The sequence below is a fragment of the Hemiscyllium ocellatum genome, chromosome 14 (assembly GCF_020745735.1).
Source record: "Hemiscyllium ocellatum isolate sHemOce1 chromosome 14, sHemOce1.pat.X.cur, whole genome shotgun sequence".
Lineage (NCBI taxonomy): Eukaryota > Metazoa > Chordata > Chondrichthyes > Orectolobiformes > Hemiscylliidae > Hemiscyllium > Hemiscyllium ocellatum.
Genome location: NC_083414.1, coordinates 73,016,492 through 73,296,383, shown reverse-complemented (window position 1 = coordinate 73,296,383; position 279,892 = coordinate 73,016,492). Strand labels below are relative to the sequence as shown.

Below are 279,892 nucleotides of genomic sequence, written 5' to 3'. Positions count from 1 at the left end.
AAGCATGCCATTCGGAAAATATTAGCATTCATTTCAGAAGAAGAAATGGCAGGACATATTGAAAAATCTTAACTCAAGGAGAGTCAGCACTATTTTGTGAAAGGTGTAATGATGTTGTTCCTTTAACAAGGTCATGTTGTCCTTAGTTTCTCTTTCAGAGGAGTTGCAAAGGCAGAGATTGTGATATGTCTGGGTTTATCTACTTGAACAAGCTTTTCAGTGTTTTTTTAAAACACGTGTACAATGAAAAGGGACTGGCCAATTCTTCCAGTCCAGGGTTTGGTTGGTTTTAGCAAGCTGTTTTGTTTGCAGCTCCTGGTCAAGTTTTAGCTGGGAACCCAGCTTTTGCAAGCTTAGCAAGAGTCCCCAACCATTGACTTCCCCAGCCTTTCCTATTATTGCATTCTTAAAATTCAACTAAGGCCACGTTTTCAGTCAATTATGGGAAAGGCCCTATTTGACAGTAAGTGTCTTAGCCTTAATTTTAGTAACAAACTTGAAAAAGGTGGAAGAGAGACAAAGATAGAGACCACATGGTCAGAGAAAGAGACCTACCCTGCTGTCTGACACAACAGAGAATCTGCACAGCTACTGCCTTTGCTGTTTGAGTTCACGGATCTCTGTACATCAGAGTACACCTAAGAAAAATGAATAAACAGCAACATTCACTTCTGACCTTGGAAGAACCTGTGTGGGACGGCTAAGTGCATAGTGTTTAAGTGCAACCTTGCTGTAAATCTACAAGAGTGAATAGAGTGGGTTCTTCTTTGATTATGTTTTATTGAGGTCTTCTCTCGATTGAATTTTAAAAATATAAAACATAGGTACTAAGTCAGCCTGGAGCAGTGTTTTTTTAGAGCAGTAGGATGGTGCTATTTTCTGAATGTTGATGTGCAAAGATGGCCTTTAGTAGAGTGATATGCTCTTCCTTTTGTATGTGGGAGATTAAGGAGAGTTTCCATGTTACTGATGATTGTGTCTACAGGAAGTGTCTTTCAGATTGCATGGATCAGCAGTTAGAGGCAATGAGGAATTTACAGGGGCTAGGGGGTTTGATGGATGATGGTTATAGGAAGGGAGAAAAACCATGATACCTCCAGGCAAGGTAGGAGAGGAAGGCAGCTTGTTGCAGGGCTCTCCTGTGGCTATCCTCATCTCAAACAAGTATGCAGTTTTGGAAAACATAGAGGGTGACGGACTTGGGAACATAGCACAATCAGCCGAGTTTTTGGTCGTAATATAACGAGGGGTATGTCAGGTTCCAAGTAATTGATTGTGATGGGGGGGGGGGTCTCTAGTCAGAGGCACAGACAGATGTGTCTGTAGCTGACAGTGAAAAATCAAAATGGTGTGTTGCCTCCCTGGTGCCAGGATCAAAGATATCTCAGAGTCCAACATATTCTCAGATGGGAGAGGGATCAGCGGGAGATTGTTGGACACATTGGAACTAATGACATAGGAAGGAAAAAGGATGAGATTCTCAAGGGAGAATATAAGAACTTAACTTTCCAAACATAGACTGGGACTGCCATAGTATTAAGGGTTTAGATGGAGAGGAATTTGTTATGTGTGTACAAGGAAATTCCAATCCTGTATGTGGATGTACCTACTAGAGAAAGTGCAAAACTTTACCTACTCTTGGGAAAAAGACAGGGCAAGTGACCGAGGTGTCAGTGAGGGAGCACTTTGGGGCCAGCGACCATAATTCCATTAGTTTTAAAATCGCAATGGAAAAGGATAGTTCTAAAAGTTAAAGTTTAAATTGGAGGAAAGCTAATTTTGATGGTATAAGGACTTTCAAAAAGTTGATTGGGGCAGATGTTTGCAGGTCAGGGGATGGCTGGAAAATGGGAAGCCTTGAAAAATGAGATAATGGGGGTCCAGAGAAAGTTTATTCCTGTTAGGGTGTAAGACAAAGCTGATAGGTGTAGGGTACGCTGGATGACCAGGAAAGTTGAAGTATTGGTTAAGAGAAAGGACGCATATGTCAGGTATAAACAGCAGAGACTGAGTGAATCCTTAGAAGAGTATTTAGGCAGTTAAGAATATTCTTAAAGAACTCAGGAGGGCAAAAAGAGGACATGAGATAGCTTTGGCCAATAAGGTTAAGGAGCATCGAAAGGGAATTTTAAATACATTAAGGACAAAAGGGTAACTAAAGGAGAGAATAGGGCCCCTCAAAGATCAGCAGGAGGTGGGGGAGATACAAAAAGAGTATTTTGCATCATTGTTTACTGTGAAGAACAAGGAAGATATAAAAAGTGGGGAAATAGATGGTGACATCTTGAAAAATGTGTCCATTTGATAGAGGGGGTGGTGGATGTCTTAAAAGGCATAAAGTGGTATAAATCCCCAGGACCTGATCAGGTGTACCTGAGAAGATTCTGCCAAGCTAAGGAAGTGATTGCTGGGCTCCTTACGGAGATATTTGTACCATCGATAGTCACAGGAGAGGTAGCAGAAGAGTGGAGGTTAGCTAACATATTATCAATATTTAAGAAAAGTGGCAAGATCAAGCCAGGAACAGTAGACTGGTGAGCCTGGCATCAGTGGTGAGCAAATTGTTGGAGGGAATCCTGAGTGATAGGATTGACATGTATTTGGAAAGGCAAAGTCTGATTAGGAATAATCAACATGCCTGTGTGTGGGAAACCATGTCTCACTAACTTGATTGAATTTTTGAAGTAGTAACAATTGGATTGGTGGATGTGATCAATATGGACTTGAGCAAGGCGTTCAACAAGGTTCCTCATGGTAGACTGGTTAGCGAGATTGGATCGTGTGGAATATAGAGAGAACTAGCCATTGAGATACAGAACTGGCTCAAAGGTAGAAGGTGGGGTTGTTTTTCAGACTGGAGACCTGTAACTAATGGTGTGCCACCAGGATCGATGCTAGGTCCACTGCTTTTTGTCATCTATATATGATTCTGATGTGAACATAGGAGATATGGTAGGTAGGTTTGCACATGAACAGTGGATAGCGCTGCTGCCTCACAGCACCAGGGACTAGGGTTCGATTCCAGCCTTGGGTGACTATGGGGTTTGCACATTCTCCATGTCTGCATGGGTTTTCTCCAATGGTCCAAAGACATGCAGGTTAGGTGAATTGCCAAAACTGCCCATAGTGTTCAGGGATGTGTAGGTTAGGCGAAATGTAGAGTAATAAGGTAGGGGAATGGGTCTGGGTGGGTTACTCTGAGGATCCATGTGGACTGTTTCCACACTGTAGGGATTCTATGATGAAATCAAAATTGGAGGTACAGTGGACAGGAGGTTACCTCACTGTACAATGAGGTCTTGATCAGAGGAGTGGCAGATAGAGTTTAATTAGGGTCATTGAGTCCTACAGCACAGAGGCCTTTTGGCCCCAAACTGGCCCATACCAACCAAAACATCTGTCAATTCTAACCTCATAGATTAGATTAGATTACTTACAGTGTGGAAACAGGCCCTTCGGCCCAACAAGTCCACACCGACCCGCCGAAGCGCAACCCATCCATTCCCCTAAATTTACCCCTTTACCTAACACTAGGGGCAATTCAGCATGGCCAATTCACCTGACCTGTGGGAGGAAACCGGAGCACCTGGAGGAAACCCACGCAGACACGGGGAGAATGTGCAAACTCCATACAGTCAGTCGCCTGAGGAGGGAATTGAACCCGAGTCCCTGGCGCTGTGAGGCAGCAGTGCTAACCACTGTGCCTCATTTCCCTGCACTTGGCCTATATCCTTCTAATGGATTTTTTTGTCTAAATGCCTTTTAAATGTTGTTAATGTACCCACTTCTGCAGGCAGCTTATTCCATCTGTACCACCGTAGTAAATGCGAGGTGCTGCATTTTGGAAAGGCAAATCAGGGCAGAACTTATATACTTAATGGTAAGGTCCTGGGGAGCGTTGCTGAACAAAGACATTGGAGTGCAGATTCATAGTTCCTTGAAAGTGGATGACAGGTCGATAGGATAGTGAAGGCTATGTTTGGTATGTTTTCTTTATTGGTTAAATGATTGAGTGCAGGAGTTGGGAGGTCATGTTGCAGCTGTAAGGGACATTGGTTAGGCTATTTTTGGAATATTTTGTACAATTCTGGTCTCCCTGTTATACAAAGGATGTTGTGAAACTTGAAAAGGATTCAGAGATGACTTACGAGGATGTTGCCAGGGTTGGAGGGTTTGAGCTATAGGGAGAGGCTGCAACTGTTTTCCCTGGAACAGAGGCTAAGCAGTGATCTTGGAGGGTTATAAAATCATGAGAGGCATGGAAAGGGTGAATAGACAAGGTCTTTTCTTTGGGGTGAGGAAATCCAGAACTAGAGGGCATAAGTTTAAGGTGAGGGGGTTGTAGACCAGTTGGACAAAAGGGTGTGTTTCCATGCTGTACATTTATGACAGACTAAGGAGCTGAGCCTTTGTGGGTGGCATGCACTGCTGCCTCACAGCGCCAGAGACCTGGGTTCATTTCCCGACTTAGGCGACTGACTGTGTGGAGTTTGCACATCCTCCCCGTCTCTGCGTGGGTTTCCTCCAGGTGCTCCAGTTTCCTCCCACAGTCCAAAGATGCGCAGGTCAAGTGAATTGGCCACGCTAAATTGACCCTAGTGTTGGGTGAAAGGGTAAATGTAGAGGAATGAGTCTTAGAAAAAAAGTCTGCCTTAGAAAATCTGGCCAATCCTAAGGAAAATCTTTATTTGTTGTTGTGGTGGATTTGAGCCCTGTCCTTTCCTAGCCACCCACACTCCTCCATTTAAAACTACTTACATATACTGAGAGCTGGGCCAACTGAAAGACCTACACCACAAGATCAAAGTGGCAAAGGCATATCAGTTCCTTAATGTAGCCTGGAGCTTGACCAGTGTATACTTAAGATCTTTTGTACAAAGACACCTTTACTATCAATGATCCCTCCAAGGTTTCACTGCTTGAAGAGACACCCCATTAAATAGAATATTGAACATAACAGCACAGTACAGGCCCTTCAGCCCTTGATGTCGTGCTGACCTGTGGAACCAATCTGAAGCTTATTTAACCTACGCTACCCCATTTTCATCCATATGTTTATCCAGTAACCACTTAAATGCCCCGAACGTTGACGAGTCTATTCCTGTTGCAAGTGGGTTCCATGCCCCTGCTACCCTGAGTAAAGAAACTGCCTTCTGACATCTGTCCTACATCTATCACCCCTCAATTTAAAGAAATATCCCCTGTGTTAGCCACCACTATCTGAGGAAAAAGGCTCTCCCTGTCCACCCTATCTAACCCTCTGAATATCTTGTATGTCTCAATCAAGTCACCTCTCAACCTTCTCTCTAATGAAAACAGCCTCAAGTCCCTCAACCTTCCCTCTATACCAGGCAACATCCTAGTAAATCTCATCTGAACCCTTTCCAAAGCTTCCACACGTTAGTTGTAGTTGATTACATTTGATTCCAAGATCCTTAAAGACAGCTCAGAAGAAACTATTGAAGACTAGTTTCTGGAACCCCATGATTTTACGTGTTCAGCAAGCATTGTTTTTACTGACTGTAAACCATCACTCTTCGGTTGAAAACCCCTCAAGTGCATTGCCATGAGTAATGGACAACTCAAGGGTCAAGAACACGAAAAAGTAGAATACAAATCAGGCTCATTAGTTCAGCTGCTCTGAGCCAGCTCCCAAATCCCATTATCAACAACAACAATTCTACTGAACATGTATTGGGAAGATTGACAGATTGAATGGATTTGGGTCATAGCCAAATCAATTTAGCAAGCTGCAATCAACTCGAAGAACAATTTGAATGCATTGTCCTTAAGTAAACCCCATCACTTCTGCTCAGAGGGAATGGAGGATCTTTGACTACATAATTTTAAAAAGGCAAACAACCTACATTTTCCAGAGTGATGCTCAGCCAAATACACAGGTCAATGAGCCAGAGAGAGTGCCCTCTTCTGAAGACAACAAGTCTGGTAAGCGTGGTCAAGAACAATCAACCTTCCTACCCTTTCACACCTATTCTGGGCCATTAGGTATATTCAAGGCAGAGAGTTTAAAACCAGTAAAGCAAGAGTTGTGGGGAAAATACAAAAGTTTAATTCAGATCAACTCTGCTTGGGCGAAAAACAGACAAGCTCAGTGAGCTGAATAGCCCCAATTCTGCTCTTGTCTCATGGCATTAAGAATCCTGAGCAGTGGTACAAGATTGAGACTGATGTTCATTGTGTTCAACTGATGTGGTTGCTATTTCACCAACACCCTTGAGGGGAACCAAGGATCACCCTCATGTAACAGTTCACCCATTGATTGCTCAACAAGGTCTGACCACACTCCATCTTGAAGGGGGTCAGCAGTATGATGTAAAATACATGCCACTCCTCACTAGCTTCAGACCACTTCATACTGTAATCTGTCCAAGACAACCTCAGGGCTGCATACTTGACTACCCTACTCAAGGAAAGTATCCCTTCACCAGTAACTCACGAGATAGATCTGTCTGTTCTTGATTTAAAAAAACTCTCCCTTCACAAAATTTCAAACATAAACAGTACAGTTAGAGCCAAGACAAGAGTTCATGCTTTTGTGCAAACAGTCATCTCCACAAATTTCTGTAGGGTCAAGTCTACGTCATACAATGTCAACGAACAAAGTCAAGCCAAGAAACTGATATCTGTTCAAACACCTGGATTTGAAGTCCGTGCACTCCATGAATGAGCTATACTGCCAAGTCTCACTAATTGCATAATGATAATCTGATGGCCTTTGATCTGCCCAAGTGCTGTTAGTGTAGGACCTATACATAGAAGTTACATTAAAGTGCTCCCTCTTAAACCTCAGCAAGGGAGGGCACCATTAAAAACATTCAGATGACAACATCACAACATGATCACTCCTATATATTAGTTATTGCTACTGAATGAGGCACACCAATCTGCTTATAGCTCCAACTATGGAGTCAGCAAGATACCAGAGGCACTGGAAAGACCAGGGAAACCATGTGGAAGTTGGAAAATGAATAAAAACCAGATATTGAATAAAGACCTTAGCCTTGCCATAAGACAGTGAAATATCCTGAATAATGTATCAAGGAGAAGGGAAAATAACTAGAGAATAATAAGGAAAGTAAAGACTGAATTTCCTCTGAACCTAATGGGATATCCTAGGGTATTAAGATTGCTACAGAGATAATGGATGGTAACCTTCCAGGAATCCCTGAATTCTGGAAATGACCCAAAGAATTGGCAAACTGCCAATGACACCTATGCAAAAGTTAGAAGCCAAAAAGTTAGGCTGGTTAGCTTACTACCTGTGTAAGCAAGTGGCAGATGCAGGAAACCTGCTTGGGGTCTGGCAGTATCTGTGGATGCTCACTATCCAAGGTTGCAGAAACCTTGGAGATGAAGGAAGGATTTACCCACATTTCAACTATTCTACCGCTTTCACTGCTTTTTTTTTTAAAATCTGCTGCACTGGGGAGATGAAAGACGAGATGACTGGTTTGCAGAACACCTCTGTTCTGAGCAAAAATGACTGAGCTTCTAGTTGCATGTCATTTCAGTGCTCCCACTGGCATCAGGTCTTTGGCTTGATGTGGTGTTCCAGCAAAGCTCAGTGTAAACAGAAAGAACAGCATTTCATTTTCCACTTGGAAAATCCTTCAGCTTTTGCAACTCAATATTGGGTGCACTCTCGAAACATGGATTAGAAGGCAGCTTGTTGGAATAAAGGGGACATTCAGGATGACAATGTAATTAGAGACATGCCACAGGGATCAGGGGCTGCAATTAAATGGACAGTGTAATGTTAATGAGAATAATACCCAATGTCTCAGAATGTCCATGTCATTGTATGCAAGGCTGAAGAATCTGGTGTAAAACATTGAGGACCCAATCACTCCTAAGTAGAAGAGTGACAGCCTTTGCAGGTTAGAGGGAATAGCTATACTTCAGGGTACAGAATAGAACCTAGAACCATGCGGCCAGCGAGCACCACAATTAAATGTGGAGACACTGATTCAATCCTTTTTAAAAAAGGCATCACTAGATGCAGGAAAGGAAGTGTCAGATGACACAAGGACCCAATGAGGGGGAAACGGTAAGCCCACCAGGGAGGGCAAGGGATTTAAACTATTCAAGGGTCATTTGAAACAGCCACTCACCATTTCCTCAACTGGCCTCAGAAGGCCAGGATGCTTACCTAGAGGACAAGCTTGGCAATAGGATTAGACATTGAACAATTTAACAGCAGTACTCATTAGCTCCACATCCTCAGAGGCAAGTACCCCCACTGATATTTTTGGTGATAGAAAAGGGTTGATGTGGGAAATGACTTGTATTTTCACCTTGCATAAGGGAGGGAGGAAGACTAATAGTAACAGCCGACATGCCAAGAAAGCCTGCTGCCCAATCTGTTTTCAGGAAAGACTGCCTCAGCATACTAAACTATGTCAGTCTGGCAAGAATATTTCCATTACAATGAGATGGCAAACACTTACTGGGGGGACCAAGGGGTCACCAGGTCTCAAGAGGGCCAGCAAAACATTGTCAACATTCTGCACTCCACAGTGCAAGAAGTTAGCATGTGTACAGGAAGAGGTTATTCAGCACAGCCTGCCTGCACTGTCCCATTGCAGAGTGCTAGTCTGCCTTCTTCCCCCTCCCATATATTGTCCAGAGCATCCTAAAAATACCCTCAAATGTCTCAATTGATTTGCCTCCTCCACATTTTCCAGTAGTGCATTCCACAACACTTTGCGTTATGCAACTTTAACTTGACAGTAGGTTCACACCAAAAAGGTACTCTAGCCCATTTGAGATTGGGCAACTACAAACATCTTCAGTTTTAAAGGATAAATTTAAGTGGAACACCCAAGTCTCATTCTTGAAACAATTGTAAAAATCACTTCTAAACTCATGCACTCAAATCTTGTCTATAATGTGGCACCCATAACTGTACACAATATACTAGCTGAGATTGAAGTGTCTTAAGCCCAAGTTGACACGTTCAATATACCAGGAGATTTAGAGTCTAATTTTAAAAAAATAGATGAACTTCCCACAATTAAAGCAAATTTGTGTATGAAAGAGGCTGGAGGATTAAGACTGATCTCTGAAGCAGATCCAGCCCAGGGAATGCAAGGCCAGTACTCCCCAGCATCCAGGTGAGTCTACATGATGGAGCCCAAGAGTCAGTTGTTCATTCTATTCTTCCACTGAGCAGGCAGCTGGCTCATTGACGCCCTGAGCCTGCCACCCTATTCTGGCATAGGAGGGTTCCCAGACATAGCCAAGGCTGTAGTCAGTTCCATTCAAACAGAAGCTTAAAACAAAGTGCCCCCAGTCAAAAAAAAGGAACATGAATTCAAGAACACTACCAGAATGGAGTTTGAAAGTGTGCTACCCTCATTTGAGAGTCTGCTCAAGTCATTCAGTACTGGAAATGGCCCAAAGTTTAAACATGGTACACCTTTCTCACATTTCAGAGTATCCAAAAGCACAGTCGAACCCAATTGTCACTTCATTCACAATGAAGTGATCTAGGTGATAAAACACATTAACTGCTATTCCTAACCCGACAGGAATATACAAATACTGGCAATTGTCCCAGTCAGGATGGGGATCTATACCTTAGTTGAAGTTGAAGGGTTGTAATGAGGTGATTTGGGAATGTCAGGAATGAAGTAAAGCTGGAATTACACTCGTCCTGTTGGAGAAAGATCAAACTTCAAAACAATACTGGAAGGGTTACCACTCCAGTTTAAATTGGCACATAAGACAGCATGTGCACAGTGTAATGTTACTTACAAGTAGTTGCCCCAAATAACTACTGAGAAAAAGTATGGAATGACAGTCACCTGGACTACAAACTCCATGCAATTTAAGAGTCAAAATGCAACAACTTGGACTTAAAGATTTCATATTAAAGTTAGTTTTTATTGAAGTTTACAAAATGCATTTTTAAAAAAGTGCAACTCAAATTTAATAAATTACTAGGAATTTCAAGAGATGCATGAAAGACAGTATTTTGCTTAATCATTTTTTGTTACTTTTGTTCTTTGTCTTGCTTTCTGCTTTCTTGGTCAGACCTTCAGCAGCTTTCACTGTTGGCCCTGGAGCAGATGAGCCAGTTTTCCGGCCAGGCAGTTGAGTGTCCTCTGAAGAGGACGGCGCCTGTTTCAGTTCTTTCTTCTTACTTTTGCTGTTCGGGCCTTGTTTCTCTCCAGTGCCGGATGGGAGCAACTGATTTGAAGTCTTCTTTATTGGAATTTTCAGACGTGAATCTGGTTCCTCCTTGACAGCCTTGCTCTTTTGGCTGCTGTCTCCTTTTGGTTTTGAGACGAGAGGCTGTCCCAGCTTCTTAACCTGGAAGTTAAGTGGGGGCAAAGGAAACTTCAGTGAAACTCTTACAAATCACAAGTTGAATTGGATACCTATTGAAGTATTTGCCTCAACTTTAATGAAAGTTTCCTAAACCAAAATCCCTCATGCAAAGGGGTCATTTGGCCCATCAAGTCTGTACCAACCCCTAAGGGCATCCAACACTTCTCTTTAAACCCCACTTTATAGAGTTAACCCACCTACCCTACACACTACAGGTCAATTTAGCTTAACAGTAGCTTAGAGCTCCATGGAGCTCTGGGTCACAGACTTGAAACATTAGCTTGCTCTCTCCACAGATACTGCCTGACATGCTGCAATTTCCAGCTTTTTTTCCCAATATAGGTGCTGGCATCTCCAGTAATTAGCTGTTAACTGGCACATCTTTAGATTGTGAAAAGAAAACCATGCAGACATGGGTAGAGTTTGTACAAACTCGATACGATACCCAAGGTTAGCACCGGAAGGCAATGGTGCTAGTCACTGAGTCAAAGGCAGGATTTATATACCTTTACCCAGTGCAAGTCTTTCTGCAGCTTCATTCACCTCAGTAAGCAGAGACTGAAGAACATGGTACTAAAGGGGTTATGAAGCAAGAAACTTAGTCTTAGAGGGAGGTTCCAGGGAGTGACTCCAATACCATAAACCTGATCCAGCAATAGCTTAAAGGACAGAACAGATGCCACACTTACCTTCCCAGATTTCTCCCCTTTGCCTTTGGGAGCATCTGAAGATTTTGATTTGGACTTTGTATCTGCAAGATTACAAAGTTTACTAGGGTTGAAGAGGAAGGAGAAAGATCAAACTTAACATTCTCACAGGACTAGACAGTTTAGATGTAGAAAGGATGTGCCTGATGACTGGGAAATCTGGAACTAGGGGCCAGTTTAAGGATACTTACAGATAGAGATGAGAAATCTCTTCACTGACTGGCGACTTTGTGAAATTCACTCCAAATGGGTGCAGTCAAAGCATTGAATGTTCACATTTAGATCAGTTCTTAGGGCTAAAGTGATCAAAGACTGGGTGTAGTAGTAACAAGGGACTGAGCTGGATGATTGGCCATGTAAAATGGTGGAGCAGTCTCAAGGGTAGAATGGGCTGTTTTAAGAGTGGGCTTCATTTCATTTTAGTGAAATATATAGCTAACCAACATTTATAGATGTCATCAGTTAGCTACAAACTGAGGAATGGAGGGTATTCTCCATTGAGGGGCACAGACTGCTATGTCTAGGAACATCTCATGCTACACAAACTGTTTAATGATTAGATTAGATTCTCTACAGGCCCTTCAGCCCAACAAGTCCACACCACCCCTCCAAAGAGAAACCTACCCAAACCCATTCCCCTACCCTATATTTACCCCTGACTAACATCTAACACTGGGCAATTTAGCATGGCCAATTCACCTGACCTACACATCTTTGGATTGTAGGAGGAAACCTGAGCTCCCAAAGGAAACCCATACAGATGGGGAGAACGTGCAAACTTTCAGACAGATGGGAATTGAACCCAGGTGCTAAGAGGCAGCAATGCTAACAGGCAGCAGTGCTAACCACTGAGCCACCATGCCACCCCAAAGTTCAATTAAAAAGGCCCTTTGAAATGTCTTCAAAGGAGGGTTCAGGACACCCCTTGGGAGTATTAACACTGCAGGGATTAGAATAACATGACCCTAGAATTGAAGATCAGGTACTTAATTTAGATTTAAATTCAATGCAACTAGTTATTGCTAGATGTTGAGGTGAAGTCCACTCAAGGGCTAGAAATGGAGGATAAACTCTAGAGATGACATTACACCATTACCTTAGAGCATAATCAAAGGGAAGTAAAAGTTTCAACTAAGTTAATCAGTTTTAAAAAATAGGCAGTTTTAGGTAAGATTTCCTTTCCTGCAGTTGCTTTGAGTGTCACTATTCAGTGACTGGTGTTAATATTCTCAGTTTAGTGAGCTGACAAAAGCCAAATAGCATTTAATGCACATTCACCAGGAATTGGAAGCAGAAGTTTTAAACAAAATAGTTGCACCTAGTTTAGGGGAGAGATTCAAGGTTACAAACAATGAAAATCATATCCTCCAACAGAGTGCTGATTTTAAAAAATGGGAAATCTTTTTCAAATTAATGCTATTGGAAGATTGAGACACAAGTTGGTTATTCCAGTACAAATTCATGGATTACTTTTATTCCAGTAATTCACACATTCTGGCGAAGTGCATACTGCAGTGTTACTGCATCAAATTAAACAATATAGTTACTGAACTGAACTGGATCTATGGTCGGACCAACATTTACCTAAGGCAGTGGATTGCAGTGCCCAGAATAAAAACCAAACCAGTACAAGATCTTCTGTGATATTTGGTTCAATACTGTTGAGCTACATGTTCATGATCACCAAAATTATAACTTTCCCCATAATTGATCTAGCCCAAAGAGGGCCCAGGCACTAAGTTGAGCTACGAGATGTAATGGTTTACCTGATTTTTTATCAGCTTCAGTTTTCTTCACCTTGGACTTCACTTTTGCAGTTGTCATTTTGACTGACTCACTGTTTGGATCAACATTTTCATTGCTTTTCTTCACATCTTTCTTACTGGCAAGCTGGAGATAGGAACAGAAACATCTCAGGCAGCTTCAAGTTCATGGCAATTTGACAAGTGCTAATTCAAAACTGGAAGCAAGTCTCTGGAGGCCTGTATTAATTCTTCTCTAAAGTAGAAAATCACAACACCAGGTTATAGTCTAACAGGTTTATTGGGAAGCACTAGTTTTCAGAATGCTGCTCTACCAGGTGGTTGGAATACAAGACAGAATTTATAGCCAAAGTCTACAGGGTGATGCAGCTAGAATATATTGGGAAAGACCTGGATTGTATGTTAAATCTCATCTTTTAGAATTACCATGCTGTTTTCAGTTCTTTCATATGTAAATCACAACTTTAAAGTTACATTCTCAAGTGAACTTTAGGTGTCATGTCAACTCAGATAATGCATTGAAGGTGTGAGGCTGACTGATTCTATTCCTTCACACCCGACTTTATCCCTTACGCTCAGGCACTCCTTCCCTCCACCCCAAACAAGTTTGAGAGGAGAATCGGTACTTGCAGAATTAGATTTTACTTCGCTCAAAAAGTCCATGAATCCATGCAAGATTCTTTAAACCTTGTAGAAATAGAATCAGTGAGCATTTGGGGCACAGTGCCTCACAACATACCTCATACCTTCAATGCATTATCTGAATTTTAACAATGGGTGCCAAGTCAGTTCACTTGAGAACATAACTAAAACAATTCCTGCAATTTACACAAGACATGAAACCAACATGGTTATTTTAAAAGATGATTTAATAATCCAGGTCATTTTCGATAGAAACTTTCAGTTACACCACACCAAACTTTTGCTATAAATTTGTTTTACAATCTTATACTCCACTACCTGATGAAGAACAGCACTCAAAGCTAGTTCTTCCAAATAAACCTGGCAATGTGTGATTTTTAATCTTTCTACACCCCAGTCCAACACCAGCACCTTCAAATCATGATCCTAACGTTTGGCTGTTTGTAAACAATAGTCAATCTTTAATATCACCAGGGTTCCATCAAGACATGCACAATTTAAGTGTCCCAGGGATACAAATTGAACAGTAAATCAAGTGCTATGATAACAGAGTATGACAGACCCACTGCTGCTGGGGCAAGAGTCACTAACTGTTGTGGTGAGCAAATGGTGCTGAGATTCTAAGTGAATAGATGTTCCAGAGGTTCACTGGTGTGAAAGTGATCGAGACCTGGTGAAACAGCAGGGGGCTCCATTGGAAGGGAATCTCAATGGTGCTAAATCAAAAGCACAGGCTAATAGCTACCCAGTGTTTAAACAGAACCGAATAACCGAAAAGGTTTAAAAGGCAGTTTGTGCCATCCTCATTTGCAAGTATGGGGATCGAAGGGGGAATGTTTAAAAAGTGCAATTTTTGAACTGGGGCTTAGATACAAAGACAGGTATTTATTCTCACTTATTTGCAATGTTCCAAAAACTGTCAGCAATTGACAGCTTCACTAAGCAGAATTGTGACATAGTATCTTACCTTGGGTCCGGGTTCAATCCCACCTCATGTCTCTAAGCCAGTATAGCACAGAACTAGACCCTTGGACCCAACTTATCCACTTGGCCAATTTTCACAAACTAGTCCCATATACCTTCATATATCCAACTGTTTAAAACAAACCATCCTCATTCCCATGATTCCGGACCCTGCACTCTGAACCCAGTCTGTCCGCTTAAGCCTATGCCTTCTAGTCAGATTCTCTGACCATGGGAGAAAGCTGTTAGCTATCTACCCAACCTCAAACATTTTATAGACTTTTACAAGATTACCCCTCCAGTTTCTGACACTCCAGGGAAAAAGCCCAGCTTACCCAGACTTCAATAGACCTGCCTCCTTCAGCAAACTGGTCTTGGGGCATAGACCTAGGTCATCAGTCTAAGCTTAAAACATTCCACATGAGGCACTTTAAAGCTGTTGGCTGTTCCCCACTGCAACTGTACAGGACATTGTTAGACCACTTATGGAATATTGTGCAATTCTGGTTTCCTTCCTATCACTAGGATAGTATGGCATTTGAAAGGGTTCAGAAAAGATTTACGAAGGTGCTGCCAGAGTTGGGGGGACCTGAGCTCTAGGGAGAGGTTGAATAGGCTGGGACAGAGACTGAGGGGTGACCTTAAGTTTATTAAAATGAGGGGCATGGATAGTCGTTTCCCCACATGTGGGGAGAGTCCAGAACTGGAGGGCATAGGTTTAGGGGAAGACGAGAGACCCAAGGGGCAACTTTTTCCAGAGGGTAGTGAGTGTATGGAATGATCACCAGAGGAAGTGGTGGATGCTGGTACAATTGCAACATTTAAAGGCAACTGGATTAGTATATGAATAAGAAGGTTAGATTAGATTACTTACAGTGTGGAAACAGGCCCTTCGGCCCAACAAGTCCACACCGACCTGCCGAAGCGCAACCCACCCATACCCCTACATATACCCCTTACCTAACACTACGGGGAATTTTAGCATGGCCAATTCACCTGACCCGCACATCTTTGGACTGTGGGAGGAAACCGGAGCACCCGGTGGAAACCCACGCAGACACGGGGAGAACGTGCAAACTCCACACAGTCAGTCGCCTGAGGCGGGAATTGAACCCAGGTCCCTGGCGCTGTGAGGCAGCAGTGCTAACCACTGTGCCACCGTGCCGCCCCATTTGGGTTTGGATGTATATGGGCCGGGTGCTGGCAAGTGGGACTAGATTGGGTTGGGATATCTGGGTAGCATGGACAAGCTGAACGGAATAATCTGTTAGTGTTGCACATCTCTATTTATATGACACATTATCCTGGAGCAGGACACTGGCAAACATCTACAAAATTATGAATTGACATAATTTCAGATATTTCAAATCCTTGACACCCAATTTCAAGTCCACTTGCTCCAGGCCTTTGTGGTGACGTCAACAGGTTGATTAAAATGCCTAGAGGAATGAATGTCCATTTAAACAGATGAGCTTTTAACAACAGTTTGCACATATCTATGGCTTCATGCTTGGGGGCAGAACCAAGCAGCTTTTCTTCAATGGCTTTCCAAATCTCAAGCAATTAGTGGTGAGCACTTGGTTTAAAATTAATGTTGACAGTCACTGCTAACCAACTGACTAAACAATCAACAGCTTTGGGACATTGAATTAAACAAAATAGAACCCCCATTACTCAATTGCAAGTGACTGAGCACCAGTTATCGCACTTCAGATGGAGTCTAGTAAACATTTGGACGGATGGTGTGTTACAAACCGAGGGCGATCCCAGATGAACAATGCTATGCTTACTTTAAATCTTCCTGTTGCACCAGTAGCTTTGGAGTTGGCAGGCCGAACTAGAATACCCTTCTCAAGGCCAATAGCTAGGGCTTTCTTGAGACTAGTTTTCAAGTAGATGGGGTTCACTGTGGGGTACGTGGTCAGAATGTAATTCCTTATAGCTGGGACGGTTGTACCTTTCCGATCTTTGCTTTTCTTCAAGGCATTTACCACCATTTTAATCACCGGAGGACGTTTGTAAAGTATCAGAGTACTGGCTCTCAAACCTAGAACAAACAGTGGATAGTAAGCTGGATCCAGGAGACAATAGAGGCTGGCATTTTTATACAGTTATTGACACTGCTTTTAGTAGTCATATAAAGCACCACTGGAACCACACCCCCCAAAAAAGTTTAATGTCACTAAAATTAAGTTCTAGAGATTGAAGTGCAGAGATTCAAAGTGAGGGTTTGAATGCAGCAGTAACTGAGCAAGGAGAAAGTGAAGACTGCACATGCTGGAAAGGTCAGAGTTGAAAAGGGTGAGACTGGAAAAACCCAAGTCAGGCAGCCTGAGGAGCAGGCAAGCTGATGTTCCAGGCATAAGCCCTTCATCAGGGATCCTTTTTAAAGATGGAGACTTACAGCAACCTAGGTTTGCTCGATGTATTGCATCAGTTGTAGGACACTACGATCTTTTGTACTGTGTACGATACTGTGTCTCATGATCCTACCCCACTAGCTACCCGATGAAGGAACAGCACTCCGAAAGCTTGTACTTCCAAGTGAACCTGTTGGTCTAGAATCTGGTGTTGAGAGAGATTTTTAACGTTGGACAAGGAAATCAAGTCCACTCAATTAGAAACAAGGTTTTATAGCAGAAGCGATTGGAGTAACAGAACAGGTTCACTGCTGCTGGGAAATTTAAGCAAGCAAGCTGGTTGGGGAGGCCAAAATTACTTTCACATGAGCATTATATCAGAAGGTAATAATTTTTAAAAAAAGTGTATTTCACCTCCTTCAAGACCCTATAAGTAGGTTAGCCATTAGGCAATTGCCTAGCCCTTAAAACAGTTAAAAACAAACAAAATAGACACCAGGAGAGAATCCAGCTACTCTCAGGAGCAAGTCAAAAGAAATTTAAATTAGCTGTTACAGCAACTGGATGCATTCAGAATCAACACATTGAAACCAGTCACTATTAGGAAGCAAGGACCAGTTACAGGAACACCTAGATAATATGGAGGGACCAGAAGCCATATGAGTAGAAGGAATGCATTCAGCTCATCAAATCCACTCCACTATTTAGTTACTGCACAGTTAATGTGAATCCTAAACACCACACTCCTGTATTTCCCCCCAGATCCCCCAGAAGAGGTTATTCAGCACAGCCTGCCTGCACTGTCCCATTGCAGAGTGCTAGTCTGCCTTCTTCCCCCTCCCATATATTGTCCAGAGCATCCTAAAAATACCCTCAAATGTCTCAATTGATTTGCCTCCTCCACATTTTCCAGTAGTGCATTCCACAACACTTTGCGTTATGCAACTTTAACTTGACAGTAGGTTCACACCAAAAAGGTACTCTAGCCCATTTGAGATTGGGCAACTACAAACATCTTCAGTTTTAAAGGATAAATTTAAGTGGAACACCCAAGTCTCATTCTTGGAACGATTGTAAAAATCACTTCTAAACTCATGCACTCAAATCTTGTCTATAATGTGGCACCCATAACTGTACACAATATACTAGCTGAGATTGAAGCGTCTTAAGCCCAAGTTGACAGGTTCAGTATACCAGGAGATTTAGAGTCTAATTTTAAAAAAATAGATGAACTTCCCACAATTAAAGCAAATTTGTGTATGAAAGAGGCTGGAGGATTAAGACTGATCTCTGAAGCAGATCCAGCCCAGGGAATGCAAGGCCAGTACTCCCCAGCATCCAGGTGAGTCTACATGATGGAGCCCAAGAGTCAGTTGTTCATTCTATTCTTCCACTGAGCAGGCAGCTGGCTCATTGATGCCCTGAGCCTGCCACCCTATTCTGGCATAGGGGGGTTCCCAGACATAGCCAAGGCTGTAGTCAGTTCCATTCAAACAGAAGCTTTTTGTTATCTTTATAAATGATCAAGAGGAAGGACTTGAAAGCTGGGTAAGCAAGTTTGCGGATGACACGAAAGTCGGTGGAGTTGTGGATAGTGAGGAAGGAAGTGGTAGGTTACAGCGGGATATAGATAAGTTGCAGAGCTGGGCGGAAATGTGGCAAATGGAATTCAATGTAGCTAAGTGCGAAGTCGTTCACTTTGGTAGGAATAACAAGATGATGGATTACTGGGCTAATGGTAGGCTACTTGGTAGTGTGGATGAGCAGAGGGATCTTGGTGTCTATGTACACAGATCTCTGAAAGTTGCCACCCAGGTAAATAGTGCTGTGAGGAAGGCATATGGTGTACTGGGCTTTATTGGCAGAGGAATTGAGTTCCGGAGTCCTGAGGTCATGTTGCAGTTGTATAAGACTCTGGTGAGGCCTCATCTGGAGTATTGTGTGCAGTTTTGGTCGCCATACTATAGGAAGGATGTGGAAGCTTTAGAACGAGTGCAGAGGAGGTTTACCAGGATGTTGCCTGGAATGGTAGGAAAATCTTATGAGGAAAGGCTGAGGCACTTGGGGCTGTTCTCATTGGAGAAGAGAAGGTTTAGGGGAGATCTGATAGAAGTGTATAAGATGATTAGGGGTTTAGATAGGGTAGATACTAAGAACCTTTTACCGCTAATGGAGTCAGGTGTTACTAGGGGACATAGCTTTAAATTAAGGGGTGGTAGGTATAGGACAGATGTTAGGGGTAGATTCTTCACACAGCGGGTTGTGAGTTCATGGAATGCCCTGCCCGTATCAGTGGTGAACTCTCCTTCTTTATGTTCATTTAAGCGGGCATTGGATAGGCATTTGGAAGTTATTGAGCTAGTATAGGTTAGGTAGGACTCGGTCGGCGCAACATCGAGGGCCGAAGGGCCTGTACTGCGCTGTATCCTTCTATGTTCTATGTATGTTCTATAAGCTTAAAACAAAGTGCCCCCAGTCAAAAAAAAGTAACATGAATTCAAGAACACTACCAGAATGGAGTTTGAAAGTGTGCTACCCTCATTTGAGAGTCTGCTCAAGTCATTCAGTACTAGAAATGGCCCAAAGTTTAAACATGGTACACCTTTCTCACATTTCAGAGTATCCAAAAGCACAGTCGAACCCAATTGTCACTTCATTCACAATGAAGTGATCTAGGTGATAAAACACACTAACTGCTATTCCTAACCCGACAGGAATATACAAATACTGGCAATTGTCCCAGTCAGGATGGGGATCTATACCTTAGTTGAAGTTGAAGGGTTGTAATGAGGTGATTTGGGAATGTCAGGAATGAAGTAAAGCTGGAATTACACTCGTCCTGTTGGAGAAAGATCAAACTTCAAAACAATACTGGAAGGGTTACCACTCCAGTTTAAATTGGCACATAAGACAGCATGTGCACAGTGTAATGTTACTTACAAGTAGTTGCCCCAAATAACTACTGAGAAAAAGTATGGAATGACAGTCACCTGGACTACAAACTCCATGCAATTTAAGAGTCAAAATGCAACAACTTGGACTTAAAGATTTCATATTAAAGTTAGTTTTTATTGAAGTTTACAAAATGCATTTTTAAAAAAGTGCAACTCAAATTTAATAAATTACTAGGAATTTCAAGAGATGCATGAAAGACAGTATTTTGCTTAATCATTTTTTGTTACTTTTGTTCTTTGTCTTGCTTTCTGCTTTCTTGGTCAGACCTTCAGCAGCTTTCACTGTTGGCCCTGGAGCAGATGAGCCAGTTTTCCGGCCAGGCAGTTGAGTGTCCTCTGAAGAGGACGGCGCCTGTTTCAGTTCTTTCTTCTTACTTTTGCTGTTCGGGCCTTGTTTCTCTCCAGTGCCGGATGGGAGCAACTGATTTGAAGTCTTCTTTATTGGAATTTTCAGACGTGAATCTGGTTCCTCCTTGACAGCCTTGCTCTTTTGGCTGCTGTCTCCTTTTGGTTTTGAGACGAGAGGCTGTCCCAGCTTCTTAACCTGGAAGTTAAGTGGGGGCAAAGGAAACTTCAGTGAAACTCTTACAAATCACAAGTTGAATTGGATACCTATTGAAGTATTTGCCTCAACTTTAATGAAAGTTTCCTAAACCAAAATCCCTCATGCAAAGGGGTCATTTGGCCCATCAAGTCTGTACCAACCCCTAAGGGCATCCAACACTTCTCTTTAAACCCCACTTTATAGAGTTAACCCACCTACCCTACACACTACAGGTCAATTTAGCTTAACAGTAGCTTAGAGCTCCATGGAGCTCTGGGTCACAGACTTGAAACATTAGCTTGCTCTCTCCACAGATACTGCCTGACATGCTGCAATTTCCAGCTTTTTTTCCCAATATAGGTGCTGGCATCTCCAGTAATTAGCTGTTAACTGGCACATCTTTAGATTGTGAAAAGAAAACCATGCAGACATGGGTAGAGTTTGTACAAACTCGATACGATACCCAAGGTTAGCACTGGAAGGCAATAGTGCTAGTCACTGAGTCAAAGGCAGGATTTATATACCTTTACCCAGTGCAAGTCTTTCTGCAGCTTCATTCACCTCAGTAAGCAGAGACTGAAGAACATGGTACTAAAGGGGTTATGAAGCAAGAAACTTAGTCTTAGAGGGAGGTTCCAGGGAGTGACTCCAATACCATAAACCTGATCCAGCAATAGCTTAAAGGACAGAACAGATGCCACACTTACCTTCCCAGATTTCTCCCCTTTGCCTTTGGGAGCATCTGAAGATTTTGATTTGGACTTTGTATCTGCAAGATTACAAAGTTTACTAGGGTTGAAGAGGAAGGAGAAAGATCAAACTTAACATTCTCACAGGACTAGACAGTTTAGATGTAGAAAGGATGTGCGTGACGACTGGAAAATCTGGAACTAGGGGCCAGTTTAAGGATACTTACAGATAGAGATGAGAAATCTCTTCACTGACTGGCGACTTTGTGAAATTCACTCCAAATGGGTGCAGTCAAAGCATTGAATGTTCACATTTAGATCAGTTCTTAGGGCTAAAGTGATCAAAGACTGGGTGTAGTAGTAACAAGGGACTGAGCTGGATGATTGGCCATGTAAAATGGTGGAGCAGTCTCAAGGGTAGAATGGGCTGTTTTAAGAGTGGGCTTCATTTCATTTTAGTGAAATATATAGCTAACCAACATTTATAGATGTCATCAGTTAGCTACAAACTGAGGAATGGAGGGTATTCTCCATTGAGGGGCACAGACTGCTATGTCTAGGAACATCTCATGCTACACAAACTGTTTAATGATTAGATTAGATTCTCTACAGGCCCTTCAGCCCAACAAGTCCACACCACCCCTCCAAAGAGAAACCTACCCAAACCCATTCCCCTACCCTATATTTACCCCTGACTAACTGCAGTATTACTGCATCAAATTAAACAATATAGTTACTGAACTGAACTGGATCTATGGTCGGACCAACATTTACCCAAGGCAGTGGATTGCAGTGCCCAGAATAAAAACCAAACCAGTACAAGATCTTCTGTGATATTTGGTTCAATACTGTTGAGCTACATGTTCATGATCACCAAAATTATAACTTTCCCCATAATTGATCTAGCCCAAAGAGGGCCCAGGCACTAAGTTGAGCTACGAGATGTAATGGTTTACCTGATTTTTTATCAGCTTCAGTTTTCTTCACCTTGGACTTCACTTTTGCAGTTGTCATTTTGACTGACTCACTGTTTGGATCAACATTTTCATTGCTTTTCTTCACATCTTTCTTACTCGCAAGCTGAAGATAGGAACAGAAACATCTCAGGCAGCTTCAAGTTCATGGCAATTTGACAAGTGCTAATTCAAAACTGGAAGCAAGTCTCTGGAGGCCTGTATTAATTCTTCACTAAAGTAGAAAATCACAACACCAGGTTATAGTCTAACAGGTTTATTGGGAAGCACTAGTTTTCAGAATGCTGCTCTACCAGGTGGTTGGAATACAAGACAGAATTTATAGCCAAAGTCTACAGGGTGATGCAGCTAGAATATATTGGGAAAGACCTGGATTGTATGTTAAATCTTATTTTTTAGAATTACCACGCTGTTTTCAGTTCTTTCATATGTAAATCACAACTTTAAAGTTACATTCTCAAGTGAACTTTAGGTGTCATGTCAACTCAGATAATGCATTGAAGGTGTGAGGCTGGCTGATTCTATTCCTTCACACCCGACTTTATCCCTTACACTCAGGCACTCCTTCCCTCCACCCCAAACAAGTTTGAGAGGAGAATCGGTACTTGCAGAATTAGATTTTACTTTGCTCAAAAAGTCCATGAATCCATGCAAGATTCTTTAAACCTTGTAGAAATAGAATCAGTGAGCATTTGGGGCACAGTGCCTCACAGCATACCTCATACCTTCAATGCATTCTGAATTTTAACAATGGGTGCCAAGTCAGTTCACTTGAGAACATAACTAAAAAAATTCCTGCAATTTACACAAGACATGAAACCAACATGGTTATTTTAAAAGATGATTTAATAATCCAGGTCATTTTCGATAGATACACCACACCAAACTTTTGCTATAAATTTGTTTTACGATCTTATACTCCACTACCTGATGAAGAACAGCACTCAAAGCTAGTTCTTCCAAATAAACCTGGCAATGTGTGATTTTTAATCTTTCTACACCCCAGTCCAACACCAGCACCTTCAAATCATGATCCTAACGTTTGGCTGTTTGTAAACAATAGTCAATCTTTAATATCACCAGGGTTCCATCAAAACATGCACAATTTAAGTGTCCCAGGGATACAAATTGAACAGTAAATCAAGTGCTATGATAACAGAGTATGACAGACCCTCTGCTGCTGGGGCAAGAGTCACTAACTGCTGTGGTGAGCAAATGGTGCTGAGATTCTAAGTGAATAGATGTTCCAGAGGTTCACTGGTGAGAGAGTGATCGAGACCTGGTGAAACAGCAGGGGGCTCCATTGGAAGGGAATCTCAATGGTGCTAAATCAAAAGCACAGGCTAATAGCTACCCAGTGTTTAAACAGAACCGAATAACCGAAAAGGTTTAAAAGGCAGTTTGTGCCATCCTCATTTGCAAGTATGGGGATCGAAGGGGGAATGTTTAAAAAAGTGCAATTTTTGAACTGAGGCTTAGATACAAAGACAGGTATTTATTCTCACTTATTTGCAATGTTCCAAAAACTGTCAGCAATTGACAGCTTCACTAAGCAGAATTGTAACATAGTATCTTACCTTGGGTCCGGGTTCAATCCCACCTCATGTCTCTAAGCCAATTAAGGGTATAGCACAGAACTAGACCCTTGGACCCAACTTATCCACTTGGCCAATTTTCACAAACTAGTCCCATATACCTTCATATACCCAACTGTTTAAAACATTCCCACGACTACCTCTGGCAACTGATTCCGGACCCTGCACTCTGAACCCAGTCTGTCCCCTTAAGCCTATGCCTTCTAGTCAGATTCCCTGACCATGGGAGAAAGCTGTTAGCTATCTACCCAACCTCAAACATTTTAGACTTTTACAAGATTACCCCTCCAGTTTCCTACACTCCAGGGAAAAAGCCCAGCTTACCCAGACTTCAATAGACCTGCCTCCTTCAGCAAACTGGTCTTGGGGCATAGACCTAGGTCATCAGTCTAAGCTTAAAACATTCCACATGAGGCACTTTAAAGCTGTTGGCTGTTCCCCACTGCAACTGTACAGGACATTGTTAGACCACTTATGGAATATTGTGCAATTCTGGTTTCCTTCCTATCACTAGGATAGTATGGCATTTGAAAGGGTTCAGAAAAGATTTACGAAGGTGCTGCCAGAGTTGGGGGGACCTGAGCTCTAGGGAGAGGTTGAATAGGCTGGGACAGAGACTGAGGTGTGACCTTAAGTTTATTAAAATAAGGGGCATGGATAGTCGTTTCCCCACATGTGGGGAGAGTCCAGAACTGGAGGGCATAGGTTTAGGGGAAGACGAGAGACCCAAGGGGCAACTTTTTCCAGAGGGTAGTGAGTGTATGGAATGATCACCAGAGGAAGTGGTGGATGCTGGTACAATTGCAACATTTAAAGGCAACTGGATTAGTATATGAATAAGAAGGGTTTGGATGGATATGGGCCGGGTGCTGGCAAGTGGGACTAGATTGGGTTGGGATATCTGGATAGCATGGACAAGCTGAACGGAATAATCTGTTAGTGTTGCACATCTCTATTTATATGACACATTATCCTGGAGCAGGACACTGGCAAACAGCTACAAAATTATGAATTGACATAATTTCAGATATTTCAAATCCTTGACACCCAATTTCAAGTCCACTTGCTCCAGGCCTTTGTGGTGACGTCAACAGGTTGATTAAAATGCCTAGAGGAATGAATGTCCATTTAAACAGATGACCTTTTAACAATAGTTTGCACATATCTATGGCTTCATGCTTGGGGGCAGAACCAAGCAGCTTTTCTTCAATGGCTTTCCAAATCTCAAGCAATTCGTGGTGAGCACTTGGTTTAAAATTAATGTTGACAGTCACTGCTAACCAACTGACTAAACAATCAACAGCTTTGGGACATTGAATTAAACAAAATAGAACCCCCATTACTCAATTGCAAGTGACTGAGCACCAGTTATCGCACTTCAGATGGAGTCTAGTAAACATTTGGACGGGTGGTGTGTTACAAACCAAGGGCGATCCCAGATGAACAATGCTATGCTTACTTTAAATCTTCCTGTTGCACCAGTAGCTTTGGAGTTGGCAGGCCGAACTAGAATACCCTTCTCAAGGCCAATAGCTAGGGCTTTCTTGAGACTAGTTTTCAAGTAGATGGGGTTCACTGTGGGGTACGTGGTCAGAATGTAATTCCTTATAGCTGGGACGGTTGTACCTTTCCGATCTTTGCTTTTCTTCAAGGCATTTACCACCATTTTAATCACCGGAGGACGTTTGTAAAGTATCAGAGTACTGGCTCTCAAACCTAGAACAAACAGTGGATAGTAAGCTGGATCCAGGAGACAATAGAGGCTGGCATTTTTATACAGTTATTGACACTGCTTTTAGTAGTCATATAAAGCACCACTGGAACCACACCCCCCCAAAAAGTTTAATATCACTAAAATTAAGTTCTAGAGATTGAAGTGCAGAGATTCAAAGTGAGGGTTTGAATGCAGCAGTAACTGAGCAAGGAGAAAGTGAAGACTGCACATGCTGGAAAGGTCAGAGTTGAAAAGGGTGAGACTGGAAAAACCCAAGTCAGGCAGCCTGAGGAGCAGGCAAGCTGATGTTCCAGGCATAAGCCCTTCATCAGGGATCCTTTTTAAAGATGGAGACTTACAGCAACCTAGGTTTGCTCGATGTATTGCATCAGTTGTAGGACACTACGATCTTTTGTACTGTGTACGATACTGTGTCTCATGATCCTACCCCACTAGCTACCCGATGAAGGAACAGCACTCCGAAAGCTTGTACTTCCAAGTGAACCTGTTGGTCTAGAATCTGGTGTTGAGAGAGATTTTTAACGTTGGACAAGGAAATCAAGTCCACTCAATTAGAAACAAGGTTTTATAGCAGAAGCAATTGGAGTAACAGAACAGGTTCACTGCTGCTGGGAAATTTAAGCAAGCAAGCTGGTTGGGGAGGCCAAAATTACTTTCACATGAGCATTATATCAGAAGGTAATAATTTTTTAAAAAGTGTATTTCACCTCCTTCAAGACCCTATAAGTAGGTTAGCCATTAGGCAATTGCCTAGCCCTTAAAACAGTTAAAAACAAACAAAATAGACACCAGGAGAGAATCCAGCTACTCTCAGGAGCAAGTCAAAAGAAATTTAAATTAGCTGTTACAGCAACTGGATGCATTCAGAATCAACACATTGAAACCAGTCACTATTAGGAAGCAAGGACCAGTTACAGGAACACCAGATAATATGGAGGGACCAGAAGCCATATGAGTAGAAGGAATGCATTCAGCTCATCAAATCCACTCCACTATTTAGTTACTGCACAGTTAATGTGAATCCTAAACACCACACTCCTGTATTTCCCCCCAGATCCCTCCATTCCAGTCTGAATATGGAATAAACAGCCCCCTATAGTAAAGGGATTCACTGCTCTCAAGAAATTACTTTTCAGGTACTTTAGTCAGAAACTAGGAGGATGGTAACAACCTACAATTATGGTCTTAAACCACTTCATAGACAGCATGGGCAAAATGACAGCATTTCCTCACTGTTCCTACCTTGCAGAGACAGTCGTCGACTCTTCAATGCCACAATCCTGTCACCAACTGTGGTGGAAACTGTCACCTTTGTGACTGCTGACATTCTTTTGGGAGCCATAATGAACAAACAGGGGCCTGTAGTTCCAAGTTGTCTATATAATCAGAGAGTTAACTGCAAGGGCTTCTGATTGGCTGAACAAGGAATCTCTCTACAAGTCAGTCACCAACTCTATGGTTTTTGGAGTGGATCATTAAGATCCCTGGGTTATTTTAATCAACTTGTTTGGCCATGTTATGACACACCTCCTAGACAGAGTCAGACTTCCTGGACAGTCTGTAATAAATAGAGAGACTGCTAACCAGCCTCAGCGAAAATAAATTGAATTTGAGAAGGTGGCCATAATTCAAGAAAAATAAAATAAAATGAAGCAAAACAAAATAAATTCATCATTGAAATCACAGCATTATTATTAGTGTTGCTTAGACACCCAGCTAAAACAGTGTGTCACTGGGATAGCAGGGGGCATTGTGTAGGTGATAGGTATTATTAAATAATAGACAATAGGTGCAGGAGTAGGCCATTCAGCCCTTCGAGCCTGCACCGCCATTCAATATGATCATGGCTGATCATTCCTAATCAGTATCCCTGCCTTATCTCCATAACCCTTGATTCCACTATCTTTGAGAGCTCTATCCAACTCTTTCTTAATAGAATAAGACCTGAAGACTAAACAGGTGGAAATTGAACATAGTTTATTTCTTTAAGAAAGTGACTTCCAGACATCTTTTCCAGACACAAAATGCCCCAAAAGGCTTTATAATCAATGAAGAAGATTTGTATTTGAGAAAATAATGCATTCACTTTGTTAACAGGAAGCTCCCACACACAGCAATGTAATAATTAGACAAGTTGCTGTTTCTCATGTTAAATAAAGAATAAATATTAGTCAGAACACCAGGAATATCTCCTCTGCTGTACTTAAAATAATACTGTTGGATCTTTTAGATGTCTATTTGAGTCTTTGTTCAATGTTTTCCCTGAAGGACAACACTCTTTCAGTACAACATCAGAGTATCAAGCCTGATTCCTTGATTAAAGTGTTCATACATTGACAGTAGGACTTGAACCTGCAAACTTTGGTTCAGACAATGTCAAAAATAGCAGCAAGACCAGTCTATTCAGCCCATCGATCCTACCCCAGCATCCAATGTGATCCTGGGTAATCTTGAGTTTCACTTCCACTTTACCACCAATTCATTCTATCCCATGATTCCATTTCCAATATGACATTTAATATTGGAATCTCCACAAACCTCTTAGGTTAAGAATTCCAAAGATTCGCAACACTTTGGATGAAATAGTATTTCCTCATCTCAATTGCAAAAGAGCAAAATGTCATTTTATCTTCCTATATCTTTAATTGTGAACTCAAGTGGGAATAGAACTGTTTTTAGAAAATGAGGACTGAGTCTTAGTCATAGAAACAAATGTATAAATGTCTATGCTGACCAACAGACACTAAGCTACAGTAATCCCATTTCCCTGCATTTGGTCCATAGCCTGCTATGGCCTGAGATGTTAAATACTCACCCAAATGGTCCATAAACATTATGAGAGAATTTGCTTCCTCCATCCTCTCTGGCAGCATCTTCCAAATTTCACACACCCTCTGAGTGAAAAAATACTTTCCTTAGATCTCCACTAAACCACTTATTCCTCACTTTATACTTCTGGTCTTACCCATGTCTATTATGTGGAAAAGATTCTTACACGCTGAAAATGTGTTTGCTGGAAAAGCGCAGCAGGTCAGGCAGCATCCAAGGAACAAGAGAATCGACATTTCGGGCATAAGCCCTTCTTCAGGGTTCCTGAAGAAGGGCTCATGCCCGAAACGTCGATTCTCCTGTTCATTGGATGCTGCCTGACCTGCTGTGCTTTTCCAGCAACACATTTTTCAGCTCTGATCTCCAGCATCTGCAGTCCTCACTTTCTCCTCCTAAAAGATTCTTACAATCTACCCTGTCTCGGCCTCTTATGATTTTGTATATCTCAACCAAATCCTGCCTCAGCCTCCTCTGCTCCAAGGAAAACAAACCCAGCCTACCTATTCTCGCCTAATATTGAGTCTTCTCATCCCAGGCAACATCCCGGTGAATCTCCTCTGCACCCTCGCCAGTGTAATCACAGTCTTCCAATAGAGTGCAAGCTGAATTGCACATAGTACCTCAAATTTGTAACAAGACTTCCTTGTTCCTATATTCTATGCCCTGGCTAGTGAAAAAAAGAGAGGATTGCAGATGCTGGAGATCAGAGTCAAACAATATGTCACTGGAAAAGCACAGCCAGTCAGGCAGCATCCAAGCAGCAGGAGAATAGACGTTTCGGGCATAAGCCCTTCATCAGGAATGTGGGGGAGTGGGGGGATGAAGGGGGCTGAGAGATAAATTGGAGGGTGGGGTGGGGCTGGGGAAAAGATACCTGGGAAGGCAATAGGTGGATGGAGGTGGGAGATGATAGTGATAGGTCGGAGAGGAGGGTGGAGTGGATAGGTGAGAAGGAAGATGGACAGGTAGGACAGTTCAAGCATGTGGTGCCAAGTTGCAGGGTTGGATCTGGGATGAGGTGGGAGGATGGGAGATGATGAAACTGGTGAAATTGATGTTGATGCTGTGGGATTGAAGGGTCTTAAGGCGGAAGATGAGGTGTTCTTCCCCCAGGCGTCAGATGGCTTGGATTTAGCAGTGGAGGAAGCCAAGGACTTGCATGTCCTTGACAAAGTGGGAGGGGGAGTTGAAGTGGTTGGCTACAGGGCAGTGGGGTTGTTTAGTGCGTGTAAGATTTCACCCATATTCACTGACTCCATGTACAGGTCGACCCTTTGATCTCCAAAACGTCCCACTCTTGTCCTGGTAATCCTCTTACTCTTCATATACTTACAAAAGGTCTTGGAACGTTTCTTAATCTGATCTGCCAAAGATATTTTGTAGCCCCCCCCCCCTTTGTTCTCCTCATGCCCTTTTTAAATAATCTCCTACACACGCTACAACCTTAAAGGGCTCCCCTGTTTTTAATGCTCATTTCTTCCTTCTTTATTTTGACCAAACTCTTGATATCACTTAGCAACCAGGGTTCTCCAGACTTGCTTCCCTTGTCCTTCACTCTCAGAGGAGTATGCTGACCCTGAATTCTCACTACGTCACTTTTAAAACATTCCCACTTTCCAGATGTAGACTCACCTGCAGGGAGCTGCTCTCCATCCTGTCTAATGATATTGAAATTGTCACTCCCCAGTTTAGACCCTTAACGTCTGCGCTATCTTTTGCGCAAGGACGTGGACACTTACAAAGTGATGGTCATTACCACTGAAATACTTGTTCATTGAAACTTCAACCCGTTTAATTTTCGAGGCACAGCTCTGGCACTGCCCCATCTGATACTGGCACAGATACTGGATGTACCTTAAAAAATTCCAGCTGCAAATGTGTTGCTGGTCAAAGCACAGCAGGCCAGGCAGCATCTCAGGAATAGAGAATTCGACGTTTCGAGCATAAGCCCTTCATCAGGAATAAGAGAGAGTAGCCAAGCAGGCTAAGATAAAAGGTAGGGAGGAGGGACTAGGGGGAGGGGCGATGGAGGTGGGATAGGTGGAAGGAGGTCAAGGTGAGGGTGATAGGCCGGAGTGGGGTGGGGGCGGAGAGGTCAGGAAGAGGATTGCAGATTAGGAGGGTGGTGCTGAGTTGAGGGAACTGACTGAGACAAGGTGGGGGGAGGGGAAATGAGGAAACTGGAGAAATCTGAATTCATACCTTGTGGTTGGAGGGTTCCCAAGCGGAAGATGAGGCGCTCCTCCTCCAGCCGTCGTGTTGTTGTGTTCTGCCGGTGGAGGAGTCCAAGGACCTGCATGTCCTCGGTGGAGTGGGAGGGAGAGTTAAAGTGTTGAGCCACGGGGTGATTGGGTTGGTTGGTTCGGGCGGCCCGGAGGTGTTCTCTGAAGAGTTCCGCAAGTAAGCGGCCTGTCTCACCAATATAGAGGAGGCCACATCGGGTGCAGCGGATGCAATAGATGATGTGTGTGGAGGTACAGGTGAACTTGTGGCGGATATGGAAGGATCCCTTGGGGCCTTGGAGGGAAGTGAGTGTGGAGGTGTGGGCGCAAGTTTTACATTTCCTGCGGTTGCAGGGGAAGGTGCCGGGGGTGGAGGTTGGGTTGGTGGGGGGTGTGGATCTGACGAGGGAGTCACGAAGGGAGTGGTCCTTGCGGAACGCTGATAGGGGAGGGGAGGGAAATATATCCTTGGTGGTGGGGTCCGTTTGGAGGTGGCGGAAATGGCGGCGGATGATACGTTGTATGCGGAGGTTGGTGGGGTGGTAGGTGAGAACCAGGGGGGTTCTGTCTTGGTGGCGGTTGGAGGAGCGGGGCTCAAGGGCGGAGGAGCGGGAAGTGGAGGAGATGCGGTGGAGGGCATCGTCGATCACGTCTGGGGGGAATTTGCGGTCCTTCCCTCCAAGGCCTCAAGGGATCCTTCCATATCCGCCACAAGTTCACCTGTACCTCAGGAATGGCTCCTGATGAAGGGCTCTGGCCCGAAACGTCGAATATCCTGTTCCTTGGATGCTGCCTGACCTGCTGTGCTTTGACCAGCAACACATTTTCAGCTATTCTCCATTCCAGGCAACATCCTGGTAAATCTCCTCTGCACCCTCTCCAAAGCTTCCACATCTTTCCTAAAGTGAGGCGACCAGAACTGCATACATTACTCCAAATGTGGCTTTACCAAGGTCCTGTACAGCTGCAACATCACCTCACGACTCTTGAATTCAATCCCTCTGCTAATGAACACTAATACACCATAGGCCTTCTTACAAACTCTACCCACCTGAGTGGCAACTTTCAAAGATCTATGTACATAGACCCCAAGATCCCTCTGTTCCTCCACCTGACTAAGAACCCTACCGTTAACCCTGTATTCCGCATTCTTATTTGTCCTTCCAAAATGGACAACCTCACACTTGACAGGGTTGAATTCCATCTGCCACTCCTCAGCCCAGCTCTGCATCATATCTAAGTCCCTTTGCAGCCGACAACAGCCCTCCTCACTATCCACAACTCCACCAATCTTCGTAGCATCTGCAAATTTACTGACCCACCCTTCAACTCCCTCTTCCAAGTCATTAATAAAAATTACAAACAGCAGAGGACCCAGAACTGATCCCTGCGGAACTCTACTCATAACTGGGCTCCAGGCTGAATATTTACCATCTACCACCACTCTCTGACTTCGACCGATTAGCCAGTTCTCTATCCAACTGGCCAAATTTCCCACTATCCCATGCATCTTGACTTTCCGCACCCCTCCATGCTGCCTGTTATCACCTGCACACCTCCACATCACCTGTCATCACCCACACACCTCCACACGGCCTGTTATCACCCACATCCCTCCACACCGCCTGTTATCACCCACACCACTCCAGATTGCCTGTTATCACCCACACCACTCCACACTGCCTGTTATCACCCACCTGCCTCCACACTGCCTGTCATCACCCACATCTCTCCAGATTGCCAGTTTTCAACCACACGCCTCCATACTGCTTGCTATCACCCGCACACCTCCACACTGCCTGTCATCACCCACATCCCTCCACATCACTTGTTATCTCTCACACTCCACCCACACTGCCTGTTATCACCCACAAACCTCCACACTGCCTGTTATCACCCACACCACCTGTTATCCCCCACACCACTCCAGACTGCCTGTTATCACCCACATCCCTCCACACTGCCTGTTATCACTCACACCGCCTGTTATCACACACATCCCTCCACACTGCCTGTTGTCACTCACACCGCCTGTTATCACACACACCCCTCCAGACTGCCTGTTATCACCCACATCCCTCCACAGGATTATGTGGGAAGCAAGAGAGGAAATTGCAGTACCGTTGGCAATGATCTTTTCGTCTTCACTGTCAACGGGGGTGGTACCAGGGGACTGGAGAGTGGCGAATGTTGTGCCCCTGTTCAAAAAAGGGAATAGGGATAACCCCGGGAATTAAAGGCCAGTTTGTCTTACTTCGGTGGTAGGCAAAGTAATGGAAAGGGTACTGAGGGATTGGATTTATGAGTATCTGGGAAGACACTGCTCGATTAGGGACAGCCAGCACGGATTTGTGAGGGGTAGGTCTTACCTTATAAGTCTTATTGAATTCTTTGAGGACGTGACCAAGCATGTGGATGAGGGTAGAGCAGTGGATGTAGTGTACATGGATTTTAGTAAGGCATTTGATAAGGTTCCCCATGGTAGGCTTATGCGGAAAGTCAGGAGGCATGGGATAGTGGGAAATTTGGCCAGTTGGATAGAGAACTGGCTAACCGGTCGAAGTCAGAGAGTGGTGGTAGATGGTAAATGTTCAGCCTGGAGCCCAGTTACGAGTGGAGTTCCGCAGGGATCAGTTCTGGGTCCTCTGCTGTTTGTAATTTTTATTAATGATTGGAAGAGGGAGTCGAAGGGTGGGTCAGTAAATTTGCAGATGATACGAAGATTGGTGGAGTTGTGAATAGTGAGGAGGGATGTTGTCGACTGCAAAGGGACTTAGATATGATGCAGAGCTGGGCTGAGGAGTGGCAGATGGAATTCAACCCTGTCAAGTGTGAGGTTGTCCATTTTGGAAGGACAAATAAAAATGCGGAATACAGGGTTAACGGTAGAGTTCTTAGTAAGGTGGAGGAGCAGAGGGATCTTGGGGTCTATGTTCATAGATCTTTGAAAGTTGCCACTCAGGTGGATAGAGCTTGTAAGAAGGCCTATGGTGTATTAGCGTTCATTAGCAGAGGGATTGAATTCAAGAGTCGTGAGGTGATGTTGCAGCTGTACAGGACCTTGGTAAGGCCACATTTGGAGTACTGTGTGCAGTTCGGGTCGCCTCACTTTAGGAAAGATGTGGAAGCTTTGGAGAGGGTGCAGGGGAGATTTACCAGGATGTTGCCTGGAATGGAGAATAGGTCGTACGAGGATAGGTTGAGAGTGCTCGGCCTTTTCTCATTGGAATGGTGAAGGATGAGGGGTGACTTGGTAGAGGTTTATAAGATGATCAGGGGAATAAATAGACTAGACAGTCAGAGACTTTTTCCCCGGGTACAACAGTGTGTTACAAGGGGACATAAATTTAAGGTGAAGGGTGGAAGGTATAGGGGAGATGTCAGGGGTGGGTTCTTTACCCAGAGAGTGGTGGGGGCATGGAATGTGCTGCCTGTGGGAGTGGTAGAGTCAGAATCATTGGTGACCTTGAAGCGGCAATTGGATAGGTACATGGATGGGTGCTTAATCTAGGATAGATGTTCGGCACAACATCGTGGGCCGAAGGGCCTGTTCGAGGGGTGTGGGTGATAACAGGCAGTGTGGAGGGGTGTGGGTGATAACAGGCAGTGTAGAGTGGTGTAGGTGATAACAGGCAGTGTGGAGGGGTGTGGGTGATAACAAACAGTGTGGAGGGATGTGGGTGATAACAAACAGTGTGGAGGGTTGTCTGGGGGAGTACAGGCACAGTGGAGGTGACAGGGATAACAGGCAGGAGGGGTGTTTGTGATAACAGGTGGTGTGGAGGGGCTTGTTATCATCCACACCCCTCCACACTGCCTGTTATCACCCTCACCCCTCCAGACTGCCTGCTATCACCCACATCCCTCCAGACTGTCTGTTTTCAACCACACCCCTTCATACTGCCTGTTATCACCCACAATGCCTATTATCACCCACACCTCACTAAACTGCCTGTTATCACCCACACCCCACCACAACACCTGTTACCACCCGCACCCCTCCAACACTACCTGTCATCAGCCACACCCCTCCATACCGCCTGTTATCACCCATACCCCTCCATACTGCCTGTTATCACCCACATCCGTCCACACCGCCTGTCATCACCCACACCCGTCCACACCGCCTGTCATCACCCACACCGCTCCACACCACCTTTTATCACCCACACCACCTGTTATCACACACACCGCTCCACACCGCCTGTAATCACCCACACCCAAACAGACTGCCTGTCATCACCGGCAACCCTCCAGACTTCTTGTTATCACCCACACCCCTCCAGACTGCCTGTTATCGCCCACACTGCCTCTTATCACCCACACCCCTGCTCACTGCCTGTTATCACTCAGACCCCTCCACTCCACCTGTTATCACCCACACACCTCCACACCACCTGTTATCACCTACACCCGAACCAGACTGCCTGTCATTACCGGCATCCCTCCAGACTTCTTGTTATCACCCATACCCCTCCAGACTGCCTGTTATCACCCACACCACTCCACACCACCTGTTATCTCCCACATCCCTCCACACCACCTGTTATCATCCACATCCCTCCACACCGCCTGTTATCACCCGCACCCCTCCACACCGCCTGTTATCACCCACATCCCTCCAAACCGCCTGTTATCTCCCACATCTCACCACACTGCCTGTTATCACCCACATCCCTCCACACTGCCTGTTATCTCCCACATCCCACCACACTGTCTGTTATCACCCACATCCCTCCACACCACCTGTTATCACCCACATCCCTCCATACCACCTGTTATCACCCACATCCCTCCACACCGCCTGTTATCACCCACATCTCACCACACTGTCTGTTATCACCCCATCCCTCCACACCGCCTGTATTCACCCACATCCCTCCACACCGCCTGTTATCACCCACATCCCTCCATACCACCTGTTATCACCCACACCTCTCCCCATTGCCTGTTATCACCCACATCCCTCCACACCACCTGTTATCTCCCACATCCCACCACACCGTCTGTTATCACCCACATCCCTCCACACCACCTGTTATCACCCACATCCCTCCACACCACCTGTTATCTCCCACATCCCACCACACCGTCTGTTATCACCCACATCCCTCCACACCGCCTGTTATCTCCCACATCCCACCACACCGCCTGTTATCACCCACATCCCTCCACAATGCCTGTTATCACCCACATCCCTCCACACCACCTGTTATCTCCCACATCCCACCACACTGTCTGTTATCATCCACATCCCTCCACACTGCCTGTTATCACCCACATCCCTCCACACCGCCTGTTATCTCCCACATCCCACCACACCGTCTGTTATCACCCACATCCCACCACACTGTCTGTTATCACCCCATCCCTCCACACCGCCTGTTATCTCCCACATCCCACCACACTGTCTGTTATCACCCCATCCCTCCACACTGCCTGTATTCACCCACATCCCTCCACACCGCCTGTTATCACCCACATCCCACCACACCGCCTGTTATCACCCACATCCCTCCCCACCATCTGTTATCTCCCACATCCCACCACACTGTCTGTTATCACCCCATCCCTCCACACCGCCTGCTATCACCCACATCCCTCCACACTGCCTGTTATCACCCACACCCCTCCCCATTGCCTGTTATCTCCCACATCCCACCACACTGTCTGTTATCACCCACACCCCTCCACACTGCCTGTTATCCCCCCTCACCCTCCACACTGCTTGTTATCCCCTTCACCTTCACACTGCCTGTTATCCCCCTCACCTCCACATTGCCTGTTATCCCCCCTCACCTCCACACTGCCTGTTATCTCCCCCACACCCCTCCACATCACCTGTTATCACCCACACACCTCTACACCACCTATTATCCCCTCACCTTCACACTGCCTGTATTTCCCACCCACCCCCCACCCCTCCAGACTGCCTGTTATCACCCATATTCCTCCACACCGCCTGTTATTATCCATACCCCTCCCCATTGCCTGTTATCACCCACATCCCTCCCCACTGTCTGTTATCACCCACACCCCTCTACACCACCTATTATCACCCACACTCCTCCAACACCGCCTGTTATCACCCACATCCCTTCACACCGCCTGATATCACCCACACTGCCTGTCATCACCCACCGCCCTCTACACCATTTGTTATCACCCACATCCCTCCACACCGCCTGTTATCACCCGCACCCCTCCACACTGCCTGTTATCATGGAAAACTCCTCTACACCACATGTTATTACCCATATTCCTCCACACCGTCTGTTATCACCCACACCCCTCCACACTGCCTGTTATCACCCACACCCCTCCACACTGCCTGTTATCAACCACAACCCTCCAGACTGCCTGTTACCCCTTGCGCTGGAGACGGTGTAGCCAATAAGGGTCTGCCTACTTCAGGGTAGTTCATTCTCCGCATGCCCAGGCCCTCTAACCAGAAATGCCCTTGGGCCGGTCTGTCCAAGTCTTCCAGGCCAACGGAGTCCAGTATAGCACATGCTGCCTTTACCCCAACTGTGGACAGCTCCCAGGTGTCGTGAGAGGATAAGGAAAATAAATACTCTGAGGACACATGAGTGACTCTTCATTGTAAACAAACCTTCTCTTCTGCGACCATGCCTGCACTTTTAACCAGCTCCTGCCTGATGGACTGTCACTTTGTGGGAGGACCACATTACCTCATTACCATCTCAGAGTTAGCAGCCCAAAGAGTCAGGAGAGGGATCGCTCATCTCTGAGATAGATCCTGAAGATCAGTGGGTTTCAGACTTCCTTCATCCCTGAGTGTGGTCTGGACTGAACTGAGATCACCGAATATGAGTGTCGCTAGCTGTGCTCATATCCCACATTTGCCTTGTTTTGTGAGATGATGCGATCATTCAAGACCCAAGGGTTAAGTAGAACATAGAACATAGAACAATACAGCACAGAACAGGCCCTTTGGCCCACAATGTTGTGCCGAACATCTATCCTAGATTAAGCACCTATCCATGTACCTATCCAATTGCCGCTTAAAGGTCGCCAATGATTCTGACTCTGCCACTCCCACGGGCAGCGCATTCCATGCCCCCACCACTCTCTGGGTAAAGAACCCACCCCTGACATCTCCCCTATACCTTCCACCCTTCACCTTAAATTTATGTCCCCTTGTAATACTCTGTTGTACCTGGGGAAAAAGTTTCTGACTGTCTACTCTATCTATTCCTCTGATCATCTTATAAACCTCTATCAAGTCACCCCTCATCCTTCGCCATTCCAACGAGAAAAGGCCGAGAACTCTCAACCTATCCTCGTACGACCTATTCTCCATTCCAGGCAACATCCTGGTAAATCTTCTCTGCACCCTCTCCAAAGCTTCCACTTCTTTCCTAAAGTGTTTTATAAGTGAGCACACACTTTGTCAGGCCATAAGCTGGAGGAACAGCATGAGGCTATTCAGCCCATCTAGTCGGCTCCAACATTCAAACAGATCTTGACATGTCCAATAATCCTCCACTCCACTTTCCTGATTTTGTTTTCATAACCCTGGATTCCCATATATCTATCTCAGCCTTAAATGTACTGACTCAACCTTGACAGTTCTCTGTGGTAAAAATTCCACAGATTCACTGCCTCTAGGAGAAGATATTCTTCCTCATCTGTCTTAAATGGTTGACCCTTTATTCTGAGATGGTGCCCTCTAACCCTAGACTGTGAAAACAGCCTCTCCATATCTACCCTGTCAAATCCCCTAAAAATCTTGACTGCTTTAATGAGATTGCCTCTCATTCCTGTAAACTTCAATGATTACAAACCCAGTCTGTTCAACTTCTATGAAGAAGACAGGCCCTCCATACCTAGGATGAGCTGGGTGAGCATTCTCTAAACTGCCTCTAATAACATGACGTTTTCCCGTTACATAATGGGCCCAGTTACAGACTGATGTCCCCACGGTTTTCCTTCTTATGCAGCTGTAATCCCTGGACTGTTTGAAGTTGTCCTGGAGGTTAGGCCACATCTGTTTGCAGTTCAGGTCACCACACTGTCAGAAGGATGTGTTTGCACTGGAGAGGATGCAGAGGAGATTCGCCTGGATATTACCCGGGACGGAAGGTTTCAGTTGTGTGGAGAGACTGGATACGCTGGGTCTGTTTTCCCTAGAGCAGAGGAGGCTGAGGGATGATCTGACAACACATGGCAGCAAGGTTATCACAAGACTTTTCAACAATAATTGCAATGCTCAGTATTCAGACTGTTTGTACCAGGTAACTGGTGCAGCCTTTGAAACCATGAGTCCAATATTTAAATTTTGACCGACAGTGACCCTTCTCAGAAAAAGAATATGATATTGTTGAAGAAAAAGGACACACCGGGTAGTTTTGTGTACAAGGAAGCAATTAGGGAAGGAATTGTTAACATGAGAATGATCTGTGAGCGTTATTGAGGTGGAGAAATGTTGCAAGGACAACAAAAAGAAATTATTGTGTGAATATTGAAAAACTCACTGAATATCTGAGGAACATAGCAATGAGTGGCAGAGAGTGTGAGAATAGACCATTAGATAACATAAAGAAGGATGAAAAATATATGAACTGCACAAAGTAAGAAGCAATCCCATTAGAGACAAAGTGGTTGATCTTTGATTTGAAGAGCAGGCCAAGGCTGGAATACTGAATAAGGTTACATGGCAGGAGAAGGAGAGATTAGATTAGATTCCCTACAGTGTGGAAACAGGCCCTTCGGCCCATCAAGTCCACACTGACCCTCTGAAGAGCAACCCACCCAGACCCATTCCCCTACACCTAACACTATGGGCAAGTTAACTCACCTAACCTGCATATCTTTGGATAGCGGGAGGAAACCCACGCAGACACGGGGAGAATGTGACACACAGACTGTTGCCTGAGGTGGGAATTGAACCCGGGTCCCTGGTGCTGTGAGGGAGCAGTGCTAACTACTGTGCCACCATGCCACCCATTAGATTAGATTAGATTACTTACAGTGTGGAAACAGGCCCTTTGGCCCAACAACTCCACACCGACCCGCCGAAGCGCAACCCATTTACCCCTTACCTAACACTACGGGCAATTTAGCATGGCCAATTCACCTGACCCGCACATCTTTGTGACCGTGGGAGGAAACCGGAGGAAACCCACGCAGACACGGGGAGAATGTGCAAACTCCACACAGTCAGTCGCCTGAGTCGGGAATTGAACCCGGGTCTCAGGCGCTGTGAGGCAGCAGTGCTAACCACTGTGCCACATGGTGGAAATAATATGAACTGCCAATATACAAATGTCACCATGGTGAAAACTGTGGTTAAAGAGCATTAGAACAGATTGTCAATTGACTTAAAGCTGGAAAACAATTTTGTACGAGAATGAATGTTTAAAAAAAAGATTACGAAACTCACAAAAAGCAGAAGTGACGATCTCAATTGTTGGAACTAACATAAAAAAAAAATGGAAGGTGTTTCTGCACCTTGGCCACATCCAAGAAGCTGCTAAATTTGAAGAATTAATGTTCCAACAGAATGGATTTACTTCTGATAACAATGTGGACACTTTGCTGAAATATTCTATGCAGTCATCACTTATTAGAGACCTGGGACTGCACGAATCAGCCAAGCAAAGGAGTGAAACGAGAGCACACGGAAGTTTTATAATATTCTGGAGAGTGTCTGAGGGCGAGAAAAGACCAGATAGGTATTATCAATAGCCAGGATGGTCATCGGATATAGTTCAATAATTACACACTGAACAAGAGAAATCAAAGCAAACAGCCTCCTTGATCAGCAACATCAAGGAATGAGCAAACGTAGCCGATCAGAAGAGAGTGAGGAAAGCTTAAACTGGATATTATTCCACATCCAGCTAGTGATAAGGTCCTGGGAGGAGGATGTAGGGACAGCAGGGATTGTTGATTGAGCTTAGAGGTAGAATTCTGACTGTCTCAATATCTCTCAAGTTGAGAGCATGAGAAGACTTCAGTTAGGAACTTAAGACTCGGAGCAGGAGAGGCCATTCAACCCCTCGAGCCTGTTCCACCCTTTAATATGATCATAATTGATCTCATTTTGGCCTCAATTCCACTTTCCCGTTCACTCTCTATAACCCTTCAACCCATTACTAATGAAAAATCTTTCCATCTCCTCCTTAAATACACTCAATGCCCCAGCGTCCACTGCACTCTGGGATAGGGAATTCCACAGATTCACGATCCTTTGAATGAAGTGATTTCTCCTCATCCCTGTTTTCGATCTGTTATCCCTTATCGACCTCGCGTTCTAGTTTGCCTCACAAGAGGAAGCACCCTTTCTACACCTACTTCATCAAACCCTTTTAACTTCTTATATCGCTCAATTAGATCTCTTCTCATTCCTTTAAACTCCAGAGTGTATAGGCCTGAACTGCTCAATCTCTCCTCGTAGGATAGGCCGAGTGCGAGGTACACTTTGAGGCTAGAAGCTCCCTGATGGGGGCAGACAAAAATGGGGTTATATAGAGTCACGTAGCACGTCAACAGACGTTTTGGTCCAACTCATCTGCGCTGACCAGATATCCTACATTGATCTAGTCTCATTTGCCAGCATTTGGCCCATGCCCCACTGAACCCATCCTATTCATATACCAATCCAGAAGCCTTTAGAACCCTTCTCACATGCATCCAAGTCTTAGGCATGGGCTTCCTCAACTGTGAAGTGAGTGAGGGGGCAGAAAAGAAGACCACTCAAGATTGACACTTCTTGGAGGAGATGGAGTGAAATGAAAACCAGAAGGCAGATTATTTGCAATGTGCTCTTTATTAATTTAAATTGATACTACATTAGCTAAATCAGACCTGTACAGGGTAATTACATTGGAGCGTCGCCAAAGGGACGGCTTGTTTTAGAAAGGGTCTGAGCTTTAAAAATAATTGGGGAGGGGGCGGTGGTGTGGGTGGGGTACTAGACAGCCGGGCGGATTTTAGAGTGTACGATACCCTGATAACCTGACAGTGTGGGAGACGTACTGTCACTCTTGTTATTGTCACAAAGCTCAAGATGGAAGGATTCATTCTGTTCAAATCTTCACCATGCAGATGAAAAGTTCCACTATTTTAGAACGCTTGGACTTGTTTGGAAATCGCGGTCCTTTTGAATCTCAACGAGACAGATTTTTATTTTGGAAATTTCAGCTTCAACACCGCATGCCAACCTGGGCCTGGCTCGAGTTGGGCAAGCTGGCGCGTTACGCAGGCGCGACCTGACTGGACGAAACTGAAGAAGCCTCAGTCTTACTGGCGCTAGCTGAGGCCGACTCGTCCTCTTCGAATGGATTCTTGCCACAGCAGAGGGTGGTGATCATACAGTTACGGAACTGGGAAAGAGCGAGAGTGAGAGAGAGTGAGAGAGAGAGAGAGAAGAACACAATCGAGTCACTCTGGGCTTGCACAAGTCTAACGACACACACCCTGAGCCACCCATCATCCTCCGGCCTACCTACCAGAGAGTGAAACCTGCAAGTCCCAGTGCCTTCCCTTTTGAGCCTATGATGATGTAGCCTATGATGGTATATACAGACACTAGCAGGACATGACAAGGATTCAACGTCTGGACTGTAGTCATTCAGAAGGAGGCAGAGAGAGAGAGAGAGAGAGAGAGAAAGACAGAGAGAAACAAAGAGACAGACAGAGAAAAACAAATAGAGACAGAGACAAACAGACAGAGAGACAGACAGAGAAACATAGAGGCAGAAACTTTCAGACAGAACGAGAGACAGAGAGAGAGAGAGACAGAGACAGTGGGAGAGAAAGAGAGACAGGGAGAGGCAGAGGGAGAGAATGAGAGAGAGATACAGAAGGAGATAAAGAGATAGAGATGGAGATACAGAGGGAGAGAACAGCATTGTGGAAGTGTAAATGTCTTTATATACATTATTTGCCTGATAAAAAGCTCTTCTGCAGGGGGCACTATTGAAATCAAGATCTGATGGTGTGAAATATGCTCATTTGCTTTCATTTCCTTCCTCACAGACACACACACTCACTCACACACACACACACATTTTAGATTAGATTACTTACAGTGTGGAAACAGGCCCTTCGGCCCAACAAGTCCACACCGACCTGCCGAAGCGCAACCCACCCATACCCCTACATTTACCCCTTACCTAACACTACGGGCAATTTAGCATGGCCAATTCACCTGACCCATACATCTTTGGACTGTGGGAGGAAACCAGAGCACCCGGAGGAAACCCACGCAGACACGGGGAGAACGTGCAAACTCCACACAGTCGGTCGCCTGAGTCAGGAATTGAACCCGGGTCTCAGGCGCTGTGAGGCAGCAGTGCGAACCACTGTGCCACCGTGCCACCCACATGCATAAATACAGACAGTGACTGAGAAACCTTCACACACACATTCATGCTTATACAGACACACATATAGACTGAGAGACAACAACGTCTACAAATAAACAGTGAGACATAGAAAGAGAGATTGTGAAACTAAGACACCTTCACTAATGTATACACTCACATACAGACACACACACACTCACCACACATAAATAGACACACAGACTGAGAGACCCAAATACAGAAAGATGCGGACAGAGAGACTAAGCGACTGAGACAAGCACAGTCAGATGTACATCCACACTCAGACAAATACCCACACACAGCCAGAGAGATGAGGTACAATAAAACACGTATCCAGATTTTAAGAGAGAGATAGACAGATTGGCCTAGAGAGATAAATGAGACAGACACAAAGAGAGGTAGAGAAAGAGACAGAGAGATGGAGTGTTTGAGTGAGAGCGAGTGTTTAAAGACTGAGGGACAGTCGGCCTTACCTGTTTGTTCATCAGAATGTAAATGAGAGGGTTGTACAGAGCTGAGCTTTTGGCAAAGAAAGCTGGGATGGTCATGAAGACCGGCCCAAACTCACTGCCTTGATTGGTGAAGATGTAGAACGCCACAGAGGCATACGGCAACCAACAAATGAGGAAAGCAAACACCATGATGATGACCATTCGAGTGACCTCCCGCTCAGCTCTCTGGGTGGTTTCTGATTCTTGTTGCTGAGCTGCAGCCTGGGGACAAGAAGGGAGTATTACTGAGTGAGGATCAATGTTAGCTGAGGAACAAACATCGAATGATGGTCAAATTTACAAAGCTACAAACTGCAGGTGACAGGCTGCTGGGTTATAGCATCCTCCATCCCAGAATTGTAGATGAACAACATGACCGAACTTCCACGCCGGCAAGCACGAAAACAGAACTCAGAAAGCCGGGGAATTTACAGGTTAACAGCAGGCCAGCGAAACCCAGAAAACTGCACAAGTCAAAAATGAAAACAGAAATTGCTGGAAAGGGTCAGCAGCTCTAGCAGCATCTGTGGAGAGAAATCAGAGTTAGAAGTCAACCCAAAAAGTTAACTCTGATTTCTCTCCACAGATGCTGCCAGACCTGCTGAGTTTTTTCTAGCAATTTCTGTTCCTGCGTTACAGAAACCCTCCGGTTCCCACATGTCCTTCAAACACAAGGAGGGGATGAGGTCTTTCATGGAATGTAGGTGGAAAACGTGGGTAAGTGGGACTGTGGAGTTTTGTTGAAGGGAAGAGCAGGTTTAAGGCCCAAACAGCCTACTGCTGATCTTGCTTTATATGTTCATATATCCCCATGAGTCAATGCTAGTGCCATTGCTTATTTTGGTTTGGATCTTGGATGGAATTTAACCCTGATAAACACGAGGCAATGTACTTAGGAAGCAGGAACAAAACAAGGGAGTACTTAATGAATGGCAACACTCTAAGAAGCTCAAAGGAACTGAGGGAACTGGGGTGCTTGTGAACATATCCTTGAAGGCATTAGGACAGGTTAATAGGGTAGTTAGGAAGGCATGTAGGCTACTTACTTTAATTAGTCGAGACATAGCTTATAACAGCAGGGAGGTCATGTTGGAACTGTAGTGTTTGAGGCTAACCCACAACTGTGTGCAGTTCTGGTCTCCGCACTACAGCAAGGATGTGATTGCACAGGAGGGAGTGCAGGGGGGATTCACCAGGATATTGCCTGGGATGGAGTGTTTCAGCGATGGAGAGAGGCTGGATAAGCTTAAGTTGTGTTCTTTGGAGCAGAGAAGATTGAGGTGGCACCTGCCAGAGGTGTATAAGAATATGAGGGGCATGGACAGAATAAATAGAAAGCAGTTTCCCCTAGTTGAAGGGTCAATAGCAAGGGGGCATCATTTTAAAATGAAAGAAGGGATTTGAAGAAAAGCCTTCTCACCCAGAGGGTGCCTGGAATGCACTGTCTAGGAGGGTAGTTGAAGCAGAAAACCTCACAACATGTAAAAGGTATCTGGATGACTATTCAAAGTGTCATAACCATTTAAGGCTATGGGTCTCATACTAGAAAGTGGGACTGGTGGAGGAAATCGTGTATCTTTGGCAGTACAGGTTTGATGGGCTGAGGGTCCTCTTCCGGGACTCTGCTGTATGGGATAATGACAGATTTAGATATGGCAGCCAAGAGAGAAAAAAACACCCTTCATATTCGTTGATGAGACAAGGGTTTGGGGACAAGATCGAAGGTTTCGGACAAGAAATAAAGGGACAGAGTGAAAAAGATCTTACTCAGTGAGCGAGAGTGATCCAAAATTTATTGCCCAAGAAATTCGAGACGATCAATGGCTTCAAAGGAACTCAAATTGCTGGAACCACGAGATAGAGAGGGAGCTTTGAGACTGACTAGATTTCACGATGGCCGTTGACTTGATGGACTTAGCCTCCTCTGTGCCATGAATGACTTTTGATGATGGTGCTCTTTTAACAAGGTTATATTCTTCTTAGTTTTTTGGGGGGGAGGGGTGCGTTAAAAACATAGGTTCCGAAAAGTCTGGGTTTGGGTAGGTTTTAGGGCCAATTTGATTTTATCTAGCAGATACTACCTCAGACAAAAGGCAGCTTTGCTCTGGTTTGATTTGGTTTGGGCAGTCTGGCTGTTCACTGAAAGCAGTCAGGTAGTGTTTGAGGTTGCTGATGTCTCTCTGTCTCCTGTAAGACCCTGTGTTTGATTTTACCTTTTGTGGCAAGGGGAGTGTATGGTGATTGCTGCAAGTATTTGGAACGGCGTCATTAAGTTCGGATAATCTGTTGTGTTTTCGGATAGGTTAGGTTTTTTTGTATTCTGTTCTCTTTTGTTTGTGTTACATTCGGTAATCTTGTAAATAAACCCTGTTTTGTTTAAAAGTAAGTGGTTTGACCAGCTGCATCACTCCTGGAATATCCACTTTACACCTGCTTAAAACAACTAGCAAAGTTAGGGTCGGGGCTGCTTTCATGAAATTTGTGGAGGCCTGGCCTAGTCCATAACATCTTATTATACAATGGAACATGGCATTATATGGCTCCAACCTTGATTATTTCATAAAATTAGGGACAGGCAACCTCATCAGCATTATTTATATCTCAGGAAGGTATCTTAGAAAAGAATGTCACTCCAATATGACACAACATCAACTTAGAAATAAAAAGCATTGGGTACACTCAGCAGAAAGAGAAGAAAAAGTAATGGCTCAGGTAAATGACCTTTTAACAGAACTGGGAAAAGTGAGAAAGCAAACAGACTGAAGCAAGTGAAAGGAGGAGGGTATTAAAAAAAATGAAAAGTCTAACAGGGAGAGAAAGGCAGGATATGTTTCATGACAAATAGAAAGAGCTGGTGGAGAAGTGCTGAGGGAATGATATGGGGATAGACAGAGATGTTCCATAAAGTGGTTACCAAGTCTGTGTTTGGTTGAGGGATATACAAAAGGACTCCACCTCTGTCTGCAACACAATCAAGGCCTCCAATTTGTCTGTCATTTGACTTCATTTGCACATCTTCTGTGCACATATACCTTGGGCTCCCATTTACCACAACCTGTTGTGTTCTGACAGCTTCGTAGCACGGTATCTCATCCCCACAGCCACTACCCGACCTGCTGAGGGGGTAAGTGCCAAGCAATTCCCCATACTGCTCTTCTTTTATTCTGGACCTGCCCCACTCCCCCACCCCTGCTTTTTAGAAATGACACAAAATGTACTTTCAAAATTACCTCTTTGACTGTGCAGACGAGGCGGCCATAGCAAAAGAAGATAACAGTTAGGGGGATGGAAAAATGTACGGTGAACATGTAGATGACAAAGGATTCATTGTTGACTTCAGGCTTCAGGGTATAGTAATCGATCCCACATGAGCACTGCATTCCCTCAGGGATGTATCTGCAAAGATAAAAAAATCTTCAAGATAATAAAGGGCTGAGGGATTTCATCAATGGAGTGCCATTGGCAAACGCCATGCAAAAATGTGTTGCATTTCTCACTCTCGATTTCCCACTTGCTTCTAATCGCAACTCTTTATTAGAGTCCATTGAGCGCTCAGCCCTCTCTTCAGTCTCCTTATCCACCTTCCCCACTTTTCCAAAACATTAAACTTACCACCTTGACAATTCCTTCCATATTGTAAACCAGGACCTTTTGCCACCCTACACTTTGGCCTCCCTGGGGGCAAACTTTACCCTCCCTCCTTCCCCTTGTCACATTTATCTACAACTTTCAGTCCCAGCCTTCCAGTCACCATCATCTCCCATAGGCCACCATTCTCCTGGGAGCTCAGTAAGGAAAGCCATAGAGACTTCAAACAATCGTGAATATGGTACCACAGGATTCTTGTGTGCTCCATGACTTTATCTTGAGGGAGGGGTGAGATTTTCAAAAAGTTTTGAAGCTATTCAGGGCATCAGGTAGGCCTCAGGCTCTATCGTACCATGGACTCACTTCTGTCTTCATCAACATTCCAGTTCCTACCTCACTTGGGCACCATCACATTCTAGAAACCCTACAGTGCAGAAAGAGGCTATTTGGCCTATCAAGTCTGCACCAATCCTCCAAAGAGCACCACCCCTTAACCCTGCATTTCCCATGGCTAATCCATCTAGCCTACACATCCTGGGTGGGGCAATTTAGCATGGCCAATCCACATCTATGGACAGTGGAAGGAAACTGGATCACCCTGCTGACATGAGGACATGACAGACACGAGGAGAATGTACAAATTCCACGTACAGAGTCACCCAAGGCTGGAATCGAACCCGGGTCCCTAGCGCTATAAGGCAGCAGTGCTATCTACTGAGCCATCATACCGCAAGGTAAGTCAGAAATAAAAAACACTTGGTGCACTCAGCAGTATCCACAGGGAAAAAAAGACCTCGCACTTGGAGCTTTAACAGCTTGCAAAACACACCCCACCCCCTTAATGCACACACGTGTACACAGACACATACACAAAAACACACACACCAAATTTATACTCCAGTAAATAATATTTAATTGATTTTGACTGGTAGTTGCAGGTCTGGACTGGTTTCTCATCCAGTCTCTGGGATTTAAGGCAAATCCCCATGAGAGTTGGTATACGTTGAAGTGTGACTTCTCTGAAGGTGAAGGTGTCATTTGCATTGATCAATGAAGGGGTGTATTGCAAATGTGATTACCTGGACCATCCGACTAGTGGGGGGAAGGCACATGCCAATGCCATGATCCACGTGAAGGCTACACCCATAAAGGCATGTTGACTGCCAAATCGGAAGTTGCTCATGGGTTTACAGACAACCACATATCGTTCAATTGCAAGAACCACAAGTGACCAGAGAGAGACTTCACCTGATGGAAAGAAAGGAAGAGTCAATTCCCCTGACACAGCCAGATCCCAATCAGTCACAATATCAATTGAAACAAGGTCAGTTCAAAACAAAAATCCGCAAAAGATTCCCAATGAAAAGGTCACATCCGGCAAATTTAGTCACACATTAATATCCAAACAACAAGCATCCCATACAAACTCAGTGGATGGACTACCTGGAGCAAGGTCAATGGTAACGTCAACATAAATCCAACTGAAATGTTCCTTCCAAAAATTTTAGTATGTATCAAATTTGACAAAATGAATCAGGACACTAAATACAACTAACTTAATAATGTCAGCACTTCAAAAGAAATTACCTCATTGCAGTCCGCAAACTGAATAACATTCATACATTATCTAATTTAAGTAACTTGAATGTAATTTAAGCTAGTATTTATTCAATATGTTTGTAGTTTAGTTTTAGTTAAGTAGATAGGTTTGTTTTGGTAGAATAGAATGGTAACAATGGTACTATGTTATGGCCTTGTTCTTTGTACTTTTTTTCCCTGTTTCGATGGGTTTTTTAATATATAAATGTTTTGTAAAAGATTTTAAAAAGCTTTTCAATAAAAATATTTATTAAAAAGAAATTCATGGTTTCCAAAGAACCCAACGACATTGTCATGGAAAACTCAATGACAATTTGAGATCAGCAACTTCGCGAACATCCCTTCCTAAAAATCCTAGGACATTCTCTGCATCAAACCTAGTGATATCATCAGCATTGAACAGAAAAACATCAGCAATAAATGTATTCACATCATCACTGCCAACAAATTCAGTGACATCATCAATCTCCAGTAGACCAAAAATAATGTCACAATAAACACAACAACCTCATTGGCAACAAAGTGACATTATTGCCTCCATTTCCAATCGCTTCATTATTTCCATCAAAGACATCTGAATGTTGGTTTCATGATTGTCAAATGCTTTTCTTGTTCTTCTCTCAGTCTCTTACCCACACTATGAAATGGAGTTACTTGGACAAAGTTCCAAAAATGGGCAAGGATTTTTTTAATCAATCTATTCAGGAATGTTTTCCTACTCTCCCGGAGGAGGCGGGACTTGAACCTGGGTCTCTTGATTCAAGCAATAGGGAGACCACCAAGAGCCTCCATTATCTCCATCAAACACATTCACATCACTATCCCCATAAACTCGAGCACATATTATCCTCATCAACACCAAACAAATCATTATCTCCCTCAAATCCAATAACATCGTTATTCCCATTAAACTCAATGACATCGTTATCCCCACCAAACTGAATGATTTGGAGATGCCAGTGTTGGACTAGGATGTACAAATCACACAACACAAGGTTATAGTCCAACAGGTTTATTTGGAAGCACTAGCTTTCAGAGTGCTGCTCGTTCATCAGGTAGTTGTGGAGAATAAGATTGTAAGACACAGAATTTATAGTTAACATTTCCAGTGTGATGTAACTGAAATTATATATTGAAAGATACCAGAATTGTTTGTTAAGTCTCTCATCTTTTAGAATGCTAAGAGATTACATCATTATCTCCATCAAATCCAATCACATTGTTATCCCCAGCAAACCCAATCACAGTATGATTCTCATCAAAACTAAAGAAATCATTATCTCCCTCAACCCAATCACATAATTTTCTCCATCAAATCCATACACACCAATATCACCATCAAACCCAATCTCATCATTATCTCCATCAAACACAATCACATCATTGTCACCATCAAATCCAATCACATCATTTCTCCCTAAAAACCAATCATATCATTACCCCAATCAAATCCAATCACATCATTATCTTCATCAAATCCAATTAAACAATTATCTTCATTAAAGCCAATCACACCATTATCTCCATCCAGCTCAATCACATCATTATCACTCTCAAACTCAAACACATCATTAGTCTCAACAAACCCAATCACAGTATTATCCTCATCAAAATGAAACAAATTGTTATCTTCATCAAACCTAATCACACCATTACTCCATCTAACATAATGACATTATTGCCATCAAACCCTATGACATCATTATCACTAACGAACCCAATGACATAATTTTTCCCAACATACCCAATCACATCACTATCCCCATCAAGCCCTATGACATCATTATCCCATTCAAACCTAATGACATAACTATCCCCAACAAAATCAATGACATTATTATTGCCATCAAACCCAATCACATCTTTATCCCTATCAAACCCAATGAAACATTATCCCCATCATAACTAGTCACGTCATTATCCCCATCAAATCCAATTACATCATTATCCGCATCATGCCCAATCTCTTCATTATCATCATCATGCCCAATCACATCAATATCTCCAACAAACTCAATCACATTACTATCCCCATCAAACTCAATCACATTATTATTCCCAACAAACGCAAGGCAGTAAAACAACATGATCATTAATTAAAAAAAAATACAATTACATCACAATCTCCAAAAACAATGATGGCATCTGAGACAAAACAAGAAATCCCAACACATCACCATCAACTAATCAATTTATACCATCAAATATCATTACTATAAAAAATCCAATTACACCAATTCTCATTACTTCAATAAATCAAATTGCACCATAGAACGGTGCATCCAATTACATCATTACATTACTTAAGAGATTCCAGTTATATCATCAAATACCATGACTTCAACAGATCCAATCACACCATCAAATATCATCACTGCAACAGATCCAATTATGGTAATCCCATTACTGCACTCACTCCAATTACACCATCAAAAATGATTATTTAAACTGATCCAATTACACCCTAACATGCAATTACTTCAATATTCAGTTGTGCCATCAAATATCATTTTAGTAGATCCAATTACACCATCAAATACCTCACTTCAATTAGATCAAATACATCACCAAATATCATTACACCAGTAATTGCAATTACACCATTAATTACCATTACTTCACTTATCCAATTATAGCTAACACCATTAATTCAGTACACCTAATTACACCATCAAATACCATTACTTCAACAGATATGATTACACCATTACTTAGTAGATCGAAATGCACCATCAATTACCATTACCGCAACAGATCAAATTATACCATCATGTACAATTGTATCAACAGATCCAATTTTCTCAAACACCATTAATTCAATTACTTCAGTATATCAAATACCAATATCATCAAATAGTAGTAATTCATTGAGCCATTTATACCATGAAATATAATTAATTGAACAAATCCAGTTGCATGAACAAATGCTATGACTTCAATAAGTCCCAGTTACATTCCATTGTAGACCCAATTATGCCATCATAAACCAATACTTCAGTCAATCCAATTGCATCATCAATTACCATTACTTCAACACATCTATTCACATTTCAAATGCTATAATTTTTGCCGATCCAATTAAACTATCAAATACTGTTACTGCATTTGATCAAATCACACCATCAAAAACCATTATATCAGTTAATCCAATTACATCTTCAAATACCAGTACTTCAACACATCCAAATACATGGCAGAATAATTTCTTCAACAGATTCGATTACACCATCAAATGCCATTACTTCTACAGATCCTATTAAACTAAAAACAATTATTTCAGTTGAACCAATTTGTGACCTTTAACAAGGTTATTCTGTCCTTGGTTTCTTTCAAGTGGTGTCGTAAAGGTTGAAGTTCAGATATATCTGGAAATATTGATTTTGAAAGTCTTTTAAGTTTTTTATAAAACACTTGTACAATGAAGGGGAGGTGGCCAGTTCTCCCAGTTAACGGGGTCTTTTCTAGTTTTGGGTTTAGTTTTTAGCTGGGGACCTAAAGGAACAGCTCCACTCTGTTTCTGTCTCTCTGCAATCTCTCTCTTGTAAGAACCTGTATTTGAATTAACATTTTTGCCAAGGGGTGTGTTATGGGATGTTGCAGGAAATCAGAACAGCTCTTTGTTAAGTTGCATTTTCTCATCAGTTGGGTTTTCAAATAGTTATGTTATTTGTTTGTGTGTGAATAAATTCTGTTTGTTTAAAACCGAGTGATTTGACCAGCTGCTTCGCTTCTGGAATATTCACCTTACATCTGCTTAAAACCACTAGAAAAGTTTGGGTCTGGGCTACCTTCATAAAATATCTTGAGGGGTCTGGCCTGGTCCATAACAGATGACACCATAAAATTCTGTTACTTCAACAGATCCAATTACAGCATCAAATGCCATTACTTCTAAAGATCCAGTTAAATCATCAAATATAGCTACATCAACAGATCCAAATACACCAAATATAATTACTTGAGTAGATCCAATTACACCATCAAATACCATAACCTCAATAGATCCAATTACAGTATACCATCAAATACCATTGCATCAGTAGATGCTATTATAGCATTACTTCTTCAGATCCAATTACACCATCAAATACCATTTCATCAATACATCTAATAACACAAAATCCCATTACTTCAGTAGATTCAACAACACCATAAATAAAATTATTTCAAAAGATCCAATTATACCAAATGTGACTACCTCCAATAGATCCAAGTACATCATCAACTACTATAAGTTCAATAGATCTAATTAGACGATGAAAACAGGAATTGCTATCATATTATCACCATCAAAACTCCAATACCATCTTCAACAAAGACCATTCAATCCAACAAACTCAATATCTTCACCAACAAGTAATCCCAATGAGATCATTCAATCCAACAAACTCAACAACACCTTCAATTCAGATCAACCCAACAAGGTGAATAACTCTAAGAAGGTCAACCACATTTTTCATCTCAAACAACACCCACAAGGTCACTAAAATAAACAAATTTAAAAACATTGTCACATCAATCAATGCTAATGTTGTTATTAACTTCCAAAGAACAAGATCTCCTCATCTCAACACACTCAGAAAGATCACTAACTAACAAACTCAATACCCTCCTCATTTCAAAAAGTACCAGCAAAATCATTAACCTCAAACACTAGAGTTTTATTTTCTCTCAGGAATTCATTAATAGAACATATGTTGTCATAATTCTCAGTTCTGATTATGCCGTAACTGGCACTGGGTCTACTTTGTGTCCACAGCCACTGTAACTGTCCAATCAAACTTTTTAACTGTTCTTGATCTTTTTTGGATGCAAAATCACTATTTTATAAGGGCTAAGCCATCAGGAAGCCATTAATTGCTCTAAGTATGAAGGTTGTCCAAAATAATTCCTGACCTTTTCTGATTAATTTCTTACACCAAATGTTTAAAGGTCCATAAGTCTGACTTCTAATCTTAAATTTCCTTTTCACCTCATCCATCACAAATCCCTCAAATTCTGAAGTAAATAAAATCAACATGCATCATAAAGGTGCCTTAGATGAAACCTCCTGGGTCACCTTTTAACTTAATACTGCCTATTCCAACTGGAGGTGCCTAACTGAGAAATATAGTCTTGCTGCAATAAGCAACCCATAACCACATGCAAAACTATCATTGTTTCCCTTCTATATTACTTTCCTGAAATTCATTTTGACATTTTGCAATCTGCATAAGTGTAACTTTGTTATTAATCGGATTTTATAGCAGGCAGATAGTGCTAAAAGACCTGGGAAAATGTTCAAAATCATTCCACTCCAGGAGGAAAAAGGTCCACAAGAGGGCAGATAGAGTCAAGACAAGTATTCAAGACCTGATATTTGGTTCCTAAACTCTTATAAGGAGAGGACCCTTGCTGTGAGTGGCAACTGACCATGCGAAAGGCCCTGGACTGATATTGGACAATGCCCTTGACTTACTATGTCTGGATGGCACTGTGGCTTAGCATTGTTGTCTCACAGCACCAGGGACCCAGCTTTGATTCTAGCCTTGAGAGACTACATGGAGTTTGCATGTTCTCCCTCTGTCTGTGTGGGTTTCATTCAGGTGCTCGTTTCCTCCCACAGTCCAAAAGTATGTTGGTTAGGTTGACTGGCCATGCTAAATTGGCCTATAGTATCCAGGGATATGTGGGCTAGTTGGGTTAGCCATGGTAAATGTGGAGTTATGGACATTAGGATGGGAGGGTTGGGTCTGGATGGGGTACACTTCAGAGGGTCAGTGCTGAGTTGATGGGCTGAATGCCTTCTTTCTGTACAGTAGGAATTCTATGGTTCTATGACACCCTGCCCTAAAGAGAGTTTCCTTTGACTTGACTGAGGATTATTCCCCTTCAACTTTAAGACTTGCCATTTGGTGAAAGCACATCTCATGTAGCTGCTGAAAACACTTTGGCACACATTGTAGGTATGAGATATAGCAATGTGTCATATAGCAATGTGTCCAGTCCTTTGACTGATGACTATTGATAGCCATGACAATTTGCCTGGCTTTGACACTACACCATAAGGTAAGTCAGGACAGAAGTACTTTGCACTTGTTACTTTTGGCTAAGGGGTTAAAGTGCAAAAAGGCAAGGCAAGGTGCTATTAGTATCCAAGTAGGCTCAAAGCGAGTGAGCACCAGAAGAACAAGCATTGTTCCCTAAGATGCACCGTGGTCCAATCTATGAGATGGGTGCCCATCCCTGTGTACAAAGTAACAGCATTACAATGAGAGATGCTGTTGTGTTCTAAAGTGCAGAAGCATAATGGAGTAGAGATGTACCATGAGACTGCGCAGGGCTGGTATGTGTCAGATGCCAATTTCCATGGGCATGGGGGTGTATGTGGCCCCTCCCAATGGGATATGCCCTGGGGTCTGAAGGAGCAAGCAGCAAGATGGAATATCAGGTAACCGCTTCAACTTTTATGTTGGCATCTAGATTCTATCCAGCGAATGGGGGAATCAGAATCTGCATATAAGGGGACTTTTGATAGTGATGAGGTTGATAATGACTCATAATCCACACAAATTGGCTTCTTAGTGCTCACTATCAAAAATCTCAACTCGCTATCCAATATTTGCTTGGAACATGGAACCTTTTTGCACATCAAGGAGGTTCTTGAACATTTCATCCAATTTTTTCCCAACTTTCACTGCAGTCCATGTCATTCAGGGGCTGGGAAAATTTCTCCCCTCCATGACTAAAGGGAATTTCCATGTCTGTTTTCATGACCACAAAGTTTATTTTATCACACTTATTCTTAAATTCAGAATTAGCAGATTATGATCCCTGCCTTACCACCATTTTCAGTTGGGAAATTATTCAGAACTCCAGTCCAGTTTCTATCCATTTCTCCATTACCTTGGCAGCTATTATTCTTTTCATTTTATACAATTGTGGAAACGCAGTGGCTAATCTCAAATTATATTTTTAAGATAATTCGGTCCTTTTTTTCCCTTTAAACTCTTATTTCTTGATACCAGTAATACCTGATTAACATCATTAGACAAGCTAGGTCATTCCTGCTTGGATTATGTAAACTGTAAAACCACTAAAAGCTTTCGTGTTCCATATTCCACTTTCCTTGAACCTTTTTCATAGAGGGTCTGCTGAAAATAAGGATATTTCACTTGAAATAATGATGCATGTAATGGTTAAGTGCTTTACTCAATTATTTTTACAGGGATTCACAAAGTCTATAATTTGTCACATTCGTTGTAGTGATTTCAGAACATTGGCATTCCCTAACCTGAAGCAGGGAAAGTTCTGAAATTCTTAATCTTACTTCAGCCCATCCAATTTAAAGAACCCCGATAATATTTTAACCAATCCATCGGGTTGAGGAATCTAGAACCGGGATTTGGGTGGATGGGGTGGGGCACAGTCTGACAAGTAGGGCCACACTATTCATGAGAGATGTTAGGAAGTACTTTTACACATAAAAAGTGGTAGATGTTTGAGAAACCTTTCCACAAATAGCAGTGGATGCTGGATCAACTGCTAATTTCAAATCTGAGGTGGATGATTTTTTTGTTAAGCAAAGGTATTAAGGGATATGGAGTCAAAGATGACGATATGAAATTAGACCACAGATCAGCCAGGATTTCACTGAAAGGAGAAAGAGGCTCGAGGGACAACTCCTGTTCCTATGTTCATTTAGAACAATTAATTGCAAACTGATATTTTGAGTTGCATGGTAGACCAGCCTGATCATTCCTCAGGTTATGTGGCTCAGTATTCCATTATAGTTCTCCAATTCCTTTTAATTTTCATGCAACCTCTGTCCTCTTTCCTTCGGCCCAACAAGTCCACACCGACCCTCTGAAGAGCAACCCACCCTGACCCATTCCTCTACATTTACCCTTTCACCTAACACTACGGGCAATTTAGCATGGCCAATTCACCTAACCTGCACATCTTTGGACTGTGGGAGGAAACTGGAGCACCCGGAGGAAACCCACGCAGACACAGGGAGAATGTGCAAACTCCACACAGACAGTTAACTAAGGTGGGAATTGAACCCGGGTCTCTGGTGATGTGAGACAGCAGTGCTAACCACTGTGCCACCATCTTACCTATGATTTAGTTATGATTCTCACTTGATCTCGACATTTTCAGCCTATATCTGGGCAACCTTGCATTGCGGCTACATTTAAACCCTCCATTTCCTTTTGGATTTGTGCTGAATGTCCCATTTCAACCATGAAGGCTGTTCAGAATTAATGCTTTCATAAGAATTTATTTAAGGCTTGGATGTGTATTCCAAAAAATGTGGTTCTTTTGAAAAATCTAACTCTATACTAAGAGTTTACCACCCCCCAGCCCCATGTGCAATGCTATAGTAGAGTCCAACAACTTAAAGGCAAACGCTCAATTTTGGAATTGCGAAGTAGAAATTTTGAAATGTTTAACACAGTTCATTAAATTCCATTTATTGTTTAGGAACATTAGAAAGATAGACAACAGTAGCACAAGAAGGCCATTCCGCCCATCAAATCCACTTTACAATTCTATATGATCATGGCTGATCCTCTATCTCGACATTGCACATTCATGCTTGCACTATACTTATTGACATCGTTAGATTACAGTCATAGATTCATATAGCATGGAAACACACTCTTCAGTCCAACTTGTCTATATCGACTAAGATTACTAAACTAAGCTAGTCCCATTCACCTGAATCTGGTCCATATCCATTTAAACCTTCTCAGTCCCATGTCTCTGTCTCGAATTGTCGAAATGTTGTAATTGTACTCACCTCTACCACTTCTCCTGGCAGCTCATTCCATACACGAACCACCCTCTGAGTGAAAAAGTTGCCTCTTTCCCCTCTCACCTTAAACCTATACCCTCTAGTTTTGGACTCCTCTACTCTGGGTAAAAAGGCCTTGTCAATCACCTTATCTATTCACCTCATGATTTTATAATGCTCTATAAAGTCACACCTCAGCCTCCTATGCTCCAGAGTAAGACACCTCAGCCTATCCAGCCTCTCCTTATAACTCAAACCTTCCCGTCTTGGTAACATCCTTGGAAATCTTATACCTTTTCATTCTTCCTAAAGCAGGACAACCAGACTTGTATGCAGTATTCCAAAAATGGCCTTGCAAAGTCTATCTATTTATTTCTGAAATATATACAGTGACTTGGCCTCCACCTGATGTCTGTGGTAGAGAATTAAGCAAATCTAAAACACTTTATTCCACTTTCTAAATTTATCAAAGTCTGCTCATGGTTGATTTGTTTTTAATAGACCATTTTTAGTTTAACTTATAAGGTTTTGGCCACCAACTTTAATACAATTTCCAAGCCTTTCTTGGTGTCTAGTTACTGGGGCAGCTTCCCTTGCTGACTATCTTGCTGTTTGGCAGTGTATTTCAATCTCACAATGCATTATGTGCGAGCAGCTAATATAGCAAACACCCTGCACAAGCAGGAAGTCTAAAGCGAGTAGTCTCACGGAAGTCTGCATGAGGAGTCAGGGGAGTCCTAGCACAATAGGTCAAAGGCAGCCTCTATTCCCAGTCCAGGAGATTGGCCATAACTCAGTTGTAGGGTCTGTGCCTCTTCAGTCTGTGGAAATGGTTACAGATTCCATACATGATTCCATTCTGGCCCGTCCTGAGAAGTAGGACAAGCACCATTGAGGAGACCAGTGAGGGGTCTTGGGTTCTTACTGGATGGGGCTGCTAGGTTAGCTTGCTCGAGGGGTGGGTCAGTTCATCAGGAACCCAAGGGGAAAGGGGAAATGTGGGTGGATGAGGGGGACCACTGCTGTGGAAATGAGATTCAGGAACAGAGTCTTCGGGTTTGAGGCTGCAGGTTGGGCGTGCGGGGAATAGGAATTAAAGTGAGGCATGGCAAAAACATTTAAAAGGGGGATACGTAGGTGGGCTGGGGTCATGCAGGAAGGAGCATGTCCACAAGAATGACCTCTCCTGGCACAATAGAAATAATATTCAAGCATTAACATTCAGAGATATTATTATTACCATCCTCTGGATATAGGTCAGATTTGAATATGGGCCTATTGACCCAGAGATAAGAACGCTACCACCATGCTACAAGATTACCACACCTGCCTTAGTAACCCTGTATGCCAGGACTGGGATGGGGATGGGGGTGGAAATGGTTAGATGCAGGCTCGTTTGGAAGAGTTGGTGGGATCTTGGTGAGGTTCACTGGAATAGCTACCATGGACACTTGGGGCCTCACTGATATTAGAAGATAGAATCTGCAAGCCAATGGCCAACGTCTCGTGTCATTTTCAATTATGCTGGAAATCGTAAGTCATACAGTCATAGAGATGTACAGCATGGAAACAGACCCTTTGGTCCAACTCGTTCCATGCTGGAAAAGAACATCACTATGAGCACACCCTAATAGGGCAAATTAAACAACTTGACCTGTGACAAAGAAGGCTGTGGGACCCTTCAATATGAGGACCTTTAAAGGGAAACAATACTACACACAGATCCATAGACTGTTCAGAACATAGAACCTGTGGTACCCCTAATTGTTGGCCATCTTAATGCATTCACTCCCTGTTTGCTATGCACCTCCCTGTCCCAGCCATCACTTTATTCATATTAACTCATTCACACCAATACTTTTGGATACAGAGACCAGGGAAAGAATAGGGATAAGGGCTAACAGTATCTTGTATACACCATGTTCATCTTGCAACCCCCTGTTGCGGCAGACTCTCAACTCAGATATCATTCTATGGTATATCTTGTGCTTCCATGAGTTAGGATCCATCATAAAGATGCCTGCCAGTTTCTCTCTGTGGTACTGGGAGAAAGTTTCTGGGTCTGCTTTAAACTGAATGCAGCCTACTTTCAGCTAGAGGTACTTAAGTGAGCAATATCATATTCTTGCAACAGGCAACCCATAAACTTACTTGTATAACTTTCATAACTTTCTTTCTATATCACCTGGCAGTTACATTTGGGAGTTCAGAGACTCAAACATAAAGGTACAAAGTCAAAACAGTGAGATTTATATAAATGTAACAAATAACATCCAGTGTACTGTCACCTGGCCCCCAAAGTGCCCTCAAAATGTTTTCTTCTTCCTCTCCCTCCCATTACATCTTACTGTAGTCCCTTGTTCCACAGCTGGGGGAAGAAGCCTGCTCAGCAATGAAGTCCATATTCCCTAAGTGTTTGACTGGGCAATTCCAGGGGTATTTGAGCTTGGATGGCCCAGATGTACCAAGAGGCCTCTTGCCAGAGGCAAGTGAATCCTCTCCACCTGCACCTTCTGAATGTGGGAAAGGGACAAGCAGGGTGGAGACTGAGGGCTCGGCTACCTCTGTCATGTCCTCAGTGGAGACTTCCAAGGATAGTGCTAGTGGTTTGGCAGCTTCTGGGCAATGAGGATCAATAAAGAGCAGAATGGGCACCTTGTCTCTGGCAGGTCCTCCCAGCTACAGCGTTCTCTCTTGGTCAGCTGCAGAACTGTCACCAGATCATGTTCCCAACCCTTTGAGTATTGGAATTCTAACGTAATTAATTGATTGATAAATGCAAGACCAAAACTAGACACAATATTCCAGATATAGTTGCACCATGCTGTGTCCAACAAAATCAATTTATATCACATTTGATTTGCACCAAATTTTATGAACACTCTGACTGATTAACATCAAACAATATTCACACTGAGTTTGATTGACGCCATCATCGACTGGCATAAATTCAACACCTGTCCTGCTCCATATACACAGAATTGGATGCACTTCTTACACCAGATATCTGGTTAACAAAGAAACTGGTCATCGACTTCAGGAAATGGAGTGGAGAGCACGTCCTTGTCTGCATTAATGGTGCTGAGCTGGAAGTGGTTGAGAGCTTCAGGTTCCTAGCAGTGAATATCACCAACAATCTATTCTGATCCATCCATGTCGATGTTATGGTCAAGAACGCCTCTACTTCCTCAGAGGTCTAAGAAAATTCAACATGTCCACAGTGACCCTTACCCAGTTATATAGATGCACCATAGAAAGCATTTTATCTGAATGCATCACAGCTTGATATGGCAACTGCTTTGCCCAAGACGGCAAGAAATTACAGAGAGTTGTGAAGAGCCCAATCCCTCCCAAAAACTAGCCTCCTTTCCATTGACTCCCTATATACTTCTTTCTGCGTTGGGAAAACAGCCAACATAATCAAAGACCCCTCTCACCCCAGTGATACTTTCCCGCAGTGAGCAGAACATATAAAAGTTTGTTGTACCAACAGATTCAAGAACAGCTTCTTCCCTGCTGTTATCAGACTTGTGAACAGATCTATATTTTAAAGATGATCTTTCTCTGCATATTCTCTGTTTTTTTAATTTAATATATTGTCACTTGTGCCTAGGTACATCGAAAAGTGGATAATGTTGCCATGTTTTGGCAGCATCTTGGGGGATCGCAGAATAAATAACTGAATAAATTACTAAATAGTAAAATACTAAATAAATTAATACTAAATTGATATCACTAAATACTGAAACATCTTCAAAAGTTCATCTTTCTTTCTTCACAGAGTTCACCATCGCAGTTCCTCCAGTCGCCGCCATCCAACATTGTTGCTGAGGTCTTGGCAATGTGCTCCTTTATTGCCACCATTGGCATCGTTGCTTCTGCAATCGCCACTTTCGAGCTGGAGATGGTCACACCACATGGGTACCATGCCTCCTCCAACACTAGGTGTCAACCGCTGGGCTCCAAGGCAATCAATGGGGTCCTGGCTTGTTTTCCGATGCCTCCACCCAAGACGGAACAGGGATGGAGGTACACGGGGCCCCAAACTCCCACAGGAGGACACCCCAGGGCAACAAAACAAAAAATAAGAACTGCCGACCTGGAAAGACAATGATGAGGCTGTGTGGATGTGGCAGAGCCTGTCACAGAAGCCATGAACAGTCGGGCCTCTCGTTCAGGAGCCAAGCGCGGCCACCATTTAGTAATTTTCACCACCCTGCTGTCGGGGGCTTACACACTGAAAGTAGCTGTAACACTATATTCTGCATTCTGTTATATTTCCATGATGTATTAACATCAGGTATGATTTATTTGGTTAGCATGTGAAACAATATTTTTCACTGTATCTTGGCACGTGACATGAATAAATCAAATCAAATCAAATGCTGCATGCAACATGAAGTTTACAGCAAATTCAATTATCATCCAACTCAATTCCCACCATATTTGACATCCTCTCAAGGCTTTGCTCTACCTGAAATTACATTTTGAACAAATTTGATTTGCAATTTATTTGATCTGTACCCACTTCAATCAATACCACATTTAATTAATGTCATTTCCCATTTACATTCGGCTCCACATCCACCTTCCTCCACCAGCGTGAAGCATGAGTTACACTAGTATTTACTCCCTGCCTCGTCACTAAATCACAGTTTGCACTATTCACATGTCCCACTGCATGTATGGAATTTACTGCTCAGCAGGAATTTCACCAGGTTCCTTTATATGCTCTCATGATTTATTCCATCCCTTGTTCATAGCCTGTCTAACATTGCACCCATTTAGTGAAACCACATTTACATTACTGTCACAGGATCTGCCCCAAGGTCCCCACAATTATGTTATGCATATTAGGAAACTTGATCTTATTAAAATCATGGATGAAAAATCTTCACGTCATATTCAGATTTTCAAAATATCCTGTCCCTGCTTATTCCCTTTCTTGGTCACCAATTATCCAAGCATTTCCAGTATAGCTGTTTTAAATTTATAAGGTTCTTTTATTATCTTTGATCCCTTTGAGGAAAATTTATGCATCTTCAGGGTGGAAATGGGATAAGTTCATTCACACGTTGTTCTCTCACCTGGCTGTTAACATTGTTTTTCTGGTTGACTTGTCTCAAATCCCTCAGCAAACAGATTTCTTCACACTACCCATTTCTGCTCCTGAGATTCTCCTTCTGATGGTGTCCCTATCTCTTCTATCATTTGGTTAATGTGACAAGAATGTTTCTTATCCTCTTTTTTACTGGTTTCTGATCTCTCCAGTTACTTTCACTCTAGAATATTGTGTTCAATATTTTTACCACTGGACTTCCAGTATCATATCAGAGTATGAAATGCAGTTGAAAACAACGAACATGGACAAAAGGAACAGGAGTTGGCCATTCTGTCCTTTGAGACTTGCTCTGCTATTCAATATGATCACACTTGATCATCCAATCCCCTGTTTCCTACTTTCTCCCCCTTTGATCCCTTTAGCCTCAAGAACAATTTCTAACTCCTTCTTGAAAAAAAAACGTGAGCTCAACTACTTCCTGCAGCAGAGAATTCCACAGGCTCACCACTCTCTGGGTGAAGACATTTCTCCTCATCTTAGTCCTAAATGGCCTACTCCATATCCTTAAACTCTGGACCCTGTTTCTGGACTCCCCACATTAGGAACATCCTTCCTGCGTTTACTGTACACTGTTTCAGTGATTTCATCATTTCCCCCTTTTTCATTTTAAGACTGTACAGTGATTTCTCTCCCCCCAGGATTAAAGGATTGAAGGTTGCGTTGGATGCCAACTTCCATTGTTTTACTCTTTTGATATCCAAGAACATTGATCTTCATAGGTGTTGAGGATCCAATAGAGTACAACTTGCTGCATGATTTTGTACCTTTCGTGTAGTGGTTATTACATTCTGCCCAGCACACAAAAGCATCCTACTTCAAAACAGGCAGAAACATCCCTAAAACTCACTCTCCCTGTGTGCAGCCAGTCTGACTTGCTCCCTCTTGCTGTCAAATGTTAACAGGATTCACGTTAAGCGTCTTGTGACACAGTCGTAGTTTTAGCACCTCTGGGGCAGAAGGTCTGAGTTTAGCATACTCTTAAAAGAAATAAGAAAGACAGGGCACAGACTTAAAGTGATGTCCAAATGAGAAAAATCTTTTCCACACTGCAAGTAGTTAGGGTCTGGAATGTATTGCATAGAAATGTAATGGAGGCAGGTTCAGTTGAGGCATTCCGGTTGGCATTGAAAATGGTGTGCAGGGATATGGGGATAAGGCAGAAAATTGGTATGAGGTAATAGAACCAGCACAGGCCGAATAGGCTGAATGGCCTCCTTCTGCACCATTACTATTTTGGAAGTCTGCGGAAGTCCCAAACACGGCTGGGAAATGTACCATACCTTATCTGATTATAATATCTGTAACTCAATATTCTAGCCCCAAGGTTTTGACCCCAGCTAGTGAGCAACATTTGCATTAAATAACGTAAATGGCCGATCAAGCCACACACATTAATCTTAACTTACATTTTATCGAATCCACAGTAGAAAATTAACTTCAAGCCTTGTTACTATCTATCCTTGGAATGTCCCATCCCATCAAATTTTTCCCACAGACGCTTCTGAGCAAACAAGGGCTTGGACTGGTAATGAAATCACGTCGCCTAGCCTCCTGACACACGGAGTTGGACCAAGCATTGAACCAGTGGCTGAAAACCCATCCAGAACTTACCTCCAAGTGTGGCGAAGAAGCCTTCAAAGTTACAACCGGTCGGTCCGAAGATGAAATAGCCATTCATTGAGGTGATGATGGTGGTAGTGAATCCACCAAAAACCATGAAGAGATCAGAGACTGCCAGGTTGAGGAGGATGTAGTTAAGGGGTTGCCGAAGTTTCTTGTGCTGGATGGTGACATACAGGGTGAGGAAATTGACGGGGAACCCTGTTATAATGAGGAAGAACATGTAGGCTGCCAGTGCTGAGAATTTCCATGGATCAGCCAGGTAGTACTGCGGGTACTCGAATGGGCTCCTGACGATGCCCGTCTTATTGGACATGGGCACATAGAAGTTCTCTCCTTCCGTGCCATTCATGGTTGCAGCTTGTCGTGCAGGTCAGTCGAAGCAAACCTTTCCCTTCCTTTCCTTCGATGATGATCCTCTCCGAACCAGACCCGACCCAGCACAGGAACTGACTGACTTGAGCAATGTCTGGCCAGAATCAAACCCCCCCCCAACCCCAGGTCTCTGAGCCCCCTTATAAAGCCTTGGATTAATCTGGCCCTGCCTGTCAGCAGAAAGCAATTAAGCCACGGTGAAAGCATAATAATCCAGGCTGGGGCTGAGACGGTATCGTGAAATCATCCAGTTATTAACACTCACACTGCTGGAATGGATGGCGAGGCCTTTGCTGAGAAAGCCCATTCAGAAATGATTGAATATGGAAGGAATAAAAGCACAAAGTCAACAGAGGTCTGTGTCAGTGGATATGGTGTGCAACTGTATCCATATTTAAATATCATTCCATCTGGATGGACCAGTATCTATGGATACAGGGGAACTGAACCAGGTCTATTGCACTGAACGGAACTTTAGAACCTCAGAATTGCTTGCATTATTTTACAGGCTAGAACATGTACAATAGTGAGTATTAGATGCTGTATGATAGGACTGTGCTTGCAGTTTACACAGAAACATAAAATAGGTGCAGGAGTAGGCCATTTCACCCTTCTAAAAATGTTTTAGAAGTCTGATCATGTAATCTCACGATCCCATTTTCTCTTCATGCCCCTTGACCCCTTTAGCCACAAGGACCATGTCCAGATCTCCCTTGAATATTTCTAATGAACTGGCCCCGAAAGCTTTCTGTGGGAGAGAATTCCACACATTCACAACTCTCTGCATGAAGAAATTCTTCCACATCTCAGTCCTGAATGACTTATCCCTTATTTTTACCCCAGGATCTGGACTTTCCCAACAGTGGGAACATTCTTCCTGCATCTAGCCTGTCCAGTCCCATCAGGATTTTATACGCTTCTATGGGATTGCCCCCATCATTCTTCTAAATTCCAATGAGTACAAGCCCAGTCAATCCAACTTTTCTTCATATGTCAGTCCTACCATCCCAGGAATCAGTCTTGTGAACCTTCACTGGACTCCCTCAATAGCAAGGATGCCCTTCCTCAGGCTTGGAGGCCAAAACTGCGCACAATACTCAAGGTGAGGCCTCACCAAGGCCCTGTATAACTGCAGCAAGGCATCCCTACTCCTATACTCAAATCCTCTTGCTATGAAGGCCAGCATTTCATTAGTTTTCCTCATCACCTTATGTACCTGCATGCCAAGCTCCATCATGACACCCGGGTTTTACTGCACGTCACCTTTCCCTGAACTGCCACCATTGAGATAATAATCTGCTTTCTTGTTTTTGTGACGAAAGTAGATAATCTCACATTTATCCACCTTATATTGAATTTGCCAAGTGTTTGGCACTCACCTGCCCAAGTCATCCTCCAGCCTCTTAGCACTCTCACAGCACACACTGCCACCCAGCTTAGCGTCGTCTGCAAATTTGCAGATATTGCATTCGATTTCTTTGTCCAAATCATTAAATTTATATTGCGAGCAGCTGGGGTCCCAGCACTGAACCCTGTGGTGTCCCATTCATCACTGTCTGCCTCTCTGAAAAGGACCTGTTTAATCCAATTCTCTGCTTCCTGTTTGCCAATCAGATCTCTATCCAAGGCAATACATTACTTCCATTACCATGAGCTTTAATCTTGCTTACTAACCTCTTGGCTTGGACCTTGCCAAAAGTCTTTTCAAATTCCAAAATCACAACATTCACTGATTGCCCATTCCACTGGTTACATCCTCAGAGAATTCCAGAAGATTTGTCAAGCATGATTTCCCTTTAGTGAATGCGTAGTGACTTGGACTGACCCTGTCACCGCTTTCCAAATGTTCAGTTATTACATCCTTAATAACCGACTCCAGCATTTTTCCCAGCATTGGTGTCAGGCCTATAAGTCCCTTTTTTCTCTGTCCCTTCTTTTATTTTGAAAGAACAGGGGTCATGTGAGCAATGGGAGTGAATTTCTGTGAGGAACTATCATCGTTCTGCATGAACTGTCCTTGAGTATCGCATGCCCCATGCAGAGCCAGCACCACTGAATCAATATCTCTAACATTCGACTCTATTATGTCAGCCAAGGCACCTGGATTGGTACAGATTCACAGCCCTAAACAGGAAATCAAGTCCAGTTTGCTGACCATGTAACAGCCACAACAGGAACAGTGTGTGTTTCAGCAAGGGCCTGTTTCCACACTGTAGGGAATTTAATCTAATGGGAGTGAATCTCTGTGAGGAACAGTGTGAGTGTGAGCAATCGGAGTGAATTGTTGTGAGGACACTATGTTTAGAACCAAAGAACATAGAACCCTTGCAGTGTGGAGGCAGTCATTCAGCCCATTGAATCCATGCTGACCCTCTGAAGAACATCCTACCCAGACCCATCCTATCCCTGTAACTGTGCATTTCCCAGGGCTAATCCACCCAGTCGGCACATCCTGGCAATTTAGCATGGCCAATCTACCTGACCTGTACATCTTTGGATTGTTGGAAGAAACCGGAGCACCCAGTGGAAGCCCACACGGACATGGGGAGAATGTGCAAATTCCACACAGACAGACGCCTGAGGCTGGAATCAAACCCGGGTGCCTGGTGCTGTGACGCAGCAGTGCTAACCACTGAGCCAGTGTCCAAAAACAAAACACAATTTTTTCAAACACTATAGTTAAAATACAACAAAAGAAAGAATAACTTGGTATAACTTAACTCGATTAGAAAATTTAACAGAATAATAGATTTAAGATGCATTATACTAATTAACTGTCCCAAAGACAGCCTTGGCAAAAAGACAAATTCAGAAAACAGATAGTCTCACATGTAGTTCTGTAATCCAGGAGGAAAGAACATCAAAAGGCATTTCTGAGAGGCAGAGAGTAGTAGCTGGGAGAGATTCATTGTCCTCCAACCCTGCTGAGACCCCAGCAACTGCTGCTGAAAACTAAAAACTAAAAAACATGGTTCTGTGGGTGGGAGTTTGACCACCCAGTCAGGCTGCTTCTATTGTTCCAGCTTTTAAAAAATACCCAAGGCTACACAAGATTATTCTCTTCTCATTGACTGCTCATCACTTATTCCCCAATCTCTCTCTTTTATAAAACAAAACAGGACAAATAATCTCTTAAAGTCACAAAACCACCATATCTAGACGTACAGCTAATCTGTAGGGTACACCAGGAGGTTTGTTTGCTCCTGTTTCTTCTGCTTTTGAATGCAATTTTTTTTTAATACTGTTCACTTTCTCAGCCATTTCAGAGGGCAGCTGCTTTAACCAGATTGATGTGGGTTTGGCATCTCAGGTGGGAGAATGTGGCACAAGCAAAAGCAGTGTTGGAAGAATGTGTGAAGAAAAATAGAGAAATTACATAGATGTTAATTAATTTCTCTGTGTTTGTTATCACTGAAATAGTGTTTTTCATTCAGTCACAACATGAGGGATTGTCCACTGGGCCAGCATTTATTACCCATCCCTAATTGCCTAGAGGGCAGTTAAGAGTCAACCATATTGTTATGGATCTGGAGTTACATGTAAGCCGGACCAGATAAGAATGGCAATTTCCTTGCCTGAAGGTCAGTAGTGAACCAAATGGGTTTATCCAATAATCAATAGTGGTTTCACGGTCATCATTAGGCTTTTCCAGATTTTTATTGAATTCTGCCACAGGTCCCCAGAACACTACGGGGTCTCTGAATTAGCATTCCAGTGATAACACCACTAGGCCACTACCTCCCCCACTTACAAGAAATTTCCCAAAACTAGAGATCGAAATGACTGCCAAAACTGAGGCATTGTAGGAAATTAGTCTTAGTAGGAAGATTGTACTGCAAAAATGAATGGGGCTGACAGTTGATAAATCCCCAGGACCTGATGGCAATGGATATACCCAAAGTATTGCTGATTATCTTCCAAAATTCTACAGATTCTGGAACGATTTCTGCAGATTGGAAGGTAGCAAGTGTCACCCCACTATTTAAGAAGGGCATGAGAGAGAAACCAACAAAGTACAGACCTGTTTGCATTATGTCAATAGTAAGAATATGCTAGAATCTAACATAAAGGACACTCAGATAACAATGATCTAATTGGGCATTTGTTGGTATGGATTTAAAAATGGGAAATCATGCTTACTGACATTGCTAACGAAATTGATAAAGAAGAGCTGATGGATGTAGTACACTTAGATTTTCAGAAGATCTTTCATGAAGTCCCCAAATGAGGTGAAGTAGAAAAATTAAAAACATGGAACAGAAGATGATGTACTCTGTGCTTTGCAGACATGGTAATTGGGCCTTGTCAATGATAGAAACTTCAAATCTGTAAGTAGATTTAAAACAACATCATTAGTAATTTTAACAGACTTAGAATTGAGTTTTAAAAGAACAGAACAATTGTAAGTTATGTAGGACTAAGATCTGCTGTAAAGAGCTTGTAAAGAGTTGCCATGTTTAGGTGCCATCTTGGAATTCTTTAGGGGGGGGCATTAGGATGGCAACCTGTAACTAGTGGTGTGCCACAGGGATCAGTGCTAGGCCCACAATTATTTACAAAATATATTAATGACTTGGGTGAGGAAAGTGCATGTACTATAGCCAAAGTTGCCACTCAAAAATAGGTGGGAAGGTAATTGAAATTGTAAAAATGAAAATAAGGCTGCATAGAGATATAGATAGGTTAAGTGAGTGGGCAAAAACTTGGCAAATAGAATATAATGAGGGAAAATGTGAGGTCATGTACTTGGGCTGGAAGAATCAGGGAGCCAAATATTATTAAATGGAGAATGGCTGCAGGAAGCTGCAGCACCGAGGGAGTTTGGAGTCCTCATGCACAAATCACAGTAAGCAAGGATCCACATTCATGGGTAATAGGGAATGCAAATGGAATGCTTCTATCAACAGGAATAGAGTGTAAAAGTAGAGGATTTTGCTAAAACTACACAAGGCACTGGTTAGACCACAGCTGGAATTCTCTGAGTTTTGGTCTCCTGATCTGATGAAAGATAAATCAGTACTGGAGTCAGTTGAGAGAAGGTTCACTGGGACTACCCCAGGTATGGAGTGATTTTCTTAAGAGAAGAGGTTGAGTAGTTTTGGTCTGTACTTATTACAGAAGAACAAGAGGAGACCTTTTCGAAACATACAAGTTTCTGTGAGGGGTTTGACAGGCTAGATGTGGAGAGCTAGTTTACACTTGCAAAGTCTCGGACCATAGGGCATAGTGTTGGAATAAGGGGGTCGCGCATTCATGACAAAGATGATGGGGAATTTCTTCTCTCAGAGGGTAGTGAACCTGTGGAAATTTTAAGAAAGAGTCAGGATAAATGGGCCATTTTCGGCATGGCAGAATGTAACTAGTGTGGTATCACTGGGACCAATTATTCATGACCCATGTTAATTAATTGGTAAAAATGCCAGACTGTATTGTACCCACAACTATTGATGACATAAAAAGGGGCAGAAAAGGAAATGGTTGGAGGAGGATACATTGAGGGTTCAAAGTGGTACAGACAGGGATAAGAGTATCGCAAACAATTGGCGAATGGAGTATAATGTGTAGAAATGTGAGGATGTCTACTCTGGCAGGACAGAAACAATATTATTGAGATGGGGAGACTACAGAATGCTAAAATATAGAGGAATCCGGGTGTCCTTGTACATGAATCATGAAATGCCAGTACCATGCCCAGTAACAACATATTCTACTTGTGAACATAAACTGTTGTGTGGAAGCTTCTGGAACAGGCTTTTCATTTTACAATTAGACAAAAGATGGCTGCCAAAAAAAAACAGCTGTTGATTCAAAACTGCCATATTATCTCAAAATGGCAAAAAGGTTCCTTTAAGATTCCAGGCGTCACTGCCCATCTCCCAACGGCATTTCCTGACTGGAATAGATTGCTCTGAAGCCAAGATGAAGATCCTCTCAAGCCTCCAGGATGAAGGTTTATGTGTGGGGTCAAATTCACCATATTTAGAAAGAGTACTGGTATCGTGAGGAGGTGTTTTGACCGTACCATCAGGACCTGAGGAAGCAGAGGCCACAACTTCACAAGGTTTCCAAGTCTGTTCCAATTTCAGGCCATTGATACAACAGGCAAATCTTGAGGAAAGAAACAACTTTGTGATCTGCAGAAATTCCATTGCTCTGAGAATCCCGCAACCATCTATAGATTTCTTCTTATTACTCTTCATCCTCAGCCCAGCTTCCAAAACAAGACAACCCCATGAATTACAAAACAATTCTCCATCAATGAAAATGTGTTATTTTCTCAAGTGTACTTTCTACTGATGTGTGTGTGTGTCTATATGTGTGTATCCGTGTGTATGTTTACTTGCATGTGTGCATGCATGTGTGTGTATATGTTTACTTACATGTGTGCATGTATGTGTGTGTATATGTGTGTGCAATGTGTGTGCATGTATTTTTTGAGATGGATGTATGACTGAATGATTCTCTTGATTTAAACCAACAAATAATTTGCTGCTGATCTATTAAATAGTTCACACAAATCTTCCTTCTTGAAACCTCACTGATTGTAAACAGTGGGCAAGGGAAACAGGGGCTTCAGCCTTTTCTCATCTATGTAGCAAGTGACTAGGAAGGCAAATGGAATGCTGGCCTTTAATGAAAAGGAGATGGAATAGAAAGAAGGGACTATATCTTTACTAAAGTATAGAGAATTAGTGAGATCACACTTAGAATACTGTGTACAGTTTCGTCTTCCAACCGAAGGAGTGATAGACTTACGTTGGAGGAATTTCAAGAAAGGTTCCTTGGGGTGCTTCCTAGCACAAAGGGCTACCCCATGAAGAAAGGTTGGTCAGTTTGTTCTGGTATCCACTGGGGCTTAGAAGAATGAAAGATCAACAGATAGAAGATTCTCGATAGAAGGGGCTTGATGGTAAGAGGATGTTTCCCCTCACGGAGGATCCTGGAACTAGTTCCAAAATGAGATGTCTCTCATCTAAGACTGTGTTATTACACTCTACTGGCTAACCTTTTGTCTTCATAAACTTGAGCTCATTCAACATTCTACCTTTTACCAAGTCCTGGGACTACCCACCCCTCAACTCTTGTTAGCTCCTGATCCAGAAACACCTCCATTTTAAAAATGACAACCATGAATCCAAAACTACTCCATTTGGGCTCCTGTCTTCTCTGTAAAAATATTCTCTCACCTCATGTCTTGACATCAAGCAGCCCTAGTAAAACAATGGGTATCTGGGGCAAATTCTCTGCTGGTTGAAGTCATACCTGGCACATAGGAAGATGGTTGTGGTTGTTGAAGGTCAGTCATCTCAGTTCCAGGACGCCTCTGCAGGAGTTCCTCAGGACAGTGACCTAGGCCCAACCATCTTCAACTGCTTCATCAATGACCTTGCCTCCATTATAAGGTTAGAAGTGGAGATGTTTGCCAATGAATGCACAATGTTCAGCACCATTCACGACTCCTCAGATACTGAAGCATTCCATGTTCAAATGCAACATGGTCTGGACAATATCCAGACTTAGGTTGACAAGTGACAACTAACATTCATGCTACACAAGTACCAGGCAATGACAATCTCCAATAAGAGACCATTTCTCCACCGTCCTTTGATATTCAATGGTGCTACCATCACTGAATCCCCTCCTGTCAACATCCTGGGGGGTTAGCATTGAACAGGATCTCAACTGGACCTGCCACATAAACACAATGGCCATAACGCAGATCAGAGGTATGGAAAACTGCAGTGAATAACTAACTTCCTGACTCCCGTATGCCTGTCCACTATCTACAAGGCACAATGATGTGGAGATGCTGGTGTTGGACTGGGGTGGACAAAGTTCAAAATCACAAACACCAAGTTATAGTCCAACGGGTTTATGTGGAAGCACTAGCTTTCGGAGCGCTGCTCCTTCCTCAGGTGGTTGTGGAGCAGGATCATAAGACACAAAATTCTAGTGTTGTGTGATTTTTAACTTCATACAAAGCACAAGTCAGGAACGTGCTGGAATAATCCCCACTTTCTTGGATGACTACAGCTGCAACAACACACGAGAAGCTTTACACCATCGAGGTCAAAGCAGCCCACTTGATAAGCACTACATGCTCAATTATCCGCTCCCTCCACCAACAATGCTCTCTAGTAGAAGTGTGTACTATCTATAAAATGCACTGCAGAAATTCACCAAAGACCCTCAGACAGCATCTTCCAAACTCACAACCACTTCCACATCAAAGGATTAGGGTAGCAGACACACGGGAATATAAGCCCCTGCAGGTTCGCCTCCAACCCACTTACCACCCTGACTTGGAAATATGTCACTGTTCCTTCGCTATATCTGGGTCAAAATCCTGAAATTCCCTCTCTAATGGCATTATGGGTCAACCCATAAGAAGGCAGTTCACTATCACCTTCTCAACGGTGACGAGGGAAGGACAAAACTGCTAGCCAGACAGCAATGCCCACATCCCATGAATGAATGAAAGAAAAACCTCTTCCAGCTAAATGCAATACCTTCCTTCCCCTTCCTCCTCCTCTTCCGGCCACTCACCTTTCTCCAATCCACCCATTGGTGGCCATGGCTTCGGATGACTGAGTGCTAGCTCTGTAGCTCACTCTCTCAACCTCTCTGCTTTTAAGAAACTTACCTCTCCGAGTAGGTTTGAGCAGAACCTGACTTAATGTTACACTTTCTCTGTTTGCACTATTTTGATGAGGTTAATGATGTTGTCAGCAAGTTTTTGTTTGAGTGGGAATCTTGTAAGTCAACCCTGAGATTCTGATTGTTCACCATTTTAATCCATAATCCTGCTCTCAATCTCAATCTCTCCTTGACATGCTCCTGTTTTTGTCATTGTTCAAGAAAAGGCACTGTCCCTAGTTGCCCGTCCCTAGTTGCCCCCTTGAGAAGATGTTAGTGAGCTGCCTTCTTGAACTATTGTAGTCCACATGCTGTAAGTTGACCCATGATGCCCTGGGGGAGAGAATTCCAGGATTTCAACCCATGTCTTTGCTGCCCTTGTCCCTCTAGATAGAAACATCGAAGATAGGAGCTGGAGGAAGCCACCTGGCCCTTCAAGCCTGCTCCTCCATTTATTGCAATCATAGGTGATCTCATTCGCCCCAATTACTATATCTAGCTGCCTCTTGAATAAATTCAGTGTTTTGGCATCAACTACTTCCTGTTGTAATGGATTCCACAGGCTCACCACTCTTTGGATGAAGAAATGTCTCCTCATCTCGGTCCTAAATAGTCCACTATGAGTACTCAGACTGTGACCCCTGGTTAATCATAGAATCCCTACAGTGTGGAAACAGATCATTTGTCCTAACAATCCACACTGACCCTCTTAAGAATAACCCACCCAGACCCATTCTCCTACCCTATTACTCTACATTTACCCCTGACTAATGCACCTAACCTACACATCCCTGAACGCTACGGGCAATTTAACAAGGCCAATTCACCTAACCTGCACATCTCTTGGACCATGAGAGGAAACCGGAGCACCCGGAGGAAACCCACGCAGACACGGAGAGAATGTGCAAACTCCACGTAGACAGTCGCCCGAGGCCGGAATCGAACCTGTGTCCCTGGCATTGTGAGGCAGCAGCGCTAATCACTGAGCCACTGTATTGCCCATAACATGGAAGCACCTACCATCAGGAACATCCTCCCTGTATCTACCCTGTCTAGTCCGAATAGAATTTTATGAGTCTCTAGAAGATCCCCGCCCCCCTCACTCATCTGAACTCGAATGAAAACAATCCTAACCTAGTCAATCTCTCCTCATATGTCAGTCCCGCCATCCCCCGGAATCAGCCTGGTAAACCCTCACTGCACTCCCTCGGGAGCAAGAACATCCTTCCTCAGAAAAGGAAACCAAAACTGCACATAATATTCTAGGAGTTGCCTCACCGAGGCCCTGTATAACTGCAATAACACATCCCTGCTCCTGTACTGGAAACCTCTCGCAATGAAGGTCAATATACCATTTGCCTTCTTTACCACCTACTGCACCTGTATGCTTACCTTCAGCGACTGATGCACCAGGACACTCAGGTCCCGCTGCACACTGCCCTCTCCCAATTTACTGCCAGTCAAGTAGTAATCTGCCTTGTTTTTGCTTCCAAAGTGATTAACCTCGCATTTAACCAAATTGTATTGTTTCTGCCATTGATTTGCCCACTCACCCAACCTGTCCAAATCATGCTGAAGGATCTCTGCATCCTCATCACATTTCACCCTTCCATCCAACTGGGCATCACCTGCAATCTTTGAGATGTTACAATTTTTTCCCTCATCCAAATCACTAATATGTATTCAGAATAGCTGGGGTCCTCATACTAATCCCTGTGGCCTCCCACTAGTTACTGCCTGCCAGTTTGAGTAGGACCCATGAATCCTCACTGTTTGTTTCCTCTCTGCTAACCAAGTTTCTAACCATCTAAATAGACTTCCCATAATCCCATGTGCTTTAATCTTGCATAATAATCTCTTATGCAAGACTTTGTCTAACACTTTCTGAAAATCCAAATATACTACATCGATTTCCCCTTGTTAACTCTCTGAGTTACATCTTCATGCTGACTCGATCTGATTTTGCCAATCCTTTCTAAATGCTCCTCTATAAAGTCCTTGATAATGGACTAGAGAATTTTCCCCACTACCAATGTTAAGCTTACTGGTCTATAATTCCCTGGTTTCTTTCTATCTTCCTTTTCGAGTATTGGAGTAATATCAGCTACCCTCCAACCTGGAGAGACTCTTCCAGAGTCTACAGAGTCTAACAAGTGGGATGCCACAGGGAAAAAAATGTAACATCTCAAAGATTGCAGATGACCACCAATGCATTCACTATTTCTAGAGCCACTTCCTTAAGTACTCAAGGATGTAGATTATTAGGTTGTGGGGATTCATCCGCCTTCAATTCCCTCAATTTTCCCAGCAACTTTCCATCTCCCTCAGTTCTTCGCTCTCACTAAATCTTGCATTCTCTAACATTTTTGGTATCTGATTTGTGTCCTCTTTTGTGAAGACAGAACCAAAGTATGTATTCAGTTGCTCAGTCATTTCCTTATCCCCTATTATACATTCCCCCATTTGTGTGGAGGGGGCCTACATTTGTCTTCAGTAATCTCATTCTCTTCGTGTACCTATAGTGTCAGTCTTTATGTTCCTGCAAGCTTACTTTCGCAATGCATTTTCCCCTTCTTTATCAATCCCTTGGTCCTTCTTTGCTGAATTCTAAACTGTTCCCAATCCTAAGACCTATTATTTTTCTTGGCCAATCTGTATGCTTCTAACTTAGATCGGATACTATCTCTAATTCCCTTTGTAATCCATGGATTGACCCTCTTACCCATTTTGCTTTTGTGTCAAACAGGAATAAACAGTTGTTGCAGTTTGCCCCAAGCATTCCTTGAATGTTTGCTTTTGCCTATCCCCTGTCATCCCTTTAAGAAACTCTCCTCAATCTATCAAGGACAACTCACATTTTGAATCTTCACATTTTCCTTTATTAAGATTCAGCACCCAAGTCTCTGACTCAACTATGTCATTCCCCATCTAGATAAAACAATTCTACCATGTTATGGTTGCTCATCCCCAAGGGGTCTCGCACAGCTAGATTGGCAATGATTCCCTTCTCATTTCACAGTACCCAGTCTGAGATGGCTTACTGAAAATGTGTTGCTGGAAAAGCGCAGCAGGTCAGGCAGCATCCAAGGAGCAGGAGATTCGACGTTTCGGGCATAAGCCCTTCATCAGGAGGGCTGCTGAGATGGCCTGCTGTCTAGTTGGTTCCTCCACATATTGATCAAGAAAACCATCCTATATACATTCCAGAAATTCCTCCTCAACAACCTTGTGGCTGATTTGATTTGCCCAATCTACGTGCAGGTTAAAATCACCCATGATCACCGATTTTCCCTTATCACACACATCTCTAATTTTGTGCTCAATGTCATTCCCAACATCACCTCTGCAATTTGTGGGGGGGGGGGGGGGGGGGGGGGGGGGGTGGTCTATATATGACACCCACTAATGTTTTTTGCTCCTTGCTATTTCTCAACAAAACCCATACAGTCTCCACATTGCCAGAGCTAATATCTTTTGTCACTATTGTGTTAATTTCCTCTTTAATCAGCAATGCCACTCCACCACCTTTTCCTTTTTGTCTGTCCTTCCCAAATACTGAATAACCTGAGACATCCCTGGTCACCCTGCAGCCATGTCTCCGTAATCTCAATTATATCGTGCCCACTTACATCTATCTGCACAATTAGTTCATTCACTTTATTTGGAATGCTTCGTGCATTTAGATGCAAAGCTTTTACATTTGTTCCACTGGTAAATTTCCCTTTTTTTATAATTCCTTGTTGCATAAAGATATTCACCTGTTCCGTCCCTCATCTTTACTGTCTGGTAAACATCCACCACATCGTGAACCTGGACGCTTACCTCCTCGTTTAATTTGGGTTTTCTAATTTCCCCTATAACTGAATTTCCCCTTACCCCCCACTAATTTTGTTTGAAGCCCAGTCTACATCCCTGGGTATGCGATTCACTGGGACTCTGGTCCCAGCACGGTTCAGATGAAGACCGTCCCATCAGAACAGGCCCCTTTTGCCCCAGTACTGATGCCTATGTCCCATGAATTCAAACCCATTCCTTTCCACACCAATCTTTAAGCCAAGCATTTACCTGCTTAATCTTATTGATCCTGTGCCAATTAACTCAAGGCTCAGGTAGGAATCCAGAGATTGTTACCGGTTTGGTTCTGCTTCCTAATTTGGCTCCCGGCTGTACATACTCCCTTAGCAGAGCCTCTGTCCTGGTTTTATTTATGTTTTGGTACCTGCATGGACCACAGCCACTGGATATTTACCCTCCCATTCCAAGTTCCTCTGCAGCCCAGATGAGATATCCTGAACCTGAGCACCAGACAGGCACCACAACCTTCCGGACTCTCGATCCGTGACACAGTGTCGATGCCCCTAAATTTCCTATCCCCAAATACAACATTTCTCTTCTCATCCCCCCCCCCCACCCCGATTTGAATGGCTCCCTGCACCACAGTGCTGTGGTCAGTCAGCTCATCCTCCCTGCAGTCCCCATTCCTGTCCACACAGGGAGCAGAACTCTTGAATTTGTTGGACAAGGACAAGGGGCTGAGGCTCCTGCAACTCTACCCCCTGGACCTGTCAACCTCCCTCACTCACAGCCACACCCTCCTCTCCCTGACCAGTGGCTGAATTAGAGTTAGTAATTCCAAGGGGTGTGACTGTCTCCTGAAACACAGCATCCAGGTAACTGATGTATGGCAATATTTGAATCTCAGACTCGAGTTCATCGACTCTGAGCCGGAATTCCTTGAACAAACAACATTTGCTACAGACGTGGTCACTGAGAACCACAATGGGGTCCACCAGCTCCCACATCATGCAGGATGTGGAAGTGGTAATGGGTTTTGAAGGTGAATGTTGGGAGGTGGACATAAAAGAGATAGATATTTTTAATATTACACATTTCTGGAGCAGGTGGGACTTGAACCCAGATCTTCTAGCTCAGAAGCAGAGACACTATGGGTACAGTACAGGAGCCTATTGCAAAGAGATCTAGTTCGGTTAAGTGAGGTGAAAATTTGGCAGATGGTCTATATTGTGATGTAGCCAGTGAAAGAGGGATTACATTTCATCTTTCAATGAATCACTTCACAGCCTTTGGGACTCAACTTTGAGGTAAACAACTTCAGAGCTTGAACTTTGTCCTCCATTTTGATGGATTTTGTTTCCTCCCCCCAAGAGATGTTCTGAAGCTTGGCATCATGTTTTTACTGCCAGATGGTGCTGTGCATCATTCTGCCATTAACACTTGCTCCGGAACCAATACTTTGTGTTTTACTACAACTTTTACCACTCCCTTTGTCGTTATCTCCAGGTCACCCATTATTTAATAGTCATACAGCAGAGGAACAGGCCTTCAGCCCATACTGTCTATTCTGACCCATAAACACCAAGCTACACTAATCCCATTCCCTTACACTTGGTCCATAGCTACTATGCCCTGGCATTTTAAGTACTCACCCAGATGTTTCTTAAGTGTTGTGAGAGTCCCTACCTCCATCACCCTCTCAGGCAGCACCTTCCATATTTCTACCAACCTCTGGGTGAATAAATATTTCCTCAGAACCCCTTTGAACCATTTTCTCCTCAGTACAGACATGTGCCTTTTAGTCTTAGATGTATCTTCCATGGCGAAAATATTTTCACAATCCACTCTGTCTGTGCCTTTCATGTACCCTAATCAGATTCCTCCCTCAGCCTCCTCTTCTCCCAGGAGGATAAACCCAGTCGTTCCAGACTCTCCTTACAACTGAGACTTTCCATCCCAGGTAATGTCTCCTACCTCTTCCTGACTTTTCCTTTTGTTCTCCCTCCCATACCCATCATCAACACAAAATCCACCACAACTCCAACCCCCTTCAGTTTTGGAGTCATACCTGACTCAAATCATTCACCCTGTTTCTCTGACCATAGCTGCTGACAGACTTGCTGAGTTTCTGCGGCATTTTCTGATTTTTACCCATAGTATTTGATCCACAGTATCTGATGCATATGCATACATTCACCTCCCCGAGGGAGAGGCACTGATTACTATGCCGTTTAAAGATTCAAATAGATCACATTTACTGGTTCCCCTTTATTGCCTCTGCTTGTTAAACCCTTAAATATTTTTTTAAAATGCCAAATATTCTAGCAGCCGATCCCAGAATTAATGAAAGCATAGATTGATGGTGTTGGAGGGAGATTGTGTTGGTTAGGGAATGTGATACTGAACTCCAACTTAGGAAGAGGCTTCTTCAGCCTGAGATAATGGTCAGAGAGAGAAATGGAGTCAGTGTCTTCAGAATGGACATTGGCGGATGAAACTGTCAGACATTTTGCCTCGTTAACTCTGACCTGAAGATCATGTTGGCATTGGAAATCAAAATTACTACCTTAAAATTCTCCTGTACTCATCTGTGGTGTATTGAGGAGGTTGAATTGTTTCTGAGAGCTTAATTCTTTGAGAAAGCAAAGTACATTTTTACCATGACTGTCAAAAGTTTAGGAGTAGAAATAAGCCGCAAGTGTTGTATCTTCCTGGTTTCCATGGGATTAATGACAGAGGAGATTCATTATGCTCTCTAGTGACAGTAAATTTTGCTGTCCCAGTTTTTACATGTTCAGCTGCACGGGAGCATTACTAATACTCTGATTATGGTCTTACTGCAAAGCAGTTTCCAAAGTAATCCCATGTTGAGAGTTAAGTGGTAATTAATTGAGACAATTCTCTAGCTGATTGCTGACTTAGCAGGAGGCAACCAAAGCTGAGATTTGGGATCTGGCTGGGTTAGCAATGGACACCAGAGACAGAATTCTGTGCGTGTCCGAATCTTCAAGCAATTATTTGGCAAGGCATCCAACATGTTGTTTTGTTGTTAATTAATCAGACAGGTGATCTATCTGATAAATCTGCTCGACTGCTTTTGGATGTTTGAGGAGGTCAGAGAAGCAGGGTACTTCTTCTATACTTGGCCCTAGGCTTTTCACTTTTTAAAAATCTTTCCCAGAATATTCAATGTCTGCGATGATGGGTGCATAGTGGGATCAGGGAATGAGTAAGTATCTTATTATAATCCTCCAGACCTCCCTGAATGAAGGACAAGCTTGATGGTTGTTCACTGCCCATCAATGCACTCTCATGTACTGTTTGGAACATAGAAAATAGGAGCTGGAATAGGCCATTCAGCCCTTCAAACATGCTCCACTAATCATTATGATCATAGCTGTGGATCCAATTCGGTACCTCTTCCTGATTTCTTTGATCCCTTTAGTCCTAAGAAAGATATCTATGCAGATGTTTTCTGTGGCAGAGAGTTCCATAGGTTCACCATTTTTCTGGGTGAAGAAATTTCTCTTCTATCCTAACTGGCCTACCCTGTATGCTTACACTTGATTCTGGGCCCTTGGTCTTCAGGAAAATCCTTCCTAGCCCTGTTAGAATTTTCTACATTTGCACGAGAACTCCTCTCATTTATTTATACTCCAGTGAATGTAGTCCCAGCTTTCTTCTCACATCAGTCAAAATCCCTTTGAAGGCCAACGTTTGAAGAACTGAGTGCCAGTGTGAACACCAAACTTCCTTCCACATTCTCTAACCTTGTCCCCATCAAAGTGCTGATGGCCCTCCTCACCTGGTCTTCATTCTAAGACCCACCTCCTGCTGCATGAATCCAATGACCCAAATTCTGAACATTTACAGCCCGTCACAGCACTGATCTCTCAGACCCGGTTCTAACTGACCGCAAAATTGTTGCATCTCCCTCTTATTCCTTTCCATTCTTGGTTCAAACCCAGACAATGGAGCTGAATAACAGAGGTGAGATGAGAGTGAATGCTCTTGACATCAAGGTCATTTTGAGCAGGAGTGGCGTCAAGCAATCACATATAGTCCAAATTGTTAAAACGACAGCTTCCTTTCTCTAAATGCTTTAATTGAATGAGTTATGTTTTTTTTAAAGGAGAGACAGAGGCAAAGGGAATGCTCAATGATGATTATCCATTTACCCGTCCCATTTAAAGGTAGTAAAACACTTTGAGATGCTCTACTGAGCCATTTGAAACAGTTAGTAAGAACACATTGAGGAAGCCATTCAGACATTTGGAAAAAAGGATGAAAATTTTAAAATCATGACATTGACTTACATCAGTTCCCAGTCAAGCAATGAGCACAGGGGGTTATGGCACAGGACTTAATGTGATTTTGATAAAATAAAATTCTCAGAGGGTAGAATGTGGGATCCCCCAGTAACAACTTCCTGGAGGTTATCATTGACTAGAAACTGGACTGGCCATGTAAGTCCATAGCTCCCTGAAAGTGGAAACACTGAGTGGATAAAGTAGTAAAGCAGGCACACATCATGATTGCCTTCATTGGTTGGGGCATTGAGTATAAAAGTTGGCCAGTCATGATGCAACTGTAAAAAACTTTAGTTAAGAGTATTGTCCGCAGTTCTGGTCACAATATTACAGAATGATGTGAAGGCTTTGGAGATGGTGCAAAAGAGATTTAGAGTTGTTTGGAGTGTATTAGCTTTAAGGAGAGGTTGGACAAATTTGGATTGATTTTACAAGAGCATCATAAGCTAAAGGGCATTTTATATCCTGATAGAAGGATATAAAATGATGAGAGGCCTGGATAGGGCGGATAGTCTTATTTCCCAAGATAGAAATGTCAAATACTAGGGAGCATAGAATCATAGAGATGTACAGCACAGAAACAGACCCTTCGGTCCAACTCGTCCATGCTGACCAGATATCCCAACCCAATCTAGTCCCATCTGTCAGTACCCGGTCCATATCCCTCTAAACTCTCCTATTCATATATCCATCCAGATGCCTTTTAAATGCTGCAATTGTAGCAGCCTCCACCACTTCTTCTGGCAGCTCATTCCATAGACAGACCACCCACTATGTGAAAACATTGCCCCTTACATCCCTTTTATATCTTTCCCCTCTCACCCTAAACCTATGCTGTCTAGATCTAGACTCCCCCACCCCAGACTTTATCTATTTATCCTATCCATGCCCCTCATGATTTTATAAACCTCTATAAGGTCACCCCCTCAGTCTCTGATGCTCCAGGGAAAACAGCCCCAGCCTGTTCAGCCTCTCCCTATAGCTCCAATCCTCCAACCCTGGCAACATCCTTGTAAATCTTGTCTGAACCTTTTCAAGTTTCACAACATCTTTCTGATAGGAAGGAGACCAGAATCGCACGCAGTATTCCAACAGTAGCCTAACCAATGTTCTGCACAGCCGCAACATTTTTAAGATGAGGGGGGGGAAAAGTTTAATGGAGATGTTTGAGGCAAGTCTTTTTACACAGAGGGTGGTAGGTGCCTGGAACGCACTGCCAGGGCAGATGGCAGAAGCAGATATGACAGCAATATTCATTTTGACACATGAATAGGCAACGAATAGAGGGATATGGACCATATCCAGCAGATGGGTTTAGTTTAGAATGGTATCATAGCCAGGACAGGCACAATGAGCCAAAGGGCTTGTTCTGATGCTGTAATGTTTTACATTCTATGTAAATACAGAGCAAGTCACAGGCTAGGAATCCTCATGTCCTGACTCCTCAAAGCTTATCCACCATCTATAAGACACAAGTTAGGAGTATGGTGGAATATTCCTTACTTACCTGGATGAGTAAAAGACACCATCCAGGACAAAGCAGCCCACTTGACTGGCACCACATGCACAAACATTCACTCCCTCCGTGATTGATGGTCAGTAACAGTAGTGTGCACTATCTACGAGATACATTGCAGGAATTCACAAAGATTTCACTCAAAGGAACGTTAGAGAGCCATTTGACCCATTGCGCTCTCTCCCAAGATCCCTGCACTTGCTGCTTCTTCAGAGAGAACACTTAGAAAATAGAGAAGGATTGATGGTACGGAAAGATGCTATTCTGCTCATAATGACTATGCTAAATGGTAAACCAGCCGTGCATCCTAACCCTATTCTCCAGCACACGTCCTAATTTCTGTAAGTCATTGGACTTCTGATGCAGATCCTTTTGAGCGAGTCAAGGGCTTCTGCCTACACCCTCCCTTCACGCACTGAGTTCCAGACCCCTGCCACCATCTGCAGGGGGAAGAAAAAATCTTCCCCTCCGCTTTAAGCCTTTGATGAATCTCTTTAACTCTATGACCTCTATTAACTGACCCCTGTGCTAAGAAAAATATTTCCTTCCCATCCACTTTATCCACCTCCCTCTCAACTTTATACATCCCAATCATGCCAGTTTCCTGTGTTCAAAGGAAACTAACTTCAGTCTATTGGATCTTTCATCATTGTTGGAATTTCTTAAGGTCTGGCAACATTAGGAATTAGGGAGAATGAGGGTAAGTGGAGTTGAAATGCCCATCAGCCATGATTGAATGGTGGAGTGGACTTGATGGGCCGAATGGCCTTCATTCCCTTTTTATGTCTTATGTCTTATGGTCTTAACATCCTCAGAAATCTCCCCTATACCCTCTCCAGTGCAATTACATCCTTATTGTAATGAGGAGACCACGACTGCTCACAGATTCAGCCCAACTAATTTTTTAATGCAGTACAGCATAACTTCCTTGTTGTATGTTCTGTGCATTCCCAATATGTGAGTGGAGATAGTTTTTGCTCACCCAGTACTGGATGGTGTATCCACTGCCTGACAATACAGCTACAAGTGAAGTCTTTCAGACAGGTGGTGTTGAGGTAGAGCTGCAAGATGTCATAGCACATATGAAAATAAAACTCTGCTTTTGGAAGGAGGCAAGGACAGCACAGACGTGAGAAAGCAAGGGAGTTTTCCTATGAGAGGTGATTGAGTGGGTTCAGTCTGAAAGCTTTGGGATTTAGAAGAATGAACAGAGATTGGGTTGAGACAGGTAAGATCTTTCGTGAATTTGGCAGCATAGGGGTCATTAAGTATATTCAAGGTTGAGATAGATTTTTAGAACACAGAACATTAGTGTGCAGTACAGGCCCTTCGGCCCCCGATGTTACGCCAACCTGTGAACCTAATCTGAAGCCCATCTAACCTACATTGTTCCATTCTCATCCATATGCCTGTCCAATAACCATTTAAATGCTCTTAAAGTTGGCGAGTTGCAGGCAGTGCGTTCCACGCCCTTACTAGTCTGAGTAAAGACCCTACCTCTGACATCTGTCCTGTATCTATCACCCCTCAATTTAAAGCTATGTGTCCTCGTGCCAGCCATCACCATCCGAGGAGAAAGGCTCTCCCTGTCCACCCTATCTAACCCTCTGATTATCTTATATGGCTCAATTAAATCACCTCTCCGCCTTCTTCTAATGAAAACAGCCTCAAGTCTCTCGGCCTTTCCTCATAAGACCTTTCATCCATACCAGGCAACATCCTAGTATATCTCCTCTGAGTCCTTTCAAAAGCTTACACATCCTTCCTATAATGCTGCTGTATGCAATACTCCAAGTGCGGCCGCACCAGAGCTTTGTATAGCTGCAGCATGACCTCATGGTTCCAAAACTCAATCCCTCTACCAATGAAAGCTAACACACCGTATGCCTTCTTAACAACCTGGGTGGTAACTTCCAAGGATGTATGTGCCTGGACAAAGAGATCTCTCTGCTCATCTACACTACCATGAGCCCAATACTCTGCATTCCTGTTACTCATTCCAACGTGAATCATCTCACACTTTTCCACATTAAACTCTATTTGCCCCCTCTCAGCCCAGCTCTCCAGCTTATCTACCTCCCTCTGGAACCTGCAACATCCTTTGTCACTATCCACAAAACACACAACCACTTGATGAAGCAGCAGCGCTCTGAAAGCTAGTGCTTCCAAATAAACCCATTGGACTATAACCTTGATGTTGTGTGATTTTTAACTTTGTACACCCCAGTCTAACACCGGTACTTCCAAATCACAACTCCACTGACCTGAGTGTCATCCACAAATTTACTAACCCATCCTTCTCTGCGCTCATCTAGGTAATGTATAAATATGACAAACAACAGTTGCCCCAAAACAGATCCTTGCAGTACCCACTAGTAACTGAACTCCAGGTTAAATATTTCTTTCAGCTAGCCAATTTCTGATCCAGCAAGGATCAGCCAGGAAATCAAAGATTATGAAGAAAAGTCAGGAAGGCGGAGTTAAGGATTATTAGGTATAGAGCGCTGCTCCTTTATCAGGTGAAATGAAGAATAGACGGGTAGAGGCTTTATAATCAAAGAGATCAAAAGTTCAAATAAATGGTGTAAGTGGAGTGTCAGCAGATTGAATAGAATGTGCAGGTGATCAAGAGTGTCAGACTGGTGTGAGAAAGTGTCAAAGTGTGGCGCTGGAAAAGCACTTTAGGTCAGGCAGCATTGGAGGAACAGGAGAGTTGACGTTTCAGACGTAAGCGCTTTATCAGCAATGTGAGTAAAGTGTAATAGCAAGTGAAGGAATGACCTATAATTCGATTAATTGAGGCAGAGAGATAATTACAAAAAATTAAAACAAGGTGGTGCTGGAGACAAATCAAATGACTGGAATAACATGATAGGTATAAGAAGCTCAAGTAATCTAAAACTGTGCAAACTAATTAAGGTGGAGAGATCATAACAAGTTCTCAAGGTGATGGTGTCAAAACAGGACAGTGAGGAAGATTTTACAGAAACAGAATAATATGGTGTCTTTCTTGGATACATACATTTCCATCAAGGATACTCACCTCAGTACCTCACCCTACCACAAGCGCACAGATAACCTTGTGATGCTGTACATCTTTCGCTTCCACCCATGCTAAAGAAGTCATCCCTTACAGACAAGCCTGCACATACACAGGATCTGATCAGATTAGGAGGGACGCGACAAAAACCTAAACATGTTAAAAATGCCCTCGTAAGAACGGGATACAATGCTCAACTCATCAACTGCCAGTTCTGATGTGCCACAGCGAAAAACTACAGCAGCCTCCTCAGAAGGCAGACACAAGACACGACCAATACAGTACTCTTCGTCGTCCAGTACTTCCCCTGAGTGGAGAAACTATACCATGTTCTTCACATCCTTCAACATGTTATCGATGATGACGAACATCTCGCCAAGATCATTCATACTCCTCCACTTCTTGCCTTCAAAAAACCTCCAAACCTAAAACGGACGATCGTTCACTGCAAACTGCACAGCCTTCAGGCCAACATTGACCACAACACCACAAAAGCCTGCCACTGTAATCTCTGCAAGATCATCGACATGGATACTACCATAACATGTGGCAACGCTAACCATGACATATATGGCAGAAACTCATGTGACTTGGTCTATGCTGCCTACCTCATACGCTGCAGGCAAGGATGCCCTGAGGCATCGTGTGTTGGTGAGACCATGCAGACACAGCAATGGATGAATGGACACTGTGCAACAATCGCCAGACAGGGATATTCCCTTCCAGTCGGAGAACGCTCCAGCCATCAAGGACATTGGGTAAGCATCCTCCAAGGCAGCCTCTGAGATACGCAACAACATAGAACCACCGAGCCGAAACTGATAGTGAAGTTTCATACCCACGAACCGTGATCTTGAGTTCATGTGACCCCACCACACTGTTCTGTAAAATCTGTCTGTTTCTGTAAAATCTTCCTCACTGTCCTGTTTTGACACCGTCACCTTGAGAACTTGTTATGATCTCTCTACCTTAATTAGTTTGTATAGTTTTAGATTACTTGTTACTTTGGTTAGACCCTAGCATGCGACTCTTATACCTATTGTATTACTCCAGTCATTTGGGTTGTCTCCAGCACCACCTTAATTTTAACTTTTTGTAATTATCTCTCTGTCTCAATTAATTGGACTATAGGTCATCCCTGCACTTGTTAGTCAGCCTGTCAATACTCCACTCAGACCATTTGTTTGATATTTTGATTATAAATGTTGTGCTTGTGTGCTTCTCTTCACTTCACCTGACAAAGCAGCAGCCCTCGAAAAGCTCATGATTTCAAATAAACCTGTTGAACTATTATCTGGTATCGTATGATTTCTGACCTTGAGGATTATCACATCAGGAATGATCTCACTGAATCGCAAGGGAAACTTGCTGGGCTGAATGGCCTACTCCTAATTCTGACGATCTATAAGGGTAGCTTTGTGGGGGAGCAGAGATACCTGTGCAGGAGCAGAAACACAAGCCATTTTTAGGTGATTGTCTGGGTACGAAGAATTAGATAAGAACTGAGAGCAGTCCAACCTAGATGGACAATAGGAGAGAGCTGTCGGAAGAGAATGGTGTAGTCATATATGCCAAAGGCTGCAGTCAGTTGACAGCATCAGAAAGCAAAAGCTTACCTTTGCCTCACTCTCACATGATAGATCTTATGACTTCAGTAAGACCTATATGTTCACTGTGACCTGATTCAAGTGGTTCATGCCTGGTCAGAGCAACTTTGGGAAGTGACAACACCTTCAAGGGTTATGGAACGGAAAAGAGGTTGGAGGTGTGATGGTAGTTTGCAAGAATGGTAGAGTAAAAAGTGAGGTCTGCAGATGCTGGAGATCAGAGCTGAAAATGTGTTGCTGGTTAAAGCACAGCAGGTTAGGCAGCATCCAAGGAACAGGAAATTCGACGTTTCGGGCCAGAGCCCTTCATCAGGAATCCTGATGAAGGGCTCTGGCCCGAAACGAGGAATTTCCTGTTCCTTGGATGCTGCCTAACCTGCTGTGCAAGAATGGTAGAGTCAAGGTTAGATTTTTTTTAAAAGGTGGTGATGAATGGCAGATTAAAATAACAGAGGGGTTTGCAGCCAAGCAAATAAGCTGAGGATGTCTTTGCATTTTAAAACGATTTAGGAAAAGTGAAAAGCTTTAGCAAACGAAGAGTGGGACCTGATAGTATGGTCAGATCTTATTGCGGACATCCAAACATGTTTGCTGCCATATTCTTACAAGCCTGTATTCAATGGACCTGAGGAATTGGACATGAAAGCCAGTACATGAAAGTAGGATGACCAGAGTTAGGCACAATCATGGTAGATGTGAAGGCGCAGTTGAAAAAAAAATCAGTAAGTGGTGGAACTATTGTGATGAACATAGGGCCAGGAGCCGGAGATTTTGTAAGTGATTTGAGGACTTTTTTGATCCCCAGGGACTGATATAAGAAATAGAGTTGGGATCAATCTTCTCTCCAAGCTGGGGAGCTCTGCGTGCATTGATCAATGTATCAATGGATAACTCCCACTTTCAGCGGTGGCTGCCACATGTGGACCACACAGGGCGGCACGGCAACAAAATAAAACTACAATGAATATCGGTTGGGTTATGGAAGTGGGCAGATGCCATTGGAGACTGAGATAAGGAAGTGATCAGAGATAGTCTCATAATTTTGAGGTTATCAAGACCACATTAGATGATAAGGTCAAGATGAGGAGATATAAACTATCTGATTTATATAAAACTATTTAATATCATTTATTTTGGGTTCGTAATGTAAGGGTTTTCAGTGTGCCTGAAGTTAATAATTGACTTGTATGTAGTTCTATCACTATGGTGATTTTCAACTATTTGAGAAAGCTTCTTTCACAGCCTAATGGATTGTTGTTTACTTTCGGATTTTATGACTTAACATGGCAGAAGAATTCAGGAAAAACTTTTTGAACTTGGGGTTTTTGCTAAGCTTAGGGAAACACCCATATTAGAAAGACTGACTTTTATTTCAGTTTTACTTTGGTTTTGGCAGTTCTGTGAAATTCTTACACATGCTCCTGAGAAGGGAATTGTACAGTAAACTCTCTTAGATTACCTTAGACTAAGAACTCCCTGGAGGTGTTCGGTTAAAACCCTGACGAGTACTGGAAACGGAGTCGGTTTAAACTTAGGTGTACAATAAATGCATGACTAAGCTATCAGTGTATCCAAACTTGGAGATAAAGTCACATCTAGCTTAAATTTATTGAGGTGTTAGATAAGAGGATTCTAGTCTGAATACTGGACAAGGCTTGCTATTGTGTATTGTATAAGGAATTTCTTTTTACACTTGCAAAAGTGTGTTTTGAGATTAATGGGTTGTACTTTTACTGTGTTGAAAACTCTTAACTTATAAGTTTTCTTTACTATTTCTTCCCAAAGACACTCAACCCTCTGAATGAGGAAGAAAACAAATTCCTCATCTCTGTCTTAATAGGGCAATGCCTTAATTTTAATCACCAAATTCTTATTAAGTTGTTTTATTCTTGAAACAAAACCTGGAACACCACATGTTTCTGTCTCAATGACAGCAGGCCTTGTTGAAAAACAAAACAAAACAAATTATGACCCATCAAGCCAGATTTCTGTCTGGGATCTGACTTGTCCAATAATAACATCAGGAGGAGATCATAATGGGGTGGACACAGGCTGGGGAGTTTTGCAAATGGTAGGATTTATGGAGGACTAGAGGGGCAGCCACTCAGTTGATAGAGAGACGGCCTGAAGCTGTTTCCATTTTGCTGGGTGAATGCTGGACATTAGACCAGCTGCCGTGTCCAGGGGTCTAGTGCTACAGAAGTGGACCATCAGCTTGGGATTGCAATGAGGGAAAGATCTCTGCCAGAGCCATCAGGTACCCTCAGCATTAAAACCCGTGCTGTACAAGCCACGCTTTGTTCCCTCCCCATCAAGATCTGGCCAGTTAACTGCAAATGAGTCCAGCAACTCCACTTCCACAGGCGAACTGATCCAGCACCAGAAATACAACAAGGCTGTCTTTACCCCAGGAAAAACAAGGACTTTGATTTGGATGAAATTGAACTTTAACACATTCCCACAGCTGACAAACATACTGAGTTGATGTAATTATGAGTAAAATTGATTGTGTTTGAACTTTCCATACATGAAATATTTTCAAGGAAACCATATTGTACAAACATTTTTAGTAATGTATATATGAATTTACATCAACACAAAAAACAGGGAGAAGACTTTCAGTATCCATTTGTAGTGAAATTAAACACTTCCTTGACAGTTTTAATTTTGTAACAATAAACACAGAAGAAAAATGTGTTCACTTCTGGCAACATTCTAACAAACTCCTTCCATCAAAAAACTAAGCTGCCCCTGTACATTTCGCATGATGTCATTTACCTTCAAAGGCCTAACCTTAAATCAGTTTATTGGACAATGAAAGGAGCACTCTTTGAACTGTATACCCAAGGCATAGCTACTGCCATTCCACAGCTGCCCCTCCACAGAGTCCCTCTATTCAATGAGCTCTGATAAAAGGAAATCACAAGAATAACAATAAAACCTAAACCTTCAGTCTCACATATTTACATTTGCACATATTTGTGCTGAGCGCAATCTGCTTCATGTGGGTCCAATTAAAACCTGATTGTCATCTTAGAAAGCAAATGTTGGTCATCACAATATTATTGGGCTGACATCCTCTCAACCTCTAGATCTCCTTGCATACAAGGTCAAAAAAAAATAATTCTTATAATCCTTCTTAACATTGTGAACATAATGCTCAACACTTTAGTCGGGGGAGGGGCAGGGGCAGGGCAAGGCAAACACTTTTCCGTAAATGAGGTCAGGTGGTGTTGCCATTGGAAAATTATTGCAGTCAGTAACAAAATCAGTGTTTCAGATACATTATTGACACTATTCCCCTCAAACACTCAGTAACAGCTGCAGCATAGTGTTAGGTATAGTGCAAAATGCCGTCTACTCTTTAGAAACTGAAATTAAAGAAACAGTCTCCATTAAACACTCTGGATAGGTGCAGCACAGGCTTAGATAACCTTTTGCACTTAAAGTAAACCTCCCCACACTGTCCACATCCCAAACACTCCCAGGACAGGGAAAGCAGGAGATTAGATACAGAGCAAAGGTTCATCTCCACTCTCCCCATCAAACACTCCCAGGACAGGGATAGCACAGAGTTAGATACTGAGTAAAGTTCTCTCTACACTGTCCCTCTCAAATACTCCCAGAGATAGTCTGGAATAGGCCAATCCCAGAGTCAAATTCCCTATGCACTGTTCAATCAATTATACCCTAATCCAAAAGTCCTGCTGCATCAGCCTGAGATATTTAATGTCTACTGAAATCCAATTGGAATCAGATTGACTAGTTAAAAATATGATTCCACTTGGTAATATTCTTAGTACAAAAATCAGGTCAGCAGCAAGTATCAGGAGGAGTTTTCTTATTTTGTACTTATGTTGTATGATCTTCTGCTGTGCTACTCTGCTAGATGATGCTCAGTGTCAGAAGTATGCAACCAAAAAATTGACCCCATAATTAAATAGTGGCGGTTGTTATAAACTTGCTTTCTCTGAAAAGTGGGTTGTGATCGTCCAAAGCTTATTTCATTCACTGAAAAGAGACTATTACCCCAATGGTCTGACCCAAACCACTGGTATGCTGCGGGGAATATCATCATCTGTCAGATGGACTCATGTAATGTTTAGGTACAACTACAACATCATTACAAAGCTACCCTTCAGCACAGACTGCAAGACCATCAAACACTACATAAATGAAAAGATCATGTTAGGCCTGTGACGTTCTATGATCTATGTGTATGTTTGATGTGAAATGGAAAATCATTCTAGGCATCATTTAATAATCAAGCTTCAAACCTGCTAATTAAATTTACTGAAAATATAAATTCTATCTTCACTGCACACACATTTCTTTGTTTCTCAACTGATCTAAACATGGGGCCTTGTTTGTAGGATAATGTTTTGAAAATATTTTAGTAATTCTTCTTATATACTGTAGGTAGGTTTCAAATTGGGTGGATGTGATCTTATTTTGGTTCACGTGGAATGTTTTAATTTATCTTTGAGGTAACTGGATTAAATTGGCAAACCACAACAGAAATGCACACCATGAGAGGTGGGGGAGTGTTGTAAATCTATTCTGGTTCTGTAATATACTTCAAATCAATGGGAGGAATATTGCTCCCCAAAGTCGAAGCTCTTTAGCAGCCCCAAAACACGTACCAATCACACACTTGGCTGCAGCTGATGTATGCAGTTATAGTCCAATGAGATTTTCCAACATGTCTCTTGGAAAACCATCTACTCAAGGGAGGCAGCAGGAGTTGGAAATGGGAGCAAACTCTTAATACAGTTGGGGATAATGAATGAACCAGTATCACTCATCTGTATCATATACCATGGGGGGTAGGATTGTAGTTAAAGAACTGGTCACATCATAAATGTGTCACCCATGAGAGTTTTTAGTTAATATCCACATTTCTTACATCATGTACAGTCCTCAATAGTTTCATTTTCTGTTCACTCAAGAACTGAATGCTAGCACTGCAGATTAAGGGAGTGACTATTTCAGGTACTTGTATGTTCAGTGTTCTAAATGATGGTATTGGTCTTCATGACACCACAATACAACCAGCCTGGACTGGAAGGTCAGCGTGAAATAGACCAAGGTACAACAGATGATGCCACTAACATTAGTAGCAGCTGTAAAGTTCTTCAGCTCGATATTTCCATACCCCAGGAATGGCATGTGGTGATCAGACACTGGGTTCATCTATTGGGCGACGACAGTATGGGCAGCAATTGTGCTGGAGAACAAGCAGCTCATAGTCTTCACTGTGAAACATCTGTTGGTGAAGGAGAACTGTGTTAACATAGCACTAAGCAAAGTTAGCTCTGCCAGGTAAGAGTCAAGGAAACTACTAAATCTGGAGAAATCCAAGATACATCTGTGAGCAAACATGAATGTAGCCATCAGAAATATTAAAGAGTGTGAATGAACAGAGACAGGGGGATTCAGGCATCTAATTCCCTGACAGTACAAGAGCTAGTGGATATTTTTGGGAGTTACATAAGTCAAGGCATAAAGCACAAAGGTGGAGAGACAGTTGATATTGGAGAAAATAAGCTGACGGTTTATTCTACATGAGTATGAAGTAATATACATTTACAGCAGACTACAGTGAGGTCCCAAATGATTTGCTATAGTCCAAGGGGATCGGAGTCATTGAGGTTTGCTTATATTTGTCTGGAGACAGTGAAGATGAGGCCAGGAAGACGAGGCCAGGAAGACTGAACAAAATAGAAAATCAGGTCTACAGTTGGCTCTGCTGTAACAGTAGTTCCACTATCCGTTGTGTTATGAAAAAATTGTGTAATAGCAGCACCATTTAAACTAATGGGACCAGAATCGTATTATAACCAATACATGCTTTAAAAGTTTATGCTTCAGAAACAGTGTCCCCAATGCTTCAATCATGTTATAGCAAATTTGCATTAACGAATTGTGTGTTAAAGTAGAACGACCTTAGGCAAGAACTTTCAAAAGCTGATTGGGGGCAGACGTTCACAAGTAAAGGGACAGCTGGAAAATGGGAAGCCTTCAGAAATGAGATAACAAGAATCCAGAGAAAGTATATTCCTGTCAGGGTGAAAGAGAAGGCTGGTAGGTATAGGGAATGCTGGATGACTAAAGAAATTGAGGGTTCCGTTAAGAAAAAGAAGGAAGCATATGTCAGGTAAAGACAGGATAGATCGAGTGAATCCTTAGAAGAGTATAAAGGAAGTAGGAGTATACTTAAGAGGGAAATCAGGAGGGCAAAATGGGGACGTGAGATAGCTTTGGCAAACAGAATTAAGGAGAATCCAAAGGGTTTTTACAAATATGTTAAAGATAAACAGGTAACTAGGGAGAGAATAGGGCCCCTCAAAGATCAGCAAGGCAGCCTTTGTGTGGAGCCACAGAAAATGGGGGAGATACTAAATGAATATTTTGCATCAGTATTTACTGTGGAAAAGGATATGGAAGATATAGACTGTAGGGAAATAGATGGTGACATCTTGCAAAACGTCCAGATTACAGAGGAGGAAGTGCTGGATGTCTTGAAACGGTTAAAGTGGATAAATCCCCAGGACCTGATCAGGTGTACCTGAGAACTCTGTGGGAAGCTGGATATTTGTATCATCGATAGTCACTGGAAGTTGGCAAATGTGGTGCCACTGTTTAAGAAGGGCAGTAAAGACAAGCCAGGGAACTATAGACCGGTGAGCCTGACCTTGGTAGTGGGCACGTTGTTGGAGGGAATCCTGAGGGACAGGATATACATATATTTGGAAAGGCAAGGACTGATTCGGGATAGTCAACATGGCTTTGTGCGTGGGAAATCATATCTCACAAACTTGATTGAGTTTTTTGAAGAAGTAACAAAGAAGATTGATGAGGGCAGAGCAGTAGATGTGATCTTTATAGACTTCAGTGAGGCGTTCAACAAGGTTCCCCATGGGAGACTGATTAGCAACGTTAGATCTCATGGAATACAGGGAGAACTAGCCATTTGGATACAGAACTGGCTCAAAGGTAGAAGACAGAGGTTGGTGGTGGAGGGTTGTTTTTCAGACTGGAGGCCTGTGACAAGTGGAGTGCCACAAGGATCAGTGCTGGGCTCCCTACCTTTTGTCATTTACATAAATGATTTGGATGTGGGCACAAGAGGTACAGTTAGTAAGTTTGCAGACGACACCAAAATTGGAGGTGTAGTGGACAGCGAAGAGGGTTACCTCAGATTACAACAGGATCGGGACCAGATGGGCCAATGGGCTGAGAAGTAGCAGATGGAGTTTAATTTAGATAAATGTGAGGTGCTGCATTTTGGGAAAGCAAATCTAAGCAGGACTTATACACTTAATGGTAAGGTCCTAGGGAGTGTTGCTGAACAAAGAGACTTTGGAGTGCAGGTTCATAGCTCCTTGAACGTGGAGTCGCAGGTAGATAGGATAGTGAAGAAGGCGTTTGGTATGCTTTCCTTTATTGGTCAGAGTATTGAGTATAGGAGTTGGGAGGTCATGTTGCGGCTGTACAGGAATTGGTCAGGCCGCTGTTGGAATATTGCATGCAATTCTGGTCTCCTTCCCATCGGAAAGATGTTGTGAAACTTGAAAGGGTTCAGAAAAGACTTACAAGGATGTTGCCAAGATTGGAGGATCTGCGCTACAGGGAGAGGTTGAACAGGCTGGGGCTGTTTTCCCTGGAACGTCGGAGGCTGAGGGGTGACCTTGTGGAGGTTTACAAAATTATGAGGGGCATGGATAGGATATATAGACAAGGTCTTTTCCCTGGGATCGGGGAGTCCAGAAGTAGAGGGCATAGGTTTAGGGTGAAAGGGGAAAGATATAAAAGAGACCCAAGAGGCAATTTTTTCACGCAGAGGGTGGTATGCGTATGGAATGATCTGCAAGAGGAAGTGGTGGAGGCTGGTACGATTGCAACATTTAAGAGGCATTTGGATGGGTATATGAATAGGAAGGGTTTGGAGGGATATGGGCCAGGTGCTGGCAGGTGGGACTAGATTTGGTTGGGATATCTGGTTGGCATGGACAGGTTGGACCGAAGGGTCTGTTTCCATGCTGTACATCTCTATTACTCTATGACTCTATGAACTGTAGTGCAAATCTGGCATTAGATCAGAACCATTCCTGTTCCTATCAGGTGGGTGTCATTAAAATCAGTGTTTAAGAAGTTAGATTTTATAAATTTAGCTGTAAGCTATTTGGGGAACATCTTGTATTTCTTAGAGCTGAAGCAGAATGATGCAATGGATTTTGGGCGTGAGAGTTATAAGCATGTGATTAGAGGTGCATTTTCCAGTAAGTGAGGTATAGGAAACATGGGAGGAGAGAAAGGAAAGATGAGAAGCCCAAGGGAAGAGGGTGTGAATATAAAAGCTGATGTACAGGTAGAACAGGAGGGAATTGAAATCTTAGGAGAATTGTCAATAGGAGCTGATTAACTGGGAAATAACTGGGAATAAAGAGTCACTCAGGGCACAGAATAGCAGAGGAGAGAGGGAATCTCTGGAAGAAACTTGATTAAGACTTGAGGAGACAGAGAGTGGAGAACAGGATTGTAAAGGAGTGTATAATGACGTTCTCACCTGGAAACATGTCGGGCACATTGTGATGGAGACATCAGGTAACAGTGATCGATAGTAGTGCCACTTTAATGGCTTTGGCCAGCGTTTAATCAGAACATCCCTCCTGCTCATTGACTGCAGAACCTCCCTGTTCACAACCACAGGAACAAAATCTGAGCCACCTTGCTGCAAAAAATGAAGGGAACAGAAGTTTGTCATCATTGGACTGGTCTGCAGATTATTTTTGCAAGACTTAGAAGTAATGCTTATTTGATTTCCAGACTGTGACTGCCCCAGTTCTGCAATCTGTAGAAAAGTGCTATGGGAGAAGGTAAGCAGAATGCGGAAATCACTGTCAAACATTGCAGCAGTGTGTATTATCTACAAGATGCACTGCAGAAATTTACCAAATTTCCTCAGACAGCACCTTCCAAACCCATATCCACTATCATCTAGAAGGACAAGGGCAGCAGATACATACCACCACCTTCAAGTTCCCCTCCGGAAATATACTGCTATTCCTTCACTGTCACTGGGTCAAAACTCTGGAATTTTCTCCCTAATGGTATTGTGAGTAATCCACAGCAGGTGAACTGCAGCAGTTCAAGAAGGCAGCTCACCACCACCTTCCCTGGGGCAACCAGCGACAGGCAAGAAATGCTGGCCCGCCAGCAACCCCACATCCCACAAATGAATTTTTTTTTTATAAACAGGCAAAGGTGTAAGGAGATTTGATATTGTAAGTGTACAAAGTTATGACCCGTTTCAGAAAGACAAACAGAAGCTGTTCCAATAAACAAGTGGTACAAGGACTCAGGTATAGCTTTACAGTTGTGGGACATAGCTGCAGGGGTGCAAGGAAGAACAATTTTACACAGCAGACAACAATTACTCAGAACTCACTGCCTAATGGAGGGTGGTAATAGAGATTGCAGAGCAGTAAGACTGACTGGATTGCTCTACAGAAAGTCAAAAATTGACTTGATACAGCAAATGGCCTCCTTCTGTGCTGTAAAAACTATTCAGTCAGTAGTTTTAAAATGAATGACAACAATTACACCTTACTGAGTTGGTAACACCATCAAATCTACAGGCAATCATAAATTAAGACTGCGGTTTTATATTAGATTTTTAGATTTCATTTTCATCACGTGTATTCAAGTACAGGAGTACAGTGAAAAGTGCATAATTTTGCCACATATGGCACCATATTAGGTACCAAAGTACTTAGGTACAAAAAAAGCTTAGGTACACAGTAGTAAGAGAAATGAGAGTTAAAAAGTCAAGCACTATTTCATCGAAAAATAAAGAAATAGATCATAGCTCACAATAAAGTGTTTTGTAGTTTAAACTAGGAAAATAAAGGAATAAGCTAAAAGTTCAAAGTTCTTTGATGAATCCTCTGCTTATCTTGTTCTGCTGTCTGTTCTCAAAGCCTCCAAGAAGCTGTTCTCAGTGCTGTTGAAACTGCTGCCACTCCGATCTTAGGAATATACCCAGGAAGGATCTACTCATATGCCAAGGCAAGACACCAAGAGACTGACTGACATACCATCAATAGACCAGCTGAGTGATGCCAAGCCACAGACAGACAGGATCCTGGACTCGTCACAAGCCACCGGGAGACAGGGCCTAGGCCCACCGAAAGATCAAAGTGAGGGAGAAAAGAGAAAGAAACAGAAGGTGTGGAGGAACTCCAGTTGGAGGATCCTATTCCAGAATCTTGACTGAAAGATTAAAGTTTTGGCTAAATTCCAAATTGATGTTTTAATAAAAAGGACAGCGCACTCGAGAAGTATACTTACCCTGCGGCTGCAAGGATACAATTCGTCATTCACCATACTATTGAAGACTGAACTTTGCTTTTGTTTCCTACACATGCTGCACATTCTCTGACTAGTGAAAACTGCTCTTACAATCTTATTCTTGCTCAACTGCTTGGAAATATGCTACTTTGAATTCAGTCTGTGACACATCCTTCACAATAGGTTCAATAAACTAGACAGTGAAGCTGCAGACTCTGATCTGTTTCCTCTCACTCTCAGTGGGGAAGCTCCTTCTCTTGTAAGATAACACACTGAGGTGGGGAACCTGACAAATGCTGAAATTGCATGCAGTCTTCAGAAATGTCACAACGAGATGGTTGATCCAATCAAACTGTCTTTCTAAAACAGTGTTGACTATCATTTATGACATATTTTCATGTCGATGTCCCAGAGCTTTGCACCTAGTGATGGATTCTATTATTTTGATTATTGCTAATGTAAGACTAATAGGTTTGATCTTTTTGAAAATACCATATTGGTATCAAAGAGTTTTCACTTGTCCTCATAGACATACATTTTCATTCCACCCACTGTGTAACACTAAGCTGTAGTGCCAGGACTCGAGTATCTGAGCTATATCGGAGCACATTTGGTAGACAGGGCAGCAGAACTGCCATGATGTACATTTGTATCCTCAACATATGCTGCGCTTAAAGAGTTTTCAATATTTTTATAAACCCAGCAACAGATACTTACAAAGTTAAATTTTCCACAGAAAATTGCCACCAACAACAACCCTTGCAACAGACCGAGAAGTTCATGAAATGTGCTGAAAGGAGTTGTGCCGATAGGAGACTGACACTCCACGTGAAGCCTGGATGGCATTTAGTTTAATTCTACACTGGCACAATTCTCAAGAGATGAAAAATCAGTCAAAAAGCACTTTGCATAATTTTTCATATCTGTTTGAAAACAAGTAGTGCCCAAGCAAACATTGGTTATACAATATCTAATATAAATAGGAGGGATCACTCAATCTTTACAACCTGCTGCAACAGTTAAGTTGATTATCATTATTGTTACTTCAACTTCATTGATACATTTAATGCTCTCATCCAATTACAATATACACATTTAGTTTCAGAAGTTTCAATCAACATCCAGCATCCAAAGGCTCCTAGGGAACAGTTTCTGATCACGATCCCCATCAGTATTAGAATTTAAATAAAATGGATGGAAGCTAAGTAACATAAAAATAAACTGTAAAGGCTTCTATAACAAAGTGAAAAAGAAAAGATTAGCAAAGACAAATCTGGGTTCATTACATGCAGAGACAGAAGAATTTATAACAGAAAATTTGCAAACAGCAGAGAATTAAATAATTGCTTAGCACCTGTCTTCATGGAGGAGAATGAGAAATCTCCACAAAATACAGATCCAAGAGACAAGTGAGAATGAGGAAATGAAAGAAATTAACATCTGTAAAAAAGTAGGAACTGGAAAAATTAATGGGACTGATAAATCCTTGGAGCCATTGAACAACACGAGGCTTCAAAGAGCTGGCTTTAGAGATAGTGGATGGATCGGTGGTTACCTGAAATGGAGGTTTCATATTAGAAGGTTGCAAATGTAAGCCCACAATTTAAGAAGGAGGAAATGAATAAAAACAGGGGATTACAGATCTGTCAGCCTGACATCAGTAGTAGGGAAAATACTAAAAACTTTCATAAAGGATGCGATTTTTGGATACTTCAAAAATAATGATCTGACTATGAAGACACAACAGAGATTCAAGATTAGAGCATGTTAGTAATCCACTGTAAAGAAACCAGCCTATAGGAACACAGGCTGGTGACTCTCGGGTTGGTGGCCTGTGACTGGTGCAGTACTGCAAGAATGTTGAATTGTTACAGCGTAGGAGGATTCTTGACTCATTGTGTCTGCTCTGGATGGCACAAAACAGGTTTGAATATGAGTTGTGAGGAGGACGCAAAGAGGCTTCAAGCGGATTTACACTGGCCAAGTGGGCAAGAACACAATCGATTAAACATAAAGTGGTTAAGTGTGAGGCCATCCAGTTTGTCGGGCAGAATGAAAGTGCAGAGTATTCAGAAGCTTTCACGTCCAAAGGAACCTTGGTGTTGATAAGCCACTGAAAGTTAGCTTGCAGGTTCAGTGCAGAAGCAAAGGACTCTTTGTTTCAACTGTATATAACCTAGGTGAAACTGAACCTAGAGTATGTTGTGCATACTGGTTCCTTTTCCAAAGGGAGGGGGGAGACTCATTGAGGAATGTAGCAGTGGTTCACCAATCTGATTCCTGGGATGGTGGGACTATCCTGTAAGGACAGTTTGAGGGGACTAGATCTGTGGATTTTAGAAGAATGAAAGGTGCTCTCAGAAAACTTCTCTGAAATCCCCAACCATCAATCTAACCCCATGACACTGGGCACCTTCCTACCAACACTGTTCTTTATACACCCCTACCTGGGCAGAACAGGAATGGAAGGAATGTGAGCAATGTTGGGGCTCAGACGAACAGAGCTTGGGCGTGGAGTCTGGGTTTGTTGGGGAGGGGTAGTGTCTGAATGTGACTAGGGAATGAACAGTCTAAGGAGATGAGTGGTCAATTTCACTGTTGGTGGACAACTTGACACTCTCCTTGATTTAAAGGGCTAAACTGAGCTAACTTTACTAATGTTGTGAACAGTAGTAGAAAACAGGAGGACTGTCCACACAATCTCTGATTTGTGCTGAAGCAACAGGTCCAGTGTAAATCAGCCATTCAGGTCAGATCTCACTGTTATTGTGATGGGAAGATTTGGGTTGTAATTTTAAAACATTGAATCACAGGTTTCTATTGTCTCATCTAAATTATTGAAGTGGTGAAAAGGACACTGCACAGTTTTCTGCGGTCCACGACTAGTCACTTCTTTGACAAAGATTATTCCAACATTCTGTTTCCAAACATTTCCGACTCATGTGGCACAGTTGCTCCAGTTTTGTTGTCTTTCATGACTTCTTTTGTGCAGAATCTTGCATATCCACATAGGTATCATCTATAGACAATTCCTAACCTATGCCACTGGCTTCTGGAAGTCAGACATAACCTATCGTTAAGAGATCTATTCTGGCTTTGAGGCCAAGCCAAGTACTCATTCACCTTCCATTGTACTAATGATGTTATTTCTTCCCAACTACTAACATGAAATTGACAGATCTTCCCATCTGTCATTAAAAAAGTGAACACTGCAAGTCTCCAATGCAACGGCATAATTCCTGAATCAAGAGAACTTTGGAAGATAATGAACAGCACCCCTGCAATTACCTCAGCTGCATCCTTTAACACTTAGAGCAAATCCACAAGACCTTTTGGAGATTTGTCTCATCACTTTCACTAGCATCTTTTTTTTTAATAAAGAAAAATTTTAATAAATTCAGTTACATCTTTCCTTGGATTTATTTTTAGTTTCCCAAAGTTATTTTGCCCTCTTCCTCCATTGTAAAGTCATATGGAAATTGTTGTCTTGTTGTGTGTGAATTTAACAACATAAAATTACCTCAAAGCTCAGTTTTGCAGTGAATGGGTCTGTCTCAATCTTGGTCACACTGTCATCAAGCTGTAGAGTTTGTGTATCTACAAAAATGGTAAAGAAATACTTCAAGGTTTATTGGAAAATACAACAAGTTCAAAAATACAAGTGATTTAGTTCAGCAGCCTCCACAAGTATCCACTCTCTTTATCACTAACACTCAGTATCAGCAGTATGAAATATTGACAAGACGCACTGCAGAGTATCACCAAAGATCCTTAGACAGTACCTTCCAAATCCATGATTACATCTAGAAGGACAAGAGTGGCAGATACATGGAAACACTATTACTTGCAAGTTCCCCTCCAAACCACTCATCATCCAGATATGGGAATATATTTCTATTCCTTCACAGTCACTCTAAAATGGGTACTGCCAAAAGCCCGAAATTCTCCCCCTAACAGCATTGTGGGTCAATCTACAGCACATGGACTGCAGTGATTACTCTTCTCAAGGATAACTAGAGATAGGCAATAAAGGCTGGCTGCTCAACAATGTCCACATCCCACAAGTAAATAAAAATCTATCAGTCACAGCACCGGGATGTGGTTTAACATCTTATCCAAAAGTTGACCCCTCAATAGTGCAGCACTCACTTACTACTTAGTGCTGCACTAAGTAAATCAACCAGGATCATGTACTTAACTCTCTGGAGTACAGCTTGAACCAGCATCTTCTGGTCTAGATATGAGACAGCTCCAACTGAGCCAATGTCCTCTTTGCTACTATGAATGACCTTTGATTACATGCACCTAAAAAGAATTCACTGGATGTGAGCTGCAATGGGCTGGAGCTTGCATTTGCAGAAGTTGTAGTTGTGAGTCTTGTTGTCAATGTAACCGGTTGAAGGTAAACTGCATATAAGCCAATTCATGTTTATGACAACAGCAAAACTTTCCTGGCATCTGCAACTGTGTTTTGAAAATCTCCAATGACAGTGATCACAATGTCTTTTGCCATGATTAATTGTGCCAATGAGCCCAACAGCATCAATAGACTGCATTACAATTACTGCCACATGCCTAGGTGGCATAGAGTTGGATTTGCACCAGCGGAAGGCACAACACACATTGGCAAATGCCAATTTTTCTTATTAGCAACACAGGTTTTTAAAACTCCAAAAGTAAGAAATTAAGTCAATAGCACACTTATAATTTCTCTTCTTCTTCCACTAAAAAGTTACCTGATCCTCATGCTCTGGACAACATATACACATAACCAACATAATCCTCGTTCTAACTGAAGTTGCATAATTCAGAGGGGCACATGATGTACAGAGGTGACTTTCCCACTCATTTTTTTGGTTTGATCTTGTCATTGTCCTACTGCAGTGTAATCAGGTGGGTGGCCACATTCTGTTATGGGATACATTAGTGTTTCAATGTGCCACTCTATTCACATTGCTAGTAATACAATAAAATGGGTACCGCCAATATTCTTTTCCTGCCATCCATCGTTTTTCAGTTCTATGCTGGGCACTTCACGATCAATTAGGGCCACTGCTTCTTCATCCGTGATCCCTTCTTCCAAATAGAACTGAACAAGCGGCAGCACCTCTAAAAACACAGTAAAAGAGAGCTCATAAGATGAAAGCCCTGTGGAACTCAGCGTGCAGCTCATCTGATTCAAATCTTTCTGAATTTAGATCTAAATCTGGTAATTGCTTGTGAAGTTCAGTTTAATAAAGAATAATGACTTCCCTGCTCTATCCTTAAATAATATTTTACCAAGCCAAATAAAATCAGAATTTTTTAATATTATAGGCCTTTTGAAACAAGTAGTTTAATGAAAGACTGCATCGTTGTAACTATTCTTACTCTTTTCCTAACTTTCGCCTTCCCTTCTGTCTAGCAGGGTTTCAGAATATTATTTAATTGTCATTCTTCCTTTCTATTTCTGGATTGCGATTGTTTGAATAAGATCCTGCATTTACTACAGCTTGCCTCAGAGCCTTCAGAGAAGGATGAGAATAGGATTTCATCATCTACCCAAACTCCAATCCTGGTTTATGCATGTGCTTGGCTTTGGAGAACAAAGGAAGTGGGGGATGTGGGGAAGACTTCCAATGTCTGCTTCTCAACAAACATAACAAGCTGACAAAATCTAGGGCAATAAAATAATCATACATCCTCAGAAGACAACCAACAGAAACATATGAGAAATGCAGCACAAGGAGCCCATAGGCCAATTATGTTTGGGTCAACTTTTGTTCAGTCACTCCATTTCAATATTAATCCCATTATTCCAACTTCTTCTGCTAAATTTGTATTAAACTAAACTAATCCCAATATCCTGATCATTCTCCTGTTTCAACCTTTTTTGTGGGATTTTCTTTCAGAAGAGGCAAGAAGCTCTGCCTTATGTATTCCAATGGTTGAATATTTCATGTTCCAAAACCAGTTTTTGTAAAGAAATTCTTCATTAGCTCTTTTTTCTCTTTTACTGACAATTATAAGTGAAAGCTAACATCACAACTCTCTTGAAGTGGACCTTCACAATTTTAAAACAAGCTACAACTTTTTTTCTTATTATTCATGGGACATGTATGCTACTGGCTATTATTATCATAATTGCCCAAGAGCCAACGGCATTGCCATTGGGTCTGGAGGCCAGATGTAAGGATGGTAAATTTCCTTCCAGAAAGGACATTAGTGAACCAACTGGATTTTATTTTAACAACAAATCAACATGGTTGCCATTAAGCCCGCTTTTTATTGAATTCAAATAATACCATTCGCCATGGTGGGATTTGAATCTATGCCCTTAGAACATTGGTCCTGGATTCTACACTATTAATCCAGGAATATTATTCTCTAGAACACGCCTCCCAAAAATCTGTTCGCACAGCCTTCTCTGTTGCTGTGGTAACAGTCCCTCATAAGTATACCCATAATCATAGGTCTTAATCATTTACGTCATACTCACTATGGCTTTAATATTCTTCCCTTAATCGGACTCCCAATACTCTAACTGCCTTGATCCACATTTCACATAAATTTATCCTTGTTTTTACCTTTGTCTTCTGTGTCCTTACTTATGTAACCTAAATGCAGGCAGCCTTTTTACATGGCTATATCTACCTGCCATCTATTTTGAACCCTAGGTCTCTGTACATTCGCATCTTTCGAATGTCTGTAAATTCAGGTACACATTCCTCCCAAAATACATTGTATCTGTTTTCTACTACACTGCATCTACCACTGTTTATCCAAGCTAAGTTGTGCCAATTGAAGTACACACATACATACATTAAATTATGTATGATAGGATCCTTATGTTATCATGGGATTTTAATAAACCAAATTTCTCATGGGCTCCACAACTGGCCTCTACATTCCTGGATCAGAGAAAGGTGAAAAAAACCTTTCCTGTTCCTAAGCAATGGTCTCATTCATGTGTGTATGGACCATGGGCAAGGCCAAGACCTGATGTGGTTGTGAATGGTAGCTATCATGTGACAGGATGATCAAAGTCTCAGCACTGTCCCCAATTCACACATGATGGGTTAAGCAGGTCACCCCAATTGCTGTGTAAATGCCATTTAAGAAAGGCAATCATTCTAAATGACCATGACATGTTTTCCGTTCCTCAAGCACAGCCTCTTCTGAATGATACACTAAGGTCATTCAGTTCAATCACAAAATGAAATAGCTCAAAGAGAGGTACAAATCCCCAGCAAGGGAAAGATATATTGTATATAGAGTTGAGAATGTTCATATAATCTAGGTTACTCCAGGACACAGGCGCATGCTGGATCAATGCTTGGCAGCAGACTACATCTGTACGCAAAATGTTGAATTGTATGTGAACTTTATAACACAAAGTGATTTCTCTCTAGAATGGATGTTTCAAGTGTGGATTTTGCCTTAAGATGTATGTTCAAAATATGCGCCGAAAGACATTCACAAACAAATCCCAGATACATATATGTCAGACTCTTCAAATGGTCAAGCAGATCTGCTAGAAACAATGTTAGATCTCCTTATGTTCTTAAAAGATCTGTATCCTAGCAACTAACAGGATCTGACACTTTACAATAAGTCTAAGGTCAATTACATGAAGGGCTCCTGATTCAGCAGAACTTTGCAATAACACAAGGATACAAGATTCCTTACAAAATAATGTAATGCAAATTCTAAAACAAGAAGGCTAAGACTGAATGTAAATTATAGTTAAGATCTGAGATCCATCAAGTCCTCACTTTTGGAAATACAGACTTGGACAGAGATGAATTCGGCGAAAATGAAATTGTTGTTTAATTTTTAAAGTTGTTGGAATAATTATTTTGAAAATGAGAGAGGAACTAAGTTCTTAAGATCAATTACACAAGAATCCATCTGATTAATCACCTCCAACAGGGGTAAAATGGGAATGAAAAACTAAATGTACATTCATGCTTGGAAGAGACTTCACTTCAGCATTTCTTTACCAGTGTGAAACTAAAATAGTTTGGCTAAAAGCATTAAAATTAGCCAATGTTATGATCATCTTCATTATTCTGTAAATGATAGACTGGGAAAAATAAAATCACAGTTTAAGCATAAAAAGGGAAAACCCAATGTCAATGTAACCTGGATTAAAGTCTTTAATCTGTGATGATCCGGTTAACAGTTTATCTTCGGTTGATAGTGGATATATTGAATAAGATTATGTTTCACTATATTGTTCCTTACATTAAAAGAAAACCAGTCCAGGAGGTGTAAGTTGCAGCAATAAATTGGGTAAAAAAACAAGATACTTCAAACGATAAACTTGCATTTACATGTCACCTTTCAAATCCTCAATGTATCAAAACACTTACAAACAATGCTATTATGTAATCACAGCTAATAATACAAAGTGCAGGTGCTAAATTTTGGACAGCACGGTGGCACAGTGGTTAGCACTGCTGCCTCACAGCGCCTGAGACCTGGGTTCAATTCCCGACTCAGGCGACTGACTGTGGAGTTTGCACTTTCTCGCCCGTGTCTGCGTGGGTTTCCTTCGGGTGCTCCAGTTTCCTCCCACAGTCCAAAGATGTGCGGGTCAGGTGAATTGGCCATGCTAAATTGCCTGTAGTGTTAGGTAAGTAGGGTAAATGGAGGGGTTTGGGTGGGTTGTGCTTCAGCGGGTCGGTGTGGACTTGTTGGGCCGAAGGGCCTGTTTCCACACTGTAAGTAATCTAATCTAATAATCGACTGTCTGTGTGGAGTTTGCACATTCTCCCCGTGTCTGCGTGGGTTTCCTCCAGGTGCTCCGGTTTCCTCCCACAGTCCAAAAATGTGCAGGTTAGGTGAATTGGCCATGCTAAATTGCCCGTGGTGTTAGGTGAAGGGGTAAGTGTAGGGGAATGGGACTGGGTGGGTTGCGCTTCGGCGGGTCGGTGTGGACTTGTTGGGCCGAAGGGCCTGTTTCTACACTGTAATCTAATCTAAATTGTGCCATGCAAGGAAACAAGCACCAGCCACAAAATCAAAACACTTCTTGTCATATTTCAAATAATACCATGGGATTTTCAGTTCACATGACAGGTGACTAGAGCCACAGTTTAACATTTCTGTTTGCGGATGTTGATTAACTTATTATTACCATTCAAGAATATTCCCTCAGTACTGCTGTGAAATATAAGCCTGGATCATGCATTGTATTTCTGGAGTGGACTATAACTCCAGAAACACTTGACTCAGAGATTAATGAGTTCCAACTCATACAAGCTGACATTATCGTTGAATCAATAAAACTGAAGAAACAGTCAAAACTGTAAAAGATTCATTAGGATGTGGGTAGAATAAAAATTTACAAATATATGAACAGCTCATCTTGCAGGTCAAAATAAATGAGATAAAATGGCTGAGCTAGTGAGTAATGGAGTCTGAGACCAGGAAGATCTCAGGGTCTGTGGCCAGTCTGTTCTGATCTTAAGCATAATCATCACAAATTAACTCGGGTCCTATTAGTTAAAGATCATTAAAGATTGGTTGAGCAGTCCCTACTTGTGCAGAGATTCTGAAAGTACAATGGGCTTTGGATGTGAAGCTGGGCAACTCACTGTGTAGGCTCACAAATGAATGGTCACTTGGGTAAGGTATGGGACAGTGCGTACATTGATTAAGAGCCAATACTTTTGGATTGGGAATGGCAAGGAGAGATAAAAAGGACAGAAGAAGCAAGGAGAAATAAAAAACCAATGACCATTGGTCAACCCAAGCACTAAAAAGCTTAATAGGCAGTGTACTATATTACGTTACAAAGCCTCTTTGGAGCAAGGCAGCTTTCCATAGGCTATTAATTCAGTAAGTAAACACGTATGAAGTCAATAGGACAGGTCATCCAACCTGAATCTGAAATGTTAACTCAGTTTTGTCTGGCTTCACCGAGTTTACTTATGATTTACAGATAATTCTGATACTTGTCATTACTAAATTCATTTCCCAACTCATTACAAAGCTCACCTGCCCAAATTTCCAGCACACAACAACTTCAGAGCTGTTTACTATAACAAGGAGCTCCAATATTTCAGGACTTACATGGCATGCTTGATGCATTGCAACATATGCAGTAACTATGCATGACTAGAAACTGTAGTTTTGGTTACCTTATTTAGGAAAGGATGTATCTTCATTGGAGGAGGTTTACTAGATTAATACTTGGATACCTTATGAAGACATGTTGTACAGGCTGGGCTTATTTGCACTAGAGTTTTGAAGATGAAGGATCACTTGTTTGAAGGTTCAAGATCCTGAAAGGTCTTGACAAGATAGAATATTAAAAAGTGTGTCCTCTTCGGGGTCAACTCATTCCCAGGAGGCATGGTTTTAAAATTAGAGATCACCCTTTCAGGCCAGAGATGAGGATTTTTTTCTCTCTCAGAGTTCACAACTTTGAAACTTGGCCTCTGAAGGTAGTATTGGCAGTGTCATTTTGAATTGTTTCAAAAAAACTTGGATAGATTCTTGTTAGGCAAGGGAATTAAAGGTTATTGGGGATAGATGACAATGTGGAATTCTAAACAGAAACAGATTAACCATGATTCTACTGAATGGAGAAGGTGTGAGGGACCAAATCGTCTACTTCTGCTCCTGCTTTGGATGTAGAAGAAAGCAGCTCAACAAGGGGTGTAACCTATTTGGCAGAAGTGTTTCCAAAGAGAGGCGCCAGTTAGAACCATAAATAATCAGCGGAGCTTTTTTCTACCATATTTCATGCTTCCCCGTTGCCTGTGTACTCCTTACCCCTTTAGCTAGTCTCACACATACATTATTTCTCAAATATGGCTACTATATCTTCTCCTTATGCTGAACAGTGTCACATTTTGATATCTCAATCAATACAAATCTGTAAGCTCACATTCCTATGACCCACTCCTCTCTATTTCCTCTGCTTCTTTGCAAATGTTGTTGATGTGTAGCATCAATTTTCCACTAATACTGTAGAGTTATTACAGCTATTTCCTCCTTTGCTTGTGTTTCCAGGAGGAACGTTGCTCCAACAATCTTTGCTGGTCAGTTGTCAGACAAGCTTCTATCAAAATTCAGGGGTGTTTTTGGTTAGGCAAAAGTGAGGACTGCACATGCTGGAGTTTACAGTCAAGATTAGAATGGTACTGGAAATGCACAGAGGTCAGGCAGCATCCGAGGAGCAGGAAAATCGACATTTTGGGCAGGAGCCCTTCATCAGGATTCCTGATGAAGGGCTCCTACCCGAAACATCGATTTTCCTGCTCCTCAGATGCTGCCCAACCTGCTGTTTTTTGATTGCCAGCTCTGTGGAGTTGTATCATCTTCCTTGAAGCTGTTGATCAGTTTTTCTAACATTTTACTTTGCTATATGTGCAAACACCAGCCATTTCTTCTTCCACTTAACACTTGCTGATGGGGCATATTTCTAGGTGGAACTGTGTTTGATTATAAACGGTCCACAGTGAAAGAAAAAATAAATAAACTAACTGCAACAAGACTTCAAAGTAATAAGTGTAAGCAAAGTATGCTAGCATCAGCAGAGAATAAACTCACCATAAGAGGAAGCAGAGAATACAAAAGGCTGTCGACAGTTAATGCATACGTTTCCCTGGTTATTGAGCAATGGATTATTAGTTGAACACCTGTAGCACATCGGTACAAAGTCCTGTATACACATATAGCAGACGGTTATACAAAACATATACACACAAAGTGATGAGAGTTTGCAAGGTAAAAATAAATGATACAAGAATATTAATAATGTTGAACAACAGTTCTTAAACACAACTCGGCTAATGGGCAATTAGAACTTATTTTGATTTGTCAGGCAAGAGAACACTTCCTGTCTATCTCACCAACCCACTTTTCCACAAGATTGCTATGGTACAGTAACACCGAAAACTACTTGTTTAGAAAGGTCTGTTTCATCCTTTTCAAAATCCATTCACATTTCTTATTTCACCTCCAGTGACAGCTTTATCTGAAATCTTAACGTCATGAACTTTAGTCAGAGAACATGGTTATGAAATAACAAAATATATGTTCATAAAAATGAGATCACCCTTTATAGCGAAGCAGAAATTGCAATATACTCTCAGGGATGTTAAAGACAAGAAGCATGCAAAAGAAAGAAACAAAGGAATGATCACTTGATAGCAGGGAACTAAAGTATCTCTGGAAAGAAGAAACATTCTGTTGAAGCCTTCTGTCTTGTACTCATTGGTATGTGTTAATATGAAGGAGAATTGCAAGGATACCAAATTTCAAAGGGAACAACAACGTATACTACATGAGAAATAGGTGCTTGTGACTGGTCAGCAGCTTAACACTGATTGGTCAAGATATTGCCAAGGAGAATGCTGAAGGAAACGATTGTACCTCATGCTTTTCTTTAATTCAAGAAAGATGGCTGTAGGCCGTGGTAGCAGTATTTGAGTACACAGAACACCCAGCAAATGAGCCACATTGCTACAGTGACAGCTACAAGATCAGTGATTCAAATCTGGTTATCCAAACACCAGATAAACTGCAATGATATCCTTTAATTCTTATTAAATAAGTAAACTCACACAATGGGTTGTTCAGCTAGGTGCTATATTGGGGCAGTATATTTTAGACAACTTACCAGCTCTGCATGGTGGTTTTTTTCCCAACACCCCAAGTGATTTCAGACCCCACCAATGTGCGTGACCCAAAAACCAGTAAGATCCAAAAGTCAGCGGAGACTTGTTCCCAAGGTTGTTGGTTTTGATACTCTGTACCTGCAACCTTAAATTGGTTATTGGTGTAATATGTAGCACATCGAAGATTGGCCAGCACACCCTAAACAATCAGGATCATATTATTTAACATTAGACATGATGCTCTAGGTTGCACAAGTACAGTCACTATTCTACTTATTATGAAAAGCTGAAGGAATGTGCTGTTTGATACCCTATGACCTGCAAAATCAGCACGTCACCAGCATTACATTACCATTCTGCATTATTTATGTGGGATAGACTGTCATTTTGGTTTGACACAGGACCCTGTTGGTAGAGAATACCACTGGAGTTATTATCACATAGTCGTATCACCTGAAGCTGTTAGTCGGTTTGCTGAGCTGGTTGATTTTTTTGCGAACGTTTAATCCCCCGATGGGTGCCATCTTCAATGCTATGCAGCCTCCAGATGAAGTGTTCTGTTGTGACCTGCCCAGTTCTGTCTGTCAAGGAGCATGGTTCTATTTCAACATGTTTGTTTATGCAACCAGGATAAACACCAGGTTTCCAGGAATTCCCAAGATTGTCTTTGTTTTGGGTGTCCCAGTATTGTAACGTTGCCCCAGTTGAATTAGTATCCTTCATTGTCAGTGTGTATTGATATGAGGGAGAACTGGCCATGTCGTTTTGGTGAAAGTTGATGCTCATGTATTCTGGTGGCTAGTTTCCTGCCTGTTTGTCCTGTCCAATGTTTCTCGCAGTTGCTGCATGATAACATCATCTATTTTGCAATTCTTGAGATATAAGACACACTGGGCATTGTTCAGGTCTGTAAGTGATGGCCCTAGGCTCACTTCTGAGTATGCAACAATTGTGACTGTGCCAAGAATTACACTAACAATCAATTAGTGTAGTCAGTCACGTTCAGCATGTGGCTCACTTATGATGCTAGAGGTTACATATATTCAAATGTAGGACCCTGATCTCTAAGTGGGAAGGAAGTACATAAAGTTTTGTGCCTTTTTAAAAATGAAACAAAAGTGCAGGGGCAATATTTCCCTGGTGCATTCATCATACCAATAGCTTATTGACTTGTCAATCATGTAACATAAATTGTTTTTTTTAAATTTGGCATCCTTACATCTGTCCTGATAAGTGTAAGTCAAAAAGCCTTGACAGCATGTCACTTTTCTCAGCAATAAACAAAAAAAGGAAAAGGAGGGAAAAATTATACTTATTCCACTCAGATGTCAGGTTTCTCCCCTTTCCTCGGTGGTCAGAAGTATTCTCAGTCCTTTTAGAGCTGCAAATACTTTTTGGAGCCATATACACTTTGTTAATTACACATCTCCCATTTCCTTTACACTGTTTCAATTTATTAATTCAATTATCTAAATATAGTTTGATCTACAGCCTGGATTTACCGATTCTATACTTCCAACTTCATCTTCTTCAAAGGAATTACAGTTTGAAGAAAGGCTGCACCAATTGGTGGCCTATCTCCTGTCCAGTGTGGCTCAGATCTGGCAGCATTGAATCAGTATATTTAACTGTAAATTTACATATACCAATGTAAAGAAGTTACTTTTCACTTATAATTCATTTATTAAAATTATTTATACTCCTTAAAATAATTTATTCACATACTTCTAATGTCTGTGCCTAGTGTAGCAGCTGGCACTTACAGAAAAATAGTCAATAAAATAATGGAATAATTCAACATAGACACTCAGTCCATTGTACTTATGCAGGTTATTTGAAAGTGGTATCCAATTGATCACATTCCCCCCTAACTCTTTTCCCATAATCAAACAAATCTTTCTCCAAGACCTTCCCATTCAAAATGTAGTATTGATTGATCACCCTTTCAGGCAATGTATTTCAGTGTATGACAAACACTGCTGAAGTATTGTTTTCACAGGTACTTGTGGTTTTTGTGCCAATCAAAATCCGTCCCTACTAACCTCTCTATCACTTTAGTAGTATGTTCTATTAATGCTATTGAAATCCTTCAAGATTTTGAATGCCTCCATTAAATCACCCCTTAATCTACCTGGCTTCAGAGCGAACAAAGCATCCCGCCTCCAAGAGTCTTTTTCTCATTCATGGGATGTGAATATCACTGGCTAGTCAGTAGTTATTGTCTAATCACTATTTTTTTCAAAACAAAGTTCAATTTTTAATACTTCAATCCACTTGCAGCCAGTAGCTGATGACGTTCCTCACCTCACTGTCATGGAATGGCTTAGATCGAATTGTCAGGCTACCCAGCTCAATGGACTTCTGGAACCTAGCAGGAATGCGAAGACCCTGTAGTTTGTCATAGGCATGCCGGGCCAGTTTGTATGCACCAAGCGCTTTACTTTGTTTGGCTAGAGCATATAAAGTATTACTGATAACAGTTAAGGAATCAAAAATACAGTCATTTCTCATGAGAAACTCTATGGAACTGAAGTTAGTCATGCTGCATAACATTAGTCATTAAAAAGTTAATACATCTGTATGAATGCACATTGTGATATTGAAAAATATACTAATAGTAACTTTCATGACATGTTCAGTACTAATATCATAGTGTGATTTCAACATAAACAAGAACTAATCACGTGATTCAGGGTGAGTTTGCCAGTTGGATACAAAATTGGCTTTATGGCAGAAGACAGTGAGTGATGGTAAAGGGTTACTTTTCAGACTGTAGTCCTGTGATCAATAGTGTTCCACAGAGATTGATACTGGGTCCACTTTTATTTGTCATTTATATAAATGATTTTGATGAGAATACAAGTTAGTAAGTTTGCAGTTGACACCATAATTGGTGATATAGTTAGCAGTGAAGAAGATTATAGGAGAAAGTGAGGTCTGCAGATGCTAGAGATCAGAGTCAAAAAGTGCAGTGCTGAAAAAGCACAGCCAGCCAGTCAGGCAGCATTTGAGCAGCACGAGAGTCAATGTTTCAAGCATGACCTCTTCATCAGGAATGGGGTGGTGCTCAAGCGACTGAGAGATAAATGGGAGGGGGGTGGGATGGGGATGTGTGGAGGTGGGGGGAGGGGAAGAAGGTAGAAGGCAAATGACCTGGGGGGTGCAGCGAGAGAGAGAACTTCTTCAAGGTGGGCATCCTTGGAAGAGGTTTCTCAGTAAGGTTATAATCAACTAGCAGAAAGTGAGGACTGCAATGCTGGAGATCAGAGTCATAAAGTGTGGTGCTGGAAAAGCATAGCCAGTCTCTTCTGCTCCTCAGATGCTGCCTGACCAGCTGTGCTTTTCCAACACCACACTTTTTGAGTCTGATGTCCAGCATCTGCAGTCCTTTTCAAATTTCACAACATCTTTCCACAAGAAAAGATTTACAAAGATGGTGCCAGGGTTGGAAGGTTTCAGCTATAGGGAGAGGCTGAACAGGCTGGGGCCATTTTCCCAGGAGCGTCGGAGGCTGAGGGATGATCTTACTGAGGTTTACAAAATCATGAGGGGCATGGATAGGGCTGGGGAAAGAGGACTATAGGATTCATGGACCAAATTACTTGGCTAGAGGTAAGGAACAAAAAGGATGCAACTACATTGCTTGATGATTCGGAGATGCTGGTGTTGGACTGGGGTGTACACAGTTAAAAATCTCACAACACCAAGTTACAGTCCAACAGGTTTAATTGGAAGCACACTAGCTTTCGGAATGACCCTCCTTCATCACCTGATGAAGGAGCGTCCCTCCAAAAGCTACTGTGCTTCCAATTAAACCTGTTGGACTATAACCTGGTGTTGTGCGATTTTTTAACGTTGCTTGATGTAAGCTACAGATTGCCAACCAGTGGGAAACATATGAAGGAACAATTTTTTAAGGAAATTACAGGGGTGAAAAATCCTCAGGTAGCTCTAAAGGGAGGGCAGGTTGTGGGAGGTGGACATGGATCAATATAGACTGGAACAGTAATAGTGTGAAGGGCAGTGAGAAGCAAAAGTTCCCATGCATGTTCAGGAGTATATTTCCAGTTTAATGAGAAAGGACAAAGTCAGAAGTCACATGACAGCAGGTTAGTCCAACAGAATTACTTAAAATTACAAGCTTTCTAAGCACTGCTCCTTCATCATTATATTTCCACAAGACAGCCTGCGCCGGTACCTCAACTTCACCTGACAAAGGAGCAGTGCTACAAACGTTTGTGATTTCAAATAAACCTTTTGGACAATCACCTGGTGGTTGTGACTTCTGACTTTGTCCATTCGAGTCCATATAGCACTGCTAGACCTAGTTCTTGCGAACGAAACCAGTCAAGTGGATCAAACGTTTCTGGGAGAACATATAGGGGACAGTGATCATTTATCAAACATTTAGGCTGACGATAGAAAGGAAAAGGAACAATCCAAAGTAAAAGTAATAAATTGGATGAAAGCTAACTTCTCAAGGCTTCTCAGTTCCAACCCTCAGACTCAGCACCGTCTTCGTGACCTGCAACCTTCTTCCCGACCTCTCCGCCCCTACTCCCTCTCTGGCCTATCATCCTCACCTTAACCTCCTTCCACCTATCGCATTCCCAATGCCCCTCCCCCAAGTCCCTCCTCCCTACCTTTTATCTATCCTCATTCCTGAGAAGGGCTTATGCCCGAAACGTTGATTCTCCTGCTCCTTGGATGTTACCTGACCTGCTGCGTTTTCCCAGCACTTTCTCTTCTCAAGGAAAGAACCTTGATCTAGTAACCTGGACACAGTAGAAGGCAAAGGTTGGTAGGAAAACTGGCAACCGAATAAACGAATACCTTAAAAGAGGAAATATTTTGGGGACAGTCAAGATTTAGTCAGTTAAGATAGGAGAAACAAATCCAAAGACTGCCAATGAAAGACACAGGCCATAGTAGAACAACCAATACATCTTAACACTGGCTACCGTCATATGAAACTTTGTCAGTCTGATGAAAGGTCACTGAACTATAACTTAAATGCTGTTTCTCCCTCCACATAAGCCTTACCTGTGCAATCTCACCAGCATTTTATGGTCTTTAGTGTTAGCCATATGAAACAGCTTGCTTGACAAAAGGATACACTTTGGAGATGCCTAAAGGGGTTTCCTTTGTAAGATTGTGAAGTAAAAATCGGGAGATATTGAAGAGTGCTTCGGGTAAATGGGAACTAAAAGGTTCATCCTGCAAAGAAGATAAAATGAGATAAATTTTGGCTTTATGTTCTTATTCATTATATTCCTAATAATACTCAGGGGTGAATGAGAAAATCAGAATAAATGTAAATTGCGGTAGTGATATGTAAGGCATTAAGATTGTCCAATTCAGTCCAGAATATTAGTTTTAAGCAGAATAAGCACTCACGTTTTATTCCGTCAGCTAACAGAATAGAGTCATAGAGATGTACAGCATGGTAACAGACCTTTCGGTCAAACCTGTCCACATGCCGATCACATACCCCAATCCAATCTAGTCCCACCTGCCAGCACCTGGCCCATATCTCTCCAAACCCTTTCTATTCATGTACCCATCCAAATGCCTCTTAAATGTTGGAATTGTACCAGCCTCCACCACTTCCTCTGGCAGCTCATCCATAGACGTACCACTCTGTGTGTGAAAAAGTTGCCCTGTAGATCTCTTTTGTATCTTTCCCTTCTCACCCTAAACCTATGCCCTCTAGCTCTGGACTCCCCGACCCCAGGGAAAAGACTTTGTCCATTTATTCTATCCGTGCCCCTCATAATTTTGTAAATCTCTATAAGGTCACCCCTCAGCCTCTGACGCTCCAGCGAAAAAAGCCCCAGCCTGTTCAGCCCTTCCCTATAGCTCAGATCCTCCAACCCTGGCAACATCCTTGTAAATCTTTTCTGAACCCTTTCAAGTTTCACAACATCTTTCTGATAGGAAGGAGACGAGAATTGCATGCAATATTCCAACCGTGGCCTACAGTGTCCTGTACAGCTGCAACATGACCTCCCAACTCATGTTCTCAATACTCTGACCAACAAAAGAAAGCATATCCTATTTACCGACGACTCCACTTTCAAGGAGCTATGAACCTGCACTCCAAGGTCTCTTTGTTCAGCAACACTCCCTAGGATCTTACCATTAAGTGTATAAGTCCTGCTAAGGTTTGCTTTCCCAAAATGCAGCACCTCACATTTATCTGATTAAACTCCATCTGCCACTTCTCAGCCCATTGGCCCATCTGGTCCAGATCCTGTTGCAATCTGAGGTAACCCTCTTTGCTGTCCACTACACCTCCAATTTTGGTGTCATCTGCAAACTTACCAACTGTACCTCTCATGCTCACATCCAAATCATTTATGTAAATGACAAAAAGTAGAGGACTCAGCACTGATCCTTGTGGTACTCCACTTGTCACAGGCCTCCAATCTGAAGTACAACCCTTCACCACCACCCTCTGTCTTCTACGTTTGAGTCAGTTCTGTATCCAAATGGCTAGTTCCCCCTGTATTCCATGAGATCTAACCTTGCTAATCAGTCTCCCACGGGGATCCTTGTCGAAGTCATACTGAAGATCATATAGATCACATCTACTGCTCTGCCCCCATCAATCTTCCTTGTTACTTCTTCAAAAAACTCAATCAAGTTTGTGAGACATGATTTCCCACGCACAAAGCCATGTTGACTATCCCTAATCAGTCCTTGCCTTTCCAAATACATGTACATCCTGTCCCTCAGGATTCCCTCCAACAACTTGCCCACCATCAATTTTGACGGTATTAGGCAAGAACTTTCAAAAGCTGATTGGGGGCAAATGTTCACAGGTAAAGGGACGGCTGGAAAATGGGAAGGCTTCAGAAATGAGATAACAAGAATCCAGAAAAAGTATATTCCTGTTAGGGTGAAAGGAAAGGCTGGTAGATAGAGGGAATGCTGGATGACTAAAGAAATTGAGGGTTAAGTTAAGAAAAAGAAGGAAGCATATGTAAGGTACAGTCAGCATAGATCGAATGAATCCTTAGAAGAGTATAAAGGCAGTGGGAGTATACTTAAGAGGGAAATCAGGAGGGCAAAAAGGGGACATGAGATAGCTTTGACAATTAGAATTGAGGAGAATCCAAAGGGTTTTTACAAATACATTAAGGACAAAAGGGTAACTAGGGAGAGAATAAGGCCCCTCAAAAGATCAGCAAGGTGGCCTTTGTGTGGAGCCGCAGAAAATGGGGGAAGATACTAAACTAGTATTTTGCATCAGTAAAGTTACTGCGGCAAAGGATATGGAAGATATAGACTGTAGGGAAATAGATGGTGACACCTTCCAAAATGTCCATATTACAGAGAAGGAAGTGCTGGATGTCTTGAAATGCATAAAGGTGGATAAATCCCCAGGATCTGATCAGGTGTGCCCTAGAACTCTGTGGGAAGCTCGGGAAGTGATTGCTGGGCCTCTAACTGAGATATTTGTATCATCGATAGTCGCAGGTGAGGTGTTGGAAGACTGGAGGTTGGCTAACGTGATGCCACTGTTTAAGAAAGGTGGTAAGTACAAGCCAGGAAACTATAGACCAGAATGCTGCCAACTAAAGCTTTTCAGCAATGACTAGCATTCCAAGCTACCTGGTTTAGATTTCCTCACAGTCTGTTTACTGCAAGGACTCCATTCCATTCTCCCATCACTGGTCCGTTTTAATGATGCAACCTACTGTACCAACTCTTCTGTACATTTACTTCTTCTTTAATTGCAGATCTCCTGGCCTCTACCACTATTGTAAGGGCTCTCAACTGCTTCTGTCCTGTTTCCTGCTTTACCACCATTCCCTCCCTTCTACAACCAAAATAGGATTCCCCTTGTCTTCACCTTCCAATCTACCAATTCCCACATTGAATGGATCGCCCTTCGTTTTACCTCTAGGATGATGAAGGGTGATCACCTTGTTTGTTCTGCCCAAGTGCCTCACTTCACACTTATTCATTTGCCACTGATCAACCCATCTGACCAGCCTACCTACATGCTCCTCGCTATTTACCACTCCACCAATTTTCATATCATCTGCTAACTTACTGTTCAACTCTCTTAAACTCAAGTCTAAATCATGTATTTATACCAGCTTGATAGCCTTTATTCCCATTTGATCTGGCAGCATCTGTGGAGAAGGAAATAGCATGAATGTTTCAAGTCAGGCGTGCCTATTCTTCAGAGGCATATTGGACTCAAAACATTACCTCTGTTTTTGTCTTCACAGATCTACCAAATCTGCCAATTTTCTCCAGCATTTTCTGTTTTATATTTCCAACATCCTTAGAATTTTGCTTTTAGTTAGCCCTATTAGTTTGTCCAGTACACTACTGGTACTGGTAACAATTGTTCAAAGTTGGTTCCTCCCTTTGTCTACCTTAATTAAAAGAGAACCTTAAGTGTGCAATATCAAATTAAAAGGTAGCAAGGCCCCTTGTGTGTTTTGGATCTTACATGTTGCCATCTTCTTCCTTCTTACTGTCTGAGAAGCCACAGAAAGACAACCTGGTGAGGTGAAGCCAATTCCAAAGCCACATTCTGATTTACTGTATGTGAAGGAATCAAATATAGTAAATCAAATATAGTAAATCTCCTTTAATGAGATTTAAGGATGTTCTTTTGCTCATCCTAAAAAAAAACAAACTATCTGCCTGATAAGACTTGCTCATATAGCAAGCAATCCACAAACTAAATCCTAAATCTTGGCACATTTCAGAAAGATGATTGTTTTTGGAAGGCAATCTGAGCAGTTTCTCACCGTGTATCTCTGGATTGAGTGGTATGCATGGTAAAGTTCTGCCAGGTGCTGGAAATGGTGAAACATTTTAAGCATCTCCAGTTGCTTCTCTGTCTTTTCTGTTAAACACATGCAAAAGCTGTTGAACTTTATCATGCCAAAGTAAATAAGAACAAACTAAATTTCAGACAGATTCCATTCTTAAAATTTACATCAATAAGAGTCCAGTTAGTCAAACACACTCGCCTCTATTTCATGCAATTCCTTATCAGGCTTCCTAGACATGTACTGTATCTAATTAATACTCAAATCAACTTAACATGTGATAAATACTCTGAGCCCAGTAGTGAGGCTGGAGGGCTAATGCATTGAGTTGTTTTCACAAAGGTTGGAAAACGTTCCCCTGGGATCAGCCCTCAATGAATACTTACACAAACTCAAAGCATTTCAAGGATTTGAAATAAAATGTAACAGTGCAGCCACAAAAAAAAATTGATAACAAAAGAAAGGAAAATGTCAGGAACAGAGCTGGTGAGCAAGTGATAGGGCAGCCCCTAAACTATTTGATGGTGTCATCAATGCAAGTTGCACAAAATGGAGTGCAAGTCAGGGTCACAGAGATGTACAGCACGGAAACAGACCCTTCGGTCAAACTCGTCCATGCCGACCAGGTATCCCAACCTAAACCAGTTCCATTTAGTCATAGTCATGGAGTTGTACAGCATGGAAACAGACTCTTCGGTCCAACCCATCCATGCCGACCAGATATCCCAATCCAATCTAGTCCCACTTGCCAGCACCCAGACCATATCCCTCCAAACCCTTCCTATCCAGATACCCATCCAGAGGCCTCTTAAATGTTGCAATTGTGCCAGCCTCCACCACTTCCTCTGGCAGCTCATTCCATACACATACCACCCTCTGCCTGAAAATATTGCCCCTTAGGTCTCTTTTATATCTTTCCCCTCTCACCCTAAACCTATGCCCTATAGTTCTGGAAAAGACTTTGTCTATTTATCCTATCTATACCCCTCATAATTTTGTAAACCTCTAGAAGGTCCAGGGAAAACAGTCCAAGCCCCGTTCAGTCTCTCCCTAAAGCTTATATTCTCCAACCCTGGAAATACATGTACATCCGGTCCCTCAGGATTCCCTCCAATAACTTGCCCATCACTGACGTCAGGCTCACTGGTCTATAGTTCCCTGGCTTGTCTTTACCGCCCTTCTTAAACAGTGGCACCACGTTAGCCAAGCTCCATTCTTCCAGCACTTCACCTGTGACTATCGATGATACAAATATCTCAGCAAGAGGCCCAGCAAACACTTCCTTAGATTCCCATACCTGATCAGATCCTGGGGATTTATCCACCTTGATGCGTTTCAAGACATCCAGCACTTCCTCTTTTGTAATATGGATATTTTGGAAGGTGTCACCATCTATTTCCCTACAGTCTATACCTTCCATATCCTTTGCCACAGTAACTTTACTGATGCAAAATACTAGCTTAATATCTCCCTCATTTTCTGCTCCACACAAAGGCCGCCTTGCTGATCTTTGAGGGGCCCTATTCTCTCCCTAGTTACCCTTTTGTCCTTAGTGTATTTGTAAAAACCCTTTGGATTCTCCTCAATTCTAATTGTCAAAGCTATCTCATGTCCCCTTTTTGCCCTCCTTATTTCCCTCTTAAGTCTACTCCCACTGCCTTTATACTCTAAGGATTCACTTGATCTATGCTGACTGTACCTTACATATACTTCCTTCTTTTTCTTATCCAAACCCTCAATTTTTTGAGTCATTTAGCATTCTCTATACCTACCAGCCTTTCCTTTCACCCTAACGGGAATATACTTTCTCTGGACTCTCGTTATCTCATTCTGAAGAGCTTCCCATTTTCCAGCCATCTCTTTACCTGTGAACATTTGCCCCAATCAGCTTTTGAAAGTTCTTGCCTAATAACGTCAAAATTGGCCTTTCTCCAATGTAGAATTTCCATTTTTAGAACTGGTCTATCATTTTCCACCACTATTTTAAATCTAATAGAATTATGGTCCTGCCATGCCTTATTTCCCAAGAGTAGTTTAAGTTTTGCACCTTTTCTAGTAGGTACATGCACATCCTGAATCACATACTTAACAAATTTCTCTCCATCTAACCCTTAACACTATGGCTGTCCCAGTCGATGTTTGGAAAGTTAAAATCTCCTACCATAACCACCCTATTATTCTTAACAGATAGCTGAGATCTCCTTACAAGTTTGTTTCTCAATTTCCCTTTGATTATTAGGAGGTCTATAATACAATCCCAATAAGGTGATTTTCCCTTTCTTATTTCTCAGTTTCACCCAAATAACTTCCCTGGATGTATTCCCAGGAATATCCTCCCTCAGCACAGCTGTAATGCCATCCCTTATCAAAACTGCCACTCCCCCTCCTCTCTTGCCTCCCTTTCTATCCTTCCTGTAGCATTTGTATCCTGGAACATTAAGCTGCCAGTCCTGCCCATCTGTGAGCAATGTTTCTGTCATTTCTATGATATCCCAGTCCCATGTTCCTAACCATGCCCGGAGTTCATCTGCCTTCCCTGTCGAAATAAATGCAGTTTAATTTATTAGTCCTACCTTGTCCCTGCCTGGCCTGACTGTTTGACTTGCTTCTGTTCTCAACTGCACCAGTCTCAGATTGATCTCTTTCCTCACTATCTCCCTGGGCCCTACCTACTCTGCACCCCCCCACCCCCCCCAAAACCTTTACCAGTTTTAAATCATCCCGAGCAGCTCTAGCAAATGTCTCTGCCAGTATATTTGTCCCCTTCCAATTTAGGTGCAATCATCCTTCTTGTTCAAGTCACTTCTAACCCAAAAGAAATTCCAGTGATTCAAAAATGTGAATCCTTCTCCCATACACCAGCTCCTCAGCCATGCATTCATCTGCTCTATCCTCCTATTCCTGCCCTCACTAGCTCGTAGCACCAGGAGTAATCCAGATACTGGATAAGATGTGCTGGAAGACCACAGCAGTTCAGGCAGCATCCAAGGAGCAGTGAAATCGACGTTTCAGGCAAAAGCCCTTCATCAGGAATAAAGGCAGAGAGCCTGAAGCGTGGAGAGATAAGCTAGAGGAGGGGGGGGGGTGGGGAGAAAATAATCCAGATACTACTACCCTTGAGGACCTCTTTTTTAAATTCCTGCCTAACTCTCTATAATCTCCCTTCAGAATCTCAACCTTTTCCCTTCCTATATTGTTGGTTCCAATGTGGACAATGACCTCTTGCTGGCCCCTCTTCCCCCTTGAGAACATTCTGCACCCTCTCTGAGACATCCTTGATCCTGGCACCAGGGAAGCAACACAGCGTTCTGCTTTTTCGCTGCTGGCTACCGAAATGTCTGTCTGTACCTCGGATTAGAGAATCCCATAACACAATTTATCCCTTGGAATCCGACATACCAGAAACTTAGCTGTTCGAGTTACGTTCCCCTGAAAATCCATCACCCCCCCGACATTTGCCAACACTTGGCCCATATCTCTCTAAACCCTTCCTACTCATATACCCATCCAGACGCCTTTTAAATGTTGTAAGTGTACCAGCCTGCACCACTTCCTCTGACAGCTCATTCCATACACACACCAACCTCTGCCTGAAAAAGTTGCCCCATAGGTCCCTTTTAAATCTTTTCCCTTTCACCATAAACCTCAATGCATACAATTCTGCAGTGTACACGCACTGAAACCAGGGACGAACTGCTGCGTCATAGAGCATGGAGCACTGCTATCCAGGCACTTTATACACAATACCCAATAAAAATACTAGCCTTACCTCGAGCTATGTCCAGACATTGCATAGACAACATCCAATAATAATAGGCAGCATCATTGAAACGACTTTCCAGAACCGCATTGTGAGTCAGTTGCTCCAGAACCTTGACTGCCTCATCTTGCCGCCCAGCCTTGTGAAATGCTGGAAATAGGAACAAAGGAATCCAAATCAAACCTTTAGCAATCTTTCATAAATGTATATGTAAGTAACAAGCTGTTCATTACTGTCCTGAAAATTGTCAGGCTGCAGGAAACTGATCGGTATTCTTGGTACCACATTAGGACTGGCCCAGCAGGGCAGCAATGATTCCAGAGGTATGTATCCGGCAAATATATATTAGAGTTTGATACCTCCATATAATTGGGTGGGAAAGGTTCAACCTCGGCCTGGTTTACTTATTTTTTTTCCACCCATGGAAGCCTTCTTGCAGCTATTTGAATGATGATTTTTTTTTGTCTCTGTCTCTCAGCGTACCAATCTCGGGTACAATGAGAGTTCAACCAAACCAGGGATATAGCAACTCCCACAACAGGCACTTCCACTCCTTGCCATTATTTACGGGGGTGACCCTGACTTCATCTACATTTTAAGAAGTGAACAAAAGAAGGAAGAAACTTGCAATACATGCCTGAGTGAGTGGAATTTCCACCCCCATATGACTGAAAGGAAAATCTCTAGGTTTGTGGGACATGAGACTATAATGTCACTCCCTAATTTTAGTCAGGAGCATTGGATAGCAAAAGTATAGTTAAGATACTTTACAGCCAATGTTAAAACACAGCCAATGACTCGAAGCTGCACTTTCTTTTACATGTCATTTCTCTGGTAAGCAAAATAACAATTTCCCACTTACAAACTTACATGGCAAATCAAAAAATGTGCTCACAAACTGTTATTTTAGTCACAAGAGAAAAGACAGCTTCAACAATTCCAGATTTGGGTAAAATCACTTCTCTTGCCTAACATGAGTGAGCCCTGACAATACGTCACCAAGTTTAACAAATTCTCACCTTTTTGGGCCTCTTCAAATTGATCATTTTCTGCTAGCCACTGTGCATATGGCACATACACAGTGTCTTTGAATTCTGGGTGCCGAGCCACCAAAGCAAAGGCCTGAACAGAAATAAACAAAAGTTCACACCAAACGGAACATGAGCACTACGTGGTTCAACAGTACACACAAGGTTGCTAATCAGACGTTGTCCGTCACAGACGCCAACCCAATTAGTCGCTTGGTGTAAATGGGAAAGGAATGAGGATAAATAAGCAAGGAGGATTCTGAGATAGGGTGTAAACAGAACTATAGCACAGACATAAATTGCCCCCAGTTAATGGATGGAACAAATTCTGACACCAGTCATTGCACCTGACCTGCCTAGATACTGAGCAAAATAAACAAAAGGTGGAGAACTCAGTCAGTGTGCCAAAAATATGGAAAACATTGCCCTGGGGAAAACGATCAGGAGCTACACTGTAAGTGAGCCTATGAAGCGTTCCTGTGAATATTTATTTCTTTAGGGCAGTACAGTGGTTAGCACTGCTGTCTCACAGCACCAGGGTCCCAGGTTCGATTCCAGCCTCGGGTGACTGTCTGTGTGGAGCTTGCACATTCTCCCAGTGTCTGCGTGGGTTTCCTCTGGGTGCTCTGGTTTCCTCCCATAGTCCAAAGATGTGCCGGTCAGGTGAATAGGCCAAGCTAAATTGCCCATAGTGATAGGTGCATTAGTCAGCAGGAAGTGGATCTGGGTGGGTTACTCTTCAGAGGGGTGGTGTGGACTGGTTGGGCTGTTTGCACACTGTAGGGAATCTAATCTAAACATGCTTATGATTTCACTAGAAATACTGAACAGAGTAAATCTTTCTGAAACACATTTACAATGTTGCTACATCATATGACCAGAATAATATTTTCCCCAAAGTTCCTGAACTTAGGCATTGGAATGACATTTAGGTGATATTTCAATTCCTTGCACCAACTGCCTGATGCAGACCAAACCTATGGACAGTTTCACTTTATGGGTCACAAACTTGCAGAACTAGTACAAGTCTGCACCGATGCTTTCACAACTTTTCAATTTTTTTAATACTACATAATTCCTAATATTTTGCGAATGCTGTTATCTCTCTTCACTACATACAAACCCAGTGCTGAGCTTTCTGTAGACAGTGATCATATTTATTACTTGCTAGTTCTATAAATATCTGGCAAGTTATAACATCTATAACCATCTATGGTACATAAACCTGTCCTGGGGTTGCTATTATGTCAAGGTTGCGCTTTTTCAAACCATTACTTCTCAGTAAGAGCAGATGACAAACATCCTCACCTCTTCCCAGTGCCTGGTCTCCACATGCAGCAGGACCTGGGCCTCAAGGTCTCCCATTTTCATATATGTCTCTGCTGCGTATCCAGGATGCTGAAGCTTCTTTAAAAAATAGGCACACCTTGATAGGGGTTCCCGCTCAGCCTTGTCTAATTTGCGAGCTACATCAATTAACCTGTATAAGGAAAACAAAAGCTGCTCATTAACAGTTCAATAGAGTTTTGTTGCAAATATAGAAACAGAAATGTATACTTTCTTTCATGATTTGATCCATTCTTCGTATTGTTTCATGCTTAGGTTAGTGTGCAATTTGGTGATGATTTGTGCTTTGATCAGCATATGTCTGTGTTGGTTTTTTTTGGTCAGTGTGTGTGTCTGCATTGGCTGATGGCTTAGTCAGTGGGTGTATCTGTATTGGTTGGTGGTTTAATCAGGGGATGTGTCTGTATTAATTGGTGGTCAAAGTCAGTTTTGGTGCACATCCTCAGGTATTAGTGAGATAGACTTTACAAAGTCAATTAACAAGGATGCGTCTTTGGCACTTCTAGTACCTAGGTCAATAACAGATTGTTCATACAATTGCATTTACACGCTATTAATGGAAAGGGTAGCACCAGTGACTGAATACATTACTGGAATACAATGGACCAGTGAATTAAGGTTTTAATAGAACATAGTAAAGTTGCTGTAGTCCTATCAGATCACATGACTGCCCTCTCATTAGAGAGATGATTGGTGGGGGATTAACTCGAGGATCACCACAGAGGCTGAGAAGGAGGCTCTTTCATAGTAGTCCTAACCAATGTGGAAACTGAATCCACATGGTTAACATCACAAAATGGCAAACCAGCCGTCCCACCAACTTATTTAAGCTAAGTACCTTGAAGCTCTGGTATTTGATAGCTCCAGGAGGAAGCTTTCAAGCTTCTAGTTTAATAATTGAAGCACCAAGTGACTAAACCAAGGTGTTAAATATAGGGGTAATGGTTTAAGTATTATATAAGTGGTGATTTGGGGACTGAACTACAGGTGACATTTTGGGAACTTACCAGTGGCTTTTCTACACAATCGCTGCTTTGTTTCTTTTCAATTTATAAAGGAGCATGTTAGGGTTAATGGGATTATATTCAGAGTCATATAGTCTATAGCATGGAGACAGGCCCTTTAGCCCAAACTGGTCCATGCTAACCCTATTTCCCTGCACTTAGCCCATATCCTTCTAAGTAAAAAAGGTAAAAACAACGACTGCAGATGCTGGAAACCAGATTCTGGATTAGTGGTGCTGAAAAACACAGCGGTTCAGGCAGCATCTGAGGAGCAGTAAAATCAACATTTCAGGCAAAAGCCCTTCATCAGGAATACAGGCAGGAGAGATAAATGAGAGGAGGGTGGGGGTGGGGAGAATGTAACAGAGTACAATAGGTGAGTGGGGGAGGGGATGAAGGTGATAGGTCAGGGAGGAGGGTGGAGTGGATAGGCGGAAAAGAAGATAGGCAGGTAGGACAGGTCATGGGGACAATGCTGAGCTGGAAGTTTGGGACTGGGGTGAGATGGGGGAAGTGGAAATGAGGAAACTGTTGAAGTCCACATTGGTGCCCTGGGGTTGAAGTGTTCCGAGGCGGAAGATGAGGCGTTCTTCCTCCAGGCGTTGGGTGGTGAGGGAGCGGCGGTGAAGGAGGCCCAGGACCTCCATGTCCATATCCTTCTAAACCTTTCCTATCCATGTATTTGTCCAAATACCTTTTAAATGTTGTTAATGTACTCACCTCAACCATTTCTACGGCAGCTCATTCCATATGCATGCTACCCTCTGTATAAAAATGTTGCCCCTCAGTTTCCCTTTTATTTTTTCCCCTCTAACCTTAAACTGATGCCTTCTAGTCATCGAAATCCCAACTGTGAGAAAAAGACAGTGCATTCACCCTATCCCTGCGTCTCATGATCTTAAACACCTCTAAAATATCCACCCTCAGTCTCCTACGCTCTGAAGAAAACAGTCCTAGCTTGTCCTCTCCCTACAAAACAGTCCTCTCCCTACAACTCAGATCATTGAGTCTAAGCAACACCCTTGTGAATCTCTTCTGCACTTTTTCCAGTTTAATTACATCCTTCCTATAACAAGGTGACCAAAGCTGAACACAATACTCCCAAGTGCGGCCTCACTAGCACCCTATGCAACATAACGTCCCGACTTCTATACTGACTGCCCTGACTGATGAAGGCCAGTGTGCCAAAAGCCTTCTATCTGTGACTCCACTTTCAGAGAAGTGTGAACCTAAACTCCAAGATCCATCTGTTGCATTACACTCCTTAAGGCCCTACCATTCACCATGAAACTCCTATCTTAAATTAGATTCCTTACAGTGTGGAAACAGGCCCTTCGGCCAACACCAACCCTCCAAAGAGTAACCCACCCAGACCCACTTTCCTCTGACTAATGCATCCAACATTACAGGCAATTTAACATGGCCAATTCACCTGACCTGCACATCTTTGGACTGTGAGAGGAAACCGGAGCACCCGGAGGAAACCCACGCAGAGGGAGAATGTGCAAACTCCACATATACAGTCGCCTGAAGCTGGAAATGAACCCAGCTCCCTGGCGCTGTGAAACAACAGTGCTAACCACTGAGCCACTGTGCCAGCCTATATTGATTTGACTTTCCAAAATGCAAGACCTCACACTTATCTATAACAAATTCCATTTGCCATTTCTCATCCCACTTCCCCAGCTGGTCAAGGTTCTGCTGCAATTTCTTTTAACCTTCCTCACCATCCACGATACTGCCTATTTTAGTGTCATCAGCAAACTTACTAATCATACCTTGCACATTCTCATCCAAATCATTGATATAGATAACAAACAGTAATGGGCCCAGCACTGACCCTGAGGCACTCCACTAGTCACAGGCATCCAGTCCAAAAGCATCCTTCCACTATTACCCTCTGCTTCCTACTATCAAGCCAATTGTGTATCCAATTTGCCAACTCCCCCTGAATTCCATGCCATCTAACCATCCAGAGTAGCCTACCATGTGGAATCTTATCAAAGGCCTTACTGAAATCCATTTAAATTATGCTCTGCTCTGATCAATATCCCTGGTCACTTCATCAAAGAACTCTAATAAATTTGTGAGGCATGATTGCCCATTCACAAAGCCATGCTGACTACTCCTAATCAAACCTTGTCTTTCCAAATGCATGTTTATTTTATCTCAGCTTCTTCTCAAGTAACTCACCTATCACAGATGTTAGGCTTACTGGTCTATAGTTTCTTTGCAGCCCTTCTTGAATAACGACACAACATTTGCTACCCTCCAGTTTTCCAAGACCTCACTCACGGCTAATGATGATTCAAAAATATCAGTCAGTTCTTCTCTAATTTCTTCACTAGCCTCTTGCAGCGTTCTTGAATATCTCTGGTCAGGACCAGAAGATTTATCCACCGTCATATATTTTAATACATCCCACACTTCCTCACTGTGATATGGACTGTCACCAAGATATCACCACTAACTACCCCAAATATCCAAAACTTCATGTCTTTCTCCATCTCTCCACGCAGAGAACAAATATTCATTGAGAACCTCGCCCATCTTGTGCGGTTCAACACATACATGTCCACTTTAGTCCCTGAACAGGCCCTATTTTCTCTCCAATTTTTTTTTCCTTTAATATACTGAAAGTACCTCTTTGAATTCACCCTAATATTCTCAGCCAAGGCTATCTCATGCTCCCTTTTTGCCCTCCTGATTTCCTTCTTCAGTAAACTCCTGTATTCCCTGTATAGCTCCAGGGATTCCCTTGATCCCAGCTGCCTGTACCTGAGCCACACTGCCTCCTTTTTTCTGGTCAAAGCCTCAATTTCACTTATCATCCAGGGTTCTCTATTCCTACCAACATTATCCTTCACCCTCACAGGAACATATAGACCTTGAACTCTAGCTATCTCACTTTTAAAGTCCTCCCACTTGCCAGAAGTCCCTTTGCCTGCAAATAAACTACTCCAATCAACCCCTGTCAGCTCCTGTCTAATTCCATCAATATTCACCTAACCCTAATTTAGAACTTGAACTTGTGAACTGTGGGCCTATATGGGTTCAAGATCTTTGAATTTGTATTATGAGCAGATTGTTGGGATTATTCTAATTTAATTTCATTCTTTTTGTAATAAAGTTCTGTTTTATTGTTAAAGCGAAATCTATAGCATCTACATCTATACCAATGTGTCAGCATGTGACCACCGCTAAAACTAAACCAATATGATCCATCAAGCCAGGTCTCTGCCGGGGATCTGATTTGTCCAATAATTACACCAGCCGGGAATATAAAAGTAGTGTATGCTGTAACATTGCCAATATTATGTAGTTGCATTTTAAGGAAGGAAAACAGAAGGAATCCAGCAATCTCTTTCTTTTACTTTCAAGTACACAAATGGCTATTTAAATCCATGTCACAGACTTACATATCAACCCAACCATGGTCCCCGATGATCTCAATTGCTTTTAGATGCTCCCCTGCAGACAGGTACATTTCTGCAGCTGCTTTTGGTTCATTGATATTCCTGGCCCAGTCTGCTTGTTTAGTAATCAACATCTTTGTATCCTTGGGATCGCCTGAGCCAAGGAAATCCTGAGGAAATTACGATAAAATGGATCATTAATATTTCCTCTGATAAAGATCTGGAAAAGATAAGTTAAATGTAAACCATTCATATACAATACATTTTTAACTCCAACCAGACAAGGAGGTTCTTGTGTAAAATAATGTGGCTTCCTTTAACAAGCTATTAATTTGATCTAAATTACTTAATTGCACCTACTTCTGGTCCATCTCTGACATTTTGTTTCTCTTCCTTGACTTCACTGTTTCTATTTGAGTGTAGAGGACATCCCAACGATATCCAATATAAGCCCACTAACACCCAAAGTTATTTTGATTACACCTCCTCACTCCCTGCTTCCTCTAAGGATTCCATTTCATTTTCCTCATCTCTGTCGCATTTGACTCAAAGATGCCACTTCCACCGGGCTGCCTCCGATATCAGTGTCTTTTTCCTCAACTAGGGATTCAAGTACTTCCACCATCACCCCTTCCCCTCCTTGCTAGAACAATAATAGGATCTGTGTCAGCCTTACTTTCGACCTCACAAGTCTCTGCGTTCAAAGGATCATCCTCCACCACTTCCACCACCTCCAGCAGGATGCTACCATTAAATATATCTTCCCCTCCCCTCTACTGTAAGCATTTCACATGGACTGTTCTTTGGTCCACTTCTCCATCACTCTGAACACTTCATGCTCCCAATGGCATCGTCCCATGTACTCATATAAGGTGGAACATTTCACCTCCTCCCTCCTCACCGTCCAAGACCTCAAACCCAGGTGAAGCAGCATTTTGCTTGTACTTCTTCCAAGCTAGTCCAATGTATTTGCTATTCACAACATAGTCTCCTTCACATTGGCGAGATCAAATACAGACTGGATGACTACTTTTACAGAGTACCCCCACTCTGTCTGTAAGAATAATCCTGTCCTCCCAGTTGTTTTCTATTCCAATAAACCACCTTACTCTCATGCTAACATTTCCGTCCTGGTCCTGCTGCAATGTTTCAATGAAGCACAATGCAAGCTCAAGGAACAACATTTAATTTTCCACTGAGGCATTTTTAGCCCTGAAGTTTCAATATTGAATTCAATAACTTCAGAAACTAGCCACATTATGCCTGTTCTCCATTGTTCTTAGATTCTTTACCACCAACTCCACAATCTTGACTTGTTTGCAACGTGTTTACTTTACACTTATTAATTTTTAAAAATTAGATTAGATCCCCTACAGCGTGGAAACTGGCCCTTCGGCCCAACAAGTCCACACTGACCTTCCAAAGAGTAACCCACCCAGACCCATTTGCCTCTGACTATGAGCAATTTAGCATGGCCAATTCACCTGACCTGCACAGCTTTGGACTGTGGGAGAATGTGCAAACTCCACACAGATAGTCACCCAAGGCTGGAATTGAACCTGGGACCCTGGAGCTGTGAGGCAGCAGTGCTAACCACAGAGCCACCATGCCGCCAATTCTTTCCTCCTTTCACATCTTAACTTACACTCATTCAAACTAGTGGTTAGCACAGCTGCCTCACAGCGCCAGGAACCCGGGCTAGACTGCAGCCTCGGGCGACTACACATTCTCCCCATGTCTGCATGGGTTTCTCCGGGTGCTCCAGTTTCCTCCCACAGTCCAAAGATATGCAGGTTAGGTGAATTGGCCATGCTAAATTGTCCACAGTGTTCAGGGATATAGGTTAGGTGCATTAGTCAGGGGAAATGTAAAATAATAGGGTAGGGGAATGGGTCTGGGTGGGTTACGCTTCAGATGGTTAGTATGGACTTGTTGGCCCGAAGGGCCTGTTTCCACACTGTAGGAATTCTATGACTACATTTCACATCTCTTTTCTTTCTTCACTATTAACAACCCCCTATGTCTTTTGCACTGGGCTTCTACGCCATTTGCTCTATTGCCCTTCTTGGACTCTGTCAAAAATATATTAAACAAACACCTTTAATTCTTCAGAAGTCATACCGGACTCGAAACATTAACTCTGTTTCTCTTTCCACAGATACTGCCACACTGCTGACTTTTCAGTATTTTCTATATTACTTAATTTGCTAATATTTTTCCTTTTGATTTGGTGGGACGTTGATGACAGTGCCAAGGTCATATCAATTACTTTCTTTTGTTGCCTTAAGATCATCATGATTTAAATAAGTAGTATAAATGGTTCTGTAGAACCGGAAAAGGGATCAATTCCCTTCACTGAAGAATATGGACAAGTCATCTGGGTCGTCACAACAATTCAGAAGCTTTCATGGTCATTTTGTTTTCGGTGCCAATCTTGTGGAATTAAATTTCATAACTTACTATAATAGGACTTGAACTCAAGGCTTCTCATGGTGCCCATTTAGAACCAGAATCATCAACATACTTTTCCCAAATTCATTGTTGTTTAATAATGAAGCTTTTAGTGACTATAAAACATGCAAAATTTTATTTCACTTCCTGTTAGGAGTTACCAAGCCTCAGCCCTGTACAACAGAGTACAGGAATGTATCACATCTAGGGAAGGTGCTAGCTTCACACTGTTCCAAAATATGCACTCTGGTGTTCAAAGTTAGTGATTGGCATTATGGCACGTCATGTCAAGCTCCACCCTCCTCCTCTCCAGCTCCCAGTTGTTTAAACTGCTCATGCATTCATACCAGAATGTTGACTTAGCAGAGAAGATTAAAATCAAAGTACAACAACAGAAAGTGCTGGACAAACTCAGCAGGTCTAACAGCATCTGTGGGGAGAGAAACAGAGTTAACATTTTGAGACCTACATTATTGTCCTTCCAAAGAAGAGTCATATTGGACTCGAAATGTTAATCCAGTTCCTCTCTCCACAAACTGCCAGACATACTGAAGTTCTCCAAGACTCTGTTTTTATTTCAGATCTCCAGCATTGGCATTACTATGCTTCTATCAAAATTAAGTTACTCCTTTAGGGCTTTTGATATGTGGCTTTTCAAAATATATATATGTTTTGGTTGGAAAGCAGGCTAAATGCTTTTTTGTTTATGCCATTTAAGAATGTCTGAGATGGTGACAAGATCCTAATGCACAAATAAAAAAGGCCAGCCATAAATTTAGAGCTGCATTCAAAGAAGTGCAAAGTAAGCAAATAAACTGCTCTAGCCATGCTCTATGTGCTGGTGCATGTTAAAACTTGAAACTACAAGAACTGAAGTTTAAAACCATCCTAAAGATTATTAGCAAGCTAGTACCTTGGCATAATCAAACATGCATAGATCAGTATACATATTTAAGGCACGACTATTATTTCCAGTCTTCTTGTACAGCTTAGCTGCCTCATGGAACTTGGCTTGGTAGGCATGCACGTCTGCGAGGAACAGCTCATTGTCATTTTCACCATGCTTCTTACGCTCCTGTTAAGGAAATAATTCAATGAGTAATAAATTCAAACACAGATAGAAATTATTCAAAACATTTTGTACTGAGTTAATTGTATAATTGAAAGGGAACAGAAGAGATTTGGGCTGATTGGAGATTCCTCCGGTTTAGTAGGATCCCCAAGCTTTTCATGTTTCTCAAAGCTGGCTTTCATGGAACAATGCTGAAAATGTGTTGCTGGAAAAGCGCAGCAGGTCAGGCAGCATCCAAAGAGCAGGAGAATCGACATTTTGGGCATAAGCCCTTCTTCAGGAATGAGGAATGAGCTCATTCCTGAAGAAGGGCTTATACCCGAAACGTCGATTCTCCTGCTCTTTGGATGCTGCCTGACCTGCTGCGCTTTTCCAGCAACACGTTTTCAGCTCTGATCTCCAGCATCTGCAGTCCTCACTTTCTCCTTTCATGGAACAATGCCAACATAATCCAAAATGCAGCTCCTTAGCGTAAGAAATTATGAATTCTGAATGTCATCAGCTGGATTGTTGCAAACTTTCCAAAGGCAGGCCAACAAAACACCTTAAAATGGGGGCAAACATCAATGAGTTGGCTGCTTTACCTTGACATTAATGGCATGCTTGAATGCAGTAAGATCTGGTCATATCCAGGTTTGGGCTAATAAGTGGCAATTCATAGTTGCGCCATGGAAGTTCCAGGCAACATCCATTTCCAGACAGAGAGATTGAACCTTTGCTCATTGCCATTCAATGGCATTATCATTGGTGAATTCACCACTATTAACATTCTGGGGATACCAACTGACTAGAAATTGAATTGGAATAGCCATGTAAATGCTGTGAGTACAACAGTAAGTCAGATGTTGGGAATCCTATGATGAGTAGCTCATCTCCTGTTTCCCCTAAGCCTGTCAACTATATATATGGCATAAATCAGGAGTGTGATGGAAAACTCTCCACACCTCGAACATAAGAAACTCAATACCATCCAGGACAATGCTTCATTGGCATTCGGACACCACCTTCAACATTCACTCCTTTTAGCAACGATGCACAGTTGCATCACCCACAAGATTCACCAAGGTTCATTCAACATCATCTTCCAAAATTATAATCCCTTCCATCTAGAGAAGGACAGAGCAGCAGATACCTGGAGACACTACTACCTGCAAGTTGACTGCACTTAATCCATCAATCTTCTGAACCACACACTGCAAGTTCACACGTAAGCACCCCAATTTAACTGAGAATTTCTTAAATTTTCTGTGACCCCACTTAATTAATTATGACTCAGTTCTCTATGCAGCCTGTTTCTATTTTTTTAATATTATACTTTGGTGCTCAAATTTCTATCAAATTCATTTAAATTTTCTCCCATAAGGCTAGTTAATTTCCCCGTAGTCTAATAAGGAGAAAGTGAGTGCTGCAGATGCTGGAGATCAGAGCTGAAAATGTGTTGCTGGAAAAACGCAGCAGGTCAGGCGGCATCCAAAGAGCAGGAGAATCAACGTTTCAGGCATGAGCCCTTCTTCAGGCTCATGCCCGAAACGTCGATTCTCCTGCTCCTTGGACGCTGCCTGACCTGCTGCGTTTTTAAATCAACACATTTTCAGCCGTAGTCTAATAACCCAGGACTCTTGAGCTCTTCCATTGCAGGATGTCTCCAGCTACGCATAACCTTGCAATATCCTTCTATGCCTGGCTTGTGGCACTGGGAGTAAGCTCTGAGGTTCTGCTTTTTAACTTGCTTCTTAAACTTTAGCCTCTCCAATCTTCCTTCCAATGGACTGTGACTGCCGGTCCTTCTCTTTCCTGTAAAATGGTCTGTACCCTTTCCAGGATAGGTAACACAGCATATTGATGGTCGAATAACAATCTGTCTCCAACTCCGAGTTAGACTTCAGAAGGTTCCAACTTATTTATCAAGATAATTGACGAGGAAACATTGGACAGGTAAAACCCATGTCTAATTCCTGCGTAACTATATAACTGATCCTTTGACACCCTACAAGACCTACTCCACCAACACGCTCCCCACATCCCCAACCAGAAAGGAGAAAACACTGGCAAAAGGGCTGCAGCAATCAGCTAACCACAAGCTGAACCAGCTTATGGAACCATTAAGAAACAAGAATCAGGCTGTGCCAAAATTAACCTGGTTATCAAAAGGCATAGAAACTCAGATCTGTAACTCCTGCTTGATTTACACCATGACAGGTAAATTTCACATATTGGGATGAAAGATTTGCCTGCAAATTATTCAGCTTGGAAAAACAATTGTGTCAGACACATGAATAAACAAATTACTTATATTTCAAGCAGCTGTATTGGCAAAAAGGATAAGTAACAGTGGACTTGGTCCCTTTTATCTCACCCAGTAACAAAACAATCTGGAGAACATCAATTTTCCAAGGAATATATAATTGATTAGACAAGTAGTAAGTAGTTCACCTCCTGACTCTCCAAAGACTGTCCAACATCTACAAGGCACAAGTCAGGAGTGTGATTGATACTTCACACCCGCCTGGATGAGTCCAGCTCCAACAAGGCTCAAGAATCTTGGCACCATCCAGGACAAAGCAGCTTGTTTGATTGGCACCATATCCACAAGCATCCATTCCCTCCAGCACCGATGCTCTGTAGCAGCAGTCTGTATTATCTACAAGATGCACTGCAGAAATTAGCAAAGATCCTCAGACAGCACCTTCTAAACCCATGGACATTTCCATCTAAAAGGATGTGGGCAGCAGATACATGGGAACACCATATCACTGTAGGTTCCCCTGAAAACCCCTGAGATTCAAGAAAGCAGCTTACCATCACCTTCTCAAGGACAAATAGAGACAGACAGCAGATGCTGCCCTAGCCATCAACACCCACAAGCCATGAGAAAATAGCTGTGGTCTCAGATGAAAACCTACCAGCTCAGGGACTTTTAAAGTTAATATTCTTTTATTTTGTACTAGACACTGTCCACTTCTTAAATTTATATCTGTTTTTGCATGTGTTTAATGTCACGTTTTATTCATTTTGTTTGGAGGGGTTAGTAAGCTCCTCTTTCTTTCATTCAAGAAAACCTTATAATTTACTCCTTAATTTTGAACTGGTGAATGTTTTAATTGAAGTGTAATATGCTGAAAAGAAAAGCACATCAGTATACTGAAAAGAAATGAAAACTATGCTATGGTCTACCAAGGATATTAAAAAGAAGGGAGTTGATTCATCCCCGCTCACTTAGTCATAATGCCCTACACACTAACCTTTCTCTTTGTTGTTTCTCAAAGATGTTCTGGCTATTTATACTCTTTACTAGATTAAGTCCCTCTTTACTATGGCAGCTACAGCCATAAAAAGTGGATATGTCTTTACCAATGTTCTCTGTGCTGTACTCTAGGAGGATTTCTGTGCTGTGCAATTTCTGCACAATTCTCCATCAGAACAGTCCAAAAAAAAAATCAGAGTTAGGAAGTATGTAACCTTTTGGCTGATCTGGCTTGGAAATAAGGATCCCCACCTAGAATGAAAGATTTAGGTCAATGTGAGACTATAACCTGCAAGAAGAATCCTGCTATTCCAGCCTCAAGTCCAGATTGACCACTATTTTGAACTTTAAGCACAGCTTTAGAGTTGGTGAGAAGTGGTTCATGGTGAAGTTAAACCACATCAAATTGAACTATGAAATGGCAAAAAAAAGTACCTGTGTTTTCAAATTGCTAAATACATTCAATATGATATGACAATAATTATAAGAACATTAAAACGATTCACAAAGTAATTTCCTTACCTCAATGCTGCTGATAAGCTCCAGGTAGCGGAGATCCCGCACTCTGATAAATGCCTGCCAATCAATTAAAACATTAGATTTAGGCATACAGGTGAATCCTACTCCACTTCAGCACATAACCAATCCAAGCTCATGCGTCACTGCTGTCCTGATACATGTACTTATGCATTACTGCACAAAAGAGATGCCAGACTTGCAAGTTAATCTGAGGTCCACCTCAGGTAGAAATAAAATGCACTGCAATTATTCAAAGAACAGCAAGGAGTCCTCACCAGTGTCCTAACCAACATTTATCCCACATCACTACTATGCAAGTTTTTCATTTTCTCTATAAAGCTTTACTAAAATACAGATACAGTACATTTCAACAGATAAGGGCGGCATTGTGATCATTGGTTAGCACTGCTGCCTCATAGTGCCAGGGACCTGGGTTCAATTCCATCCTCAGGCAACTGTCTGTGTGGAGTTTGCACATTCTCCCCATGTCTGCATGGGTTTCCTCCAGGTGTTCTAGTTTCCTCCCACAATCCAAAAGATGGTGGGCGGCACGGTGGCACAGTGGTTAGCACTGCTGCCTCACAGCGCCTGTAGACCCGGGTTCAATTCCCGACTCAGGCGACTGACTGTGTGGAGTTTGCACGTTCTCCCCGTGTCTGCGTGGGTTTCCTCCGGGTGCTCCGGTTTCCTCCCACGGTCACAAAGATGTGCGGGTCAGGTGAATTGGCCGAGCTAAATTGCCCATAGTGTTAGGTAAGGGGTAAATGTAGGGGTAGGGGTATGGGTGGGTTGCGCTTCGGCGGGTCGGTGTGGACTTGTTGGGCCGAAGGGCCTGTTTCCACACTGTAAGTCTAAGTCTAAGTCTAAGTCTAAGTCTATGTGCAGGTTGGGGAACTGTCATTTTAAATTGTTCATAGCATTCAGAATGTGTAGGTTAGGTGCATTAGTCTGGGGTAAATGTAGAGCAATAGGGTAGGGGAATGAGTCTGGGTGGGTAACTCTTCGAAGGGTCAATGTAGATTTGTTGGGCCAAATGGCCTGTTTCCACAATGTAGGGATTCTATGATAACAAAATATTGCAGTGCTACTTGCTAGAGATCGAATATGCAGCTCCAAAAAACTCCACCCCGTACCTATTCCAATAAATCCCAAAGAGGAGACACCAAATTGAGGCAAAATCTTTCCTTGAGGCAGATGTGACAAAAATAATTCAATTGCTATTGCGAACACATCTTGCTTAAAAGTAGCACACAGCATGTTAAAACATGGTCTCCCAATGTCAGTCTGACACTTCCTGCTTGTTAATAAGAATTACACATGGTGAGTCAGACGTTACACAGGAGATGCACATTTCCTCCCCTCACATATATTCTAGTGTTGCAATTGTATATGTTACTTATACAATAATTTAGGAAACATGATTTCAAATCATGTTACATTCGAAGCCAAACTGGCAAAATGTGAAAATAAAAAGTTAATGCTTCAATTCAATTTATAGGGCGGCAGTGGTTAGTACTGCTGCCTCACAGTGCCACGGTCCTGGGTTCGATTCTAGCCTTCGATGACTGTGTGGAGTTTGTACATTCTCCCTGTGTCTGCATGGGCTTCCTCCAGGTGCTCCAATTTCCACCCACAGTCTAAAGATGTGCAGGTTAAGTGAATTGGCCATGCCAAATTGCCCATAGTGTTCAGGGATGTGTAGGTTATGTGCATTAGTCAGGGGAAATGTAAAATAATAGGGTAGGGGAATGTGTCTGGATGGAATAGTCTTCGGAGGGTTAGTGTGGACTTGTTGGGCCAAATTACCTGTTTCCACACTGTATGGATTCTATGATCCGATACATGCTTCTCCATCCCTGTTGAATGTTCCCACTTGGGCTTTGCCCTCAGTGCAGGGCACTATCCTTCTCCAGCCCAGTCCCTCACCACCCCAGACACCACCCACTTAAACTCTGTCCTTCAGTGTAGAACACACTCACTCAGGCTGTGTCCATCACTGTAGAATACTTACCCTTTCAGGTTCCGTCTCTCACTGAAGGACATTCACCCTCTTCAGCCCAGTCCCTCACTGCAGGACATTCACCCTCTTCAGCCCAGTCCCTCACTGTAGGACATTCACCCTCTTCAGCACAGTCCCTCACTGTAGGACACTCCCCTTACCCAGACCTGTTTCTCACAGTAGGACATTCACCAGCTCTAGCCCTATGCATCACTGTAAGAGACCCACCTTCTCTATCTCTGTGCCTCATTGTAGGACACTTATCCTTTCCACCCTGCCCTTCATTTACACAGAGCAATCAGTAAAGACAATCTTTGCAATCTCTGTTGAAGTGTTGGAAGGATAAATATATTTTGGCAAACTGATAGTGACAGGATTAAAACTGCTTTGCTTGCTTTGCAATAGCAGTATTTTATCCGAATAAGTGCCACAAGAAAAAAAAAGGCAATGAAATGGTCTGATTAGATTAGATTAGATTCCCTACAGTGCAGAAACAGGCCTTTCGGCCCAACAAGTCCACACTGACCCTCCAAAGAGCAACCCACCCAGGCCCATTCCCCTACATTTATCCCTGACTAATCCACCTAACACTATGGGCAATTTAGCATGGCCAATTCACCTAACCTGCACATCTTTGGACTGTGGGAGGAAACCGGAGCACCTGGAGGAAACCCAAGCAGACACGGTGAAAATGTGCAAACTCCACACAGACAGTTGCCCGAGACGGGAATTGAACCCGGGTCTCTGGCGCTGTGAGGCAGCAATGCTAACCACTGAGTACCTTGCCGCCCTCACTGTAGACACTCCCTTTCTCCAGACCTGTCCCTCACAGTAGGACACTCACCAGCTCTAGCCCTATGCATCACTGTAAGACACCCACCTTCTCCATCTCTGTCCCTCATTGCAGGACAGTGGTTTTGGAATTAAAACCATTCCTCCTTTGCAAAATCTGCTCAGACATTTTCTGCTCATTTGTACTAATTTAATGAATCCCTTTAAGAAGCTGAACTTCTTACTCTATTTATCTGCATACGCCTGCAAAGTTGTGTGTGTTACTGGTACCTTTTTAGCAGTGTCGAAATCCATCCCTTCCAAAGCTTCTATTGCTAGGTCTCTCCAATCATTCTCTGTTACACCCAAGCACGCAATTTGATAGGCTTCCTTATACATCTTCTTCTCCAAGTACTGGTACATGGGTGCAGACTTATTTTTAAAAGAAGAAAGTTGTATGTTATTTATGAGCAAGTCTAATTGCATCTGTGAAACAGAACTTTTTTTTTAAACATTAGCACCATCCCATCTCCTAATCTTGCTCTGAAGGAGATAACACACAACCACAGCATACCTCTGGACAATGCTATGCCTTACGATAAGTTTATTAGGTGATTCAGGATGGGGTACATGGTAGACAGACTTGTTTCCCCCATTAGCCAGTCTGATTCAGGTCCTGAAATATACATTTCACAAGATCCTGTCTAATTAACTCAAATCAAACTTTTTACTTTCCCTTCGGTCACTGACGAACATTGCCTTCTTAAGTCCAAGAGATTAAAAAAACTGCAGATGCTGAAATCCAAAGTACATGAGCAGGAAGCTGGAAGAACATAGCAAGCCAGGTAGCATCTGGAGGTGGAAAAGTCGACATTTTGGGTTTAACCCTCCTTCAGGAATGGAGGTGGGAGTTGGCGGCGGGGCGGCTGCAGATAAAGAGAGGCAGAGGAAATGGTTATGGGTGGGGAGACGGGCAAAGTGGTGAGGTTGTGATAGGTGAACTCAGGTGGTGGGTACAACCTGGTTGGTCGATGGGAGGAATGGATCCAGTTGGTAGTTGGAAGGAAGGGTCAGTTGGAGGAAAGGAGGAGGCAGGTCTAGAAAGGGAGTCAGGGAATGGAAGTGAAGGTTATTTGAAATTGGAGAACTCAACTTTGAGTCCTCTGGGCTGTAGGCTATCCAGGCGAAAGATGAGGTGTTGTTCCTCCAATTTGCAGCCTGATTCACTGTGGCAATGGAGGAGATCAAGGATGGACATGTCAGAGAGGGAGTGGAAAGGGAATTAAAATGGGCAGTGACCGGGAGGACAGGCTGGCCTTATGGGCCCAGCTGAGATGCTTGGCAAAATGTTGCCTAAGTTTATGTTCTGTCTCACCCGATGTAGAGATGACCACACTGGGAGTACTGGACACAGTAAATTACATTGGAAGAGAGGCAGGTGAATGTCAAACAGTCCTTCCAGGTAAAACATCAGTGAGACCAAATGTAAACATAGGCAATGTTTCGCTGAGCATCTCAGCCGAGCCCGTAAGGACCTGCCTGACCTCCCAGTCACCGCCCATATCAATTCCCCTTCCCACTCCCTCTCCGACATGTCGATCCTCAGTCTCCTCCATTGTCACAGTGAATCAGACCGCAGGTTGGAGGAACAACGACTCATCTTGCGCCTGGGGAGCCTACAACCCGGAGGACTCATCACTGAGTTATCAAATTTAAAATAACTTTCCCATCTTCCCCTAATCTCTTTCCAGCCTTGCCTCCTCCTTTCATCACTCCGACCGACCCTTATTTCCAGCTATCAACCAGATTCATTCCTCTCATTGACCAGGTTGTTACCACCACCTGTATTCAGCTATCATTACCTCACCACTTTGCCTCCTCCCCAGCCATAACCCTTGCCCTCCCCCCACTTTTACCTGCAGCTCCCCCTAACCTCACCTTCATTCCTAAAGAAGGGTTATACCTGTAACGTCGACTTCTCCACCTCCAGGTGCCACCTGGCTTGCTGTGTTCTTCCAGCGTCATGCTTGTCTTCCCTAGACCAAAGCAGTTTAATGACTTTTGAGTGAATTTCTGTATTGTGGTAATGTGAATTGGAAAGCTTTAAGTAATTCTAGAGCCTACTAAAGATCTATACAGAACAAAGCTCTCTGCCCTGTCCAAGCAATGGGTCTCAGTCTCATTCTGGAAGAGGACTCATTCTATCACACCTTTTCATTTCATTTGTTTCATCAATCATCTTATTTGGAGATTACCACTTTAACACTAACAGTAGTAAATTAAGGACATTTTTGAGCCATAGATCCATGCCTATCAGGAACTGGGCTGATTTTTCTTAGAATTATTTGACATGAAAACTTCAAGCTTTTGCCTTCAGACAGCAGCACACCTGTTATAGGCTCTCTTTTTGTTCCTTTGTTTCTTTTCTGTGAGCTAAACATTTCCATCATACAATCTCTCCTGTCCTTCATGCAATCACAGACTTTCCATTTGTCCCCTTGGTCAAAACTTACTAAATCTCTAGCTTTTTCCAGTTTTGATAGAAGGTCAGAGTCCTGCAACATTGACTCTGTTTCTTACTCCACAGATGATGCCTGAACTGCTTCATACTTCCAGTATATTCTTTTTAAAATTTTCAACCTTATCTCTATCAGGCGTGCATTTTAAACAAGTGTATTAATGACTACTAAATCTATTTTGCTCTCAATGGCGTTGAAGTCAAGTAAACAAATGCAGTTGCTGCCCTGGCTGAGTTTAGCAAACAATAATCAGAAATATCCCTATTCTCAGTGCCATACCCAATCTACTCAATAATGCATCAGCGAAACTCTATGTTCACTGATCATATGCACACAGTGACCATATATCAAACCATACAATGAGACATACCTGCGGGACCTCAACCGCTGACATGGCGTACACATGTAAGCAGAAGATTTTGGAGCCATTATATCCCACCACAAAGCCCTGAAGCTTCTGTTGGTGCACTGGAAAATTACTGGCTTTGATGTTGAGAAAACCACCACCAGAAAAACAAAGCATATCTTCGCACTGGGTGTTCCAAGCCACGCTATTGGCATTCGGCTCCTACAGAGGACATTGAGTGGAGGAATGTTCACAGATTATTAGCCAGCATTAATTTTCAAAAAGTACCATTTTCCAGCAACTATACAACAACACTTACTACTGATTGTTGCAGGCACTGGAATACAGAATCATCAGTAATTTTGGATATATTGGCCTTGGAAAGAATACTAAGTAAATTAACATGAATGATACCGGGAATTCAGGGATAAAATTATGAGGAGAGATTATACAAATTAGGCCTTTCTAGAATTTAGAAAGTTAAGGAATGACTTGATTAAAGTCTTCAAGATAGTAAGAGAAAGATAAAGATAAAGATAAACTATTTCCACTGGTTGTAGATTCTAGAACTAGGGGACATAGTCTGAGAGTTAGGAATAGACTGTTCAGAGAGATGTTAGGAAACACTTCCACACACAAAGGGTGGCTGAGGTTTGGAACTCTCTTCCATAAATGGCAGTTGATTTGAGATGAGTTATTAGATTTAAATGAGAGATAAATCAATGATTGTTAAGTAAGGGTATTAAGGGATATGGACTTAGTGCAGTCATGGTTCCCTACAGTTTGCTCCTATATCCCTACAATTATTGGCTATGAATGAATATAGTAGCAGGGGGTTAGAAAGAGACAACATCACCAATGAATGGGAATAGCTTATTTACTGAATTTCTAACTTTAAATCCAACAATGGAGCAATGGCAGGCTGACTGAGAAGCACATCCAAAAAATGGAATAATCAAAATTGCTACCTTTCCTTATCCCACCTAAATGACTATAATGCTAATGCTCCACGCCAAATACCGCACCATATTTCAATTTGTAATAATCATATTTAAAGCTACAGGCAAAGCAATGAAAGATTGTATTGGATTTGGAGCCTCAATGAAATAGTCTGACACTAGTCGTCACCTTGAAGCACAAAGCCAACTTTTTAAACTTTTCAAGGACATTGTTGCTCATAAAATACAGCAATTAATAGAAGGCACTTCTTCAAAGAATATCTACACCATGATTACATCCAACTTACCTGGAAAAGGAGTTCTTTTGTACTTATGTCATATACCAGACAAGTGTTGTGTTCATCCACCACAGCCAGTTTGTTGCGTGATGTACTCATGTCTAAACAGCGTACAGATGTGGCTTGCTTAAGAAGCACAATGGCAAATGGGTTGTCAACAAATATTTTCAGAATCTATAAGTGATAAGCAAGCAGATACATATTCACTTTTCTAAAATATGCCTGATGTGTGACTCATTTTAATACTGTAACATTATGTGCCGATACCAGAAGTGATTCTGAAACTGTTGGTGTATAATCTCCTGTTTTCCTCTAAAAATGAATGATGATGGTGAGCACCCATGTCCTTACACTTCTGGGATTGTTTTTTGATTCCAGTTTAAAGCTTTGGAATAAAGTCTCAATTTTCTGTCAATCCAGGTGAAATGTGTTTGGCAGCTGCAGTCCAGTTCACTACAGCACTGGTTGACAGCACAGAATATTATGCCATTTAAATTTAATTACATTTAAACATAAAACTTAGCTCAACTTAGCTGTTGATTCCTGCAAAACAAAAGATCAGCATTTCATGCCTTTATATTTTCTCGCCTTTAAGTCCATCGCAAAATCCTCAACCATTGCCAAAACGGCAAAATAGCAAAACTCAATGGAAAGATGGGACGGGATTAGTTAAAGTGCTCCAAAGAATGATGGTAACAAGGAAGACAGGGTAGATGGGAACAACTGCTCTCTTTGGTTAAGGATCAAGACAAGGTGGCACAGAGATTAAGGTAACTGGCAAAAGAATCAATGGAGAGATAAGGAAAAACCTTTCATATAGCAATTGTTTAGGGTCTGGAATGCACTGCCTGAAGGTCAGGTGAAAAACGGTCAATCAAAGCTTTCAGTAGGAGATTGGATTTTCTGCCTGAGAAAGAATAATGTGCAAGATTCCAAGGAGAAATCTGGGGAATGGCACTAGGATTTGGCACAGACTTGCCAAACACACTTAGTTTCCTTTTGTACTTAGCAATTCTGTGATAACTTTCACCATTCAATATTATTTGTACACTGATGGAGTCATGCAAAGGCTGTACCAATTTAGAAGAAAGGAAATTCTAGCTGAGGAACTTCAAATTGCATTGTCAAGGAAGTTTAATATCACACAATACCAGGTTATAGTCCAACAGATTTATTTGGAAGCACTAATGTTGGGAGCACTGCTCCTTCATCAGGTGGTTGAAGAGTATAAGATCATAAGACACAGAATTTATAGCAAGAGTATACAGTGTGACGTAACTGAAATTATATATTGAAAAAGACACGGATTACTTGTTGAGTCTCTCATTATTTTAGAATAAACTTGTTGGTTTCAGTTCTTTCATGTTTAAATCTCAGAACTTTTTTAAAGTTACATTCTCAGGTAAACTTTAACAATCGGCGTCATGTCGGCCGAGACAATGCATTTAAGGTGTGAGGTGCCCTGTTTGAGACTGTCTGTACCTCAATGTTCAGACTGATTCTAATTTACAAAAGATTTACAAAATCTTACATGGATTCATGCAGTTTTTGAGCAAAATAAAATGTAATTCTGCAAGTACAAATTCACCCCAAAAATATATGTGTGTGTGTGTGTGTGTGAGAGAAGAGGGGTTATGAGTGTCTGTGAGACAGTGCGTGTATGTGTGTGAGTGTAAAGGGGTATAAGTGTGAGAAGGTGCATGTGTGCATGCGAGTGTGGTATGTATGTATGACCGTATGAGAGAGAGCTTGTGTATGAGAGAGGGTCTGCATGAATGTATGCGTGTGTCTGTATATCTGTGTGTAGGAGTGTGCATGTGTAATATATATATATCTATATATAGTGCAGTGGGGTCCCCTCTAGTGTGACGTGAACCCAAAATCCCAGTTGAGGCCATCCCCTGGGAACTGACCTTGGCTGTCAGCCTCTGCTTGGCCTCTCAGCATTGTTGCCTGTCCCAAAGTCCGCCTTGGAGGATGGACACCCGAAGGTCTGAGGTTGAATGTCCCGAACCACTGAAGTGTTGACCGACTGTTGTGCGGTGTCCATTTAACCATTGTGCAAAGTGGCAGAGCAAAGGCTGATAGCTAAGTTCAGTACTCATAGGGATGGCCTCAACCGGGACCTTGGATTCATGTCACACTACAGGTGATCCCACTGCACTACACACACTCACATAGAAGCGCATATATGCACACACACACACACTTACAGCCCCATACACTCACGCAGACTCTCTCTCATACACAAGCTCTCTCTCAAACGCTCACACATACACTCCCAACCTCACACACACCCTGTCAGATTTATACCCCTTTACACTCACACATATACACAAAAACACATTCTCTCACAGACACTCATAACTCTTCCCCCATCCCCCACCACACACACACACACACACACACACACACACACACACACACACACACACACACACGTTTGTGGAGTGAATTTGTACTTGCAGAATTACATTTTATTTTGCTCAAAAACTGCATGAATCCATGCGAGATTCTGTAAATCCATTTTTTTAAGATTAAAATCAGTCTGAACATTAAGGCACAGACAGTCTCACCACACTACCTCACACCTTAAATGCATTATCTGGGACGACATGACACCAATTGTTAAAGTTCACTTGAGAATACAACTTTAAAAAAGGTTCTGCGATTTACATATGAAAGAACTGAAACCAGCATGGTCATTCTAATAGATGAGAGATTTAACAAACAATCCAGGTCTTTTTCAATATATAATTTCAGTTACATCACACTGTAAATTTTTGTTATAAATTCTGTATCTTACGATCTTCTACTCCACAATCACCTGAAGGAGCAGTGCTCTAAAAGCTAGTGATTCTAAATAAACCTGTTGGACTACAACCTGGCATTGTGTGATTTTTAACTTTGTACACCCCTGTCCAACATCGGCATCTCCAAATCGTGACTGCAGAAGCATGATAATTTGTATTATGCAAATTAAGGATTCATTAAAGGACATTAGAGAGCTTTACATAGCCCCAGTCAAGATGTTACCACAGCAAATTTGACAAACGATTGCCCACAGGCCTCCAGTGAAGTAACAGATGAAATAAACGTGATATGGATTGAGTCAATTTTTCAGAGACAAGATAAATAAGCAAATTCCATTTGAACAGGGCTTCAGTACCAAGACAGACTGGGCTTATATTTACAAATCCAGGCACATAAAGAAGAAATCATCTTAAGGAAGTCAATCTATAGACAAGTGAAGACAGCCTCAAGATTTCAGCTAGCAAAATGTGGACATGGATAACTGGGACATACTGAATCTCCGAAAATACGGAATTCTGAGCCTCAAGATCAAATTTGCAAATATATACACAACCTGGAACAGTTTTACAGAAATACAAAGGATATTAAGTGATCAGCAGCGCTGCCTCAAAGTGTCATGGACCGAGTTCAATTCCAGATTTGGTATGTCTGTGTGGAGTTTGCTCATTCTGCCCTTGTCTGTATGGGTTTCCACTAGGTGCTCCGGTTTCCTCTCTCTGTCCAGATATGTGCAGGTTAGGTGGACTGGCCATGACAAATGCGGGATTATGAGGATAGGGTGAGGAGGGCTAGGTCTGGGTGGGATGCCCTTCACAGACTCGATGGATCAAATGGCCTCTTTCCACACTGTAGAGATTCTATGATTCAATGATTAATGTAGTAGAAAGGGTTCAGCGGCAGAGTTGCTAGGTCTGAAGAGACACCACATTAAGGATAGCTCAGAAAGATAACACTTACTTTCACATGAGAACAGATATATCTGATTTGGCAAGGGGAGGGGCAAGCAACGTTAATCTCTGTTTTACATTTACCATAGTTAGAACTAAAAGATATAGATATGGTTCGAGAAACAGTTCTAGAAAGGCAAATTATTAGTGAGATTTATCAAATTAGATGTTACCTTGAAACTGACATCTTACAAAGGCTGGATTAAATCAAAGCCTGAGATGTGCCATTTCCTATGCAAAATGGCCTAGACAATCAGCATTGTGGCATGTTTATCAGATTTACAGGCACAGCCTACAGTTAAAACATTGAATAGAACATAAAATCCCTTCCATTCGGCCCAACAAGTCCACACCGACCCTCCAAACAACATCCTATCCAGACCCATTCCCCTACTCTATCCCTGTAACCCTGTATTTCCCCTGGCTAATGCACATAACCTACACATCCTTGAACTCTATGGGTAATTTAGCACGGCCAATCTACCTAATATGCATACCTTGGACTGTGGGAAGAAACCAGAGCACCCAGCAAAACCCATGCAGACGTGGGGAGGACGTACAAACTCTGCACAGTCACCCAAGGGTGCAATCATACCTGGGTCCCTGGCGCTGTGAGACAGCAGTGCTAACCACCTAGCCACTGTGCCGCCCAGTTCATGAGGAAAAGAGCAAAAAAAAGGTAAACTTGGAAATCTTTCCAATGACTGGAACAGTGGATGCCATTGTGGCTATTATCTTCAAAACTTTGGCCACTTAGAACATAGAACATAGAAGGATACAGCGCAGTACAGGCCCTTCGGCCCTCGATGTTGCGCCGACCGAGTCCTACCTAACCTATACTAGCCCAATAACTTCCAAATGCCTATCCAATGCCCGCTTAAATGAACATAAAGAAGGAGAGTTCACCACTGATACGGGCAGGGCATTCCATGAACTCACAACCCGCTGTGTGAAGAATCTACCCCTAACATCTGTCCTATACCTACCACCCCTTAATTTAAAGCTATGTCCCCTAGTAACACCTGACTCCATCATCGGTAAAAGGTTCTTAGTATCTACCCTATCTAAACCCCTAATCATCTTATACACTTCTATCAGATCTCCCCTAAACCTTCTCTTCTCCAATGAGAACAGCCCCAAGTGCCTCAGCCTTTCCTCATAAGATTTTCCTACCATTCCAGGCAACATCCTGGTAAACCTCCTCTGCACTCGTTCTAAAGCTTCCACATCCTTCCTATAGTATGGCGACCAAAACTGCACACAATACTCCAGATGAGGCCTCACCAGAGTCTTATACAACTGCAACATGACCTCAGGACTCCGGAACTCAATTCCTCTGCCAATAAAGCCCAGTACACCATATGCCTTCCTCACAGCACTATTTACCTGGGTGGCAACTTTCAGAGATCTGTGTACATAGACACCAAGATCCCTCTGCTCATCCACACTACCAAGTAGCCTACCATTAGCCCAGTAATCCATCATCTTGTTATTCCTACCAAAGTGAACGACTTCGCACTTAGCTACATTGAATTCCATTTGCCACATTTCCGCCCAGCTCTGCAACTTATCTATATCCCGCTGTAACCTACCACTTCCTTCCTCACTATCCACAACTCCACCGACTTTTGTGTCATCCGCAAACTTGCTTACCCAGCTTTCAAGTCCTTCCTCTAGATCATTTATAAAGATAACAAAAAGCAATGGTCCCAAAACAGATCCTTGTGGTACACCGCTAGTAACTGCGCTCCAAGATGAACATAATCCATCAACTACTACCCTCTGTCTCCTTCCAGCCAGCCAATTCCTAATCCAAACCTCTAATGTATCCTCAATGCCATACCTCCGAAGTTTTAGCATTAGCCTACCATGGGGAACCTTATCGAACGCCTTACTAAAATCCATATACACAACATCTACTGCTTTACCCTCATCCACTTCCTTAGTCACCTTCTCAAAGAACTCAACAAGGTTTGTGAGGCACGACCTGCCCTTCACAAAACCATGCTGGCTATCCCTGATCACGTTATTCCTACCCAGATGTTCATAAATCTTATCCCTTACCATTCTCTCTAAGACTTTGCCCACCACTGAAGTCAGACTCACTGGCCTATAGTTACTAGGGCTATCCCTACTCCCTTTCTTGAACAATGGGACCACATTCGCTATCCTCCAGTCCTCTGGTACTATTCCCGTTGACAATGACGACATAAAAATCCAGGCCAATGGCTCTGCTATCTCCTCCCTAGCTTCCCATAGGATCCTGGGGTAAATGCCATCAGGCCATCACTTGTTCCTTATTATAGCAGAAGACATCTGTCACATCTCCTGTGGGGAAATACTAGTCTGGAGTCAGGAATCTTTGACAGGTAAGTTCAAAGATGTTGACAACTTCTAATGTCATAACTGAAAAAAACTGTATAAGATACATTTTTAATACAGTGATTGACAATACAGGTGTGCTCTTAATCAGCAAGTGATCATTTAACTGATAGTATTGTGAAAATTCAAAAGATTTTAGATGCATTATAGCGTCAGAGGCTGAGGGTCGACCTTATAGAGGTTTATAAAATCATGAGGGGCATGGATAGGATAAATAGACATAGTCATTTCCCTGGGGTGGGGGAAGTCCAGAACTGGAAGGTATTATTTACGGTGAGAGGGGAAAGATATAAAAGAGACCTAAGGGGCAACGTTTTCACCCAGAGGGTGGTATGTGTATGGAATGAGCTGCCAAAGGAAGTGGTGGAGGCTAGTATAATTGCAACATTGAAGAGGCATTTGGATGAGTATATGAATAGGAAGGGTTTGGAGGGATATGGGCCAGGTGCTGGCAGGTGGGACTAGATTGGGTTGGGATATCTGGTCAGCATGGACAGGTTGGACAGAAGGGCCTGTTTCCGTGCTATATATCTCTATGACTCTATATTATCCAAGAAATAAAATGCTCTCACGCATTGGGCAGTATTGATAATCAGATTTAGCTGTGTCAGATGTTGTCTTTGATCTCATCTTTTAATTGAATGGCTGTTCAGACATCTGTTTCATTGCTTTCAAAATTGAACTCATGCACAAGCTCTTTTAGTAATTTTAAACATTTTAATTTATCTAGCTCTGGAAGTTTTGTTGGCATAGCTGCGCAATGGAAGTCCAGGAGGAATGCCGAAATACCTTCTAACTCCCACTAACAGATGCAGATCTGCAAGGTTTGTTGACACAGTCATTCAAGATAATGTCATTCTGTATGTGCTGCTGAACTCTAAACTCCAGTTCAGTTCAGCAGAGGCTGTGGACACAGCTGTCAAGGGTACTGTCAGTTTGCGATTTTTGAGAAGATTTGTAGCTCAGGTTGAGGTTCAGGTTGCAAGTTTGCTCGCTGAGCTCTAACGTTTGTTTTCAGATGTTTGATCACCATGCTAGGTAACATCATCAGTGAGCCTCCAGTGAAGTGCTGGTGTTCTGTCCTGCTTTCTATTTGTGTGTTTTGGTTTGTTGAGGTGGGTGATATCATTTCTAGTTCTTTCTCTCAGACGTTGGTAATGGGGTCCAAATCAATGTGTTTATTGATGGAGTTCTGGTTTGAATGCCAGGCCTCTAGGAATTCCCGTGCATGTCTCCGTTTAGCCTGTCAGAGGGTGGATGTGTTGTCCCAGTCAAAGTGGTGTCCTTTTTTCATTGGTATGTAAGGATACCCAGTGATAGTGTCTTTTAGATGCTAGTTGGTGTTCGTATATCCTGGTGGCTAGTTTTCTGCCTGTCTGTCCGATGTAGTGTTTGTTACCGTCCAAGCAAAGTTGGCTTGATATCAAGGGACTAGAGTGATGCAAATGTTACACCCTTTTACTGGGCAAGAATGCATAGATGAACCAAGCAGTTTCAGTTTAATTTCTGTAGTGGGAAAGTTCTAAGAAACAGTAATCCTTGACAAAATTAACAATTACTTGGACGTGTGTGAAAGACAGCATGGATTAGTTAAAAATAGATGGTATTTAATTAAGATGTCTTGTTAGGTAATTTAGAGTTAATGACAGTAACATTCGTTGATAGGGTGTACACTGACTTCCAAAGATAATTGAAGTCTCAAATAATATGCTTCCCAGCTCAATTTGAAGCCCTTACACTAAAAGGAACAGTGACAGTGTGGATACCAAATCAGAAACAACATGATGAAATGGCATTTTCTGACTGGAGGAAAGCACACAGCGAGGTTCCCTGGGAGTCAGTAGTAGGATCACTGCTTTATTTGATCTCTATGAGTCAATTATGTTCTGCAACAGCAAAGAATCTAACCATCATTTATATAAATGATTTGGATGTGAACATAAGAGATACGGTTAGTAAGCTCATAGATGGTGTAGTGGACAGCGAAGCTAACCTCAGAGTACAACGGAATCTTGATCAGATGGGCCATTGGGCTGGGGAGTGGCAGATAGAGTTTAATTTACATAAATGTGAGGTGCTGTGTTTTGGAAAGGCAAATCAGGAAAGGACTTATACATTTAATTCGATTGATTCGATTCTCTACAGTGTGGAAACAGGCCCTTCGGCCCAACAAGTCTACACCGACACTCCGAAGAGTAACCTACCCCCCTTCTGACTAATGCATCTAACTATGGACAATTTAGCACGACCAATTCACCTGACCTGCACATCTTTGGAACATGAGAGGAAACCGGTGCACCCGGAGGAAATCCACATAGACACGGGGAGAATATGAAAACTCCACACAGACAGTCATCCAAGGCTGGAATCGAACCTGGGACCCTGGTGCTATGAGGCAGCAGTGCTATCCACTGAGTCACTGTGCCGCCCACTAATGGTAAGGTCCTGGGGAGTGTTACTGAATAAAAAGACCTTCCAGTGCAAGTTTATACTTCCTTGAAAATGGAGTCGCAGGTAGGCAGGATAGTGGATCATGAAATAGTTTTAGCGGGCAGAATTAAGGAGAATCCCAAAGCCTTTTATTCTTATATAGGAAGCAAGCGGGTAACTAGAGAAAGGATTGGTCCACTAAAGGATAAGGAAGGAAGGCTGTGTATCGGACCTGAGAAAATGGGTGAGAGTTTGAATGATTACTTTGCACCAGTGTTCACGAAGAGGGACATGATGAATGTTGAAATTAGAGATAGAAGTTTGATTACTCTGGATCACGTTGAATAAGTAGGGAAGATATGTTGGGTAGGCTAGAGGTTAAGGTGGACAATCCCCAGGCCTGGATAGGATCTATCCCAGATTGCTGAAGGAGGCTAGAGAGGAAATAGCTTGGGCCCGGACAGATATCTTTGTAGCGTCCTTAAACATAGGCGCCAGAGAACTGGAGGGTTGCTCATGTTGTCCCCCTATACAAGGAGAGTAGTAGGGATATTCCAGGTAACTACAGAGCAACGAGCCTGACGTCAGTGTGAGAAAGTTGCTGGAGAAGGTACTGAGGGATAAAGTCTATTTATATCTGTAAAAGAATGGGCTTATCAGTGATAGGCAACATGGTTTTGTGCAAGGGAGATTGTGCCTTACCAACTTAATGGAGTTCTTTGAGGAGGTGACCAAGTTTATAGATGAAGGAAGGGCTGTAGATGTCATATACATGGACTTTAATAAGGCGTTTGATAAGGTTCCCCATGGTAAACTAACAGAGAAAGTGAAGTCATATGGTGTGCAGAGTGTTCTAGCTAGGTGGATAAAGGACTGGTTGAGCAACAGGAGACAGAGTAGTAGTAGTTGAAGGGAGTTTCTCGAAATGGAGAAATGTGACCAGTGGTGTTCTATAGGGATCAGTGCTGGGGCCATTGTTGTTTGCGATATACATAAATGACTGGAAGAGGGCACTGTTGGTATAATCAGCAAGTTTTCAGATGACACAAAGATTGCTGGAGTAGCAGAAAGCATAGGGGACTGTCAAAGAATACTGGAGAATATAGATAGACTGTAGAATTTGGTGGAGAAGTGGCAGATGGAGTTCAATCCAGGCGAATGTGAGGTGATACATTTTGGGAAGCCTAATTCTACAGCGAATTATATAGTAAGCGGAAGAGCCTTGGGAAAAGTTGATGAGCAGAGAGATCAGGTCCATTGTACCCTGAAGGTTGCTGCACAGGTGGATACAGTGGACAAGAAAGCATATGGTATGCTTGCCTTCATCAGACAGGGTACTGAGTAGAAGAACTGGCAGGTCATGTTAAAATTGTACAAGACATTGGTTCGATCGTATTTAGAATACAGTGTACAGTTCTGGTTGCCACATTACCAAAGGGATGTGGACGCTTTGGAGAGGGTGCAGAGAAGGTTTACAAGGATGTTGCCTAGTATGGAAGATGCTAGCTATGAAGAGTGGTTGAGTAGGTAAGGATTATTTTCATTAGAAAAAAGGAGACTGAGGGGGGACCTGATTGAGGTCTACAAAATCATGAAGGGTATAGACAGGGTTGATAGAGATAAGCTTTTTCCCAGGGTGAAGGATTCAATAACGAGATGTTATGCTTTCAAGGTGAGAGGTGAAAAGTTTAAGAGGGATACACGCAGAAAATACTTTACACAGAGGGTGATAGGTGCCTGAAATGCGTTGCCAGCAGAGGTAGTAGAGGCAGGCACGGTAGACTCATTTAAGATGTGTCCGGACAGACGCACGAGTAGGTGGGGATCAGAGGGATACAGATGCTTAGGAACTGGGTGACGGGTTTAGACAGTGGATTTGGGTTGGCTCAGGCTTGAAAAGCCGAAGGGCCTTTTGCTGGGCTGTAATTTTCTTTGTTCTTTGTCCTTTGTTCTTTCTTCCTTTAAGACGCTACTTAAAACCTTTTTGACAAATATTTTTATCACCTGACCTAATACATTCTTATGTGACTCAATGACATTCTTTATTCTAATGCTACTGTGAAGCTTCTTTAAGCCTTACATTAAAAATGCTACATAAATATGAGTTGTTGCTGCTGGAATGTACAGTGGTAGGAAGGGGTAGGCTGCAATATCTATAAAGGGTACAACTTTCAACAGGGTGCAGGAACAGAGACCTAGGGGCATATGTGCACAAATTGCTGAAGGTGAGAGGGCAGGTTGAGAAAGTGTTTAAAAGGCTTCCTGGGCTTTATAAAGATAAGCAAAAAGTGAAATTGTGAGAAAGGGTACAACTAACAAGTATAAAACCATGCTTTAACTAAAACTACAGTATCCAATCTAAGCACTAGAATTATAAAGAACGTGAACACTTTAGAGAAGGCTTTATGAGAAAAGGTTTGAGAATAACTGCAGAGATAAATAATTTTAGAGGTAAGGAAAGATTAGAGAAGTTGAGGTTATCATCTTTGAAGAAGCCTGAGAGGAGATTGGATAGAGGTGTTCAAAATTGAGAAGGAACTAGACAAACAGGTACCAATGTGTGGATCATGACTTCAACTGGGGTCATGGGAAATAAACTCTCCCTGCCCTTTACATCATCCCAGCAGTCCAAATGACCAATTAGGAGACAAACTGCTGGCTTTGGACACTGAGAAACTGTGGCAGCACTGATCATTTGTACTGAGCAGTCATTATACATTTCATTAATATGTCAGATGCTCCTGAAGTGGCTTCTCAAAGAAACAGACATGATTCAGTGATCCAGTCGCCAAGGTTCACATTACAAATTCTCCGTATTACACATGTATTCATAATACATTATCTTTAAGAACTTTATACTGAAGATTATTACATAGAACAGTACAGCACAGTACAGGCCCTTTGACCCTTGATATTGTGCCAAGCTTTTATCCTACTTGAAGTGCAAACTAACCTACACACCCTTCATTTTACAATCTTCTATGTACTTTTGCAAGAGTCGCTCAAATGTCCCTAATGTCTCTGACCCTACTACCACTGCTGGCAGTGCATTCCATGCACCCACCACTTTCTGTGTGAAGATCCTGCCTCTGACATCTCTCCTAAACCTTCCTCCAATTACCTTAAAATTATGCCCTTTGTGTTAGCCATTTCTGCCCTGGGAATAAGTCTCTGACAATTCACTCGATCTATGCCTTTCATCACCTTGTACACCTCTATCAAGTCACCCTTCTTCGCTCCAATGAGAAAAGCATTAACTCCCTCAACCTTTCTTCATAAGACATGCCCAGGCAGCATCCAAATAAATCTCCTCTGCACCCACTCTAAAGTTTCCACATCCTTCCAATAATGAGGTAACCAGAACTGAACACAATATTCCAAATGTGGTCTAACCAGGGCTGTATAGAGCTGCAGCATAACCTCACGGCTCTTAAAACTTAATTCCTCTGCTAATGGGGGCCAACATATTATATGCCTTCTTAACAACCCAATATACTTGGGTTGCAACTTTGAAGGATCTATGGACATTTACCCCAAAATCCTTCTTTTCCTCCACACTGCCAAGAATCCTGCCTTTAACCTTGTAATTCTGCATTCAAAGTCAACCTTCCAAAATAAATCACTTCACATTTTTCCAGGTTGAACTCCATCTGCTACACAGCCCAGTTCTGCATCCTGTCAATGTCCCATTGCAACATATAACAGCTCTTCACACTATCCACCACTCCACTAACCTTCGTGTCATCGCAGACTCACTAACCCACCTTTCCACTTTCTCATCCAAGCTATTTATAAAAATCACAAACACCAGAGGTCCCAGAGTCAATCCCTGTGGAACACCATTGGTCACAGAGTTCCAAGCTGAATACGTTCCATCTACTACCACCACACACTGTCTTCTATGGGCCAGCCACTTCTGTATCCAGACAGCCAAATTTCCCTGTACCACATGACTCCTTACTTTCTAAGTGAGCTTACCATGAGGAACCTTATTACATGCCTTGCTAAGATCCATGTAACATCACATGCTCTACCTTCATCAATCAGTTTTGTTACATCCTCAAAGAATTCAATAAGGCTTGTGAGGCATGATCTGCCCCTCTCAAAGCCATGCTGACTATCTGTAATCAAACTATGATTTTCCAAGTAATTGTAAATCCTGTCTGTCAGAATCCTCTCCAAAATTTGCCAACCACCAACGTAAGACTGATTGGTCTGTAATTCCCAGGAGTATCCCTTTTCCCTTACTTGAACATTTGCTACCCTCCAACTGGCACTACTCCAGTGGACAGTGAGGACGCAGAGATCATCGCCAAAGGTGCAGCAATCTCTAACCTTGGGTATATCCTGTCTGTCCCAGGGAACCTATCTATCCTTATGTCTTCAAAATTTTCAGCACATCCTCCTTCTTAACATCAACCTGTTTGAGCACATCAGTCTGTTTCACTCTGTTCTCACAAACAATAGGATCCCTTTCACTAGTGAATACTGAAGCAAAGTATTCGTTAAGGGTCTCCCTTAACTCCTCCGACTCCAGGCACAAGTTCCTTCTACTATTCCTGATCAGCCCTACCCTCATTCTGGCCATCCTATTGTTCGTCACATAAGTGTAGAATGCCTTAGGGCTTTCCTTAATCCTACCCGCTAAAGCTTTCTCGTGCCCCCTTCTAGCTCTCCTAAATCCATTCTTCAGTTCCTTCCTGGCTACCTTGTAACTTTCTAAAGCCCCTGTCTGATCCTTGCCTCCTCGACCTTAAGTATGTTTCCTTCTTCCTCTTGACTAGATGTTCCACATCCCTTGTCACCCAAGGTTCCTTCACCCCACCATCCCTTCCTTGACTCAGTGAGACAAACCTATCCAGCACTATCAGCAAGTCTTTCCTAAACAATCTCCACATTTCTGTTGCGCATTTTCCTGAGAACAGCTGTTCCTAATTTAGGTGCCTCAGTTCCTGCCTAATCGCATTGTAATTCCCCCTCCGTCAATTAAATACTTTCCCATACCATCTGCTCCTATCCCTCTCTCTGACAATAGTAAAGGTCAGGGAGTTGTGATTATTATTATGCTGTTTTACTTCAGCCTTGTTTTTGTTGGTGTCTGGGCTCACTTTAATTTTCAATATTAAAGTAGGGTTGATTTGAAAATAGTTTGGGAGAATTTGCTCTCATTGGCAGAAGGGTCAAGAACTAGAGAACAATTTAAGGTGACCAGCAAAAATGCCACTGGTGACATGAAGCATTTATTTTCAGCAGATTCCACTGTTGAGCACTTGAAGGGAGCATTTTTGAAGAGCAAGCTCGTGGAGAAAGAGTTGCGGCTTGGGATCAAAGAGGGTCAGTCCAGACTCAACAGGCCAAATGGTCTGTTTTAGTGTTGCAACCATTTGATGATTTTCCTATGTTGTGTTGCAATTAAACTACTGAACTTTTCTAATATGGTATCTATTTTATTAGTTTACAGTTCTGTATTGAGACATTTCTTTAAACTAATTGTGCGATCTATTTTAAGTCATATGTGCTGAAATTGAATATTTAATGATAATAAACAACCACAGTCTCTCCATCTGTTGCAACACAGCTTGATGATTCCTTTTCCTCCCATGCTGTTCACACACTCCAAGCTGTTGAATGTCCCATTCCTCTTTAAACAATAGATAAATGCTGACTAGCATTGTTAGCCTCAAGCAATACAGGTAACAACTCAATAGATGACCTAACTATACTGGGCAGCACAATGGCTCAGTGATTAACACTACTAGCTCAGTGATTCCACCATCGGGCAACTGTCTGTGTGGAGTTTGCACACAATTCTCCCTGTGTCTGTGTGGATTTCTGCTGGGTTTCCTCCCACAGTCCAAAGATGTGCAGATTGGGTGGATTGGCATACCAAATTGCCCCGAGTATTTAGTGATGAGCAGGCTAGGTGGATTAGCCATAGGGAATGCAGGGTAGCAGGATGGGTCTAAGTGGGATGCTCTTCGAAGGGCAGTGTGGACTCAAAGGAGATTCTATGATTTAAGAGGACATTCTCTGATTAGTGGTAGCCTGGGCACATACTATTAAATGTGGTCAACTTTAAACAGATAGTAAAGATGCTGCCATAAAACAGAAAAAGCTGGAATTACTCAGTAAATCAAACATCTGTGGAGACAGAAATATCGACTCACTGTCTCAGGTTCATGACCTTTTGTCAGTCTTGAAAATTAACTCCAGCCTAAATCTTATGCCTTTTTGGTTCAGCGTCTGTTTCATTGAATTTTATGGAGGCTGTCTCTCTGTGAGGCCAAATTCAACTCATTAAATATCCACCCTAACCCATGTACCCTCTCAGCTGATGCATAATCTTAATTTCCACCACAATGGAAGGCAATAGCAACTATTCTTTGGGCAATGGTTTTCAGTTTCCACCCCTACATGTCAGTGAGGTATTAAATATTAAGATCCCCTTACCAGGAGCCATTCCAATGAAACCTAAAGGCTTCACACCTTTCCATTTCCCCATCCTGCCTATCTATATGGGCCTACGCCTGCCCATCTTTCCACTTCAACCCTGGACATACGAGGTAACCATACCAGCTACAGTCATGCACTACTTCCTCACTTTGAAGCCAGGGTGCTCTTGACTATAAATAAATACTCCCAACATTTCTTAAGTATGCTTGTCACAGAAGCTGCTGGCACATGGGGTAGGTATGAAATTGACATGTCTCTATGCTGCACAGCAAGCTGTGGGCCCCCTTCAATCAGACTCCTGACTAGCAAGGCCAGCTGCTTGGTTGTGTGATTGTACTAAATGGCATGGCAAGGCAGGCAAAGAAAAGCAGGGATACGATGTGCTTCCAGGTGGGCATTAAGTGAGGGAGCATAGAGTCATACAGAAGGGAAACAGACCTTTCAGTTCATCCAGTCCATGCAGAATATAATTCCAAACTAAATTAATCCCACCTGACTGCATTTGGCCCATATTCCTCCAAACATTTCTCATTCATGTACTTATTCAAATATCTTTCAAACATTGTAACTATTAGCCCTGAGATATAGCCTGGTCCAATGTATGAACTGGATGCCTGACTTGGGCACAAAATGCCCTTGTTGCAGCCTTTCAATGCTAGTTGCTGGGGCATCTTGCCATGCGCGTCTCAACTTCCTAGGCATCCTGCAAGTGGATCAGAGAGGTGCCTGAGGATGCTGAAGAGTTGGCAAATACTGAATGCTAATGTCCATGGACAAGGGATGTGTGTGATTGGTGCCCATGGATTGTGCCTTGAGATGCTGTTATGTGGTGAATAAAATAGAGGTTCTTCACAGTCAGCTGAAGTTGCCAGATAGCCATTCTGACTTTCCATGTTGGGAATTCATGGCATCTTATTTGCCTACCGCAGATAGTAAGATAGAAATCAGCACATTACTTAGGTGAGATGTGCAGTTAATTAGATTGTTAACAAGTCATAAACCCTATTAATAGGCAACTCACCACTGTAGAGTGAAAATCTCGCCTCCACATTTAGAACGGAGTTTAAAAATACAGCAAATTGCTCCCAATTTTGAGACAGTCCTCATTGGAGCTCTGACATGATTTTATCACTTTTCTTACCATAATCTATGTTATTCAGACCCCTATAAGATTCCATCCTCTATTTCATTCTCAACTGACATTGGTTGTTCTGTCAGTATTAACAGATTTTGCTGTTTTTATTTCCCACCATCTACAGTACATTGTTTCTGTAGTCAGTGGAACCTATATTTCAAATCGAGGTGTGTGCTAACCTGCTATGGATACCTTTCATGTCCCGTATCTGCAAGTTTAAAATGCTGGCACGCATTTACACTTGGTGACAAAGTGGTTGGCAGCCACTTCTAGGATATGCAATGTTAAAATCAAGTTGTGTAAGCAGAGAATCCTAAATATTCAGTCATTGGAGGAACTCTCAAACTTGTTAATCACAAGGTTGTCTTCTTTTTCATTTCATTTTGGTCAAATAATAGCACTTATGCCTCAATGTGCCAGAGACCCGGATTCGATTCCAGCTTTGGGTACTGTCTATGTGGAATTCACATGTTCTCAGTGTCTGCATGGGTTTCCACCAGGTGCTCCGGTTTCCTCCCACAGTCCAAAGATGTGCAGGTTGGATGGAGGGGCCATGCTAATTTGTCCTGTAGCATCTAGGAATGTGCAAGCTAGGTCGATGATAGAGGTCTGGGTGGGATGCTCTTTGGAGGATCAGTGCGTACTCTATAGGCTTGAATAACCCTCTTCCAGCGAGTTTTGAGAAACAGGAATTTTTTAGCATTGCTTCACATGAGGCCCACTGAAGATGTTACCTAGTAGGGTAACAAAATGTCTGGAAATGAACCTTTCAGCTCAGCGAGCAAACCTACATCTAACCCTCTTCCAAACTGTAGGGATTTATGAGATAATCCGATTTCTAACACCAGCATTTTGAGTAGCTTGCCAAATGTCTGATGGCTTAATGTGCTGCATAGTGGTTAATAATTCTACAGAGCTCAAAAAAGAGCAGTGCTCACCACTGTGATAATATTACATTCTTAGCCCCTTATGTTTCTGAAAGCAATCAATATATTGTGATGAAAAAGAAAGCCCACGGTAAAGAAATGGTACATGGTTCTAGACTAACCAACTGAACCTAAGTCTTTGCTCATCTCAGAGTCACTTACTTCACAATATATCATGGCTTGAGCACATATAACTTCAGTCAGTCTCTAAGCTACGCTATGTCTGACAGATGAGTTTAATGCTTGATTCACTGACCGCAGTGGTGAAAATATTGCATTCCTTAGGACCAACATTTTACATTTATTAAAAAAACCTTAAAGTGCATTAAAAAAAAGTCTTAAATTTCTATTTTGAATCATCATTTTTCCAGTTACTCATTCACGCTCTTTGTGTTAATTACGATTTTGTAACAAATATGGCACTGAGCCATCCAACTGCAGGGATGCAGACTGACTGCCTAACCTAGAAACAGGATGCAGGAAGGTGTCAACGGGGCCAGATGGCACAAAAGTGATTAGAGGTCGTAAAGAGTGTTACAAAATATTGACACACTAGAAAGCGGAACTACAAAAGACAGGAAAAGCTAGATGATATAGGGAAAGCCAATGCGAATCAGTGTAAGCAAGGTGAAAGTGGGGTGAGACAATGGATGAGTCAGAGAACATGAAAGAATCTGGAATGGGTGAGGGGCTAGAGGAGTTTATTAGTTTTCTCCTCCTGGTTAAAAATTCTCCTCCTGTGTTCTGGGTCTTCCCTAATGATAAAGCTAAATACAGGAACACATTGTTTTCTAAACTCATATGCAATCATTTGCTTCAAATTTCCTACCTTCTCTGGTGTCCCATCCTATGTTCAAACTTGCTCTTGAAATCTTGCTAATTTTAATAAACCACAGGGGCTTCAAGAATCAATTTGCCTTGTCCAGTGGGGTATAGTTATCTGAAAGCAGTGATCCATCAAATTGGAAAGCAGTGATCCATCAAATTGGAAAGAAGTGAAAATAGCGATAATGTCTCTTCCAGTTTCATGCAAATTGAACTTTGCCAATGATTCAGCATTAAATCATCTTGTTCAAACATTAAGTGTGTTATACATTTCTTTCTCAATCGTTCCTATCATAAAAATATTACTGAAAACAAATGCAAATGGTTGGGCTTTTGTCTCCACAGGAGCTGATATAATTCAGCCAAGACGTAAAGCAACAATTTCAGAATTACTATTCCATCCAACTCAGCGATATAAAGTAAAGCTGAGGGGTAAAAAAAAAGTCCCCTATAATCTTATTAAAAATGTGCTGCATTAACAGTACCTGACCATTCTTCAGACCAACCAACAGGCCTTCTCTTCCTGATGGTCCTCCGATGACCTTAATATAGCGAATAAGTGATTCCATGAGCCATTCTCTCTCCTTCACACCACTAAATGACAAGCACTGCAATCTTTTTTCCTACATGGGACATAAAGAAGGCATTAATAAAGTTGAAAATGGCTGGCAAGAGTGTCATTAATTGAAAAGTACCCAATTTAATTTAACTGTGCAAGGCTCAAAATCTGGATTAAACACAGTCCAAGCAGAACATAACACTTAGAAGTCTCAACTGGGGCAAACTTCTTTCCTGATCCCAGTGGAACCTAATTTCTACCCAAGTTAGCCAGAAAAGATCTAAAGAGAGGACTAAGAAGAGCCAGGAGGAGACATGAGAAATTGTTGACGGATAGGATCAAAGAAAACCCAAAGGCCTTCTGTAGCTATATCAGGAATAAAAGGATGACCAGAGTAAGATTAGGGCTAATTAAAGATAGTAATGGAAAGTTATGTGTGGAATCTGAGGACATAGGGAAGCGCTTAATGAATAGTTTTCATCAGTATTCACATTGGAAAAGGGCAATGAGAGCGAGAACAAGGAGATACAGGCTACTAGGTTAGATGGGCTTGCTGTTGACAATGAGGAGGTTTTAGCAATTTTGAAAGATCTGAAAATAGATAAAACCCCTGGCCCGGATGGGATTTATCCTCGGATTCTCTGGGAAGCCAGGAGGAGATTGCAGAGCCTTTGGTTTTGATCTTTGTGTCATCATAGTCGACAGGAGTAGTGCCAGAAGACTGGAGGATAGCAAATATTGTTCCCTTGTTGAAGGAGAGGAGTTGAGTCAACCCTGGTGATTATAGGCCAGTGAGCCTTACTTTGGTTCTGGGTAAGGTTTCGGAAAAGATTATAAGAGATAGGATTTATAATCATCCGGAAAGGAATAATTTGCTTAGAGATTGTCAACATGGTTTGTGAAGGGTAGGTTGTGCCTAACTAATCCTATTGATTAAAGTCTGGTTGAAGATTTGTAGCTCGGGTGTCCGTTGTTGTGGTTCTGTTCGCCGAGCTGGAAGTTTTTGCTGCAAACGTTTCGTTCCCTGGCTAGGGAACATCATCAGTGCTATTGGAGCCTCCTGTGAAGCGCTGCTTTGATGTTTCTTCCGGTATTTATAGTGGTCCACTAGATGAAACGTTTGCAACAAAAACTTCCAGCTCGGCGAACAGAACCACAACAACGAACACCCAAGCTACAAATCTTCGCACAAACTTTGAACAGTAGTAGACTCGCCAATGTCAAGGACATTTAAATGGACATTGGGCATACATACAGATAATAATAGAACGGTGTAGGTTAGATGGGTATCAGATTCATTTCACAGGTTGGCGCAACATTGAGGTCCAAAGGGCCTGTACTGCATTGTAACGTTTTATGTTCTAATGCAATGGTCACAACAGCTTAAATTCAAATGGCAAATGGTTTAATTGATGCCCACAACACTATAAAAGAATTTATTTTCAGTTTCTACACTGCTCATAAAATTCTTTGTAAATTTGAACTTTCGGATAATTTGAACTAATCTAAATATGCTGCCTTCACCTAAGTTTCTGTCAGAGAGAGCCAACTGAAAGCCAACCTTCCTCTAAGCTCAGGAATGTGGTGCAGTAAGTGAATGAAATAAATAATCAAGGCAGATTCACCTTAAAAATGGGGAAGAGGAGAAATATAAAGTAACTTTTTAACTGTAACAAGCAAATCAAAAATGAACTTTCCCCTCAAATTCAAAGTCACAAAGTTTACTTCAATTGCTAATTCCATTTTGTAAAAGTGGGGATGCATCAAACTTTTTCCATTTTCTTTCTCCTGACCTTTACTAGGGCACAACTCCATGAGTATAATGCTATCCCTTCCTACCTTGCCATAAAGAGACCCTTCATAGGAGAGAATGGACAATAAGCTTCTTATTTCACCAAATCCCTTCAGCTCAGTTTCAGCTGCCTTTTAAAATCACTCCAAATGTGGCATTCAATATGTCACTTTATGCTTCCCAGCTGTGAAACAGATCTGAGAGGTTTTCAGACATGGTAATGTAATTCAGTGTCTAGTGATTGACCCAGTTTAGCTATTAACCTTCAAGGGCATGGTGCGAACATATTTTCATACCTTGTCTAGAACTACAGATTGACATTTCAATGAGAGAGACAATTTGTCACAACTTTCAGATTTGATTTTGTCATTTTAGAATATAGTGAATATGAAATTACTTCATGTTCCCATATGTTCTGTCACTTATAATTTTTAAATATTCAGCATTCTAAACTTACAGGACAAGCATTTAAAAGTTAAAGACAAAGATCAGTAAATGCATCAGTAAGTGTAGAGAAGCACCATATAGACTTTAGCCTGACCCCTTGCTGGGTTAGCTGATTTTAGTTGAGGCAAAAGTTTAGCTCCTATAATTAACCCACACATTTCTAATTGGAGCAATTGGTTAGGATAGGGGCGATGGAAATCAGGTTGAATGTTCCTTACGGATTGTTTTAAGAGATGCTGCCTGGAAACTAATCTGTGTTGGCATTTGGTAAGGGCAGGGCTGATTTCTGATGCTTGCCCAAGTTGATAGCTTGTTAGCTTTCATTGTTTAGACTCACACATGGTGGTGTGTGTTAGGCCATAGTCACTAATGGCATGCGAGCATTAATAAAACAGAAAGCAAATGGGTTTATATATGGAAAAATATATCACTTCCAAAGCAATCCAAATACAATCACAATATAACAAATTTTTAATTTTGCAATTTCTACTTGTGTATCTGGATCTGGCCAAGGAGTTTGAATGTAGACACTTGTTATTATTACATTATTTGACAACAAGAAAAGTGGGCTACACCATAAACATATGAAGAAAAAGAGTCTGGTATTTTAAAACTAAAGGACAAGTGTATGAGGTTATTAAGAAACAGATTGCACAGCATGTGCACTGTATTTGGGTGGTGTAAACACAATGTGCTACAGAGTGGTATGACAGGAGTTTCCACCTGCAGTTCCTCACACAGTGATGTCTTAATTTTGGTTGTTTTGGCTGGCAGTCTAAGGGCAAAGTTGGAGGGCAAGGATTCTCAGAAAGCTTAGGTGCACCCAACATGTGACTGCAGTAGAATAAAAGGAGCCTGCCTGTCCTTGGAGTGAATTAATTCTGTTATAATAAAACCACGCTCCTTTCAAATCTATCAGATGTTTAATATTTACTGTAACAGAAAAGAAAATGAAAGAACAAGCAAATCTTCCTCACACAGCATATTCCAAAGTAAGCTGGTTACTTTGTAGTCACTACTGTGGCAAAAGCAGCTGCCAATTGACACACATCAACATTGGCTGAAGCATTAGCAGCGATCGCTTACATTTATAGTTATTTCTAATCAACCTGTTCACATATGTTATGAGACACCTCGGAGCAAATGGGGCTTGAACCACTTGAAGTAATACAGCACAGAAACAAACCCTCTAGTCCAATTTGTCCATGCCAATCAGATATCCAAAACTGACCTAATCCCATTTGCCAGCATTTGGCCCATATCCCTCTCAACCCTTCTTATTTGTGTAATAAATGATGCCGTTTAAATGTTGTAATTGTATTGCCCTCCTCCTCCTCTGGAGCTCATCCTACATGTATCACTCTTCTGCGTGAAAGCATCCCTCAGATCCCTTTAAAATGTTTTCCCTGTCATAGAATCATAGAATCCCTACATTGTGGAAGCTGGCCATTCTACCGATCTAGTCCACACACTGACTCTCTGAAGTGAATTTTTTTAGATTAGATTAGATTACTTACAGTGTGGAAACAGGCCCTAAGGTCCAACAAGTCCACACCGACCCGCCGAAACGCAACCCACCCAGACCCATTCCCCTACGTTTACACCTTCACCTAACACCATGGGCAATTCAGCATGGCCAATTCACCTAACCTGCACATTTTTGGATTGTGGGAGGAAACTGGAGCACCAAGAGGAAACCCATGCAGACACGGGGAGAATGTGCAAACTCCACACAGAGAGTCGCCTAAGGCGGCAATTGAACCCGGGTCTCTGGCGCTGTGAGGCCGTGCCGCCCACCTCCACCCAGATTCATCCCCTAACCTATAAGCTTCCATTTCCCATGGCATATCCATCTAGACTGCACATCCCTGAACACTATGGACATCTTTGGACTGTGGGAGGGAACTGAAACACCTGGAGGAAAGCCAGCTGGAATTGAACCCAGTTCCCGGGTGCATTGAGGCAGCAGTGCTAACCACTGGGCCACCGGATCGCACCCAAACTCCTAAACCTAACCTTAAACATTTGCCCTGTAGTTTTGGACTCCCCTATCCTGATAAAAAGGCCTTGGCTATTTATCCTATTCATGCCCCTCATGATTTTATAAACCTCTATAAAGGTCATCCCTCAGACTCCAACGCGCCAAGGAAATAGGCCCCACCTATTCAGCCTCTCCTTAAAGCTCAAATCCTCCAATCCTGGCAATATCCTTGTCGATCTTTTCTGAACCCTTTCAAGTTCAATAACACCTTTCCTTTAGCAGGGAGACCGGAATTGAACCTAGTATTCCAAAAGTGGCCTCATCAATGTCCTGCACAGCTACAACATGACATCCCAACTCCAATATAGGTTAAAAAGTGCAGGTCAGGCAGCATCAGAGAAGCAGGAGAATCAACATATTGGGCATAAGCCCTTCATCAGGAAAGTCAGGGGTGGGAGATAAATAGTAGGATGGGGTGGGGAATGAGATAGCTGGGAAGGCAACAGGTAGATGCAGGTGGGGAGTAATGATGATAAGTCGGAGAGAAGGGTGAAGCGGATAGGTAGGAAGGAAGATGGACAGGTATTTTCCTGCTCATCCAAACACCTCATCTATTGTGGCTGTTGCTCTCGACATGGTCTCCTCTACATTGGGAAGACAGGACGCCAACTCATGGAACGTCTCAGGGAACATCTCTGGGACACATGCACCAAACAACCCCACTGATCTGTGGCCACTTCAACTCCTCCTCCCACTCCACCAAGGACATGCAAGTCCTGGGCCTCCTCTACTGCCAAATCCAAGCCACCCAAGACCTGGAGAAAGAACACCTCACCTTCTGCCTTGGGACTCTCCAATCAGATGGCATTAATGTCAGCTACACCAGTCTCCTCATCTCCCACTCACCACCCCCCCGCACTCCCCCAGGACTCCACATGATCTAACCTTGCAAACTAGTCTACCATGCAAAACCTTGTTGAATGCCTTGCTGAATTCCAAATGGACAATGTTTACTGCTGTGCTTTCATCAATCTTCTTTGTCACTTATAGAGTCATACAGCACGGAAACAGATCCTTCATTCCAACCTGTCCATGCCGAAGATAAACTCAAGCTAAATTAGTCTCATCTGCCTGCTCCTGGTCCATATCCCTCCAAACCTTTCCTATTCATGTGTTTAGCCAAATGTCTTTTACACTTTGTAATTGTACCCACATCCACCACTTCCTCAGGAAGTTCATTCCATACACACATCACCTTCTGTGTAAAAAATTTGTCTCTCGAGTCTTTTATAAATTTCTCTCCTCTTAGCTTAAAGATTTGTCTCCTAGTCTTGAAATCTCCCATCCTAGGGAAAAGACAACTACAATTAACTCAATCTAAAACCCTCATTATTTCATTAACTTCTATAAGATCACCTCTCAACCTCCTATACTCCAGTGAAAAAAATGTTCCAGCCTATCTAATAACTCAAACCTTCCAAACCCTTTAAAAAAAATCCCAACCAAGTCAGTGAGATATGATTTCTCATGCTCAAAGTCAATCTGATTATATTTACATACAGCTTTGCTTGTAATAAAACGTCTCAAGGAACAGCATAGGAGTGTGATAAAGCACAATCTTACACCGAGACACTAATACCTTCACCAACATTTATACAGTGCTTCCCATGACTTGATGTGTCAAATGGGAAACTGGACAACCAATTTGATAATAGTAAAATAATCTGTTCTTGTAATGTTGATTGAAGGATAAATATTGGCTAGAACTGGGAGAACTTTCCTACTCTTCTTGGAAGTAAGCTCACGTATTTTCTCACATCCACTTAAAAATGTATACATGGCTGGGTTTAACGTCTCACCCAAAAGACACACCACAGACAGTGCAGCACTTCCTAGGTACCACATTAGAATGTCAACCTTGACATTTGTGCTGATATCCTATAGTGGGACTTGAATCCAAATTGTCTCAGAGGAGAGGGGGCTACAAACTAAACCCTAGCAAATACTAAAGGAGATATTGGGCAGGTGACCAACTCTCTCTAAAAGAGATGGATTTTAAAGTGCCTCTTAAAAGCAGAACAGAGCAGTAGAAAGAGGAAGAGGTTTAGGGGCAGTATTCCAGAGCTTAGGGCCTTGGCACAAGGCAGTGTCACTAACTGATCCACAATTGAAACTAGGGTTGCTCGAGAGACCAGAATTAGAGGACAGCAGATATCTCGAAAGGTTATTTAGGACTAGAGATTATGAAGAGGAGAGTAAAAGGATGAGTATTTAAAATTGAGAATTTGACTGCTCGTATAATTTAGCAAATGCAGAAGTGACAAGTGGATGAAACTTGGTGCAAGTAAGGATGAGGACAGTAGAAAAAAGTATAGCGGTTAGAATGTGGGAGGCCAGTCAGGTGTCTATTTAAATCATCTACTGCATAACACAAGGGTATGAAGTCTGGATCAGTCTCTGCAATTATCAGGCACAAAAAGAAATCTAGCCTGTAGTTTCTGCCTCAATGACTCCAGGCACCAAACATTTCCATGTTCCATGTACTTCAACAGATTTTGATTAGGGGAATGGAAGAGAGCGGGAAAAGTGTAGATGAAACAAAAGGCTTTGTGTATGCTGTCATCCATATCGTTTAAGAATGTGAGTTCCTTTGGGATTTACATGGTCCACGTTGCAAGGGTAGCCACCTTTTTTTCTAATAAGGAGAACCTCGTAGCACAAACAAGATGCAGTTTATTGCAATTCTGCAACCACTCACATGTTACAAGGAAAGGCTCTATATTACTACAAAGCCTGTTGAGGGAATGTGCCTTAGGTCTTACCAGCTCCTACATTACTCTCCCATCAAGTCCTCATCACATTCACAAAGTGAATGCTGATTATTGCACTCAATCACGTAGTAACCCATCCAGACCTTCCCTTCAAAATCCACCAGTGGCCATGTCGAATGGTGGAGCATACTCAATGGAACACCTTATCCATGCATGCTCCAACCATGTCCATTCTATGCTCTCTGATTAAAAGTAATTCTTCTAACCTCTCTCCTCACTTTCAGCAATGATTTTCACTAAACTACTTTTCAATCAAAGAAAATTATTCATCCTGTAAAACCCTTCAGCATTTAAAATCTACCAAAAAACAAGCATGTATCGGTTTTCTCTTCTCCAATGGAAATAGTGCCAGTATGTCAGTTCTTTCCTCATTATTTGACTTCCTCACACCCCAGTAGTATCCTGTTCAATCCACACTGCATGCATTCTTCATTAAGCATTTCACATAAGAATTTCCCATATCTTCCTTTCTCCTCAACAAAGAGTTCAATTCCTTTCCACTATGATTGATCTTTGGCCATACCTGACCTCTCCCAGACTCCATCCCCTTCCTTCCAGAACCAGGATAAGTTCCTCCTGTATTCATTTTGCATTCTTCTGGGCTCAATATTAGTTCAGCAATTTCAGGCACTAACATCAATTCCAACTTTTACAGACAACAGGCTTGTTTTATTATTCAATAATGGGATGTGGGTGTAGCTGGCTATACCAACATTTGTTGCCCTTACCTACTTGCTTAAAATGTAGCTAAGAATCAATCATGTTGTGAAGATCTGGAGTCACATGTAGGCCAGGTAAGGACTGCACATTCCATCTCTAAAGGACATTACTGAACCAGATGGGCTTTGTACAACAATTGGTGTAGTTACATAAAATCACTGCAGTATTAAACCAGGCCTTTCGACCCATCAAGTCCACACCAACCCTCCAAAGAGCATCCTACCCAGACCCAGCTCCCCACCCTATCCCTGTAACCCTCCATTTCCCATGGCTATGGGCAATTTAGCTTGGTCAATTCACCTAACTGGAGCAACCGGAGGAAACCCACACAGACTAGGGAGAATGTACAAACGCCACACAGGCAATTGCTGGAGGGTGGAATTGAACCCAGATCCCTGGCACTGTGAGGCAGTAGTTCTAACCACTGAGCCACTGTCCTGCCCAGCACATGGTCACAATTAGATTACTTTTTAATTCCAGAGTTTCAGTGAACTCCTCTGCATGGAGGAGTTCAAAGCTATGCCCTCAGAACATTAGCCCAAGGTTCTGAATTACTAAGCCAGTGACATTATCACTATGTCACCACCTCTCAAAGTTACATTTAATGATTCTGCTATTATCATTCACACAATCACTAGATCTATATTTTGCTTCAACTGTTTCGATTAGATTACTTACAATGTGGAAACAGGCCCTTCGGCCCAACAAGTCCACACCGACCCGCCAAAGCGCAACCCACCCATACCCCTTACCTAACACTACGGGCAAATTAGCATGGCCAATTCACCTGACCAGCACATCTTTGTGACTGTGGGAGGAAACCGGAGCACCCGGAGGAAACCCACGCAGACACGGGGAGAACGTGCAAACTCCACACAGTCAGTCGCCTGAGGCGGGAATTGAACCCAGGTCCCTGGCGCTGTGAGGCAGCAGTGCTAACCACTGTGCCACCGTGCCGCCACTTCCTAATGCCTTGCATGATCATCCCTTTTGACATAAAATCATTCCTGCCTACTAGTCTACAACAGGGTTTCCCTTTTGTTCATTCCTTCCCTCTACACTGTAATGTCTCTGCCTAAATCTCATATTTGCGCTGCCTGCTGAAAGTTCCACAACCTTAAGTGGTAAACTTTGTTTCTCATGCCAAAGGTCAGTAAGTTCAGAATTTTCTGTTCTTACTTCAAACTTCCACCATCCACAGTAATTTAAGCAAAGTTCAAGATTTCTACCTGACAATGTCAGGCAATTTGAAACAATGCCTGAAAGTACTTTATTATTTAAAGTATTTAGAGAAAGACATTCTTTATAAACCTAGCCAAGTTGAATGTCTCCTATAAAGGAAATAAACTATATACTGTATATTATACCATAATAAAACTATGAACTGAAATTTTAATTAGCAGCATACCAGGCACAAGATAAGGTGTTGTGAGCATACAACTAAAAGGTTGCATTCAAATTTCTTAGTAATCTTCTCCTTTACACGGTAATGCATGTCAGTATTATCTTCTGAAAAGAGCTCATAGATCAGGATTTTTTCCGGCAGCTGGATTGCTAGTCTGTTCTTATAGATAGCAATCTTCTTCACGAGTTCTCTGCATCTGATCCGCACTAGGAAAGAGGAAAAGGTACACGATAAATGCATAGACTGGCCATTATCAATAGCATGAACTTGGACTGATTACACTAACTGCTAAATGTATCACTAACTACATTAGTATGGGAAACTGCAATATCCCAGTTATAATTACTAACACCTTTGTTTAAAAACTCACCTTTCTGTTCTGTGATGAGATGTTGGACAATGACATCAGTCATACTGTCTCGATAGGCATAGCGGTCCTTGTATAATCCATGCACCGTGCTAAAAATTATTTGGTAAAAGGCAATTGTACCATCTTGACAACCTACGACCTTGTAAGAAGAATACAGAACCATTTGCACTTGCTCATTATCCACAGAGTAATAATACAAAGAAACAAAGTGATATGTAACCCTCTTCAGTAATAGCTGAACCACACTCAAATGGCAAAATAGATCTGACAGACTGAATGACTTGTTCCTGTTTCTTTGAAATACAAATGTTTGAAATTTCATTTGGATACACTGTTAGAATTATGTTAACAGTTAATTTTTAATCATTACTGTAGCTTTACACTCATTTTAACAATACTGAAAACTGACGATAGGTGCCACCAAGTGGTTCAGCATGTGAGTGCATTCACCTTCACAAGCTGAACAAAAAATACTGAAAAGTCTTTAAACTTCACTTATTCTCACAGTTCTGTCTAAGTATACATTCAACAAATAAATAAGTGCACAAATTGAAACTTCGATAATTATTACATTTGGATTAGTGACAAATCTATTTTCCACAATCAAATACAATGAGCCAGAAATTAAAGGATGGTCATATTTGACAGGTGCAAGCAGTAGGCCCGAGGGTTAGAGTGTTCAGGCCTCATTTTGACTAAACTACGGAGAGCCAGACAAAGATTGTCCAGAAAAATATGTTCAAAGATCAGGTTGCTACCGCAGTGATTATAACGAGGTCAGCCTGGTGGACCTCACAGCATATCAGTTCCTTGACTGGGGCTATTAACCTGTTTCAATCAGGGAGCCCTGGCTGACAGATATAAACAAGAGTGTCAAAGGCTCTGTTCACGCTGAAAGCTGGCTCTGGGAAGTGAAGGAACAGGTGATATCGTTCAAGGTGTCGGGCGCACTATGATCCCAAGCGAGATCTGGTATTGACATGCAATGCTGATCCATATAGCATCAGGGTTGTATTAGCTCATAGGTGACCCAATGAAGGGGAACGCACAACAGCATTTGCATCCAGGACTTCGGCTAATGCAGAGCATAAATATGCCTGGATAAAGAAGGTAGGTTTGGTGGTCATATTTGAATCAGGAAGTTCCACCAATACCTTTACAAATGTAAATTTGTAATAATAATGGATCACAACCCCTGCTAGGTCTGCTTAAGAAAACAAGGCAGTACTGCCCATAGCTTCAGGCCGAATTCAGCAGAGGGCTCTTGTACTAAGTGCATATAATCACAAGTTGGAACACCGTTCGAGAGGCCAAGTCACGAATGCAGCCTCCCACTGACAAATACACTACTGGTGACACTGCCACTGGAAGGATCTGTAATGGTTGTAAATTTTCAGGACACACTTCCTGTGACAGCTGACAATATCAGACTTTGGGAGATCCAAGATGGCGGCAACCCAGCAAGGTTGAGTCTGTAGTTCTCTGCCCAAGACTCAGGCAAAGTGGACTGCCTGCCTCCACCACACCTGCCAAACCATTTAAAATAACTTTTATTTAATATAGCTAGTCATTTTGCACCAAACTAGAGTAGTTTGGTGCTCTGCTAAAATGACTAAGGAAAAGAATGCCTGCCGCTCGCAGCACACAGGAATCCCTCCTCCACCCTCCCCAGCTGCAGCAGAGGCGTCCGCAGCCACCCCGGGGGGACTTACTTACGGTGGCAAGCCTTGTTACAGTGATTACCAAACTTTAAGAGACGATCGACGCCTTCATAGAAGAGTCCAGGAGCAGGTGTGAATCGTTGCCGGTCGCGCAGCAAAAGCACAATTGAGACATAGAAAAGAATCGAACATGGAGTCGGAGGGGAGAGTCCAAGGCTACTGCAGAATCGGCCATGAGTCCCGGCCTTAGCAGATCACGTCGACGACCTCGAGAATTGGGGCTGTTGAATAAATATTTGTTTGCTGGGCCTTCCCAAATGGGAAGAGGAAGGCCAGCTTGCAGTGTTTCTTGAGCAGTGGCTTCCTCAGTTGTTGAAGCTAGAGGTTGGGTCAGGCCAGGCAAGGGTAGAATGGGCCCACCGGACTACAATACGCAGGCCCGGGTCGGACCAGTGACCCCAACCGATCCTGTTCCGGCTGCAGTGTTATAGAGAGAAGCAAATGCTCCTGGAAGCCTCCAGAAATCTCGGAAAAGATCCCCAAGCCATGACTTAGAAAGGATCCAAGATTACGCTGTTTCAGGACTTTTTCCAACTTTGGTCCACAAGAGGAGGGCATTTGATGAAACGAAGAAGCGCTTAAGGGATTTAAACATTCAATACTCTCTGCGCTACCCAGCGACACTACCTTTTAGCCACGAAGGGTCCATCTATAACTTCAGATCGCTGGAGAAGGCCAAGGAATTTTTGGACTCTCTTAAATAAATTGTAAGAGTTAATTCTGCACCCCCCCCACCACCACCTCCAGTTTACCCTTTTTTTTCTTATTACTTTTATTGCTTAATATTATCTCTGGGGGGGGGGCTAGGGAGGGGGCTTATTTGTTCTCCACTTTGCGATTTTCCTTTTTGTTTTATACATATAGGCTGGTGATCTAGTTGATTCAGGTGAGGAGGGGTGTCTGCCTTGTCTTACCTTATCTCTTTCTTTTAGTGCGGGATTTTTTCCCCCTATTATTGTGTTACTATACTTGATTAGTATCTGCTGAGATTGAAGTTTTATAGCTTTATATGTTTATGCGTGGTATTAACATTACCAAATATATCTAGGTGTTGGTGTGGGTGGGGAGGGAGTAGGGTACTCACTTTGGGGGATGTGACTACAGTGTTTTTAAGGTTGTTGGTCTCTGACCGGTGCCTGCGTAGTCACCTTTGTGATCATTTGTATGTATTTTATTGATTACAAAGTAAGGTCGAACCTCCTCGTGGTTCCCCCCTGTAACGGCCTGTATGAGGAAGCTTTTGACGGGGAAGCAATTTTAAGTTGTTTTAGTTCTGGTTTTATCAGTGGTTTTACCTTGGTTTTACCAGTGCTATATGCCACTGGCAATTTTATTGTTTTTCTTTGTTGTTTGACCATTACTCAGACCAGGCCGGCGAATACGACCTCAGAAAAGATACGAGACAGCTGGTGACCTTTCGGTCTAATTTAAACCAAATTTGGCAGCGGAGATTATGGCCAATTCCAAAATTTACGGTTGGGTGGGAGACCGGGAAAATAACCGCCCTGCACGGTTGCTATTGGCAGCACCGTGTGCTAAATGTGTGAGCCAAAAATGGATTGGACAATCCATGTCGACTCAGACAGATGAGACTATAAGGATTATTCCGGCAAGGCTGTCCTCGGGCAGGCACAAGGAAGTCGTTAATATCGTCCAGAATGATCAGGACATAATTCGAAGAGAAAGACTAGTAGAGAAGGCCCCTCTACAGCCGGGTTCATTTAACAGCCGGACAATTTTAATTCGAATTTTAATGGGCCATTTATTTTTAGTCGATATGGAGAATCAGAGAGCAATGCGGAGAGGTATGAAGGTAGGACTATCACCCGGTAATTGGGGAAACAGATAAATTAGAGTTAATAATTAAATACCTGATAGAAGATTTTAAATGTAATTATTGTAATAATATCTATAACACCACAGGGATGTTTAGGAAACACTTAAAGATATGTAAAGCAATTAAATCAGTGAGAATTAGGTGTAGTAAATGTGAGTGGGAAGGGAACTATCAAGCAGTAGCGTGCCACTATCCAAAGTGTACTAAAAATGATAATAAAATAGTAGTAGTAATAGTAATGAAGAAGGTGAGGTAGAAAATTATACCAGTGTGAAATATGCCCTTTAAAATTTAAGACAGCCAGAGGATTGGGGCAACATGAAAGGCGTGTACATCCCATCCCATCCAAGACAGAGACTAAGCATAAGTTGGAAAATAGAGAGGGAAATAAGAGGGGAATATGGTCTAAAGAACAGGTGGAAAAGTTGCAACAATTAGAAGTAAAGTTTAGTGACTGCAAAAATATTAATAAAGTTATCGCAGAGAAAATAGGTTCTAAAACAGCTAAACAAATTTCTGTTAAAAGGAGGTTATTAAATAAGAAGAGTAAAAATCGCAATAATGATAAGGGTATAGATCAAAAAGTGGTCCTCAATATTAGTGACAATAATGAAATGGAGAATAGTGACCTGGTGATAGATAGTAATGGAGGAAGAAAGATTGAATGAACAGAGTGATCAGGAGAATAATAATACTATGGAAAATCTAGGTTATAGTGGTAGGTCACTAACAGAATTAATTAAAGTAATTGAGGACGATATGGGTAGGAATAAAGGTATTAGTAAGGAACATGATAACATTATGGGTATGATAATGGACAAATTCGGAAAGAATAAGGAAGATGGTACATGTAAGAAGGAAACTCATGTTAAATGAGTAGGTTTTAAGCAAAGGGATAGTGGACAAAGAAGGAATAGGAAGGAAAATAAAGCTAAGAGAAGGTATAGTAAAAAGAAGGGTAAATTTAAAGAAATGCAGGTTTTATATAAAACTAAGAGGCAGCACCAGCAAGAACCCTAATGGGGGACCCAGTTAGGTGTGAATGTCCCCTTAGTAAGGAAGAGTTAGAAGATTACTATAAAGAGAGATTAACTAACCCTAATGATAAGAATAACTTAAGAGGTTTTGCAAAATTCAAAAGTCGAGGGGAGGGATTGGCAGGTGGGATTCTGGCTGGTCCTGTGACAGTGGAGGACGTGAATCTAGCCGTAAAGACGATGGATGTAAAAACTGCTGCAGGACCGGATAGGGTAACGTTGAAGGAGATAGTTAAGATATTTAATAAAGATAATACATTACTTCCTAGATTATATACGATTTGGATAAAAACCGGTAAAATACCAGATCAAATGAAAATAAGTAGAACTGTATTGATTCCCAAAGTGAGCGAAGAAGGGTTAAGGGATATTAATAATTGAAGGCCAATAACTATAGGGCCAATTATGCTCAGAATATTTACAAAAATTGTAGCGAGTAGATTAAATAAAGTGATAAATCTAAATAAAAGACAGAAAGGTTTTATAGCCGGTGTAGCAGGATGCAAGGAAAACATTAAAATCCTGGAAAATATTATTAACGGGGCTAAAAAGAACAAGAGAGATTTAGCGGTAGTTTTTGTGGATCTAGCAAAAGCTTTTGATACAGTAGGCCATAAACTATATTATAACAGCTCTGAAAAGACTCTAGCTCCCTTTAATGTTTATTAAATTGATTACAAATTTATATGACAATAACTTTACTCAAGTGGAAGGTTTTAATTGTACAACTGGAAAAATTAAAATTTTAAGAGGAGTCAAGCAAGGTGATGCACTGTCACCGATTCTTTTTAATATTGTAATGGACCCTTTGATAAGTACCATCGAAGAGAAGAAGAAAGGAATACTTTTAGGGTTTGATAGGAATAGCTTTCACTGCGTGACATTAACGTTCGCAGAAAGGTTAATGATATTAACTAGTCAGTCGTATGATGGTATGGTCTACAATCTAAAACTTGTGGAAATATTTTGTAATAATAAGGGAATGGAGGTTCATATTAAGAAAACGAAAGGGTTTTATTTTACTTATAGAAATAAGACAGTTATATATGATGATAAAACTAATTGGAAGTTAAATGATGGGATCATACAATTTATAGAACCAGGAAACAAGGATAAATATTTAGGTGCCAAGATAGATCCATGGATTGGAGTAAGTAAATCAGACTGGGAAAGCCAACTAGATATATGGATAGAAAATTTAAAAAGATCCCCTTAAAACCAGTACAGAAATTAGAACTTTTAAAAATGTATTTTATTCCTAGGCTGTATTATTATCTAATTTTATCAGAAGTTTCTATTAATTATCTTAATAAACTAGACAATATTATCAAAAGCGCAGTTAAAGAAATTTTACACCTCCCACAATCCGTCACAGATGGAGTGTTACATGCCAAATCCCGTGATGGTGGCCTTGCTTTAAAGAGACTGTCAACCTTTATTCTAATTTCGATTATGAGGAAGTATGGGACGTTACATAAATCCGAGGACGAAATTTTGCATGCATCGTTTCGGTTCAAGGGTGATAGTGTGGCTGTGAAAATGCACAAATTGAGTAAATTAAAAGTATTGGAAAAGATCTAGAACCCGAATATTAATCGGCAATTGGATGAAGAGGATATTACCATGGAAGATAGTGAAGATGAGATGGAAGTGTTTAAGAGTACCAACTATGCTAGTTGGAGATCCATAGAGGTACAGAGGTGGATGGCCCTCCCGTCATTACTATAAGAATGATAATATATCCATCAACTGGTTGACAAAACTACAATTTATGAAGACGTCCAAAGTTATTAATTCGATCTTGCTGAGAACAAATTTATTTCCAACACGGGCGTCATTGTCGTACGGAAGGCCATTTAATATCAAGAATTGCAGAAGATATAATGATATTTTGGAAATGTTTGCGCATATTTCTGGGTGGCGCCCTTACAATAAAAACATGAGAATTAAAAGGCATAATAGGAAAGCAGAAGAGTTAGTCAAGTTTGTTAGGAAGAATGGGTGGATTATATGAGCCTCGAATCAAAGGTGATGCTGGAAAACTTTGGATACCGGATTTAATCTTTAAGAAAGAACATCAGATTGTTGTGGTGGACGTGACTATTAGAACAGACCTTCAGATCAACTCTCTTGAATCGGCTTAGGAAGAAAAGATAAATAAATATAAACATCTAGGAAAAGAGATAATGGACCGCATTGGTGGAGGAAAGATATCTTTTTATGGGTTTGTGATGGGAGCTCGAGGGAAGTGGTTCGAAAAGAACACTGAGTTAATGAAAGACCTCGGGATTTTGAAATTTAAATCTTTTGCCGAGAATCACAACCCTAGCATTATCTTTGACACTTGAACTTCTACGGATTTTTATGGACTCTTAATATCTCCTATTGACGTATTTTAATAAGGTTTTAGGTATTTTAATAATTTTAAATAATGTTTTAAATAGTTTTGATTTTAATTAGTTTTAAATTTTAAGATTTTATTAATAAAATTGTATTGTTTTAGATCGTAGTTAATTGGTGGTGGGTAATTCGAGGTGGTAAATAATTAAAGTGCACGCTACACACAAGTGATGAGCGGTAATTTAGTCTAACGGTTGATAACCTCAGCTCATCCCTTGCCTCGCTGAAATTCTGATTCACAATGTTTTATACAGTCCTCTTAAGATCATCTGGCTGTGGTTTTGCTAGATAGGGGTATTCATTCGTCGATGAGCGACGTTAAAATCTTGAAAAGGACACGATCCATTTCATATGGTGAGTGCATAAAATTAGCACTTGAATTTTCTTTATTTAATTTTGGGATGCCTGGGTCGAGGGTGGGGCACTAGTTGGGACAGGATATGATGGGTTTTCAGATAGGAAGTGATGCCCCCTGGAAACAAGGGAGAAAATCTCCGTTTAAATATGTTTTACATTTTTTCTATTTAGAAATAGTTGTTTTATTATATTGGTGTGCATGTATTGAAGAATTTCTATTTTTGTGAATTTTCTATGGCCTATGCTCGGGATGTTTCGGATGGGGTTTCTTCTCCCAGGGGGTCTCGGACTTGCCTGGACGATTATGGTTAGTCATTCGATTGAATGGTGCACCTGGAATGTCAAGGGGAGTAATTCACCAGTCAAAAGGAAGAAAATACTATCAAACCTCAAAAAAGAAAGGGTTGACTATAGCTCTCCTACAGGAGACACATTTACTGGATAAAGAACACTTGAAATTACAACAGGGTGGATTTGATCAGGCCTTTTTTTCTTCTTTCAGCTCAAAAAGTAGGGGAGTAGTCATTCTTATTTAGAAGAATCTCCATTTCAAAATCCTAAGTCAAACAAAAGATGAACCTGGACAATATATACTGATTAAAGCCCTTATAAATGGAGAGGAATATGGGATTTTAAAATCTATATTGTCCCCCGGCACATCCTTTCAAATTTATAATGGAAGCCTTCTCCAAACTGATGGCTCTCGAGGCTCGTTACACAATTATAGGGGGAGATTTTAATTGCATTATGGACCCGGAGATAGACAGGATACCCAAGAGAACTGCGGGTGTATTCCCTCAGATCCAGACAATTGGCAGATTTGAATAAAGAGCTAGGATTAGGAGATGTGTGGAGGTGCCTTCACCCGCAAGGCAGAGATTTCTCTTTTTACCCTAATCCACATAAATGTTACACTAGAATTGATATGTTTTTTGCCCCGTCGATCTTTTTGAATTCCATATCATCCTGCAAAATAGGTAATATAATAATTTCTGATCACGCAGCTGTGTATATGGAAATAAAGGCTAGGAACAATGAGGCATCTCCCCAACATTGGCGTATGGATTCCTTCTTAATGAAGGATAGTAAACTGGCAAAGTACTTTTCTCAAGAATTTAAAATTGTTTTGGAAATTAATTCAGGTACGGCTAGTAACCCGTCAATGATGTGGGAGACCATTAAGGCTTATGCGCGAGGTCTGATCATTTCATACTTGGCGACCCAGAAAAAACTAAAAGGAGAACAACAGCATCTACTTGAGACTCGCTTAAAAGCAGCTGAGACAGCGTATGTTGATAGACCTTCTATTGCTAAATTACAAAGGATTACGGCCCTAAGGACAGCCCTGAATACCGCGCTTACCAAATGGCAAAGAGGGAAATATTATTTGCAAAGCAAAGATTATATGAATATGGCGATAAACCTGGTAGATACTTAGCATTTTTCACAAGGAAAAAAAAAGGCCCCTCACGTCCATCAGGGAAAGTGCTGGTACTCTGACTCTCCATCATAAAAGGATCAACACAATCTTCAGAAAGTTTTATTCTGATTTGTATAAATCGCAGGATTGTGAAGATAGAGCCAGGAAGATGGAGTCCTTTTTTTAAAAGCTTGGCCTTTCCGGACTTTACCCCGGAACAGGTATTAGTCTTGCATGCTCCCCTAACAACCCAGGAAATACTTGACGCAATCAGGCAGCTTCACAGCAGTAAAGCACCTGTTCCGGATGGATTTCAGATTGAATTCTACGAAGAGTTTACAGGAGTATTCGCTGGTCCACTTATGGACATATACAATTACACATACAGTCAAGGCTGCCTCCCGCCTTCGCTGAAAGAGGCGAATATCTCCCTTATTCTCAAAAAAGGAAAGGACCCAGAAGATTGCGCATCATACAGACCAATATCTTTGCTAAATGTAGATTTTAAAATTCTTTCTAAAACATTAGCATTGAGGCTGGAGAGGGTATTGCCATATATCATAAAAGAGGATCAGGCGGGGTTTATCAAGGGCCGTAGATCATCTAATATCATTAGAAGGGTTTTGAATGTGATTCAAGTCTGTAATCAGGAAAAAGTACCGAGAATAGGGGATGCGAAAAAGGCATCCGACAGGGCTGAATGGTCATACCTGTTCTATACACTGGAAAGGTTTGGCGTTGGAAAGGTATTTGCTAAATGGGTCCCAACATTGTATAATGATCCCAAAGCAGTTGTGATCACCAATGGATTAGGCTCGGTTAGCTTCAGTGTGGGTAGGGGCTGCCGTCAGGGATGTCCTCTCTCACCGTTGCTATTCATACTAATAATTGAGCCACTAGCTGAAGCTATACGGGCTGATTCTAATATAGCGGCCCCGAGGGTTGGTACAAGTAAACATAAAATTACCCTTTCTGCAGATGATATTCTCCTTTTTCTTAGCAATCCTCTGATGTCTGTGCCTCGCTTAATCCAAGTTATTAATATATCTAGTGCATTCTCAGGCTACAAAATTAATTTCTCAAAGTCTGAGGCCATGCCGATGGGTGGCCTCGCTAAGTATGTCCCACTTATTGGATGGATCTCACTTTCCCTTTCGGTGATCTCTAGAGGGTTTCTTATATTTAGGTATTTTTATCACCCCAGTATTTGGCCAGCTGTACAAGGTCAATTTTCTGCATCTACTGGAGAGGATAAGGCAGGACCTTCAACGTTGGGGGGGGGGGGGGGAATCTTCCAATTTCCTGGCTAGGTAGAATAGTCCTAATTAAAATGAATGTCTTGCTCCGTCTCTTATACCCTACAAGAACGCTCCCCGTGATGCTAAGGAGGCCGGCACTGCGCAAATTGTATGGTTGGCTGGGTTCTTTCATCTGGAATCATAGACGGCCCCTCATTAAGTTAAGGAAGCTACAGCTTCCACAGGCAAGGGGAGGGCTGGATTTTCCAGACTTTAGGAAGTATCAGCTGAGTTCTCTATTAAGCCACATAGCCGATTGGGTCTCGTCTGACCTGCAAACAATCTGGCTGGACATCGAGGCTTCTCAAGTGCCCTCATATTAACCTCTTATTTTTAGATAAGATGAAAATCATTATGGACCACTGTAAAAACCCTATAGTATGAAACACAAAGCCTGGAAGATAATGCGCAAAACGAGGGTAATTCACATAAAACATTCCCCTATACTCCTATAGTGGGGGCATGGGGTTTTCAACCAGTGCTCACAGACGCCACATTCAAATCCTGGAGTTCCAGGGGTATCTCCTGTTTAGGGGATCTGTTTGAGGAGGGGGTCCTGATGTCTTTTGAACAGCTGCCTCAGAAATTTGGAATACCTAATGGTAGTCTTCCAAACTCGAGATTACATACAGAAGACAACCACGCTATTAGATAGCCTTTATAAATCAGATAGAGAGCGTAGAGTGCTGTGGCCAATGGGTGTACCCTCGGTCAGCACTCTATCATTTATTACATAATGAAGTGTCGGAAGACATGGACCCTGCTTAGAACATGGGATCAGGAATTGGGGCTCGAAATTTCTACAGAAATGTGGGATGGCATCTGGGAAAATGCCAGAAATATCTCCGTTTGTAACAGAACCCAGGCCGTTCAGCTAAAGATACTCCATAGGGCTCATATAGCACTGGAACGACTGGCAATATTTAGGGCAGGAGCATCTCCAATGTGTCCCAAATGCAATACAGAGGTGGGCACTCTTTCACATTGCTTATGGACATGTCATAAGATCCACAAATACTGGACCAAAGTAGCAAATGCCTTGACAGAAATCTTGGGAACGGAAATTAGAGTAGATCCTGTATCTCTTTTCCTGGGCTTCTTGAGTTTACTTTCTATGGATGTGCACGGGTGAAAATTATTTTCCATTCTCTCCTTTTGTGCAAGGAAAAATATCTTAGTACACTGGGTGGCTGAGGGCCCTCCAGGACTTCCGAATTGGCACAGATTAATCATGGAATGTATTCCCCTTGACTTCCTTACAAATATGGTGCTCCAAAAATACGGAATTATTCTATAAAATATGGCAGCCCTTCTTGAATTATATAGATATAGGTATTTTGGCCATTTTGTCAAGGGCTTTCACCTAGTGGTGGTAACAGTTCTGGCTGGTCCAGGGCCCCTTGGGGGAGGAATCCCACATGAATATGAGTTTTATTACAATTTGATGTTAATTCATTCCAAGCATGTACTTCACTATTTAATTACTATGTTATCCTTTTTTTTCCTCAAGTAATGTAAGATATTTGATCATACACTGATTAGTTATAGGTTAGATTAGCAGTTAGTTGAGTTTTGTCTTTTTCTTTATTTGTCCTCTGTATCTCTTTTTTTTGGTTGAAAGATTTTGGCTATTATTTATTTAAGATTTAATTGTATATTAGTGTTTGTACTTGTGCTTTTTTTTATTTGTAAGCTTGTAAAAACATGTTAAATTTTCAATAAAAATATCTATTTAAAAAAAAAGACAATATCAGACTTCAGGCACAGAAAGATCCGGTCGTTGCAAAACTGAAACAGCTGAGGTAATGGGGAAATAAAGGGCTGTCACAAATACAACTGAAATCTCTCTGGACCCAGTAAGAACATATCACAGCAAAGGATGGGGAGCCAGAGTGATTGTCCCAAACAATAGTTGCCATCAGATACTCAATAAACTCCACCAGGGTCATTCAGGTTTTCCAAAATGAAGATGTTGGCAAAACGTTATGCCCGGTGGCCAGGAGAGGATGTAGGCATAGCTGCATTGGTGGGGCAATGTTCAGAGTGCCAACAAGGGAAAATTTACTGCCAGCAGCTCCCCCACGTACATGGGAATGGCCGGGAAATCCTGTTCGCGGTTACACGTCGACTATACCAGCACTTTCATGGGCTCAATTTCCTTACTCATTGTGAACACCCAAAGTGTTTGGGCATGCATAGAGTTCAGTTGTTAAAGATGGAGATGATGATATAAAAGCAGCGAGCATTTTTTGCAGTACATGGGCTACCAGAAAGGTTGGTCACAGGCTATCATTTTATCAGCTGGGAATTTGAGTATTTCCTAAATTTGAAAGGCATTTGACATGTAAGGACAGCTCCATACCATCCATTGTCCAGTGGTCTGGCAGACAAAACAGTCCAAATTTGAAGGCAGGCTTAAAAAAAACAGCCTACAGCTTGATTCGATACCAAACTGCCCCAGTTCCAATTTTATTATCAGACCACCCATCATGCAACTACAGGCATAGCTCCAGAAGACACAGAAGCAGAAGTTGCTGGAAAAGCTTGGCAGGTATAGCAGCATCTGTGAAGAGAAATCAGAATTAACATTTTGGGTCTAGTGACCCTTCCTCAGAACTTACTACAGCTTTTGTTTCTGATTGTTTTTTTAAATAACTCCAGCAGAGTTGCTAAATGAGGATAAATTTTGGCTCCAGGTTAAAACTGATTGCCCAGACCTGGGGCAGGGAGGGTGAAACAGCATCAGGACCGCCAATGCCAGAAACAAGACTCCTCTGAATGGGAGAGACATTTTATTTCAGGGGACAAAATTTGGTACCACAGAAAAAATCCCTGCATGGGTAAGAAGCATGGTCAACGCAAGGTCAGGTCCTAGGACATACAAAGTTCAGATAGATGAGAGGGTCCTGAACAAGGACATGGACCCATATGAAGGTTGCAAACAAGGAAACGAATCAGGAGCAAAACATACCCGGTCCCTCAAAGCATCCAGAAAGGCTGTCAGAACCCATGGGCTGCCCACCTTGATCCAACATCAAAGAAACCTCTGAATCTGAGATGGACATGGCATATGTCGCAGCCTCAACACCTTTACAATCTGATGAAAAAGATTAATTTCTTCCAAGACGCTCCAGGCATAACAGGTGGGCAAAAGTCTAGTGAGTCGGAAGAACCAAACTTGATGAGAAAACCCCTCAGAAGAGGCTACAAGAAAAAGAACAGACCTACATCCCGGTATTTAAAGGGGGTGGGATGTTGTATTTGTTACAAGGTCAGCCAGATAGGCCTCATAGAATACTAGTTCCCTGATTGGACTAGGTTAACAGCCCCAATCAGGGAGCCCTGGCTGACTGATATAACAGGAGATTCAGAGCCTCCTCAGTTTAGGGAATTGACTCTATACTGTCTGGTGCTACAAGGTAAAAACAATTACTGCAGATGCTGGAAACCAGATTCTGGATCAGTGGTGCTGGAAGAGCACAGCAGTTCAGGCAGCATCCAACAAGCAGCGAAATTGACGTTTCGGGCAAAAGCTCTTCATCAGGAATAAAACCTTTTTTCCTGATGAAGGGCTTTTGCCCAAAACGTCAATTTCGCTGCTCGTTGGATGCTCCCTGAACTGCTGTGCTCTTCCAGCACTACTGATCCAGTGTCTGGTGCTACAGTCAGTTTCTGCTTCTCTTTTTGGTTGGGGGGGGGGGGGGGGGGGAGAACCTGATTCCTGAACTGGCTGAATTATTTAGCCACTTTATTAACTGGCATTCTTTTTAGTGAGGACTGATTGTGTTTAACAATGTGTTTCAGGTGTAACTCAGTTCTCATTAGGGGATTGGTGTTTCACTGGCTGGTTACAGCCTGTGTGTTACTCTTTTCTCTTTCTGAGAAAAGGACAATGTTAATTGTGTGGTAGGGCTTAGCCCTTGGACTCTAGTTTTCTTTGTTTTTTGTATGTGTCTTCACTTTTTGGTGTTTTGACTGAGCCCTGTGGAAGACATCCATTTTACCAGAGGAGCTGTTCCTGTGGGGAGGCCTAGTCCTGGGCCTGGAGCATCTTGGAAGAAATTAATCTTTTTCTTCAGATTGTAAAGATTGAACACCTGAGTGTGTGCGCTGGGAGGTGAGCAGTTGCTGTATCCTGCTTTGGCAGCAGACCTTTCCTTCAGGAGTGGACCAAACCCCTGTGAGTTAACTGCACCTGTACTATGTTCCTGTGAGTGGGCTTGGCTTTCCAAGACTGGGCCAGGACTCTATGGAGACTGAACAACTGTGTGCTGTGGGGTGAGCATCTGCTGCCTTCAGGAATGGACTCTGCCCTTGGTTGCGGATTCTGTGTTTTTAGCAACGGACTCTGCAGTTTGAAGCGGACTCTACTTCTGACAACGTACATCGTATACTGGAGTGGACTCTTCCTAGAAATGCATTCTATATTTTGAAGACTGTACAGATTTGGACTGTGTACCAGAAAGGACTCTTTTGTTTTGGTAATTAACTATTGTGGTGTTTCTTGCACTGTCTTATCTGTCCCTGGGTCTGGCAAGCCTTACTGTGAGACTCATGGGTCGTCCTGAAAGATGTCACCCCAAGAGCCGGAGGGCGAGTAGGCCATCCTGTGAACCTGAAGGTTGGTAGGCTGTCCCGAAAGCCCGGGGGTGGGTAGGCCACCCTGATGCCAATCGCCCCAAGAGCCGTTCTGAGCGCTGTCGTCCCAAGAAGGGGTAATCGGGACGGGCTGTCGTAGAGGTGGTCGAAAGGTGTCAGAGCAGCCGAGAGACAGAGGGTGCGTAGGGGCGGGCTGAGATCCGGAAGGCTTGTGGGCTACCCTACACACTGTTGTCCCAGGGAAGGGGACAGGCTGCCCTAGAGGTGGTCGAAAGGTGTGCCAGGATAGCCCACTGGCCGGAAGCGCATCAGGGTGGGTGAGAGCCCAATGGTACGTAGGGGCAGACCAAGAGCCAGAAGGCGGGTAGCCGTCCTCAGCGCTGTCACCCCAGGCAGGTACCAGGGCAGGCTGCCCCAGAGGTGGTCGAAAGGTGCTGAGGGTGGTTAGTGAAGCCGGAAGGTGGGTAGGCCATCCTGACCATTGTCACCCTGGGCCGGTATCGGGGTGGGCTGTCCTAGAGGTGGTTGAAAGGTGTGTCAGGGCAGACAGAACTGGAAGGAGCATGGGGTGGACCGAGAACCAGAAGATGGGTAGGGGTGGGCTGCCTTAGAGTGATCGGAAGGTGGGAGCGGCAGGGGCTTGCTGGGTCTGTATTGTCTGTACTTTTGTATGTAACAGTATTGTCTAATGTACAAATGTCATTGTTGATGTCTCTTTATATTTTTATGTGAAACTGGGATTTGAGGTTTGTCCTCATGTCCCTGTAAACTATTTGAATGGTAGGGTTTGGGGCTTGGCTTTGCTTCTCCTCTCCCTTGTGAAATTGCTGTCTCTTGTATGCAGCTGTAAATGTAACTGTTTGTTGTAAACTGTTTTTGTAATTTGTTTAATAAAATAAAAAAAAACAGGAGATTCAGAGCCTCCTCAGTTCAGGGAACTGACTCTATGCTACAGTCAGTGTGTTTGTTAGTTAGTTTCTGCTTTTTTTTGGAGGGGGAAACCTGATTCCTGAAGTGGCTGAATTATTTAGCCAGTTTGTTAACCGGCATTCCTTTCAGTGAGGACTGATAGTGTGCATCAGGAGTTTAACAATGTGTTTCAGGTGTAACTCAGTTCTCATTAAGGGATTGTTGTTTCACTGGCTGGTTATAGCCTGTGTTACTCTTTTTTCTGTCCTTTCCTCAAAAAGTAAAAAAAAATGTGTTAATTAGTCCTTGGAGAATCGATGTTTCGCCCATAAGCCCTTCAGGAATGAGGCAGGTGTGCCAAGTGGGCTGAGATTAAAGGTAGGGGGGAGGGACGCTGGGAATACAATAGGTGGAAAGAGGTGAGGGTGATAGGCCGGAGAGGGGGTGGGGGCAGAGACGCCAGGAAGAAGAGTGCAGGACAAGAGGGTGGTGCTGAATCCGGGGGTTGGGACTGAGATAAGGTAGGAGGGGAAATGAAGCTGGAGAAATCTACATTCATCCCGGGTAGTTGGAGGGTTCCTAGGCGAAAGATGAGGCGCTCTTCCTCCAGGTGTCATGTGGTCAGGGTCTGGCGATGGAGGAGGCCAAGGACCTGCATGTCCTTGGTGGAGTGGGAGGGGGAGTTAAAATGTTCAGCCACGGGGCGGTTGGGTTGATGGTTGGTGCAGGTGTCCCCGAGGTGTTCCCTGAAACGTTCTGCAAATAGGCAGCCTATCTCCCCAATGTAGAGGAGACCACATCTGGTGCAGCGGATACAGTTGAGGCCACTAGGACTCATAACAGCACACAAACCAACAGCCACTCTGAGACAACAACTCACCAGGACAAAAGACCCGATACCCAGCATGAGCAACACCAACGTAGTGTACAAAATCCCATGCATGGACTGCACAAAACACTACATAGGACAAACAGGAAGACAGCTAACAACCCGCATCCACGAAACGACACGACCAGCTATCCTTAGTAGCCACACACACACACACACACACACACACAGACGACAAACAACATGAATTCAACTGGGACAACACTACTATTATAGCGCAAGCCAAACAGAGAACAGCCAGGGAATTCCTAGAGGCATGGCACTCATCCACTGATTCTATCAACAAACACATCGACCTGGACCCAATATACCGGCCACTGCAGCGGACAGCAACTGACAACCGGAAGCGGCAGAGACAAGCCACTATAAATGCTGAAGGAAACATGGCAGAAGCGCTTCACAGGAGGCTCCCAAGCACTGAGGATGTCACCTAGAAAGGGGACGAAACGTTTCCAACAAAAACTCCCAACTCGGCAAACAGAACCACAACAGTGTTATTTCAGCTACAATATTGGATAAATGCGAAATTGCAGCAATTAGGTGGGGGTGATGGGACTGTTGCTGTCATCAGGTTAGAAGGTGACAGTGGGTGAACATGGATATAAACAATGATGATCAGCAATAGCCAACATTCTTTTAATGTGGAGTCAAACAGCAGCAATTCCATTACAACATTCAAAATAAACATGGTTGAAAACCTACTTCATTCATTCCCACCTTCCACAATCTTTTTAAGGACCAATATTAGGCTCCATGTAGCCTCATTTCCCTGTGTGTAGCTGCCACCAACCACAGTCAACACTTGTTCCAGATATGGACCATGCACACGGACAATTATGGTTTGCCAAGTCACACTTAGTAATGTTATCCTGACCTCCACATTAGAGGCTTTACAAAGCCACTAGACAACGTAAAGCTGGTGACACTTAGCCCAGCTTCCAAGTCACTGCTAGGCAACTGGATGAACTTGAAAATGAAACAATGGTTTCAATGAATACTGTGGTTAAAGCAAAGATTTTGGCAATAGTCTTCAATCCATGATTCTCCCAGGACATACTATCATATAGAGATATAGATGATCTCAAGAATGCTGCTGGACGAATAAAACTAAATATTTAGCATTGTTATTATGATAGAATATTGACAGGACTGGAGATTTACAAATACTGCTTAAAGACTACATTTAGCGAAGATGAACTGAAAAAGGTCTTACTACATAATTGGAGTCTGGCTTCACCCTGCAAGTCCACACCCAGGATTGCTGTTCCCCAATGCTACCGAGACGAACTCCATCCTTTGTGTACAAAGAGACTTGTTTATCAGAGCCTCCCATCACAATATACTCCCCTTTTGAGAAGTAACTGACACAGCAGGGGTCAAAGTTTAGTGCCCTGTCTTTTCCAATCTGGAATGGAGATAGAATTCAATATCATCAAAAATGTAATCAATTCCATTAGCTACAGTTTTTCAACTATAAACAATTTAAATATATAGGAAAACAATATTTCAAGTGTAACTAACCAGCTCCACTTTGATAAGAATCTGAAAATTAAAGTTTTATAAATTTTAAATAAGGATTATACCCCAACAGTCCATGGCCACTGATGAAAATTACCTTTATCAGAACCACTTTTCAAGAATGAGGAAGTACAAGTTAAAGTCCTGCGTTGTAACCACCTTTAAATGATCCTTTCCGTTATATTAATAAAAAAGTTAATTGAATATTGTCAGCAGGAAAGACACATTGCCAAAGGTATTCATCTTGTGCTCTTCAGACCATATGAGCTTATCAAATTTCAAACCAACAACATACTATTGCCGGAGAAAAAGGGTGGTTTTTGTGGTGATGGACTGAAATTGGTCATTCTTGTGTTTTTCCTAATGAATATAAAATGAAAAGCTTCAGCAATGTGCCTGTTATTTTTGGCAACATCCAAGTTCTATACTAGCAAGCGACTATTTGTAATCAAAATGTGTTACCTGTTCAACTAATACTGCACAGCAAAACCCGGAATTACAGTTTCCAGTGCCATTTTGTAACTCTCAATTAACAGCCCTGTGCGATCACAACTTTCGAACATCCCAAAGAAAATTACAGCCAAAGAAGTACTTTGAAACGTGGAGTAGCTTTGTAATATGTGTGGACAAATGACACTTACCATAAAGTGAAATATTTGTAATTTTTTTTTGTTCATTCATGGAGGAAGGGCATCATTAGCAAGCCCAACAGTTACTGTCCATCACTAATTGCCCTCAATGTTGTGGTGAGCTGCCCTTACAAACTAACTGCAGTTCAAGTGGTGAGTCATCCTAACTGTAAGATAAGGAGATCCATGATTTTGATGAATGAATGAGAAAGCTTCCAAAAGATGGTGTGTTCACTTTAAGGTCTTGTTCCCATGCATCTGATGTTCCTGTTCTTCTAGTTGCATGTGGTTGCAGATTTGCCAGAAGAAGCCATGAAGTATTATTGCACTACACTTTATAAATGGTGCACACCACAACTACACTGCACTAATGATGAAGGGAATGAATGCTTCAGGTAGTGGATAGGACAAGTGTTGTTGAAAATGTACTCATCCAGGGAGTACACCTTAATACTCTTGACTTGCCTGTTGCAGATGTTGTAAATATTTTACTGAATTGAGTCACAATGCAATTTCAATTTGCTCTTCAGTTACAGTATTTATGTAAGTGTTCAGTTAAGATTCCGTTAAATGTAATCCCCAACCATCCCACATTTGATAGTATGATTGATGGAAGGTCAATAATGAAAGAGCAGAAGATGGTTGAGCCTAGAATATTACCCTAAGAAAATCCAGCAGGGATGTGCTTTGACAAATATGATTAGTCACCAACAATTACAACCAACTTCTTGTGTGCTAGGTATGACTCCAACCAAGGTAGGCTTTTTCCTTGATTCTCATTCACTTACAATTTTGCTCCTTGAGCCTAAGGATGAAAGGCTGCCTTTGTATCAAGGGCAGCCATGTGCCCCAAACTCTGGAATTCAGCAATTCTGTCCAAATTTGGGTCACCACGATTCAAACTGCAGGCTGTTTAAGAATAAATGCTGGTTGATTGCACTGGATTGTGCCTTCCATCATTTTGATGATGATTGAGATTAGGCTGATGGATGCTCATCAACAAAACTGAATTGTCCTACTTTGTGTGGACAGAGCATTTTCCTGTTTGTGAGGCAAATAGAGCTGTAGGTGTATTAGAATTTGAGCACTTGAGCACATAAATAATTTAGCATGACAAATGGAATATGATGATCATATCTTTTACATTTCCAGTGTAATGAACTGTTCCTTGATATCACATGGATTGCACTAATTTGGATGATTTGCAACTAAAACATGCTTTACCAAATTGGCATTCTTAAGTATGGCTGGGGATGTTTCTGACATGCTCTCTATGCTCTTCAATTCAATGTTCCCTCTATTTTCTGTATGCTGCAACGGACTAGCTTATTGTACTATGAGTTCCTTTAAGATTGGTATGGACATGCATATCAAGAAAGAACTGTTGCTTGTTTGCAATCTTTTGATTCCCTATGCTGCATATTCAGGGTTCTGGCATGCCCACACACCTCATTAATCCTCATTTAAACATGTTAATATTTGTTAAACCAAATTAAATTAAGAAATATACATTCCATCAGGTTATATATTGTAGTGGAATACAGCTATGCCACTGCTGATAGCCTCAGCTCATTATAAATGCCCAATTTTGAACAGCTAGATCTAATCTGAATTATTCCTATTTGAGATGGACATTTGCCATGCACAAAGATATTGAGGGTATTCTCTGTGTAAACAAGAATTCACCTCCACAAGGTGAGTGTACAAGTAAATCACAGTGCTCGGCTAAAGCAGGATCCTCCCCAACAATGTTGGTTCAAACTGCCACAACCTGATCCAATAGATATTGCCTTCAGAAATCAGCCAGCTAGATCAATGCTGGTGCTTTTCATGATGGACATTGATATTTTGCCATGCTCAGTATTTGCTAAAGTTTGATCTGGTGCCATGAGACTACATTGGTTCTGGAGACTATGTTGAGATTTCCCAGATGCATTGTTTCTGCTAATTGTACACCATTATGCTGTACTCTGGGTAGGGAAGGGTCAATTGGAAGTCTTGGTTGTGAAATTAAACTTCTGGGAAATGAGCCTCTGGTGGGTTGCGAGGGAATCATAAGCTACTTGGGAGATCGGAGTTTTGACTATGGTCAGAACAAATGAACAGTAAAGCTCCTTCAAGATGTTTTAGCCAGTCCTCAGAACAGGAATATAGCTGTAAAACATTGTCCATCTGTTTCAGTGTACCAAAAATAGGAAGAGAAATTTAGATTAGATTAGATTAGATTTACAGTGTGGAAACAGGCCCTTCGGCCCAACAAGTCCACACCGACCCGCTTTAATGTTATTGAGCAAATGGTACTGCAGAATCAGGTGAAGACTAATCAGATAGTCCAATGTAAATAACTAAAAGTTGCTATCCGAATTGTGCCAGATGGGGAGATTGTGGCATAATGAGACTGCCGCAGTACTAAAAATCTATGTTTTGTTGCCAAGGTCTGCACTTGGGTTCAAATCTCACGATGCCTTCTAGTGGAATTTTATATTTAAAAAGTACTTAGACGATCACTTGAAGTGCCTTAGCATACAAAGTTACAGGCTAAGTGCTGGAAAATGGTACTAGACTAGATGGGTACTTAAAAACTGGTACAAATACAATGGGCCAAATGGCCACTTTTCATGCAACTCTGATTCTCTCTCGTCTTAAGCCATATCTTTCGTCTTTTTCTAAGGACTAGCCTTTGCTAATCAAACTTGCCACCAAACTTAAGTGCCCTTTTAAGGTAATTTTAAACTCTAATTCGTCCTCAACTCTTGCAATAAAATAAACTTGCTATGCTTCATCATTCCAAGTTTGAACTTGCGAGATTTTAAGAGTCTCTTTTTTTGTTAATTTTGCTCTCTTGATCCATTATTTTTCCTTTCCCTCCTTTCATTTCCCCTTTAAAAGATGTTGTTATATTAAAAGTGAGTGTTTTTATTCATCCCTAATTTAGTTATTTCAGATTTGTAAAATGTTGTAAGATGCCCATTTACTTCAGCCTGAAATGCCCTATTTCCACCCCACTGTTACTATGAGAATTTATCAGGACATTGCCGGGTACGGAAAGTTCAAATTATGATAAAGGTTGGATGAGCTGGGACATTTTTCACTGGAGCATAGGGGGTTGAGAGGCAATCTGATAAAAGTTTATAAAATAATGAGGTACAGAGTTAATAGTAGTTGCCTTTTCCCTAGGATGGGAGACTTAAAGACTAGGTGAGAGGTCAGAGAGTTAAAAAAGACACGAGAGGCATTTTTTTTAAACAAAAGGGTGATTTCCTGAACTTCATGAGAAAGCGGTGGTTGCGAGTACAATTACAACGTTAAAAGACATTTGGATAGTTACACAAATAGTAAAGGTTTGGAGAGATATGGGCCAGGAACAAGCAGGTGGGACTAGTTTAGTTTGGGATTACGTTTGGCATGGATTGGTTTTAGATTAGATTAGATTTACAGTGTGGAAACAGGCCCTTCGGCCCAACAAGTCCACACCGACCCGCCGAAGCGAAACCCACCCATACCCCTACATTTACCCCTTACCTAACACTACGGGCAATTTAGCATGGCCAATTCACCTGACCCGCACATCTTTGGACTGTGGGAGGAAACCGGAGCACCCGGAGGAAACCCACGCTGACACGGGGAGAACGTGCAAACTCCACACAGTCAGTCGCCTGAGTCGGGAATTGAACCCGGGTCTTCAGGCGCTGTGAGGCAGCAGTGCTAACCACTGTGCCACCGTGCCGCCCACGCGGTTTCTGTGCTGTATGAGTCCATGACTCTATAACTCACATTTTCAACAAACTGGACCATGATTCTTATTTCAAGCTGCTGGTGCATGGATAGTTTTAACTAATAGAAGACACCATTAAATTTGTTTATTCTTTCATGGGAAGTAGATGTCACTGGTAAGGCCACCATTTGTTGCCTATCCCGAAATGCACCTGAAATGAGTGACTTATGTTATTTCAGAGGATAGTTAAGAGTCAATCTTGCTACTGTGGGTCTGGAGTCAATCCAGGTAAGAACAACAAATTTCCCTCCATTAAATCAAATTCCTGGATTTTACTGGTGAATGCTTAGTTCAGTACACCTTTACTGTGAGTTCAATCCCCACACCAGCTGAGATTACCATGAAGGACTCTCTTTCTCAACCTCTCACATTGCCTGAGGTGTGCTGGCTCTCATGTTTAATTATCACCAGTCCTTTCTCTTTAATGAGACAGCAGCTCTATGGTCTGATAAGACTACCGCGACTTGACTTGACACCTTTACTGGGCTCAGTAGTTAAACTGATAACTTAACGTGTATGTTTCATCTATTTCATTTGACTAAATGTTACTTTCTGAATAGGAAAGAAAGCTGTATATCTGTATTTATGACAGGTAAGTGTGACATAGGAGCTGTGTCAAGAGGGACATTAAGTTTCATAAATGATGTATGAAACTTCCAAAACTCATCCTCTGTAGCATTCCTTCAGAAATGCTTCCCAGACATACCTGTTTCCCACTCAGTTGGTAAAAGGAAAGTCGCTGCCCCCAGTCCGCCACAGCTAAGATGTCGGTGTGTTCATCTCTGTACAAACCAAAATCAAAAGTCAGAAGAACCTCACTGACTAATATCCATGACTCATGATCGAGTCATTCCATAACCACTTGTCTTATTTATTAAGGCACAAAAAGAAATCCTTCTGAAAGACAACAAACCTGAACTTCAGATGAAATAGGAAATAAGTTTGAATGTTCCAGAATGTTTAAATCTGACATTCTTAAATATTGTGAAATAAATACAGAATTAAACTGTTACTGACAGGAGACAATGAGTTGGTTGTATGGAAGAGATATTCACTGCAATCGTTTTGCAGCATTTCTTAGGAGAGAAGGGAAACATTGGATGCACAGTTGCTCCTTTCCCAATGTATTCACTGTCAGTGTGTAGAATGGGTAAATCGAAGTACTGTGAATAAAAAAGGGGTTCAAGTGTGAACTTCCTTTCTTTTATGAATGGTCTTAAGAGAAAGCATGTCAGTTGAAAATGACAACTGTCTTTCTACCTGTCGCCTTTAGATAATATCAAGTGCTCTCACTTCAGTTACATCACATACTATTGGAAAGCGAAGTTCTCCTTGCTTTGCATAAACAAAGTACAACTTCAAAACTGCATTAGTATTTTCTCATTTTCAATGTCATTCACTATCATTGAGTTTAAATTTTCTGCTCAGTGCTGATTAGGTTTCAACTCTGGATTTTATTTTCTGAAAAATTGGGCAATTGACTCATACATTTGGTTGAGACCTATCCAAATACAATTTCTTATCCTCTAATAGCCAGGAAATAAAGAAGATTTTCATCTCATTCATCTTAAACTAAGCCATTTTGTGATCCAAAGGCATTTCTGGTAACCTGCATAATCCACAGCAAAAAGTTTTGTTTTTGCTATCTATAATTCACATTAATATAAATCAAACAAGGTATTGAGCTTTGAAGAGGAACCAGCTGAAAAGCATGAAAAGGGTTTGCTCCAATTCACTGGAGTGCACTTCATTACTTACTTGGATGGATTCCAGCAAATTGACCAGATTGGGACAGCACCAGGTCGCTCAATTCTCACTTTCTCTTCTCCACTCTTACTTCGAATGCTGACAATACCATTAAACAGGCTAATGGCCAGATACTGACCATCATTTGTCCAACTAGCAAAGAAGCAGAAATAAGAACAAGTTTAGAAAGCAGTTTCAAGGGGGCAAAGTTAGTGATAGCATTTTAAAACTGTTACTGAATTTTGAAAAGATTTCTATCTTATCTTGAAGGCATTCACCCCCTTCTGAGATATGCTGTGATCCATACAAACTATTGGATGGGTAGTGCTCCATACTGGGATCATTTGGTGGCTTAGTGGCTCAGAGGTGAGCACTGCTGCCTGAGTACCAGGGACCTGAGTTCAATTCCAGCCTCGGGCAACTGGCTGTGTGGAGTTGCACAATTATCCCTGTGTCTGTTTGGGTTTCTTCCAGGTGCTCCAAGTTTCCTCCCACAATCCAAAGATGTGCAAGTTAAATGGATTAGCCATAGGAAATACAGGGATTTTGGTGGGGTGGGGGGGATTGGGGTGGAGGGTGGGGTGGGGTGGGAGAAGAGTCTGGGTGGAGCGCTGTTCAGAGAGTTGGTGTGGACTTGTTGGGCAGAATGGCCTGTTTCCACACTGTAGGGATTCTATGACATTTGGCTAGTATATAATAATCTGGTACCAATTACAGCTGCCTGCTACTCCACAGCCAGCATGTAGATCCTTTGAAGTAGGAGTAAAGCTCGATAGCCTGATTGACATACAACATTTTCCAAATACAAAGCAAAGCCAAGTGGTGTATTTGAATTAGTGGTGCAGAGACAAAAACCGTTGCTCTGGGAACATGAGTTCAAATCCCACCATAGCAGATCCCATCATTAAATTAATATAGCTGAAAGAAAAGCTGCCATCATCACTTTATCTGGCTGACATGTGACTCCAGATCCACATCAATGAGTGTTCTGAAATGGTCTAGCAAGCCAATAAGTTGTACCAAACCAGTATAATGTCTGATTAAAGTAATGAAACTGGATAGACTACCCAGTGCTGATCCATGCTCTGGAACAATAACGGCACACATCAGTTGGAGATACAAACATCCTCTTTACTAACATCTAGAACTGTTCAAACAACAGCCTAACAGTCATTTTCATGGAATGATACCTCATAGGCAGTGTCCCAGAACCCACCATCAGCATCCCAGGTTATGTCCTGTCCCAATGGTGGGTCAAACCCAGAGAGGTGGCCAGCTTAGTGATATACAATCTGGACAGGACTGGCATGGGACTCCTAACACTGACTCTGGACCCAACAAAGTCTTGTGGTATCAGGTCAAACATTGGCAAGGAGACTGCTTGCTGATTACTGCTTGCCATCACCCACTCTACCCTGCCTTGGTGATGAATCAGTACAACATTTAGAGGAAGCACACAGTGAGCATGCAGAATGTACACTATGTGGGGAACTCCAACATCTATTACTAAGTTTGGCTTGGTAGCACCACTACTGACTGAACTGGTCAAGTCCTAAATGACATGCACACCTGGCAATGACAGTATCAGTGAGGATGACCACTGCACAATCCTTGTGAAAGCAAAGTCTCGTCTTCACATTGAGGATACCCTTCATCGATTTATGTGGTACTGTTATCATGCTAAATCAAACAGATTTGACAACTCCCAATTGGAAAACCATGGGGAACTGTGGACCATCAGCAGCAACTAAATTATATTTAATAACCTCATGGCCCTGCAAATCTCCATTCTACCATTACCAACAGTGATCAACCAAACTTGAACGAAATGAGCAGGAGAGCATGCCAGGAGCACCATGAAGCATACCAAGAAAAGGAACAATATTTTGGTGAACCTACAACACAAGACCCCTGCATGCCAATAGTGGAAACAGTGACAGATCTAAATGATCGCTAACCAATAGTTTAGATCTTAGCTCTGTATCGCTATCACATTCAGCAGTGAATGATAGTGAATAATTAAAGACCTCAATGGAGGAGGAAGCTCCACAAATATCCTCAACTCTCAAAAATGAAGCAGTGCATGACAATCTTCTAAAAAAGCAGGCCAAAGTTTCTGTGGGGCCAACTTTCAGTCAGCAATGTTGAGTGGATGATCAATCCTGGCCTCCTCGAAGTTCCCAGAATCAAAGATACCAGTTTTCAACAAATTTGATTCACTCCTTGCTCTACTAAGAAATGGCTGAAACGCAAAGGTCATTATTTTTGGATAAAATCTTCAGTTGTTTCATCAATAACCTTCCCTCCATTAAAACTAAACTACTCCCAACTACCTGTTCCTGGCCTATATCCCTCCAAACCTTTCATATTCATGTACATACCCAAATGTTTTTCAAACATTGTAAATGTACCCACATCCAGCACTTCCTCAGGAAGTTCATTCCACATGCAAATCCTTTTAAAATCTCTCTCCACTCACCTTAAAAATGTGCCCCCTATTCTTGAAATCCCCTATCCTAGGGAAAAGACAACTACCATTACCTCTATCTATACCCCTCATGATTTTATAAACGTCTATAAGGTTGACCCTCAACCTCCTAGGCTTCAGCGAAGTAAGTCCCAGCCTATTCAGTCTTTTTTTTATAAAAGGCTTCAAACCTTCCATATTCAGCAACATCCTGCTAAGACTCTTCTGAAGCTTCTCCAGTTTAATAATACCTTTCCTATAACTGAACGACAGAAGTATTTCAGAAGAGCCACCAATGTCCTAGACAGACAACTTCAGCATAACTTCTCAACTTCTATACTCAAAGTACAGAGCAATCAAGGTAAGCATGGTAAATGCTTTTTTTAACCACCCTGTCTATATGTGATGCAATGGTATGCCAACATTAGTCAAGAAACTTGAGAATTACTGCAAGTGTTACAAAAGTCTTTTCACACATTTTCTTTCATTCATGGAATGTGACCATTTCTGATGAGGCCAGTGTTTACTGGCCATCCATAAATGATCTGGAGAAAGTGGTGCCTTCTTGAGCTGCTGCAGTCCTTGTTATATAGATACACCCACAGTGCTGTGAGAGAGGAAGTTCCAGGATTTTGACCCACTGACAGTGAAGGACAGGACAATAATTGTAAGTGAAGATGGTGTGTTACTTGAGGCAGAACTTGCAGGTTGTTCATTTTGGAAGGGAGAACAAAAAGACAGTGTTTTATTTAAATGGAGAAAAACTTCAGAAAGCTGTAACACATTGGGACTTTTTTGGGGGGGGCGGTGGAATGTGTACATGAAACACAGAACACCTAGCACACAGTTGCAGCAGGTATCAGGAAATCTAATGGCCCTTATTTCCATTGGGTTGAAGTATAAGAGTAGGGAAATCTTACTACAACTGTACAAGATACTGGTGAGAGCATATCTGGGAGTACTGTAAGCAGTTTTGGTCCTCTTCTTAAAATATATTTTTTAAAAAAGAATTATGTAACTGAACCCCTATTTGCAACAAAACAGAATCCAATCTGCTTCTTGATATTCACTGGCAATGCCATCATAGATTTCACCCATTATCAACATATTGGATGCTACTACTGACCAGAAACTGAACCAAACCACTTTTACAAATACAATGGCTACAGTACAATATAGTGCAATATGATAGCAGTACAAATTCAACCTGGCCAATTTCTATGTTAATTACCCATACTGTCATTGGCATTGCACCAGCTGTAGAGTAGATTAGGAAGCAGTTATGTCCTTTAGTACTGAACCAGCTTGGCCAGTACTGATGCTACTGCTCCAAAAACTCCAACCAGTGTAAATTCTGCATCCTTGCCACCTCTGTGCTTTCTCCAAGTGTTGCTCAACATGAAAAAGTACTGACTTGATCCTTTCAATAGTTACAATAGTTGCCAGAGGCTGAGAATTTTGCAGCAAGTAACTCACACCCTGACAACGCAAAGCCTTCTCCATGACCCACGAGATACAGGTCAGGATTACTTGATTGGATGATTGCATACTCAAGTTGTTCAACACCATTAAGATCAATGAAGCCCATTTCATCGGTTAAAAAAACTGAAAGAACTGCAGATGCTGGAGATCAGAACCACTTCAATTCATTGGTAAACCATCTAATATCTTCAGCCTTCACTCCTTTTTCCACTGATGCATAATGTCAGCACTATCTAAAGATGTGATGCAGTAATTCAAAAAGGCTCCTTCAACAGCACCATCCAAACTTATGACTTCTACCAGCTAGAAAGATAAGGGCAGCTTACTCATGCCATCATCTATAAGACAATAAGAAATAGGAGTAGGAGTAGGCTGTTCAGCCTGCTCTATCAATCAACAAGATCGTGGCTCAAGTCCACATTCCTGCATTTCCTAATTCGTCTACTAATCATGAATCTATCTATCTATCTCAGCCTTGAATATATACAAGGACTTGGCCCCCACAGCTGTCTTTGGGATCCAAAGAGTCACACTCAGAGAAGGAATTCCTCTTCAACTCAGTCTTAAGTTGGCATCTGCTACTTCTGAGATTATGCCATCTGGTCTCAGACTCCCCCATGCCTGATGATGGGCTCTTGCCTGAAACATCAATTCTCCTGCTCCTTGGATACAGCCCTGAATTGCTGTGCTTTTCCAGCATCCCCACTCTCGACTCTGATCTCCAGCATCTGCAGTCCTCACTTTGTCCATGTTGGGAAACATCCTCTCAGCATTTATTCTGTCAGCCCCTTAGGAATCTTATCATTTTTCATTCTTTCAAATTCTAATGAGTAGAGTCCCAATCTGTTTAGCCTTTCCTCATAGGTCAATCCCTCCATATCAGAGATCATCCTCGTGAACTTTCCCTGAACTGCTTTCAATGAAATAATATATTTTCTTAAATAAGAGAACCAAAACTACTTACAGTACTCCAGATGTGATCTCACCAGCATCTTGTAAAGTTGTAGTAAGATTTCCCTACTCATACTTCATCCCAATGGAAAGAAGGACCATTAGCTTTCCTGAAACTTGCTGCATCTGTGTGCGAGCTTGCTGTCTGTGTTTCATGTACACATTAACCCTCCCCCACCCCTAGTGTTACAGCTTTCTGAAGTTTTTCTCCATTTAAATAAAACACTGTCTTTTTGTTCTCCCTTCTAAAATGAACAACCTGCAAGTTCTGCCTCAAGTAACACACCATCTTCACTTACAATTATTGTCCTGTCCTTCACTGTCAGTGAGTCAAAATCCTGGAACTTCCTCTCTCACAGCACTGTGGGTGTATCTATATAGCAAGGACTGCAACAGCTCAAGAAGGCACCACTTTCTCCAGATCATTTATGGATGGCCAATAAACACTGGCCTCGTCAGAAATGGTCACATCCCATGAATGAAAAACAATGTGTGAAAAGACTTTTGTAATACTTGCAGTAATTCTCAAGTTTCTTGACTAATGTTGGCATACCATTATCCAAGTACTATGGCTAAAATGCCCCAGAAAATGCTATTTTTAAGTCTGATATGTTTTTCTCAATGGTGGATGGGAAGGTAGAAGTCCCAGACAAAGTCCAAACTCTGTCTTTTTATGTGCTGGTCCTAGTGAGAAACATCTTTAAAACTGAAGGTAATTTTTGCTGAATGATTCTCCAATGATCCTGGAATAAATTTGCCTCATTAGAAGTTGCAGAACCCTGCACACTGTAACTTGCTGCATGCCAATCCAGTGAGATTATGACAGTTATGCTTCTGATTTTAGCCAATTTAAGAAGCAAGAAAATTTATTTAAAACCTGGATGTATTTTTATAGCCATACATGTGCTAATCATGACGTTCATGCATGTCCTACACACAAATGTATTAAATATTTCTGAATCACTCTGATATAAACACAGTTTCTTTTAAAGTTGTGACTGTAGCAAAGATATTGCACAGTATGATACATTTGTGATTCTCTTTACAGATGCACACAGTAATCCTTCAGCCCATAATGAAGAAAACTGTCTAGAATAAGCAAATTGAATGGTGGATCTGTGGTGTTGAAATGGAATTGGATCAAAGGAGGTGCAGACACCCAGTTTATAATTACAACTCTGAAACTCAATTTGCAATCAGCTTTGGGAATATGTTTAAAGCCAAAGGCAGCAATGATATGTGCAGCAAAGACTCGATTACCTGCAGCAGGTGATTTTGCTGTTGACTTTGTGCTTGGAGACAGATTTCTGCTCTGGCGACCACAAACCTGCAATTAATTCATTTTAAATAAAGGCAATTCCAAATTAATTCAACCATTCTTTGAGCTCAAATGTTTGTCTCTAGTCTTTCTCATTTCAAAACAGGGATCTGGCAAACAGCAAAGAAGGCTATGAGAGAATCATAGAATCCCCAGTGTGGAAACAGGCCCAACAAGTCTACACCGACCCTCTGAATACTATCCCACACAGACCTATTCCCCCACCATATTATTCTACATTTCCCATGACTAATGCACTTAACCTACACACTCCTGAACACTATGGGCAATTTACCATGGCCAATTCACCTGAGATTTCAGAAAGTGACAGACAATTTTGTGGAAAAGACAGAAAAGTATCAGACGTAATTTAATATCAGGAAGCATAAAGGAGTGAACTTTGGAAGGAAAAACTGAGAATGGGAATATACACTAAATAGGAAGACACTGAGGTTGTCAACTAATTTAAAATGAATTGGTCTGAAAGGTAGACGAAGGATGTAAAGGCATCGAATTCCTACAATATGTACATGAGTCCTTTTTAAATTAATACGTAAGAAGCCCGAAAGATTTGTGAATAATTCAGAAATGAAGAATGAACCAAAGCAGATAGAGGAATAAAATACGGGGGCATCTAGGCCACAATGACCATAATAACATAATCCAACTGGAATAACTCCACAGAGGCTGGTATCCCAATCAGGGAACTCATATTCTACCTGGCGTCCACCTGGCTGACCTCATTACAATCACTAAAGTAACATACTTTAAAATAATACCTGGGAAGGATGGAAGCAAAAGACAAAGACTCAATAATAAACTGCAGAAATGCCTATTTTGAAAGTCTAAAACTTGGTAAAACTGGGAAACAACAATGGAGAACACTAATGAAAATCATTTAAAGCAGTTTATAAAGAAGAACAGCTATATTGACGAAGGATGATTAGAATCAAAATTAAACTTTTTAGACAGCATCTTCCAAATCCACGACCACTACTGTCTAGAAAGACAAGAGCAGCAGATACATAGGAGCATCACCATCTGCAAGTTTCCCTCCAAGCCACTCACCATCCTGACCTGGAACCATATTACCATGCACTAGAATTTAGAGAATTTGGAGTCACTACAGTGTGGAAACAGGCCATTTGGCCCAACAAGTCCACACCGACCCCTCCAAAGTGTACCTCACTCAGACCCATTCCCCTCCTCTATTACTTTACATTTCCCCTGACTAATGCACCTAATCTACACATCCCTGAACACTATGGGTGATTTTAGCATGGCTAATTCACCTAATCTGCACATCTTTGGAATGTGGGAGGAAACCGCAGCACCTGGAGAAAACCAATGCAGACACGGGGAGAATGTGCAAACTCCACACAGACAGTTTGCCAGAGGCTGGAAACAAATTCGGGTCACTGGCGCTGTGAGGAAGCAGTGCTAACCACCGAGTGCCCCCCCCCCCCCCCCCCCCCCCCCCAATCATAATCCTAAAACTCCCTCCCAAACAGAAGATTGAGGGTGTACCTACACCAAATGTCTGCAGCGGTTCAACAGGTCACTCTCACCCTCAAGAGCAATTAAGGATGGGCAACAAATGCTGGCCCAGTCAGAGAAACCTACATTCTATGAATGAATAAAGAAAACCTGCCCTGATTATTTATATATTAATTCTGCCCACTCACTTTGGATTAGACAAATTGCTATTTCCAACATAAAGCTAAAATAAATCATTAACATATAATAAAAACACAAATGTAACAATTTTCTAAGTTTTAAAAAAACATTAAAAGAGCAATTTACCAAAGTCACTGGAGGAACAGGACGCCAGTTGGTGAGTGACTGGGTTGTATGCGATGCACTGAATGGAATCATTATGTCTGTAAATAATAAACTCAGTTATTGCAAATTATAGAGTCACAGAGATATACAACACAGAAACAGACCTTTCCATCCAACCTATCCATGTCAACCAGATATCCTAAATAAATCTATTCCCATTTGCCAGCATTTGGTCCATATACCACTAAACCCTTCCTATTCATATCCCCATCCTGATGCCTTTTAAATTAATTGTTCCCACCTCCACCACTTCCTCTGGCAGCTCATTCCATACATGCACCACCCTCTGCATGAAAAGGTTGCCCCTTAAGTCACTTTTATATCTTTCCCCAGTCATCTTAAACCTATATCCTCTAATCTTTTACTCCCCCACCCTGGAGAAAATACCTAGTCTATTTACCCTATCCATGACCCTCATTGTTTTATAAACCTCTATAACGTAATCCCCCAGCCTCCAACACTCCAGGAAGAATAGTTCCAGCCTATTCAGCATCTCCCTGTAGCTCAAACCCACCAAACCTGGCAATATCCTTGTAAATCTTTTTTGAACCCTTTCAAGTTTCACAACATTCTTCCTATAACAGGGAGATCAGAATTGCATGCAACATTTTAAAAGTGGCCTAACCAATGTCCTGTACAGCTGTGACATGGCCTCCCAACTCCAATAAAGGCAAAGTTAAATGATAAAGGGTCTTCTCTAATTCTGAGAAACATGAAATAAGAAGTGTCCACAGGTGCCTCTGAGAGTTATCTGGGAGTCTCACTCTTGATAGCTCCATTATAAATGTAACACACATACTTGTACAGTTTCAACATACAACTTATCTTCTGCCCCAGAAGATGGATGACGATCCTGTTTTTGTCTGTTGTCTATAAACAATGTACCTCAAAAGCTAAAGGCCAAATATCAATGAAATATGGTACACCGATAAAGGTACTGCCCAAGGCTGAAATGTCTAGTTTGTGATGCAGATAGAGATCCAGATTCAAATCCTGTATGGACAGATGGGATATTTTTTCTTTAGAATGCTCTGGATTATCCAGGTGCTATGGTAGAGCTGTCACTTCTGTCAAAATGTGAGAAGAGTTTCAAAAGTAGGTTATCAGATTGAGAATTGGTCTGAAACCTCCTCAATCTGATGAAAGCTCTTAATAAAAATATTTAGTGGGCGGCACGGTGGCACAGTGGTTAGCACTGCGGCCTCACAGCGCCAGAGACCCAGGTTTAATTCCCGCCTTAGGCGACTGACTGTGTGGAGTTTGCACGTTCTTCCCGTGTCTGTGTGGGTTTCCTTCGGGTGCTCCGGTTTCCTCCCACAGTCCAAAGATGTGCGGGTCAGGTGAATTGGCCATGCTAAATTGCCCGTAGTGTTAGGTAAGAGGTAAGTGTAGGGGTATGGGTGGGTTGCGCTTCGGCGGGTCAGTGTGAACTTGTTGGGCCGAAGGGCCTGTTTCCACACTAAAATTTATTTCTCCACATTTTAGTTGTTCAACAACAACCAGGTAAAGGAAATCTTCAAGGTGTTGAATTAACACAGTGTGATGCAGGTATGCATCGTAATTAGTCTGAGTTAACATTCATACCTCAAGCAGCTATGCAAAAATAAAGGTCACTATCATTTTGCAGATTGAGAAATCTTCTGTGTACAAACGGACTTGTGTGGTTCCTAAATTACAACACCGATTAACTTCAAAAGTATTTCACAGGGTGTAAAGTGTTTTGAAACATCTAATGTTCTTCAAGAGCACTAAATAAGTTATTTTTTTTCAAGCACATAGCATGCCCTTAAATGTTCTGATGATGACAACAGTTGGTGGAATTTGAATTCAACTCAGAAAATCTGGAATTTAAAAAGTTAGGCTGAGTAATGGTGACCTTGAGACTATCGTTGGCTATACTAAAAGTCCATCTCTATTGCTGTAGTCCTTTAAGGCAGGAAATATGCTGTCCTTACTTGGACTTTTATGCAATGGTTTCACACAATTCAATGATTGCTAGGATATTGGAGAGAATGCTTAAAACCAATATATCTGAATTTATGTATTGACCAGACTAGGTATGGCAGATTTCCCTCCCCAAAAGACATTACTGAATCAGTAATGGGTTTTTAATAGTTTCCCAGTCGTTTCATAATTATCATGACTAAACTGGAATTTATTTAATTAACTGAATTCAAATTCTCCAGCTGCTGCGAAATTTGAATTTGTGCCTTCAGATCATTAATCCAGACCTCTAGATTACTAGTCCAGTAAGATAGCCACCATGCTAATTTACCCACTGATTCTCTATTCTTCACTTCCCTCCCACTTTGGATCTATAACCCTTGGCTCCCTGCTCCTTGGAGAGTTTCAGCCTGAGACCATCAATTGTTTTGGTCTTCCACTTTCTGCCCCAACTTCCCCTGGACCTGTCAGCAACGCTGAGGGAAAGTTAGTGACAATTTTTATTTTATTTTATTTTATTTTTGTTTCTTTTTACAGAAAGATCCAATAATTGCATTAATGACACCAGCTTTTAAATCATAATCTGCTTTTCACTTGCATATAAATATCTTCAGTTTAGGAGAAAAATAAATAAGTAAAACTCACGTATATTTCAAGATGCCTTCCAATTTTGAAGTCCAGATTATAATGCTCTTGTCAGTGGAACCCGATGCAAATCGTTTACCTGATGAAAGATTGCAGAATCTAAGTAGGGTAATTTCTGTCCAATGTGCTATCACCATGATGAATGAAGGTAGCTCAACACATCTGCACATATGTTCATAAGTGGACTCTTTACGTAAACCATATGATATCACAAATTAACATGAGCAAATCTGCCCGAAGGTAGAGCACAAGGATTAACAGAATTTCAGGCCAGTTCTGGGAATAGTGTCATACATCTCCTTGCACAGAATCCAGGGACTTTGTAAATAAGTGAAACCGTCTAAACTCATAGTAAAGAAACATTATGGGAAGGAAACACAACAAAATTAAAATCAAATCAAAATAATTGTCAGTCTTGATTCAGACTGAAAAGGTTTATGTGCTGGGAATGTCAGAATGTAAATGATAATGAGGAGCGGCAGCTTCCCAAATCAGTTTGTGCTGAAATGCTTGTTTATCCAAACATTGATGCATTACAATTGGCTTCAAGGAAAGGAAAGTAAATATGTTGAGGGCCCTGAGAATGATCATTACCCATTTAATGGAAAGTGCATGTCTACATTTCATACAAGACCAGCTGAATAGTCTGCTAACACACTCTTGGTATAAGTTATCAGAGAACAACCACACCCCTGGATCCACACACAGCCTTCGGTACACAAATTTGATATTGGTTCACTTTATATTTCTGTACAAAGAGTGCTCCTAATAGACACAACTGTCATAGACTGGCCCTAATTGGAGCTCGTGTACATTGATATAGTTAAGAGAAAATTGAACAACGACCAATATGTATCATCAATACAGGTGGAGGTGTTGAGAGGGGAACAAAACATGGTATTTCAAAACACGATTCTATTAAATTGCTACAAGAAATATAGGTACATAACTCTCATCACCTACCATCTTTAGCATAGGCAACACAGTAGACAGTGTCCCTGTGTCCTTTGAGTGGCTGAATAAGAGTGCCATCAGAAGTATCATATACCTAGAAATAGAACACAGCAATTTTTACTTCATGTATTTTACATTTTAATCCATTTCATCAACTCTACAAATACAGAGTTAGACCTGCACATCTGTCTATATTCTCAATGGTACAACCTAAACACAGGGAGAGAGGTGATGGCTCCAACTAAGTTGACATGCAAATCCAGGTCCAGTCCATATCTCAAGAACAGGCCTATCTCTTTAGTGAGGCTGATGCCCACATCAAAGGTGGAAATGCAACAACTGCTGCAGGTCTCTGGGGCTTACAGCAGGACTGACTGCTGACACAAAAGCTTTTTAGGTCCCTATGTAGACAAAGTGAACTACGTGTTAGGTTACCATTGCCCTGCCTTCTCAAATAACCCTACTTTAGAGCTGAGGGGACAGATTCAATCTAATGTACTACAGAGAAGGGTCATTCTCTCTAGGACCCTTCTCTCTAAATGGCATTGTTGGTACAATGAATAATGTCCTCCCTCACCTACCTCAGTGGATCCCAGAAATCCTCTTCCTATCCCACCTGGGAACTGAGCACTTCCAAGAACAGCACTGAATTATTGCTGAGATTTGTCCATTTGCAATTAGATATATAGATGGCTATTTCTATGTTATAAAACACACTCAATGCCAAATGTAAATGATCAACTATCAAGTCTGTCTGCATCATCTAGGACTAACTGGATGGACTAAAAGTTGGTCAAATCATGTTATTCAAATCTGTGCTATAGTCACAGCTGTTTGCTGATCTGAACATCTTAACATGTTGATTAAAGAAAATCATAAAGGAGCATCCAGAATGCCCTAAGTTTTAAACTAATCAGAAAGGGGGTATGGTTGGGGAGAGAGGAAATGTTGGCTTATGAAGCAAAAGGATATGGCAAATTATAATGCAGCAATTTGGATAATAATATCTGGAGGGGACTGGAAGGAAGCCTATTACAAACATAGAAAAATGATATTAAGTATAGTAGAAAGAGGAAAAATGATAGAAAGACCAAATTAATGGCTCTTTATTTAATGGTTGTAATATTTGGAACAAAATAGATTAATTAATTGCATTAATACTGGTTAATGGGTGTGATCTTAAAACAACTACAGAGACATAGTTACAAGGAGATCAAAGGTGGTAGCTAAATATTCAGGGATACTTAACTTTTCAAAATGACCAAAGTGTGGCATTGAGAAGTGCCTTAGGAGGATTCTGGGAGAAGTCAGCCTGCTCACCTTGACTGAGAAGTGGATTGTAGTAGACCCGATGCTCAACAGTAGGAAGACCATCCAACACAGGATGGCAGTGAAAAGCTACTGAAGAGAATTCTGGAAGAAATTGCCTCGCTCACTACAACAGAGAAGAGGATCACAGAGGACGTGGTGTCAATGCAAGGAATTCCAACAGGTAAGGCAGATGAACTTAGAGCCTGGATTAGTAAATGGAACTACGATGCTGTAGCCATTACAGTTCAGCACCTCAACATTCCAGGGTTTAAATGTTTCAACCATGATAGAAAGGAATGTAAAAGGAGTGGGGGAGTTGTCTTACTAATGAAGGAGAATGTCATATGTTGGAGGGCTCATCCAGTGAGGCTATATGGGTAGAGCTCAGGAATAAGTAAAACACAATTACTCTGATGGTTGCGCTATTGACCTCCCAATATCCAGTGGGAGATAAAGGAACAGATATGGAAGCAGATCATGGAAAGATGTAAAAGCAATAGGGTTGTCGTAGTGGGTGATTTTAACTTCCCCAACATTGACCAAGACTCCCTTAGTTCCAGGGGCTTAAATGGGGTAGAGTTATTTTGGTGTGTCCAGGAGGGTTTCTTGAAATAACATGAAGACAGTTGTACTAGGAAATGAACCCGAGTAAGTGACTGAACTTTCAATGGGGGAGCACTTTGGAAACAATGATCATAAATCTGTAAATTTTAAGCCAGCTATGGATAAGGGTAAGACTGATCCTTGGGCGAAAGTGCTAAACTGGGGAAGGCTAATTACAACAATGTTAGGCAGGAACTGGAGAAACTAGACTGAAGGTGGCTGTTTAGGGTAAATCTACGTCAGACATATGGGAGTCTTACAAAGGCCAGTTGACCAGAGTTCAGAACCAGCATGTTCCTGTGAGGATTAAAAGATAACAATGGCAAGATTCAGGAATCCTAAGTGACATGAGATTTTGGAAGATTAGTCAAAAAGAAAAAGGAAGCATATATAAGATTTAGGAAACGGAAATCAGATAAAACTTTTGATGAATATAAAGAAAGCAGGAAAGAACTTAAACAAGGAATTGGGGGGCTAGAAGGGGCCCTGCAATGTCCTTCAAACTCAAGATATTTTATACTTACATTAGAGCAAGAGGTTGCTAGGGAAAGGGTGGGTCCACTCAAAGACAAAGGAGGGCATTTATGTATGCGTGAGGTCTTTAAGGAGGACTTTGCATCAGTATTCACCAAGAAGAACATGGATGATAGCAAGATTGGGGGTATGTTATATATTCTATGGCTAAATCAAGAAGGAGGTGATGTTGATTGTCTTCAAAGACATTAAGATAGGTAAGTCCCCAGAGTTTGATGGGATCTATCCCAGGATACCAAGGCAAGCAAAGGAGGAGATTGATGGAGCCTTGACAGAAATCTTTGTAACCTCTATAGCCACATGCAATGTTATAAAAGACTGGACAATAGCCAGTTCCTTTGATAACCCAGGAAATTAAAGGCCTGTGAGCCTTACATCAGTAATAGAGAAGTTATTACAGAAGTTTCTCAGGGACAGGATTAACTCACATTTGGAAAAGATTGAACCTATTAGGGATAGTCAGCATCAAATCTGATTGAACTTTTTTTGAGGAAGTTGAGGATGGTTGATGAGAGTAGGGCAGTAGATATTGTCTACATGCACCTTGCTAAAGAATTTATCAAGTTCCCTCATGGTAGGCTGGTCCAGAAAATTAAATCACATGGGATCCACGCTGAGCTGTTAGGTTGGATACAAAATTGGCTTGCTCATAGAAGACAGAGAGTAGTTGTGGAGGATGTTTTTCTGACTGGATGCCTGTGTTTAGTGCTGGGACCTCTTGTTTGCAATTTGGATAAAAATGTGTCTGATTAAGTTTGCAGACATCATGATAATTGGTGGAGTTATGGATAGTGAGAAAGGTAATCAATGGCTTTGGATATAGAATCTATATAGGTTACAGATCCATGGGAAAGTTGGGTGGAGTGTGAAGTGAGAGAGTGAGTGATCTATTGTCTCACATATTGAGAGAGATGCAATGAAAAGTGATGCATTTTGGGAGATCAAATGCAAAAGCAAAGCATACAGTAAATGGCAAGACTCTTAGGACTACAGAGAGGCCTTGGGGTGCAAATACGCATCTTCCTGAAAGTGGATAAGATGGTAAAGAAGGCATTTGGCATGCTTGCCTTCATCAGTCAGGGCAGTGAATACAAATGTTGGCAAGTCATTGCAGATGTACAAAATTTTAATTAGGCCATATTTGGAGAACTGTGCACAGTTCTGTTGCCACACAATAGGAAAGATATGCAGACTTTGGAGAAGGTGCAAGGATGGAGAAGGCTGCTGCATGGATTAGAACATATTAGCTATAAATGGGAGGTTGGACAAACTTGGATTGTTTTTGCTACGAAGGCTGAGGGGCAACCTGATAGAAATCCGTAAAATGATGAGAGGCATTGATAGAATGGATAGTCAGAGTCTTTTGTCCAGCGTAGAAATGTTAAATACAAGGGGACACAGTTTGAACTGAGAAGGGGAGAGTTTAAAGGAGATGTTCAAAGCAAGACTTTTTTATGCAGTCAATGTTAGGTGCCCAAAGTACACTGCATGATAGCAACATTTCAAAGGTATTTCGACAGACACAGAATGGCAACATGGTCAGCACAGACACGACGGACTGAAGGCGCTGTTCTCTTCTATGTTCTATGACTGTCAGAAAGAAAAGGGTGCTGATGTAGCATTATTAAAACGGGATGGAATAAGTGCAATTGCAAGAAATTATCTTGAATCGGAAGATGTGGAATCCAGATCAGTGGAAGAAAGAAACTAATATATTATCACTAAGGAAAACACACTGAGCAATCTACTGGGATTGAAGGAATACAGGGTACCCAGGGCTGATGACCTACATCCTAGAGTTTCAAGAAGTGGCAGCAGAAATACTGGATTACAATATTCAAAAAATTCCCTGGATGTGGGAAAAATTCCAGTGAATTGGGAAAATGCTAATGTAAGACCTTTATGCGAAAAGGGAGGAATGTGAAAAGTAGGAAACTACAGACAAGTAAGTTTAACATGTTGTTGGGAAATTGTTAGAATCCACTATTATTGAAGAAATAATACATTTGGAAAGTCAAAATCTAATCCATCAGGGTCAGCATGGTTTTATGAAGGGTAAATCCTATTTGACTAAACTTGCTAGATAAAAAGGGTAAAAAAACAAGGACTGCAGATGCTGGAAACTAGATTCTAGATTAGAGTAGTGCTAATCAGAATGATGGAGGGCTTTTGCCCGAAACACCAATTTCCCTGCTCCTCAGGTGCTGCCTGAATTGCTACGCTTTTCCATCACCACTCTAATCTCTAATTTGCTAGAGTTCTTTGAAGATCGAATAAGAAATGTGGATAGTGGGGATCCAGTAGGTGTAATATCTCTGGACTTCCAGAGGCATTTGATAAGGTGTATCACAGAAGGTTAAAACACAAGGTAAGATCATATATTTTTTAACTTGGATAGAAGGTTGGCTAACAAATAGAAAGTAGAGAGTTGGGATAAATGGGTCTTTTTGTGATTGGCAAGATGTAACTAGTGGGGTGTCACAGAGTTTGGTCCTCAGGTCCCAACTATTTTCAATCTATATTAATGTTTAGATGCAGAAATGGAAGATATGTAGCCAAATTTGCAGATGATATTAAAATAAGTAAGTTGTAATGAAGAATTAAGAAATTTACAAATGGATAAACTTTGAGGGTAAATTTGCAAACATGATCAAGACAGACACCAAAACCTTAGTTAAATATATAAAATAGAATGGAGAAGCCAAAGTGAACCCTTAGAGAATGAGGCTGACAAAATATTAATGAGAGCCAGGAAATGACAGAGGAGTCGAATACATACTTAGCATCAATCTTCACAGTAGAAGACACTAATAACATTCCAAAAATTACTAAATAAATCAATCAGCAAACGGTAGAAAGTAAATACAATAGCTATCACTAAACAAAAAGTGCAAGGGAAACTATTGTGTGTAGAGACTGATTAAAACTTAGGGTATTAAAACAGGTGGCTATAGAGATAGTAGATACACTGGTGGTAATATTCCAGAAATCTATCAATTTACAAATTGGAAAACTACCAATGTAATGCCTTTATCTAAATAAGTACAGGGACAAAAAATAAAGCAACTATAGGCTAATTAGCTTAACGTCCATTATTGGCAAAATGTTGGAATCTATTATAATAGCAGAGCATGGATTTGTCACTGAGCCAGTATGTTTTTCTGCAAATGTTTCATCCCCTCGCTAGGTGACATCATCAGTCTTTGATAAAGGTGTTGGTGGTGTGTCCTGCCTTGTATTTCTACATTCCTGATGAAGGGCTCCAGCCCGAAACGTTGATTTTCCTGCTCTTGGATGCTGCCTGACCTGCTGTGCTTTTCCAGCAACACACTGTCAACTTGTATTTCTGTGTCTCTTTTTGTTGGTAATTCCGGTTCTGTAGCTGAATGGTTTGTATACTGGGTTCAGTTCAACGTGTCTATTGATTGAGTTTTGGCTGGAGTGCCAGGCTTCAACGAATTTTCTGATGTGTCTCTGTTTTGCCTGTGCTGGGATGGTTACATTGTGCCAGTTAAATTTGTGTCCTTTGTTGTTGGTTGGTTGGAAATGAGAGTGTTGGCCGTGTCTGGTAGTGGTGAGCTCATGTTTGTGCACTCATATGGTCAGTTTTCTTCCTGTTTGTCCGATGTAGAGTTTTTTTTTTACAGATTTTGCTGGGTATTTTGTAGATAACATTTGTCCTGTTGGATCTTTAAACTTTGTGAGGAGCTGGTGGAACGTGTTTACTGGTTTGTGGGCCACTGAGATTCCCAGGGGTCTGAATGGTTGGGTAGTTATCTCTGATAGGTCTTTGATTATTGGTATGGTCGTTATCATGCTGTGTTTTCTTCTTTGGGTTTGTCCCAGAAGTACCTGGAGGATAATGCTCTTGGGGTATCGGTTTCATTCAAATCCTTTGAATAGGTAATCTTGTTCTGCCTTCTGGAGTTCTGGGATGCCGAAGTGTGTTATTGCCTGTTTAAATAATGTCCTAATGCAAGTCCGTTTGAGAGTGTTGGGTGGTTCCTGTTATAGTCCAGTATCTGGTCAGTATGTCTGTTCTTCCAGTGCACACTGGTCTGGAGTTCTCTGGTAGGAGCGCATTTCACTTATACATCCAGGAAGGGGAGTTGCCGTTTTCTTCTTCTTTAGAGAACTTTCTTCTGCTTCGAGCCCACTGATGAACTAGAACAGTCATCACAGGGATCTAGAGAAGTAACCGAAGGAGATTTCCTGAAGAAGGGCTCATGCCTGAAACGTCGATTCTTCTGCTCTTTGGATGCTGCCTGACCTGCTGCGTTTTTCCAACAACACATTTTCAACAGGTGTCAACTTGGACCCCACCGGAGGGCCGCTGCCCTGGGCTTGACATGTATGCTCAAACCGTCAGGAAATATATAAATGCCAGATTTATCAGCCGTACCCACAAGATAGAGCAAAACATCACACATTCACAATGCAATGCCATCCAGGCTCTCAAAACCAATCACAACATTGTCATCAAACCAGCAGATAAAGGAGCAGCCACTGTCATTCAGAATAGAACATATGACTGCAAGGAAGTGCATCGACAACTGAACAACCAGGATCACTACAGGCAACTACCAGCTGATCCAACCAAAGAACACACCCATGAATTAAACACACTGATCAGAACTTTGGATCCAGTCCTTCAGAGTTCCCTATGTGCCCTCATCCCACGTACTTCTTATGTAAGTGACTTCTACTGCCTTCCAAAGGTACACAAAGCCAACACACCAGGACGTTCCATTGTGTCGGGCAATGGGACCCTATGTGAGAATCTCTCCGGCCATGTGGAAGGCATCTTGAAACCTATTGTACACGGGATCTCCAGCTTCTGTCGCGACACTACGGATTTCTTACACAAACTCAGCACTCACGGTCCAGTTGAACCGATAACATTCCTCATCACAATGGATGTTTCCGCACTCTACACCAGCATACCCCACAATGATGGCATCGCGGCAACAGCCTCAGTACTCAACACCAACAACTGCCAATCTCCAAACACCATCCTACAATTCATCTGCTTTATCCTTGATCACAACGTCTTCACCTTTGACAACCAGTTCTTCATCAAGACACATGGAACAGCCAGGGAGACCAAATTTGCACCCCAATATGCCAATATTTTTATGCACAGGTTCAAACAAGACTTCTTCTCTATGTAGGATCTCCAACCAACATTATACATCAGGTACATTGACGACATTTTCTTCCTCTGGACCCATGGCGAGGAGTCACTGCTAAAACTACACAGTGACATCAACAAGTTTCATCCCACCATCAAACTCACCATGGACTACTCTCGACTATTTGTTTCAGTCTTGGGACACATGCAGCTCCATCAAGGATGGACACCTCAGCACCACTTTCTACCGCAATCCCACAGACAACCTCACAATGCTACACTTATCCAGCTTCCACCCAAAACATATTAAAACAGCCATCCCCTATGGACTAGCCCTACGCGTACACCCGATCTGCTCAGATGAGGAGGAACGTGACGGACACCTGGAAGTACTCAGGGATGCCCTCACAAGAACGGGGTACAATGCCCAACTCATCGACCGCCAGTTCCGACGTGCCACAGCAAGGAACCGTAATGACGTCCTCAGGAAACAGACACGTGCTGCAACTGACAGGGTACCCTTCGTTGTTCAGTATTTCCCAGGAGCTGAAAAATTACACTATGTTCTTCGTGACCTGCAACACATTATCAATGAGGATGAGCACCTCACCCAGACCTTCCCCACACCTCCACTACTTGCCTTTAAACAAGCGATCAAACAGATCATTGTTCGTAGCAAGCTGCCCGGCTCTCAGGACAACTCCATACAACCCTGTCACTATAGGCACTGCAAGGCGTGTCAAAGTGTGGACATAGATACAACCATTACACGTGGGGACACCTCCTACCATGTATGTGGTAGGTACTCATATGACTCAGCCAACATTGTCTATCTTATACATTGCAGGCAAGGATGCCCAGGGGCATGGTACATTGGAGAAACCAAGCAAAGGCTACGACAACGGATGAATGGGCACCGCACAACAATCAACAGACAGGAGGGTTCCCTCCCAGTTGGGGAACACTTCAGTGGTCCAGGACATTCGACCTCGGACCTTCGGGTGACCATCCTCCAAGGTGGACTTTGGGACAGACAGCAGCGAAAAGTAGCCGAGCAGAGGCTGATAGCTAAGTTCGGTACCCATAGGGAGGGCCTCAACCGGGACCCTGGGTTTATGTTACATTACAGGTGACCACCATTACACTAAACACACACAGATACTCCTACACACACCCACACGCACACTCTTACACACACACACACACACACACACACAGGCATTCCTATACACATGGACACACATATGCACAGATGCGCACACAGACACCCACACACACCCTTACAGACACACACATTCCCACATGCACCCCCTCACATACTTAAGACACTCTCCACTCACTACACACACTTTCTTACACTCACAACCCCTAACCCAGACAGACAAAGACCCACATGCACACATATATTTTGTGGGGTGAATTTGTATTTGCAGGGTTACAATGTACTTTGCTCAAAAACTGCATGCATTCATGTAAAACTCCGTTATCTCACAAAGGTTTTGTGATTTACACATGAAAGAAGTGAAATTATCACGGTATTCTAACAGATGAAAGGCTTAACAGACAATCAATTTTTCAATGTATAATTTCAATTACATCACACTGTAAATTTTTGCTATAAATTCTGTGTGTTAGGATTGAGCCCTCCACTACCACCTAATGAAGGAGCGATGCTCCGAATGCTAGTGTGCTTCCAATTAAACCTGTTGGATTATAACCTGGTGTGGTGTGATTTTTAACTTTCTTCTGGTTAGGATGTTATTGATGTGGAAGGCTGTGAGTGATCTGTCTGAGAGGTTCTTGATCCATGTTTCTGCATTGCCTGTATTATTGTTGTGGGTGAGTTTTAATAGTTTTTCTTGTAGTGCTTGTTTTTTCCTAGTTCTGGTCCAATGTTGCTGTATGGTGGACACCTCCTAGGGACACCTACTTACAAGTTAACCAAGGAGCTGCAAACAAGACCGAAATAGCTAATAGAATACTCCAATCCATTCAATCCTCCCAAGAGTTCCTAGACATGATCAGAAACACCACAATAGAAGAGAATGAAATAATAATTTAATGTGACGTAACAGCACTTTTCACATTTGTAGATATTGACCTAACCAAGGATACCATTGCCACATTATTGGACAAAGTGGTTACTAGGACACCCAATGACACCAGCTGTATCAACAAGAATAACATATTAAAACTAGGAAAGCTATGCCTCACAACTCAATTTACATTCAATGGACAAGTTTACAGACAAATCAATGGCATACCAATGATGTCCCCGATATCAGGACTGATAGCCGAAGCATTAATGCAATGCTTAGAATGAACAGCCCTCCCCACCATCCAAGCCAAACTCTGAATCTGGTATGTAGATGACACCTTTGTCATCAGTAAATGTACACAACTAGAAGAAAACCATCAATAACACCCTGACTGGAATAAAGTAATTATTGTAGCATAGGCAAAACAGAGACACTCCTTGAAGTCTGGCACTCCCACTGGAACTCAAACAAAAGACACATTGAACTGGACCCTGTTTACAAACCACTCAGATACAGAACCGGCAGTACCAGCAAACAGCAACCAGGAGGGACATACCACCAACACCTTATCAAAGATGCACTGATGATGGCACCTAGCAAGGTGACGAAATGTTTGCAGAAAAACACACCAGCTCGGTGAACGAATCCATGACTTCAATGTACTAATTATCATACATTCAAACCACAATTCTTGCACTGAAATCTGACACAAACATCTCAAAGCGGTTTCTCATTTTAAATGTTTCCACCTCTGTGTTTATATTTCTCTAGGGAAGCCTAATTCCACTGAATGTGATAGCTTCTGATGGTAGAGTAGTTGAAAAGAATAACTTGCAATCCATGCAGTTATGGGTTATGGCTGAAAATGTGTTGCTGGTTAAAGCACAGCAGGTTAGGCAGCATCCAAGGAACAGGAAATTCGACTTTTCGGGCCAGAGCCCTTCATCAGGAATGAGAAGAGGGTGCCAGGCAGGCTAAGATAAAAGGTAGGGAGGAGGGACTTGGGGGAGGGGCGATGGAGATGTGATAGGTGGAAGGAGGTCAAGGTGAGGGTGATAGGCCGGAGTGGGGTGGGGGCGGAGAGGTCAGGAAGAGGATTGCAGGTTAGGAGGGCGGTGCTGAGTTCAAGGGAATCGACTGAGACAAGGTGGGGGGAGGGGAAATGAGGAAACTGGAGAAATCCGAGTTCATCCCTTGCAGCTGGAGGGTTCCCAGGCGGAAGATGAGGCGCTCTTCCTCCAACCATCGTGTTGTTATGTTCTGGCGATGGAGGAGTCCAAGGACCTGCATGTCCTCGGTGGAGTGGGAGGGAGAGTTAAAGTGTTGAGCCACGGGGTGGTTGGGTTGGTTGGTTCGGGCGTCCCAGAGGTGTTCCCTGAAGCGTTCTGCAAGTAGTCAACCTGTCTCCCCAATATAGAGGAGGCCACATCGGGTGCAGCGGATGCAATAGATGATGTGTGTGGAGGTGCAGGTAAATTTGTGGCGGATATGGAAGGATCCCTTGGGGCCTTGGAGAGAAGTAAGGGAGGAGGTGTGGGCGCAAGTTTTGCATTTATGGGTTATGAACAATATATGTGTAAGACCAAGAGGCATAGGGTCAAAAGTAGGCCATTTATCCTACTGTCTGCTCCACCATTCAATGAGATCGTGGCTGATCTGATAATCCTCAATTCCACTTTCCTGCCTCATGCCCATAATTTTATTTTCCTTAATGCACAGAGCCATGGAGAGAGTACATCTGGAATATTCCATGCAGTTTTGGTTTCATCAGAGAAAGGATTTTTTGGCTATGGAGGAAATGCAGCAAAGGCGGTGTTGGGGTGTTAGGGCTAATGTAGAAAGAGAAACTGGATCAGTTTGGACTATATTCACTAGAGTTTAGAAGAATGATGGGGGGATCTCAAAGATGCCTCAACTTCTAACAGGACCAGACAGAATAAACTCAGGATGTTCCTGATGACAGGAGTATTCAGAATCACATGTCACAGCTTTAGGATGTGGGGTAGGCCAAATAGGACTGAGATGAGGAAAACATTTTCAGAACATGCAGAATCTTCTACCACAGAAAGCTATCGAGGTCAGAACATTGAGCATTTTCAAGGAAGAGATAGTTATAGGGTTCAAAGGGTATGGGAAGAATGCAGAAACAGGGTATTGAGTTGGATGATCAGTCATGATCATATTGAATGGTAGAACAGGCTGGAAGGGCAGAATGACCTACACCTGTTGATATTTCCTGATTCCATATAAGCTATCTGACCATTATCAGTGCCCCATGATCGTTCCCAAATCTGGCTTCCCAAAGCATCACAATGAAAGGCAGTTTACTGACAGCAGTGTGACCTTTGATAATATACATTGTAAACGGTGAGAAGTTGAGAAATGTCTTGAACATACCAGGACTCTGTTTCCTGCTGCTACTATCAGCTGACTTCCATCTGGCTTGAATGCAATATCATAAATACTGCAAAAATGTGAATAAAGAAAAGACACAGTTCTGTAAACTTAGAAGCAATGAACTGATTAGGTGCAATCTTAAAATGAATCACTTCCAGTAAGAACAGAACACAAACACATTTTGCCAAAGTATTAACCATCCTCTCACTTCTTATCCTGTCAATGCACTATTTCCTTCCCACAGATTTATTTCAGTACATTATCCACTCCCCAGTGTATTATCCTCCTTCTGGCGTATTATTGCCAGAGTGTTACCCTACCCCATTTATTATTCACTTATGTATTATCTAGTAAGAGTCTTCTTCAGAACTGAAGAAATCATGTCAGACTCAAAACATTAACTCTATGCCTCTTGCTGCAGATGCTGCCAGACCTGTTGACTTTCTCCAGGTCTCTGTATTTGTTCAATATTTATCTGCTGCTTTCTGGAATACTTTCAGCTTCTCAGTTTCCACAACCTTCTGTGGGAGAGAATTTGACAAATTCACTGACTTTTAAATGAAGAAATATTTTCTCATCTCAATTCTAAATGGTCCACCCTGTACGTTGGTAATGCCCCCTAGTTCGACACTCCCTAAATATGGAAACTATCCTCCCTGCATCTTGTTTGTCCATTAGAATTTTATATATTTCAATCAGATCTCCTCTCATCCTCCTAAAATCTAGTGAATTCAGACCCAGTCAAACCAATCTCTCCTTATTATACATCCTGCCATCCTCAGTGAACACTTTATGGCAAGTATATCCTTTCTTATATAGGAAGATCAAAACTGCATACAATTTTCCAGGTGCAGTCTCACTCAGGCTCTGTATAACCACAGTAAGCTGTCCCTACTTCTGAACTCAAATCATCTTGCAGTTAAGGCCAATATACCACTTACTTTCCTAATTACTTGTTACTTGTCTGCTTTCATTGACTAGTGCATGAGGACACCCAAATTCCTTTGTACAATCACAATTCCCGATATCTCACCATTTAAATAATACTCTTATCTTTCTTCACTTTAATTACACCGCAACTGCCATACGTTTGGCCATTTATCCAATTTGCTTAAATCATGGATATGACAAGCACCAATCCCAACAGTACCCCACTAGCAGCGCCTGCCACCTAAAAAAAGACTCACCTATTCCTGTTCCCTGATTCCTGTCTGTCAATCATTCATAACCCATGCTTAAATATAACGCTATCCCAAATGCATTAATTTTTTTCATGTTTTCTAATGTGAGACCTTATTAAAAGCCAATAAAAAAAATCCAAATACACCACATCCACTGCTTCTCCCTGATCTAATCTACTCCTTGCAATCTCTCAAACTTAAGTAGGCTAGTCAAGCATAATGTGCCTTTCATAAACCTCTGATGGCTTTCTCCAATTTATCAATGCTTTCTATACATACTGTTATCATGGCTTTTATGACAAACTCGAGTATTCCCACCACATCACCCACCCCACCCAGTACTGATGTCAGACTAACTGGTCTAGGGTGTTTGTGTCTCCCTCGTTTTTAAACTGGGGGATTACAATTGCCACCCTCCAATCTCTAGGAACTGCTCCAGTGTATAGCATTTTGGAAGATAACTACTATCCGTCCAATATTTCTCAGCTTCTTCCTTTAGTACTCTGGAAATATGTTATCAGGCCCTCGTGATTTGTCTGCCACTAAGCCCAATTCCCTTGGCACTATTTTGTTCTTGATATTATTTCCTTCAATTCTGCCCCTTTACTAGATCCTTGGTTACCTAACAGTTCTGGAAAAGCACAGTAGATCAGACAGCATCCGAGGAGCAGGAGAGTTGATGTTTTGAGCATAAGCATGAGGAATGAGGGGGTGGCTGAAGAGGGCTGAGAGTGATATGGGAGGAGGGTGGGTGTGGGGTTGGGGAGGTAGCTGGGAATGTGATAGGTAGATGGAGGTGGGGGTTAGAAGTGATTAGTATAAGAAGGACAGATTGCACCTGAATTGCAAGAGGACTAATATACTGGTGGGGAGATTTGCCAAGACGCTTGGGAGGGCTTAAACTAGTAAGAGGAGGGTGGGACCCCGGGAGATAGTGAGGAAAGAAATCAATCTGAGACTGGCACAACTGGGAAAAGGAACAAATCAAACAGTCAGGGCAGGCAGGAACAAAACAGAACAAGGTAGGACCAATACATTTACGTGTATTTATTTCACTGCAAAAGGCCCAACAGGGAAGGCAGATGAACTTAGGTCATGGTTGGGAACATGGGACTGGGATATCATAGCAAATACAGAAATGTAGCTCAGGGATGAATGGGACTGACAGTTTAATGTTCCATCGTATAGATACTATAGTTGAAAAATGTGGTGCTGGAAAAATACAGCAGGCCAGGCAGCATCCGAGAAACAGGAGAATTGACGTTTCGGGTTTAAGCCCTTCTTCAGGAATGAGGGGGTGGCTGAAGAGGGCTGAGAGATAAATAGGAGGAGGGTGGGAGTGGGGAGGTAGCTGGGAAAGTGATAGGTAGTTGGAGGTGGGGGTTAGAAGTGACTAGTATAAGGAGGACAGATTGCAAGAGAACTAATATACTGGTGGGGAGATTTGCTAAGATGCTTGGGAGGGCTTAAACTTCCTGAAGAAGGGCTTAGGCCCGAAACATCGATTCTCCTGCTCCTCGGATGCTGCCTGGCCTGCTGTATTTTTCCAGCACCACATTTTTCAACTCTGGTACTCCAGCATCTGCAGTCCTCACTTTCTCCAATAGATACTATAGGAAGAGTAGAAAGTGGGGGCAAGAGAAGAGGGGCATTTTTGATTAGGGAATACATCCAGGGAGATTATTTGGGTGGAACTGAGAAAGAAAAAAGGAATGATCATCTTATTGGGATTGTATTATAGATTCCCCAATAGCCAGAGGGAAATTGAGAAACAAATTTGAAAGGAGATTTCAATTATCTATAAGAATAATAGGGTGGTTATACTAAGGGATTTTAACTTTCCAGACATGAACTAGGACTGCCATAGTTTTAAAGGCTTGGATGGAGAGGATTTTGTTGAATAGTAGAGAAAGTGCAAAACTTGACCTTCACTTGGGAAATAAGGCAGGGCAGATAACTGAAAAGTCAGTGGAGCACTTTGGGGCCAGCAACCATAATTCTATTAGGTTTAAAACAGTGATGAAAAGGATAGACCAGACCTAAAATTTGAAGTTCTAAATTGGAGGAAGGCCAATTAGGCAAGAATTTTCCAAAATTGACTGGGAGCAGATGTTTGCAGGTAAAGGGGTGGCTAGAAAATGGGAAGCTTTCAAAAATGAGATAACAAGAGTCCAGGGACAGTATATTACTGTTAGGCTGAACGGCAAGGATGGCAGGTGTAGGGAATGCTGGATGAGTAGAGAAATTGAGGTTTTGGTCAAGAAAAGGAAGCCTATTTCAGGACATAAGGGATCAATTGAATCCTTAGAAAAGCACAAAGGCAAGAGGAGTATACTTAAGAGGGAAATCAGGAGGGCAAAAAGGGGACATGAGCTAGCTTTGGCAAATAGGTGTAAGGAGAATTCAAAAGGGATTTTATAAATACATTAAGGACAAAAGGATAACTAGGGAAAGAATAGGGCCCCTTAAAGAGCAGCAAGGCCACCTATGTGTGGAACTGCAGGAGATTGGGGAAATACTAAATGAGTATTTTGCATCAGTGTTTACTGTGGAGAAGAATATGGAAGATTTCATACATTGGGAAGTAGATAGCTATATCTTGAAAAATGTGTATATTACAGAGGAGGTGATGCTGGATGTCTGAAAATGCATAAAAGTGGATAAATCCCCAGGACCAGATCAAGTGTACCCTACATTTCTATAGAAAGTTAGGGAAGTGATTTCTGGGCACCTTGCTGAGATATTTGTATCGTTGATAGCCACAGGTGAGGTGCTTGATGACTGGAAGTACCACTATTTAAGGAAGGTGGTAAGCAAAAGCCAGGGAACTATGGACTGGTGAGTGTGACATCAGTGGTGGACAAGTTGGTGGAGGGAATCCTGAGGGACAGAAATTACATGTATTTGGAAAGACAAGGACTGATTAGGGATAGTTAACATGGATTTGTGCATAGGAAATCATGTCTCACTAACTTGATTGAGTTTTTGAAGTAAGAAAGAGGATCAATGAGGGCAGAACAGTGGACGTGATTTATACGGACTTCAGTTCAGCGTTCGACAATCTTCCTCACACTAGACTAGTTAGCAAGGTTAGATCACATGGAATACAGGGAGAACTAACTAGTTGGATACAGAACTTGCTTGATGATAGTGGTGGAGGGTTGCTTTTCAGACTGGAGGCCTCTGACCAGTGGTGTGCCACAAGAATCTGTGCTGGATCCATTGCATTTCATCATTGAAATAAATGATTTTGAAATGAACATAGGAGGTATAGTTAATACGTTTGCAGATGACACCAAAATTGGAGGTGTATTGGACAGTGAAGGTTACGTCAGAGTACAACAGGATCTTGATCAGATGGACCAATGGGCTGAGGAGTGGCAGGTGTTGCGCTTTGGAAAGGCAAATCAGGGCAGGACCTTACTTAATGGTAAGGTCCTGGAGAGTGTTACTGAACAAAGAGACCTTGGACTGAAATTTCACAGTTCCTTGAAAGTGGAGTCACAGGTAGATAGAATAGTAAGGAAAGTGTTTGGTATGCTTGCCTTTATTGGTCAGTGCGTCGAGTCTAGGAGTTGGGAGGTCATGTTGCGTCTATACAGGATATTGGTTAGGCCACTTTTGGAATACTGGGTGCAATTCTGGTCTCCCTGTTATAGGAAGGATGTTGTGAAACTTGAAAGGGTTCAGAAAAGATTTACAAGAATGTTGCCAGGGTTAGACAGTTTGAGTTATACAGAGAGGTTAACTAGGCTGGGACATATTTCCCTGGAGCATTGCATTCTGAGGGGTGACCTTAGAGGTTTATAAAATCATGAGGCATGGATAGGGTGAATAGAGGTCTGTTTCCTAGCATGAGGGAATCAAAACTAGAGGGCATAGCTTTATGGTGAGAAGGGAAAGATTTAAAAGGGACCTAAGAGGCAACTTTGTTCATGCAGAGGGTGGTGTGTGTATGGAATGAGCTGCCAGAGAAAAGGAGGCGGCTGGTACAATTTAAAAGGCATCCAAATGGACATGTGAATAGGAAGGGTTCAGAGGGATATGGATCAAATGTGGGAAAACGGGACTAGATTTATCCAGGATACCTGGTAGGCCTGGAGGAGTTGAATCAAAGGGTCTGTTCCCATACTGTACAACTCTATGACTCTAAGAATTATTAGTTGATACACTGATTTGGTGATATATTTCCAAGTCAAAATGGTACAGGACTGGGAGAGGAACTTGAAAGAGTTGGTATATCCATTTGGAATGTGTTGTTGGAAGGAACCATTTGAGATGCAGCACTGCATCTTGTAATTTTTAATTTGTTCATGGGATGAGTGTTTTGTCAAGGACAGCACTTATTGCCCATCGTTAATAAATACTGGCTCAGCCAGCTCACAATTACACTCTGCTCCATAGTTTACATTATTATTCCTGCTTGTTCCCCCCATCCCCCATACCAATGTATTTTCCCCTCAGCATGATTTGGAGATGTCTGTGTTGGACTGGGGTGTACAAAGTTAAAAATCACACAGCACCAGGTTATAGTCCAACAGGTTTAATTGGAAGCTTTGTGTTTCCAGTTAAACCTGTTGGACTATAACCTGGTGTTGTGTGATTTTTAACTTTGTCCCCTCAGCATGAAATTGGCCTCCTTTGTTTTGAGTCCCCATGATGCATTATGACTCCTCCAACTGTATTACTGTGCTCCGCAGTAAATTATTTCCCCTTGTATAACAGTTCTCCACCTCGGTGTACTGTTGCCTTTCCCATGCATTATCTCCAGGCTCCCAATCCATGTTAGCTCTCTGCCACCCTCCTCTTCCCCCCCCCCCCCCCCCATATTTCATCACTCTAGCCGCTCGGTATATTATTGTTAAAAATCACACAACACCAGGTTATAGTCCAACTGGTTTAATTCATATTCCTGATGAAGGGCTTTTGCCTGAAAAGTCGACTTTACTGCTCCTTGGATGCTGCCTGAACTACTGTGCTTTTCCAGCACCACTCTAATCTAGACCTTAATTGAAACCTGTTGGACTATAACCTAATGTTGTGTGATTTTTTTAACTTTGTACACCCCAGTCCAACACCGGCAACTTCAAATTATGAGGTATATTATTACTTTTTACCCAAGCCCCCTACTTTTTTCTCTCTCTCTGTCCCTTCACACTCTTCCCCGTATATTATCTCTCTCTCTTCCCCCCCCCCCCCCCCCCCCCATTTATTGTCACCCATCCCCGTGTGTCTCTCCCCCATCTTCTAACAGTGAAGCGTTGCCTCAGTGGGTGTCACGGTCGCTCCAGGCCTGCCTGTTTACATTAGAAACCGCGTTGCTATGTGGTAACCAGGGCAATGGCGGGGTGAGGGTAGCCCGGTCGCAGCTCCTTACCACTGTTCGACCTTCTCCCTGTCGTGCACCCTGTCGATCCAGGTGGGGACGGCTCGCATTTTCCCCTGAGAGTGAGTGTGTGTATGTCCGCCCGGGCTTTACGGAGAGACGGCGCACTCAGGCCTCCCTCTGGAGGAGCGCCCAGGTACCGGTCCCTCCGACGGCCATCTTCCCGCTCAAGTCTCGCGTGATGTCAAGCGAGCCGCCCTGGGATGGCGGAATGGCGGCCGGGCGGGCTGGGGGACGGACTGCCCGCCCATTCGGTCAACCACCTCAGAGTGGGACTCTTCACTCACCCAGAGGGAGTCCTGCTTTACTTCATCTCCCTGACATTTACCGCAAGAGTCTGATCCCGAAGGGAAATGTAGTCATTGGCGGTTCCTAACCATCAGCAATCAGCTTGAATAAGGTAGAGAGAGAGAGAGAGAGAGACAAATGATTTATTTTTCTCTTATTAATATGTATGCCAACATTCATGAAGAAGGGTTGTATCCAAAATCTCCTGATGCTGCTGTGTTCTTCCAGCCTCCTGCTTGTCTACTTTGGATTCCTGCATTTGGATTTTTTTTTGTCTCCAGAATTTACAGCCCAGTGGGCTGTTAAGAGTTTCCTGTTAAGAGTTTTGCCTCAAAGGTCAATTTTCCTGCTCCTCAGATGCTGCCTGACCTGCTGTGCTTTTCCAGCACAACTCTAATCTTGACCCTGATTTCCAGCATCTGCAGTCCTCACTTTCGCCGAGTTAAGAGTCAACCACTTGAGCAATGTTTTGTGGTCTGGAGCCACATGTAGCCCAGACCAGGTTAGGATGTCCGTTTCTGTCCCGAAAGGACATTAATAACCAAATGGGGGTTTTGCAACAATTGGCAATGAATTGAATTTATTGTCACGTGTGCTGAGGCACAGTGAAAAGCTTTGTGAATTTATGATTGTCATTAGACTCTTAATTCCAGATTTTTATTGAATTAAAATTCCAATGGTGTGATTCAAAGAGGTCCCCTGGGTCTCTGGATTAACACTCGTGATAATGGTTTGTGCGAAGATTTGTAGCTCGGGTGCTCGTTGTTGTGGTTCTGTTCGCCAAGGTGGAAGTTTTTGTTGCAAACGTTTCGTCCCCTGGCTAGGCGACATTATCAGTGCTCTGGATCCTCCTGCGAAGCGCTTCTTTGATGTTTCTTCCGGTATTTATAGTGGTCTGTCCTTGCTGCTTCCGGGTGTCAGTTTCAGAGACCAGCCAGGGAATTCCTAGAGGCATGGCATTCATCCACAAACTCCATCAACAAACACATCGACCTGGACCCAATATACCAACCACTACAGCGGACAGCTGAAACTGACACCCAGAAGCGGCAAGGACAGATCACTATAAATACCGGAAGAAACATCAAAGAAGCGCTTCGCAGGAGGCTCCAGAGCATTGATGATGTCGCCTAGCCAGGGGACGAAACGTTTGCAACAAAAACTTCCAGCTCGGCGAACAGAACCACAACAACTCGTGATAATACCACTCAGCCATTGCCTCTCCATTTTGTTCTAGTTAGCTAATGATAGAAGGACAAGAGGGGAACATACTTTTCCTGCATCGATGATAATGAGACAAAAACAAATTCAGTTTGGACAAAGGGTCTCTAGACCCTGAAATATTAACTCAGATTTCTGTACGCAGACACTGCCAGACCTGCTGAGTTTTTCCAGCAATTTCTGTTTTTGTTTCAGATATTCAGCATCCATAATTCTTGTGGGTTTTTTTGTTTGATGATAATGAGTTTGCGTTCACCATCTTTTGTGGGCAATGCAAAATAAGACAATGAACAATTTTGAAAATGAGCAGGACCAGCAGTTGAGAAGTGATAGAGTTTAGCAGAAAGAACCAGGGAGACTATATAAAACGGAGTTCCAAACAAGAGTCATATGGGACTCTCTCTTTATCCTCTCTCCACAGATATTACCAGACCTTTTCAACCTCTCCAGCCATTCTTTTAATGTCAGATCTCCCGCATCCACAGTACTTCCCACCAATACACTCCTCCGCCTCGCCGAACTGGCCCTCACCCTTAATAACTTGTACTTTCACTCCTGCCATTTCCTTCGAAACTTGAGGGTAGCCATGGGCACCCGGATGGGCCCCAGCTACGCCTGTCTTGTCCACCTCCTGATGCTGCCTGGCTTGCTGTGTTCTTCCAGCCTCCTGCCTGTCTACTTTGGATTCCAGCATCTGCAGATTTTTTGTCACCACAGTACTTTATTTTCAGGAAAATGAAGGTTATTGTTTTAATGAGAGTTGAGGCACAGAGACTAGGGGTTACATGCGTTATCATTGAATGTGGTATGTAGGTTGAGACAGTAACTAATAAAGTAATTGGGACCTTAGGTTTTCTAATTCATGGGGAGATGGTAGTTTACTTGTAATGTTACTGGATTAGTAATCCAGAGGACCAGGCTAATGCTCCAAAGCATTTCAAATCCCACCTTGCTTGCTGGTGAAATTTAAGTTCAATTAATAACATTTAGTACTGGAAGCTAGTGTTAGAAATAGTGACAATGAAACATAACGTCAATTCTTGTAAAAACCCACCTTGTTCACGAATGCCCTTTAGGGTCGGATATCTTTTGCCCAATATGTGACTGATTCTTAACTGTCCTCTAAAGTGGTCAAGCAAGCTATTCAGTTCAGGAGCAATTCAGAGGAATAGAAGGAATAGTGTGCATGTGCACACCTTAAGGTATCAGGATAGATAGATAAAGTGATTCAGAAGGTACGTGCTATTCATGCCTTTATTCATCAAAGCAGAGTGTTTAAGAGCTGGAAGGTTAGACCGAAACTGTATAAGATGCTGGCCAGGCCACAACTAGAGAACTGTGCAGATCAGAAATCCACATTATAGGAAAGGTGCAATAGCACTGGAGAGGGTACAAAAGAGATTTACTGGGCTGGAGAGTTTGCAGAGACGGGGGTTGTTTTCCCTGGACCAGAGGACACTAAGAGTGAGATATGATTGTGATGTATAAAATTATGAGGGGCATAGTTAGAGTAGACAAAAAGAAACTTTTCCCTGTGAAGGCTTAGAGAGCTGTGAGGAGAATTATTTTCACCCAGCGAGATCTGGAACCCACTACCTGTAATGGTGGTCGAGGCAGAAACCCTATATTGAAGAAGTATTTAGATGTGGACCTGCGCTGTCAAGGCATATAAATCTATTGGCCAAAATCTGGAAAATGGGATTAGAATAGTTAGGTAGTTGTTTTGCAATGGACTGAAGTGCCCTTTTCAGTGCTGTCAGTCTCTATGACTAAGATTCATGATGGGCAACAAATGCTGGTTTTGCCAATAACATCCATATCTATGAAATTTTTTTTTCAAAGTATAGCATATAAAAAACAAAGGAATGATGATAAAGCTTTACAAGCTTGACCTCAACTGGAATATGTTGTCCAATGTGTACATCAGAAAGCTTTTAGAGTAGATGCAGAAAAGAAATCATACAAATGGCTCCAGGAATTATATACTTCAGTTGCATGGATTGAGCTGAAAAGCTAGGGTTCTATTCCTAAGAGAAGAGAAAGTTACAAGGGAATTTGATGTAACAGTCACTAGAGTTCTGGTTAGAGAAGAAAATGGCATCAAGATCAATGAAACGTCATGTGTCCAATGTCAAAGCTGAAGACCCTTAGGGCCTCACAGCTGTTTATCACTGTGCTGTCATCTCAGGGATAGGTGATATAAGGTATGATTTTATAAGAATGATTATGTCAGAATGTGGCTTAATTAGTCTGTGGGCCAGTTCTTCCACTACAGTAAGGAGGACTTTACATGGTAGATGTATGTGCCATTGTCATTTTCGCCTATCACCACCCCGCCCCTCAGCTGAGGGATTTGGGGATCCTGGTGCATGATTTACAAAAAGCTAACATCTAAGTTCATAGGGAAGGTAGTTGTTGGGAAAATGCAGGAAAGTGGAGTTGAGGATTTTCAGATCAGCCTTGATCTCATTGATTGGCAGAGCAGACTTGATAGCCCAAGTGGTCTACTTCTCCTGTACAAACTTATGGTAAAATCCAGAGGATACTTGTGTAAAATGGCTGACAAAAGAGCCAATAACAATCAGGGAAGAACTTTTTTACCCTGTGAACAATTAAAATCTGGAATGCAGTACCTGAGAGAGTAGTGGAGCCAGATGCAACTGTGGCTATCAAAACGCAGTTGGATACGCGTCTGAAGTGAACACTTGTGCAGGGCTTTGCCAAAAGAGAAGAGATAAGAAGTCAAGCGGTTCTAGTAGAGAGCTGGCGTGCTCACAGTGGCGTGTTCCTGTGCTGCAATTAATCTGTGATTCATTTGATATTTAAGTCTGTGCAGAGTCAAACCCAAAAGCTGGAAATAGGCAGGAGATCAGGCGGCACTGGAGAGAGAAAAGCAGTTTCAGGTATATCACTTTTCGTTAGAAATGAAAAATGTTGAAGTAGAAGTGTAAAAACGATTACTGAGATGGAAATGGATTTAGGGATTAGGAAAGAATAAAGAAGAAGCAGCCCTAAGATGATTGATAGATGTATTGGAATACTTCTGAAAATGTGTTGCTGGTCAAAGCACAGCAGGCCAGGCAGCATCTCAGGAATAGAGAATTCGACGTTTCGAGCATAAGCCTTTCATTTGTATTGGAATACTTCCCAATTGCCTGGAAGATGCAATTCCAACAATATTCAGCAACTTATTCCATGCAGTACAAAGTAGCCGCTTGATTGTGGCCTCATTCACCACCTTCAAAATTCACTTTCTCAACCACAACAATTTGGATCAGTGGTTAGCACTGCTGCCTCATGGCGCCAGGGACTTGAGTTCAATTCCAGCCTCAGGCAACTGTTTATGAAGAGTTTGCACGTCTTCCCCATGGCGAAAGTGAGTACTGCAGATGCTGGAGATTACAGTGAAAAGGGTGGTGCTGGAAAAGCACATCAGGTCAGGCAGCATTCGAGGAGCAGGAAAATTCCTGATGAAGGGCTTTTGTCCGAAATGTCGATTTTCCTGCTCCTCAGATGCGACCTGACCCACATTCTCCCCATGCCTGCATGGGTTTCCTCCAGGTGCTCCAGTTGCCTCCCACAATCCAAAGATGAGCAGGTTAGATGAATTGGCCATGCTAAATTTCCCACAGTGTTCAGAGATGTGTGGGTGAAGTGCATTAGTCAGGGGTAAATCTAAAGGAATGGGTCTGGGTGGGTTACTGTTTGGAGGGTCGGTGTGGATTTGTTGGGTCTAATGGCCTGTTTCCACACTGTAGGGGTTCTGTGAACCACAACAATATGTTAAGAATGTTTGATAAAACCTTCTGAACCTGCACCATTTGTTATCTAAATAAAAGATCATAGGCAGCAAACCACACACCATCTTGAGTTGAAATCGTATAACTGTTAGTTCACTGTCACTGCATCAAAATCCTTGAACTCCAGGACAGTCCTGTGGGTGTGCCTATACCCCAAAGACTGCAGCCATTCAAGAAGACTGCTCAGCACCACTTTCATTGGACATTTCAGAATTGTCATCAAATACTGACCTGGCCAGTGACACCTTCACATCCCACGAATGTTTAAAAAATTTTTAGAAGGTATGATGGTGAGAACGGAGGAATAATATTAAAAGAACAAAAGGTGGGCCCAGGGAAGATTTAAATGGTAAAAGTGGAACCATTGCAAAGTAAGTTTGGAAAGTTAGGCCAAAAAGTAGTTCTCTTCTAGAAGTGCCTATAGTTTGATGTTAACACATGGAGAGACTGCAAGAAATTGATGAGCCATGCCGTTATTTCCTGGATTTATTGGAACATACTTTTGAGGCAACATCGAAGTTGTTTCTGACTACCTATTATGTGAAACATTTTGCCAGGGAGCATTTGTAGCAGCACAGACGTTGCCCATAATGTGCCTGCACAGACCTCATACCTCCAATATAAATAGCATTCTCATTGCCATTGAAATACCCATAAGTACAAATCCAGTGGGAAAAATACATTTTTGAAAATGGGGAAAGCAAAATATGAATGTAATTAATTGTGCTGTATTTTTGGCAGGAAAAAGGATTTAAAGGAAACTTTCCAAATGGAAGTATCTCCTTCTGGTGTGGTCAACAACAATGAACACTGTTTCCCAAATGGAACTATCAAAAGAGAATATCTTAAACCTGAAATGGCAAACACAGAAAACACACAGTCTTTGTCTGAAACTGGGCCTATCATTCATGCTTTGGATAATAAAATAACCCAAGACTGTAACCCTGAACTTCCTGAAGGATGGAAGAGAATAGTGAAAGAAAGAAAAACTGGGAAGTCAGCAGGAAAATCTGATATTTACATTGTAAGGTGGGAGATATTTTTATTTTTAAAACACAGGTGGTGTCTTTAATCTTTTCACAAGATGATGAAGGAATGAAATATTTTTACAGTTAATTTAGAGGCAGCTAAAATACCTGACTCACTAATTCACTAATCTCAGTCTTTTAACACCAGAAACTGCACCAGACCCGAGACTTACACAAGTACACGTGAAAAAAGTAGGAATAGGATAGTCAGCCTCTCGAGCCTTCTTCATCTCTTGATAAAATGATCTGTTTGTGACCTGCACACTTGTAACCTTAAAGTTGTGAACCATTTTCCTGTGTATCGCAAAACCTTTTGAATCCCTCATCAATCAAGGATTGATCAGCCCTAAAATTCTTCAATAACTCTGCCTCCATTGCACTCTCCAAAGAGAATTCCACAGATGAACTGACTTGACACCTGGGAAGAAGAGTTGGACAGGTTGGACCCATATTCATTGGAGTTTAGAAGAATGAGAGGCAATCTTTTTGAAACGTATAAGATCTAGTAGGGATTTGACAGGGTGAATGCTGAAAGCAGGTTTCTCCTTGTCGAAGAGATTATAATTCTGTGGGAACTAGAGAGACTCACAGTTGGTGTGTTGTCTCCCAGTTGCCAGGGTTCGTGATGTCTCTGATTGTGTTTTTGGGATCCTTGAGGGGGAGGGGGTGCAGCCCCAGGTCATGGTCCACATAGACACAGGTAGGAAAAGGGATGGGGATTTAAGGCAGAAATTCAGGGAGCTAGGGTGGAAGCCTAGTGCGAGAACAAACAAAGTTGTTATCTCTGGTTCACTGCCCGTGCCACATGCTAGCAAGGCGAGGAATAGGGAGGGAGAGGAGTTGAACAAGTGGTTACAGGGGTGGAGCAGGAGGAGGGTTTTGGATTCCTGGATATTTCAAGTTCATTCTGGGGTAAGTGGAACCTCTACAAATAGGATGCTCTAAACCTGAATCAGAGGTATACCAAAATTCTGGTGGGTGAGTTTGCTAATGCTCTTCGAGACGGTTTGAACTAATTCAACAGGAGATGGGAACCTAAATTGAAGTTCCAATGTCCAGGAGTTTGAGAGCAGTGAGTTCATAAATGAGGTTTCAAGGTCACAAGAGTTCACTGGCAAGCAAGAAGGTTTGAAGTGTGTCTGCTTCAATGCCAGGAGCATCAGGAATAAGGTAAATGACTTTGCAGCTTGGGTTGGTACCTGGGACTTTGATGTTGTGGCCATTTCAGAGACAGGGAGAGAGCAGGGACAGGCATGGTTGTTGCAGGTTCCGGGATTTGGATGTTTCAGTAAGAACAGAGATGATGGTAAAAGAAGGGGAGGTGTGGCATTGTTAGTCAAGGACAGTATTGTGGTGGCTGAAAGGACGTTTGAGGACTCTTCTAATGAGGTAGTATGGGCTGAGGTTATAAACGTGAAACACCCTGTTGGGTGTTTCTATAGGCTTCCGAATAGTTCCAGTGATGTAGAGGAAAGGATAGCAAAGATAATTCCAGATAGGAGTGACAGTAATAGGGTAGTTGTGATGGGGGACTTTAACTTTCCAAACATTGACTAGAAATACTGTAGTTCGAGTAGTTTGGATGGTCAGTTTTTATCCAGTGTGTGCAGGATGGTTTTCTGACACAGTATGTAGACAGACCAACAAGGGAGAGGCCACATTGCATTTGGTACTGGGTAATGAACCTGGCCAGGTGTTAGATTTGGAGGTAAGTGAGCACTTTGGTGATAGTGACCATAATTTGGTTATTTTTACTTTAGCGATGGAAAGGGATAGGTATATACCGCAGGGCAAGAGTTACTGCTGGGGGAAAGGTAATTATGATGCGATTGGGTAAGATTTAGGATGCATAGGATGGGGAAGGAAACTGCAGGGGATGGGCACAATTGAAATGTGGAGCTTATTCAAAGAAAGTATCCTGCGTGTCCTTGATAAGTATGTACCTGTCAGGCAGGGAGGAAGTGGTTGAGCAAGGGAGCTGTGGTTTATTAAAGAAGTTGAATGTCTTGTCAAGAGGAAGAAGGAGGCTTATGTTAGGATGAAATGTGAAGGATCAGTGAGGATGCTTGAGAGTTACAAGTTAGCCAGGAATGACTGAAAGAGAGAGCTAAGAAGAGCCAGGAGGGGACATGAGAAGTCATTGGCAGATAGGATCAAGGAAATCCCTTATGCTTTCTATAGGTATATCAGGAATAAAATAATGACTAGTGAAAGATTAGGGCCAATCAAAGACAGTAGTGGGAAATTGTGCGTGGAGTCCGAGGAGATAGGGGAAGCACTAAATGAATATTTTTCGTCAGTATTCACAATGGAAAAAGACAATGTTGTCGAGGAGAATACTGAGATACAGGCGACAAAACTAGACGGGATTGAGATTCACAAGGAGGAGGTGTTAGCAATTCTGGAAAGTTTGAAAATAGATAAGTCCCCTGGGCCGGATGGGATTTATCCTAGGATTCTCTGTGAAGCCAGGAGGAGATTGCAGAGCCTTTGGCTTTGATATTTATGTAATCATTGTCTACAGGAATAATGCCAGAAGACTGGAGGTTAGCATATGTTGTCTCCTTGTTCAAGAAGGGGAGTAGAGACAACCCTGGCGATTATTGACATAGAACATAGATAGAAAAGTACAGCACAGAACAGGCCCTTTGGTCCACGATGTTGTGCCAAGGTTTAATCCTAATGTAAAATATACTAACTTAACCTATGCACCCCTCAACTCACTGCTATCCATGTGCATGTCTAGCAGTCACTTAAATGTCCCCAGTGACTCCTCTTCTAACACCATAGCTGGCAATGCATTCCATGCATTCACAACTCAATGCGTAAAGAACCTACCTCTGATGTCTCCTTTATACCTTCCTCCTTATATCTTCAAACTATGACTCCTCGTACCAGTCAATCCTGCCCTGGGGAAAAGTCTCTGGCTATTGACTCTGTCCATTCCACTCATTATTTTGTACACCTCGGTCAGGTCTCCTCTCTTCCTCCTTCTTTCCAGAGAGAAAAGTCCAAGCTTATTCAACCTTTCTTCATAAGGCAAGCCCTCCTGTCCAGGCAGCATCCTTGTAAACCTTCTTTGCACCCTCTCCAAAGCCTATGTGTCTTTCCTATAGTAGGGTGACCAGAACTGGGCACAATATATTCCAAGTGTGGTCTCACCAGGGACTTGTAGAGCTGCAGCAAAACCTCGCGGCTCTTAAACTCGATACCCCTGTTAATGAAAGCCAAAACACATATGCTTTCTTAACAACCCTAGCCACTTGGGTGGCAACTTTGAGGGATCTATGTACTTGCACACCCAGATCCCTCTGTTCCTCCACTCTGCCAAGACTCCTGTCTTTAATCCTATATTTAGCATTTGAGTTCGACCTTCCAAAATGCGTCACTTCGCATTTACCCAGGTTGAACTCCATCTGCCATTTCTCAGCCCAACTCTGCAAATTGTCTATGTTGCGCTGCAACCTGCAGTAGCCCTCTATACTATCAACGACACCTCCAATCTTAGTGTCATCTGCAAATTTACTAACCTACCCCTCAACCTCCTCAACCAAGTCATTAATAAAAACTACAAGAACAGAGCCCTGCGGGACCCTACTCAACACTGACCTCCAGGCAGAATACTTTCCATCCACAACCACTCTCTGCCTTCTGTTAGCCAACCAAATCTGAATCCAGACAGCCAAATCTCCCTGTATCCCATACTTCCTGACTTTATGAATGAGCCTACCATGGGGAACCTTATCAAATGCCTTGCTGAAATCCATATACACCACATCCACTGCTCGACCGTCATCGACTTGTCTTGACACCTCATCAAAGAACTCAATAAGATTTGTGAGGCATGACCTGCCCCTCACAAAGCCATGCTGACTGCCTTTAATCATACTATGCTTTGCCAAATAGTCATAAATTCTATCCCTCAGAATTCTTTCTAAAACCTTGCTGACCACAGATGTAAGACTGACTGGTCTGTAATTGTCAGGGATTTCCCTATTACCCTTCGTGAAAAGAGGAACAACATTCGCCTCCTTCCAATTCTCCAGCACGACTCCCGTGGAGCCTGAGGAGGCAAAGATCCTCGCCAATGGCTTAGCAACCTCCTTTCTCGCTTCCCGGAGCAACTTAAGATAAATCTGGTCTGGCCCTGGGGACTTATCAATCTTAATGTTTTCCAAAATTTCCAGCACATCAACTTCATCAATCTTGATCTGGTCAAGACTGTATCCCAGCTCCTCAAAGTTCCAGTCACAACACGGTCCCCTTCCTTGGTGAAAACCAAAGCAAAAAGCTCATTTAGGGCTTCCCCTATCTGCTCAGACTCCATGCACAAGTTCCCTCCTCTATCCCTGATCGGCCCTACCTTCTCCCTGATCAATCTCTTATTCCTCACGTGTGAGTAAAATGCTTTTGGGTTCTCAATAATCCTTCTTGCCAACCCTTTTTCGTGGCCACTCCTGGCTCTCCTCAGTCCATTTCTGAGCTCCTTTTTAGCAAGCCTGTAATCCTCTAAAGCTGTACTGGATCTTTGCTTCCTCCACCTTTTTTAGCTGCCTTCTTCCTTTTAATGAGAAGCTCCTCTATTCTCGTCATCCTAGGTTCCTTAATCTTACCCCTTCTTACCCTGTCTCAGAGGAACAAATTCGTGCATCACTCCCCACAACTGCTCCTTAAATAGTCTCCACATGTCTGCTGTGCCCTCTCTGTGGAACAATTGCTCCCAGTTTATACTTCCCAACTCTTGTCTGATAGCATCATTATTTCCTTTTCCCCAATTAAATATCTTCCCTTGGTAACTGCTCCATTCCCACTCCAAGACTATACTAAATATGAGGCAATTTTGATCACTTTCACTAAAGTGCTCTTCCACAGTGAGATCTGACACCTGTCCTGGCTCGTTGCCGAGCACCAAATTCAAAATGGCCTCTCCCCTCTGTCTGTCTACAGACTGAGTAAGGAACCCCTCCTGAACATACCTGACAAAAATGGCTCCATCCAAACTATCTGTACCTAGAAAGTTCCAGTCAATATTGGGAAAATTGAAATCACCCATAACAACAACAGTGAGCCTTACTTCAGTTGTGGATAAAGTGTTGGAAAATGGTTATAAGAGATAGGATTTATAATCATCTAAAGGGGAATGAGTTGATTCAGGATAGTCAACATAATTTTGTGGAGGGTAGGTTATGCCTCATAAACCTTATTGAGTTCTTTAAGATGGTGACCAAACAGGTGGATGAGGGTAAAGCGGTAGATGTGGTGTATATGGATTTCAGTAAGGTTTTTGATAAGGTGCCCCATGGTAGGCTGTGACACAAAATATGAAGGCATGGGATTGAGGGTAATTTAGTGGTTTAGATCAGAAATTGGCTCGCTAATAGAAGATAGAGGGTAGTGATGGATGGGAAATATTCATCCTAGAGTTCAGTTACTAGTGGCGTACCGCAAGGATCTGTTTTGGACAACTGCTGTTTGTCATTTTTATAAATGATCTGGATGAGGACATAGAAGGATGGGTTAGTAAATTTGTAGATCCCACTAAGGTCGATGGAGTTGTGGATAGTGCTGAAGAATGTTGCAGGTTACAGAGGGATATAGATAAGCTGCAGAGCTGGGCTGAGAAGTGGCAAATGGAGTTTCATGTGGAAAAGTGTGAGGTGATTCACTTTGGAAGGAGCAACAGGAATACAGAGTACTGGGCTAATGGTCAGATTCTTGGTAGTGTAGATGAACGGAGAGATCTCAGTGTCCATGTACATAGATCCCTGAAAGTTGTCACCCAGGTTTATAGGGGTGTTAAGAAGGCACACGGTGTATTAGCCTTTATTGGTAGAGGGATTGAATTTCGGAGCCACAAGGTCAAGCTGCAGCTGTACAAAACACTGGTGCTGCCGCACTTGGAGTATTATGTACAGTTCTGGTCACCGAATTATAGGAAGGACGTGGAAGGTTTGTAAAGGGTGCAATGGAGATTTACTAGGATGTTGCCTGGTATGGAGGGAAGCTCTTATAAGGAAAGGCTGAGGGACTTGAAGCTGTTTTCATTAGAGAGAAGAAAGTTGAGGTGACTTAATTGAGACAGATAAGATAATCAGAGAGTTAGATAGGGTCTACAGTGAGAGCCTTTTTCCTCGGATGGTGATGGCTAACACAAGGGGCGTAGCTTTAAATTGAGGGGTGATGGATATAGGACAGATGTCAGAAGGCAGCTTCTTTACTCAGAGAGTAGTAAGGGCGTGGAATGCACTGCCTGCAACAGGAGTAGACGTGCCAACTTTAAGGGCATTTAAATGGTCATTGGATAAACATATGGATGTAAATAGAATAGTGTAAGTTAGATGAGCTTCAGATTGGTTCCACAGGTTGGCGCAACACTGAGGTCTGAAGGGCCTGTACTGTGCTGTAATGTTCTATGTTCTACGAATTAGGAGATACAGTTTAAGATTAAAGGCGTCTCCCTTTTAAGACAGAAACAAGGAGAATTTATTTTGTTATTCTGTTCATCTCCCTCCCTTTTGCTGCTTGTTTTCTAAGCATTTCTAGGATATTATTTATGCCCTGTACAAGATGTGAAGAAAGATTTAACATATCTGTTCAACTCTTCCACCATTTCTTTATTTGCATTACTAATGTCCTGCCTCACCGAATTGTGATCCTGCCTCATGTACTTGAGTACATGTGACAATACACTTAATTTTAATTCTAGCAATGTGACTCCTGATGGAAAAGGAGTGAGTTACTACCAGACACATCAAAACATCATAAGATATCTCCCAAGATTTCTACAGGTGAAGAAGATTAATTCAACTTAAGTGATACCCCCCTTCTCTCCATAATCTCATATCTAGGTCTCCTCCTGTTGTTCAGTGGGTAAGATTTGGAACTGAGCTATACTGTTCAATGAGGTGCAGGTTTAATACATATTTGTTACATTTGCTCACTCAGTGGGACTGGATTACTATAATTGGATTCAGTATGGCGTGGGACTTAGAAAAATCAGCTAGGCTTTGATTTTTGATCATTGGTCTGGTGAATGTCTACTGAAAAATGCCAATACGTTGATGCTAGATCTGGAGAACTAGGTTTGATTGTGATTGTTCTGTGGATGATCTGTTTGCAGGCGGTTACTGTCGGGGTTTCAAACAAGTAGCTAAGAAACATAAGGGCAGATAAAGCATGAAGAAAGAGCAGAATATTGAGAAGGAGGAAGTGACTTTTCCTTGCCTGGTACAAGCGAGTTTTAGTTCAATTCCGCTTGCAAGCCAGTCAACCTTCCAAACCTGCCAGTATTATAATCTATATGTAAACCATTGAGCAAATTCCTAGGGATTCTGTCCATAAAATTTGTCCTCCTTCCTCTTGGCTGTCACCACTAGTTCATTAACTGTAACATTTTTCATTTTAACCTGCCCATTTCTATCCACAGTTGTTCTGCTCCTGCAGGATGGCAGTACCTAAAAGATATTCAATTTCCGTCGTAGTTCTTTGCTGTTAATTTTAAATCTCTTCTTCCTAATGTCAAGTATTGGAAAGGAACTTTTCATTAAACATTTGTAGTGCAAGAGATCCAGACAACAGCAGGTGGGATGGTAGTCTTGGGAGATTTTTATAAATATTTTTCGTTCATGGGATGTGGGCATCAGATCCATTGCCCTTTTGCTCTTGAACTGAATAACATGTCAGGACATTGCAGCGTGCAGCTGATAGTCAGTCAACCACGTTACTGTGGGTGGGGAACCATATGTAGGGTAGACTAAGTAAAATGACAGATTTTTAACCCTAATTGCATCGAACAAGATGGGCATTTACAATAATGGGCAGTGACCTTTGATTCCAGATTTTTATTGTATTCAGATTTTTTTTTTCCCCATCTGGCTTGGACTGATTCAAACCTAGGACCCTAGAATATGAGCCTAGGGTCTGGATTACTAGTGACCCACTACAAGGCCTGTTTGGAGGGGCAAATCAGGAAGACTATGATCTGTATATAGAGGTGTGGAAGAGAAACACTTCTGCTCCAGGAAGCCTGGACTAAAGAAGTAAAGTTTGCACATTTTGATTCAGTTTTATTTCAGGTCAGGTATTAAAGAACTGAGATTAATAAATGATAATAAAGCTAATATTGTATTATAAAACTAGTACTGCATTTCGAATTTTGTTTTATATTTGCTCGTGCATCCCATTTACTCACAGTGCCATCAAAACAATACAGTGAGGACTGGCACTGAGCAAATAATGATCAGTTTGACAACCCATCATATTTAAAATGCAATTTTAATAGGCAGGTCTCATCACAGTATGACAGGTTTAAATAGGAAGTTTCCATTATAGTACAGACATAAATGTTTATAACTGCAATATAATAACCCTGCTTCACGCGAGTCTTGATGTTGACAAACCTGTGTCTGCTGCCATTGGAAATCAACTAGTCTTCATTATTTAATTGGAGAGGAATTGAAGAAGCAAATGTTCCTGTGGGGGATAAAGCTGTTTTGTTTTTATGTACATTCATATTCCTTTGTTTAGCCCTCAGGGGAAACTATTTCGATCCTCAAAGGAACTTAAAAATTACTTTCAGAGAAGCACCAGAGAGGAAAACCTGAAGCCTGAAGACATTAGTGTTTTCTGGCGAGGCTCTACTCGGGGAAGGATCACCCTTGATAAACAGACAAGTCAGCTACAGGCCACCACTCCCATAACACAAGACTTCAACACATTGACTGTTGACATTCCACAAACTGTGTTGCAAGATCCTGACAGAGAGGAAGGATGTGAAACCGAGGGTGGTTGCAGTAAAAGGCAGAGACAGACAAAGGTTAAAAATGCCTCAAAGCAGAAACCTAAAAAAGGTGCAAAACTGCAAAACTCTAACAGGCAGAGGTTGTGTTCAAGAAGGTTGTCTGCAAAAGCAGACCAGAAAGAACTTCCTCCATCTGAAGAAAAGAAGCTGGGTGATGGGACTCCACTTGATGGAAGTCAAGAAAGTTCCAAAGCTAAGAGGAAAGCCAGTAGCAGAAAGTCTAAAGAGCAAGCAGCAGACAACAAAAAGCAGTCTCGAAAGGAGCAGGCATTTGAAAGCAAAGGATCACCAGAAGTACAAGTGGAAGAAGCTGAAGAATCTGTTTCTGAAGTATCAAAGTTTAACAGGCAGATGGCACTGTCAAGCAAGGAGGACAGTGCTGCTGATAGTGCGATCTCTGGCAGATCTGAATTATGCACCAGCCCTTCACATTGTTCAGAATCTGAAATTCCCTCTGAAAACACTCGCAGGGACACAAGGGAATCCAATGGGGACAGTTTTACATTGCTTAAAACCCAAGGTACTTCATTTAAAGTAAAGTATTTATGTATCAATGTGAAGTATGTGTGTTTGCTTTTAATTCTGTTATATTTTCTCAAAAAGCAGAATAAAAATAGTGAAAATCCTAGCTAGCTGAAACCACTAGTTTGTGTTTCCAGCATCTAAGATATTCTTCCAAAACAAGTAAAAACAGAATGGCAGACTATTAATAATAAGAATGTTATAGCCAGGGTCGATTTTGTTCTTCACCAAACTACGCATTCCTGTAAGAGAGTCAAGAGTTGTTTAGACAGGAAGGAATGTTGAGTAAAGGACCCAGTCAGATCAACCATATTCTTACTGAATGACAGAATAGACTGGAGGGTCCAGATGGCTTACTCCTGCCCTATTTCTCATGATCTTGTGCAGAGATTGTGGTTTAGCAATTGAATAAGACTCAGGCTATTTCCCCCTCCCTAACCTGGGGACACTAAGGTTAATTATCCTTCCTCAACAATTGCTGTAAGTGAACTCAGCCCAGCACAGGTCAGCAACTGGAACTGAAATTTCTGATCTATGTTTCTCAGTGCAACACTCAGCTGTTCTTTATTCTCACTAGCCTAATGTAATTATACTCTCTTCCATTTCTGCAAATGTGCCAACTCCATCCCCCACTACCCTGCACGTCCTGCATCAGAAAAGTCATTCATTGCTGAGCCACGGAAATCCTTGTAAAAGGCGTCGGGAGATGACACAAGATTTGAACTCTGTGTTTGATTTTCCAAAGTAATATCTAGCTTTTGATGAAATCTCTGCTCTGTACTTAGAAGATTGGCCCTTTCTCGTGACCCATTCCCCCACCATACCTTGCTGCTATGCGATTTTGCTGTATGGATATTGATGTGAACAAAACCTGAAACTAGAAAGTCAGCTGGGATAATAGAGTAGGAGACAATCAAGTCTATTGTGGAAGGATACGGGAGAAGGAGTTAGCTGCTCAACCCCTTGAATTTACTGCATGAGAACAGACCTGAGTTATTCAGCTCATCAAATTTGTTGCACAACAGCAGGAGATGCATCCTACTTAGTTGATAATGGCTGGTATACAAGTCAACACCATTTCTTGTGCCTCTGCATCTGATACCTTGGTATTCTTGCCTGACAAAAAAGTCTTGTGATCTTTGATTTGAAGATTTCAATTGAATGTATCTGTATTTAATCAGGAACACTAGATATCTCATAATTCCTCATTTTCTGCTGGATTTCATTTTTTAAGTAGACAATCAACCTGCTCCAAGAGTGAAGATGGATAGAAGGAAGACTAGTCCATACTTTTCCAGGAAGTATTCCGAAGGAGGTATGGAGTGTGAATCTTTATCCAGGTCTAAGCTTGTTGTGTGCTGTGAAATGGTGCTGACCAGTAAGATGACCCTTTGGTTTGTTTTTGCAGCATCCAGCCCACCACGGCGTAAAGCCTTTGCCAAGTGGATTCCTCCTCGATCCCCATTCAAACTGGTCCAGGAGACTCTCTTTCATGATCCTTGGAAACTTCTTATCGCAACCATACTTCTGAATAAAACTTCTGGTGAGTAAGCCTCTGATGTTAACAGAGAAAACTGGGTGTTAGCAATGAGAAATTCAACTGCGGCTATTATTTGGACAGTTCTGTTGACTGGTTGAATTGAAACTGATATCAATACTAATTGAAAAGTTCCCACAATTTTCTACTTTAGTCCTGGTGTTTAGGTGCGGTAAGTTTGATCTCACTCATGCACCCTGCACCCAAACAGTAAATTGCCCACTTTGAGCAGGTTAGAAGACAGAGATGCCATCTGATGTCTGGTCATCTCCTTAAAAAGAATCCAGGAAGTCGGAAGACACTGGTTCACTTGTGCATATCCTGGGTGCCATTTGCCAGGGAGCAGACTCTTCGGAGAAGACTTTCTAACCCAGTTATTCTCTCAACTAATGCTGTGTGCCAAAAAGTTAAAGGAGAGAGGGATATCCCCTTCATCAGGATGCAGTGATTGAGGATAACAGCTCACTACCATCATCTTAGGCTAATTAACAATAGCCATTGTGTGGAATCTGAAAAACAAAAATAATTAAACTGCAAAGTAAAATATAACACATTATATATTAATATAAATCATAGTAATGCTGTGGAATATTTTGCCAACTTGAACAATATCTGTTTCAAAATCATCTTATAAAGAGACAACTGGTGAGCACACTATCACTTCATCTCTGGCCCAGTTCAAACTACACTGCACTACTTACTAACACATATTTTGAGTGATTTAATTCATTTTCTAAAGTGACACACAACTGGACAACAGAAATGCTGCCAAATATTTTGCACACAACTTATCAGGCTCAGATATAGCTTTTGTGGAAAATGGAATGTAAAGGATTTCTAAGGCAGAAAGGAGGGGTATGTAATCTGCCTTTTCTAGGAACTTTGATGTAAATACTGTAGTGCCATTCCACAACCCAGCTTTGCTGCCAGTATCTGAATCATCAGACGTATTTAGGTACTAATTTGAAACTGCTCTGGTCATAGTTTTTTTTCTTGTATCAGGTAAGAAGGCCATTCCTGTGTTGTGGGATTTCCTGGAAAGATACCCTTCTGCGGAAGTTGCCCGTGTAGCTGATTGGAAAGAAGTAGCTGCACTTCTGAAGCCACTTGGCTTATACGAGCTGAGAGCAAAAGCTATCACCAAGTTTTCTGGTATTATTTCAGTGCTTAACCCTGTTGTGTTTACCTTTATTTGCTCAGTCTGTTGAAAAAATTATCCATCTGCATTCTTTCCAGTTATTGTTACCTGAGAACCATAGACATTTCCAGTGTAGAAGGAGGCCCTATGTAGTACACTGCCATTCTATGCTGATCCTTTCAAAAGGATATCATTTCACATCTCTTCTCATTGAACTCCATTTGTCAGGCTACTACTCATGTTGTTATTCTGTCTGTGTTGACATGAAGTCATGGATTTCTGAGTTAATTTCTGTATCATTTGCAACTTTATAATTCCCTTCACCTGAATCAAAGTTGTTCATAAAAACAGAAAAGTTGTGGACTTAAAATTAATCCTTGGGGAATGCCAGTACTTTCCACCTCACATTCTGAAAAGCATCCATTCAGCTCTAATTGTTGACTGAACCAACTTTATCTCTCTGCAGCCACTTTCCCAATAGTTTTACCATCTTACCAGGTGTCCTGTCAGACACTTTGTTGAATGGCTTCTGAAAGTCCATGTGCCCAACATCAATTTGTGCTCCCTTGATCAACCTTCCCTTAACTCATGAGAGAAGTCAATCAATTTGGTCAACACATGGTAACCAGCAATATTAAGAATCTTTTGCTAGTCTTATTTTAATTGTGCCACTTAATGCAGTTATATCATTATATCAACTCCTTCATGTTGAACAACACTTGGAAGAAGCACCGAGGATGGCAAGGGTGCAAATGTACTCTGGATGGGCGATTTCAATATCCACCACCAAAATTGGCTCAGCAGCAGCACTACTGATCAAGCTAGTCAGACCCTAAAGTACACAGCTGCTGGATTGGGTCTGTGGCAGGTGGTGAGGGTAACAACAAGAGGGATAAACATATTTGATTCCATCCTTAATAATCCGCTGGCTGCAGATACATCGGTCCCTTGACAGTATCGGTAAGGGTGACCACCGCGCGCACCTTGTGGAAACAAAGTCTCGCCTTCACATTGAGAATACCCTCCATTTTGATGTGTGCCTAACTGAGAAGACTTAAACAGATTTAGCAACTCGAGACTAGGCATCCATGAGGTGCTAAGTGCCGTTAACAACAATAGAATCATACTGTAACATAGTCTTCAACCTCGTGGTGGGAAGTTCATAACTTACCGTATGTGGCAGTTAATTCAGCTCTTGAGCTAGGCAGTCTACAATAATTTAGAGTCCTGTTCCAATTGCCAGTGAATTGAATCTGTCACTGGAAGACTGACGCATGTCCCACAGAGCATTTGGAATAAAAAGTAATAGAAATAATAAGAAAAGATGAGGTGATGTAGAGTGGGAGAGGAGGAGTTTCCAGTGCACGGGTCCTTTCCACAAATACACATTTCTCAATAGTTTGGTTTGGTGATTGTACAACATAATGATGTATTCCTGTGAGAAACCAAAATGACATTTCAGCAAAGGTGTGTGGTATATGATGATTGATCCAGAATTTGCCCTTCCCCTCTCCTCAAGTTGTATGTTTCAACTTACTGCAGTTCTACAATATGTTTACATTGTTTTTATAATCCATGTGACAGATGAATACCTAACCAAACAATGGAGATATCCGATTGAACTGCATGGCATTGGGAAGTACGGGAATGATTCCTACAGGATTTTCTGTGTCAAAGAATGGAAGGAGGTAAGAGTCAAAAAAAGGTTTTATCTGTTAGCAAGGCTTCTACATTCAACATACATGTGGCAATGGTGAATGGAGTTGGCAACTTGCATATAATTTACAGCAAAAAACTGGCAACTCATGGTGACAAGTCCATGTCTGTGTTAATGCTCCATACAAACCTTGAGCTTCCCTTCAGCTCACGCTATCAGCATATCCTACTCATATTTTGGGCATTAGTTCACTACAGCAGTTGTGCCTGAAGAGGCCTTGACCCTAGTTATTCCACCTGGCACACTGACACTTCAAATGAATGTACTGGTTTAAAATCTGAATTAGCTTATATGTTGAAAACTGGGAGTGTAGGCATAGAAAGAGATTGAAACACAGCCAGCCCCAACATCTCCAATCCTGTGAATTAAGGCAACTATCCCAATGCCAATAGTTCAGTAACACTCTTGCTTAGCACTACTTCCAAACCTTGAGCTATATGATACAAGTCAGGAAGGTTAATCCCCTGCTTAGATAGTGTCCCAGCCTTAGGAGCTATATAGCAGAACACCAGAAAGATTAGTAATGGGTCTTGTTCTGTCAGAAGCACATTTTTGTAAAGTGTACTTTAGCCTTATGAATCACATCCTCCCTTCAACCACAGTTATAAAGCCTGTAAAGTGAAAAGGCTAATACATAAGATGCATATCAGGGTGTGTGAAGGGCAAAAGGGTAAATCTCTCTCTCTCTCTCCCCCCCCACCCCCCCCCCCCCCCCCCCCCCCCCCCCCCCACACACACACACACACACACACACACACAATGGGGCCGCCAGGACTTGATTTGATTTATTGTAGTCACATGTATGGGAGTGCAGTCAAAAGCTTTATTTGCAAGCAGTGCGGACAGATCATAGTATGCAAGAACATGCAGATCATAGGGTGCTTAGGTAGAGTGAGGCATACTGTGCGTAAACCAAGATCAATATTATTTGAAGTTAGAGAGTCCATTCATCAGTCTAATAATGGCATGGAAGAAGCTGTTCTTCAACCTGTTGGTGCATGCGTTCAAACTTCTGTATCTTCTGCCTGATGGAAGAGGTTGTAGGAAAACGTTACCAGGGTGGAAAGGGTGTTTGATGATGTTGGCAGCCATTCCTCGGAAGTGAGAGTTGTAAATAAAGTCCATGAATGATCTGGGCTGTGCACATAACCTTCTGTGGTTTGTTAAAGTCCTAGGCGGAGCAGTTGCCGTACGAGGCCGTTATGAACCCGGACAGTATGGTTTCTGTGGTGCATCTGTAAACGTTGGTGAGGGTCCTTATGGACATGCCGAATTTCCTAAGCCGCCTGAGGAAAAAGATGTTGTTGTGCCCTCCTGACTGTAGCATCTTGACACTAGTTTGAAATATCCTTTTCTTTCTGAGTTGTGTTGAAGAGGTGATGACGATCCAAATTAGTTATATAGCTCTGCTTGAAAAAATTCTCAATGATTTTGTGGGTAAATGCAACATATTTTTACCAAATTAAAGAATGGTCACAATAGGGCTCTGTTGAAAATGTGGGTGTTGATGGATAAAGAAGAGATACTAAAAAGCCTGGCAGCACTCCAAGTGGAGAAGTCACCAGACCTGAATTGGATGCATCTTACATTGCTAAGAGTGGTACAGGAGCAAACTGCAGAGACATTGACAAAACTTTCGTGGCCTGTCTGATCACAGAATTAATCTCGGGGGACTAGATTACTGCAAGTCTGACGCTTTTGTTTAAGAAAGGGGCAAGGGCTAACTTAGGAAACTACAGACCTGTGAATTTGATATCAATAGTGAGAATGTGGATTAGTGGTGCTGGAAAAGCATCTCGGAAATGACTGTCGGACTACTCAGACCTCTTGGCATCATGGTAGCCCACAAACCCACCAACACACTAAAACAGCAGCTAATAAACTTGAAAGACCCATACAAACAGAAGCAAAACTAATGTCATTTACATAATATCTTGCAAAGACTGTAATAAACACTACATTGGGCAAACAGGTAAGAAACTGGCCACCAGGATATATGAACGTCAACTAGCTACAAAAAGACATGACCCACTATCACTAGTATCCTTACAAACAGATGAGGAAGGACACCACTTTGACAGGGACCAAATATTCAACCTAGGACAAGCCAAACAGAGACACGCACGAGAGCTCCTAGAAGCATAGCATTTCAACCAGAGCTGTATCAACAAACACATCGATTTGGACCCCGTTTACCACCCTCTGAGAAAAAGGACAGGAAACAACATCACCAGAACAAATGACATCACCAACGGAATTGACATCACCAACTTAAGGAAACCTAAACACCTAAGTAGAAAGTGGGTCACTAACACCAGTGCTTTACCAGAGGCTCACTAATGATGTTACCTAGTATGGTGACGAAATGTCTGAAAATGAACCCTCCAGCTCAGCGAGCAAACCTACATCCAGAATAGAATATTTATAGATGGGCATTTCTTAGGTGGAGATGAGGGTAAACTAGCCAGTAATATAAAGGAAGACTGTATGAGTTTCTTTTGATATATAAAGGGGAAAAGAGAGGCAAAATTGGATATTAGGCTGCTGGAAGATGATGCTGGTGAGACAGTAGTGGGGAACAAGGGAATGGCTGAGGAACTGATTTGCGTTAATTGTCACGTTGGAAGAGATGAGTAATATCCCAAATTTTCAAGAGTGGGGCAGAGCTCAGTATGGTCACCATCATCAAGGAGAAGGTATTAGAAAACTTAAATGGCCTGAAGGTGGATAAATCACCTGGGCCAGATGGACCACACTCCAGAGTTCGAAGGAAGATAGCGGAAGAGATCGTGGAGGCGTTAGTGGTGATCTTTCAAGAATCGCTAGAATCAGGGAGGGTCTCCGAGGACTGGAAAATCACTAACATGACTTTGCGCTGTTGAAAGGGGAGTGGGGCAATTTCCTTGGTCATGGGTAAGATCGTGGAATCCATTGTAAAGGGTGGGATGTCTGTATATTTGGAAGTGTATGGTAAAACAGGGCAAAGTCAACATGGTTTCATCAAGGGGAGGTCATGCCTAACAAATCTGCTAGAATTCTTTGAGGAAGTTATGAGCAGGTTAGACCAAAGATAACCAAAGGATGTTATCTCCCTGGATTTCAAGAAGACCTTTGGACAAAAACAAGGACGTATTTTGTATAGCCATTTCTCTCATTCTGGTTTTGATGGTAAATGCACAATTTATTTTAACTGACATCAGAGGGTACTGAGTAAGTTAGGGCCCATGGTGTTCGAGGCTAGGTGCTAGCATGGATATAAGTTTGGCAATCTGGCAGGAAGCAGAGAGTGGGAATAAGAGGGCCCTTCTCAGGTCGACAGCCAGTGACAATTGGTGTTCAGCAAGGCTCAGTGTTGGGACCACATCTTTTCGCTTTAAACGTTAATGATCTTGATGAAGGAACTGAGGACATTCTGGCTATATTGCCAATTATACAAAGGTAGATAAAAGCACAGGTAATGCTGAGGAGGTGGGGAGGCTGCAGAAGGACTTGGGTTAAGAGAGTGGGCAAAAAGGTGGTAGATGGAATACAACTTGGGAAAGTGTGAGGTCATGCACTTTGCTAGTAAAAATAGAAATATAGACTAATTTCTAAAGGTCTGAAGTGCAAAGAAGCTTGGGAGTTCTAGTCCAGGATTCTCTCAAGGTAAACTTGCAGGTTAGGAAAGCAAATGTAGTGTCAGCATTTATTTTAAGAGGATTAGAATATAAAAGCAGGGATGTGCTTCTGAGGCTTCATAATGCTCTGTCAGACAGCATTTAGAGTATTGTGAGTAATTTTGGGCCGCATACCTAGGAAGTATGTTCTGGCCCTGGACCGTGTTCAGAGGAAGTTCATAAGAATGATCCCACGAATGAAAGGCTTAACATATGAGGAATGTTTGAGGACTCTGAATGTCGTCTTAACAGAATTTAAAAGGCTGAGCGGGGATCTAGTTGAAACTTACAGAATGCTGAATGGCCTAAACAGAGTGGATGTTGAGAAGATTTTTCCATTAACAGGAGAGACTGGGACCCAAAGGGAAGACCCTTTAGAACAGAGGAGAAACTTCTTCAGCCAAAGGATGGTGAATCTACGGAATTCATTGCCACAGAAGGCTGTGGAGGCCAGGTTATTGAGTACATTTAAAAAGGAGATAAATAGGTTCTTGATTGTCAAGAGGATCAAAGGTAACAGGGAGAAAGTGGGAGATAGGGCATGAGAAATTAATCAGCCATGACTGAATGGTGGAGCAGACTCAATGAGCCAAATGGCTAATTTCTGCTCCTATGTCTTATGGTCTTGTGATCCCAGTTGTGATCTGGTATTGACATGCAATGCCTACCCATATAGCATTGGGGTAATATTAGCTCATAGGTGGCCCAATAAAGAGGAACTAGGTAAAAACAATGACTGCAGATGCTGGAAACCAGATTCTGGATCAGTGGTGCTGGAAGAGCACAGCAGTTCAGGCAGCATCCAACGAGCAGCAAAATCAACATTTCGGGCAAAAGCCCTTCATCAGGAATGCAACGTCGAATTCGCTGGTCGTTGGATGCTGCCTGAACAGCTGTGCTCTTCCAGCACCACTGATCCAGAATCCAATAAAGAGGAACGCCCACTGTTTACATCCAGGTCTAATGCAGAGCGTAAATTTGCCCAGCGAAAGAAGGAAACTTTAGTCCATAGTTGGAGTCAGGAAGTTCCACCAATACCTTTACAGATATTAATTTGATATAATAACAGATGGCAAACCTCGGGAGGTCAACTTAAAGAGGACGAGGCAATGAGCTCTCATACTAAGTTCAAGTTATTACTTAATTACAAGTCGGACCAACATCCGGGAAGTCAATGCGGATGCAATGAACTACCTCCGACTGGCAGGCGAGAGACTGGTGGTAATGCCATTGGAAGAGTCTGGATTAGTTTTCAATTTTCCTGACACACTTCCAGTCACAGCTGGCAATATCAGACTTTGGACACAATAAGATTCATTCCTGGCAAAACTGAAATAACTGGTGGTGATGGGGGAAACTAGAAGTCCATCACAACCAGAATTGAAACATTTTTGGACCTGGAAAGATCGCAGTAGAGGACAGCGTATTATTATGGGCAGCATGAGTGATTGCCCCGAGCAAAGGTCACAGCCAGATACTGGCTGAACTCCACCAGAGTCATCCAGGGGTTTCCAAAATGAAAATGTTGTCAAGAAGTTATACATGGTGGCCAGGATTGAATGCACACATCCAGTATTAGTGGGGCAGTGCCCAGAATGCCAACAAGGACAAACATTATTGCCAGCAGCTCCCCCACATTAGTGGGAATGGTCAGATAAACCCTGGACTTGGTTGCACGTGACTACTCGGGTCCTTCCACGGGCTCAGTGTTATGAACATGGGCTCAGTGTTATGAACATGTGTAGGCTTTATTCATCAAACATGCGGACAATGACAGAAAAACTGTGAACATCTTGCAATATACAGACTCCAGAAGTGTTGATCACAGACAACAGGCCATTGTTCACTAGCAGGGAATTTGAGTAGAGCATAGAATATGACAGTGCAGTACAGGTCCTCGATGTTGCGCTGACCTGTGAAACCAGTCTGAAGCCCATCTAAAGTACACTATTCCATTATTATCCATATGTTTATCCAATGATGATTAAAATGCCCTTAAAGTTAGCGAGTCTGCTACTGTTGCAGTCAGGGCATTCCATGCCCTTACTACTCTCTGAGTAAAGAACCTATCTCTGACATCTGTCCTATATCTAACACCAACTAGGAGAAAGTGAAGACTGCAGATGCTGGAGATCAGAGCTGAAAATGTGTTGCTGGAAATGCGCAGCAGGTCAGGCAGCATCCAAGGAGCAGGAGAATCGACGTTTTGGGCATGAGCCCTTCCTGAAGAAGGGCTCATGCCCGAAACGTCAATTCTCCTGCTCCTTGGATGCTGCCTGACCTGCTGTGCATTTCCAGCATCACATTTTCAGCTATATCTAACACTCCCAATTTAAAGCTATGTCCTCTCATGCGAGCCATCACCATCAGAGGAAAAAGGCTCTCACTGTCCACCCTATTTAATCCTCTCATTACCTTGTATGTCTCTATTAAGTCATCTCTTAACCATCTTCTCTCCAATGAAAACCGCCTCAGCCTTTCCTCACAAGACCTTCCCTCCATACTAGGCAACCTCCTAGTAAATCTCCCCTGCACCTTTTCCAATGCTTCCACATTCCTCCTATAATGCGGCGACCAGAATTGTACCCAATATTCCCAGTGTGGTCGCATCAGAGTTTTGTACAGTTGCAGCATGATCTCATGGATCCAAAACTTAACCCTTCTACCAATAAAAGCTAACACACTGTATTCCTTCTTAACAACCTTGTCAACCTGGGTGGCACCTTTCAGTGATATATTCACAAGGACACTGAGATCTCTCTGCTCATCCGCACTACCATTAGACCAGTACTCTGAATTCCTGTTACTCCTTCCAAAGTGAATCATCTCACACTTTTCCACGTTAAACTCTATTTGTCACCTCTCTGCCCAGCTCTACAACATATCCATGACCTTCTGTAACCTGCAACATTCTTTTGTGCAATCCAAAACTCCACTGACTTTAGTGTAATCCACAAATTTACTGACCCATCCTTCCACATCCTCATACAGGTCAATTATAAAAATGACAAACAGCAATGGCCCCAAAACAGATCCTTGCGGGACACTACTAGTAACTGAACTCCAGGATGAATATTTCCCATCAACCATCATTCTTTGTTCTCTTTTAGCTAGCTAATTTCTGATCTAAACCGCTAAATCACCCTGAATCCCATGCCTCTGTATTTTCTGCAATAGTATACCATGGGAAACCTTATCACATGCTTTACAGAAATCCATATATACCACATCAACCGCTATACTGTCATCCACCTGCTTGGTCACCATCTCAAAGAACTCAATGAGGTTTGTGAGGCACGACCTACCCTTCACAAAACCATGTTGACTACCCCTAATCAAATTATTCCTTTCTAGATAATTATAAATTCTACCTCTTATGTCCTTTCCAACACTTTGCCCACAACCGAAGTAAGGCTCACCGGTCGATAATTAACAGGCTTGTCTCTACTCCCCTTCTGGCACTAATCCTGTAGTCAATGACAACATAAAGATCAAAGCCAAAGGCTCTGCAATCTCATCCCCGTGTCCCAGAGAATCCTAGGATAAATCCCATCCAATATGACTGTATAGTCTAATAGCCTTTATCTCAGTATCTCCTCAACAAAATGTCTTTTTCCAGTGTGAATACTGATGAAACATATTCATTTAGTGGCTCTCTTATCTCTTTGGACTCCATGCACAACTTCCCACTACTATCCTTGACTGGCCCTAATCTTATTCTAGTCTTTATTTTATTCCTGACATACCTATAAAAAGCTTTAGGGTTTTCCTTGATCCTACCTGCCAAAGACTTCTCATGTCCCCTCCTGGCTCCTCTTAGCTCTCTCTTTCGGTCTTTCCTGGCTAACTTCTAACTCTCAAGCGCCCCAACTGATCCTTCACCTCTCATTGTAACATAAGCCCTCTTCTTCCTCTTGACAAGAGATTCAACTTCTTGAATAAACCACAGCTTCCTCACTTGACTACTTCCTCCCTGCCTGACAGGTACATGCTTATCAAGGACACGCAGTAGCTGTTCCTTGAGCAAGCTGCACATTTCAATTGTGCCCATCGCCTATAGTTTCCCTCCCCATCCTATGCATCCTAAATCTTGCCCAATCACATCATAATTTCCTTTCCCCCATAATTGCCTTGTGGTATGTACTATCCCTTTCCATTGCTAAAGTAAACATAACCGAAATGTGGAGGGATGAAGGGCTTATGCCTGAAACATCAATTCGCCTGTTGCCTGGATGCTGCCTGACCTACTGTGCTTTTCCAGCACCACACTCTTGACCACGATAACTGAATTGTGGTCACTATCACCAAAGTGCTCACCTACCTCCAAATGTAACACCTAGCCGGGTTCATTACCCAGTATCAAATCCAATGTGGCCTCGCACCTTGTTGGCCTGTCTCCATACTGTTTCAAGTACTCAAGCTATAGTATTTCCAGTCAATATTTGGAAAATTAAAGTCCCCTATAATAACTACCCTGTTACTTTCGCTCCTATCCAGATTCATCTTTACCTCTACATCTTTGGAACTTTTCAGAGGCCCATAGAAAACTCCCAACAGGATGATCTCTCCTTTCCTATTTCTAACCTCAGCCCATACTACCTCAGTAGACAAATCCTCATCAAGCATCCTTTTTGCTAGCGTAATACTGTCCTTGACTAACAATGCTACACCTCCCACTCTTTTACCAATTTCCCTAATCTTACTGAAACATCTAAACCCCGCAACCTGCAACAACCGTGTCTGTCCCTGCTCTATCCATGTATTTCCTTAGGTCAAATGGTATTCAACATATAAGGACAGCTGCAGACGATCCATTATCTGATGGTCTGTCACAAAGAGCAGTTCAATGTGTGAAGGCAATCTTAAAGAATCGGCCTACAGTTTCTCTCGATACCAAACTGCCCCAGTTCCTATTTGATTGTAGGAGCACCCCTATAGGAAGGCCTCCTGCATAGTTACTAACGGGGAAAAAGACTGTGCACCAGGTTAAATCTGATCTTCCTGGACCTGTGGGAAAGAGGGTGAAATGGTACCAGGAACATTAATGCTGACACAAATCTCTGCTAAGCGAGAGAGACAGTTTATTTCAGGAAGAAGTTTAGTGTAGGAACCATGGAAATGGCTCCGCGTGGGTCAGAGGCATGGTCAACCTGAGGTCGGGCCCAGTGACATAATGTTTGGGTCAGTGCAATGGTTCTGAACAAGCACATGAACCATGTGAAAGCTGCAAACTCCCAAATGGTGCGAGAGCAAAATGCCCAGGACCTCAATAGCTATACCAACTGTGCCAGAACCCATGGATTTTCCCTGTCTGTCAAATATTGAAAGTACTTCAGAATCTGAGATGAACACAGTGAATGTCGGCCCTTGACACCATTGCAGCCTGAAGAAGAGAATGAATTTCTTTCAACATGCTCTGGGTGCAAGAGGCAAGCTACTGTGCGTTAGACACCGCCTGTATCCGAGGCAGAGTCAGGGGAACCTGATTTGGTGCGAAATTGGTCCAGGAGAAGCTTGAAAAAGAAAAGAACCAGACTATGTCCTTGGACTCAGAAGGGGAGGGATGTAGTTAAGTAACAAGGTCAGCCAATGGACCTCGTCAAATATGAGTTCCCTGATTGGGACTGTTAATCTGGTCCTATCAGCGAGCCATGGCTGACAGATAAAAAGGAGTGTCAGACATGCTGTTCACTCTGAGAGCTGGATCACTGTCAAGGACTCTCCACACGTTTAAATAAAAGGGTGACTTTCTAACAGGATACCTCTATGGAGGTATTTCAGTTTGATCATCAATGTATGAATTGATGCAGAATACAGAATGGAAATTTGTATGTACACTTTACAACATAATTCAGAAACAAGGGGATGTCGACATCCTAAAATTGTTAGGCAATGAAGAAGCTATTTGGAGTAAAAAAGCAAAGGAATTTTGGGTTTATAACAAGAAATAAAATGCAAACCACAACCAGGAAGCTATGATAGACTCAGGAAAGGCAGATGCTCCTGACATGTTTGGAATACTGTGTTCACGTTATGGGCTTCTCAGTACTGTAGAAAAAAATACCTGGAGTAGTGATATTTATCAGCCATCATTGTGGATGGAAACTCAAAAACACAAAGCTATTTCCTCAGTTTTCCTAGTTTACTTTCCTCCAGCAGAGAAAATCAAAAGGATGATTTTTGGGTGTTCAAAAAGGCTAAAAAAAAGGCAGAAAAAATACAAGCAATTTACAGCCAATAATTGACAAATCAAAGATGCATTACAAGCACAATTTCGAAGGAGAGACGATAAAAGGACACATTTTAAAAATCTTTTGCGTGCATAATATACTAAGTATATTGTATAGAGTCACTTTTTAACAAGTGTTTCGTCTGCTCATCCAGTGTAATAGTGACTGAACAGGTTGGATAGAAAATATCTCTGGTCACTTGTTAATGCTGTGTTTGCAATTTCTATGGCACAATTTTGACATGCTATTTCTCATTTCTTCCATTTTTGTCAATCATTTGTTCACATTTGCCTATGATTCATTGTGATTCTCTCCAGTCCTTTAGACTAGCTCCTTTCACTGGTTTAATTCTGAGCCTGGTATTTTGTGACAACCACATTACATCTACTAAAAAATAAAAACAAGCATCAGGCTATTCCACCTGTTAAAATTTGAGTCTATCCAATGCTGTCCAGTTGTCACATTTGTAAAACAACAGTAAATCTCAACTGAAAACACAAAGTGGGAAAAAAATATTCAGTCTGTCCTCCTGTTCCTTGGTCTGGAGGTAACTTGAGTGTTTCTTGAGATAGCAAGATTAGCCAAACAGCTAATGATCGAGAGAGAATTCTGAATTACAATAACTGAACAATTATCTTAAAGGTAAAAACGAGGTAAAGGCTTTTGCCCAAAACGTCGATTTCGCTGCTCCTTGGATGTTGCCTGAACTCCTGTGCTCTTCCAGCACCACTAATCCAGAATTATCTTAAAGGCTCAGTCAATTCCCTAACATTCCAATTCCAAATCAGGCACCCTGTGAAAACATGCCAGGTCTCATCTTTGTGCCTCTACTCAGTGACAAGACAGTAACAGCTCGGTATGTTGAATTGTGCATTGAACTACCTTCTTACTACACTCCAAACACAAAAACAGAAGTACTCTGAAAGTGTGTGAGCACATTCATGTTTTTTTCTTTGTTTTTGTTTCCCAGGTGCAGCCTCAAGATCACAAACTCAACAAGTACTGGGAATGGCTTTGGGCAAATCAGGAGTCATTGGGCCTGTCCTAACCACTCACAATACTGCTGATTCCTCATAAAGTGTAATAGTTGGAATTTGTTGCAGCCTGATAACTCTCAGAGGTATGATTGATGCACAGGCGAGATATGTGCATTCTGTTTATTACGGAAATGCAGACCCAGCAATTAGTACCTTGCAGTGGTGGATAATGATATTGCATGGACCAGTGTCAATCATGGCAGGCCAAGTGGCAGTAGTTTTAAAAGCGCAAAATTAGCTGATCTTCATCATGTGCTCCAATTAGTCTCATTACGTCTTTCAATAAGAAAAATGAGGGTTGGGATCAGGGATGAAAATGTCACCCAGAATCCTGCATCTCACTATCTTAAAATAAGTTGGATATTGAATGAAAACAAGGCTGTAGATCTGATTTTAAATCAGAATTATGTTAGCCAAACTTTCTGGCCATATTGCTGTTGGTTCTATTCTCAGACATAATGTTCCTGAAATACAACATTAAAACTAATATTGGCACAATGCCTTATTGTGCAAAACATGTGCTTCATTGCACAATGATGAACTCTTATCATGTGGACAGTACAGTTCATCCATAATGTGTTAGATAAACTAATCTAAGCAGCTTTTACACAAGTTCCAAGCAATTGTACTTGGCAATACAAACTCAGCATTCTTTGCTCAGCCTGGAACACTTGATGTACATCTTTGCTCTACAGATCAGCTAAGGGAGCATGTGTTTAACAGTTACCACTCCTTAAATTGCCTCAATTAATTTTATAGCTTCACAGTGACATTAAGCTGCTACTGTAACTAATTTAATTGATTATTATACAATAATGTTGAGCTAGTAGTCATCATTTACGAAATGCCACAGAGGAAGTATAGTGAGAAACTAATAAGGAGCTACATGCAAAGGGAGAACTATGTTTACCTCTCCTATAATTTGGTGTGGTGCTGCGTTGATCAGTCTTTGCAACACGAAATAAATCCTGGCTTCTTTCTCCCTTGCATGTTTCTGCCCCAACCCCCAACCTCAACCACCTTCTCCTCTAAAAAAGTTAAAGAATTAAGCAACATGTTGTAATGTCCTGCTTCATGTGCAGTACAGTACAGTACTTACTGGCAGTCTCTTCTACCGGAACATTTTGTCTTAATCTATTTTCTCTCACTTCTGGAATTCCTCTCACGGGGCAGTGTTACTTTTTCACTGCCCTTTTTTGTGACTTCAGGAAAATTTGGGGTGGACTCCCATCATTGTCTGCAAGACTGGAAATGTTATTTTCATTGTATTGAGATGTAACAACATGAATTAGGTTTTAGAAATTTGAGTACGTACGTTGAATTTCTTATGGAGTTTTTTTAAATTTTTCATATTATTTCAAGTTAAATAAAATTTAAAAATACAAAATAAATTGTTACTTTGGTCTTTGTTAATGTTCTAATCTCATTTAGATTCTAAAGGAGAGGGCCAAATTGTAATTTGTTTCTTTTCCACCCTTATTGATCCTGAGTTAACCACATCATCCTGTGCCACTGCCTTGTCTCCAATATGAGCAGGATGAAAGAGCCGGGGATTCCGGATGGAGACAAGATTGTGGGTGGACTGACAAAGGCTGAGGGAGCGAACTGAGCAGTGCTGGGACTATAGAATGTGGTGAATGGAAGAGGAGTGAGCCGAACTTTCTGTATCAACATGTAGATGGTCATACCAAGGGACTGTGCAGTGCTGGAACCAACTCTGGGGAATGAAGCCAAACAGGTGGTCGGGGTGACAGTGGAGGAGCATTTTAGTGATAGGGACCACTGTTCCTTTTATGTTTGTTATGGAAAAGGAGAAAGATGGTCTGCAAAAGAAGGTTTTGGATTGACGGGGGAATGACAGATTTTATTAAAATGATGCAGAAACAAGCCAGAATAGGCTGGGAACACCTACTTGTGGGCAAATCCACAGAACAGTGGGGAGGCGTTCAAAATTATATTGGGGAATAAACAGACTCAATATGTTTCCTTTAGGGTGAAACATAGGAGCAACAAGTCCACAGAACCCTGGATGCCTCAAAATATTCAGGACTGGATTAAAAAAAAGAGAGACATAGGGTACAAAGGAGAAAAACAATGGAGGCCCAAGAGGAGTGCTGAAGGTGCAGGACAGAACTTAAAACAATCAGGAGAGCAAAAAGGGGCCATGAGAAAATGTTGTTGGGCAAGATTAGGAACAATTCCAAGACATTCTACAAGAATATCAAGAGGAAGAAAATAAGCAGAGAAAGAGTAGGATCCATCGGGGTGAAGGCAGATATCTGTGCATGGAATCAGTGATGTTGGTAAAGTGTCACATGAGTTTTTCAAGAGGAGGAGGATGTTGGTATAGAATTCGAGAAGACGATAGACTGTGAGGTTCTTGAGCAGTTTAATAAAGGAGCATTTCAACTGTGAAGAGAGGTTGGATAAGCTTAGGTAGATTTCTTGGGCACAGAGAAGTTTGGGAGGGAGGTGGGAACCCAATAAGATTAAGAGGGGCATAGACAAGGAGGATAGAAAGCAATTATTCCCCTTAGTTGAAGGGGGAGGGGGATCATTTTAAAGTGAAAAGTAGGGACTTGAGGAAAATCTATTTCACCCAGAGGCTAGTATGGTGTGACGAGATAATCTCACAACCTGTAAAAAGTGCTTGGCTGATCACTTGAATGAGCTGGGAGTTGGGGAGCAATATAGAATCAAAACCAAAAGATGTATTTAAGATCACCGAAAATCACTGAGCTGAAGGAGGAAAGGTGTTCGGTTTGTGATGGAGAAGGTTTTTCATGTGGCCAGAAACATGTCAAAGGTTAGCCAAATGGGGCTTAATGTTAATTCTGCGCAGATGGTATAACAATTCAAAAAAGCAGATATATATTCAAATGCCAATGTCTTGTGGTAATCTGGAAAAATGTACAGCAATTAGGAGATTTCTTAGGTATAGGATTTGCGTGCATGACCTAATTAGGGACAATCAGCATGGATTTGTGCAGGGCAGGTCACATCTTACTAACTTGATTGAATTTTTCGAGGAGGTGACAAAAATGATCGATGAGGATAGAGCAGTAGATTTTGTCAGCGTGGATTTTAGTTAGGCTTTCAGCAAGGTCCCTTTTGGTAAGCTAATTCAAAAGATTAAGATGCATGGGATCCACGGTGACCTGGTCATTTGGATTCAGAATTGGGTTGCCCATAGAAGACCGAGAGTAATGGTGGAAGAGTGGTTTTCTGGCTAGAGGTCCAAGACCAATCGTGTTCCGCAGAGATCCGTACTGGGACCTCTGCTGTTTGTGATATATATATATATATAAATTGCTTGGTTGAAAATGTAGATCAATGAGTTAGTAAGTTTGCAGGTGATACAGAGATCAGTGGAGTTGTGAATAGTGTAGAAGGTTGTCAAAGGATACACAGGATATAGATCAGTTGCAAATATGGGCGGAGAAATGGCAGATGGCATTTGATCTGCTCTGTTCACTCAGAGCTGTCAACTGCCCTGATTCCCTTACTGCCATATTTCATCTTGCACATTCAGCAACATGTCACACCAAAAACTGAAAACTTAAACACACGGACAAGTCTAATTAACAATAGCAAGACAACATGCCTTTATCTTGCATTCTTGTTGGATGAAGGGTCTTCACAGAAATTCTATCAGAATAAGTTTTAAGCCAAAGGATGATGTTGGGACAGGTGACTAAATACTTGGTCAAAGAAGTGGTTTGAAAGAATGATTTAACAGAAAAGGAAGATAGAGTATAGTTTTGTCAGGGAATTACAGAGCTTAGGGCCTAAGGAGCTGAAGGTATGGCTATCAGTGATAAACTGATTGAAATGGAAAATAAGCCAAAGCCCAGTTTGCAGGATTGCAAAGAAGCTACAGAAGGTTACAGAGATGCAGATAGTTCCTCATGATGTGAAAATAAGAGTAAAAACTTTAAAAATTAATGTATTAATAAACCAAAAGCCAATGTAACAGTCCGTAACAGTCTTTCAGTTGTAGGATTAGATCATTAGAAAAACAGAGATTGAGGGGGTCCTGATTGAGGCCGACAAAATCATGAGAGATATAGTCAGGGTTGATAGCAAGAAGCTTTTTCCCAGGGCGGGGGATTCAGTAACTAGGGATCACGAGTTCAAAGTGTGAGGGGAAAAGTTTTGGGGAGATATGTGTGGAAAGTTCTTTAGGCAGAGGGTTGTAGGTGCCTAGAACTCATTGCCAGCAGTGTTAGTGGAGACAAGCACAGTAGCTTCATTTAAGATGTATCTAGACAGATACATGAATGGGCAGTCGGCAGAGGGATACAGGCCCTTAGAAAATAGTTGACAGGTTTAAATCGAGGATCTGGATTGGTGCAGGTTTGGAGGGCTGAAGGGCCTGTTCCTGTGTTATAGTTTTCTTTGTTCTTTGTAAATCAGTCAACACAGAGAAACGCAAGTAGGAACAGGTGCAAGTTATGGTACAAGTAACTCTTTGGATGGGCTTGTGTTTAAAGGAGCCTAACCAGAAATGTCTTTGACGTGGTCAAGTCTAGTGGTAACAACAATATGACATGGGTTTCAGCAGGCTGTGAAGAGCCATTAGATGGCCTTGCTTCAGCAAAATTAGGCTATTCGTTTCTCAAGTACTGTTTCCAGTAACGCTGTTTAGTATTTTGTCTGTAACAGTCTTCCAGTTGTAGGGTCTTTTTATTATTGACTCATCGAGCATGGGCATCACTAGCTGACCAGCATTTATTACCCGTCCCCAGTTGCCCTTCAGAAGGTGATGGTGAGCTGTTTCCTTGAACCTCCTCAGTCCATGTGTAGATGGTGGAAATTGAATTCAATAAAAGATCTGAAATATAACGCTAGGCTAATGGTGACCATGTAACCACTGCGAATTGTCATAAAACTCCATCTGCATCACTAATGTAATTTAGGAAAGGAAATCTGCTGACCTTACCCTGTCTGGGCGACATATGACTTCACACCCGCAGCAAAGTGATTGACTCTTTTAACTAGCCTCTGGGTAATTAGGGATGGGCAATAAGCGCTGGTCCAGCTAGAAAGATCCAATATGTATTTACACTGGGGTCAAGTGAGGCTATGTCATTGCAACAATATTCTTTTTCAATTTCCTTGCTGCAACATTCCACTCCATTCACTTCCACTGGAATGAAGATAATCCACCAGATGAGCAGGAAACTGCTTAACCTTGCAGCAGCTCCACAACATGACATGAAAATCTGACATTGCATGCAGTGTTAGCTGAATATGCAGCTCAGTCAAACTCCAGTTGACAGAATCATTCGAGATATGAAAGAATTAGCCTATAGCAACCATCTAGAAGACAAAAGTCTGCTACAAATATACTGCCACAACACAACGTTGCAAGCTGACTCTCAAGATCCAGGTAAGCCATGAAGCAATGAGGATCAGCTCCCAAAACAAAAATACCTCTATGAACATGAAGAATAGTTATAGAATCGCTACAGTGTGGAAAAGGCCATTCAGCCCATTGAGTCTGCACTGATCCCCTGAAGAGGATCCCATCCAAACTCAGCCCCCTTCCCTACACCCATAACACTGCATTTACCATGGCTAGTCCACCTAGACAGCACATCCCTGGACATTCTGGGCAATTTAGCATGGCTAATCCATCTACCATATATACTCATATAGGTCAATCTCATGTATAAATCAACCCCTTATTTTGGTAAAAAAAATCTTGTATTTTCCATATATTTTGTGTATAAGTCAACCCTACTATATTGCATTATTAGATTACTTACAGTGTAGAAACAGGCCCTTCGGCCCAACATGTCCACAACGACCCTCCGAAGAGCAACCCACCCCCCTACACCTCACACTATGGGCAATTTAGCATAGCCAATTCACCTAACCTGCACATTTTTGGACTGTGGGGGGAAATCTGAGCACCCGGAGCCCACGCAGACACTGGGAGAATGTGCAAACTCCACACAGACAGTTGCCTGAGACAGGAATTGAACCCTGGCCTCTGGCACTTTGAGGCAGCAGTACTAACCACTGTGCCACCGTGCTGCCCAACTGACAAAGGAAACTGCACGTTCCCATTAATCCACTTAAACGAAATTGCATTCATTCATTCATCCCAGTAACTCTACTCATCACTCTTTGTTTACTATATCACGTCTCCATTCATTCATTCATCCTTAACTCTACTTACCGCACTTGGTTTACTATCGCACTTTTTGATTCATTCATTCATTCATTCAGACCAGTATTAAGTCTTTCGGTACTTATCGCACTTTGTTCGTTAAAAAGTTACTCATTTTAATTGTGCCATTATATCTGAATAAATGTGAGATACATTAGCTACATACTGGTATATCTTTAATTCTTTGACAAATTTGTTAATGTTGTTGAGGTTCTTAACAAACGAGAGTAAATGGGAGGGAAATGGAAGAATTTGGTGGGAAAGTTCAAGACTACTACACATTCAGAATTTAATAAATGTTTCATTTTAAGTGTGCCATTATACCAGGCCATGATGATGTTGAACAGTGTGATTTTACAGGATTTCAATGAATCTTTGACGTGTTAAAGTTTTGTACCGGCCTCTTGCTTTTATCCAGTAATTACCTTTACCGTAATTCATTGTATTTTTCTTCTTTACCTGGGATTAGTTGTGTGATCAAATCAATTCTTTCTAATAATATGGTATTTCATATGGGCTACATGGGACTTCTAGCCCCTCAAAACTTGTGCCCATGTATTAGTCAACCCTATAGATTTAACCTTTAAAAATAGTCTTAAAACTTTGATCTATACACGAGGATATATAGTAACCTGGCCAATGGGAGGAAACTGGAGCACCCAGCAGAAACAAGGAGAATGTGCAAACTCCATACAGAGAGTCATCCAAAACTGGAATCAAACCTAGGTCCCTGGTACTGTGAGGCAGTGCTAACCACTGAACCACCATGCTGCCCAAGCAAGTCATTAATTTCAATGGTCCTTCCAAGACATCAATGTAATTATATATCAGGGAGTTCTGATCTTTCGCTGATACAGTTATCTACACATGTTGAACAGAGATCTACAGTGTAAGAAGTGGTTTCTGTCCTCAGTTTTTGTCAATAATTTCGAATGTGCAGATTGTTTAACGAGGTGGCAAGGTGGCTCAGTGGTTAGCACTGCTGCCTCGCAGCATCAAGGTCCCAGGTTCGATTCTAGCCTCGGGTGACTGTCTGTTGTGGAGTTTGCACATTCTCCCCGTGTCTGCGTGGGTTTCCTTCGGGTGCTCCGGTTTCCTCCCACAGTCCAAAGATGTGCAGGTCAGATGAATTGGCCATGTTAAATTACCCATAGTGTTAGGTGCTTTAGTCAGAGGGGAAATGGGACTTGGTGGGTTACTCTGCGGAGGGTCAGAGTGGACTTGTTGGTCCAAAGGGCCTGTTTCCACACTGTAGGGAATCTAATCTAATCTAATTGCAAAATTTCACATCTAGGCCACTTGACAGCTAGACTGACACTCTACTATTGGAATTGAAGACAACGGGCTGTCTGAGGCACACTATGCCTCAGTGTCAACATGATCCTAAAGGATTTAGCATTTGTGCAACTCAACTCACTACTTAGTTCAAGAGCACTTTCATCACTCGAGCACCAGAGCAATGCTCAATAGCTCCACCAACAGGTTACTTAAAATTGCTGCAAATCTTTTCCGTAGCTGCATTGCTAAGAGTGTGGATTAGATGTGAGTTCTATTCAGACGCACTTTGTCAGCCAGCAGTAGGAGGTAATCTACTTTCTTGCTCCAGCCCTGCAGCTAAGTGACTTGCTGTACTGAGTTTTACCCAGAGCTAGGAATACAGGAGTCACCTGATCAATGTGCATTTAATGCTGTTAATGGGAATGCAGTTTTTCTTTCAGTGTTAGATTCCAGCATTCTAGCTGCTAAACAACTGGTCAATTTACTTTCTCAGCTACAGAAATAGGACTGAGACGGCAGGCGTACTAAACAAAAGTACTGTGCATAAGTGGAACACCACAGCTAATTAATTAGCTCCTCAGAAATTAGCTTTTCATCCACTAGTGATATTCAGTTTTTCAAAATACAACAATGGCCAACAACAAATGGCTTGGCACCTGTAAACCTAGCAGAATGTCCAAGTTCTCTGAACCAAGTGGAGAATGAACACAGCAGGATTGAGCAAAATATAAGGGTGCTTGTTGAAATAGGTTTTCAGGAAATCATTGATTATAGGGAGAAATTAAGGTAGCTAAACAAAAAACAGATTAGACCACATTTCGAATGCTCTATCCAATTCTGCTCGTTGAAACTGGAATAACGTAAATCCTCGGGCAATTCAAAGAAGAAACACAGAGCCAGTCCAAAGCATCAAATAGATCAATTTTGAGAAGGGATTTAGAAGAGGAAACAAGGGAGGTTTAGCATAATTAGAGAATTGTCGCACTAAACTTGTGTTTTCCAGCTTTAAAAGCTATCCAGCTCCATCTCACCTTTCAGCTCTTAGTCCAGATGCTCCTGGCATTTCAAATGCATATCCAAGTTGAGCTAATGGAGAGGATTCCATACAAGGGAACTAAGGACTCTGAAGAATACACTGGCAATGGAGAGGCAGTGAGAGAATGGAATGAAGTCAGGGGAGTTATAAGGTTGGGGAGATTGCATAAGACCACAAGATGTAGAATCTGTAGCAGGCCATTGAGCCCATTGCGTCTACCTTCTGAGGGAGAAAATCCCTCCTCATTTCTGTCTTAAATGTGCAACCTCTTGTTCTGAGATTCTACCCTCAGGTCCTAGACACTCTCACAAGGGGAAAGAACCTTTTCACATCTATCCCCCTGAATTCCTTTGAGAATCTTGTATACTTCAATAAGGTCACCACTCATTCTTCTAAACTCCAATGAATACAGCCCCAAAGTATTCAACCACTCTGCATAAAACAGTCCCTACCAAACCTGGTATCAACCTTGTGAACGTTCTTTGGATTGCCTCTTATGGTAGTACATCTTTCTTTGAATAAGGGGACAAAAACTGTTCACAGTATTCCAGATGTAGCCTGACTAGAGCCTTGTATGGTTTTACACTACTTCTATAACCTTTCCCTTTGAAATAACATTCCATTTGCTTTTTCTATTACCCCTGCTGAACTTGGATGATAATGTTTTATGATTTATAGATGCCAAGTCCCTCAGTTCTCAATGTAAGGTGGAGCAACAAAGTTTGGCAGTGATTTTTAATTTAATATTTTAAGTTTCAGGGATTAAGTTAAACTCAGCTTGAGTACAATTGTGGCAAGATTAACTATGAATGTCAGAAATTTGGAAGTTATGGAAGGAGGAGAATGGTATCACTGAAGAGAGATTGGAATTGTCTGAAAGTGATTGACACATCAAAGAGTTCAGGTGACAAAAGGGGCTGAAGCAGAAATGGAGATGGGCAATGCTGAATGGGTCACAGTGAAGGATATTGGTGACAGATAGAAACAAACATTCAGCTAAAAGTAACAATACCATGGTTTTTGAATTAATTTGAGTCTGGGTGGCTAAATGGAATTAATGACACGGCTGCAAAATTTACAGTAAGAGCAGATGGTCTACGATTTGTGGCAATACTGTTATCAAACTGTTTAGGTAGCTGCTATTTATCCATGACTAGATAACCTGATAAGTAGTCTTGATAGCAAAGAGACAAAAGAAGAATTGAGCAAATAGGCAAAGAGGTAGAATTGGGTAACGTGACTTCTGTGAATATATTATGAAGAGTCAGTAAGTGAAAAAAGAGGAGATTAATGATTTAGTATTTGGAGGCTGAAGGAATGACAGGGCAGGGATTAAATATTGCTGGAGATGCAATAGTTGAAACCCTGCGAAGGTCATCAAGGAAGAGACATCTTGAAAGAGAATGGTGTGATCACTCCCTTCAGTGCTCAGATTAGTCAAAGATGAGTAATGCACCGTGAACATAGTCACAAAGGCCACCATTCCCAACTTTAAATTAGTCCTTTTCAGTGCTTCAAGATTAGAAACTGGAGACAAGGGATTCAAACATTGGGTTTTAGAAAGATAATCATGGAATGACAGACATCAACAAATCCCAAAGACTTCAGGGAACATAGGGAGATAGGAAATGGGGCAGTAAAGGAAGAGGATTTCAAAGGTACCTGAAGAAAAGGTACTGACAGTATCACCTAGCATTGTGGTCAGGAAGAGAATTTGACTGGGGCGAAGTTTAGCAGAGTCTCGTAAATGTGTCCTAGTTGCCTCAATAATGAGGTGAGCTTGGAAGATGAGAGTGTAAAGATTGGAGAGATAAAGGATGAAGAACCAGCAGAAGGTGGTCTCAATCATAGAAACACATGAGCCCCATGCATTCTGGAAGCACTTTCATGATTTGGATTTGTTTTGGCACCAGTGTCCTGATGAGTCATATGAACAGGGCTCAGAAATCCAAAGGTAAAAGTCGAGACAATAGCAAAGTATATTGGTGTGAATGAAGACAGACAGCCAACTTCACAGCAACAGTGCTTCAAAGACTATGGTCCCTGAAAGAAATTGTAGTTAAAGAAGATAAAGTCATTTTATCTGAATGTGCTGAGCACACACAATAAGACAGACGAAGTAGTGGCTCAAACAGAGATAAATGGCTAGATCTAAGCATCATTACAGAGGCATTATTACAAGGTGACTAAGGTTGGGAAATAAATTTTCCAAACAACAGAATATTTCAACAAGAAAGACAGAGTAGAAAAGGAGGAGAGAAAGCCTGAATAATAAATAGTGGCATTAGCACATTGATGAAAAAGGATACGAAAATCACAGTAGAATCAGTAGAGGTGCATATTAAAAATAGTGAGGATCATAAAACAGTCATGGGAGTAGTTTATAGAACCCTAATAATGATGAAATCATGATATATATATATATATATTATATATAATATATATATAAAATATATGGCATAATAGCTCCTTGTCGTTACAAGATCTTCACAGAGACCTGCAGCACTTTTCACTTGGAGCTTTGGACTTTGCCAACTCACAAGCTGAAATTGTCTGAGTTGACAAGATAGCTTCAAAAGGCCAGGTCTCTAAATATTAGAGAAACAAAGATTTGTGTGTGTTCTGGGTTTCTGAGATAGTGTAGGTTCTGTCCCAGCATATACAGTCTGCTTCCACCAACTACTTCAGCGTAGGCTGGGCTTCATGGTTGTAAGTCAGCTCTACGCTGGATATTTGGCAATTTTTCCCTCAGAATAGTGAAAATGTAAAAGTGGCTGCTGGCTCATGGATTGAGCATATTGCTCACAAAGAGTAGCTGAAGTGAAAATCACATTGCACAAGACCCAGCTCAGTGTGAGCCCCTGACGGTTGAGAGGGAGTAAGTTTCCTGATTTTTATTATACGTCCCACCTAACCTGGGTTTTTTTGCCGGTTTTTTATTCCCGCCTTTCCCTGGCGATTGTGCAGTTCCATTTGGATGGTAAATGCACAAATTGTGGTACATTCAACATTGCATTGAGTTTGGAGGAAGAGGGGAGGATAGGGGCTCAGTTGGTTGGACAAGCATCTTTTCCTATCCCTCCTTGTTCATACATTACAACAGAAAACATACAACTCAAAATTCAGCTTCATAGCTCTGTGGGTACTGGGCTCCCATGTGTGCACCAGACACTGATGGTAAACAGCATCAAAGGCTGATTTACGACACAAGCCTCCATGTTGGACTTCCCATTAACACATTACAGTTGAACAGCGCTGTCTGTCCAATCTCTCTTCATAGCTGAAACTTTTTCGCAACCCAGGCAACATCCTGGTAAATCACCCCTGCACCCTCTCTAGTGCCATCACATCTCTCCTGAAATGTGAATTCCAGAACTGCACACAACACCCTAGCTGCGGTGTAACCAATATTTTATGTAGTGCCAGCATCACCTGCCTGCTTTTAGACTCAGTGCCTCGATTAACAAAGGCAAGTATTCCATATGCCGCCTTAATCACTTTATACACCTGTCCTGATTAACTGAAGGGACTCATTTATGTGCACATTGAGGTCCCTCCGATCTTCAGTATTTTCCAGGGACCTACTGTTCATCATGTACTGTTTATCTTGCCTTGTCTTGTTTGTTCTGCCCAAGTGTATCAACTCACACTTGTCCACCTTTAAGTCTATTTGCCACTGTCAGCTGATCTGACCAACGCATTTGTATCCTCCTATAAGCCAAGGCTGTCCTCCTCATTATTTACCATCCCACCAATTTACGTATCATCTGAGAACTTACTAATCAATCCTCCTACATTCAAGTCTAAATCATGTACATAAACCACAAGCAGCAAGAGCACCAACACTAACATCTGTGGGACCTCACTGAACACAGATCTCCAGTCAGAAAAACACCCTCAACCATCACCCTCTGCTGCCTGCAACTCAGCCAACTGTGGATCCAATTTTCCAAATTTCCTTGGACCCTGTAGGCTCTTAACATTGCTGTCCGTTTCCCGTGTTAACTTTATAAAAAGCCTTGCTGAAGTCCAAACAGACTGCATCAGAAGTATTGCCCTCATCTACTCTTTGAAAAATTAAATCAAAAATTGGTCACACATGATGTCCCCTTAACAAAGCCATGCTGACTGTTTCATCGAATCCCTACAGTGTGGAAACAGGCCCTTCAGCCCAACAAGTCCACACTGACCCTCTGAAGAGTAACCCACCCAGAGCCATTCCCTATTACTTTACATTTATGCCTGACTAATGTACCTAACCCACATATCCCTGAACACTATGGGTAATTTAACATGGCCAATTCACCTAACTTGCACATCTTTGTGTTGTGGGAGGAAACCAGTGCACTCAGAGAAAACTCAAGCAGACACAGGGAGAATGTGCAAACTCGACGCAGAAAGTCGCCCAAGGTTGGAATCAAATCAAGCACTAAGGCAGCAGTGCTAACCACTGGGCCACCCTAAATGTTCTTGATTAATCCTTACCTCTCCAATTAATTCTGTGCCTCAGAGTTGCTTCCAATACTTTCTCCACAACTGAAGTTAGACCAACTGACATGTAGTTTCCTGATTTAAATCTCTTGCTCCCTTCTTAAATTACAGTTCCATAATTGGCTGTCATCCAGTCCTCCAGCACTCCTCGTGTGGCCAGAGAGGAATTGAAGAGTTATTTGCAAGCCCCCTGCTATTTTCTCCCTTGCCTCACTCAACAACCTGAGATACATTTCATTCAGTCCTGGTGATTTATCTACTTTTAACTCAGAACCTCCTCTATGTCAATGTTCATTACTTAAGTGTACCACCGACCTTCTTCCTAATTTATGTACTCATAGCATCCCTCTCACTAGTGAATACCGATCCAAAGTATTCATTTAGAACTCCACTTACATCCTCTGGCTCCATGTTCCGTGGTCCTTAATGGGCCTTACTCTTTCCCTTGTTGTCCTTTTACCTTTAATGTACCTGTAAAGTAATTTAGGGTTTTCCTTTATTTTAACTGCCAGTATCCTTTCACATCTCCTTTTTAGCCCTCCTCACCTTTTTATGTTCCTTACTACACATTCTATACTCCTCTAGGCCTTAAACTATTTTGAGCCCTCAGTATAGAAACGTGGAAAATAGGCGCAGCAATAGGTCGTTTGCCTTTCGAGCCTGCACTGCACCACTATGCAATATGATCATGGCTGATTATGCAATTTCAGTATCCCACTCAGTATCTACTATCCTGGATGTAATATAACAATTCTGCTCCTTCCAACCTTTCATACAATGATTACCCCAGTTAATGTTGGGGAAATTGAAATTTCCCACAATGACTATCCAATTACCTTAATACTCTCCTGAAATTTACTTAAATATCCGCTCCTCTATTTCTCTCAGACTGTAAGGTGGCCTTTGTACATTCCCAATGTGATTGCTCCTTTTTGGATTTTACATTAGAACATAGAATAGCACAGCACAGAACAGGCCTTTCAGCCCACAATGTTGTGCCAACCATTGATCGTCAAATTTCTGTGACCATATGCATGTCCAGCAGTCTCTTAAATGTCCCAAATGACCTTGCTTCCACAACTTGTGTTGACAATGCATTCCATGCTCTCACAACTCTCTGTGTAAAGAACCTGCCTCTGACATCCCCTCTATACTTTCCTCCGACTAGCTTAAAACAATGACTCCTCGTGTTAGCCATTTCTGCCCTGGGAAATAGTCTCTGGCTATCGACTCTATCTATGCCTTTCATTATCTTGTATACCCCAATAGGTGCCCTCTCCTCCTCCTTTTCTCCAATGAAAAATGTCTGAGCTCAGTCAACCTCTCTTCATCAGATAAGCCCTCCAGTCCAGGCAGCATCCTAGTAAACCTCCTCTGAACCATCTCCAAAGCGTTCACATCTTTCCTATAATAGGGCGACCAGAACTGGGGGTCTAACCAAAGTTTTATAGAGCTACAACACGATCTCACGACTCTTAAACTCAATCCCCCTGTTAATGAAAGCCAAAACACCATACGCTTTCTTAACAACCCTGTCCACTTGGGTGGCCATTTTAAGGGATCTATGTGCCTGCACACCAAGATCCCTCTGTTCCTCCACACTGTCAAGAATCCTATCCTTAATCCTGTACTCAGCTTTCAAATTCGACCTTCCAAAATGCATCACCTCACATTTATCCAGGTTAAACTCCATCTGCCACCTCTCAGCCCATCTCTGCATCCTGTCAATGTCCCGCTGCAGCCTACAACAGTCCTCTATACTGTCAACGACACCTCCAACCTTTGTGTCATCTGCAAGCTTGCTGACCCATCCTTCAATCCCCTCATCCAAGTCATTAATAAAAATTACAAACAATAGGGGCCCAAGGATAGAGCCCTGTGGAACACCACTCACCACTGACTTCCAGGCAGAATATCTTCCTTCTACTACCACTCACTGTCTTCTGTTGGCCAGCCAATTCTGTATCCAGACAGCTAAGTTCCCTTGTATCCCATTCCTCCTGACCTTCTGAATGAGTCTGCCATGGGGAGCCTTATCAAATGCCTTGCTGAAGTCCATATACACCACATCCACAGCTCGACCCTCATCAACCTTTCTAGTCACATACTCAAAGAACTCGATAAGGTTTGTGAGGCATGACCTGCCCCTCACAAAGCCTTGTTGACTGCATTTAATCAAGCCATGCTCTTCCAGATGGTCATAAATCCTATCCCTCAGAATCCTTTCTAACACCTTGCAGATGATAGACGTGAGACTTACTAATCTGTAATTGCCGGGGATTTCCCTATTTCCTTTCCTGAAGAGAGGAATTGCAGTTGCCTCTCTCCAGTCCTCAGGTACGACTCCAGTGGAGAGGGAGAATGCAAAGATCTTTGCAAGTGGTGAAGCAATTGCATTTCTCGTTTCCCAAAGCAGCCGAGGACAAATCTGGTCCGGGCCTGGTGACTTGTCAATCTTAATGTTTGACAAAATTTTCAGCACATCAGCTTCCTCTATCTCTATCCATTCCAGCATGCACACCTCTCTCTCTCTTACTTCTTCCCCTGTCTCACCTGAAGACCTTTTTATCCTGGAATAGTGAGCTATCAATCCTGCCCCTCTCTTAACCATATCCCAGTGAGAGCAATGACATCTCCTGTGTTTTAATTTTTGCCCTCAATCCATCTGCCTTGTCAAACTCCAAGCATTAAAATAAGTACCATCCAACCTTGATTGAATCACTTGTGCCTTAACTGACCTATAATGTCTGTGCTTTCCATTCATCATCCCCTATTGAATATTCTTTCTGGATCTTTTACCTTCCACAGTATTAGGAATTGATCTGGAATCTGTACATCTGTTGAAATGAGTGCCTACAATCTTTCAGCACTAGAGAGCAGGCTGATTACAGGTAAGAATTGTTAGACCCTATCCATCCTTCAGATGGCATGACAGGGTCAATTAATTACATTCACTACCACTCTTGCAGTGACTGAAAAGATCACTAGTGGAGTCAGTACTGACAGCTGCAGTCAATTTTAAAAATGTCCTTATGTAGGCAGGACAATATCTTCAACAGACTGAAGTCCTACTAGTCCAGGGGCAGGAGGCGGGGAATTAGCTTATTCTCAACCATACAACTTCCTCAGGTTTTTAAATTGTTAGGAAATTGTTGAACCTGCTTCACAGAAGTAATTCTCGATTTACAGGTTGGAGAATGGAGACTGGTTATATAATATTTTCAATTTCTCAGCAGTGATTCCAAGGGGAGCCATCTCAGAAATTGGTCAGTCTCTCAACTGAAGTGGGTGTCTAGGCAGCAACTACAATTGTTTCAATCGAACAACAGCAAGCATTTCACTTATTGAAAATGTCTAGCACTGCGCTCTGCCCCTCAAATTGTTGCTCTCCTGTCTCACCTCTCCCTTAAATCCAGTTTCTCCTTTGTGCTGTATCTTCTCTGCGTGTAGCTCAGCCTATACTTCCCATGCTATCATGCAGCATGCTGAGATTCCCCATGTCCATTCCTGTTTTAGTTGCCACTCTGGCGTCAGACGCATGACCGCTGTTCCCACTTCTGTCCCTTTTCCCTTCCCTTTCTCACATCTCCTTTCTTCTTTTGGGGTCAACCCAACAAATTAATGACACATTTTCAAGGAAACAGGACAGCAATTATTTATTTCATGAAAGCCTTAGCACTGTGAAGTGTGGAGCTCCCTCAGGCAGGCTACAGAACTCCTCTATCCAGATTACAACATGTATATTAGAATTCCTGCACTCCAGTGTCCGTGTGCCTCACATTCTTGTTGTTCTCCCACATTCCTTCATAGGCACTGTCATTTCTTTAACTCAAAGCCTCTGATAATATGTCACCTCTGCTACTAGCCTTGACAATCTGAATGTCTCGTTCATTATTCATTTCTCAGTACTAGCCTTCCTTGTTCTTAATTAGATAGCTAAAGCTTTAACCCCCAACTAACCTAACCCTTTCAGCACTCGACGTTCACAAGCCACACCCCTACAGCACGTGTCGCATTTCTTACTCTCCTGCCGCTAACCTAGCCGAAACTTCCTCCTATAGTTTCCCACTGCATCCCTCTATCCCTCATTTGGAATCTGCCAAATTCCCAATTATTCTTCTCTCTGCCCTACACTTTGACCCTTTGGACTCTGCCAGTGGATCAGCTAACGCCATCACCTTCTGAGCTTCCCCTCAGAATATTCCTGAACTCCCAGTTGGCTCAGACTGAGACCTGGTTGGGTTCCCATCTTCTCCCAGCAATGTGGACCCACCAGCCTGCGAATGAAAACATTTCAGATGGAGTGTTTGGGTGAAACTCTACCCAATATCTGACTGAAAGCAACAAACAAGGTTCCATGAGGATTATTAATCAGTTGCTTTTGGCCAGGTCTGCACACTCTACTTCTGTCCATTTAGTTCTGAGCACATTTTGCAAATATTGTGCTCTCGGGACAGTTTCTAACCTGACCCTGCAGTGCTGTCCCTTTCTCACATAGAGCTTTAGACTTTACTGAGACATTGTCTGAGTTGATAAGGTAGGCTCAAAATGCAGGTCTCTAAACTTTAGAGAAACAAAGATTTGTGTGATCCGGGTTTCTGAGGTGGTGAAGGTACTGTCTCAGCATACACAGTCTGCTTCCACTAACTACTTCAGGGGATCCTGGGGTTCTTGATTATTTGTTAGATCTACGCTGGATATTTAGCAATTCCTCTTCCCTCTGAGTGAACAAGCAAAACAGACTGTTGGCTCATGATGCAGGTACATTCCTTGCAAAGATTTGCTTTTGGCTTGAATGGAGATCACATTGTACAAGACTCAGGCACTTTATGACATTAATCAGGTCACTGTGATCCCCTGGAATTGATTTGATCTCTTGAAGGTTGAGAAGGAGTAAGTTTCCAGAATTTTATTTTATGTTCCGCCTAGCCTGGGTTTTGCCTGTTTTTTCCCTTCCATCCTTCCTGGGGATTGTGCAGTTACAGTTGAATAGTAAGTGCACAAATTGTGATACATTCAGCACTGGGAGAAGGGGGAGGGTAGGGACTCAGCTAGAGGGACTGGCATCTTTCATATCTCTTTTGTTCATACATTACAAGAGAAAGCACATAGCTCAAAATTCATCTCCATAACTCTGCGGGTACTGGGCTCCCATGCGTGCGCCAGAAAATCGTGGTAAACTGCATCAATGACACAAGCCTCCAATTTGTACTTCCCATTAACACCTTAAGAGTCACAGAGACCCACGTCATAGAAATGGACCTTCGGTCCATTGTGTCTATGCTGATCAAAACCCACCATTTATTCTAATCCCATTTTTTAGAATTTGCCTCATAGTCTTGTATGCCTTGGCATCACAAGTGCTCATCTAAATATTTCCTTAATGTTACGAGGATTTCTGCCTCTGCCACTCTCACAAGCAATGAATTCCAATCCCACCACCCTCTGAGTGAAAACATTTTTCCTCACATTTCCTCGAAGCCTCCTGCCCCTTACCTTAGATTTATACCCCTGGTCATTGATCCCTCCATCAAGGGGAAAGTCGATCGTGTCTATGTTACTCAGAATTTTATACTTCTCAATCATGTTCCTTCTCAATCTCCTCTGCTGTGAGGAAAACAACCCTGGTCTATCCAATCTCTCTTCATAATTGAAATGCTTCAGTCCAGGCAACATCCTACTAAATCTCCCCTGCGCCCTCTCCAGTGCTCCTATATTGTGAACTCTAGGACTACACATAAGATTCTAGCTGTGCCATAACTAACATTTTATACAATTCCAGCATCACTTCCTTGCTCTTAAACTTTATGCCTTGACTAATAGGAAAAATGCTTTTAATGTAGTCTACTTGGATGTCAGCAAGGCTTTTGATAAGGTGCCACATGGGAAACTGGTAGCAAGGTTAGAGGGCATGGAACCCAAGGAAATTCAATCCAGTTGGTCAGACATCACCTCCACTGAACAAACGTGACTAATTATGATTGGTCCTTGCCTCTCTAAATACAGATTAATTCTGTTCCTTCCATATGCTTTCTTAACCACTTAATCCACTTGTCCTGATCATATAAGGAGTCTGGAAACATGGACATCCCTCTCATCTTTACTTCCCAGAATCAACTGTTCACCATGTAATCCCTTGCCTTGTTTTTCCTGCCCACATTAACTCATTCAGATTGAATTCCATCAGCTACTGATCAGCCAATCTGACCAGATAGTCAATATCCTCTTTTAATCTAAGGCGATCCTCCTCACTCCTTCAATTTTCCACTCATCTGCAAATTTACTGATCAACCCTCCTATATTCAAATCTGCATTGTCTATATATGCAGCCAAAATTAAGGCTCCCAACACTGATCCCTGCAGAACCCCATTGGTCACCGGTTTCCATTCACAATACCATCCCTCAACCATCTGCTGCCTACCACTCAGCCAGTTCTGAATCCAAATTCTATGTTTCCTTGGGCTCCATGCCCTCTAACCTTGCTACCAGTTTCCCATGTGGCACCTTACCAAAAACCTCGCTGAAATCCAAGTAGACTACATCAAAAGCATCTCTTTGAAAAATCCAATCAAGTTGGTCAGACATAACCGCCACTGAACAAAAGCATGCTGACTGTTCATGATTAATCCCTGCCTCTCCAAATACAGATTAATTCCGTTCTTAGAATTGCTTCCAGTAGTTTCCCCACCACTGGCCTGCAGTTTTCTAGTTTAAAACCCTTGCTCCTTTCTTGAATAATAATTGGCTGTCCTTCACTCTCTGGCACCTCTCCTGCAGCCAGAGTGAAATTTGGGTTCAGAGGAGGCCTGTCTTACTGTAGTTACACAGGGCCTTGGTGTCACCACATCTGGGCTGTGGCATGCAGTCTTGGTCTCCCTATCTTAGAAACAATGCACTCACCATTGAGGGACTAGATTAGATTAGATTACTTACAGTGTGGAAACAGGCCCTTCGGCCCAACAAGTCCACACCGACCCGCCGAAGCGCAACCCACCCATTCCCCTACATTTACCCCTTATCTAACACTATGGGCAATTTAGCATGGCCAATTCACCTGACACGCACATCTTTGGACTGTGGGAGGAAACCGGAGCACCCGGAGGAAACCCACGCAGACACGGGGAGAACGTGCAAACTCCACACAGTCAGTCGCCTGAGTCGGGAAATGAACCCGGGTCTCAGGCGCTGTGAGGCAGCAGTGCTAACCACTGTGCCACCGTGCCACCCCCTACTGTGGAGACTCACTAGGCTGATACCGAGGATAGCACAACTGTCCTATGAGGGGACATTGGTTCAATTGGGAGACATTGAGGAAATTGTGTCCAGCAGGCTAAGATAAAAGGTAGGGAGGAGGGACTTGGGGGAGGGGCATTGGAAATGTGATAGGTGGAAGGAGGTCAATTTCCTCATTCCTGAAGAAGGGCTCATGCCCGAAATGTCGATTCTCCTGTTCCTCGGGTGCTGCCTGACCTGCTGCGCTTTTCCAGCAACACATTTTCAGCTCTGATCTCCAGCATCTGCAGTCCTCATTTCCCCTGGACAATCTAAAGGCCAAGACAGTTGTTTCCCCTGGTGGGAAGCATTGAACCAGGAGGCACAGTCTCAACTTACAGGGTGTACCATTTAGGATGGAACTGAGGAAAACTTCCATCACTCAGAGGCTGGTGGACCTGTGGAATTCTCTTATCACAGAAAGTTCTGGCCAGATCACCAAGTATACTCAAGAAAGGCAAAAGAACTGCAGATGCTGTAAATCAGAAACAAAAACAGAAATTACTAGGAAAGCTCAGCAGGTCTGGCAGCATCTGTGGAGAGAAATCAGAGTTAACATTTCGAATCGAGTGACCCTTCTTCAGACCTGTTCTGAGGAAGGGTCACTCGACACAAAATGTTGACTCTGATTTCTCTCCACAGATGCTGCCAGACCTGCTGAGCTTTTCCAACAATTTCTGTGTTTGTATTCAGGAAAGCGGTTGGTAAATGTTTGGATTTGGATGGAATAGAGTAGATAGGAATATAGGCATTGAGAGGGAGGATCAGCAATGGTCATGTTGAATGGTGGAACAGACATGAAGGGCTGAATGGCCTTCTTCATCAAAACATCTTTTTGATGTTTTCTTACTTGCTTCTAGTGTTATGCTACAGAAAGGACATCTATCAACCGAGCTAATGGTTTTTATTTTGGAACTTGACAATGAAGTGCCTTGGACCATTGTTGGCAAGTGTAGAGGGAGTGCAAATCCTGCATTCAGTGTCGCAAGAAGGGTTTGGAAATATTTTTAGCTCTTTGAAGGAGATCATCACAAGATTTTGAGCAGGAGCTCAGAGGATTTGGAAGGTCCCTCAGCGGTAACCCTCCTTTTATGAATGCAAGGTACAATAACTATTCCTCTTGGGCTTGCAGCATGACAGACACGTGGCACATGGGTGGCAGAAAGAATGCATTTAGTAGTAGGCCATCACTACATGAGCAGTCATAGAGAGAAACCTGCCCCAGACTCTGACAGGGAAATGTCTGAGGTAGCTGTTCCACTGAGGATGTGGTCATTCCTATAGCCAGACCATCAGCCAAACAGTGGGATGAGGACAACACTGCCAGTTGTGAACAACACTGCCCGTTATCCTCAATTTCTGTTTTAGAGCCTGTACTGCCATTCAATTAGTTAATCACTAATCTTGCTAGCCCACTCCCCTTTTTCTTCAATTCTTCAAGAGCTTCTATCTCAGTCTTAAATATATTCAAGGATGGCGAATCCTCTAGGGTAGAGAATCCCAAAGCTTCACAAATCTTTGAATGAAGATATTTCTCCTCAGCTGAGTACAAAACGATCAAACCCTTATCCTGAAGTCATAGAGCTGGACAGGATGGAAACAGACCCTTCAGTACAACTCATCCATGCCGACCAAATATCCTAAATGAATCTAATCCCATTTGCCAGCATTTGGCCCATATCCTTCTAAATCCTTTTTATTCATGTACTCCTCCAGATGTCTTTTAAATGTTCTCATTGTGCCAGCCTCCACTACTTTTTCTGTAAGTCATTCCATATATGCACAAACCTCTGTGTGAAAACGCTGCCCCTTGGGTCGCTTTTAAATCTTTCCCCTCTCACCTTAAACTATCCCCTCTCATTTTGAACTCTGCTACCCTGGTCAAAGACCTTGACCTATTTAGCCTCTCCCTATAGTGCAAACCCTCCAACCCTGGAAATAAATATTTTCTGAACCCTTTCAAGTTTCGCAACGTTCTTCTTGTAGCCATGAGACCAGAATCACCTCACATTTATCTGCATTGAACTCCATTTGCCACCTTTCAGCCCAGTTCTGCAGTTTATCCAAGTCTCCCTGCAACCTGTAACATTCTTCCACATTGTCCATCACTCCACCGACTTTAGTATCATCTGCAAATGCTGTGCCTGCGTCCAAGTTGTTTATAAAAATGATAAACAGTAATGGTCCCAAAACAGATCCTTACGGCACACCACTAGTAACCGGACTCCAGGCTAAATATTTGCATCAACCACCACTTGTTGCCTTCTTACAGAAAGCCAGTTTCTCAATCTAAACTGCTAAATCACCTTCAATCCCATGGTTCCGCATGGTAGTAGGCTACCATGTGGAACCTTATCAAAGGCTTTACTGAAGTCCATGTACACCACGCCCTGCCCTCATCTACATGCTTAGTCACCTTCTCGAAAAACTCAATGAGGTTTGTGAGACATGACTTCCCCTTGACGAATCCATTTTGACTATTTCCAATCAAGTTATTGCTTGCAAGATAATTATAAATCCTATCTCTCATAATCCTTTCCAAAACTTTTCCTACAACAGACTTAAGGCTCACCGGTTTATAATTACCTGGGTCATCTCTACTGCTCTTCTTGATCAAGGGCACAACATTTGCAATCCTCAAGTCCTCTGTACTAAACCTGTAGACAATGATGACTCAAATAT

The 279,892-nt window shown here is 42.2% G+C and overlaps 3 protein-coding genes across 4 annotated transcripts; 1 reads left to right on the top strand and 2 right to left on the bottom strand.

The window, feature by feature from the left end:
- Positions 1-41,552: 41,552 nt before the first annotated feature.
- On the bottom strand, positions 41,553-64,237 carry LOC132822423 (rhodopsin). The gene is made up of 5 exons (XM_060835794.1): positions 63,877-64,237; positions 47,845-48,013; positions 46,408-46,573; positions 43,160-43,399; positions 41,553-41,681 (listed from the first exon to the last, which is right to left on the bottom strand). Exons 1-5 carry the CDS (start codon positions 64,235-64,237, stop codon positions 41,553-41,555), a joined length of 1,065 nt encoding a protein of 354 aa, XP_060691777.1.
- Positions 64,238-89,776: 25,539 nt separating this feature from the next.
- Positions 89,777-226,315, bottom strand: ift122 (intraflagellar transport 122 homolog (Chlamydomonas)). Its single transcript, XM_060835790.1, has 29 exons — positions 225,972-226,315; positions 219,414-219,480; positions 207,408-207,492; positions 206,445-206,523; positions 203,817-203,893; positions 201,956-202,022; positions 195,808-195,948; positions 194,756-194,831; positions 189,341-189,532; positions 171,661-171,799; positions 171,294-171,496; positions 162,041-162,178; positions 143,653-143,817; positions 142,431-142,628; positions 139,833-139,973; positions 136,775-136,828; positions 132,850-133,011; positions 129,489-129,655; positions 125,027-125,198; positions 123,710-123,812; positions 122,700-122,840; positions 118,907-119,004; positions 115,249-115,349; positions 112,437-112,602; positions 109,063-109,174; positions 102,499-102,627; positions 101,039-101,115; positions 95,735-95,899; positions 89,777-92,431 (listed from the first exon to the last, which is right to left on the bottom strand). Exons 1-29 carry the CDS (start codon positions 226,028-226,030, stop codon positions 92,342-92,344), a joined length of 3,564 nt encoding a protein of 1,187 aa, XP_060691773.1. The 5' UTR covers positions 226,031-226,315; the 3' UTR covers positions 89,777-92,341.
- On the top strand, positions 226,140-258,285 carry mbd4 (methyl-CpG binding domain protein 4). 2 transcript variants are annotated; one of them, XM_060835793.1, is made up of 8 exons: positions 226,140-226,380; positions 232,031-232,318; positions 240,844-241,637; positions 242,877-242,954; positions 243,048-243,182; positions 244,179-244,328; positions 245,899-246,002; positions 256,888-258,285. In XM_060835793.1, exons 2-8 carry the CDS (start codon positions 232,059-232,061, stop codon positions 256,963-256,965), a joined length of 1,599 nt encoding a protein of 532 aa, XP_060691776.1. In that variant the 5' UTR covers positions 226,140-226,380; positions 232,031-232,058; the 3' UTR covers positions 256,966-258,285. The 2 variants fall into 2 exon arrangements, with proteins under 2 accessions (XP_060691776.1, XP_060691774.1); XM_060835791.1 differs by having other exon boundaries at positions 242,874-242,954.
- The last annotated feature ends 21,607 nt before the right edge of the window (positions 258,286-279,892 follow it).

Excerpts from the sequence above, each read along its gene's own strand:
- LOC132822423 (XM_060835794.1), bottom strand. The coding sequence starts at position 64,237 with ATGAATGGCACGGAAGGAGAGAACTTCTATGTGCCCATGTCCAATAAG. Across the intron at positions 46,574-47,844 it reads CCACTAGTCGGATGGTCCAG|ATACATCCCTGAGGGAATGC; the intron begins GTAATCACATTT and ends TTATCTTTGCAG. Across the intron at positions 41,682-43,159 it reads ACATTCTGATGAACAAACAG|TTCCGTAACTGTATGATCAC; the intron begins GTAAGGCCGACT and ends GCTCTTTCCCAG.
- ift122 (XM_060835790.1), bottom strand. The coding sequence starts at position 226,030 with ATGCGAGCCGTCCCCACCTGGATCGACAGGGTGCACGACAGGGAGAAG. Across the intron at positions 123,813-125,026 it reads AGACCAGGCACTGGGAAGAG|GCCTTTGCTTTGGTGGCTCG; the intron begins GTGAGGATGTTT and ends ATTTCTGTTCAG. Across the intron at positions 92,432-95,734 it reads TGTGCCCGACATGTTTCCAG|ATGTTTCACAGTGAAGACTA; the intron begins GTGAGAACGTCA and ends CTTCACCAACAG.
- mbd4 (XM_060835791.1), top strand. The coding sequence starts at position 232,059 with ATGGAAGTATCTCCTTCTGGTGTGGTCAACAACAATGAACACTGTTTC. Across the intron at positions 243,183-244,178 it reads ACTTCTGAATAAAACTTCTG|GTAAGAAGGCCATTCCTGTG; the intron begins GTGAGTAAGCCT and ends TTCTTGTATCAG. Across the intron at positions 246,003-256,887 it reads GTGTCAAAGAATGGAAGGAG|GTGCAGCCTCAAGATCACAA; the intron begins GTAAGAGTCAAA and ends TTTGTTTCCCAG.